Below are 263,719 nucleotides of genomic sequence, written 5' to 3' on the forward strand. Positions count from 1 at the left end.
AAATTCAATTTCCCAACACAAGGTCCTTACAAATTGGTGTGAATGAGTCAGAACACATATACAAGACAATCCGCCACATCTCATTGTTAAGAAGTCAAAAGAAATCATATCGTGTTAAATGTCTTTCATGAGCAATGCATGCCAACACCATTTAATGTACTCAACGACAATACATTAACCATTCTTTGGATTTTGTCTTATATGAAGTTAGGGCATACATCAATTATTCTCAATGCGATTCTGAATGAACTTCTAGCTTTCACTTTATTTTATAACAACAATGTTATGGGATGAACACCCTCTTTGTGATTACAAGCCACATAATTAAGCACATCAATTAAATTTGTCGAGCTATCTATGAACTCTATTAAATTAGTGTATACACAAATAGATTCATATTCTTGTACACTATTAATTCTATCATTTCAATTTTCGGCCAATTTAGTTTTGCAAATGTAATGCTTTTTGGCATATCGAGTGTCTTTGGCAAATAAGCACCAACATTTTAAGCTCTTTAAGCATAGTGATGTAAATAGAGCAATGACTTATTGAGGGTTTTGAAATCGTACATTAAAGAGTGTGGGTAGCAACATGACTTGCAAGTTACAACTTGCACAATCTCTTTATTGACACATGTAATGCATCTAGCCCAAATTTATAGGGTTTGATAAAGTTGACAAAGCTATTACCCTCAAAATGGTCCCTAATTTTCAGTCCACAAAAATAATGCCACATGAGGCCAATCATGCAATGTTTGTCCCATCCCATCAAAGGTTTAATAGTTTCAATAAAGATGTCATAATCCTTGCAACAATCCACGTGCTCACTTAGCCTCGTCATGAGTAATTATTTTAGGATTTTTAACTGGGCAATTGCTGGTACATTTTGTTTGTTAGTCGACAAAGACAGTATGTTGTGCTCACTCATGACACCTATACACTCCAAATACAGAGAAGAGAGAATAACTTAATACCTTCATTTAAATACGTCTCCTAGTTATTTTTCTATCCATACACACACACACACACACACACACACACACACACACACACACACACACACACACACACACACACACACATATAAATGAAATGAATGACAAATATTAGCATGAATTTTATGTATGAGGCGCTAATAGTACGTGCATTTCACACCACCCAAATTCTAGTTCACTCTGTACACAATGTTGTCTTTTTTATCTATTTGCATCACATCAAATGTATGCCAATAGGTTGAATTATTCACATGATGATTTGTTTCACCTCGAGGTGAGATCCATGATTTGCCACCTCATATGTTTTTGCCAATTAACACTATATTTCCGATATGATCAGATGCATGGAGTAACACTTGTAGACCTTGTCAATTATCCTTGTTACATACAATGGAAATATCATAAACATTGTCTTTTAATATTTTTTTTTATGATTGTATGCCCCACTTTTCAATAACCTTTCGCATTCATCAAAATGTGGGTGTAGAATATATTCAAACTTTTGGATCCACTTGCATCTCTCACATAATGAGATGTCAACCGCCCACTTGATCTATGATATTTCTTTGTTATCTTAGCTTCCCAAATGCTCCTTTGTGACCAATATGTACTATTACAACTCAAATTGGGTGGTCTTTTTGCTTGTCACTTTAGAAGATGACACAAGTTACAATGCAATCACGTTGTCAACCTAACACATCAATGACAAACAATAATAGAGAGTACACCGTTTCAAATGCAATTTACATTTCCTTTGCGGTTTTGAACTACAAATCATATTTAATAAACAAAATGTGGTCTTGTACCAAGAATCAAGAACAACTTCCCTATCATGTTTTCTATAGTTAACATGTCTCTCGTACCTCCCAAAAGGCAACTTGTAATGTTTTTTAGTATTATCGAGAATGTATTACAATCATCATCATTTTAATATGATCATTGGAATATACCAAATATATGGAATCCCATATTTTATGACTTCCATTTGCTAACGAGACATTATGTGCAAAAGCCAATGTGAAAGCATTGCTTCTAAGACAACAATGATTGATTATTGAATTTCTCAAAAAATATAAATAAGTAAAAATGATCATGAAGCAGTGAATCTTTTGTTTTGGAATCTAAAGGTGCGGGGTAAGTCTCAAACCAAGAGCACATTATCATGTGAAATATACAAATTACTTATTGTGTTTGTTGTGGGAGGTCTTCATATTTTTAGTACTAGATCATAAAAATGTTAACAATTCCTCTTATTGGGCTTTGTTCAACCCAAGGCGAGAGTGGAAAACAACAACATTGTTAAGAAATACATCATATAAGAGTAGTCTTTAAATGTCCCCACATATGGATTCATCGTGTTGATCTCTCATATTCAAATGTTTAAATGTGAGCTTTGTACTTCAAGACATTGAGGATGTGGATTCAATCTCGAATAACCGCAAGGTCAGTCTCTCGTTTATTATTAAAATTGTTGGTGATGTTAGTTTTAGATCATGCACACTAACCTTTGTGCATTAAAAGTTGATGCACTTTAATGTTATGTTTATCATTTTTAATTGGACATCATGCACATTTACATATTGCTCTTAAAATATGAAATAATTACAAACGTTGACGTCAACCATTTTTCTACAATAAATGGAGTGAACCCAATAATAATGCCCTTTAAAATGCAATCCTAGCTAATAATAGAGGATCCCATTGATTAAGTTTGAGAGCAATGTATACACGCTTGTTATGGCCTTACAAATTCACCTTCCACTGACCATTGTAGAAAATGATAACATTGCTATTAATAAGATGAAAACAATGTGCTCCACAAGTAATATCATCAATAATTCCCCTTGTTACCTCATATAAATCAATAATTCTCATTTGATTCATCCACAACGATGGGATGGTGGGTTATAATTAGATATTCTCCTCATAACCTCGTTGTAGAATAAGACAATATCAATATAGCTTTTGTTTTGTCGATCATATATGTCAAAAGTGCCTAGTATGCCAATAGAAAATGACATAAGAGAATGCAAACAAAAAGTTTCTTCCTCTTCTATCAAACAGAGTTCTTATGGAATTTGGTGTTTTATACCTAGATATTTGATTTCATATAATACCAACATTAGTCTAAGGCTACCTACTTAGTGCAAACTTACAAACATCTTAAACAAGTTACTTACGCAAGAATATTGAAATAGATCAAACATAACTAGAGGTTTATTGTTTAACTTAGGGGGGTGCCATGGTCTTGTTTTACCCTTTCAAAACTACATTTAACATATAAAATCACACACAGTTAACAAGGGGCTTTGTTCAACCAAGGTGATCAAAGTAATCAAAATATGCATTTATTTTGCATAAGTAGGGTTTAGGGTTCTAATGCACTTCAAGCATTCTCTTTAAATAGACACTATCAAGGCATCTTTATGCTTAATGTCAATCCACCGAATACGAAGACATGGGGGGGCTCTAACATGTCATTAATGACATAGACATATAACATGTTCGGTCCATGTTTTTATGAAATTATGTGTGCGTGCATGTGTTTCATAAACGTTACTGTACATCTTCTTGTCTTCTTGTAAGATTATGAATTCTTTGCTGAAAACGGATATTTTTTCTTTGTTTCTATTATTAAAATTGTGTCTGTAAGAGAAAGTCATTGAATGTTTCTCAACCATGAAATAACTTGGAATTATTGAACATTCCATCACCATAACAAGTATATGAACTATTTACTAGACTCCATATGTTCAAGAGATTTTGATGTGAGAATAATTTATTTTTGGTGTCAAAATGTAGCAATAATGAAACCTAGAACAATTTATATTGTTGGTGTCACAATATATTAGCAATGAAAGTTGAAAGGTGTTGACATATGTAGGATTTAGATGCTACCAATCGAAGTAAGATTGTAGGATTTATATGTAAGGATTTAGATGATGAAACTGCTACCAATACAAGTAAGTGAGATTATGTTTTGCAGTTATAAATTAAATGGAGTTTTTTATGTAGTAACATTTTTGAGAATATTGCTCTCATAAAATGTATATACCACGAAAGTGGTGGGAATGATTATTAAAAGAAAACATATGCTTAATAATTTAGTATTATCATTATTTAGGTATATTAGCCACAACTACATCAAATGAATGTGCGTCGAGATCCAAAACTCGTGATTTCATCACAATTTGGCGTAAATACACTAAATGATTACTGTATGAAATTTGTGGGGCCAATGAAGAAAAGGAACATGTTTGGTGTTGATGCATCACTGTGGTCACAAAGAACTGCACAAAATGCCCACTAAGCTTTGACTTCTAGTTGTTGTACGAGAAAAGATATGGCCAAGTATAGGCATGCAACCATGTAAAGGCTAGACCTCAATACGTCGTTTACTAAGCCAATCACCTTCTAGGCATTTGAACTTTGAACTTTGAACATTTACCATATCAAACCCTTGGAAATATGTGCATCTTATGATGATACTAAATACATGAAGGTCATACCTTGTGCCACGTGAGTGGGCACACAAAATTACTTAGAATTGACCTTACATTATTGAAATCCTCAGTAAGATAGGTGACTCCATTTATTATGATAGAAGAATTAACACCAATGGCATTTTGAATCTAAATTTTGGATGGATCCACAAATCTTGCAAGTGTCAGTTAGCACAACCTAGGGTCATTTCATGGAAAACACCTCTAGAATCGTAGTAAAGTCCAACCAAAATAGGAATTTGGACTAAATGAAACAATAAACTAAAAAACTACAAGGCCTTGCATGAACAAATTTGGAATCAAAGAAGTCAACATATGGGATGCAAGGAGACAAGCTAAGGATAACATGTGCTCCCAACAAAATACCTGCACCTTTAAATGCATAAGAGATGTTTTCTTACAATATTGGGACATTATAGTTGATAATTTAACTAGTGCTTTTCATAGGTCTGCCCTGGAGAGCATGGACTAATAAGAGATGTTTTCTTACAATATTGGGAAATTATAGCTGATGAGCCTAGATGGATGTAGCTCAGTTGGTAAGATTGCGCAATGGTGGTCATGGGTTCAACCCCTACATTCCACAGTGGCATCTAGTGAATTAAGAGTACATGAAGTATATAATAGAAAGGTGAGGAGATTGGGGTTCGAACCCACAACACAATGCTTGTAATGTTAACAACTTACCACTAGGGTAAGGTACTTATGAGAAATAAAATGATTATAGCTGATGATTTTAATAGTGCTTTTCAAATAAATTTTTATTCTGGAGCTATGCCAAAGGAGGGGTTTATTTGTTTTATCCCTAAAGGGGATGGAGCTTCAAAGAACATTAGGGCATGATGGCCAATCACATTACTCAATACAAGTTATAAAATTTATGCAACTAAGGTATTGGCATTTCGTTTGCAACCTTTATTGCGTGACATTATTCATACTTCTCAAATAGGTTTCATGCAAGGTAGGAGTATATTTGATAATATTTTTTTGTTTTGAGACTTGTTCGCCTCAGCTATGCCAATAAAGAGGACCTAGTAATTTTATTGTTAGATTTTGAAAAACCCTATGATAGAGTGAATTGGGAGTTTTTAGAAGAGTAGGGTTTCTAGAAGCTTGGATTATTGTAGTAGCAACTTTGTATAGATTAGCTTATAGTTCTATCTTAGTAACAGGAGGTACAAGACAAAGATTTCAAATGTCACGATCAGTTCACCAAGGGTGTTCGTTAGCCCCTTTCTTATTTCTTATTGTTACAGAGGTATTCTCAACATATTTACATTCAACAGGTGTTGGGATCCGAGGGTTGGTCACACTGATCTCTAATAAGATGATTTTAGATGTGGAGTTTGTAGATGATACTGCACTATACATGTGTGTTGAAGAAGGTAATTTGTGTAAAACACAGGTTGAAGTGGAAATTTTTTGCGTCTCTGGTGCAAAAAATTAATTGGTGTAAATCAATGGTTTTTTGGGTTTCTATGCCGCTATTGCCATCATGGAGACCATCTGAGTCCTTTTGTTAGATTCAAGGAGTTTCAATTCGTTATATAGGTTGTTGGGTTGGTATAAACATGCATAAGGAGCGATTGTTAGCTCCTCTAATGTTATCACTTAGGAAAGAATGGTTGATTTGGGACACTATTCAGAGTTGTCTTTAGCAGGCAGAATAATGATAACTAATCAGGTTCTCCTTTCGTCTATGCGGTATATTGTATCTACGTGTTTGTTCTCTAAATCCTGTTTGTTGTAGATTCAACGACTGGTTTGAAACTTTATTTGGATAGGAAGAAGTAATAATGATGACCGTGTGAAGGTAGCTTTGTTGACACTTACGACACAATTATTTGATGGTGGTTTAGGGTTGGTAGACCAAGACAGTCAATGTAAGGCTCTTCTGGCAAAATTTGTTGTTAGGGCTATGTTGCCTACTCAAGGTATATGGTATGAGTTGCTTTTAAACCGATTGGTTGATATTAAACCGTCGACTGGTGGGCGATTTTTGGAAATCATCTCTAAGATGGGCATTCTTGTCAAAATTTAAGACGAGACAACTACATGGTTCGAAAGATGGTTTTATGGTTGGCATTCGTAAAGCGTGGGATGTTGTTAAGTTTTTTTATTTGTAGATGCCCATCTTCGAATGAAGAACTATTGGGTCAACCTTTGATTTGATTTTTGTTTTTTATGAGAGGGGTATATTACTTGGAAGTAGACCGCGGTTAGAGTGGGTTGTGTTGGATAACAATATAGCTGCCACGGTATCCTCTTAGGGAAATGATGTTTTTCATCTTAATAATTCTCAGCTTGATGGTACCTAGTGTAGGGGTTTTAGAGTTATGTTTGATGCAATTCAATTACCTTAGGGGATTTTCTCTCTCTAATTGGCCACCTTCTTTTGTGCATGTTTGGTTTGGATACTTTACTCCGGTCAGTGTTATGATAGGAGTAAAAGGAACAACTCAAGGAGACTGTTACTATTTTGAATCTTGATGTATTTGAGGAAGGAAGATTACAACAAACTGATATGGAATCGTCGATTTGGCAAACGACATTGCAACATCCGATGAGAGTGATTAATAAATATGGTAAAAGGAGGATTTTAGATACTTCTCCTTTTGATAGTATGTTATTTTGCCAACTATGGATATTTAAAAAAAAGTATTTGGTGGAGCTGCATTGGGATCCATCAGATTATCTTTGGAAACATACAAATCCTTCATCTCAAACTAAATTTATTCAATTTTTTCCACATTATGTGAAGTTGGGACGAAAGTTGCTCATAAGTAAGAAGTTACATTCGCCATCCCCCATGAAAGTGTGGTTGGGAATGGGGCCTCTTTAATGGATGCATCTAAATATTGGAAGTAGTTATGGGGTATGTAGATTCCCAAGAATATTGTACTTTTTTGCTAGTTATTGATCCATTATGAACTACCGGTTTGGGCCTTGTTACGACAACTAAATAGTATGTCGTGTGGATTTGGTTGTGGATGTATGATGGAATCAATTAAGCATGTATTGTGGTTTTGTCCTAAAATTATGCAAGTATGGAAGAGAGTATTAAGGTTGCTAATATTAATACATCCTAATTGCGTGATCACTTGGGGTGTGACATTCTAGAGGGACAATTGTTATTATATGAAAAGGAGGATATAGTGGAGGCCTTTCACATAGTTCCTCCTCATATACAAATGGTTTAACCTGATAGTTTGCAATTTCGGGATGATATTATTTGGAAGATAATTTCATCTATTCTGATTTGGGTAATTTGGACGTACATTAGTTTTTGACAACGTCACTTGACATGATGTTTTTGTTATAATTGATGACTTCTGGTTGTTACTTATTCATACATTATGTGGTCAGTACGAAAGTTTTATAGGGAATGTTGATGTCATTTTCAGGAAGCAAATGCATTTTAAAAGGTTATGGGATTCAATGCTCGTTTTTAGGGAAGATGGAGATAACATAATATGGATGTATACTGTTCCCGTCATTTTAGGAAACAATGTCTACTAACTTTATTTATGGATTCTGCTGCTACAAGTGTTGGTGGTATAGGTTACATTACATGCTCATTTGTAGTTTGGGAGGAGTAGACCATAAAAATCTTGGAGATATGGTGTACAAATATGTGTAGTTCTTGTTTATACACATCAAATCGCCTATGATGTGAGTACAATGGAGTCGGTTGGTATAGTGGTTTATCCAACACAATTTTGTATTTCTTATGATTATATAATACCAAGGCGTATCTCTTTAGGGTGGGGAAACAACATAAAATAAGGAAAACATATTCTCAAGTTTCAACTATGACACATGGGTGAAAAACATGAATGAATGCTCTATTAAGAATGTGCAGAGAATAAAATGTTATGATATCATTGTCAAAAATATGGCAAATACACATTCACATTTTTTGCCTCCATATGGATCAAACTAAAAATGGTTGCCAACCAAAGTCGTGATGTGATCAATGTCAATGTTTAGTAGCACCCCCCCCCCCCTCACAATGTCGCGTTATTACGCGCGTGCGTGTAGAAGGGCGGGACCACGGGGGTCTCAGACTAGGGAAGAAAGGAGAACGAGAAGACGATTCTGGGCGCGTTCCGAAAGCAACCGAACGGGAGAGAGAAAGAGAGAGAGAGCGCGCTTGACACCGACTCACACCCACACACACAAACACCACGCCGACCCAACTCACGCCCTTATGTACAGAAGCGGAGGTAAGAGAACACCAAAAACACCCACACAAACACCAGACCCCAACAGAGACATGAATATGCACAGATAGACGCAAATGTATATATATAAAGGGAGGAATACATTCCCGGCTTCGAGACGGACCAAGGTAGGTTACAACAGTCGTCTGCTGCCAAGCCGCCGGTCGGGGAGCTCACGGGCTTATCGCGCCGAGCGGGGTCTTGCGCAGGAGACGAGATGAAGCAAACCCTAACAAACACAAAGGGGGGGGGGGGGGGGGGGGAAGAAGAAGAGGAAGAAGAAATGTAACTAACCCTAAAACTAACGGTATACCCTCTAACGCAAAATGGGCAACCCCCTTCACAAAGGGCGCTCCCTTCCTTTTATAGAACAAGGAGAGGGATGCGTTACAATGTGGGATAAATCCCGATTTACATGGGATCGTTTGTCCCGACTTGACTACTCTTCGGCACCATAAAGGCGCCCTCGTTATTCACACTAAATGTACAAGGGTGAGCGCACATGCTGCACCCCGCCGATGTAGCCAATATTTCCCGATTTCCGCCTCTGGCCGAAATTCTTCACGACAACAAGACCAACAAATGAGAGCTACACCATATCCCATCATAATACTTGCTCTTATTGCCAACTAAGTCTCTCATTGTTCTTTCTTATCTACCCCTTGGATTGAGCTCCCTTGAGGGATGCTTCTCACACATCCTCACAATCACATAGGGGCACACATGATGCACCTTTCTTGATGGATGTCGTCTACACCATAAATGTGATTTGTGTTTAAAAAAAAAACACAATTTTATATTAATAAATGTGTGTGAAAAACACTACAATGACACTTTTATGAGCATAAATCAAAACTACAAAGGCATGATAGAGAGTTAAATCCATGACCTCTTCAAAGAGGATATGTAATTTTAAACTATTAAATAATATTACATAATAATTTGATAACATTTGATTACTTAGAATATATATATAATATTATGAAATGTTGCCTCCTCACACAGGCTAATGTGTGATCACCTAGTGGCATCCTTGCATGAATGTCAAGTGGCGATCTTGTACGTTTGCAAGAGCATGCACATGTCTAGAGTCACGTAGGATCATGGCACATGGCAACACTCAATGAAATGAGGACCTATATTGCAATCATAAAATGACTAATTAAGCTAATGAATGAGACATACTTCTCCATTGGAACGTTGTGAGATGATGAGGCTCTTGGGTGGAAAGGCTCCACTTTCTTTCACTTAACGATATATTTATTTACTTAACAATTACTTGTATCCTGAACAATAAGGTCAAATCAAAGAATGTTAAGGATGTTGTGAAGGTCATCCAACATCAAAGATGGTGTCTTGCTCATTGGCTTGTCATCATGACTTTTATGCTTGTTGTCAAGGGGGTTATAAAATGGTAATAATACCAAAATGTGAAACTCTAGTCAAGCAACTTAACATATAGTTCACTAAGTTGAATGGCAAGTTAACAACTCATAATGAAATGCATAAAAGTCACTTGAATGGTGCAATTGCAAAGAGAAACACGAGAAAATAATGAGAGTCATTTGTAATTACCTCGGGGTTGGTCACCCCACGCTCAAGAACATTGACCACACTCCTCAGCTATTCGACCTACACATCAACATGCCAAAATCATGATGAGCATAACCTTCATGACAAAAGTCTTAGTATTGGCCATCCGTCTCATTGTGAATATTGAGTAGTTGATGGCAGACCAAAAGACTGTGGGAACAAACAACCTTGGAGCTTGTCCAAAGCTATCAAGAGTTGAAGCAACTTGTGACATAGTTGATAATCAATTCGGCCGCAAGCCCCTTATCCATGAAGCATAGAAAACCAACCACTATGTGGAGTTCAATTTCGGAAACAATGGACGTCCAGATGCAATAAACAACTTAACTTGACGGAGGTCAATGTGGAGATGGCCGCCAAATTGCAACTACTCCAAGAAGTAACAAGTAACATTGTGTCTCTTATGACCACAAGAAAATTTGTCCACATCTAACCAACCAAAAGATGTGGGAACAAACCACCTTGGAGCTTGTCCAAAGTCATGAAGAGTTGAAGCAACTCCTAGTTTTGTCGCATCTACTTTGGTCACAACCCCCTTACCACAAAGAACATACAAAGCCACCCATTTCATTGAGGGCATCTCAATAATAGTGGATGCCTAAGTGAACCAAATCACCTATCTTGGAGGAGGTGAAGGTGGAGTTGGTTACCTAAGAGAAGATGCTCCAGGAAGTAACATTGTAGAAACATGTCTCACTGACCAAAGCAAATGTTCTCCACACTCAACAAGAACAATATAAAGCTTCAAAGTTGCATGATCAACTCACAACTAAAATGGTGATCCACATTAAATGGTGTATGCTCTTGATTGAGTTCTAAGTAGTGGATTCCCATTGAGAAGGGTCTCACGACCGAGGACATGGCTCCACAAGACGCCCATGATGCAACTAGTATCCATGACACAAATCATCACACAATAGTTGAAACTCATGATGATGGTAGAAGAGGACTATCACCACTTGGGTGGAATCACATTCGATCTTACGATCTATGCAATGTCATATGACCTATTATATAATCCTCCACATTAACACTAATAATGCCAATGTTGATTGACAATCAAGCAATATGGGTCCTGACTTGAAACGAAAATGACAAGTAATATGATCAAAGATATAACCCTTAGAAATGGTTGAACAAGAGATAATATTCTTTTGAACAATAATATCAAAGACAATGGACTACACATCAGCCTCCCATATACAACGATGGAAACAAGACACTTGTTAGTAATTGTTAATTTGAGCATTGGCCCAAAATGGTTGGAAAATGCATCTTGGAAGGGTGAGAGGGTTATATGAGTATTCCAAACCAAGTCTAAAAACTTTGTCGCGTTGTTACGCGCGTGCGTGGAGAAAGGCGGGACCACGAGGGTCTTGGACTAGGGAGTGACGGAGCGTAGGAAGTCGTACTTCACCGTTTCCGGGGCATCCCAGAAGCACACCGGAAGCAACCGAAGGGAGAGAGAGAAAGAGAGAAAGCGCGCGCTTAACACCGGCTCACGCACACACACGCACACACACACATAGGCCGACCCGACTCACGCCCTTATGTACAGGAAACGCAGGAAAGGGGAAGCACCCGACACCAACAGAGACGCGAATATGCACAGACAAACGCAAATGTATATATATAAAGGGAAGAATACATTCCCGGCTTCGAGCTGGACCATGGTAGGGTAGGTTACAACAGCAGTCTACTGCCAAGCCGCCGCCCGGGGAGCTCTCGGGCTCGTCACGCAGAGTGGGGTCTTGCACAGGAGACCGAGCAGAAACTACGCTCAACGGTCGACCTCCCCGCGAAGGAGAAGAAGAAGAAGAAGAAGAAGAAGCAGAAAAAAAAACTAACCCTAAATGTAACGGTATACCCTCTAACGCAAAATGGGCAACCCCTTCACAAAGGGCGCTCCCTTCCTTTTATAGAACAAGGAGAGGGATGCGTTACAATGTGGGATAAATCCCAACTTACATGGGATCGTCTGTCCCGACTCGACTACTCTTCGGCGCCATAAAGGCGCCCTCGTTATTCCCACTAAATGTACAAGGGTGAGCACACATGCTGCACCCCGCCGATGTAGCCAATGTTTCCCGGTTTCTGCCTCTGGCCGAAATTCTTCACGACATCCGCCCCCACCTAACCGCACGTCCACCGGTACGTGCCAAACCCGGTGAAGGGTGAGAGATTTCGGCCGGTGAGGAATCGGTCTTCCGTAATCCGCATCCCGGCTCGCTGCGAGTTTGATCCGTCGGCTTCGGTTCTTCCTTCGTGCTTACCTCCCCGTAGGCTCGTTCGACCCGTTGATGGGTCCTCTGCCGCGATCTCCGTAGTCCGCATACTTCCGCTGGCCCTTGTTCTGCCGTATGAACGCCCCGCTCCCCACCGTATGCCCGATGTCCTCCGCTTGAGGAACACCCGTAGTGGCCCGCTTGGCCTCCGTTGACCATTCGTGATGTCCTGATTGCCGTCCCATGTTGTTTCGCGTTGCCTTCGTCCTCTCGTCACCACCTTCCTTCTCCATGGTCTTACATCGCCGCGTCGGCTCGAATCGCCATGGTCTCCGGAACGGTGTGGAGGATCCCTTTCTGGCCTTCTACGCGCTACCTCCGAACCGCACAACCTATCTCCGCGCTCGCCTTTCCGCTCCGGCACCTCCGTGTGCCACATACCCTCGTCCGTTGTTTGGCACTGTCTGTGCCGTACTCCGGTTCATTGCACGCCTTGTCGGCCCCTTTCCCGGCCAGATCGTGCATCGCCGCTCACCCGCATACTGGTGTCCTTCGCATCCGAGGAACACCCCGTAGTAGCCCGCTTGGCCCTTCCCGTCTTCGTGGTGCTGCAACAGGTCCTGAGTCTTCCGCTTGCCGTCGTCCCCTCGCCCCCACCAGCTTGTCACCCCGGGCTTGCCATGTCAGTCCTCACTACTTCAACGGAGCTCCCGAGATCTACGAAGCGAGTGTGGAGGATCCTCCTCCGGCCTCTCTTGTCATCCCCTGACTCCGATCCTGTGCAGTCCACTACGCACTCGTCACCTCGTTTCCAACACCTCCCTTGTGCCGTCTTCCGCTTCCTTTGTTCGGCTCCGCCCGCGCCGAACACCGTCCCACAGTCACGCTTCGATCCGGCCCGCGATGGCCACTTGCGAGACTCTTGTTCCGTCCCAGGTGTGCCTTTCCGGCCTGACATACCTCCCCGTGTTTGCCCCTACCGGCTCCTTCCGAAACCGTAACCGGCCGGTGAGGGTTTCGCACTTCGTCCGCCCTGTTTTACTGGCTCCCTATCCGCTACCTCGTGTCGTTGGGTCTCGTTCCTTGCCGCCACCGTCCTTCTCCCTAGGTCTCACGTTGCCACGTTGGCCGAACTGCCGGGGTCTCTGGATCAGTATGAGGGTCCCATAGGACCGGTCTTCGTTTCTAGGCTTGCCGAAATTCGGGTGTCTTTTGTCGGAGTCCTTCACGACTCTCCTCGTGTCTTCCGCGTAGCCGGGTTCCGTCTTCGTGTTGCCAGGTCCCGTTTCCCACCGCCACCAACCTTCTCTCTCGGTCTCATGTTGCCACGTCGGCCGAACTGCCGGAGTCTCTGGTTCGATGTGGGTATCCCGTAGGACCGGACTTCCTTACGCCCACTCACCTCGCCGGAAGGTTTGACATGGTCCATAGCCGCCTTGCCGGCCTCATACCTCCTTGCCGTCTTTCACCTCCTATCGTCCGATCACGTTCTCTTGTCGCCACCGATCTCCCTTAAAGGACTCACGCCGGCTCTTGGGCCGACCGCCGGATCGGTGTGAGTGTCTTCGTGGGACTTCCCCTCCTGGCTTCGGTTGCCCGCCTTGCCGCCACCACCGTTCCTTACTCTAGGTCTCACGCCTCCTCTTGTCGTTGGCTGGCGGAGTCTCTAGAATCGGTGTGTGTAAGGTCTCAGTTGCACCGCTCTGCCTCCGCCATCCTCTTCTGTTGGTCACGTTCACCTGCCGCCACCATCCTTTCCTATAGGACTCACGCCGGCTCTCGGGCCGACCGCCGGATCGGTGTGAGGATCTCCGTGGACCGCCCATCTGTAGCCCTTTGCCTTCGTCCCCTCGCCGCCACCGTCAGTATCTTGGTCTTACGTCGACCGCGTTGCCAATTGCCGAAGTCTCTAGAACCGGTGTGAAGGATCCCCCTTGGGCCTCTGATTTGTCTTCCGGACCCTGTCCCGGGTCGTCCTTTTCCGCATGCCGAGAGGGCGGTTTACTCCGCACCCTCTCCCATGGTACCGATGTACCGTGTCCTCGGCCTCTTCGTAGGCCTACTCTCTTCCTCCCTCCCGGAATGGTCATTTGGGAGTCCGCTCCGCCCGGTTCTAGTCCGGGTCCGTTCGTCATTCTCCGGATTACCGAGTCTCGTTCTCCTGTCGCCACCAGCCTTCTCCCTAGGTCTCACGTTGCCACGTTGGCCGAACTGCCGGGGCCTCCGAATTGGTGTGGGGATCCTGTAGGACCGGTCTTCGTTCTCCTCTTCATCCCTTGTACTTCTCCCGAACTCGTCGTTTCTCTCCTTCTCGAGTACTCGCCTTCATCTCCCATCTCTCTAGGTCTCACGTTGGCGCTCGTTACCGGCTGCCTGAGTCTCCGGATAAGGCGTGGTGCTTCCGTCCCATAACGATTTGCGGACGCTCGTTCGGGGTACTGCTCCCAAGTACGTTCGGTGAGAAGCATCTGGTCTGTGATCAACCAAGCCCCGCATGGGCTTGGTTCTCCAATATCCGTAGTTTCGGTTCTGATGCCGACCTCTCCGGACTCGTTCCGAACCCTTGACCACTTCCCTTCCAATTCCCGACCTTCGCCCGGTCGGTCTTTCTCCCCATGTAAAAGAGGGCGGCTCGTCCCGCACCCTCTCCCGTATCGGCACCTTCATGCCGATTCTGGCCCCGATTGAACAATCCACGACCAGATTACGCTCCACCCGTACCGGAGCGTCGCGTGGTTCTGTTCCCGGTCGGGTCGTTCCTTGGTCTCCTCGTCGCCCCTTTCGTTGGCCATCTCCCATCCATCTTCGTTGGCATTGTGCCAAGACTCCTCGGTACCGCCATCCATCTCCTCGGTCTTACATGGGCATACGGGCCCGAATGCCGAGCTCTCCGGAATCGGGTCCGTGGGTTTTCGTCTGCTCCTTCCCCGTATCGTCTCGCCGGTGATTCTTGGTCTTTCGCCACCGCCTTCCTCCGCTTGGGACTCACGTGGGCACTCGGGCCCGACTGCCATCGTCTCGGGAGCAAGTGTGGGAAGACACAAAGAATCGCCCGTCCGTTTTACCCTTGTCCGTAGCCACCGACTCTTCGTGGTCGGCGGTCGTCTTCTTACCGATCGCGCAAGCCCCGCCTGGGCTTGCTTCTCCGATTTCTGGGGTTTCAGGCTGACACGCCCGAAACCGTTGGTCCCAACTATCCGGTTCCGCGATCTGTATCTCAGCCTCGTCCTTGGCCGTTCTATCTCCGCAAGTCGAGAGGGCGTTTTGTTCCGCACCCTCTTCTGTGGTACCGTCGTACCGATCTTTCGCCTTCTCGTGGGGCAAGACCATCTCCTCGGTCTTAGCTTGGGGCCTCGATCTCTCCTCTTCCTCGAGCATCGCCTCGAGAGCTGCGTACGCCTCCGCAATCCGGGCCTCAACGCCGACCCTTGCCAACTCCCTTTCCTGTTCGGCCTCTTCCCGCTGTGATGGCACACTGTCGTGCGCCTTCCTCTTAGCCTTCTCGGCTCGCTCATCGTCTAGCCGTTGGCACACCCTTCCGACCTTCGACCAGTCCTCCGTAAGCCCATTCGCTCCGTCATCGTCTTCGAGCTCCATCCCGATGGCCTCCCGTTCCGCTCGGTCGATCGACCTGACGTACAATAGGACCTTGTCCGTCCCCACCAAACCTTGTTCCCGCTCCGGGAGCCGAGCAAGCCGTCGCTCGAACTCTCGGAATGCCTTCGTCGCGCCCCGGTGGGTCTTTGCCGATGCGACCCACTGGTCGAAGTCGTGTCGTCCTCGGCTCTTCCGCCGTCCTCCATATGCCTGCAGGAGCGCCTCTTCAAAGGCCTCCCACGAACTATGAGCTTGTCGGAGCTCCTTTACTTCCGCGTGCACACGGACGGCGACAGCCCGACAGAAGAATTCCAGCCTCAACGCTTCGTCCACGTCTTGCTCCTCCATTTCCGCGTTGTAGGCTTCCAAGTAAGATGGGACTTTGTCCCCGCTGAAACGACCGACTCTTTCGACCACTCGCTCAACCGCTTGTTGCGCTACTTCTCGCCTCATCACCACTCGTGCCGACTCCAACACCACTTCGGCCACCATCGCCGCGAGGTCGTCGTCTTCCGACTCCATCCTCCCTTGCCGCCTTTCACGTCGAGTTCACCAAAGATGTCGCGTTGTTACGCGCGTGCATGGAGAAAGGCGGGACCATGAGGTTCTTGGACTAGGGAGTGACGGAGCGTAGGAAGTCGTACTTCACCGTTTCCGGGGCATCCCAGAAGCACACCAGAAGCAACCGAAGGGAGAGAGAGAAAGAGAGAAAGCGCGCGCTTAACACCGGCTCACGCACACACACGCACGCACACACACACACACATAGGCCGACCCGACTCACGCCCTTATGTACAGGAAACGCAAGAAAGGGGAAGCACCCGACACCAACACAGACGCGAATATGCACAGACAAACGCAAATGTATATATATAAAGGGAAGAATACATTCCCAGCTTCGAGCCGGACCATGGTAGGCTAGGTTACAACAGCAGTCTACTGCCAAGCCGTCGTCCGGGGAGCTCTCGGGCTCGTCACGCAGAGCGGGGTCTTGCACAGGAGACCGAGCAGAAACATCCCTCAGCGGTCGACCTCCCCACGAAGGAGAAGAAGAATAAGAATAAGAAGAAGCAGAAAAAAAAAAACTAACCCTAAATGTAACAGTCCTAAATGTAACGGTATACCCTCTAACGCAAAATGGGCAACCCCTTCACAAAGGGCGCTCCCTTCCTTTTATAGAACAAGGAGAGGGATGCGTTACAATGTGGGATAAATCCCGACTTACATGGGATCGTCTGTCCCGACTTGACTACTCTTCGGCGCCATAAAGGCACCCTCGTTATTCTCACTAAATGTACAAGGGTGAGCACACATGCTGCACCCCTCCGATGTAGCCAATGTTTCCCGGTTTCCGCCTCTGGCCAAAATTCTTCACGACAACGTAAACATAGCCAAGGATTTAAGGAAGTACCCACAACTTAAAACTTGAAAATAAGAATATAGAATGGAGTCACAAATGGGCCATAACATATTAAGATGGGTGATCAAACCATTGTGTTAGTATATTAAATAGTTGGGGGTATCAATGAGACCCACACAATAAAAGATTGCATAACAAGTTGAAATCTATAGAACCATAAGCAATATTAACATGTTGGAAAACATGTTGTCTTTTAGCTTTACTAGGGATGAAGAATCAGTAATAATCCCATGTTTAATTAGTAAAATATATAAACTAACTACTAAAGGATCTACATCCTTACAAGATTCGTGTCACAAAAATAAACCAGATAAGTGTATTCGAGCATTGTCCTTTGAGGTAAAATATGATGGGTTAGATTGTAGTGAAACAATTTCACAATTATTCTCAATGTTCAAGAATTTTACTAATGAAAGTCGAGGAAGAGCGTATTTTTGGCTACACCAAGAGAGGCGTTCAAAGATAATATAGATATTTATGTATGTGCAGTTTGTCCTCGAGTTGAGCACTGAGAAAAAATATTTCTATTGATTTTTTATATCTTCATACAGTTCATGACAAGCTCATCAATGAATATCAACCTAAATAAATTGACCTAAATAAATACTCATATATATATACTGTATATGAAACACAAGATCCATCTATGTACACTAAAGAAAAAGAAGGGGGAGGGACCTAGTTCTTCTATGTGCAATGATTTCGTTGGTTCATTTAATGCTTGAAAAGTATCTCCAAGGTAAACAAAAATCGATATCATTACTACATAAACTTACATGTTCAAACAAGAAGAAAGAAATAGAAATTCTTGGGTTTCACTACGAAAAGTAACTACACAACCGAGTGGACCTCCCATTCAGTTGAGCCCAACGTAATAGTTCGAGCAATGCTAATCTTCTTTTGTGTTGGACACTCAGTAAAGATCCTAAAAGTTTGAATAGTATTATAGTTGTACATTAACAAATAAAAAGTGTATTAAGCACTATGTATTATGAAAATGAAAACAAACACAAACCTAAGCCTTCACATTTACGGAGATTAAAACAATAAGGTACTGTTAAACTGAAACTCATCTTGATAAAAATAAGTATGGAACCAAACCTCTGTTGCAAAGGTATGCAAAATGCATCTTCTCAAAATTTCTCAGAAAGACGCTCATTATAGGCAAATGCTAGAGTAGAAGTTTCCTCCACAAGATTCTATTGATAATGTGGCTACAAACTTTTCTCAACTTTGGCAAACATAAGTATAGTTTGCCTCAAGTGTTTTTTAAAACTATCAATGATGTTAATTTCCGAATACTAGTGCATGATTAAGTTGAACCCTTTAACTTTATAAATGAATATATATATTTTGCAATAGTTGTTGTTTAAAAAGCATATCAATCCTTGTAATATTACATTTTGTACCATCATGAAAAAAAATTCAATGTCACTAAAAGTTTATCATTTTTGTACCATTTTGTAATATTGCATTTTATCTTCCCAAATGGCCTTATGTTTTTATCATTCTCTCCAAATGCCCCCATAATCTCATTATATCACTATGCCCTTGGCCACAAATGGTTTATTGGCCCGATTACTATCATTCATGGTTTAAGGGCTGATCGATGGACAATTCAAATTTTTCCTCTCCAGTGTATATTCTACTTGGTTTTGTTATCCACAAGTATGTTAATGTCAAATAATTACTTTGCAAATGTATTTTGTAGTATCCAGAAATATATTCATGTCAAATAATTACATTGAGGATGCATTTAATAGCTTAATTATGAGATTTTAACAATAAAATAGTGAGGCTACAACTTCATGATTACATATAAGAATTTTAGAGGCATATAATGTCCAAACACCACACACAATAATCAACACATCTATGCATCTACTCTTATCTCACTCTGAAAATCTATAATGGAATGCCATCAATGTGTCATATGAAAAAACAATTATCTACCACAAACAAAACTAAGTTTTGTTGTACTCACTTTGCACATGCAAGTAAATGCACATTTCTTATTATGAAATACTTTGGTTAACTGATAAAAAAGAATGAATGTATGCATTTGCTCTTTGGCAGTAGACTGCTTTACTTAAACAAGGAGATTTTGGTACACTTAGAATAAAATATTTAAACCAAGTACGCATGAAACATAGTATCGGCCAAATTATGGGCCTATGAGACATTTACAAGTCTCAATGACACTAGACAATATCTTCTTCATCACAATGGTGAAATGTTTTATTAAAGAATGTTTAACCTGTCTCCCTGGCATTGAAGAAAATTCAAGGATCAGACAACTCGTCAGAAAATACAAGCATGGGAATATATCCGCCCTATTTAAGTTTCCCGCAGAAATCTGGGAGATCCAATATTGTAATGCGTGCATTTTGAGAAGCGGTTTCTCGCTCAGGAGCCGTATTATAACCCCATGTGCCTGCATCATCACATATAAGTAGCATTGAGCAATAGTAAGAGTCAAACAAAGGTAGAGCTAATGGAATAACCCCGAACAGAACAACAAATAACTCAAATCACTTGGATAGTTCACTAACTCAATGAGTTAGTCAGCTTGTTTTTCATTTTAAAATGGGTTTGATTTCAAGTTTAAATCGACTTCATCTGAACTCGTTCTCATGTTAAATGTGTTTCCTCTGAGGTTGTTCTTATGCTATATGGTTTCTTCAGTGGGATTGTTTTCATGTTACCAATGTGTTTCGTTTGAGCTTTACTCAATATGCCAAAGTATTGTGATTAAACCACATAAAAACAACCCAGTAATCCTTCTATTGATACATGGTTTTACCAAGATATAGGTTCCATTTGTCGAGCACTGGATCTTTGATCACATTATGCAAGGTTGCCAACCTGTCTTCTACAAAACTAAAACACACGAGCATTTCAGATGAATGAAAACTGAAAAACTTTACATTGGAAGGTGAAATATAACAACTTACTGGAGAACCAAATCTTGATGTTCCGGCTGACTTTGAAGCTTCCTCAGCACTTGAACTTTTGGCCTAATTTGACAGCACCATCCATGAATGGTCACCTTAAAAAGATTAGATTAAACACGTTTGGAGACTTGGAAAAACTACTCACCCAGAACCGAGTCCATAAATGAGTTCAGAGGGGAAGTCAATACCAGCAATCTCTCTGAGAAGGATTTGAGCAAAACGTGCCTGTTACAATAATAAGAACTCTGCTTTTCTTTTCTATATTTATTTATTGTGAGTCTGGTTGCAATTTCATGGCTTGTGAGAGTTAAACTCATGACCTGTGCTTTACAGAGGGCCTTACCTCTTCCTTCAATCATCAACAGACTCTTTCTCTCTATTTCAAGGAACTAGTAGATTGATCACTATAACATATCATATGCACGATCCAGCCCACATCGTATCTATGCAGCTAAAGTAAGAACGTAACAATTGCCTGCAGTCTAAGAATCTGAGAGGTGTTGTAGCAAACACAAGTCCAAGGGTCATGTAGAAGAATCAGAAATTGTTGTAGAGACCATGTCCTAAGCCCAAGCACAGACAGGAAGTGTAACATTGGAAACATCCATTTGAGCACTGCATGGTGGGAACAAAGTTGTCTCACAACATATTGTGATAGATTTGCATGCACAACTTACCAACTATACATTGTGACCTCCCTGACAATGTTGTCTTTTTAAGTTATATTTGAAACTTATTCCAATTGTTCACATGACACAATCCTGAGAAAATGTTTATTTGAAGACTCCGAAGTTGATAGTGATATATATACTCCATCTCAACTTTAGAAGCTCGTAATGTTAAGTACTACAGGAAAACACAAACATGTTTTCAACCTCTTGTGATATGATTCACATGAACATAATCTTGGAAGGTTTATTGGAATATTTTGCCGCCAACAACTCCAACACTTTTATCACAGATAAGTAGGTATGTCGTGTCTTGCATCTATGGTATTCTCAGGCTATTTTTATAAATAGCTCAAATTACCATTTCTGTTATAAATTTTATATAGCTCAAACATATCATATTAACGTAAATTCTCATCCATCTGTGTTATAAGGACAAGAGCTATCAAGTACTACAAGAAACTTAGCCAATCTACTATCCCGTTGGATGTGGCAGAGTGACCTAACTTATAAGGCTTTGCAAAATGAAGAGGAAAGATTGGCAATAGATTGTAACTCACGATGTGAAACACCCATCAGCTGCCTCCAAAAAGATATTATCCATAATTGCAAATCTGAAAGAACAGTGCATGTCATGGATAACATTAGGAGGGATAATGGCAGTGACAGATAAATAAACCTATTGAAAACACCGAGGCAAATGACCAATGGTGAATTCTATTGATTAAGGAACGCTACGGATGGGATGACGTCTCAAAAGGTCAGAAATCAAGCAAAGGAAAGACCTTGACCTAGAGGGCAAGTCCAGCCACCCATTTCATAGAACATCGTAAGCATCTCTTTCTTAATTAAGACACCCACAACAGCAGTATGCAACTAGTTTATATTTAGATCTGTCATCGCCCTCAAAAGATTCACATCCTCAAGGAGAGACAGACAGGTACCAACTGTTCAAATAACACTGAGGCTCAAGACCATTGTTGACAGGTTGTCCACAGATATACAGTCCAGTTAATGCATGAAAAGTTGAACAGTTGCAGTGAGATCAGTGGAACACAACATTTCGACTTGGATCTTAGCACCTGAAGACTGTCTGTACAAACCCATGGCCCATATTCAGAGTTTCCTCGGGAGTTTAACTACGCTTTCTCCCAAACAAATTCGCTGAGATAAACTGATGCTGTTTACTTTTTAGCCTCAAACACTGGTTCGCCATAAATATTTCTTTACATAATAACTGAGAAACTGAAATTGCAAGAACTCTTAAGAGATTTCCGCAAGCCGCTGATTGGTCTTTTATTCCACAGAAAACTCCCATGCATATGTTTGGCAGCTGAAATCCTTGGTGATGACACATAGAGAATAGATGGCAGGAAGATCCCATTTCTGAGATTCTAGCCATGAGTCAACATTTCTCTGTCAAGACCATGGTCGCCTAAATTGTAATAACTATTGAATTTTCATTCAACCAACCAAATATTTAATAATTATTAAGGTTTAGGCCTTGACTTGCAAGTATAACACACAATATATTAATTGGGGATAAAAGTAAAGCAAGGTTGAAAGCAAAAAAAAAAAGAAAAGTTAAAAGGATAAAAGCAACCAATGAGGTCAGGATGAGTTCAGAATCTGTAAACATTTCAGGTAATCAAAGCGAAGAAACATCGAGCCAATCATTGTTTGCATTCTTGTGTGAGCGGATGAAAGTCTCATTGATGTTTTTTGCAGTTCATTCATGCATGTGAAAGTTGGCAGCAGATTTTTGGAAACATATGTATATTTTGTCTACGAATTACCATATCAATGCAAAGGCCCAACGACAGAATATATACAATGGACTGACCTCAATGAAAAATAGAAGCAAATCATCACACATGTCAATAAATATGCACCCAATTGTGTAACATTTTTGCACAGACATCACAAACCTTACAAGAAAATATATTACCTGTTTTGTTGTAACAATGTAAATTTTTGAAGCTGCAAATTTAAGGGCATCAACAACTCCAGGGTAGAACCTACAGTAACAAAACAGATTTAAGCATCTGTCATAGGTGGATATTTAGTTTAGAATGAACAAACAGAGATAGCCATTAACCTATTTGCACGGATCCACCCTTGAATATCATTTGAAATCCACTCATCACGAACCATTCCAAAGTATTCAATCAGAGCTTCTCGGTCAGTTTCACCCCAATCTTCCATTATGATCGGTTTAATATGTGCCCATTGTTCCAAGATTTTCTCAACGGTGATTTCATCAATAGACTTGATTATAAATTTGACAAGATGAATACGTTTCAAATGCTATCCTAAGTACATTTTAGAGAAACCAAGTATTCACATACATACAGATGATCTTTGAGATCCTCGAAGCCTTGATTCCAGCAACAATCTCACAAGTAGCACATTCTCATATCCAGTCTCTACTACTGGACGGACCTAGAGCAACATACAAAACAACGAGATCATTCACAACTAGCATAAGGAAGAATGGATAAATAAGGATGTTTCTCAATTAAACTCACCATTTCCATTGCTTCTAATATCCAGGATTCAGTAAGGGTATCAACATTATCAAAAACGTCAGGCCACCTCCGCTTTGCGGCCTTCAGAGAATTAAAATGTCATAAGAAAGAGAGGTATCTCCTTACATCCAGTCAAGTATAAAAGCATGCCAAAGAAAATAACCCAATGCTTCAGATCTAGCAGTAAAAAGTATTTACATACATATATGCCTAGGTGTGTATTCATACATATACACGTGAATCCTTCCCTCACAACCCCATGAGAGAATAGTATTTCGAACTTCTGACTTACAACAAATGTCTCTGAATGGTCCCGAGTTGTATTATTCATGGGATTTCCATGTATGCATATACATACAAATATGAATATATGCACATGCGTAAACATTTATAGACATATATAATGTATATTTGTATATATATGTGAGTGAATATATGTAACCTTCATTCCACCAGAAATCCAGCAATGTGTTCTATCATGTCTGTGAACTACAAGTCAAAACCCATGTTTGCCTAAGAAGATTGATTATCCAAGCTTTAAGTTATGGGGTTATTCAAGCTTATAAATAGTATATGCAAGTAAATTGAAGTATATACGTACGTACATACATACATACATATACACGCAAATACATATTATGCAAGAAAACTTGACATATTTCAAAATATATGCTGTGTAACAAAGTTTCTTATAATACCGAATCTCTCTCTCTCTCTCTCTCTCTCTCTCTCTCTCTCTCTCTCTCTCACACACACACACACACACACACATATATATACACTGACCTTGAGTGCAGACATGGAGCTCTCCCCGCAGCTGTCACATATGACTCCATCGAAGTCGAGGGCATACAGGTGCTCCTCCATCTCCTCCCCTGGAAATTTACTCGATATGGATAGATTGACAAAATAAAACCGAAACGAACGAGGCAGAGCAGCGATGGCGGCTTCTCATACATACATGATTTACACATACATTCAGTACATATATCTCGTGTGTGTACAAATTATATACAATGTATTGAATTTGTGGACCAACCATCAGGTCTCCCCTCTATCTCTCTCTCTCTCTCTCTCTCTCTTCCTTCACATCACATTATTTCGGAGCTTCCATTCATCAGTCGCCTTTTTCGTAATGTGTAAATCTATGGTCGGATAGGCGACCGGATTTATTGATCCATTCATACACATTCGCGTATCGGCAATCCGAAATGCAAACCAGATTGATCAACTAATAAACATTTGGGTATCGTTGATATGAAAGACAATTATTGTTGTTACAAGGCGAGGGATCAATCGAAACATATGCTTATGTGCATCGTTTATAGGGAATGCAGTTACAATTGTTACGATGCAACCAATAGATTAGATCGATCACATTCATTCTGAGGAGGCTCACCATGGATCATTGACATTATGAGCAACACACATTAATTAAATGAGTACATGATTCAATCAATCCATCTCTTCATAGCATTTCCCAACAAGTACTTGTACCACGAGGTTGAGGAGATTGTGCCTCCTATGTTTCCTTCTTGTTAAATGTAAAGTTTTCTAACCAACACATGAGAAAAGTGATTGTCATTCTCATGAATTACAACTTTATGAGTCTTTCTCTCTGTCAATCGAACCCTTCAATCATTCCATATGAATTTTTAGGCTTTACATGCCCCTCGTTGGAGTATTCAATGAGTCCACACCATGTCTGTATTGTCACAAGCAACATGCATTCAATAATTATCAAACCCTTCATTTGGCAGTTTGCGTCTATTACTTAAGATTGTTTTCTCATCAACCACTTGATATGACATGGTTCCAAAATTATCTTCATATTCTATGACTCTCATAGAGTGTGTCGCCGCTTCTAAATCCAATTTGTAAGTTCCCAGTGCCCACTCTAGCAAAGTAAGCTTAAGCTAAACAAAATAATGCTTTTTACCAATTCCATTTTTTGTATATGCGCATAATAGTATCTCACACGACATGTTGAAATCTTAAAGAGTAAGCTTAACTCACAACGACTTAGAGAAAATGATGTATTGAACTAAATTTAGATGCAAATCATGTGGAGGAGTTAACATATCAAGCCTCCCCTCAAATAGATGGCCATGAAAAGAAACATGATGTGTTATGAAGCAACACAACTGACTTTTGCAATGTTCCTACATTTTGTTACATACGGGATAATTCATTAGTCCTCTTTTAAATATTGACTTTATGAGTGGCCAATCTATCTTACATAAGAAAAACAACATGGTTAATATAAAAACAATATTGGTTTGGATTCAAATTACAACATTCAAGTGAGAATCAAACACATATTAGAGAATATTGATTTTTCACACATCTTTCATAGTAAAATCACATATGTTTCATAAGTTCGTTCTAGTTTTAACAACATCATTGGTACGACTAGAAGAACACTCATCCTGAGGTGGGCTTCCTACTTAGATGCTTTCAACAGTTATCTGCTTTGCATTTGGCTACCCAACGTTTAACATGGGCATGATAATTGGTACATCAAAGGTGCGTCCTTCCCGATCCTCTCATGCTAGGAAAAGGTCCCCTCAATGCTCTAGCATATGCACTGATATGAACCGAACTGTCTTAGGACGTTCTTGAACTAAACACTATAACATAAAAAATTTATGACACTCAAATCATTGCTTAGGAAGTCAACCTTCAATCATAATTAGCCCACGAAAAGACAAAACAAAATTATTGGCCAATCGTTGATGAGGCAGTATAGACTTATCCCAACAAGTCCATATTATAATGAAGCGAATGTCCATATCTAACTTTCATTAATAGTTTGTTTTAACAAGGAAACTTGAGAGGGATTTGTTAACCTAACTATCAAACCTATATATATTTTATGTCGTCCACATGTAGGGGGATAGGATGCAAGCATCGATAAAACACAATAGCATGATGTTATGGAGCAAGCAAGCAAAATATTTTTTAGTTTTATATAGAATTAACTACAATGACTTGTGAGTAAACTTTAGTCAAATAAATAAAAAAGATCACCGCAACGGGAAGTTACCATTAGAATTATAATTTTTTATTGTCCATAATTATTCCCAAGTGGTTGCAACTTCCACATAAGGGGTAAAAAACGCCTTTACGTTACAAAGTTAGTGTTTTTTTCTCAATAAGCTACAACATATGATTAACGAAGGGTCAAATCCCTAGTTTCTTGAGCACGTGGAAGGTTAAATCCACGAAGCTTTCTTGTTGACGAGTTGTGCGACAAAGAATAGTGTCGGCAATGAGCAAGATGGTACAACAAACATGATATGTATATACCTCCCCCCAAGAAGAACCACGAGAAATACTTGTATGCTCGAGAGCTCTTTCTCGAGTTTGAACATACCAGACAAGAAAGAATTCGCCTTGGTGATTAACACAAAATCAAATAAGTGTGAAATATGGCTGGCTACTAATAATAATAATATATATATATATATATATATAAGTAAGTAAATAAATAAAAAATAATAAAAATAAAAACATAATATATATATATAATAAATAAGTAAGTAAATAAATAATTAAAATAAAATATACATTATATTATATATATATATTTATATATGTAATAATGTATGTATACAGTATATATGTATGTATGTATATACTGATAAAGAGCACGAGTACTGCATGAAGCAAAGGGGAGAAGGCAAGGCATGGCGTTTGTGAGTGCTCGCGATGCACAATTCCTTCTGAACGGGATCCCATTCTATGTCCATGGATTCAATGCTCACTTCCTCATGGCAATCAGCGTCGTGGATGCTGAGAGCAGATCCAAAGTCGTGGACCTTCTCAAGCAAGCTTCTCAGATGGGCCTCAATGTCTGTCGAACTTGGGCTTTCAACGATGGTGGCTATCAAGCCCTTCAGACCTCCCCTGGTGTCTATGATGAAAAGGTTTTCCAGGTAAAATCTGTGAAGCTTTTACACTTACAGGAATATAACAGAGTTCCTGCGAGATTTAACATTACCCCATGGGATCAACAATCCTTACAAAGCACTCTCTGGGGTATTTTATTTAAGTCAAAAGAAAATTCTAAACTAGGAGCTTGAAAATGAAAAAGAGCTAAGCGTATTTTCCTAATTTCACTGTTTGGACCTTCTATGAATTGGATTGTTTTGTCGAGTTTGTGAGCAAAGAGCATTGCTAGTGTTGTTGGAGATGGTTCCTTTCTCATTATTATGAGTTCTCAAAACTAGTGCAACCTTGTAGCAATTCTTGAAGATTATGCCTGATTTCCTCATATGTGAGGCATACTAAGAGACATGTCCTGTTTCTTGTATGCAGAGGCAACGCGGACCACATATTCTCTTTTTCTGCTCAATGTTCTGGCAATCATCCATTTCCATTTTCAACATGAACACGTGTATGAGCATCAGTGTGGTAGCACGTCCTAGTCACTTGAGCGTTGTGGTCTGGATGTGAGCTTTGGGCATTGGCCATATGTCCTCAGTAATTTTCCCAGTATTGAGTGTTAATGTAGCTCCAATAATACTCAATCTTAGATCTATGTTTTTCTGTTCTCAATTTCGTACGGAGAACTGCCAATGTGGTTGGGTAAATGTGAACTCATGTTTTTCTGTCTCTTTCTTCATCTCTACTTGCACATCCAAATATTCTTCAACATGCCACCTTGAGAGAATATGACACAGGTAGAAGGCAGAGTCTAGAGATTAGGGTGAGTAGGGACCACCCCCGAGTGAGAGAGCATCATATATGTAGCCGTGGACACTAGATAAAACAATTGAGCATCATTCATGTATTTGACAAGAATAATTCATTGTCTTTTTAGTTTCCGTCTTTTCTTTCAGGTGCTGATCTAGGTTTTGTTTGACCTTTAGGCTCTCGATTTTGTCTTGGATCAAGCTCAACAAATAGGAGTGCGCCTTATCCTTAGCTTTGTGAATAACTGGGAACATTATGGGGGTAAACCTCAGTACATGGAATGGGCCCGTAATGCCGGCGTTGACCTGGAAACGGAGGATGCATTCTTTTCTGATTCCACAATCAAAAGATACTACAAGAATCATGTGAAGGTATTAGAAATATTTTTGTTATTCCTTATTGCATAATCACGATAAATGCATGTGCTGCTGCCTGCCTGCCCTATGCGAAAAATGATGAAATTATGTTCAGAAGCCAGAGAGGAGGGTGGGAGAGATAGAAGCTCGTTTGACACTACCATGGAATATCTAACTTCATCTAGAGAGAGAGAGAGAGAGAGAGAAGTGAATTCAATTGTTTTGGAATGTCCAATGCCCATGGGATTTGAGACTAGTTGGAAAAATGGCATAGATCTGTTTCTATGTGAGTGTGAGGTCTCATGACACTCTTGCATTCACTGGTGATGTAAAGATGACTAAGAACAATGTGTACCTGAAAAGAATACATTTGCATATGGAGATATTGATTTCCATTTTGTGTATCTAAGAGTGACGGTAAACTGTACTAGATCTCACACGCATGAAATGTTTCGTTCATAACAAATTTGAGGGTCAAGATCAAGCTCTTACACATCTTCCATCTTATTCTCTCATTAAGCTTTTTTTCTTTTAAAAGGAGATCAAGTTAGTTACTGTATTTGGATCATAGACACTAGCATTCATCTGAAGTTTATTCATGATGTTTGGCTTTGCAGGCTCTGATAACTAGAGTAAACAGCATCACAGGGATATGTTACAAAGATGACCCAACAATCTTCGCTTGGGAACTCATGAATGAGCCCCGATGTGTATGCGATTCATCTGGAGATACCTTGCAGGTAAAGTGGCATTTCTTCTCAGGTGGATGCAAAGGACATTTAGGAAATGTGAAATTTGGGAGCCAATTGATGACCTATGGCTGACAGGGCAAGTGCCTGAACCAGTATTAAGAGAGTTTATAAACATGTTTTTTCTTCAACATAGGCTTGGATTGAGGAGATGGCAAGGTTTGTGAAATCAATCGATTCTAATCATCTTCTTGGGCTTGGATCGGAAGGTTTTTATGGCTTCCCAAGTGCTACAAGAAAGTCTGCAAATCCCAGTAATTATGTTCTACAACTTGGGACGGATTTCTTGAGAAACCATCAAGTGGCTGGTATTGACTTTGCCAGTGCACACGGCTACCCAGATTCATGGTAGAGCTCTTTGATTCTACACTTTCCAGACACAAGGATACCTTTGCATACTAATTGAGTTTACTTCATATATATTTCTTTTGTGATCCTGAAGGTTAGGGTCAAAAGTAGATGTGTTACAGCAAATTTCATTCATGCAGAACTGGATAGCAACTCATATGTTGGATTGCACTTCTACTTTGCGCAAGCCATTTCTCTTGGGGGAGTTTGGAATGTCAAGCAAACATGGAGTATTTAAGCCTGAGAATAGGAAGTTTTTTATGGAAACAATATATACAATGTTCTATGTGTCAGCTCTTGGGGGTAGCGCGATGGCTGGGGGTATTGTGTGGCAATTGTTACCTAAAGGAATGGAGAACTTCAACGATGGATATGAGATTGTGCTTTCAGAGGATGACCCAATATCACAGATAATCTTGCAGCATTCTTTAAGGCTCCAAGATCTCACTGACACTGACAGTGAGATTTGTCCCATAAAAGCAAAGAGTCAAATTTGTCCATTGAAACTAAAATGCTTTTGGTAAGGTACCCATTGGGAGACCACTTGATTTCTTGTATATGATATCGTCTGATGTGACTGACCCCTTGGATGAGTGGCTGAAACAACACATCGACATCATTATCCAACGCGATTATTTATTTATTTATTAGCATTGCCTCATGAGGAATGTGATCATTGTTTTTGAAGGCTTGGTTTTCTTTTAAATAATCTCTCTTTTTGAGGGTCATATCATTGTTATTAATCTTGTCCGACGTTATTTTTATATAGCTTGGTTTATTTTTCTTTTGAACTGGTTTTTGAAGGTTCATTCTTTGCTGTGCTTCCAATAAACAATGTGATTTACATGCAATGCATTGTTTTATTTATGAATTATGACCATGTTTAAAGTTAAATCCTCCTTGGTGCTTTCCTAATTCTTTCAATGTTAATACATATACATGCAACATGATCGATCCATCAACATACACAACCCATCATCGCATAGAACTATCTATTGTAAGAAAACATGTAGAAAAGCAAGAACATCAAAAACCATTTCATCACTAACAATGTGTACTATCGATCTAGGGAGGTGATCAATCGGTATCTCTTTTCATGACAACTTAAGCCAACAATGCAATCTTCACTTTAACAAAAGAATTTGCTGTTAGATACAAAAGAAGACTCCAAAATTAGGATCGCAACTCTTGAGTGATCCTACAATGAGTGATGAAGTTTTAGGTCTTGCATGTGAATAGTTCTTTATCCAAGTAAGTAGTGAATGCAACCTACATCCATATCATTTTGATCAATGCAGCACAAGATAGAGGAATTGCCAGAGAATTGTTGCTTTGCTCCCTACAGCCATGGCTTCTCAGCCTTCTTCTCTGCACGACCTCTCCGCCTTATCTTCCCTTTCGAGTTCGCTGCTATGGCTTCTTCCCTCCGTGTCTCCTCCTTCTGCCACGCTTCACAGGCGAAAACATAGGTACGAGCCCCTCTGCAGAGCTCAGGCGGTAACGGCCTCGCCGTCCCTGCTCTCTACAGCTCGCTTCACCTCACACGATCGCGTGGATGTCCTCTCAGAAGCTCTTCCTTTCATTCAGAGATTCCAAAAGAAGACAGTTGTGGTGAAGTACGGCGGAGCAGCCATGAAAGATCCTTCTCTCAAAGATGGTGTGATTAAAGATCTGGTTCTTCTCTCTTGTGTTGGTCTCAGGCCTGTTTTTGTTCATGGAGGAGGTCCAGAGATCAATCAATGGCTTGGAAAACTCGGCATCGAACCAAAATTCGAAGGAGGGCTGAGAGTTACTGACGAAGCCACCATGGAAATCGTAGAGATGGTTCTTGTAGGTAAGGTCAACAAATCTCTTGTCTCTCTGATTAACAAGGAAGGCGGGATAGGTGTTGGATTGTGTGGAAAAGATGGGAAAATGATCGTGGCTAGACCAGCAGCAGGTGGATCTTTAGGGCTTGTAGGCGAGATATCAGCCATTAACACTAGTATTCTAGAAGGATTGGTTGAGAAAGGTGCAATCCCTGTTGTTGCTTCAGTGGCTGCAGATCAAAATGGTCAGGGTTACAACATTAATGCTGATACAGCTGCAGGAGAGATCGCTGCATCTTTAGGTGCTGAAAAGCTTATATTGCTCACAGATGTTCCTGGTATCATGTTAGATGTGAAGGATCCCAAGTCTTTGATCAAAGAAATTAGCATCAAAGAGACTAGAAAGCTGATCTCAGAGGGGAAAGTGAGTGGCGGAATGATTCCTAAGATAGAGTGTTGTGTTCGAGCACTTGCTCAAGGCGTGAGAACGGCAAGCATTATTGATGGTCGGCTCCCTCACTCGTTGCTTTTAGAAATCCTAACTGATGAAGGGGCAGGAACCATGATTGTTGGCTAAGTCTCGTCATACTTTGGAAAGATTGAAATTTTAGAAACAAGGGTTTTCAGAAGAATAAATTTTTGATCAAGCCTTTTTTGTTGTGTTTACCAACACTGTGGATTCATTTCACATCACCTACACATGGAAATTCTGCATCTAAATGTATTGCCTTGAGATTGAAGTTTATCTTGAAATTTCAAGTTCAACACAGCATGCGATCATTCTCTCCTCTCTCAAAACTAGAGTGAGGGAAGCTACATAGCTCTATGAGCATGAATAAAAGATCATTGTTTTGCTTAAACTAGTTTTGTAGAAGGAAGATACATTCTGATAATACAGTTTGTGATTCTATATTTCATTGCATGTTTACGTGAAAACATGCATTGCATTTTTTGTGGCTTGATTGAATGTGATCATTGTAGATGTCGGCAATATTGAAATATTTTGTTGATAGGTATGGTCATCACACCCACGATCCTCCTGTGGGAATGTCTTACTTTTAAGCTTGCCTGTGCTTTTAAATTTGCAATTCTGGTTATGTCTTCGTTCATCCAATCATGATCAATGTAGTTTATTGTATAAAATTCCTACAATGAACGTTTCTATGTATGCAGTTGAGGGGGCCTTGTGCTTTACTTGATTTTTTTACTCTTTTCAAAGCATCGTTCAATGTAGTTTACTATGTGCAATTCCTGCAATGAACTTTTCTATGTCTGCAGTTGAGGGGACCTTGTGTTCTAATTGATTTTTTACTCTTTTCAGAAGCATTGTTATTATTTAAGCCTGGCTTGACTTTTGATTGCTCTCTCCTAAAGCATCTGTTACTACTGTATTTGCACCAAGTAGGATTGGGACCATGCCGAATAACATGTTTTTCATTTTGCCCTTGATTGTTGGGCATAAAAGAAAATCTACGACTATTCTAGCAAAAAGAAAGTTCCAGCTGATATAATAGCTGATGTTATTGACCATTTAGTTGTCTCAAAGTTGAACTTAGGATGGTAGGCAAGATTGAAAACATTGTGCTAATTGATAACTCCTTGTCTCCTTCTAAATCTTGTTGTATTCAGTTGGTACCACTGCCATAATCTACAAAGCAGCCACCCCTGCGCCTTTTATAATCTATCAACTCTCGACCTACCGCATGGTTATTTTTGAATATCTATGAGGCATTGATTGATGTTTTGATGAGTTATTGATTGATGATGTCAAATCATAATTCAGCACTGGTTTCACAATTGTTGAGGCTCTACATTATTGTGAGAACTGCAAGGTCATTCATGTGTATGGAATAAAGGCAAGTATAGCAACAAGGCTACAAACCTTAAATCTTTAGAGGGGAGGTGATAACTTTGTGTTATTTCATATTTGGGTTTTGACTCTTGACCTCTACCTCCATGTCTCGCTATCACTTGTATTGGGATTATGTGTTACGGGCATGAACATATAATATCCTGTGGTAAATTTTACCGTAGTATTCTATACACGTGTGTAAACTATGAGGGTTAAACAATAGTGTAAAGAAGGGGAGGATTACTTTTAACCCTTGGGATTGAGACACCCATTAGGCCAAATGTGAACTTGCTTGGGGGCCTTAGGTCTGGCTATAAATACGAGGCCTAGCTACCCTCATTTATCATCTCTTGATTACGCCGAGACTCTGATGTTGTGGTTGATCAACTCTTGTAGTGAGTGAGCCAGTACCAGGTACGACTCAACGCCATGACGGTGGTATGAGATGCTGATCAAGGCTCGAGTTCGTCTCGATCCCTTCGCTTGAGGGTGGTTGGGTGGATCAACACCCTTCTTTCTCTCACCTCTCTTATTTTTTTATCTATATTATCCTTATCATATGCTTACATTAGTAGCTAGCTCTAACACTATGCCTCTTTGGGGAGTTCTAAGTGGTACAACATGCTATTACGGTTATACCTTAGTTTAAGTTTTACATATTAGGAGATGATTGTGAATGTGGGAGTTGAATAGGAAGACTCTAAGCGGAAGAACACGCCATTTGCAAGTAGTATTTTTGTTAACCCACAAGACTTTGAGGAATCCAACCTATATTCCGTGGTATTGAACTTGAGGTTTGTACTAACGACAATTGCAACAAAGACCTCATTTACTGCTTAGATTAGCTCAATTGAATGTTTGGGTGGTGTCAAACTTCTAGGCTCTTTGCAAAAATAAAAAAGATGTGATCAACTCAATGGAGTTACACCTACATCATGCTTATGGAGCGGAGCTACACCACATCATACTTAGTCCGCACCCACATCATGCTTTGTCCTCCGGCACTCTCACTCGAGAGCATAAAACTATGTAGCATAAGCCTCACCAGAGAACTCCCTCAATATAGGAGGCAATGTCTTCCCAAGGGTGCCTAAGAATTGATGAGACAAAATCAGTAACCAGAGAGAGAGAGAGAGAGAGAGAGAGAGAGAGAGAGAGCAACGGCAACAAATATGTATGTAAAACATGAGAAGGGAAGGGGGAGGGGAGGTTAAGGAAAAACGGCCAAAACGTGTGTGAGTGTGTAAACAGGCTCCTGTGTGAACGCGGTCCTTTCCAGGTGTGAACACGGCCCTCGTGGTTTCCCGCCACTTTGTTCCCTCCCTTTTTCCCTCCTCCTCCTCCTCCTCCTCTTTCGCTTCTGCTCGATCCCTAATCCCTAATCCCTGGCACCTGCACACGACGAACCTTGGTACCTCTCATCCTTCGTACGGTTCCACCATTAATCCTTTCTTAGAGTCGGGACGGGCACACAAAACACACACACACACACACACACACACACACAAGAGAGACAGAGATATAAAAGAAGAAAGAAAGTGAGAGGCGCTCGATTCGATCATTCTTTTGTAAGTATATGCTTTTATGTTTGCATAATTCTGCTCTTTCTCCCCCGATCATGTCATCTTAGGGTTTCAGTTTTCTTCCATAATTCCTTTTTATTTGGAAACTTGCTTTGGTCATTTGCAGAGCTCCTTTCTTACCCCATCAAGATGAATTTAGAGTTCGCTAAAATAACTGTTTTTCTTCTTCCCTCAGGTTCTGTCTTCTCAAGAGAATGGGTCAGCTCTTTGCTGCAACAAGTGTAAAAAATCATTCATGTGGTACGATTTTGATTTATTTTTCTACATAAAATCCACATTTGTTTATTTCCCTCCCCATGTTTTATGATTGTCGCAACACCATATTTTCTCGAAAATTCAAGGAGTGATAAATACTTTTGCAAGTCTTTTGTACCCTTAAGAAACCTTAAAATCTGAATTTGTTTATTTTAATCAAAACGATTATATGCATTAGTTATTTGTTTTTTCTACACACAATAGAAGATCTTCTTTTCAAAAAATATTCTTTTTTAGTTAAAAACCTGAATACATATATTTTTACCATACTATGCAGATGATGAAGAACATAGTGGAACTGCGATAATTGATGATAAACAAAAAGATGTTGAATCAGGTTGGTATATGAATAAGATATTAAAATTCAAACCAATCAAGGTTCTTAGCTCTTCACGTGGTTGCGATCAACCCAAGACAAGATCTATGATTGATCTTGTGAAAAGGTCAAAAGAAAAGGATCTAAGCGAAAAGGAACTCTTATCAGCCCCTTCTGATTTGAACGAAACAAGTGGTGTCTTGAATAACTTTGACGTGCATCAAGATCAGCCATTAGCTGGGATCGTTCAGACATGTGAGAGCGATGAAGAATTGGAAAAAATGACTCTAAAAGAGATGCAACGTCGTCTTAAGAAATCTCTGAAAGGCTCTTTGGAATCAAAGAGCAACAAGATTGATCTAAGTTCATCTATGAAGCCTTCCGATGGCTTAACAAGTGCAGTCTTATTAAAAGACACGATAAACAACTCTATCATGCTTACTTCCAATTTAATTTCGTCTATTAGAGAGACTCATGTCTCACAGAGTGAATGGTTAGTGGCACATGCATGGAATAACAGCAAAATTACCAAAAATGAAACAATGCCTCATGTCTTGATGAACACATGCCAAATAAAAACGGAGATTACATCAGAAGATACTTTTGAATATTCTGAAAGAGACGTTGCATCGAAGAAGAGATCATTTGGTGATCTGACAAATGATAAACATGAAAATATTGAAGAAGATGATGATGCGATGACCTTGGGAATGTGGCAATCTCATAAAAAGAAAAAGATGTCAAGCAAGAAAAAGAAAAGACAGGATAATCCCAATATTGTGTGTAGTTTGCTGGGTGCTGACCCTGCTATATGTTCTCTTAATGCTGCCCTGAATCCTGATGATTATGTACTTGAAGGCACAAGTATTTCGGGATGCACTCAGACAGTAACCTTGTCGACTTCTTTGGGTCATGTACCTTCTGGTACCATTAGCATAGAGGGTGATTGTAAACCAATTCCTGAAGGTGAGATAGAGAATAGAGAACTCAATCATGAAGTTGTAAACAATGAGGCTGATGTCAATAAAAGAAAATCCAATCATGAAGATCTAATCAATATTAAAAATGAAGTTTCTAGCAATGTGGATATTGGAGTTTTAAGGAAGATTGATGACGAAGTTCTCAGCAAAATTAGCAGTGAATCTTCGAGCAATATTAGCATTGCAAGGTTAAGAAATAACGTCAATCAAGTTCCAAGTGACATTGGTTGTGCTGTTTTGAACAAGATAGACACTTTTGTTTTAAGTAGCAATGACAATAAAGTTTTAAACAAGATTGACAATGAGTTTATTAGCAGAATTGATTGTGAAGGTTTAAGTGATATCAGCAACCAAGTTATAAGCAAGCTAGATAATCAAGTTTTTAGTGGCATTGGTTATGATCGTTTCATCAACAATGAAGGAACAAACATGGCAGAAAAGGAAGTTTTAGGCAACCTTGACAATCTTGAGAATGAATGTCTAAGCAACATAGATGAGGATGGTTTGAGAAATGTTGACGTTAATCATCTGGCTGCCACAAATCCTGAACAGGAGGAGAACAGGACTGATGATATGAGCATGTTTTGCTCTGAAACGACGCAATTACAAAGTCAGGTTCATGCTACTGATCTTATTACTGAAGATGGTTTGTTGCAAGGTGATGAAGTCAAGCAAAATGCAATAACTAAAGATTACAGTGATGAAACAATGATTGAAAATAGGGAATGGAAACCAATGATTGAAAATAGTGAACATGAAGTGCTACTTAACAGTAGCAAAGGTTGTCTTCATGACACTGCACCTAATTCTTTTGTTGAACCTATTCCCAACATACAGCTTTGTGAACCTTGCGATGATACAGAGAAGTATTTTGTGAACACTGGGGATCTTGGTTTTTCTAGTAATGATCAATTCAATACCAGTTTTCTACAACAAAATCAAGGAACTGAAGCAGTGAATCACTACGGTGAAGCGGCATCACCTATTAACACTTATACTAGTGAAACTTACTGCAATGAAGAAATATCGCCAATTGATGATTTATACTCTACTGAGAAGCTTGGTGTTGAAATGGAGCAGCATCATAGTCATGCACAACCATCCAAAATCCCTCGTAAAAGAAAGGTCAGCTTAATCAAACCCTCCATTTCTATGTTCACTACAGGTGCCATATTTGTTAATTATTAATAAGGCGCACAGTTTTGCAGGCAATCTCTCCATTATCACGGGAAAAGCTTATTAAGGCATCGAAGCTATCTGATGAAGATGTCATGCATAGAGGTATACTTCTCTTTTCACATTAACATGTTCGTGTTTTTAAACTGTCCAAGGCACTGAAAACATCTGATTGTATTATTTGTAGGCATGAGAAAGCTACCACGCTCTTTCAAATGCTACATAGGACAAGATAACTTAAACCAAGAATTACTAGACGTGAATGCTTGGACAAAGGGTGTATCCATGAATGAAATAAGCCCCACAAGGAAATACAGTCAAAAGGAAGATGTTACAACTGGATCCCCTTGTCATAAACGACAGAAGTCACTATTCTCAAACTCATTATCGCTATCGAAGTGCAGCCCTCCGATGACTGTACAAGAAGATCTCTCGCTTGTTTTGAATAGTTCACCCTCTCCACCACCTCATCAACCCGCCAATAGCAATTCAATGCTAAAAGTATCACCCTTGGTACCGGCAAAGGGTATATTGAGATCATCATCTCCCAGTTGTAAAGGTGCATGTAGATGTGATGAGTGCGCATCTTTACGCCTTAGGGCTGAACGAGCAGCTGAATTCTCTCAACAACAAATGCATGATATTGAAGGGCTAACAGTGAAACTATTGAAAGAATTGAATACAATGAGAGGGGTTTTAGAAGAGACATTGATCCATGGTGGCTTAAAGTCACATAGCCCGAGATCAGTCCGATGTCTAGACAAGGTACTTGAGTTTGTGTTGAACTGGATTAAGTTTTTTTCATAGCATTTTTGAATCTAGACTTAATGTTTCCTTGTCCCTTTGGATTATATAGGCAAGAATGGTTGCAAATAATGCAGTCGACGCAGAAAAGATGGCCAAAACATGGTTGGTAAGGATGGCACGAGATTGTAACCGATACTGCAAAATCATGGTAAGCATTCAGAGAATTGTATTTTTGTGTTCAATTTTAAACTAGGAAAAGGAGATTAGAGCTAAGCATGTGCATTTAATTGTATTTGAATTTGAATCTATGAGGTGGTTGAGCAAGAGATAGACAAAATGGAAACAGATATTCTTAGGATTGGAAATGGGAATTAGATAATAATAGTTATAGTTAGATCCTTAATTATATATAATTTGGAAATGGGAACCAGTTTGAATCTCTCAGATTTCTAATATAACTAACGTCTAGCTACTTAATTTGGCCCAAATTTAGATACTAATTTCAATTTGTTTCTTTCTGATTTCCATTTACAAGTATTAATTGCATCTGTCCATTTTTCTAATATGGTGCCTGATTTATTTCTTATGTGTCAAGTGTAAATTCTACCCTCATCTCTCCAGATGTAGATATCAGGAACATTCTGCCCTTTACCACTTGCTAATTTTGTTTTCTCTGGCCCATAAAAGAATTAATGATTGATTTTTATTTTTCTCATTTCAGCGTATGCAAGAGAGAAAGCTGACTTTTGCTGATGAGTCTGGGGGCCAGTTATGCCAAGTGAAGTTGTTCCGATCAAAAACTCATAAACAACCATCTGATAGTACCTCTGGAGACTTTTCAAATTCATCTATTGGTGGTTCGACAGCTAGTGAAATAGAAACTATTTCTGTCTCAGAAGCCATTAAATGAGTTTATACATCAATGTCATAGATGGTTCAAGAAGTGAAAATCTGTATCCATAAATTTAGTCGGTGCAATCATAATCATCGAAGAAACAACACTAACTCCATCAGCTTTGAAGTAAAAATTTCCTATCCCTTTAATTATGTCATACTCCTTTGGCTACCATGCAATGTAAACTGTATTGTTAAACTCTTGACATAAACTAATGTAATGTGCTATATTAGCCTTCGCTAGAGGCTGGGATTGTCCTAGTCATGAATTTGAATCGGAGTTGCTTTGGGTTGCTCCATATTGAAAAAATAAAATCCCTAGCTTTACCTCAATTTACTTTTTCTGGAGAGTGCATTCTAATATTTGAATATGATTAATGGTTGGGATGGAGTGGATGGAGTCACTTATTCAGCTGGTTGGTTGATCACGAGCTCCATAATTTGGTGCTGCTGGTATAATGGCATGGTTCAGGCATGTTTGATAGTGTTTGATGCCTATAATTCAGGTTCAGGCTTTATATGTGTTTGTGGAATGAGGTTACATGCAACATATAAATGTTGAGGATTGATTAGCATTGTTATTCAAACCTGGTCAGCATGAAATGGTGTTTGATTACTTGTAAATGATGCAAGTGTAGCTGACATCATTGGGGATAGAATGCTCATATCAATGACATCATGTGAGTGCATAGTCTCTGTAGGGGATGTTCCATGTGTAGCTTATCCTCAATGACATCATTGGGGACAGAATGTTAGAGGCACTAATTTTCCTGCTTAAAATATAATGTGATTCATAATAAGTTTGATGGGCATAAATTAAGTGTCAAACTAGAATCTCCAAAAAAAAGACAATGAATCACAATACATATTTAAATTATATGATTATCCTTTTGCAAGACCTGAATGATCAATTATAGGAGGCATTCCAGCTTTAGTCTGCCATAGAAGAGATGGTGATAAGGTCATTATGCATGATAGCTCCATTTTACAATCATTGCAAAGCAAAGCTCCATTTTACAATCATGATAGCTCCATTTATGCATGATAACTCCATTTTACACTTGCTCCTTAAATGGTCTCCGAGTCAAGTATAAATGTAAATTAGCATAGCAAAGCCACTTCGGTTTTGTAGGTCCTTGCTCACTTCATGTAGGATATGTCCGGATTTGTATATAGTAACAATTGTTCATTACTATTTTTCCAAGTCACTTATGAAAGGCAAATTATACCACCAAGACATTCGTGTTCCATAGATGGAGTATCTCTCATTCCACAAATTTCCCTAACATAAATATTATGGACCTTATAGAATCCAATGGGAACAAGCTATTTGGATTGGCTTCTAAATCCTAATTTTGTTTTGTTACCAATATTTGTATGCCACTTTTCAACATCGCCAAAGGACTTTGAATGTAAACAAAAAGTTGAGTTAATATTTAGTTGCATGTTGTCCCTTGGTGATGAACATTGCATGTTGTGGAACCACATTCACACATCTAAAATCAGGATCCTTCCGTAATGGGGGGTGGAAAAAGCCACCTCAATGGAGCATACCTCCACTTTATTCTCTCGCCAAAAGAGGTAAAGACCTCCACCAACATAAATTTTAGAATTCCTGATTGAAATAAAGTCGAGGATAAAGGTCAAGGGAAAGTCTAACCAACAAAATATGGAAGTGCGTTGGTTACTTGTAAGACTCCGCAACTATTAGTTGTTTCACATCTGAGTGATGGTATCAATGCTAAAGGTTCTACTAACCATTAGAGTTTGAGAATCCAAAGTTTTACCTTCCATGATCGACTATTTCGAATTTGGAATTGTGGTGGATTGGACAAGAATTAGCAGATCCATATGCTCGAAAATAGCAACCCACACACCTCAAAGTTATATCCACTTAGAGAAGCTTAAAAAAGTAGAGGAAAATATTTTGTTGAGCGTTGGAAGTAAAGAGTTTTGGGCTGAGAGCTAAATTGAACATTTCTTCTATTTCTCTCAGATGCCCCTACGTTTTCATTATTTCTCGAAAATGCCCTTTGATCTGACCGCGGGTGAGAGACAGAGATGTGCTGCTTTCCTCTGCTTGGATGCGATCCCCTGCCTTCCTCAGACGAGCTTGCTTCCATCAGAGTTCAAGGCAAGTCTCTCTGGTTCCCCTTCCCCTTTCCTATGGAAAAGAGGAAGAACAAGAGCATGAACAAGAAAGAAATGGAGACACAAATCATCTTCAAAAGACCTCTTCTCCGGGTCAGACCTGTTTCCATATGGTTCGATCCTTGCATCAGAAAGGCCAACTAGAAAGATCGATACAAATTCTTTCTCATATCCCAGAGCTATGCCCTAACCATAAGCTTTACCTCTCCCTCCTAAAGGACTGCATACAGAAGAAAGCTTTGCATCTCACAAAGAAGGTTCAACTTCATCTACTGCCGCATAAAGCAAAGTTGCCTTGCTTTTTGAATGATTACGTGGTTGTCTCTCTTGCAAAATGTGGGGGAATAGAAGAAGCTCTTCAATTGGCTCGAACCTTAACACGCCGAACGGTTTTCTCATGGACAGCTATGATCTCCTCATGTGTTGAATGCGATAGACCACATGAGGCCATTCATTTGTATAGCCTAATGCAGAAAGATAATGTTTTTCCCGACCATTACACAATTGTTAGTGTTCTTAAGGCATGTGGAAACGTTTATAATCTTGAAATAGGCGAGAAATTACATCAAGATGCTAGAAAATTTGGCTTCATATCAGATATATTTGTAGGAAACACGCTTGTGAGCATGTATGGTAAAAACGGTGCCATTGATAGAGCTGAGGGTGTGTTTTGTGGTCTTATGAAACATAATGAAGTCTCCTGCAATGCAATGTTGTCAGTATATGTCGAGAATGGACAAGGAGAGAAAGCGTTGAGATTGTATAGACAGATGCAAGCTGAGGGAGTATGCTGTAATGAGTTAACATTTGCAATCACTAGTCAAGCATGTCTTATCCTTGCTGAAAAGGAAGAATATCTTCAATGCCCTAAAGTAATGGCTCTGGAGATTGGTCGAGCATTGCTTTATGATGCTCAAAGAAGAGGATTTGGTTCTGATGGCTTTGTTTGTAACATGTTTATCTGCTTGTTCGGAAAGTTTGGAACTTTGGCTGAAGCAGAGTTAACTTTTGGCAATTTGTTCTTCCAAGACGTCAAATCTTGGACCATCATGTTTTGTGCTTATGTGGACCAAGGGCGAGGAGACAGAGCTTTACAATTTTATAGACAAATGCATGTAAATGGCATATATCCTGATGCACATATGTTTGTTACTGCTTTTCATGCTTGTGTTACCCTAGCGGAGAAGAAAGTGCCTCTTGAAATGGGCTCAACAACCCAGCAAATATCTCTAGATATTGGTGTTGCATTACATCAAGATGTTAAGAGCAATGGTCTCACTTCCAATGTCTTTGTCAATACTGCTCTACTAACCCTATACTGGAAATGTGGAAAACTTTTAGAAGCAGAGGGCGTGTTTAACAAACTATCTCAACGAAGCATCGTTTCATGGACGGCCATGCTTTCTGCATATGTGGAGCATGACCAACACGCAAAGGCATTATGCTTATATCAACAAATGAGGCAAGAGCTTGTGACTCTGGATGATGTTACTCTAATTTGTGTTTTGCAAGCATGTAGTGAAACAGGAAATCTTGAGATAAGCAAGGATCTTCATTTCATAATTACATCGGCAGGTGAATGTGGTCAAAAGAACTCTTTACCGGCTACACTTGTCCATGCATATTCTAGTTGTGCAAGCATGGACAATGCAAGGAACATCTTTGATGGTCTTATCCAACCAGATGTTGTATCGTGGGGTGCATGCATAGCTGGCTATGCTGCAAAAGGAAGCTTTACAGCAAGTTTGCAAATGTTTGCAACCATGGAACAAGAGGGCATCAGACCGAATGAAATATTATTCGCATCTGTTCTTTCAGCATGCAGCCATTCTGGCCTTGTTTCTGAAGCTCTAGGATACTTCAACTCAATGCTCGGTGATTATTCCATATCTCGAAGCATGAAGCATTACATAAACATGGTAGATCTCTTTGGACGCGTGGGAGATTTTGGAAGGTTGGAGAACATGTTAAAGAACATGCCATTGCAAGCTGACATAACAGTATGGTTATGTGTATTAGGTATGTGCCATAGACATGGCCAGCTACAGCTTGCGAAAACGGCATTTGACAACGCAGTCAGTTTGCAGCCTACAGAGTCTGTGGCCTATATTTTGATGTCAAATATATATGCGGAGGTCATTCAACGAGACTCTTCAGCAACTGATATTGACACCTTTTACATAAGGTAGGTCTACCATTGAGGTTATTCCAAAAGGATGTGGTACACGGGGCCAATACATTAATAGATACGCAACAGCAAAATGAAAGAAATAGGAATGTTTGTATAGATTGGTGGAGAGTGCCATACACGCAAGGGGTTAATTATAATATGGTGGGAAATAGAAACTGATAAAAAAATTATTTTCCATTACGTAGACGTAGCAATGATATGGGAATTTTCATTTTGTGTATCACAGATTGAATCACCCCTTATTGATGTGTCATGAAACCTTCAGACGAGGAAACTTGGGATACAGAGCTACTTGTCCAGGTTAACAAAGACGGATGAAAAGTAATATCAAGTGGATATTAGGATTGAACCGACATTTTTAGTTGGATGCAGTGTGAATTCACTCCTAACTTTTAATAGAATGACACCCTTATCTACATACGTTTTGATGCAATAACGCCCAAATCTATACTATGAGACATGTTTTTTTAACAGTACAAGGGAAAAGTAGAGTGAACCAAGGACCAAGATATGTTTATTTACACAAACGTTCACCTTATCCCTTGGGAACTATCCATTTGGACAACACGTTTGTTCGCTGGCTACCCAAATAGCCTATCGTTGGCCATAAGGTCACCCAAATGCTGAGAGGCATATCTCTAGTATAATTTTGACTCCTTTGCTAGGTACACACATTCGAAATGAGTTCGATAATCTATCAGTAGTGTCATTGAAAATCATATGATAACAACCTTTTGTGTAAATTCTTGACATTTTTCTGAAAAAATATAAAAAGTAGGGACAATTACTTATATATTCTTTGTCAAAGTTGAGGCTTTGGATACATAATGTGAGGTTATAAGATTAATCCTCAATAAACAGGAATGGAGTTTTGCTAATTACAACATTTAATTGCTAATTATGATCTACACACATTTAATCAAACAAGGAGATTATCATGTTCATTATGATTCTAAAAAAAATGTAATATGACAATTGAGAGGAATCAGAAACTTAAAGCTCTAAATTATTCTCATATCAGAAGCTAATGAAGGCATATATACATGTGTGCATATAACCATTGCATATAAACTTCACACTGGCATAACAAGTGCATCAAATATGTGCCTTATGGGCTCTTCCAAAATAAAATAAAATGCTCTCTAATATCTTGATTTGCAAACCATACTTCTTTCGCTACTCTAGAGTTTTGGTCATCCATAGAGATTATTTGTGAGTAGCTTTTGGTGTATTAAATATTTCAGAATGGCATGGACTAGATGTACGTAGTTGTTTCTTGTTTCCAATAAAACTTTAATTCATAAACTCTACACATCCCAAAAATTTTAGCTTTGCTTATTAGTTATTGGTGTATTCGAGATTCATGTATTTTTTTAGAATTGATATTTCTTAATATATGTCTACTTTTTGAGAATCGTGAGTAGTTTTTGGTGTATTAAATATTTCAGAATGGCATGCATTAGATATAGTTTTTCCATGTTTTCAATAATACTTTAATCCGTAAACAACTCCACACATTGCTAAAACAGATTAATGAAACTACTTTTATATACACATTATTTTAAATTTTTTGGGATTCAAGTACATATTGTTTTAGAGTTGATATTTCTTAATATATAGCTACATTTTGAGAATGTCTTACAAAGTGTATGGAGTCATTAAGGGCAATTGTGCAACATTACATTATTCCTAATGTTAGTTCCGTGACACGCAATATATACAAAAGACAAGGTTCTATATTTCCAACACTTTGCCAATATTGAGGTAATAATAAAATCTACAATATTCGGAAGATGCACTAACTATATTAGACTAGTCGAATGCAATGAAAATCATGCAATATTGACCATCCATTATCGCATCCATGAGGTTTAAATCTTGATTTATAAATTTAGTGTTATTGGGAACTAGCCAAGGCACTCATAGGTGCACGATGGTTGTCGGTACTATGCCAACCAAGATACTTGAAGGTGCATGATGCATATTGAAATCGTTCTCGAGTGTTTTGAACAGTGTTTGTTGCCAAAAATGAAACGCCATGTATGGCCATCTATATGCATACACCCACATGTAACTCGTCATTAGATGACTATTGCTAGAGGTGTTAAGTTTAAAACCTTCTAGTGTAAGGTTAGTCAATAGATTATTTACCTACTATGGAATATTATCTACTCAGTCTACAACGGGACCACTTTTTGCAAAAACCAAATTGATATATGCATAAGGTTCGAGACACCAAGTGTTAAGTCTTACAAATAGCCCTTGAAATTGCAATTTTATTGTTGCCCATCCAAACAAAAGGCAATGGATACTTTGATGACAAGATAAGAAAGGGGATGTTGTGGTTCATGTAAAAGGAGATTTAGGTGTATTTATAAAGAAATATACATAAATTATTGTATAAAGTTTGAAAGATGTAATCCAATATATGTAAGTGGGTGATGATCAATCACAAATCTAACGAAATCAACGAGTTTTGCCGATTCCAATTAAAATAGAAGAAACCTAGATAACTTTCATATATTATCAACATTCATGCATAGATTCCACACACATCCAATTCAAGGAACTAAATATCTTGCCTTGTCGTTGTGAGGCATGATGCACTTCCCGCGATATAGAGGATATTGTTACGACCCAAGTCAAGACACTGTCTCATATTTTGGAATAATGCCATCAGTCAAATATTCGAAAATGCCATGAGGTTGGGGACATTTATGAAGGGAACAGAAAATCGGATGCATTACACAAAGAAGATTATATGTTCGAATTTTATAAAGTAGGCAATGGGTTATAGATTTTGGTCTTGTCCATATGGAGCAAATTGCATGCATGAAAAGGGAACTCGATCTAAAGATAGATTCTTGCGTGTGTGGAAAGGGAACTCCAAGTGGCTAGGCAAGATAACTCGTCCCATTGGAAAAGATTGAAAGGAAACATGACACACTTTGTGTGGCGACACTAGACCCGAAGACCAATGTGGTGCCGTGCCTATGGTAAAAGAGACTCACTATTGAAAACAAAAAGGAGGCTTTTGACAAAGTAAGCTATAACTTAACATTAGAAGATTATTTCTAAGAAGAAGTAGAAGGAACAAGGAAAGATTGAATGAATGAAAGATTTTGAGAGGATGGGGGTGGACAGATGATAGACATGATAACTAGAATGAAGGAATCAATATATATACATACATACATACATTATACATATGTATGTATATGACATACATACATACATACATACATACATACATACATACATACATACATACATATGTATGTATGTATGTATGTATATATATATTTATATTTGGAATGGATCACAAATTCATAAAACAATGTCTTTATGAATGGATCTCTTCATATTTGGAATGGATCTCTTTCTGTTCCCCCCCTTTATCTTTGATTAGGCCTCTTTCTCTACAGAAAAGATAGGGAGAGAGAGCTTCATTGATTACTTGGTTAGCCACAATGAATCTGAATAATGCTGTAGTAGATCCAATTGTTAGCGTCAACACTAATGGTGTCGATTCTTCTGCTTCGTGGAATGTCGATTCCTCCCGCCTCCTCCAGCTCATGATGGGCGGCACCGCCTCCTCTGCTGCTCCCCATCGCCTTCATTATCATAACCCTGCTTCCGAAAATCCTGCAGGAAATCGTTATACTACCTCTGGCGGCGAAAACTGCAGTTCTAATTCTGTCTGTAATGGATCCAACCCTAGCAGCCATGATTGTTGTGTTGATGGGATTGCTAAGCCTAGAAGCTCTAATGATGTGGATTTAGGAAAGAACAGAGCTCTGCCCTCTGGTTGGGAGAAATGCCTTGACCTCAAGGTAAGCAACTTCAACTATAAACCATCTCCATTAATCATCACACTCTGATAAATAATCATTTAACCTAACATTTTTTTCTGCATAGATGAGTTTGTATCTATGCATTCATATGTGCGTGCGTGTGTATGTATGTATGTATGCATGCACTTATATGTGCATAGGAGCCTAGGTCTATGTATGTGTGTATATGTCTTTTATGTCTCATGTTTAGGGTTTAGAACCAGTTAATGTCACTATGTGTTTTGTCATATTCATGCATAGATAAATTTAGGGCTTGGTGGAGTTTCTAGGGTTTGTAATTAGATACTGGTAATGGTGATATGCAGTCTGGTGAAATCTACATGAAGAAGAGTGAAGAAGTAGCCTCCACCAATGCCAATTCCATTGGGGGGACCCACAAAAACACCATTACTAATATCATTACAAGGACACGGGTCCGACCTTGTCCGTCGTGGCAACCTCAGCAAGTCGAGAAACAAGATTGGTTCATAGATTCATATTCATCGCCAATCCAACCAACACTTTTGTCCACGCAAAACACCTACAACACTGTGACAATGAACCTTTTAGATAACAATGCAGTAATGACAAAAAGCGCTTGTTCGATCGCTCGAGACAGTGATTTCAACAATGGTTTCATGGATCGAGAGCCGGATGAGACCTTATGCCTGGATTTGGACCTAAGTCTAGCAAATGAGAAAAGGAGCAAATTGAGTTATCATGGTACTAAAGGAACTATTGATGATACAATTAACCCAAACTCTAGCTTGACAAACTTTGGGACCAGTATTAACACTAGTCAAGGACTACATATAATGTCTCCACTCACTAAAGACTCTAGTATCCAACATTGGAAGTGGCAAGTTGGTAGTCATACATATCATGACTCAATATTTTATAAGCCAGTGATTAATGCCGACATTCAAGAGATGGTTCGTGTGCAAACAATGGTCACTGCAACTTGCTCTCATTGCCTTACTCGTGTGTTATTGAAGAAGAGTAATCCAAAGTGTCCAAGGTGCTCCAATCCCATCATATTGGAATGTGCAAATAATTTGAGCAAGAAGAGACCTTATACAACATAGACTTCTCTTTCGATGGTTTCTCACTCCCCACAAATTCTTCTTCTCAATCATGACAATTAATGTGACCTGAAGTTTACCATTGTCTTGGGTTGTGAATCCCTCACGTATAATTATGTATAATAATGGAAACATACTTTTGCTTATTGGAGAAGCTATGACATTGTAATTTGTAACCCGTGGGCAAGTCATCATATACTTCATTCAATTAGTCTTTGTATGGAACACACATGCGTATATTTATTTGTCCATTGAAATACATAGTTCCGATGGCATTCTAATGAGTTCATTGTTTTTTTAGGAGCTACAATGAATGCTTATTAACTTGTCTCTTTTTCAAACACTAGGTGGATACTTTTCGTATTTTTCATGTCTCATTTTCAAACACTAAGTGGATTCTTTTCGTATTTTTCATGTTACAGTGTTTGTTCAAATAATGCTTGTTGTTTTCACTCTACAGTCAATCAAATCACAACTATTTGAAAGTTGGTCTTTTTCTATGTACTACGCACACATTCTATTACTTACGCTTGCAACTCTACATTAATCATGAACCAAAAAATTGGTCAATACAATATTTTGCAGCTTACCTTGGGCCAAATGTATACTAGTCAATAACTTGCGCATGTGACACAATGTTAGGCATATTGTGATCAATCAGTCTTGCATTGGAGGGGGTTTGAACAGTGCTCTCAGGTTACCACAAATTGAGATATACTTGAACTATTTTAGAATGTAAGGCCTATATTCCTTTAAATCAAATTCATTCAACGCTCCATGAGGGGTGCATGGCTCCATGTTTCTTTTTAAAAAGGCATCATATCATCTTTGTAGTGTAAGTTTGTTCCCATTCACACACATGTTGTTGGCCCTCTTTTGACATTATTAATATATGTATGACACATACATATACACATGTCATGATTTGACATGGTGCTCAGTGCTCACAAATGCATATGTTGATGTGATACAAAAACATGAGACAAACTTACATACATGGACATGATTATAGCACTTTCCTTGCTATTGGATGGACAATGGACACGTAATGCACATAAGTTGATGTTATATTTTATATTAATATATTACAAGCATACCCACATGCATACAAACAATGTGTAGATTCATCATCATCATCATATTTGGATTGCATTGTCAATGTGTGGCAGTGTGTTCTATTGTATAAGTTTGCATATATGTATATAAGGGCCCTTTCTATACTTAGGTAATTTTCAAGTTATTATTTGGTTATTCCTATACATATATTTTATTTATCAACATCAAGATTCAAGCAAACTATACATATGCATGATCGCATGCATGCATGTGTGTGTGCGTGTGTAGATGCATTTCTCTATGTGTGTGTTGAAAAGTTAAGGCCCAATGGATTTTGTGATCGAAAAACAACTAATATACATTCATTTTGTTGAGTGTGTGTTCAAGGTTCTAACTTCTCACCAATAAATAAAGAGATAGTGTATTATATACCACATCTGAAAATTGTTGAATTGTGAGACTGTGGGTTGTGCTGATTTGAGTGTCTCACCCAAAACAACTTTGGTACTGCCACACCTACAAGCATAAATGCAATGATGAAACAACACACTTTTTAAAAGAAACTTGCATTAAGCTATAAGCCTATAACTTATCATGTTACTACAAACATCCACATACTTTTAGAAATGAATTTTCGGTAATTCTAGAATCCAAATTTCAATCAAATTAATTCATAAGATAGTTGATTGTCAAATCCTTCTCCACCAACTTACTTAATGTAGTTTCCCTATCTAGACACCAACGCGTGACGTATAATTTGAATACAATAAGCTAATGATTTGTTATTATTTTTAGGGACACAATCAACCAACATGCTTACTTCGATTACAATATATTGGATCTGATTCTATATTTCTATTTTCATTTGCTACATTGCTATGATGTATGTAATCATTCTATAAACGTGGTTTGTTACAACTTTGTGAGAGGCGGTGCGAGATATCACATCGTTAGAGGAACATTAGATCTCATTCTAACAAATGCATAAAATCAAACTTATTAAGTTTGTTTTTTGATAAAAATAGACGTAATATTGCAGAAAATTTGTGTTTTTATTGTGCTCATCATATATGAACGATGAGGCTGATCATTTATGCAATTTTTCCAGTTAACTTATTTAATGTAATTTTCTCTTTCGAAACACCAACTCACATTAGTGGAGCAATGACTTTCCTAAAGGTGAAAATGACATATGACAATGTTGACTTAAGAGTGATGATAAACACGCCATTATGACATGTAATCTAAACATGAAAAGCCAAAAAACACCAACTTCCATTATAATAATGGGATATGTGGGCCATTTCTTGCACAAAAAGTCAAATCCTAAGCAAAAACTTCCATGAGAAAAAACTATTATATATCCTATTGGGCCACATGGAAAATAATCATAGACCAACAACAACTTACACACTTATTACTTATAAGTTACATAACTTGTATGTTATACAGTATACCTATGTTTCCACATAATAAACACTATTCGTTAATCGATTATTCATGCGCTCTTGAGATATGTGGTTCGTGACTTTCATGAGAAGCTCAAATATATCAACATAATATCACTAACTAATGTATTATGTCACTATCATCATTATATTCATGGCATGTTGTGATTTCAATGTAGGGACATACTAAACAAATACATGAAATTTCTTGTTTGGGCATATAATAGAACATTTATATTTTCTTGTGAAGGAATAAATAGCCTAAGCTTTGGATGAGAGGAAGAATTTGAAACACATAATGAGCAAAACTAACAACAATTTAAAGAGACAATGGGTCTTTTTTATTTACTAGACAAAGAAAATATTTAATGAGAAATTTGATATCAAGGTTACTTCTTACATTTCAACCTAGTCGCGTGCACCAACACGTGACAATTTTATTGTTTATCAAATACCATCAACCGACAAAATTCTCATGACATGATCACAAGTCATCATGATGTTGGTTGGAGAATGTAACACATTACATGGATTTCATGATACACATGTAAATGTATGTACTTGAATGTGGATTGCACACCAAGTTTCAACCCTCTCTACATTTAAACCTCAATATTTTGATAATGCATTGTCAAATTGTAACAATATAATTGACTGATTGAACGCATAGAGTGAAACCACACGAATATCATCGAAATTCATAAAAATACTTCACAATGAAATACTAATGATACTAGCATAGACACATTGTGGAAGGAAGCAAGAGTTTATGTGTGGATGTGTAGAAATAATTGATCATTCCCTAATCAGGTCACATTTCATAAAGAATTTTCCATGTGTATGAGTGACATTCGCAGAAATTATAACTCATCGTCCACATTTGAATCAACATTCTACACTTGCTTAGAAGTCCAAGATCCTATTGAAGTGATGTCATGTTGGTATGGCTTGAATGAAAGGCAAGGTAGGCATATAAGGTGTAAATTGCAATATATGATTGAATTCTATGTTTAAATGACCTAGGAAAGTATGTTGGCCATGGTCAATTATGAAGAACCTTTTTACACTTTACACGAGTCACTTCTTGGATGGAAACCTTCACACGCTACCTTATAATAACGAGAGACAAAGTAAGCAAATTTAAAAGATACAAACAAAATAATCTGGAATCTATTTTAACATTCCCAGATATTTCGAAACATCATCCAATTGCGTTGTTTCAAAGCATTTGCAAAGGTGGAAAAACCACACCCATGAGAGTCAAGATTCCATGTCCTAAGCTCTTTTAACTGACCATAAGCATATGCTCATATCCACACTTTTTATGCAGACACTATTCAGTATCACAGTCATTCTTTGCATGAAGATAACTTTGAAATTTCAACATTTAGGAGATTGCGACAATTCAAAGACAATCTCCTCGTAATCACACACCAGTCCATGCAGCTCATTAAAAAACAGACTCGAGAAAAAAACAAGAATAAAAGTGCTCACTACGAGAAACCATATAAAAAGATGTTGTAATCTTTGCTTCAACATATAAACAAGAACTTCAAAAGAGGGAATGGTTACAGACTTGGCATTGTCCCAAGATCATAGTTTGTTTAAAAATGCGAGTATAGCTACCAAAACAGCTTTAATATATTAAAATGACTACATGTATATAATCAGGAGCTTTTAAGCCTACAAATTTGTGAATTGCACTAGTTTTACAACCTTTTTAGACCTTTCTTCCTCAGATGCTCACATTTTCTTTTATGAGTGTGAGTAATACTTGAGTCATTCTCATTTTTCGGTTTCTTTGAAGGAGATAAGCAACATGCCATAGAATCTGTAGTCGTTGGAGAAACACTGACATCATTATTGTCCCTATTCATATTCGTTTGCTTGAGTGGTACTACCGAAGTAATGTCTGAATCAGTCGATATTATATTTACTTTTCGTGTTTCAGTTGTTGATGATTTCATCCTCGACTTGTTAGTTATTGCGTGTATGCTTGTCATCAATCTGTATTATATATATAGAAAATAGTTTTTGAAAGCTCTCGTTTACTAGAAAGTCCATTGAATAGGAAACTTTACCAGGATACCTCTCCCTTTTTTCAGAAAAAATTCCAAATTAATTCTAGTATTTTTCATAATTGCCAGCATGCCCCAAAATTTTCAAGCTTCCCAAACCAAACGATTTTGGAATTCGTGAAAAATAAGGGGTGTTTGGTCAACATCCCTTGATAATAGTACCTCGCATATTTGTAATACGATTCATAGTCCTCCATTAGCATTTTTCCTGCTGCTTCATTCAATGCGGACTCTGGGAAAGGTTCAATCAATAAGCACCGAATTGCCTGTGAAAGAAGATAACCCAGTATTGAGGTCATGGTTTCAATCTTGTAAAATAAAGCTACATAAGTAACGCTAACAACCAATACATACTGACTCCTGAACATAATATTGAAAATAAAGCTACATCAGTAAGGCTAAGAACCAATACTGATTCCTGAGAAGCCTACGGAAACAAGATGTGTTCACACATAAATATCTATATATATATCAATCGCATTATGGAAACCTCCTTTCAATCTACTGAATGTTTGGTCTTCATTCTTACTATTGAGGCAATGTCAAGTCTCATATCAACAGCTGTGTGAGATTATTCTCCATTGAGCGCCAACATTGCTTGAGCTTAGGCAATGATTCACATCCAACAGTAAGCCCTCGAATTTGAAATTTGAAATAAAGTTTTAAAAGCTAATGATGATGATTTCTCCAGTCTCAATGTCAGTGTGGCTTGCGAGAAGAAACTTGAGATCCATCTTAGTCTTAACCTCCCCAAACCCTCAAATGCATATGGTCTATAGTCTTGCACAGAGATATTGCTCAGGCTCTTGCCTAGAAATTCTTTTCCAGTTCTAGTTTATGTCTTACTATTGAGACAATGTCAAGTCTCATATCAACAGCTGCCTTTTGGCATGTAATCTTCTCCGTTTGTGTAAAACAGTTTCATAATAGAATTAATAAGTTCAAAATGATCACTATGCATTAGGTGCTCCTCTCATCAAGAAATTCAATGTTCAACCAAGAGTTCCAAGCTACCAATACTAAGCTTTGATTCTGCACAGTATTCTGATATTCCAATGCATGCCTGAGAAGTCCAATGAAATATTGCTTAAAATCTTGAACACTTTACTTCTTTAAAGAGAAGTTGACTCTCACCATTTTCTACGACCTATAAACAAAAGGAAATATTCACCATTTTTTACCTCAACTCTTATCAATTATGCTCATTTGTATCAAAGTGAAAGAAAACATAGAATGAAGACTAGACGAAAGTAGCTTAGCTAACTTGTCAAAACAAGAAAATGAACTCATTTTCAGTTCAATAACCTCCGCCCTAATCCGATGTTCAAACCAGGAGAATGTAGCTTGACTTCATATCCAATGTTTTACACGTAAACAAGATAGATGTTGAAGTGATTGACACACTTCAGTTCTATATTACAGAATGGTTAAAATAATATTCTATAACAACCAGATTTCAGAAACATACCAGAAGAATGTGCCGCAGTCCCAATGTAGGCTTCCAATCCTTTTTCAGAGTATTAACGCATATCTCTCCAAGTTTTGAAATGTTCGGATGAAATATCTTTGTCAAAAAATACCCTACTCAAGAGAAACATGTTCATACTAAGTTAACCAAAATGCCTCAACGAAATATCCAATACAAGGAAAATAGAGTCATATTACAATACTCAAACTAATCACATCACCAAACTTGCCCTATTCAAGAAGAGAAAACATGTTCCTACCAAGCCATCCAAAATGCAGCAAATAATTGTCTAAAAACAAATACCATATTCAAGAGAAATACATGTTTGTACAATGCATCCAAACTGTACCAAACAATTGCTTTAAGCAAAAATATATTCATCCAACGACATCCGAAACACAACACAGGATTGCCAAAATTAACCTATTCAAAAGAGAAAACATACTCATACTAGAGTACCCCAAACAAAACAAAATTGTGTTCAAGCAAACGCATGTTCATAATAAGCCATGTAAAATCCACCAATTACTTAGGCAAGACAAATAATATGCACCTGTGCATCATACCTTTTGGAGGAGCTTCTGGAAATCCTTGACTCAAAATCAACTTTATTCGAAACGCGCCTCCCTCATAAGGTGTTCCCGCTTTATATATACACAAACAAATCTTCAATGTCCATTTACAAGCCTGAATACATGGTGAGGCATCATTGAATACATTATGAACTTATGAAAAACATACATGGTCCCTCGATGTCAGCATGAATATTGGAGAAGTTATCATTATTAACTGATATCTTTATATCTTCAAGTGGGCTTTCTTCCAAGCTTTTTAACTCTCTAGCAAGATCCTTAATTACTTTTGGTGGCAAATTTTCATTTGAAGCCTAGATCAAGTCCATAACAATAGTAATAAATTTATAACACAATTTGTTTAAAACCCTCTCAACAGGAATTCTAAGGGTTTGTTTTAATCGCAAATAAATTCATCGATTATTTGAGTTGAAAACAAAGAAGAAGACATACCATGCCCTGTTCTTCAAATATGTGGAATCTGCAAGAAAGAGAATAAAAGAAAAAGAAAAACACCCACAGCTTAAGATCAAATCTGGACTAAGGAAATGGGAACAAAGGAACAGAGCAATGTCTTGGAAACAGAGTAATGGTGCCCTTGGAAGGAGAAGAAAGGTCAGAGAAAATTGCTGGCATTCTACAGTAAAACATGAAGGAAAACAATCAGAGAGACTTACCGCTGATAATTTACAGAAGAGAGAAAGAGAATAAATCGATAACCTTGCTCTGCTCTGCTCTGCTATGGGCATGAGCTGAGGGAAGGGGGGGAAACAAGTATATCCTTAGGGGAAGAAAAACACATCAATAAATCAACCAAAGTTAAGTACGCAAGTGTAGTCTTGTAGAGAAATCTATGATAATAGCCTTGTTTGGGTGTGTCCTTTTCATGAAAGCTTTATGTTTTTTAGGGACACGACCACGGAGAATCACAAGTGTCGGACCACACTTGTGTTGTTGGGCCAATTGACCCGAGAGTCGCCAACATTCAAGAACTCTTTTGAGGATCATGCTTGGGCTTCTTCGCCCATTTTTGGCTATATATTTTGGACCTAATGTACACACTCGCACTCACAACTTCTGCGTGGGTTCACACAATCAACCAACTAACTGATAGACATAATTATCACATCACTAGAACAAAATCTTTCCCCAATTCATATGAGACATATATGGCTTTCACCATAACAATTCACAAACTCTTCTATTACATATTATTACTACTTATAATGTCAGTGCAGTTTACCCATCTCTACCAATCCCATTGATCATACCTAATATTCCTATATGTAAGTGAATGCTTCCATAGTTATAAACTTATATGAATTCACACTACATATAAATCATTATTGTCACCATGACTACATCACGTTATTCTGTGATCACTGGCAATCTTATGCTAATTCCAAACAAAACTTTCAACTATCCATGGATTTGCATGGTGTTTGATGTCATTCTTTAGATTTAATCAGTTAGAACTATTGGCAAATCTTCCACATTCCACAACAGCAGGAGAGCTAATTTTCTTCGGAGACTACTTTCCCCAGATCAAACTAACGGGCTTGTAAACTGGCACAGAATTATTTGATAAAGACACTATATTATGATAGGGAGTGCCATGGAAATGTTTTTTTCCTGAATCTTTCTCAATTAATTCATAGTTATGAGGATGCACTTGTGATAGATGAATTGGAGGAATATATTAGCGATCAGGTTGTGTGCTTCTCACTGTTGTATCATGTACTTTTTGCTTCCCTAAACTCGAATAATTTACAATTACAGATAAACTTCTTGTTACCTGAATTCAATCAACACGCATCTTGACTCACATCAACAAATGAGAACATTTTGTAATCTGTATATACAAATGACTGTCTATCTCAATGTGAGATTTTAATTGGATTATGAAGAGATCGAAACATTTTTTATTACCATTCAAAAGTTAATTGCAATCAGCGTGGCATCAAAACAGGCAAACGTGGAAATGTTACAAACCAAAAATGCTGGTGTCACCATAGGACTGCAGAGATAGTGGAGTCATTTGTGGATGTGAAAGCCTAACTGGAGGGAGGTTATATTACAAGGAAATATATACATGGGAATTCCATATGGATCAAAGACGGGGGAAAACCTACACCTTAATAGCTTGGAAATCTCATGCATTGAAGTACTTAATACTATCTATGCCAGATTATGGGCCGTAATATGCAGGTGCAAGTAAATAAAATCTGTCATGTTTATACAAGAAATTCATGCTCACAAAAATCGATGCTTGAACATTCAAAGCATGATCCTCGCTTCACTTCTACAGATGGGGCACATAGGGCTCCTATCCATCCAGTCAAGGATACACTCAAGATGGAAATGATGCCCGCAGCTCGTCTTCGTCTGTGGGTTCTCCACGTCGAAAACTATGATTAAGTTAAGCACCAATGTATTAGTATTGACTTAAGTAAAACCACTACAGCCAAACTTAACCACATTTAGTAGCTTTGTTGGCATGCGAAGTAGTGTTGAGATGATTACCTTCATAGCATATAGGGCATACATTGGATTCATCGTCTATGTAAGATGTGTTATGGTTATGAGCATTGGCCATTGAGGCGGCGAGAGCTTTCTCAAAACATGTTTCATGTGGAATTAATCCATATGTTGATGAAAATGATCCTGATCCTGGTGATGGATATGCGGTGTTCTGAGTCGATATTCTTGTAGAAGATGATGAAGATGATGCAAGGGATGGATATGCCGCATTGTAGGTTGAGGTTCTTGTATGGACATTGTTCTGAAGAGCTTGCAGATACGACATTGTGGTCAATAATGTCGCAGTTGCAGAATATTCAGGAATCTCATGGACTATATTCGTACATCCAGGATGGAGGCTGAAGTTGCAAGGCTTACAGTGGTAGTGCAGTCCCAGCACGATCCGTCGTTGGCATTGAGAGCATTGTCTGGGCCTAAGGTCCTGACTGGTAGGATCATATGTGATGAGCAGTGGATGTATCGGGTGATCCGGGTGCAAGATCTGGTCATTCAGGGAGGCACAAAACTGATGGAAATGGTGTTGATCGCAAACTGTGCAGGCATAACAGAAGTGGTGCAATGGGAGCTTGCAGGCCTGGCAAGGAATGGTGGTAGTGTCGTTGGGGAACCAGGTGAGCTGAAGAGGATGCTGATGCGCCATGCGATGCATGATGAATCGCGGGGCCCTTGCACAGGTAGGGTGAAGATTAAAGCCGCAAATCTCACATCTGTAGAAGAATCCATGGACCTTCAGGCCGCAGCTATGGCAAGTGTGGCGATTGTCAGTGCTATGGCGGCGATTGAGGGAGTGCTCGCTGTGGCTGAAGTGGTCTTCTACATCCAGATTCGCGGCACAAGCAGGGTGGACATCAAAGCTGCAATGTGAGCAATGGTAGAGCGGGCCATGGCCGATCTCTCGGCACACATTGCATCTAAAGCGATGATTAGGTTCATGCAGAGCCGCAGCCAGGAGAGAGAGCTTGTGAAGATGAGGAGGTGCCATTTACTTGCTGGGAGGTAGTGCTGCAGAAGTGTATTAATTAAGTGGATTTAGAGATTAATTAAGTGGACATAGAGATCAATTAAGTGGACATAGAGATTAGTTAAGTGCACATAGACTCGATTAATGTATGTTTCATATGACTGAGGAGATTAATGTATATTTCTTATATTTGATGGAGAGCCCTAAGGTCTAACCATGGCTGTGAATTGACGGCTCTTTTACCTGTAATTCCCTGCAAAAAAACACAGTAATATTGAGGTGTAAACAAAATGAAGACGTGAAGGTGGACTGTAAAATTTATGATTATTACCCTTGATTTCGAAGGCCATATCTTATTACATATGAATTTCACCAAATATAGCAATTAAGCAGCAGCAAGGTGAAACACCTTGAGGGCTGCATCCAATTAATGTTTTCTTCTTTATTCATTAACTGTACATAAAATTAAAATTTACAGACAAACAAACAATCCATTGGAAATCAAAATTCCAAAAAGAGATTTTTAATCAATTCTATAATTCTATTGAAAGATAACTAGCCAACTGAGTATGCCAACATCCCAACAAATTCCCAGCCTTTGATAGTAACTATTCTGAAGATTTGTTTTTGGAAAAAAAAAACTATTCTGAAGATTAAATGCTGCCTAGTCTACTTACCATGTGATATACCTTCACTGACCCATAGGCACAAGACATGCCCAACAAAAATTCAAAGTATATAAACCTCTAGAAATGTCCTCTTCTGGAAGTCCTCTCGCTTTTACTCTACATATATCATCTTGTGGAATCGTGTTTTCGATATATCTATCGAATGTTAGGTGTTCATCACTCTTATTAACGATGTCACCCCTACTACATATGTGTGCAAGTTGTAGTCCATTGACAAAGCTTTTAAATAAAAGCTAATGAATCCATGGTTTTCTCCATTGGAGTAGTCAGGCACACACTCTTTGTCACTTGACTTGACCTAGGGAAAATCTTCCTTTCCTCTCTTATATTGTTATAATAAATAATAATCTAATCGGTGCCTCAATGGAGGCTTAATAATTCAACCTAATATTTGGCATGTAACAACACGCACAAAAAAACACACCGCACGTCAATTGGTGAAACGAAACCATAGATCACATACAAAAATATTAGTGTGCGGCTTAAAATAAAGCACTTAACATTGGATCTCATGAAAAGTGAGGGACGAGATAAATAGATAGATAGATATGTTTTTAACAACCAAGGGAGATGCAATGCGATCTATGGGGTGGGAACAAGCCCAAGAGAGGGAGAGAGAAAAGCTCTAGCCTAAATATCAAGGAATAATGAGGAATAAAAAACATTCATAAGGTTTTGGTTCTTTTCACACACGTGTGGCAATAACAAGGCTTTGGATTGTCTAGCTTTTCATCTTGTGCCCTCTCCACTTGCACCTAGACTTGGATACTTGGTACCAATTTAAATATAATAGTTGGGTTGTGAAATGTTTGATAGGTACTTAACACACTTTCATGGGAAAGTAGAAAAAGGAGAAGAAAGTGTCGATGCAATTATAAGTTGCTTGTTTCAAAAGATCGATTCATGGTCAAATGAAAAATAATGTCTTCTATTGTCTACTTCAAACACATTTTCATTGTGATTGGTTGTTTATATAGAAAAAGACGCCCCAAAAAACTAAAGAGTCTCATGAGAGAGTATATGTGATTAGCACCTAACAATGTTAAATGTAGAGTGCCCATTCTTCTTCATCTTCATCTTCATCATGTGAAAATATCCATCTTATCATTCATCTATTATTTGCCATATGAATGCTTGCTTACATGATTGCAACCATGGAAGAAAACCACATCTCTTAATAGATATAGTCCAATATTTAGAGTAGATTTTTGTGCTTGTTAAAGAGAATTTCACATATTGTCTAATATATGTATTTAAGAAACCCCTTTGCTGTTGGAAATTTTGAAATGTTAGCTCTCCTAGAGAACAAGGTTGTCCCTCTGCTTTTATATTCGCTCACACCGACAACTTTATTGTCTTCTCACATAATTAAATGTAAACATAGTTATCACATCACTTACACACAATCATTTATATGGTTACCATAAAATCCATACTAATGGTTATGGTAATCTCAAGAATAGGCCTTCTTATCTCATGCTTGATAGTGGTACTGTTAAGGCGAATTTCTTCTCTCTAATGACGACTTTATAATATTGATTGCCTAGCTACGTAGAGATGAGGTATTGCACTTGATATGATTTCATGGTAGCATATTACAACTCTCAAACTTACATGTTACTTATGTTGCCATTCGAGTGTGGCCATCCTTTACAATCCCATCAATCATAACCATGCTTTTGTAATTCAATGCTTGTATAGTCATGAAAGCATGATATGTGTAATCCACTCCAGTTACGATGATGACATAATGTTATTCCATGATTCCTGCATTCGAATGCTTCTTCGTAATAACTTTTTAACTATACATGGATTTTCATGTATTTTATGTCGTCTTTTAGAATTCATGAGTTAAAAATGTTGGCAAACATCCCATGTTTTCTACGACACGGGGAGAGCTCATTCCATTTGCAATGGTTCATTCCAAGCAAAGACATTTAGTGGAAGCAACCAAGAGAGTTTTTTAGATGAAGATGTATTGATGTCTTCTCTCATAGAGTCAAATATTACCCATGACTTATCTAGGCCAAACAAGAATCCCACTCCTTTGACAAGTTGGAATCATAAGTTATTATCTAAAGCATGTGACGTTGATGGAGCTTTAAGATGCATCATTAAGTATATTGGCAACCTTCATAAGGTCACACTCTTACATGACACACAAGGATACCCAAAATAATTGATCATGCACTTCAAGTTGCTATTGATATCACTAATAACTAGCATAACTTGGTCCCAATCTTAACGATGCACGACAAAGACTTTATATGTTTGCTTACGTGTTATCGATTATACATTATAATCAATTGATTCTTGCAAACGTTGTCCTTGTGCTTACTACCAAGTACTCGAAATAGCAAGTGGCCCCACTTGTGTCAATTTGTTGATTTGACGGTTAAAATTGGAGAATCGTGACCCCAAGGGGTATATCTTGGTCTTATAATGGATGCATATTGAATCCAATATTCAACACCCATCCACAAAAAAAACTAATTCAAACCAAAAACTACCTTAAGAAATGTGTAGATAAACGACATACGAAGCCAATATGCTAACCCATGACCCAACCCCCAAGGGTATTTCTTGGGCTTATCATGGATGCATATTTGATCCAATAGACAACACCCAAAATCACGAATTACCCTAAGAAATGTGTAGACAAACGACATACAAAACCCAATATGTTAATGCAAAATGCAGTCAGGGATCTGCAAGTGATACACCAAATCAAAACATCAAATGCAATCCTTACACACATGCCAAATCAATGGAAGGTAAACAACATAACTAACAAATTAAAAGCTACAAAAGCTTTGAAATAACTGTATATTGATTTGATCATAACAAAACCAGAGACATGTATATAAATAGCATATATGAAAAAAGGCAGCCTTCAAAAAAACAGAGTAAATCAGAAGCTAAGAGTTTAGAAAGGAAAGGAGAGAATTAATAGCCTGCCAGAGAACAGGGGATTTGGCATTAAGCTGAATTAAGCTCCCATGGCACCCCTTCTTCACAGATTATCTCTACTTGACATTCCTCCATATCCACCAAACCATATCTTTACCTGCAACCTCTGCAGAGAAATAGGTCATGGCCCTCTCTATCATTGCTCCCTCTGCGACTTTAATCTTCACCGTTCCTGTGCTGCCACTTCCGAAGTACAAGATCACTTCAGTCATGACCGACACCCTCTTCATCTCACACGATGCTGCACCGAGCGTACATGCGATGGATGTGGTCTAGATATCTGTACATACTCGTACGCATGCGAGGAATGCGAGTTTGATCTTCACCCTACATGTGTGAAGGCACCAAGATTCATTATCCATCCTTTGCATCGACACCATCCTCTTGCTCTCAAATCGTTTGATACTTATTTAGGATCAGAGAATGGAGAGGCAATCATACCAATGTTTTGTGATTCTTGCAAGATGCCACTGCACCATCAATGCTATGCCTGCACCATTTGTAAAGATTTTTACCTCCATCAGTTTTGTTCCACAATCAGTGTTAAAAACTTGGATTGTAACCTTGGTCTTAAAGATCCTAGTTGTTTGGACATAATTCATGAGGTTCCGGAATATTCTGCCATGGAGTCAAGAATATCCTCAATCAATTTTTGTAACCAAGAAGCTCTCGTGCAAAACAATGCTACAACAAGAAGAACGACCCACAAAGCCACAACTCCACCATCATCAACATACCTATCATCATTGCCATCACCATCATCAAAAACCTACACATACAGGCCGCTTCGACCAAACTTGCGAGGTCATATTTTAGAAGGTTTGGAGGCGCCTAGCCTCAGAGACATAGAATTAGCTGAGAACGTCCTTCAATTCGCACGACATCTCAGAATTTCCATGTGCACCAACAGTAATAATGTTACTGCTCAAGTTAATGAAATCCCTATCAATGATGAACCTGATGTTTGTCCCACATGCTTGGAAGGTAATGTTCATCTCAAATTTTGGACCCAGCTACATATATGTGTGTAAGATTCAAGGTAGCAGTTTTGCTTAGTACTAAATGCTTACATAATTTGGCAGGGTTTGGGGTAGAAAACCCTAAGATGAGTACAAGATGTGGACATGATTTCCATCTTGAGTGTATGCTCAAATGGATGGATAGGAGCTCCCTATGTCCCATTTGTAGGTGTGAAGTGAGAATCGTGATTTGATTTTAATGGTGTTGTAGAGAAGGTTGGCCATGTGTCAAAAGCATTCCTTGAATGCATGCCAATAACCATGTGCACAGGGGATAACATCTTTACTATCGAGGGAGAAATTCGTGATTATGAAGTGAATCTGATAATCAAGGTTTCGTTTCATACCATATCACATGCCCTGCCCTTGCCTTGCAATGGATGGACATAATACATCGATGGGAACTTCTGCATTGTTCTTTTCATGAAATTCTGTTATAGAAGATGTAAAATAATGTTGTTTCACAGCAATGACTCTGATTGATCCATGGACGAAGATAGAGAATACCCTGGAAAGGTTATGCTAGCTAAGAGTCAAGATGTCAGTTTATTGGAAATACTCTTTGTATGATTAGTGTGGCAGGAGGATATTAAGTCGTGTGAATCCTGATGACAAACTCCCTAATATGTTCAAATCAGCTGGCTTTTCAAAGTGTTTATATCCTTTATATTGGCCCGTCTTTTGGTATCCCACAGATTAAACTCAATGACTTGTACGGTGTCATAAAAGTCTTTAAGAAAGATGCATTTTCTTATGCTATTATTCAGAAATGCTGTGCCATGAAAAACTTACTATGTGTTTTCTAAAAGAGACTTCCATTTTCATGGTCTTTGGAATTTCCTTGGGATAGATGAAGCTGATAAAGAATTGGAAGACGATTTCTGATGGAGGTTGTGCATCTCAATGTTGTAGCATGTATTCTTTGCTTTATTAAATTTACATTCTTTTTACAAAGAGAAACTTCTGAGCGCATATCTTGGCTTATCATTTTGTATATAACTATTGTCCAAATGCACCAAAACAAGCAAATGTGGTAATATAAACAAAATTATGCGGTGGCATCACGGGACTCCAGAGATAGTGGAATCATTGCTAAGTCCAAGGTCTAACTGCAAGGAAGGTTATATTACAAAGAGAATGTTTGTGTGAGGATTTCCTATCGGGCAAATTGAAGGGTTCATTGTGTAAACCTACATCTTAATGGCTTGGAAATTGCATACATTGAAGCAGGAATATGTGGCTGAGAGTTCATAATACGCATGTGCAAATTTATAATATTTTTGTCATCTCTAAAAAGAAATTTATGTTCTCAAATTTTATGCTGGAACATTCAAAGAATGATTCTCACTTCACTTCTACAAATGGGGCACAGAGGGCTCCGATCCATCCAGTCAAGCATACACTCAATATGGAAATGATGTCCACAACTTGTACTCGTCATCGGGTTTTGTTCTCCAAATCCTGTCATGTTTAAGAACCAATGTAATATTAAGGAAAACAGCATATAATAGCTTGTTGATATGAAAGTAGAGTTGAGGAGATTACCTTCCAAGCATGTAGGGCAGACATCAGATTCATCGTCTATGTGAGGTGTGTTATTTTTTTTAGCAGTGGACATGGAGGCAGTGAGAACTCTAGCAAAGCGCAACACATTCTCGGCCACTTCTATGTCTCTTTCACTTGGCACATTCAAGCCTTGTAAAACATCATCATGTGAATGTGGTTGATGTGGCATCGATCCATATGTTGAGGATGCTGGCACTTGTGATGGATTTGTGGTGTTGTGGGTAGATATTCTTGTTGGGTCATTGCTTTGAACAGCATGTTGGCGTGTTACTGTCGAGGATGATGTTGATGCTGTTGCAGAATATTCTGGAATCTCATGAACTATGTTTAAACATCCGGGATGGAGGCTGAAATTGCAGGCCTCACAATGGTAGTGCGATCCCGCTGCCGCGATTTTTTGTTGGCATCGAGAGCATCGGTGCTGCCTAAGGCGCTTACTAATAGGATCATGTGTGATCAGCATTAGAGGGTGTATGGGATGATCAGGGTGCAAGATTCTGTTACTCAATGAGGCGCAAAACTGATGAAAATAGTGTTGATTACAGAAGGTGCACGCATAACATTGGTGGTGTAAGGGGAGCTTGCATTCATCACAAGCAATTGTAGTGCCATTAGGAAACCAGGTGAGCTGAAGGGGATGCTGTTTATGTGAAGGGTGCATGATGAATCGAGGGGCTCTTGCACATGTAGGGTGTAGATCGAAGTCACATTGTTGACATCTATAAGAGACACCATGAACATTCAAGCCACAGCTATCACATCGGTTGTGGCCCGTATGGCACCGATGGAGCGAGTGCTGGCTATGGCTGAAGTGATCTTGCACATCCAAGGTTGCAGCACATGACCGATGGAGATCAAAGTTGCAATGGGAGCAATGGTAGAGGGGACCATGGCCTAGCTCACAGCAGAGATTACATACATACGTATGAGGGGCTGGGTAGGGAGCCACATCTAGGAGAGTGAGATTGTGAAGATGGGGTGCCATTCTCAAGCCAATGGCTTGGTGGGAGGTAGTGCTGAAGTGTGTGGATTATATGTATACATAAGAGATCAATCTAAGCTTAATATGAATTGGGAAGAAAAAATGAACATTATATCTTTTTCTTCCCTCTCGTTCCCTGTGTAAGATTTGCTGTATTGACATGCCAAAAAGATAGTGGAGGGAACCTTCTCTACAATGGCCCCAGGTTCTAGCATCTTGACTTGACTAAACTATGTGACCATCTAACTTTGATGATCATTACACGCAAATCGTTGATATAAAAAAAGTACCAAGAACAAAAGTAGATCGGGAAATTTCCCTATTGTTAAATCAACAAGAGTAAAGTAGAGAAGTTGTTTTGTCGTCGGAGTTCTTTAATATTTAGCTGATCATAAGTAATGAATGTAGATGCCAACTAATTAAGTTCGTACTCACCATTAAGAAATCAACAATAATCATTCTGTAATAATTCTTATTAAATAACATTGGTTGACAACAATAATCATTTTATAATGGTTGTTAACAAACAACATTGGATGAAAAGAGTAATAACGCGTTGAGGTTGGGAGTCGCCCTATTAGAGCTCCTCAAGAATAATGCTTTGAGAGAGGCCCGAGGGAGAATCATTCAACGTGGGCCTTTACCAAACATTTTACTAAGCTTAAATGTGGGGAGCATATCAAAATACTATATACAAATGCAATGACAAATCATTATGGTGGAACTTGTAGCAATGGGCTCGGTTCGGTTTTGGTTCGGTTCGGTTTCTTGGCCTTGAAAACAAACCAAACCATTTATTTATAATAAAAACCAAACCAAACCGTTTACGGAAATTTTAGAACCAAACCAAATCGGTTTATCATAAATCAAAACCAAACCAAATCATTTTTTTGTGATATTGATTATCATACACATTATGAATCTATGTGAGAAAATCATCATAAATTTGATCATCATACTTATTATAAATTTAGTTATCACACTCATTATAAATTTGGTCATCATACCTGTGATAAATTTAGTCATCATAATTATTATAATTTTGGTCATCATACTTATCATAAATTTGATAATCATACATCAAAAGGACACTCTACTTATAATGTGTATAAAATTTAATAAGTTAGAGCCTAAAGGTTTAAAATTAAAAGTTGAAAGTTAGCCTAAAGGTGAAAATTTTAGGAATATTTTTTTACCTATAAACCGTTAAACCTTTAAACCGAAACCGCTAAACCATGAAATTCAAAACCAAACTAAACCGGATCATAACATTTGAAACCAAACCAAACGGTTTATTTATTTTTGAACCAATAAACCATTACGCCACGGTTTAACGGTTCGGTTCGGTTTGAGCCGAAACGGAGGCCCATTGCTAGGTGGAAGTGTAAAGCTATGCCTCACATGTGTCTAATACTATATACAAATGCAATGACAAACAATTATGGTGAAAGTGTGAAGCTATGCCTCATTGTAGACGCATGTGAGGCAAGCTAGCATGGCAAAATGATACTTGATGTAGTTAACTTTGGGTCAACCAAACTTGGGCGACTAGAATTCGTTGACCCCAATTCCATGGACTTTGTACCATGGGTCCCGTCATTAAAATGTGTTCGAGATAATTTCTCCTTGAAACACAAACCAATGCACAATAGACTATAGGATAATAAATTATAAGAGAAAGAAGTGATTATAGATGCATTAACGAAATAAATATAGCAATACATAAACCAAAAATATAAATAGAATTGTAGAGATAAATTGTATGGCCAGGAAACTTTGTATGTGTGGATAGTACAGATAAGGGCTCCTTATAATTGCGAAAAGCTATTGCATGAGTGCAACGTGTTGCACATGTTCACTACCACATAATTTTATTATATGCTCTTCTCTACAAAATCTTTTCTTGGTATTGATATTATGAGAAGTTTATTAGGTTTGACAATAAGGCATTTGATTCGAATTTGAAGTTTATAGGTTCAAAGCTCATGAGTTCTTCATGCTTTACATTCCTTTTGCTATCATCAATTGAGAATTGAGCATGTAACTTCCAACATTCTCACTCAAGCTCAAGTACTACACAAATTATATTTATTTTAAGTTGATTTGCGATAATATACCAATACTTGCAACAATGGTTCCTACATGAACTGAGATAATATACCAATAGTGTTCAAAATATCTAGTTGTATGATTATAGCATATAGCAATGATGCAACAATGGTTCTATATGTACATCTATATATTTTGAACTTTATTACCAATATCCGGTTTGAATTTTGCATTTGCATCTAAATTTAGTTGTGATAGTTTACAATGTAACATAGCATGTTTGATGTGTAAGTTGTAACAAAGGACTTGCTCTTGATTCTTGAAAACTGGCACTTAATAAGCATTTGACTACTTTTTGATACCACGCTCCAAGTGTTTGTTTTAAACCATACAATGATTTTCTTAATTTTTAGACATATGATCAGGATAATCACGGTGTACATAACCCTCTGGTTGTTCCTATGTAGATTATCTCTTGTAAATCACCATTTAGAAGAGCTTTCTTTTACTTCGAATTGGTATAAATTCCATTTTCTACTAGATGAAAGTGAATTTTTTTATCTAATGGTTGACATTCTAGCAACTGGATTGAATTCTGTTGAGAAATCGATGCGGAATAAATCACGATAGACAAATAATGCGTTGAAATACGAATCATAGATCTGCCACAAAAGACAAGATAAAAACAATAGTACACAGAGATTTACGTGGAAACCCTAAAACGGGGAAAACCACGGGAACAGATTCTTCACTATACAAATAATGGATATACACAAGAGATGATTATAACACTCTGTCGAGTGTATCAGCTACACAGGGCTCTTCGCATCTATTGTTACACACAGCTATGGTGCGGCTCTCTCTTCTGTCTCTCTCACGCTCTGTCGTTCTATTTTCTACTCAGTTCTAACTCTGTTCATCACACATAAAGTTTGCCCTAGTTGTATATACATATACTTGCACAACTTTCTGGCTAGTTTACATGCGTACTTAGACTATTTACAAGTATAGTCACCCGAGTTGGCTATTTACACGATTCCGGTTTCGGCCTCGACCGTTCCTCATCAACTCAACTCCTGTTTTCCGACTCTTCGATTGTTGGCTTTCCGAATAGTCGGATCATCCTCCCACTGGAGGGACATATTCCCAACAAATTCTCCTCATAATCTAACCCATATTTTTTATCATACCCTTTAGCTACTAGTCTAGCTTTATGTCTAGAAATTGAACCATCATATTTATATATTTTTCTATTTTAACTACTTGAGAAATATCAACAAAGGGATAAGCGATTAATCATATGTTAATCTTCGAACAAGATATCTTACCCTCATGGATCTTCAAGGTAGACGACGTAGTTTCTTTTCCATTAATTTCTCCTCCCGTCTTCTATACTTGCTTCTCTATCCATGATTTGATCATATCATCAAAGGTTGTCTCTTTTCCTTTGACATTATTTGTACAGTCATAAAAATTACATCTCTATTAACTCTTAGTTCTTCCAAGGGCTTACATCATTTGTACATGTAGGATTTGCATACCATGAAGCTAACTCAACAAATTATATCTCTACTAACTCTTAGTCCTTTAGAAATCGTATTGTAACACGTACCCTTTATGTTCAAGGGAATAACCAAATAATGTACATTCTTCAAAATTTAAATTCAAGATCAGTCCTCAACTCATTTGCACATAATTGATACATACATACACAACCAAATATTTTTAGGATAGGGTTGATTAATCTGGCTTTTTACTAGACCATGCTTCCTCTGGCATCAATGACTGCAGTCCTATAGTTGGGTATCTGTTAACTAGATCAACAAAATGAGGTACATTTTCTCATTTAATATGCATCTTGCAACTTCAGGGATTGTTCTATTTTTTCTCTCCACAACCCCATGTTGTTGGGTGTATATCTGCATGTGACATGTGAATTGCTTATGAGCTTCACAATTATACAAAAAAATTGAAAACTCCAAGGGAAACCTCGAGATTTTAATACTTGCATTTGGCTCACTTTTTAATATCTTAAAATAATGGCATACATCATACTCATCTTTGTCCAATTACATCCTTGTAAAATCATCCATAAATGTAAACATAACATCGATTACCACCAATAGATACCTCCTTTGTTGGTTCCCATACATCTACTTCTAATAGTTATTCTTTCAAATAGCAATCTAACTTGTTTCCCAAATTGACAAGCCTCACAATGAGTTGCAAATTTCCATCTTCAAATTTTGGCAAACCATAAATTAAATCATGTGATTGCGTTTTATTTTATTTTGTTGGTAACTGGCAATCAATTGAATCCTTGACAAGGATATTCTACAAAGCATCCTCTTACATGCAATCCTTAGAAATGTTAGATTTTTGTAATCGTATGTACACGGAATACACAAGACAAGCAATTTCTTAGGTCATGCACTTTGTCAAGGGATATTACCAACATGATCTATACAATGCTTAGTATCATCACCAATTTGAACATAACCAACGTCTGTAAGTTTCCGAACAAATGTTTATCACAAGACATGATTACTGCATCAATATACCAATTCATCATTATGATCCCACGTAAGACATTTGCGATTGTTTTGAATCAAATGTTGAGCCTTGCATGTTTAACTCTTTTGTGATCATAAGAGAAATTACGTGATCAAATCTTGGTATTGCATCTCTAACATAAATAGAAGTAATAAAAGCTTTCCAATTATCATCTTCCCTTAATCCACCCAACATATATGCAACTAAGTAGTCATCATCAACTAAACTTGCAAGTGATGTTTTTAAAACGTAATCATTTACTGCCATCAAAAGTAATTTCTTCACATTATTCATTAGGAAGAGACATTTATCTTATTGATCATTCAGAATATTTATGGTGCCTCAAGATGAAGATTCGCAACATGTTTGACCTCATATTTCCATTTCCTTTTTCAACCTACACTTCTATTTACAAACCCATTATGACTTTACAGAGACAAACATCAATGCATGGCTTATAACTGTGATGTTTTGAAGTAAAAATTATAAGCTTTGGGGATGAATTTTTTCCAAGATATCTTGATCCATGTATACCATGCGCCATCAAAAGTAATTTCTTCACATTATTCATTAGGAAGAGACATTTATCTTATTGATCATTCAGAATATTTATGGTGCCTCAAGATGAAGATTCGCAACATGTTTGACCTCATATTTCCATTTCCTTTTTCAACCTACACTTCTATTTACAAACCCATTATGACTTTACAGAGACAAACATCAATGCATGGCTTATAACTGTGATGTTTTGAAGTAAAAATTATAAGCTTTGGGGATGAATTTTTTCCAAGATATCTTGATCCATGTATACCATGCGCCATCAAAAGTAATTTCTTCACATTATTCATTAGGAAGAGACATTTATCTTATTGATCATTCAGAATATTTATGGTGCCTCAAGATGAAGATTCGCAACATGTTTGACCTCATATTTCCATTTCCTTTTTCAACCTACACTTCTATTTACAAACCCATTATGACTTTACAGAGACAAACATCAATGCATGGCTTATAACTGTGATGTTTTGAAGTAAAAATTATAAGCTTTGGGGATGAATTGTTTCCAAGATATCTTGATCCATGTATACCATGCCCTAAATTGTCATCAAACCTTTGCAGTATGAAATGCTTCATCTGTTACATTAAGGTGAATTACAGTCATGAAATTATATCTTACGTGACAAATAATGTGTGCGAGCATACAAAGAAAGAATGGCCTAAAATAATGAAGGCCAATATTAACATAAGCTTTAAGGAGGAGATAGCAACAGCATTACATTATTATAATTTAGAAGGCATATGCATTAGAAGTTTTGAGCTCTAGTGTAATACACTATTATAACTTTGCTGTTAAGTGCTAATGCCTCACTGTCCGAAGTACCATTCGTTAAAATTTTAGTGCATCATCTGAAATGCCTCACCAGAAAAAAGAAACATTAAAAAATGTTACTTATTTCAAAATATGCTCTCTCAATCATAGAAAATGGGTTTATAAAACAACAAATGGTTATAGGCAAATATTATTTGCATGAAACCGGCAAATTAAACTTTATTAGGAACAATGAAAGCATTATACCGGTAACAAGAACAAGGTCAATTTGTTATTTCATATTGAGGCATTTTACGATTTGTTCCTTTCCCCGTAGTCTCTTAGAAAACACTCTATGATGTACATTTTGGAAAAGGAATTGCTGCAGACAATACCTTTTTTCCTACTGATGCCTGGACAAAAAGGAGGTCATATAATCATTTTCTTTTTTCTTAACAAGCCTTGAAATGACAATGCTAAATGATGGCTTGAATCCCCAATTGTTGCATTTCTCGGAGTTGCCATTGTGGAAACAATTCATCCTCGTCCATCTCTTCTGGGCTCACCTGTTGCATTGCCCATGCATAATATACAGTAAGTATATCATCCTTGGCACCTTGTGTTATCTTCCCATGTTTATCTCGCACACAAAATATTTGCTGTGTCTGAAACTGAATGTAAAAACCAACCGCCAAATGGAAACAAGTATTAGCAGGGAGAAATTTGGGAAGACAAACACCAAATTACCCCAGGGTATTTTAAAATTCCTATATTTTAGGCATTACCATCGTAGAAAAAAGCAAAAAAACAAATGCTGGTTTGTGTAAGGTCGTCACTACAGAAATGATAACTAAGACATGCTTCATCTCTTTTACAGAGAATTTTTGTATTGCAATTGTAACTTATCACAGTACTATATTTTCAGAGAAAATAACCAAAGAAGTGGATTATGTAATATCATTACAGTAATAATGATGATTGGAACATTGCCCATCAGCTTCGTCTCTTTCAATTCTATGTCAGAAATGTGGAGAATCTGTAAATAAGATAAACCCCTAAATTATATGATAAGAACAGGGGCAAAACACCTTATTATATCGACAGATGTGAGCACACCTTATTATCAAAGAAGATCCCTTGAGACTCATATGCCCTTCGTTCAGCTCTACAGCGATCAATCACTTCTCTACTACATCGTGTCTGGAGTGCCTCAATATCACCCTGTATGAAATTTGAAGCTATAAATCCTATGGCAGTAACCCTTATTAACCGTCTTTTATGGTTGCCATAAGATATATTACCTTCAAATAAGCTTGTAGAACATCTCGAGCATTTTCCTGAACCTCAGACAGAAAATCTGGAAAAGTGAATGTCCTGGCAATGACGGAAGGCACAGTTGGGTCAAGTTTAGCATATATCCAGTAGATACAATGAAGTTGTACAGGTTATGGGAACTAACGGATCTCTTTTTCGAATCTCCTTTAATGCCATAGCAGTTGCAGTCTCTCCAAACAAAGATTCATTTAAGCTGTGGAGAACCATAGGTCATGATTGCATGACATTAAACCAATACTGAAGTTCAAAATTATATGTAGTTAGCAAGACATACTCTTGTATCTTATGCACCATTGGACTATCACTTGTTTCCCATTTCTCCCTCAGATCCTCAGCTATCTAGTATTCAAGTTTTGCAAAATGCTTTAGACAGTTCAGCCTAGACAAACAATAGTTCATAATCAATTGATCAGTTAGTTACCTCTTGTCCTTTAAGAATTACAGGATGTTTCTTCACTCCTTTGAATCGCTTATATATCTTATTTGACTCAGCCTATAAATCACATTGTTCAACCATACAAACTACATAAAAATACGACAACTTCACTGAAAAAACACTACAAAATATGGTGTCTAGTTAATTTTGATGGCAATTATATACTAAATAATACAACATTATAATCCCACCTTCCCTTTAAAGAAGTCCCAACGTTTTTCCCATGCAGATCTTTTCTGAACAACAGGAATCATAGCAGTACTACTACTTCTTGGTGCATTAGATGCTTCAGGGTATTTTGCCTTTTCCTTTGCTCTCACCCTTGCCTTCTTCGATGAAGATGTGGTCAATTCCTCTTTGGCAATATCATATCCTTGCTTTGCAATATCAATTATTTTTGTTCTTTTCACTTTATCTAAGAGAAAAGAGGCTGAAGAGGAAAGTGATCTGAATGGATTCACAAATTTACTGAAAAATGAATCAGTTCTCGGAATTTCACTTTTACGGGACTCTTTTCTCTCTGAACTCGAGGAGGTTGCATACGCACTACTATCCTCTTTTGGTATTTCCCTAGAATTTTCTTCAGTTGTGAAATTAACAGATTCTTTAACCTGCAAAAGAGCCTAATTTTTTAATTACATGTTTGAAATATTTATGGAGGGAACAAAATCTGATAGAAGAATATAAACCTAAAGCTAAACTTCAATTATTTAAGCATACTTTCCCACGATTTTTTATTGTCTCATGAATGAAAAGGAACCTCAGCCTATATAAATAAAGAATAATTTCCCTGCAAATATAGAAGCTAAATTCCTGTGGATTGGAGGTATTATCTCATAATTGCCTATCATTTCATGCATAACCTCAGCCCAGTACTTCCCAATAATTGTATATTATTTGATGCCTAAAGAGGGAAACAATTTCCCAAACACTATAACAAAGAGCATCCTTCTCCATTTTCAATGCTTATAATTTATTCAAAACCAAGTTTAAATAACATCATACCTGCGATGTAACTCCCGAAACCTTCTCTTTAGTCTCGTGAACTTTCTCCTTCACCACAGACGAAACCTAAAACAAACAAACAATCTGAATTTACCAAAATACCCACTTTCTACCTTAATAATACATATTTCAGACCAAACAATACTTGCACACCTTCCTGGCTCTGGCTTCCGCTTCTTCGCGAACCACATCCACGTGTTTGTATATCCTATCTGCGGTCTCCTTTGTTCTGCATGCGCCATTTTGTCACCTCTTCCAACATCAGGTCCTCCCTCCTCTCAGGGTGGGAATGAACATCTGCGTGCTTTATATCCGAGCACAATTTTTGTTTGAGCCTAATAAAATAACACACTGTTGAGCACACAGCTAGCAGGGGCTTCAGCCCCTGACACTAGCTGGAGAACTCGGCTATTTACCTGCTCTTGAGATCGCCCACCTTCTCTTTCAGCTCTTGTATAGATTTCTGCAACTCCGGATTTCTGAGCAAAAAGATAAGAACAAAATCATAACTCATCGTCAACTTTGACAATCACCATCCTCATCATCGACGATGATATCATGGCCATTCTCATCATCAGCAATGAGGATATCACTGTCATCCTAATCATCATCAATGATGATATCATGGCTATCATCATTCTCGTCCTCAAATGATTTGAATCATCATAATTATTAAGGATAAGGTATCCTTGGTTTGCAAAAATGCCAAACAATCTTTTCAGCTCCTGGTTAGAAATTATTTACAAAGGAAACAGAGTCCATTGAAAATGCTTGATAACGGGAACAAAATCCAGCCGAAATAGATAGAACTGCTACATAATGTGTTCAGGAGAAAGGTACCCTCATTCTCTAAAATGTTAACAGAATTATTGAAGTTCCGAGTAGAAATACTTGTGACGGAAATGAAATAATAATAAAGCTCTAGAATTGTAAATGTTCTACTAATTCTTATAGATATGTGGTGTATTCTTATGACTGCTATCATTTTATTTGTAAAAAAGAACTTGGACCATATATTAAACATTTTTACGCATTGATCACCATCATTCAAACAGCAGTATTTGAAATGAAGGAAAATATTTGGAAAAACAAAAACAGTATTCTTGTGCACTTACTTGTCCACTTCTCCTTTCAATCGTTTGGAGAATTCTTGAAATATGCCCATATTCCGAACATGTGAATTCATGCATCTAAGTGGAAATAACGGGCCATGTACATGGATTTGTAACTGCATAAAAAAGCCACAATTGTTTCTCGCTAAGCTATTTATGGATTTCACTTTAATTTTTTCCCTGTGTGCACTGTGGATATATTTCAGATAATTTCAATGTTCTAACTTCGTGTGCGCACCATATAGTTTCTGTGTAAGCTATGAAAAAGTTGAAGTAAATACTAAATTATACAACTTTCGATAAGCCCACAATTATACATTTCCTTCGTATAACTCTTAAATTCTGCATTTTTCGCTATGCTATGTACAGGAACCTTACATTACACATTCTTTGTATGCTGTGAATGGAATTCATGTGAACATTAAATTATGCCATTGAGCAGCAACATTATCAAAACATTACTACCTTGTGCTATATAATTTCTCATAAACCATAATCCCCATATAGTTTCTATCTGGGCAAAGTATACTATCACATAAACCCTGAATTATAATATTCCCATAAAATCCTAAAGGATACATTTTTTCTATGAGATCTAAATGATATACTTCACACGATCCATTCATTTCCTATGCAAGCTACGCACAGATTCCGCACAAAACCGTCAAACCAATCGGCACAGCAAAACAGAAACAGAGACAAAAAGAAAACAAGAAGTACCTGTCGATTCCATGATCCATGAAGAATCTGAACTGTTCGAGCTCTGAAGAGACGTTCTGCAACAGTCATGGTTGCTTGGACGGAAACCCTAATCTGCGAGCAGAAACCCTAAAAATATAGACCGCAAACATAGGTGTCACACTTAGGGTTCTATATAGAAATAAATGGGAAATTTACCAAAATATCCTTGATGTTTAATTAAACGCCGCAAATACCACTCACATTGAAAGGCGTAAAATTCCCAATGTGTTTAAAATTCTTGCTGTCTCCACTATTTCTTTTGTTCTTTGTATTATGTAGTTATGTACCCACCTCTTTCACATAGATAGCCATGGCCCATGGGCCTGGTTTCAGCTCAAACCAAATAGAACCGTTGAGCTATGGTTTAAGTTTTTAACTATTTATCGGTTCCAAAATAATTAAATGGCTTGGTTTGGTTTGGATTACTTCTAAACAGTTCGGCTTTAGTTTGGTTTGGTTCGAAAACTCCGATTTATCGGTTTATAAGTTTAAGTGGTTTGGTTTAAAGGTTTATTGGTTTTCTTTTTCTTTTTCTTAATGATTTATTAATTTAATGGTCTAATTAATGTTTTTTTATTGATTTAACTTGAATGTTTATTTGATTTAATGGTTTAATTATGCTTTTTTATTGATTTAATTAATTTAACTTAAATGCTTATTTAATTTAATGTGTTTTTGTTTGTTTCATTTTCAAATTAGTTTGACTTAAATGGTTTAGCTTACCTTTTCTCAAATGATTTGGTTGAATGGTTTTAGAGTTCATAAACAGATTGGTTTGGTTTTTGTTTTATATGAATGATTCGGTTCAGTTCTATTCTATTTTCAAGGCAACGAAACCAAACTGGGCCCATTGCTAGGTTCAGCGAGAAGGGTTCAAGACTCATTGGTTGCCCATATGTCATTATAGGATGTAGGGCTTGTATGCTTCCTCTCTCGCCTTTCCCCCCCAAGTTTCCAAGATTTCTCCCTCAAGTTTTCTCTAAGTGTGTTTGCATTGCCACAAAATATAGTGTGACCAGAAACAATCTACATCTCATAACTCATTCACTTGCTCAATCAATGAAAACTAGCAAATCTTCTCACAAAGATATGGAGCATAGCGGTAAGATTGGACACATTGACCCATCCACACGAGAATGTTGTACTATTGTGTTGAGGAGTCTCAACTCGAGACTTTAATGTTTCCCAAGGGTGGCTCTTATCTAATTATAGTGAGGGTGTCTTGTTCTTTTCGTAGGTGGTATGGGACATCTTCCAAGCCAAAGTTCGTTAACTCTCTTTGATAACAATGTGATCTTATACGTATTTTAACTTCTCATGCACTCTATTTGAGTGTTGTTGAGTTAATGTCAATGACCCAACAATATTATGATGGGTGTAAGAGTACCCTATCTTCCATAAGAAAACTCTCAAATTCCCACCACTTGAACTCTTCTTCAAGTCTCAAGGACCTTTCCATCACCGTGTTGCATCCATATTCTTGACATTTCTCTCCTATATGGTGTTTTCCTTCCTCCATGGCCAAAATACTAGTCATTGAAGTATAAATTCATATTGAATGTCCTAAAGTTGTGATGCCTCACTTGTTCTAGTGACTTACCTTTTATTTTCAATGGTTAGGTGGTATGTGAGGTTTGGTCAGCATTCTTGCATACTTTGTAAAGCATGTAGGCCCCCCTCTACTGGCCATGTTAGCTTGCTTCAATTGCCTTGCTAAGCGTGGGTCACATTTGATGTCTCATGGAAATAAACTTCTAGCAAATTGGGAGCGATTGAAATATTGGCATCATCTTCTGGTATGGTTGGACTATCCTTGAGCTTTCTTTTGAGAGGAGTAAGCTTGTCTTGCGGAACATCGAGGAAACCATTCAATTGTGGGATTTCTGTGACATCCTCTTCCATGTATTGTTGATTGGACTCTCTCATTTCAAAAAAATGAAGATGAAAAAGGGGTAAAACAAGACAAGAAAAGGAGGATGAAAGGTTCAACCAACATTGCTCGAGATGCATGACACCAAATCCCCTGGAGGCAACACCATTGAAAGGGATATGACTTTGCCAATGACGTTGCATGTTCGAAATATACCTGGCACAACTCACTCTTTGCTTTTCTATCAAGGGTATCTTAAGACAAGGACACGACTCTCTCTTTGCTAGGGCATCTTCAGATGGCGCACTTACCACTTTGACTCATTTCGATGACATGGTACATTCCAATCAAGTAATGCTTCATTGGGGACCTGAAACGTGGAACATTGGTCACAACTGCTCCTATTTACTTCTTCTCTCTCGTCGAAGGCACCAACTCATGAAATGTGAGAGGCAACTTGTAACCCTTCTGATTGGGGGGGGGGGGGGGGGGTTGCCGACACTTGTCCATTGACGGAACCCAGGAGGTCCTTCGTTCACACCTTACCATGAGGTTGTTTGCTGGCACGTGAGTTTTCTCTCGTTTTACACACACGTGACACACATACTCTCTCTCTCTCTCTACACACACACACTCTCCTTTCACTCTCTCTCCAAACACACACACACTCTCTCCTTCCTCTCTCTCTACAAATACACACACACACTCTCTCCTTTCTCTCTCTCTCTACAAACACACAGACACACACACTCTCCTTTCTCTCTCTCTACAAACACACACACACACACACTCTCCTTTCTCTCTCTCTACAAACACACACACACACACACTCTCCTTTCTCTCTCTCTACAAACACACACACACACACACACTCTCTCCTTTCTCTCTCTCTACAAACACACACACACACACTCTCTCCTTTCTCTCTCTCTACAAACACACACACACACACTCTCTCCTTTCTCTCTCTCTACAAACACACACACACACTCTCCTTTCTCTCTCTCTACAAACACACACACACACACCCACACCATGCTCGTGATTCCAATCCCGCGAGATATACGCTTCCATTTGATTTAATGCACAGAGAAAGAAGACGAAGAAGAAGAAGATGCTGATGATGACGACGAAGAAGAAGAAGAAGAAGAGAAACAGAGAATTTTACAGAACACAAAAAACAGAGAGTTGCTGTGAGGAAACAAGAGATATGAACCCTTAAAGTCATCACTAATCCTAAATTCATCCCTGTAAACTGAGACATAAACTCCTCTCTAGCTAACCCCAAACCTTAGATTCTAACCCCAACCGTAACCTGCATTCTTTTTGTGCTTCTTCTTCTGCCATGACCGTGCATGATATTAAGTCTGTGGGTAGGTATCAGCTGGGCCGAACTCTGGGCGAAGGAAGCTTTGCTACGGTCAAATTTGCAAGAAACAGAGAAACTGGAGAGGCTTTTGCTATCAAAATTATTGATAAAGAACATATATTGAAGCATAAGATGGCTACTCAGGTAACCATAGACTTTCAATTTCAAAATGACATAAAGTTCTAATTTGAAAACCCTGAAATTTACTTTTTGTTTCTAAATGCTAGATGAAGAGAGAGATAACAACAATGAAGCTCATTAAACATCCAAATGTGGTTCATTTAAAAGAGGTGTTTTATCATACGTGTACAACTATCGTTTTTCTCTCGATGAACCTGTTGATTACCAGATTGTTGACTTTTACACAGGTTTTGGCAAGCAAAAAGAAGATCTACATTGTGCTTGAGTATGCGAATGGGGGTGAACTCTTCCAGAGAATTGTAGGGTTTTTTTCTCATCAGATATTAGTTCGATTGCATTATAAACAACTACCTACCTTCTCCCCTACATTAATGTAGTAGATTAGTTAGGAAACATGCTCATTAGCTCATGGATGGCCACTAATCTGGATAGCTATGATGGGGTCATAGATCTAAACTTTTATAAATAGGGATCCAGTACCTTATGATGATATCCTTCCATCTGGTTGGCCATAGTCTCAATGATTGTCTATATGGTTTGAACATAGACCTAAGAAAGCATGGCGAATTTGTATGAATAGGGTTCTATTATTTTGTATGATTATGTCCTATGCCTGTATAAAGGGTTGACTGGTATAGACAGAGATTCCATTAATGTATGATTACTTATTTCATATGAGCTAATGGTCATATCACATGAATGTGGCTTGATTAATTATGATGCATCGATTCGTTGATCTGACTGATTTGTCGACTAAAGGTGGAATCAGGAAAACTCCCAGAGAATGAAGCCAGAAAGTACTTTCAGCAACTTATTCATGCTGTTGATTATTGCCATAGCCGAGGGGTTTATCACCGAGATCTCAAGGTGAGGCAAAACAAAGAGTTTAGGGAGTTAAAAAGGTTTAAAACTTCTGGTTCTCATGGTTGTGTTTCTATTTCCTCAATGCATGTGTATCAGCCAGAAAATCTACTATTGGATGTGAATGGGAATCTCAAGGTCTCAGATTTTGGGCTTAGTGCTCTCTCACAGCAACATCAGGTGAGGGTGTCCAAATGTACATCGGCTCTTAAATGTGGTGATATGACAGTGAATATGGAATGTTATAATAATGTCCGGAAGATTTATGAAATGTGGTAGTAATGATTTATTCGAACAAAGTTACAACCATTGTCTGATACATGATACAAGTATTTCATTCAAGTCAACAAAGAAAGATGAAGAGAACAATGACTAGTAACTCCAGAGCTCAGAATCAACAGATCTGGGTACACCATATATATATATATATATATATATATATATATATATAACCATTATGATTGGAGAGTATATATATAACATGATTAGAAGGGTTTTTGTATGTATACTACTTTTATGTAAAAAAAGAGGCTGGAATTACATGTTCATACAGGACGATGGGCTGCTTCATACCACATGTGGAACTCCTAATTATGTTGCTCCCGAGGTTTGTATTTACGAGTTCTCTCTTGTTTGATCAGATGTATTTGCTGTTCCTAAGCTAAATCTGCATCTTTGCACTGTATATGACATAGGTCCTCAATGAGAAAGGTTATGATGGTTCCTTGGCTGATCTCTGGTCATGTGGAATTATTTTGTATGTGCTTCTAGCTGGATACCTTCCATTCGATGATTTAAACATCATATCACTATACAAGAAGGTATGATGTTTCTTTATCCTTCGAATCCTTATTTTGGAAATGTTACATCAAAATGATGCCTAAACTCTTCTTCCTTCCAGATTGGGAAGGCTGATTTTACTTTTCCCACTTGGTTCTCGAAAGGTGCCAAGAATATTATAAAAAAAATTCTCAATCCTAAACCGAGGAAGGTGCTTAAAATTCCTGACCGAATGTAGGTTGATATTTTATGCGTCTTTTATGTGTTGTAAGTTCGTTACTTAAGACATCTATCTATCCTTGGGTATTTCTGTGCAGAGGATGACCATGGCTGAAGTGCTAACTGATGAATGGTTCAAAGTAGGAGAGATTCGTTCCATGTGTAATTGTTATGAAACTCTGGATGTTGATGATGTGGATGCTGCATTTGGTAGCGGAGAGGGGGTAACATATACTTCAGCTTTGACTTGTTAACTTATGTATCAATGTTAAGAATATCAATGATAAACTAGTATTTATGTGGATTGTTTATGAAGTACTCATGAAATGAGCTCAAAGTCAATATGTGAAAACTCTTTACAACGAAAATAGCATCAAACTTACTGCTTCATACTTGTTTCTGAGACCATAGAAATTATAAAGCATAAACTTTACCACTACACCATCTCATTTATACATGCATCTTTTTGAAAAAATACACACATTAGCATTTAGTATGTATCCTGATTGTATAGGAAAAGCAGCTTGTTGAGCAATCATGGCCAATGATCATACATTATGTTTCAGCATGAATCACAATTGTGTAGGAAAAGCTTGTTGTCGAGCAATCACGGCCTTCCCTCCTGAATGCATTCGACCTTATTTCCATGTCTCATGGTCTTGATCTGTCTGGGCTTTTTAAAGAGCAAAAGGTATATATTTCTGTTTTGAAGATATGATAGTCAAAATTGAGGAACTTCTGAATTTACATCTCTAAATTACATTCTTTGACAACAGAGTTTGATCAAGAATGAAACAAGGTTCACATCCAGACATCCGGCTAGTGAGATTTTGCACAAAATAGCCTCCCTTGCAAGAACTTTTGGCTTTAAAGTGGAGAAAAAACCCAATTGCAAGGTACATGAAAATAATGATTACTAACTACCCTTATGCATTTGATTTCTAAAGATGGAACATATGCTTAACTAACGTGAATCATGTTCACAATACATAGTTAAAGATGCAGTGTGAAAGGCCAGGACGAAAAGGTTGTTTGACAGTGGCAAGTGAAGTGAGTTATTAATTAATATAGTTGCATTGTGTTCATTTAGCTGAATATTCAAGGGCGTCACCGTTACTCATTCGTAACTTGTCATTATGTTAGGTGTTTGAATTTGGACCATCTTTGTTCATGGTTGATATAAAAAAATTAAATGGGGATACTTTGGAGTACAAAAAGGTAAGCCAGAACATAGTTTCATGTTTATTGTGTTTAATGTTATTGTGTTAGCCATATAAAGGACTCTTTGAGTAGCACCTTAGTCCAACCCCTCATTATTAGAACTGCTATTGTGTTAATTCTCTCTCTCTCTCTCTCTCTCTCTCTCTATATATATATATATATATATGCTTTAATTCATAGAACATATGTGTTATCATGCTTGAATGGAGCCAATGAGGCCAAAGGGTATGGCCATTAGCTCGTGGATGACCATTTTACTGGGCATGATTATGCAAATGTTCACAACAAAAAAAAGTGGACACCTAATAGAAAATAATTTTAATGGTGCTGATTGGACTTTATTTGGGTGGACTGTAACAAACTTAGGATGAAGATAAATGAGTTGAATGTGGGTGGTGGCTTACAAAATTGTTATCTTTGTATGTATTTTAAATTGTAGGTTTTCTTTTGCTTTTATAGTTTCAGGAGGAGCTCTCGGTGGGATTGAAAGATATTGTGTGGACAACAGAGGATATGGCAATGGGTGGCACTAGTAAATGTGAATAAAAAAATGAAATTGAAAAACCAATTACTAGAGGTTGAGGGTTGATTAGTCGATGAAACCCAAATTATTTATGAAGAATTGAGCCAACCTACGTTTTTGCTCTTCCTTATAATCACACTAGGAAACAACCGAAACGTAAATGCAAAACAACCTTCGCTGAAGGAAGACATGTAAGATTTTTTCTAAAATTTACTTGTGCATACACTTATTTTGTAATACCTCTTGCATTGACTTTCTCAAGGTAAGATGAAATGAAAACAATTTGTACATTTAGTCAATAAACAATTAAAATCAAGAAATAGGAGGGTTGAGATCCTCCATTTAATGTCATTGTTGTCCTTACAAGATTTGAGATAGCCAAGAAGGATAATATACAAATTGACGAAGTGTCAAATGATTGCAAAAGTCCTAATGTCTAAAGAGGCAAACAATACGAGATTGCCTTCGAACCAAATCAGCCAATAAGCCCATACAAAAATATTTCAAATGGTTTGAGATTTGATTGTAGAATCCTAGAAGACACTCCAAAGCTAGAATAACTTCCAAAAGTGCGAATTGCACATATTTGGTGACAATAATAATATTGTGTAATAACATGCCCAATGGTCGGTATAGACTTATAGTATACTTTTATTTAGTTGGGTACACCATCTGCGATTGATAGCCATCATTTTTGTTCTTGTGACAACAAATGAATGTGCTATAACAAAGAAAATATTGGTAGATGAAGGCTAAAAAGCAACGACAAATTGTTTCTGGGGCAACCTTAAATTATTCTTGCTACCGAAATCAATTTGCCATGGGTTAATGTATTGCAATGATACTCTAGCTTTTTAGCAAAGATATCAATAGGGAGCAAAGAAAAATTGCCAATCTTGGAGATTTTTCTTCTATTAGAGTCATGAGTGTATAGTCTAGTACAAATTGCTATATCTTGTGCCAAAGAGATAGAAAAGTATGCCATGATTATGGTTCAAATGAGGAGTACATAGGCCACCACACCAACTTATCCAATGGAAACCCTTTTCATGTAGAACGTGATGATGAGCCACATAACATCTTGATGGTGAACCAAGCCACCATATCATGATGTCTAGTGGACACCATTTCATGTCAAAAGACCACCAAATGTGGCTTCACACTTGGCAAAAAATTGTTGGCTTTGCAAGGAACTTGGTTTATCAACATCTTGCTCCATATGATATCACTAGCCAAATCAATGAAGTCGTGTTCCTTCTCGATTCTCCCTCCTTATATGTGTCTTAATCTAGTGGAACCTTATATTTCAATATGTATATTTGAATTGTGCGGTTCCTCCTCTACCTCTGGGAATTAGAATTAGAATTTTTATCGTCCATAAAGAGGCCAATTTTGACCTATGGGACCTAAGTATACACGTGTTCTTGATATGTGTCTCCCTCCTAAGAAGGGGTATTCATACATTGAAGCACAAAGTCTCTATGTGTGAATAAAGCATGCACATATGAGCTCAACCTTCTCAGTGGTATCTTAAGTATGGCGCTTAAGTTATCACTCTGTCTTAGTATGTCAACATATCTTGAACGAATTGCACTATATGTCAAGCATGTGAAGAGCAAGTGACGTTCATCCTCTACCATGCCTTCATTGCATACTTTGCATGTCTTCAAATTAGTTACATTTTGATACCATGATGCAACTTCAATACCTAACTTGTGAGATCGAGTGCGAAATAGTGTAAGGGCTCTACGAGCATTACTACTCATATTAGTAATGAGATAAGGTTGGATACGATCAATAAGCATTCTTGCTTTATATTGAAACCAACATTCAGGGTTGACATTTGCAATGTAGTATTCTAGTTTTGTCCTCTTAGCATCTTCCCACGTCATCCTTAATGATTCCACCAACCTGTCCTCAATCATCACATATTGCATAGCATTGCCCGAAAGATCTAAAAGATCATCCAAACCCCATCTTCTAAACCACTTCCTTATGTCAACAACCCAACCGGATGAGAGAATCTTACTTTTATGATTCTTTTGTAGCTTACATCCAACATTCCAAGCAATATGTGGTAATCGATGATTCGACATATTCTTGACTTTTGTAATGTATTTATATACTCTTTGGAGTGCCAATAGCTCTATGGGTCGAACACTTGTTTCCAAGAGCATAACCTGGTAAGAGGTAGTGTATTTAACTCCTAATTGCCTGCTTAAAAACATCTTTTGAATTTTCTCAATCTCATTCCATGCATTAAGGGAGATGGTGCCAAAACGATGGCGGCCGGAACGATGACAGAGTCAGCGTACAACCGGCCAGAGACACGCTGGACAAAGACGACCGTAACAGCGACATTGATGTCGAAAAGCGACGGGGACGTCGACCAAAAACGACGGCCGAATAGGGCCGACAAGATCGGTGACAGAGACATCTGGACAGAGATGGCCAGACGGGCTAGACAGCGGAAAGAGCGGCCAGAAGGGCCGGAAACCGGTCGAAACAACGAGAGATGGAGACGGACGAGCAGCCAAAGAGTGGCCGAGGAGCGGCCGAAGCGGCCATAATAGCCGAACAGTGGCCGGAGTGGCCAAACGGGCTGGACAGACGACCAACCACGACAACCAAACAAAGACAACGCAGAGAAGAAAGAGGTGGACATACAAAAAATAAGAAGAAGCGAGAAGAGAAATGCAAGGAAGAAAAAGAAGATGTCATGGAAGAAGAGAAAGGCATGAACAGACAGACACGAAGTGGAAGAAACTGAGATAGAAGAAGAAAGAGAGAGGAGGAAAAGAAAGACAGGAAGAGGAGAAGAAGCAACGGTTAACACCAAGAAGGAGGAAGAAGATGCAGACAACACGCAGGAGAAAACGTAAGAAGACAAACAATAAAAATAAAATAAAAAAATGAGAGGGAAAAAGAGAAGAGAGGGGCATGCGAAGAAATTTTAAAATGTTGAGGGTAGCAAACTAAAATTTCAGAAACTTGGGGGTACTGAATGAAATTTTCAAAACTCGAGGGTACATATCAAAATTTTAAAAAAAGAAAACGACACCGCCAAAATTTTGAAAATCCCCAAGACTACTCACACACACTCAAAACAAAGGAAGAACATACATATACATGACATGATTTTGGACCCATCACGAAGTCCGTAAGTCGACAGAATGAGAATGTTCGTGTCGCGGAAAGATTTGCGGACCGACAAAGATGTTCGAGTCAAGCACTCCGATCGAGGGAGTCAATCGTTGAAAGGACCGATGGAAGTTTCGGTCGAAGAAATATCATCATCAAGGCATGTGGGATCGACGTGCAAGGCACTTTCCCACAAGTGTGCCATATTGTGTTACCCCGTACGAGATGTACGGAGAGTCAAGTGTGATGATCAAGGGTCGAATGTTATCATGATGTTGTTGTGTATGTGTAGGAGGCATAAATGTAATTGTGAGTCTATACGTATGTGAACACATGCACACGTGTGTGCATGTGGATGGATACGAGGAGGTGTGAGTGAGTGTCCAGTATGAATGCTCAATGGGGCTTACACCCCTATGTATCTACCCCCTCTTGTACTATTTAACCCCTTATGGGGAATGAATGAAACATGAATGAACATTTCTCTCTATCTCTCTTTTCATCTCTCTCTCTCTCTCTTTCTCTCTCTCTCTCTCTCTCCCCCTCAACGTTGAACCCCCTTGGGAGGGGGGGTGGAGCCATTCTAGGCACCACCCCCCACCCCGCAATGCTCATCAATGTCATCCTTACCCCGCAATGCTTCTCAATAATTCTCAACATCTTCATGTCAATCTCTCTCACCATCATACTCTTCATCATCTTTGCTATTTCACCATGTCTATCTTCGTCATTGTTAACCATCATCATCCTTAACCCTAACCCTAACTCTAAAACCTACAACACTTTTTGGCGACCACGATGGGATCCCCCTTTGGAGACGGAGTCCAAGAATGATACGTGGCGATGCAAGAAAAGCAACAAATGATGGCGATGATGTGTAGGAACTGTACAAGTGAGTGAGAAATTGAAGATTGACAATGTATTCGTCACAAAACAAGACAAGGAATCGATGAATCGACAAAGAAGTGTTAAGCATCCCTCATCCATGTTTAGTCATAAGCAGAGACAAATATATCCTCTGATGTGTGTTAAAGTAGAGACAAATTTGTCCACAGTTTACAAGTTCAAGCACAAATGTGTCTCCTCATTATCACCATTTCAATCCTCATCATCACATCCACCTAGATCATTCTTAACGAAGAGGGAGAAGATGATGATCACGATAAAGGCGAATATGAACACGAAATGATGTGTGGTTTGTGCAATTATGCTTCGTTGACAAAGATAGGGAAGGACGGAGAAATAAACGCACAAACAAATAGAGACGATTGAAGGGCCCGAAAGAAAGTGATGGTCGTACGGCCAGAAGGACCGAACAGAGCCAAAGACAAAAACGGTTAGACACAGCCGGACCGCGGCCAAAACGGAGGCCAGAAGAATGGCCGGTGTCGAGTTATTACGCAAGTGCGTGTGGAAACGAGGCGGGACCGCGGGGGTCTCGAACCAAAGAGCAAGCGAGGGAGGAGAAAGAGAGAGAACCGGCTACGCAGGACCGGGAATACACAGGGACACGGCCCTTCAGCACAGAGAACGCGAACGAACACCGACACAGACAGATGCGAATGACTAAATATATATATCAAGAATGGCTAACACGACTACAACCCTCGATGGGGCACAGGTTGGTTACAACCGAGCAGGCCGGCGAACAGATGCCGATGCCTGTTCGCTTCGACGCACAAGGGGTAGCCGGTCGGAGGTGCTGCCGGAAGCACTCGGGCGTTCCTCGAAACAGCGCAAGCCTCCTCGGAACCCTGCACAGAAAGCTATGGAGCTCAAGAAGGAAGGAAACAGAGAGAGAAGCGTCCAGAAACGGTCCGACAGCACTTCGTCCTCTCTGCGCGAGATCCCTGCAATAGCTCTTTCCTGCTCCTTATATAGGCCGACGAGCAGGCCGTCATGTCAGCTCTATTCCCTGTCCCTTTTGGACAGGGATTCGCTTCGTCCTTCACGCATCCGCGTAGTTACGCCGCCGACTCGTACAGTCCCTTCGCTCGCGCGCGCGACCGAAAAGACTGTTCGCGCGGTCTTTGTCTCCACTCGTGTTAGGGCCCGTTCCCGCCGATTATCCTCCTAATTCGCTTCTATGTACAACTCGGAGCGTGCGCGCGTGAAGAACCGGTTCCCACGCCTTGGTGCGCCGATTCCGCCTATGGACGGTTTTCTTCACGACATCCGCCCCCACCTAACCGTGCATCCTCCGGTATGCACCAAGAGAGTTGGGACGGAGAAAACCGGCCCGTCTTCATTTCTCGCCCGTCGGTTCTTCCTCGTTTTCGGATCTTTCGTCACTGCTGACTAGGAGAGCTGGGTCGGGCTCGTCGTCGTGCCGCTTCTTGAACGCTTTGATCCGCTTCCCTGCAACCGGTATCGCCATTCTCGTGCCGTCTAGTTCCGCCAGGTGATATGTCCCGTTGTCATTGGCGCTCCGCACCACGTAAGGCCCGAACCACCTTCGCGCGAACTTCCGTGTAGCTCGGTGCTGGTTGTCGAGGCTGCTGTCGTAGACGAGCACCCAGTCACCTTCGTCGATTTTCTTCGGTCGGAGCCGGTGCGTTCGGTCGAACCGGGCTTTGTTCTTTGTCCTCGCCACCCGGAGCTTCTCCGCAGCCAGTGCCACGTCCTCCGGTCTCCGCTCGAGCTGTCGTATACGTGCGGCCAACAACTCCTCCCGGCTCATTTCGTCCCTCCAGTCGACCGTTGCCCACGAGGAGATCGTCCGTTCTATCGGCATGATCGGCTTCTGGCCGAACATGAGCTCCGTCGGCATGTACCCGGTTACCGAACTGTGCGTGGTCCGGTCTGCCCACAAAGCATAAGGTAGCAGCCGCGGCCAGTTTCCGACTTGGCCTCGGCATGCTCGAACCAGTGCCTTGACGATCGGTCCGTGTCCGCGCTCCACCTTTCCATTCGCCTCCGGATTGTACGCAGTGGTGAGCGAGAGCTTGACTCCCAGCCGGTCGAACAGCTCCGCGGCTTCTTCGGCGTCCAACTCCCCTCGGTCAGCCACAATCTTCCCGACGCACCCGTACCGGCATATCACGTCCTCGATTAGGAACCGACATACGGCCGCGGTCGTTTTGTTCGGAAGGGCCCGGCCTTCCACCTGGTTCGTCAGATCCTCCCGTGCTAGGACCAGGTACCGCATCTGTCCTACCCCCATTGGCATCGTCACCAGATCTACCATCCATTTGAAGTGGATGGTCGGAGGGTACGTAGGGTGAAGCTCGTCCCGGTGTCGGACCACGGAGTGCATCTGACAGCTCTCGCAAGTTGTCACTAATCGGTGCACGTCCTGGTACAGTCCCGGCCACCAGTACTTCTCCTTTATCTTCTCGAACGTGGCCCAAGTTCCACGGTGTCCGGCCCAAGGGCTGTCGTGGTAGGCCGTCAGCAGCTCCTCCTGTTCTTCCTTCATCGCCACCACCCGGGGCGGAGCGTCGTCCCTCTTCTTCGGGTGTTTCCATAGATAGCCATCCCGGAGAAAGAACCGGTACGCTTTCTTCCGGATCCGGTTGGCCTCGTCCTTCGTCCATGACGCATCGGGCGTCATTGTCTTCAAAAACCCACCGATCTGCAGCCACTCCCCGTCGTACTTGCTCGCGTCGAAGTCGTTAAGCGCCGGAGTGCTTGTCCCGTCGGTTGTTACATACGCAGTCTCGAAGAAGTCCACGCCGACCTCTTCGTCCTCCGAAACCATGCCGCCCTCGTCATCGAATCTCGCCCTTGAAAGCATGTCGGCCATGGCGTTGTCTTTCCCGGAAATGTGTCGTATTTCCGGGTCCAGGGACTTGATGTACGCTATCCACCTGAGCATTGCCAGGTCCGGCGTCGCGCATCCGGAAACCATGCCGAGAATCGGCATGCAATCCGTCTCTATGATTACCTCTGTCCCGATCAGATAGTCCTTGTCGGCCTTCACCGCCGAAACGATACCCCAGAGTTCGCGTTTAACCTGGGCGTATCCTCGCTGCCGTTCGCTGAGGACCTTCGCGCCGAATCGGATCGGAAACCGATCGCCGTCCCCGTCTTCTTGGTTGACGACCCACCCGATTCCGGTCGGACTCGTGTCAACCGTTATGTACACTGGGGTGCCCTTCCTGTAGACGGCCTTTCGGAGCGCCGGTGCTGCCGAAAGAGCCTCCTTCAGCTTCCGGACCGACTCCGTGTGCTTGTCTAGCCATTCGAATCTTCGCCCTTTCTTCAATAATCCGTACAGCGGCTCCGCGACGTGCGCGTAATGCGGGATCCATATGTGGTAGAAGGCGCATGCCCCCAAGAATCTTCGTACTTCCGTGACCGAGCTGCAATCAGGCTTCATCGCGGAGATGGCTTCTACCTTTGCCGGAGACGGTCTCCGGCCATACGGTCCACATAAATGTCCGACCACCATGATTTCCGACTGCCCGAACGCTGACTTCTCCCCCGAGAAGGTGAGCCTCGCATCCTCTAGCCTTTGCAGCACCTTCTCGCAGTCGTCGATGTGCGTCACCACGAATCGCCGGCATCCGTCCGGCCCGATCGTCTCGTTCTTCTCTTCTACCGGGCATCCCTTGATCGGGATGTCGTCTAGAAACGGCATGGTGATGTCCGGGATGCAGTCCCTCAGCACCTTGTTCATTGCATTCACCATGTGGGCCACCGAGTTGGTCCCTCCTTGCGGCAGCGTACACATCCGCACTAGGCCGAGGGGAGTTCGCATCGTCGTAATGTCTCTGCTCTCCACGGCTAGCTGGAACTGGTCGTACCCTGAGTATAGATCACCGACCGAGTAAATCGACCTTCCGGCGAAGGCCTCCGCGAACTCGTCTATGGTCGGTCCGATCCCTGCGTTCCGAATGGTCACCCTATTGACCGGTTGCAGGTCCTGAATGAAGCGCAATGATCCGTTTTTCTTTGGTACCGTAAACCACCGGTTCGAGTACGGGGCGCTCGACGGCTCGAGAATGCCCATATCAACTTTCTGCTTCAACAGCTCCATCAACTTCGGGATGTGAGCTCTCGGAACCGGAATTGGCTTGAGATTCCACGGTACATGCGGTACCGTGAATATCACCATCGGCTCTACGATCGTCGGGTCTACGCACCCGATTTCCTCCGGTGAGAATGCGAAGGCTTTCCCGTGCCTTCCGAGCATCCTCCGAAATCGGTCTTCCTCCGCCGGTAGTAGGAACCCGCCCCCACCGATCTTCAGCTCGCGGAGCGTCTCGTTGGTGAAGGTGTGTCCTATGCAGGCCGGATCTCGTAAGCTGGGGTCCGATGCAACCCCTTTGATTCGGGATTCGCTGCCCTCCGGTAAGGGCGCCGCAACTGGCCTCACCTTCCGGTCCACAGTCTTGTACTTGGTGCTAACTCGGGCCGTCCGTTCCGACTCGAGCCATCGACCGAAGTCCGCGATGACTTCGTACATTTCTTCGGAACATACCGGTATCGTCCGGTCTTCGTTAAGGTCTTCTTCGACTACCTTCCCCAGCATTCCCAAGGTGTCGTCGAAGGAGACTGCCTCCACGGCTCCGTTGATTTCTTCGTCAGGGCCGAGAACTCCGCACGCTCGAAGTCTCCCCTCCGTCTTTGTTTTCTCTCGGCCGGCGATGCCGACCATCGCACATGCTCCGCTGCCGGAGAAGCAAAATTTCCTACCTATTGTACACGGTTTTATCGTACAGATGTGGGGTTTTTCCGGAGCATCCGGACTGTCGCGGCCCCACGCCTTGGCAGTCCTCTCTAAAAATCCTCTCGGCTTTCGGAACCGAGGGAGTCGCGGTTACGTTCGTGGTTCGGCCGTACCGTCAGAAACTGGACCGAATGGCGCCCGTCTTGGCTTTTGACCCTCGCGTAGGCCGAACCATTGTCCAGCACCTTGGTCTCCATTCGCGCCGCCGTGATGTACGGCTCTCCCAGTATGACCGGATGCGAAGACGTCTCCTGCACGAAGAAGTGCTGGTCAATCTCGACGTCGCCGATCTTGACTCGCACATTCGGACAGGCCCCGTGCAGTTCCTCGGTGGCGCGCGTTGCTGCCCTTATTTTCCACCCGTGCTTGGTGTTGATCGGCCATTTGCCCTTCTTATAGAAGTCCATGGACATCAAATTGATCTCCGATCCGTGGTCCACCAAAGCTATCACCGGTTCCTGGACATCGCCGATCTTTACCGGGGTTTCCGTGGTCGCTCGGGCCCAGTGTGGTCTCGAATAGTGGCTTTCCGCCCACTCGTCTCCCAGCGCCATGTCGTCTAGGTGCGTCGTCCGCACTTCCACCGGTCTTTCCGGTTCTGTCTCCGTCGACAGCCTCTTCCGTTTCACTAAGTCCACGATGGAGTCATGGAACTCCTTCTTGGCGATTCCCAGCACCTCTCGTAACGACAGCTCCACCTTGCTGTCGAGGATCCGTTCCTCCAGGACCTTTCGTAAGTCCGTGGCTCTTTCTATCTCCGTCCCCAGACGGTACCCGCCCTTCTGGGGTTTATCTTGCGTACCGGCCCCGCCGGCTTCGTCCCGTCGTGGCCCGGACCGGGTCTCGTATCGTTGTGAGGGCCCGGTCGTCCCGGGTTTCCCCACCCGCTTCTCTTCTACCAGAGCCTCGTAGTTCCGGCAAGCGGCTTCCACGAAGCCCGTCTTTTCCTCGACCGGGTCGCTCCACCCGGTCATCTCCCGTACCCGTTTCTCCGCACGGTCCGATTCCTCCCTTTTAAGCCCTGCACCGGCAAGGCCTTCTAGCATCGTCGGCCAGAATCCGGCTTTGCTTTCCTTTCGGGCCTCGCCGCCCCCGACTCGAATGCCGGCCGACGCCGAGTAGTGGACGGTTTCCGCGTGTCGGGCCGCCGCCTCTTCCATCAACCTTTTCATACCACCTCGCCCGTCGTTTCGGCTCAGGGCCCTTCGGGTGTCGCTGGCATGCACCCGTCCTTCCCACAGGTACACCACCCTGTTCCTCAGCGCCTCCGCGAAGTCGCCGCAGTCCTTCCGAATGTGGCCGACTTCATCGCACCACATGCACCTGTTTCCTGCCGCCGGCCGTCGGTCACGAGCCGGTTCGCCTCCTTCCCTTCGGGCCTGCGCGATTTGGAGGTCCTTTATCGCCTTCGTCAATTCCTCCAGCGCCGCTCCTCCGGTTGAGCCTCTGACTACGCCGGCCGAAGCCGAACCAGTTTCCAACCACTCTCGGGTCTCTTCCTTTCGCACCTGTGGCGCTGGTTCGAGCTTCCTTGCTGCGACCGAGCCCGACCCGGTTGCCCCGTTATCCGCCCATTCTCGCCGTTTGTCGAAACGGCCACAGACCTTCCTGACAGCCGCCCAGTCGGTAGTGAGCCCGTCTTCGGTTTCCAGCAAGAGGCCCACTTGCTCCCGATCCCGCTCGTCGACCGACTTGACAAACAGCAAGACCCGGCTCGTGTCCAGGATGGTTCGGTCGAGCGCCGAAAGGCGCGCAAAGTTTTCCTCGAACTCCCGGAGGAGTGCCGACGCGTTTCTTCCCTTCCCCGGGGACTCCACCCATTCCATGAACCTTCGCTTCGAAAGCCGGAGCGCGTCGTCCAGCCCGTATTTCTCTAGGAGCCGACCTTCGAACTCCTCTCAGGTACGGCTCTCCGTCCGCACCTCGAGCACCTCCGCATGGATGCTCGGCATCGCCACTCGGGGAAATCCGGCAAGACGCCTTTCTTCCGGAATGTCCCGCATCAGCATCTCTGCACCGTAGGACGCCAAATACCTCGTGGCATCCTTCCCATCGAACCGGCCGATCGTGCCGACGACCGCCTCAATAGCTCTGTCGAGGGCACCGGTGCCCTCGCGCGCGTTTACAATCCGATCCACGGCCGAAGCCATGGCCTCTGCAAGATCCGACCCCCTCATCTTCTGCTCTTCTGCCGCCTCTTTCACGTCGGGTTCACCAAAGATGTCGAGTTATTACGCAAGTGCGTGTGGAAACGAGGCGGGACCGCGGGGGTCTCGAACCAAAGAGCAAGCGAGGGAGGAGAAAGAGAGAGAACCGGCTACGCAAGACCGGGAATACACAGGGACACGGCCCTTCAGCACAGAGAACGCGAACGAACACCGACACAGACAGATGCGAATGACTAAATATATATATCAAGAATGGCTAACACGACTACAACCCTCGATGGGGCACAGGTTGGTTACAACCGAGCAGGCCGGCGAACAGATGCCGATGCCTGTTCGCTTCGACGCACAAGGGGTAGCCGGTCGGAGGTGCTGCCGGAAGCACTCGGGCGTTCCTCGAAACAGCGCAAGCCTCCTCGGAACCCTGCACAGAAAGCTATGGAGCTCAAGAAGGAAGGAAACAGAGAGAGAAGCGTCCAGAAACGGTCCGACAGCACTTCGTCCTCTCTGCGCGAGATCCCTGCAATAGCTCTTTCCTGCTCCTTATATAGGCCGACGAGCAGGCCGTCATGTCAGCTCTATTCCCTGTCCCTTTTGGACAGGGATTCGCTTCGTCCTTCACGCATCCGCGTAGTTACGCCGCCGACTCGTACAGTCCCTTCGCTCGCGCGCGCGACCGAAAAGACTGTTCGCGCGGTCTTTGTCTCCACTCGTGTTAGGGCCCGTTCCCGCCGATTATCCTCCTAATTCGCTTCTATGTACAACTCGGAGCGTGCGCGCGTGAAGAACCGGTTCCCACGCCTTGGTGCGCCGATTCCGCCTATGGACGGTTTTCTTCACGACTCCGGATAACGGCTGAAGAGCGGCCGGAATGGCCGAACAACGGCTGAAGAGCAGTCGTGCAATAGTCAGAACAGTCGGAATAGCCGGACAGTGGCTGTAGCAACCGGAGCGGCCGGAGGGTCAGACAAGGGTCAATGCAGCCTCCCTCGGTCAGCCAAGAAGAAGCGCAAGGGGAACCAAGACAGCAGGGTGGTCCACGGGCAAAAACGGAACTGCAACTCGGCGCAACCAGGCGGGACCACCCCTCTACAAGTGAGCCCATCTGTCAAACCTCCGTGCAAGCACAACAAGGCACCGGTAGCCTGTGGCTCCGGTGGATAGGTGAACAGATAGCCGGAGCAGTGGGGTATATTGAGGTGGAAGAAAGAGCGCAAAGCAAACGGTTGCTCGTCACAACCGAAGAACTAGAGACGACCCGGTCCAAAATCTGGTGCCTTGAAAAAGACTTGGATCAGGTCACGACAGAGATGGCCAAAATGGCCTTAACGACAACACAAATCCAATCACCGGTGACTCCGGTAAGTGTACAGAATAAAGAAACGGAACGACTTGTACATAGCAATAAGACCCCGGCAACGGAAACCGTTCCGGCGAGAGATGCGGCGCAAGCCCAGGAGCTTGCGGAATTAAAAGATGAACTTGCCGCACAAGAAGCGCTAAGGAGCCGTGAACGAGAATTGAAGACGGTGGCCGAAGACGAATTAAAGAAGACTACTGAGAACCTCCGCCGGGCAGAGGAGAGCCTCCGGAAAGGCCATCAAGCGTACGACTGGCTAAAGGGTGAGAAAGACAAAGTGTTGCAGGAAAAGGACAAGCTGCGGAAAACGGCAAAAACAGAGATTGAACGGCTAAAGGAAGAGCTCCGTCAGCAGAAGGATCGCGAGGACCGGGCCCGTCGTCAGATCAACGCACGGCTCAAGCAAAAGACGGATGATTTTGAGCACCTGCATCGGGACTACAAACGGCTGGAAACGGAGCATAAAGAACGGATGGCCGAGCTCCAACAGGCAGTTGATCGGGCCGCGACGGCGATCGCCGATGAACGGGCGGAAAATACAAGACGCTTGGACGAGGCGGAGAAGGTCCGGATGGAGCTCCAGAGGCAGCAGCAGGAAGACAAAGAGAGAGCGTCAACAGTATTGCAGAAATTACAAAGCACATATCAAAGGCAATTGACGCATTACAAGGCGCAGGCGGAGGACAACGTCAAAATCATCAAACAACTGAAGGAGGAACGGCAAGCGGCGGAAACCAAATCACAATTGGGAACGAGCCGGATTCAGTCCATCCTCCGGGCATGGCTGAATCAGACAAAACACTTGATTGATGAAAGCTCCGTAAAATGGTGGACAAAGTGGGCACAAAACGCGGCGGAACTCTAGTTGCTACGGGCGGATGTGGCAAACCGGCGGAAGGAAGGAGATGATTGTTATACGTTGACTTCTGAGGACTTCACCGCCATATGGGACGAGCTGGCCGACGACTTCCAAGTCCTGGCAGATGAACAACTGGCGTAGGTCAGGCAGCTCGTAGCTCAGCTAGATGATGATAGGCTAGATGCTCAAATCTAGTTTGAAAGCTACGAGCGGTCCCGGGTGCGGGAAGAAAAAGCACAGGAAGCGGCAACAGTTAACCTTAGTGATGAGGAACCGTCGCCGGCTGAGGGCCAGCCGGGAACCAGTCAACCGGAGACCACTACGACGCAGGGAGCAACGACGGAGACGCCGGTGTCAGAGCAACAAACGGAGGAGCAGCCGCAGCAGCCACCAACGAACCCGCCGTAGCAGACATCAACAGAGCAGCAACATGGAGCCTCTCAAACAAAGCATTCTGGACATTTTGGATGAAGAATAGCAAGGGTCGGTTGTGGATTCGACGTACAAGGTACTGTCCCACGGGTGTGCCATGTGTTACCGACCGGCAAAGGAGTCCAAAGTGGGAAACGGAGAGTTATTTAAGTAGTAGGAATGGGGTTGTAATTAAGCTATGAGTGTGGACGGACGGACCGGAAACGGTATGCCGTTCCGGATTCGGACCGATCCCGAATAGGTGCGGATGGCACCGTTTTGTAATATAGACCGGAAACCTATTTAAAGGCCCGGATACAATGTAATCAATAGCTGTTAATTAATGAAAGCTTAAGCGTTGTTATCTCGCTGTGTTAATTGCCGTTCTGTCTTAATTGTTATATCTTACGCGTGTGTTATGAAAGACGATCATAATAAGTAACTTAATCAAGTAGGATTAAGCGTTGAGGCAGATCCGGTTGCCGTAACACCCTTTGGGGAAGTGTCTTCCGTAGACACCCTGTGTTAGGCCATTGTTCGGCCCTAAGAGTTAACACAATTTTTGGCGACCGATGCGGCTTCATCCGACCCTTGTCTGACCCTTCGGCCGCTCCGGTTGCTACAGCCACTGTCCGGCTATTCCGACCGTTCCGACTGTTGCACGGCTGCTCTTCAGTTGTTGTTCGGCCTTTTCGGCCGCTCTTCAGCCGTTATCCGGCCATTCTTCCGGCCTCCGTTTTGGCCGCGGTCCGACTGTGTCTAACCGTTTTTGTCTTTGGCTCTGTTCGGTCCTTCTGGCCGTACGGCCATCACTTTCTTTCGGGCCCTTCAATCGTCTCTATTTGTTTGTGCGTTTATTTCTCCGTCCTTCCCTATCTTTGTCAACGAAGCATAATTGCACGAACCACACATCATTTCGTGTTCATATTCGCCTTTATCATGATCATCATCTTCTCCCTCTTCGTTAAGAATGATCTAGGTGGATGTGATGATGATGATTGAAATGGTGATAATGAGGAGACACATTTGTGCTTTAACTTGTAAACTGTGGACAAATTTGTCTCTACTTTAACACACATCAGAGGATATATTTGTCTTTGCTTATGACTAAACATGGATGAGGGATGCTTAACACTTCTTTGTCGATTCATCGATTCCTTGTCTTGTTTTGTGACGAATACATTGTCAATCTTCAATTTCTCACTCACTTGTACATTTCCTACACATCATCGCCATCATTTGTTGCTTTTCTTGCATCGTCGCGTATCATTCTTGGACTCTGTCTCCAAAGGGGGATCCCATCGTGGTCGCCAAAAACTGTGTTAACTCTTAGGGCCGGACAATGGCCTAACACAGGGTGTCTACGGAAGACACTTCCCCAAAGGGTGTTACGGCAACTGGATCTGCCTCAACACTTAATCCTACTTGATTAAGTTACTTATTATGATTGTCTTTCATAACACACGCGTAAGATATAACAATTAAGACAGAACGACAATTAACACAGCAAGATAACAACGCTTAAGCTTTCATTAATTAACCGCTATTGATTACATTGTATCCGGGCCTTTAAATAGGTTTCCGGTATGTATTACAAAACGGTGCCATCCGCACCTGTTCGGGATCGGTCCGGATCCGGAACGCATACCGTTTCCGGTCCGTCCGTCCACACTCATAGCTTAATTACAACCCCATTCCTACTACTTAAATAACTCTCCGTTTCCCACTCTGGACTCCTTTGCCGGTCGGTAACAACATCCAACATTCCAAGCAATAGGTGGTAATCGATGATTCGACATATTCTTGACTTTTGTAATGTATTTATATACTCTTTGGAGTGCCAATAGCTCTATGGGTCGAACACTTGTTTCCAAGAGCATAACCTGGTAAGAGGTAGTGCATTTAACTCCTAATTGCTTGCTTAAAAACATCTTTTGAATTTTCTCAATCTCATTCCATGCATTAAGGGAGATGGTGCCATCCCATACTTCTACTCCATAAAGCAATACTTGAGTTACCATGGCATTGAACAACATTAGTTTTACTTCCCATCCACAAGTATCACTTTGGTTGCATTGGTTCTCCAAAAGGTAATACGATTTTCAACCGGCTTGGAGCCTAGAATCAAAGCATGCACTCCATTTATTTGTGGTGGGTACATCAATACCAAGATATTTAAAGCTTCGAATAAATTGTATATGTTCACCTCTATATGTGAGCATAGGGTAATGACGAGGTTGGATGGCTTGCACTACCATCATTTTTGTTTTCACCACATTCATTGCTAGTCCACTACTATGGCAAAATTCTTCTAATACCCCAAGTAAATTTTGCATACTATCAACATCATATGAGAAGAATACCACATCATCTACATATAAAAGCAATAAGATAACGTGTTGCATCAATTTGGGGGCATTCAATCCTTCTTCCCGGGCAACCTTGTTCATCACTTCTTCTAATTTATCAATACACAAGCCAAAGAGTGTGGGTGATAGTGGGCATCCTTGCTTGACCCCCATGTTACTTAAAAAGTGCTTTGAGAATCCACTATTCATTTTTAGTTGGCATTTAACTTGTTCATATGAGGTGAAATATATTATGACGTGAAAACCATTTTGGACTCCACAATTGCGCGCAACAAATTATATTACCTAGTTGATTGGTAAAGTTATATGCCTAATAATGGAACTTGAGAGCCTGTTAAGAATCTTGCTAGCGCCATATAAATTGTAGTTGAATGTTATCGTCGATATCCCAATGAGCCCAATCCTGGATTATGAATTACACAGACATGATGTTGTCTAGCAGACATCATTTTAAGTCGAAGGGCCACTTGACATGGTGCATGGCTATCTTGTAAACACCATTTCTATCAAAAGGCCACCTAATAAGGCTCCTGGCCACAATATAAGATCAAGAACGAGCTCTCTGCTAAACAAAATTAAGGGGTCGAGAGGCCATCTCATGAGGTTTATGGCCTTTGAAAAGTGACCAACGATATAACATAAAGTTCTCTTGTGGACACAAGTCTAGGGTCAAAAGTTAGCTCATGTGGTTGACAATCTTCTACAAACCATCATTACGATGTTCATTAGGCACGGGTTTGGGATGGAAAGGCCGGTTCTCATGTGGCAGATGGCTTCTAGAGAGGGTCGGTTATGAGATAACCAAATCATTAAAGCCGAGCGTTGGAAGTGGAAAGGTCGCTTCATGGTCTCTTGGCTACGGACCATTCCATCGATCGCATGCTCAACATGACCTAAATTATTAGCACCCTCTAATAATTGAGTTAATGTTAGTACCATGGGTACCCTAGACCCTAATTCTTAATGTTTGATTCGATTTAGCTCTATCCTAACAAGCAGACGAAGTGATGGTGTTTCTTTGAACTGAGGGCTAACTGTGTTAGACACAGATCAGTGCGTCGGAGCTACACTGATCTCGCGCGCGCGCGCGAGAGAGAGAGAGAGAGAGAGAAGAAGAAGAAGAAGCGAGAGAGGTACGGAGAAACCATGGAAGACATTGAAGACATGGTTTCGGAGAATCTTGCAGGATTACGTCTTCCCCTGAATCACTCCGTCTTTCCTCGAGCTCGCGTCCTGAAACCACACACTGATTCTGTTAAGGAAAATCTACCTCCTCGTGCAGGCATTCCTGGTGTGCAGGTTTGTATAGATATTTATTATTTGTATTTTTTTGTACTATTTTTTCCTGCCGTACAGTTTTTTCTTATATAGCTAATTATCCGTGTTTTCTTGTTGATTTTAATTCTGTGTTTTAATTGTATAGTTTTTCAATCTATAGTGCTTGTTCTTCCCTTCAAAAGCCATGGTTTTTTGTGTCTATGTATTATCGTACAGTTTTTCAAATACATTTCTTCTTCTTTTTCTTTGAAGGGTGTTTTTTTTTGCCTTCATATATATTTTTATAATTATATTCATGGCTATTTGTATAGTCTCATTGAATGTAATATTTTCCATTGTGTTTTTTTATCTAGTCTTTAGTGTATGATTCTTCTTCCGTCTTGCCGTTGTTTCTCCCTATGCTCTTTATGTTGTCTTTGATTTATAATTCTTCCTTCTCTTTCATGGCTTTTCATCTTCTCTATTGTCTATATGTTTTTCTCATGGCCTTTCATAGATTCTTCCTTTTCTTCTTCATATTGAAAATGGTTTTTTGCATTCTACTGCAGGCAATTTACTTAAAAACATTTGGATGCTCCCATAACCAGGTAAACTTTCCATCTCAATTACTTAGAAATACACTTCTTGTAGTTGGACATCTATAAAGGGACCAAATCAAATAGAATATATAAATGCCTTCCCAATTCCTATCAATTGAATAAACCTGGGGAATTTAGGCACATTTCTTACTATTTCATGCATGGTAGGAAAATCAATCTTTTAGAAAGTTTAAATTTCCTTAACACTTGTATCTTGCCTTTGCACATATGCTGCAGAGGATGGTTAAAAGTCATATACTATACTATTTTCATCCTTCTTATAGCTCTTGAAATCATTTGCTCTGTTCTACAGAGTGACAGTGAGTACATGGCTGGACAACTTACATCGTATGGATATAGTATCTCAGAGGAACCTGAAACAGCTGATTTGTGGTTGATAAACACGTGAGATGCACGATAGGACATCCTGATTATTTCTTTCCTCTTTATTGGAACAGTATTTGTCAGATTGATATGTTGTTTGAATGTTTAGACAGGTGTACGGTGAAAAATCCAAGTCAGTCGGCCATGGAAACATTAATTCGAAGAGGCAAGAGTGCAAAAAAACCTCTTGTTGTGGCAGGATGTGTACCTCAAGGTAGCAAAGGTCTGAAGGATCTTGATGGGGTTAGCATAGTTGGCGTACAGCAAATAGATAGAGTGGTTGAGGTTGTAGAAGAGACTTTGAAAGGGAATGAAGTCCGCCTTCTTCGTAGGAGTTCTCTTCCTGCATTGGATTTGCCAAAGGTATAATGTATAAGTATTTGTGGTCATTTTAAAAGATTGAGTCAATACACTTTGACACAAGATTGCATTTTGTAGGTTAGGAAGAACAAGTTTGTTGAGATACTTCCAATAAATGTGGGTTGCCTAGGGGCATGTACGTATTGCAAAACTAAACATGCACGCGGTCATTTGGGAAGTTATCCTGTTTCAACTTTGGTAATGACTGCTATATAATGTACATAGCTTGTAGATTTTATGAAATGCAGCTCATCTGAATGTGCCTTGGAATACCAAACAGGTGGAGAGGATAAGATCAGTTATTGCTGATGGGGTCAAAGAAGTTTGGCTAAGCAGTGAAGATACCGGTGCTTATGGTATAGCACATAGTAAATGCTGAAATATGTGTGATATCTTTCAGTTTGTGCTATTCTTATGAGTGGGCCTATAACAGATTGATCTTTGCACATCTCTCTCAAGTAGAAGATAAGAAATAGTCATGCTGATAAGGAAGAGAGGAACAGAACAATGTACCCATAATTTAATAAGATAAAGATAGGATGAATCAAATTGCAACTTCATTTTTGCTTAGCTTACTATAGATACATCAAGGATACGCAAAGAAATGGCATTAATGACACAAGTGAATGCTGTCTAAGAATAATGGAGTTCTTATTTGATAGCAATAGCATATCTAAAATGTCTGCACATGAAGACCATTATTTAGATTTCTGCTTGAAATAAAAACTTCAAAAAGGAAGTAAATGAGAGGAGCACATTTTCATTTTAAGTTTCAAAATCTATTGTATACACATGTTACATATGCCTATTTTCTACAGGTAGAGATATCCAAACGAATCTTCCCACTCTTTTGCGTGCACTGGTTGCTGAATTACCAAATGACAGATCGGTTATGTTACGGATTGGGATGACCAATCCGCCTTATATATTAGAGCATCTTGAGGATATAGCAGAAATCCTTACGCATCCATGTGTATACTCTTTTCTCCATGTACCTGTGCAATCAGGAAGTGACAATGTGCTTCATGTAATATGTCCATATTAGACCTCCTTGATTCATCTAATATCATATCTCAGGAAAAACACCTTATTGAGCATGCGGTTTTGGGTTAATGCAGGCAATGAAACGGGAATATACTGTCAGTGAATTCAGGAGAGTGGTAGATACACTTATCAAACTTGTTCCTGGAATGCAGATTGCCACTGACATAATCTGCGGTTTTCCAGGTTTCTAGTGCTTATTTCGATTTTTGTATACCTCAATAATTTTATGTTCAATTAAACTTTTCAGCACCTGTGAAACACCTGAGCTAAGTGGATTGTGTCCTTAGGTGAAAGTGAAGAGGACTTCGAAGAGACCATGAAACTGATTGAAGAATACAGGTTTCCTCAAGTGCACATTTCACAGTTTTACCCCAGGCCAGGTGTGTTCTCTAGATATACTCTCTCTATGAGTATGTGTATGCGAGAGGACTTATGTGTAGTTTTGGGTGTTTTGAATAGTTAGGTATGGTTTTTGAAAGTGATTGAATCAGGAGAGCTCTCTCAAAAGAATTTATGTGCATGTATATGCAGTTTTGTGATTGACTAGGTATAGTTCTTCAAAATGATTGAGGGAAAGTCTCTGAAATGTATGTGTGTGCGTGGTTTTGAACCTGTTTGTTTGGGTAATACGTTTTGTTAATTGAAATCAGGAACTCCAGCTGCACGTATGAAGCGGGTACCAACGGGAGAAGTGAAGAAACGGAGCCGCAGGCTAACCACACTTTTTGAGTCATTCTCTCCCTACAAGGACATGAATGGACTGACTTATAGAGTGTTGGTGACAGATATAGCTAGTGATGGTATCCACCTGGTATATACTTCCTTGCATCCTTGTTTGGATTTATCTTATATTCCATGAAAATACAACAATTTCACCACTGATAAGGCGTATGTGTTGATTCAGGTTGGGCATACAAAATCTTACATCCAGGTGTTGTTACCTGCTGGTGAAGGTTTTATGGGGAGCTCTGTAGATGTTAGAGTGACATCCACAGGAAGATGGTCTGTCATGGGTGAAGTCCTTAACTATGAATCCAAACCAGTCGTAGGAGGAATTATTCATTCAAGTGGAAAAGAAAATGGTGTGATTCCATGCAAGGATTTTGACTTCACTGCAGGAGATGTGTGTGAAGCGTCACTTTGTTGTGGAAGTAATGTTTGTGATTCGGAAAAGAAAGGTGGTGGTTCTTCATCAAATGATGGCACAGTGGTCCTTACGGACCGCGAAGAGAAATCCAGTGTGAGTGGCATTTATACATCTATGAGCAAACTATCCAAGAGAGTGATATTATCGTCTGATATATCTACAAAGGCACATAATGAGCTGAAACAACCTTGTCCACCTAACAATGCAAAGGAGAATGCTTGTTTCCAGCATGCCATAGATGGATTTCTTTGTGTCATCCTGATTCTAAGTCTGAGCATTCTCTTGCTCAAAATTTCGGGTTGGATTTGAGGGTCTTTTCTTGCATTGTTTTCTGAAAGTGAGGCATAACAGAAGCCTATGTGTAACATTTTTTGAAATGTTGTAGCGTAGTATGAATTCCAAAGGTGTACTGTTGAGCTGATTTTTAATTTGTTCCCTTTTATGCCAATACGGCCAGACAATACCATTACTCACTAGTGTTCATAAATCTCAGTGATAAAACTTTCTGTTATGGATCAAAAGCTCTTGATATTGAGGGCATGCATGGTTCTGATGAATAAACTAATGGATTCATCGCAAAACGTAAGGATTTTCAGTACAAACATTCTAGAAGCTTGGTATGATGTCAATTTGTGGGAAAGCGAATAGGTTGTTCATGCTTCACATGTTATGCTGCATACATTGCACCAAACTACAAAACCATATTGTACGTTGATGTTCATATGGTTGCAGTTTGTATGTACAATACAAGCCTGAGTGTAATGGTTAAAATGCACTTCTCTTTCGTCGGCTGTATCATTCACATGGAAGGACTGAACATTATATATTTATTTTCTATTCAATTAGATTCTCCATGACTATTATTTTATGAATTTCACATATCAACGGCACTTTGAAATCAAGTATTACCATGTTTATGTTAATGTTTGACATGTAATGTTCGTAGAAATGGTTAAAAAGCATAACAAATTTCAATGAGAATTGCGAATGTCAAAAATAGTAATTTGTTATTGCTAAGTTGGATCATGTTAAAAATTGATGGTGTATATTTTCTTGTTTGATAATGAGTTGAGTTTGAAGTTTGAAGTTTCAATGGTATGCAAATGGTTTTTCTCTTCTTGTGGTTTCTCGCATTTGTCATTTGTGTAATCCTTATGTAGGTTGTATTTTCTCCATGTTTATTCCCAAAAAAAGCTCATGGAATATTGCTATAGAAGTGGTCATTAGTGTAGACTTGTTGCAATGATAAATTTGTATTATTTCACAAGCTAGCTAATTTACAAGAAATAATTGCAAAAATATGAATGTCGCTTCGTGGTCCAAACTCTACAAACAAGGCAACAACCACACGGTCCCATCACACTCCCTACAAAAATTGGACTCTATTGAGTAAACAAAATACATATTTTTGGCTAAGTTCCAAATTAGTAAAGGAGTCAAGATGGAACTTTATAGATGTTTATGCATGAGAGGATATATATATATGTGTACATATGAAATCAACCAATAACAAAGTTGATCCATGACGATTCAAAGTGTGAATAATAATGATAAACTCATTCTGTTCTGTTCCATCCTTTCCTTTTTAACAAATCTATTTGCAAACGCTTAAAAGAATACGTGCAAGGGTCAATTATGCCACACATACGTAGAACAGAAATATATGACATAGACTTGTCATTCCTACGTAAAGTAAGCTAGTGTGTTAGGTAAACTCAGAATAAACATTGTGCCATCATGACCTATGTTTCTTATTTGTGTTATCATGGGGAAGAATTTGTTAGGTCTTGGATGATAATGTGGGGAAATGAATTATATGCAAGTAGGAAAAGCAGCGGGAAAATAGTACATATTATTCACAACATGGATAGCTAGCTGAGGATCAAGATTTTGATGTTTTTGGGGTAGTTTTGTTTTGTTGGGCAATGGGGGGCTTCTGTAGTTGCTATGTGTAGTGTTTTTAAAGCTTTTGGAATTTCGTGAAAGCGCTAGATAATAGATATAACGTGGGAAATTTGAATTATCCACACAATTGGAAATTCGTGGAAATTAGTCACAATCATTATCCTTATCCTTAACACCCAAACATAAACAAAACGTGATGTACAGTCAGCCGCTTGCGTGGCAACGCTGACGTGGCAGCCGGCATCTTTCGCGCCCTCTCTTTTTTTTTCTCCCTCTTTTCCATCACCGAAATGATCAAAATCAAATGAATAGAAAAAAAAAGCAAAAGCAAAATCAAACGCAATGAAAGCAACAGGAAGCCATCCAAGATTCTAGAATATAAGGCCGTTTTCGAATTTTAGGGTTTCAGAAATCACGGAAGTGCAGAAGAAAGAAAGGGAGGTGCAAGAAGAGACTGTTTATATCTTTTCTCCGTGTCAAATTCTAGGGTTTCAGAATAGAAGTAGAGCAAGGAAAGTGTTTCTTTCATGTGCGCGTTTTTTATCTGAATCATTGTATTCTCTCGATCCTCGCAAAGCAAGTTTTGGTTTGATCTTCGCGGACAAGAAGCTTTTCAAAGAGATAGAATAAGCTTTCTGAAGAAAGAAGAAGAAAGAGAACCTTTCAGAGGAAAGACCAGGAAGAAAGAAAAAGAAGTTCCGGAGAAGAAGAAGCTTTACAATAAGGAGAAGAAGAAAGAAGAAAATTTTAGACGAAAAAGAGGATATGGCAACTTTAAAAATTGTTAATGTTTTTTGCTCATCCGAATCCTCCCTGCATCTTCAAGGCCACCTTACAAATCCTTCCTCGTCGAATATTTTCTCCACTAATCATCATGTTTCTAATCAGTTCTCGGACAGAAGACTTCGAGTAATTGCCGACACTACTATTGCTCATCGATTCTATCATCCTTCTTCCGACAGAAGAACCAGGTAAAGTACTCTTAGCTCATTTATATCCTCTATTAATTTCAGTGTTTTAACCAAGCTTGTTGATTTTTTCTCTTTAGTTCTTCTTTTTAAGGGTTTCGGCACTCTTCATTTGACTATATGATTGCTTCGTATGCTTTTAAGTTTTCTATAAACTTAGCTCTAAATTCGCTTTATAGGGTTTACTTGCGTATCTTTTCTCATTATTTCTTTTTCATGCGGTTCCTTCCCTTCTTGCTTTATATCAGGATTGCTTTAGATCTGTCTTTTTCTGTCGATCTTATTTTTTCGATGACATTGTGCAGATTTTCACATCGTCAGCTCTGTGATCGTACCTTCCATCTTTGTTTTATTTCTAGGTTTGTATTAGGTTCCTGTTTTCCTGTAAAGTCCAAGGCTTTAAGTTTTTCCGATCTTTTTATTCAGCAGTTCTTTCGTGGTATTCTGCTTTTGGTAAGTTTTAGTCATTATGTTTTCTTATGCTGTTTTTCCATGGCTCATTCGTTCCTAATTGATCTCTACCAGTTGTTTTCTTTTTCTGTAAAACATAGTCTTTAGCTTTTCTGCGCATCTTTTATCCTAAGCACTTCTATTATATCCTCAAATTGATTTGTCTTGCAGATTAATTTAGGTCTTTGATTTATCTATCAGCACTTTCCTTCCTCTAAATCTGAAGGTTTTTTTTTGTTTTCTTTGTGCTTAGGTAGTCTTTGATACACAATGTCTGGTCGATGTTATATTTCTTGCCAGTTCAAACATGGCTCCTATTTTATGTTAGAATGGAGCTTGTTTCTTATTTTTTGTTTAGATCTTCTGTTTTTGTATCAATGCTTTCTTTTCTTGAAATTAAATTTGTCTTAACTGTTTACTATGTATGGCTCTTGTAGATTAAGAGAATTCTCCATCTCTTTCTGTATTAGTGCTTCCTCAAACCTTGAAGTTCAGCCTTGTTATTCTTGTGCTGACTTTTGCTTCCATTTTTGTTAAATGCTTTTTCTCTCCCAAATTCTGAAGATCGTAATTGTTTGTCTAACTCATAGTATGCATGGTCGAGTCATCATTCATATATTAGTGTGCTCTTTTCAGAAAAATGGAAGCTTTTCTGTCTAATTCTTTATTATATATGTTCAATGTAGACTGAAATTATAATCATCCTTTGTTTTCTGTATTTGTGCTTTCTTTTCTTAATTGGAAGATTTTTGTGTTTGACACTTTACCATTGTGGTTGAAATAGTTTTACACTATCCTTTATCTGCAACTCTTTACATTGTTGGGGTGCAGTAGATTGAGAGAATCATCCCTATTTCTCTGAATTCATTCTTTCTTTTCCAAGAGTTTGTTCTATGTTTTTATTTAAGGTTGTTGTTTTTATTATCAATCAAAGTAGATTGTGAAAATAATGTTTTCTTTTTTGTTTTTATGCTCTCTTTTCCCAGAATTTGATAGTCTTCTCTGTTTGTGTCTTGATTTTTTTCTATATCCGGTTGGTTTAGGTGGAAAGAATTGTCATTCTGTCCCTGAATTAATGTTTCTCTTGCTCAAAAGTTAAGTTCTTCATCATGTGTCTAACTCTTTACTCTATGTGGCCGGGGTAGATTGAGATGAAAATGGTGCTTCTTTGCTTTCTTTCCTCAAAATTTATGTCCAACTCTTTACTATGTTTGATTGATATAGATTGAGAATCTCTGAGAAAGTCATCCAACACTCTCCTATCAGGGCTGTTCCTGTCCAAGTAGCACATGAGCTTCTCAATGCAGGGCATCGGTTCTTGGATGTGAGGTATGGATACCATGATCTGATGTATATGTAAGCATGATTTTTGTATCATGTGGCAAAAAGATTCTAGTATCCAACATTATTGCTCCATATCCTTTTAGCTCATGTCTCTTCTTTCAATTGGAAGAGCTTTGTTATTGGATAAAATATGTTTGATCACGTTTTCCGGTTCATGGAATTTGTGTGGAAGCAATGGAACAGCATGTGGTTATTTTGTTTAAGAGAACATGGCAGACATTTTTTATTTGTTGTCCTCAGGACTGCTGAAGAGTTTGCAAATGGCCATATTGAGGGTGCAATCAACATACCGTATATGTTTAAAGTTGGCTCAGGTAATCATGAAAGATATATGATGATTGAATGTTTCATACATGTGTGTAAACGTATGAATCTCTATTGCATATGTGCATTTGGCTCATATTCCTTGTTTAACTGAACTCCACGAAGAACAGAAAAACTTGCTTCATGGGAACTGTACTCAAATGGTAAAAAATGATTGAAGAGGATTGTAAATGACAAATGGACACATGGTTAATGTTAATTGGGTTTCGTCACAATTTATGAACACCCTTGATTCCAGAATGTATTTATTTGAAATATCAATGTGACACCTAATTCTTTCTTGCACTTTTATCAAACTTAAAAAATTAAATGTGTTCCATAAAGGCTTGCAAATGCTAGAAACCTTCTTTTATGTTTGATATGGCAGAAGGCTTTGTAGTGGCATGGAATGTGCATGATTTGAATCTCACAGTTGCACAATGAATGGTTTGCTTCTAGGAAGTCTGTCTAGCTTTGATCATTCTTTTCACCATTCAAAGCACTCATTGGATGTGAACCAGATAAAAATTTGTTTTTTGTAGCAGGAACGACAAAAAACCTCAAGTTTTTGGAAGATGTCAAGGAAATGTTTGGATCAGATGATGAAGTTGTGGTGGTAGGTTGACTTGAAGATTTGCATCTATTATATGCTTAATCTAAAGTATTCTTTCTAATTAGTAGTTTGTAGGAGCTGAATGATGCTTAAATTGTTTTGAATGCCAGGGCTGTGAAATGGGGAAACGTTCACAAATGGCTGTGTTAGAGCTAGTTTCTGCGGTAAGAACCACATGCATCTACTGCAAGGATTGTAACAACAAATGCATCTATATTTTTGTTATTAATGGAACACAGATCTCCTGCACAAACATCTTGAAAGGAATGTATGAACATGGATTTGTGTTCCAAGATGTCTATTTGAATTTTGCATTAGGATGCACTTCTATGGATTTGAGTTCCAGAACACGATATTGAATAGTTCCATAAGATACTTAAATGGATTTGAGTTCCAAAACTCCATATTGAATGGCATTGCAAAGTTCGGTATATTTGATACCAGCATTGCCTCTGTATCTTTTATGCTTATGTAGATTGAATGGAAGTTTTCTTTTTTGCATTTTTCTACTATATATTGAATAATGGCAAGACTAGGGCTGTATAATTCATAAATTTGGTATTGTTGGCAAACCAGCGTTTTCTAATATTTATGTATTTGTAGATTTCAAGGAGATACTTTTTTGCATTTTGTCATTAGTAAGGCACTCCAATGGATGCACAAAAATAGGGCATAACATTGTTGACTTAAAATTGTTTCCATGTTTTCAGGGTTACACAGGACTGACTGACATGGCAGGTGGCTATTTGGCTTGGGTGCAAAGTGGGATGCCTACTGTAGATGTTTAAAACTAAAACAACAATAATGGTTGGTTTCATTTTCACCTTAGAGCTCCACTTAATTGTTCTTGTATAGAATAGAAAGGTGCAGAAGTTAAAGCCTTCTGAATATCGAGCTTATTTAATGGCCTCGGAATGTTGTACATATCTTTTCTCTCTATGATTGTAAAGCTGAAGAAACTTAATTCAGTTTCAAATCCCAATCTTTGAAATCGTTATGTCATGCATGACATGGATGCGCTACATATGGGCTTAATACCCTGTAAATTTATAAGATAACTGACTGAAATGCAGGCAAAGTCACTTGTGATCATAACAACTAAAGTATCATCACTTATTGAAACACACTTGTACCTTATCGTTGCTTATTGAAACACAGTTGTGCCTTATCTTGTAAACAGTAACAGTGTTTTTGTTAATCATGTAATTTGGGTACAGAAGAGGTAAAGAACCATAAATCCTAATCATCATATCATTGACCATTTAAGTGAAATAAGTTCCATGATCTATAGTTACTGGTACTTCAATATGATATATTGCTGAATTTTTTGCGGGAAGGTGCTTAGTCAAACTTTGATGATGCGTATCATGATGCCATAAATTGATGAGGTTTTTGTGGTTCATGATATTGCCTCAAACTCCATTAATCCTGATGTAGGAACTGTTTTTGTGATTACTTTCCAACTCAACAAGTTGAAATCTCTGCTTGTTTGAATCACTATATACACGTACAGTGATGGACAGTTATAATGTTATGTTCCCTCATTACTTCCAACATGAATTGGAAGCCACAATACATCTATTAACACATTAGAAATACAAACAATGAAATATAAACTCTATGATGATGTCTTTTTTGATCGACAATCCCTCGTGGGCCCAAGAAGTAAGATCCCAAATCTAATTTATTAGGTATGTTGCTCATAAGGCTTTAGTGTTATACTATTCTCCAACAATGATAACCAATGTGTTTTTATACATAAATATGTTTTAACTAATAGGTTTTATTACAAGAACTCTTCATACTTTAGACTTAGTAGGATTGATGTGTCCACCACAACCAAGCCCTCAAAAGTATTAATTTGCCATTTGAATTGAAAGGCAAGCACCATTCAATAACAATGAAAGTATGCTCTGGAGGTTGAAATTGGTACATTAGTTCAAAAACCAAACACAACTCCATGAAACACATTTAAATACTTATTGTTCATTTATAGAAAGCCAACAATCAAAAGCATGTGTTGAATTTTGGATAACATGAATTTGTATCATGAAAGAGAGCTCATATAAGTTGAGAGACCATTTCAACCCAATCTTAGCCTTAACCTCATGTTTACTTATTTTGGAGACAACCCACATTTGGGAAAGATGTTGCGTCATAATTGCCAAGACTCAAAATTTCACCTTAAAATTGGATTTTGTATAATCTAAAAAAACTCACTTCTTTAAGGGACAATATGTACGATTGCCAATTTGTGTTGACAAGATATCTATATCAAGTTTGGATAACATAAGCTGAAACATGAGTAGGTTATTTGAAGAAGAAAAACCATTTCATGCTTAAATAAATCTTTGGTGTAGAGTAGAACCACTCCAACTTGTTGTGTTTTTTAATACTAATGTAGTACCTTTTTTTGGAAAAAAAACACCATTTCATGCTTGTTTGGATCGTCTCGTCAATAGTGATACTACATGAACACACTTGTGCCATATCTAGATTGTTAAACTCATGTCAAGTAAGTTAAAGGTGATTGATCATCTTTGTCGTGTTCTAGAGTGAACGAATGAGGAAACTGTGCCAAGTAAGACTAAACTAGAAAGCAACACCAATGAACAACGAACCTTTCCGGCTAATTATGTCCACTCACTAGATGACTAAGAATGTTTAGTTCGAGAAATGATACATCCTCGAAGAATCATTAGTAGTATTATTAGTGTAATTAATTACTTTACCAGAGATTAAGTTCGTTGTTAATAATTAATAATTAATAATGATTTAATATATCAGAAAAGACAAGACAAGACAAGACTCAGTTCTTCTGTAAACTCGAAGATATTTTTTCTCCTCTGAGAAAGGGAAGAGAATAAACGAAAGAAAGAAAGACGAAGAAGAGAATTATGGGTAGCACCGTAGACGTCTCTGTGAATGCGCATTTCTCAGGTTTGCGATTGGACACCATTTTATCTCCAGGAAAGTTGAAATCTCATCACAAACAACCATTTGTTATAGGTACGTTTCTCGTTTTTTCTTTGACTCTTTGTTGAATTTCCTCTTTCTTTTGTTTTCTCATTTACTTACTAAAATCCACAGGTTTTACTGTGAAATTTTGTTTTAGCTATATAATTTATATTTTGGTTCTACTTACGGATCAACATCTTTTAGTGATCAATTTTTTGTTATAGATATATTTTATCTCATTATTTATTCTTTCTTTGTTTACGTACTGCTAAACAATTTTCTAGTATTAACTGATGAGATATAGATCTATCATACTCTTCGTTATATATATGGGCTCACTAGGAAGAACGCAAAAAATGAGTTTATTTTTTCCCACGATCTTGTATATTGAATATTAAACGAGTATACCTTTTTTTACCAGTCTACCTGAAGTATCTTAGCTAGCAGAAATACACAATCTTTATGACTGATAAAGTTCAGGGAAAATCTAGTTTCATGTAGAAAAATATATAATGGGAGCTTTTTGTATTTTGACATTGTTATGATACTCTATGTCTTTGGTTATGTATTCTTTGCTGTTAGGTTCTCTTGAGAAATTCATGCATCACAGCCTCTGCTATGGGCTGCTAGTTGATTTTTATCCGATTCAGATCATGCTAACTGATCTATAGTCTAGGATTCTGATAAAAATTTGGAAGCTTTCATCACATAAACAAGGTATTATGTGCTAAAACATAATGTGAAAGCACTCCTTAATACATACATAAGAAATGAACATAATGCTTTGTAACGTTAAGGTTGTGGATTCAAGTCTAAAGTGATGGGTCTTATGTTACGTTTGTTGTAATAATTCATGTTTTCAGTTTGGGAGAATGCACTGAAACAAACATTTTTTTCTCCTAAATATACAGCTTTACAACTATGATTTCCTTATGAAAAGTTTGATAAAGGTAGCATTCATTTGAGATCTAAGTATCAAGTGGATTTTTTGATTTTGAAGGAGTGGCTGGAGGTACTGCTTCAGGGAAAACGACTGTCTGTGATATGATAATACAGCAATTGCATGACCACCGAGTTGTTCTAATTAACCAGGTTAATTTTTTTTCTTAAATAGTTTATAGCAAGCTCATATTTTTATTCTATAATAAAGATAACTCATTATCTGTATTCTTTGAAGAATTCCAGGACTCCTTCTATCGAGGATTGACTCCAGAAGAGTTGGCTCATGTATCAGAGTACAATTTTGATCATCCTGGTACATTAATCGTCATAGGCTTCCATGGAATAGTCTCTTTTAAATATAGATACATCCATAAGGGCAGAAGGGAGGGTCCTCTCTGCCATAGATCAATGATAATGTAGGCAAGCAGAACATTTATGCAATTGTGACCTCTATGAACATGCTTAAAATTAGACCATGAAAGAGGTTGTTACTTTTTACTATTATTTTTTGAGGTAGTAAGAATAGTCTAATTTTTACAAAAAAATTTAAGTTCCAAGTCCGACCTAACATGACTGCCTACTGGCTATTTTTGTGTTTGTCTTTCTAAGAATACTATAAATTTCTATTATGATATAGTTTTTTTATGTGATATTATCGATTTATGTTGTTTAGATTCATTTGATACGGAGCAACTTTTAAGTAGCTTGCAGACACTGATGAAAGGTGAAGATGTACAGATACCTGTATATGACTTCAAGAGGCATCAGCGTTGCTCTAATACCTTCCGCAAGGTGTGAAATTAAGTTCTAGATTTTCTTTGCGCTAGTTAATGAATAAGAATACAAGAGCGAGGGATCACGAGAATGTAATATGGATGTATTTAACAGTTTGTGTGCCATAGATTATAAAGTGAAAAACATACATTAAACCATTATAACTGACTGTATACAACGTAAATTTTAAGAACCGTGCCCAATAACTGATTGATTTGTTGTTTTTCGGAAGTAGCAATGAGAATGGAATAGTGGTTAATTGAGCAGAAGTAGATATGGATATTCTGGCAAAGCATCACTTAAGGATCACCACCATGTAGTGAAGTAGTATGGTATTCAACTCCATATATCAAAAGAAAAATATACAAGAAATCCATTTTTTGTAAATATTTCTATTCATAATGAAATGTCTCCCTGTTAGTTCAGAGGGGAAGCCCCTTTAATTCAATATTCATTTGATGTTGTATATCAACATCAATAAAAAAAATTTGCTACAAAAATTATGCTTGTAATTCTTTGATTTCAATTCAGCATTTTAAATCGGGGTTTTGTTTCTCACTCTATTATTCATGTTCAAAAATAGCTTGTTATAATCTATATGTCTCATATAATCCTGCCCCTGTTTTTACCATGTTTGAGCTTAAGAACATTGGTTGACCATCTTGTGGCATAAACAAGAAATTATGTTGAGCATATTCTGGTTACGTGTGTTGCTTGTTTATATTATAGGTGAATGCAGCAGATGTTGTAATAATGGAAGGAATCTTGATTTTTCATGATCCTCGACTTCGTGCAGCAATGAACATGAAAATCTTTGTAGACACAGGTTTGTGACATTCAATGTTACATTCAGTGGTCTTTATATTTTTTGCTACCTAGTTGTTGATCATGTTCAGATGGTCTCAAGAAATAGTGTTTCTGAATAGCCGAAACGGAATGCCTACTTTTGTCACTTAGATACGATGTTTCTGATTGCACTTTATTCTGGTCAAGGAAAATAGCTTTCCACTTATTTTCTTATTTGTTTAAACATTTGAAATTTATATGTGCTATCTTTTCGTCACTTTAGCACCTTAAGCACTCATATGTTGCATTTCTCTTGGGCGGATGTTATTTACTACGTTAAGCACTCATACGTTGCATTTCTCTTGGGCGGAACAATGTTGATAACCTTGTATTTGAATTAGTTGGAAATTCTTCTTTCCAATAGATTAGAAGTTAATGAGTGTTTCAAATGTGAAATATGCCTGAAAACTCAAATTTCTGTCTCCAGCATTTCCAAATGATTTGCTTTGTCTTTTGTTTTCACATTGTTATTTTGTTAACCCAGGATCGTCCACTTATCATTTCTGTACTTCATTTTACATTGTTGAGGAGGTATTTCATTGTTTATGAAATTATATTTTGGAATGTTTTCTACTCCAAAACCCTTGGCCTGCAAATTTGTAAATGTCTTGGATACAATCTGATAGACTGAAATTTCTATGCACTCGTATATTCTCTATATTTTGCTTCTATGTATCGATGATTTCGCTAGTTTGTTCTTGGGAAGGGGCTTTGTTTTACAGTTGAAGCATGACAGAAATAGTATTTTCAGGTCTTCAAATAATGAATTCTGGTTGGTTCACTTAATGAACAAACTGTGTACAGTGCAGATGCAGATGTCAGACTGGCCAGACGAATCAGGCGTGATACAGTGGGGAGGGGGAGGGATCTAAACGGTGTCCTTGAGCAGGTGATTAAAAAAAATCTTGATTGTTTCCTTTCATATCGTTATTCAATTCAGGTTTGTCGAGGCAGTAGAATTCATATCCTCCTTGTTGGATTCACTTTTGTAGGATTGTCCTCGACAAACAGTTTGATTTTGCTGAAATTTAAATTTCTGCATTTTTTGTGATTTTAAATTTATTCTTTGTAGACAGTTTACATATTTGGATTCGGTGTTTGTTTTGTGAAACGGTTGCAGTATGCGAAGTTTGTGAAGCCTGCTTTTGATGACTTTGTGCTACCCACCAAAAAGTATGCGGATGTTATCATTCCTCGTGGAGGAGATAATCATGTGGCAGTTGACCTGATTGTACAGCATATCCGTACAAAACTTGGGCAGCATGATCTATGCAAGATCTACCCAAATGTGTATGTGATTCAATCTACATTTCAGGTATTCCCTATCAAACATAGCATTAGCACTTATATGTTAAAAGCTTATTTCTCATTCTATTCTATGACATGGATTTTGGTTAGATTCGGGGAATGCACACCTTGATTCGAGATCAGGAGACAACAAAACATAATTTTGTATTCTATGCTGATCGTCTCATAAGACTGGTATTTTTCCTTCTGTAATAGTCCCCACAGTGTCAGTTGTCTACAACCTGTAATATTTCGAAACCTAAGCAAAGGATAAATAATGATTTATAACTAAAATGGCCTCGGCCATGTATATTAAGGTGCAGATTGTAGGACTATAGCCTTCTTGTCCATATGCTAGATGCTTAGTTACACTGTCAGTCAACGCAATATGTGCAGGTTGTGGAGCATGGCCTTGGTCATCTTCCCTTTACAGAAAAGCAGGTCATAACACCTACTGGTGAGCTTCTGGTGATTTTGGATTAAATGGGAAACATGCCATCTTGGTTGTTTATCTAGTGAGAATTGATGCATTATATGAGTCCATGAATTGTACAATCAATAACATAAAGAATCTCTCTTAAAGAGTACAAATAAGATAAAGCCACGTTTTTCTTTATAAAAAGAACATAGCATCTCGTAGTTCCTGAATATAATTGGGTTGTCCTGATCTATGAGAAAGCATTTATAATAATTTGCAACTTTTTCAGGGTCTATATACACTGGAGTAGACTTCTGTAAACAACTTTGTGGTGTCTCAATCATCCGAAGGTAAAATTATAATGCTAATTTAGATATTCAAACAAGTTTTGCTGTTTAGTTCATGCGCTCCAGAGGCACATCTGCACGGAAGAAGAATGGATTCATTGTCAATAGGAGATTTTTAATTTATGGAAGGTATTCGATTACGCATAAGCTGGAATATTTTTATGATTATAGTGGTGAAAGCATGGAAAATGCTTTGCGGGCTTGTTGCAAGGGGATTAAAATTGGGAAAATTTTAATCCATCGTGAATCTGGGGATAACGGTAAACAGGTGAGTTTATATTAGTTCATATGTATAGTTAACTCGTATTTAATCCTTCATGTGTATTGATGGCATAGAATTTTCGGTGTATCTTAGTTGATCTATGAGAAACTGCCACGGGATATTGCTTATCGCCATGTATTGCTGCTAGATCCTGTCCTTGGAACTGGTTTGAGATATCCACCCTATCAAGATAAATATTTCCTGAGTTAAATTTCATTTATCAAGAAGCATTATGAGCGTGTTGTATATATGCTATTTCAGGGAACACTGCTGTGCAAGCAATCCAACTGCTAATCCAAAAAGGTGTACCCGAATCTCACATTATTTTTCTAAATCTTATTTCGGTAAGTTTCACCATCCTTATCTTGAAGTGCATTGAAATACTAATTACTGTCATTATTTATTACCATTGCTGTTTAAGGGGCAATGCTATCATTTTTACTCTTTATATTGTGGAAAAAGTTTCAACATCATCCTGTAAAGCCATTTCATTTCATTTGAGCAAATTGTTAAGACTGCACATGGTCATGAATAAAATCTATAAAAAGCTATAAAAAGTTTCTATGATGAATTAATTATCTGAAACCAACACCCTTAATATTGCAAGGCACAATCTTTATCACTCATCACACCATTGCACTCTTGGACAATAAAAGCCTAACATATTCTAATCTCTGACAATGGTGGAAGTGACAACAGTTTCACATTGTGCTTATGTAATATCTTCTTGTTTGACATATGACATGGCAGGCACCAGAAGGGATCCATGTTGTTTGCAAACGCTTTCCTATGCTGAAAATTGTCACATCTGAGATCGATTCAACAATAAATGAACAATACCTTGTTGTCCCAGGTATGGGTGAGTTTGGTGATAGATACTTTGGGACAGATGAGGATGATGGACCCGAAGAGGTTTATGAGAATCCTGTTCAGTTGTCTTCGAGATCTGAGAATGGCGTTTGATGTCATTTGAATTTATACCATTAATGTAATAATAAAATCATGATGGATTTCATGAATTAGTTTTATATTGCAAAAGTGCAGAAATTGTTTTTATTGAAATCCACATAAAGAGTTGTTGGAAGCAAGCCTCTTCTCCTGTGGATCTACTTATATTTCTTCTTATAGCTGATGCTCATGTAAACTCTGACCACATAATACAGTGGACAGGTGTGACACAGCCCATGTTTGTAATGGGATATAACGTTGTTGAAATAATTGAATTAGCACACCCAGGATAGTCTATCTATATGAAACACATCTTATAGTTCGCTGCCGGTAGGATGTAGAAGAACGCTACCAAAACAACAAATGAAAACTGTCATGCTAGACATGGATCGAAGTAAAGATCACTTGTACATGGATGAATCTTCATTATGTCATGCATGTTCATATGATTACTTGGTACCAAATGATAGAGGATAGCATTAAAGGACTCAATGAGAGATGCAAGATGTAATGGAACATTTCAGCACTAATAAGATGGTATGACAGCTTGGTGGTTTGTCAATGTCACATTATGCATATAAGACATCGACTAAAGCTTGCCTATATTTATTGTACATGTTAATATATCAGCAGCAGCAGCAGCATCTATCTTATGCCAATCAGTATTCAGATTTGCATTCTCTACCACTGGTCTCATCTTACACTATGAGAGATGACTGAACAAAATCACAAAGGAAAACAATGAATGTGGCTGTTTTTAAGATTTTTGTAAGGCCTTTGATACCATATGACCACAATGTTACAAAGATTCCAACATGATGGCGTGGCATATGTTTTATATGAGCAAGGATTGGAATAAAAGGTCATTACAAGCACCATGCTCTTCTTTAGATTGTTACATAATCTTGGTCATGTAGAGTATGTAACTTTGGCATCTACAATGATGATGCTTCTGTCCACAACATTGGATACAATAGTTCTCCAGTAGTCGTGATTGTACGGATGACATTGAGCCCCTCTCATCAACTCAAATTATGTTTCATTTGTTTGAGCCATCAAATCAGAGACAACAATAGGTGAGCCATCAACAACAATGGCCTTGAAATTGGGAATTTCTCACCTTGTTAATATTGTACACCTCAAAATGATGGAAATAATAAGGCATTGTAGACTCAAAAATGATTTCATGAGGTTCTCAAAGAATGGAAGTGTATTGAGACCATGATAGATCATTATCTACATGTCACTATCACCTCACAAAGCTTTAGGCCAACCTGAGGTCAAGCATGATGGGGACTTTGCTACTTCGGTGGCAAAAGGACTTTGCAAGTAATGTGAGGAGAGGTCAAGAGTGAGGAGCAAACTTGGCTTTTTAGAGCAAAAAGTCTTTGGAAGTTATGTGAGGACAGGTAAAGAGGGAAGAACACTTACTGTGTAGATGCCCAACGTACTAGCACATAAGAAAGTAAGTAACCATTCAACAACTAATGGAGAAGCTAATCCACTTGACATTTTCCAAGGCTTGCTCAGACAGAATGCAACCCTTTGGTGGACACACACTTCCACTTGCAATGTGTTGAAGAGTCATCAATATTGGGATACAGGCAGATCGTAGAGATCATTATTCACGACATCTAATTTGCTCGAGGACAACCAGATGCCCCATAAGTATGTTCCCTTACTACCATTCATCGACCGCAAGAATCATCGCAATTCAGGTTTTATTTTTGTTTCAGCGTGCGTGGATAACTTGGATAATTTGCAACACTGATTTAGGCTTTTATATATCGCTGTCTTCATTCATTAAAATATCCTTCCAAAAAGTCAATTCATTACTAATTAAGAGAAGGCAAAGGAAAGCCCAAACATAATAAACACTATAATGAGTCTCCAAACCAAGAGATATACAAACCCCCTAAACAACAAGATCATCTTCTAAAAGTGATCACCTAACTACACACCAACACTACATAAAAAGAATCCATATGATGAAAAGCTCCCCAAAGAGAGCTATGATACAAAACCCCAACACATAATCAAATCATTATAGGTTCACTAGTGGGCACACATTACCCATACACGCCAACACTACGAATAAAGAATCCATATGATATGTACACACGAGCATTGTCCCGTTTTCTGGTAGTCTTACATGTCCACTTTCCCGGTAAGAAGGCGTCGAGCCATCTTATAATTGTCCCGGAGGGTAAGCAACAAGCTATCTTTAATGTTGAGGGAGGGGTTAGGGCCGAGTTTAACCGGGAAAGAGGCCATCATGTTCACACCACACTTGCCTTCTGGCTTTCTGATCCCTCTCTCTAGAAGAATATAACCACCCTCTCCCCATGCATCCCCCCATGAGTTCCTTAGAATCCAATAGTCCAGACCTTCCTCCTCATCGCTCCCATATCCTACTAGTGTCACTCCATGGTCCAATTCAGTCCCACATTTCCCAGTAAACACACCCTGCATCACATATAAATTGACATATTATCATTATCGTCCAATTCAACAAAAAAATGTAGATTAGGAAATCATTCTTTAAGATAAACAATCAGTCTATATTTGGTAGCTCTATGGTGATTACTCAGCAAATTGATTAAGATCATCTTAGTTTAAGATGGTCTTGGTATGCCCATTACCATAATTTGTTTTTGTTTTATGTTATGCGTGCCCTTAGTCTGTATAGCTTAACTAATCTCAATTACAATCATCTTAATTGAATTGATAATTAATTGCAATGAATTGTCATCATTCTCTAGAATTGAGTTTGTTCAGTAATCCATAACTTCTTTGCTAATAGTCCAAGCAATCAATTTTGTGCTTAAGGTAATATGAATGAATCATCTAATATCTACATGTTGACATTTGAACAACTATATATGTTCACCGATGTTTCAGGAATGAGTGATTGATCAACTTTTTTACATACCCTGTCATAGAGCTGGAAATCCAATCCCGATGCCTCAATTGCCACACTCACAGGCTGTTTAGAGACGGCATACAGAAGAGCCCTCTCGTTGTTCTTTGGAACATCCGTAAATCCATCAATCGTCACAACCTCAAGCTTCTGTACATCATCCAATATAATATGACTCAATTACACATTCAAATCGATGATTCTTAGTGATATTTAAAATTTAGATTTACATGATATATGCATATACTAATCGTTCATTAAATCTAAACCTTCTAGTGAGCTAGTCATTAAACCTAGAGTTGATAAACCAATGAGGTAGCCATGAAACATAGACAGAACAGAAGAACGGGCTTAAATAACCATGAAACCTAGATCACTATGCTAATGAAAACTTGATAGAAGATAAGAATCATATACCTAGATCACTATGCTAATGAAAACTTGATAGAAGATAAGAATCATATACCTAGATCGCTATGCTAATGAAAACTTGATAGAAGATAAGAATCATATACATACTTCAGAACAAGTCTTTCGATCTTACTATATACTAATCACAAAAATCAAGGATTAACAAAAGTATAGTCAAGCTTCGAAAGATAATTTTTGTTTGTTCTTACCGATGCGAACGGGTTGGGGTATTTGCAAACTCCATCTGAAGCGCGGTATGGATATTCAGCCTCAGTCTCCAGGCCCCCATTTTCAACGATGAATTCAAATGCATCGTCCATAAGTCCGCCATTGCAACCCTGATTCGATTCAGTGTCGCAGTCCACTAGCTCTTGCTCAGAGAGGGACACGAGATCTCCAGTCACTATCTGGTTTATGCCTTCTACAGCCGCCACTGTGGAGAATGCCCAGCAGCTTCCTGTGACATATATCATCCATTTTAATATCTGGTATGTTGTAGAAACGAAACTGGCAGTTTTTACAAATGTAGTACAACAGTTCAGTAATTGAACTCTTAAATCTAACATACAAACCAAAACAAATAATAATAATTTTCCTATATTCACATTGCTGCAATCTATTTGCATATTTAAAAAAGGCAGAATTTAAGATTTGTCTACCAAATCCATCAATAGGTATATTTATCCCTTAAACCCTAAATTATGTTGAAACCCCTAATAAATCCTGGAGACTAAACTATGTAGTTCAAGTATTAAAGCTTAACAAATCTTACCACAAGATCCTTGATCTCTCGGAGAAGCAACAGCACCCTTCTCTCTCCAATCCACAGATTTTGGAATAGGCCTATCTACGAATAAATCAAATGGCAACTTATTCCGGTTGTAACGATATTCATCGTCCCGATTTCTTGTTGTGTTGATTTTCTTCATCAATCCTCCCATTGCATACAGAGATTTGAACTCGTCATTTGTAAGATCTGCAAATTTGTTGAGACCCAATCTGTATGATGATCTCTTCCCTTCATTATGAGATCTTACGTAATGGAAATTATCTCTAAAGATAGAAAATCTCTTCATAATCTCTGTAGGATTCATTGAATTGGATTGGTCTGAATAAGACCTTGGATTCACAGCCAGCCAATTGGTGAAAATAGACCAAATTTCATCATTAGGAACAATGGATTGCTCAGATTTATGAGATATGGTGGGGGAGATGGATATAGAGGATATACATATGAAAATGCAGAGTAAAACAGAAGAGATTGAAAAAGCCATTGCCGAAGATCAGAGAAAGAATGAGAAACACAGAAAAACAGAGAGATAAAAATAAATCCGAGAACTGTTTCTTTCTTTTTCCTTTCTTTCTGTTGCATTTTGAGGATATAGGTTTTCTGTTTATATTAGGGTTTCCTGGTGCATTGAATGTGGTCATTGATCGTTCTTTCTGTATACTGCGCCACAGAAAACAAATTTGTCTTAGCGTAGGATTCGTGGAGGGCAGTGAAAAAATAAAAACAGAAAAAAATAGAAGCCCTAATTTGTCGAGAACTTAATTTTTTAGAGCCTCTAATTTCCCGGAAACCACAGGGGCAAACTAGCCCTATTATTCAGAAAACCCTAATTTGAGGAGACAGTCCAGCTTACAGAAAGCCATAAAGTTTCAGGAAAATCCTAATATCCAGTAAACCCTCATTTTTGGTAATAAACACCTCCTCAACGTTTACTGTTTTTTAGTAAAACCCTAATTTCTGGGGAAACCCTAACGGAGTCGTTGAGAGAAGAGAAGAACAGAAAGACCGAAACAATGAAGCAGCACTGCTTTGGCGGGAACAATTCCAAGAAAGGACAAAGACAGATTCCAAAGATTCTGGAAGTATGTACAGGAATAAGATGCAGAATCTTTCTTCGTCTTGTAAAATTGTATCAATCCAAAGTTTGAAAGGCAAGGTTTTTTGCTTTTGGATGGTAGTAAGAAAAGATATGGCCTCCATATCTTTTCTCCAATGCCATAAGTACATGCCCGAGGTACATATAGGGACGAGACATGCATGTAATGGTCTTGGTATACGGGATTCAGAACACATCATATAATGCACACGAGACATGCGTGCAACGGGTCATGGTATGTATCTTTGAACACATCACGTGGAGGACACATGCGTGCAATGAGTCATGGTATCAAAACACATTGTGCAGACAAGACATGTGTGCGAGATGATGGGTCGTATTATCAGAACACATCAACCAGACAAAACATGTGTGCGATTAGGAGTTGGCAACGGTTCCTTAACCAGTGTAGGCAAGGGCAAGGGCAAGGGCAAGGGCAAGGGCAAGGGCAAACCAATTGAGTCGAAACCGAACTGTTGTTGCCGATTCCTATGTGTGATGGGTCATGGTATAAGAACACATCGAGCAGACAAGCCATGCGTGCGATGGTCATGGTATTATAACACATCGAGTGGATGAGACATGCATGTGATGTGTCATGGCATAGGAACACATTGTGGGGGTCGAGACATGTGTGCGATGGTCGTGGTATCAAAGCTCATTTTGAGGGAGACAAGACATGCATGTGATTGTCATGATATTGGAGACACAATGAGGTAACAAAATATCTGCACAATGGTCATAGTAACAAAACACATCAAGGTGACAAAACATGTGTGCTATGGTCATGGCTTCCATTAGCATATCATTTTATTTATTTAACATGGCATTGTGCTAAAGTTTTTTGCTATGCGGAGCTTTTGGAGAAGATTACTTAATATGTTGCCTCAAAAACTTTCCCTCTCCAAATCAAGGGGGTGAGACACATGTATGATGGTCATTGCCACCACTCATAAATCATTCATTAAAATGGTGTCATGTTTAGCTTTTTATCGGGCAGAAATTTCGAAGAAAATCTGATGATACCTTATCCCCCAAAGGCGTGGGAATCCAATAATATTTGTTTCTACATGGGGACACTCCAAAAATAATGTTGATGCTCCATGATGGTAGCAATATAAAGATGATTTGTAATAAACATCCACTACATAATTCAAATTGAATGGTCAACCCATATGCATCATAGGATCGAGAATCCAACAAAAAATAATAGTTGAAAAAAGGGTGACAATTTAAATCTACATGAATACTCTATGACTCATATACTTTTCTAGCAAAATTACAACTTGAGCGAAGACTATTATTTTCCATTGCATTGTAGCTATTTGATCTTGGAAGTTGGTACTATCTAAAGCTAATGTTTATTAAGTATGTCATACATTTTCTTGCCCTTTTCGTAATCTCCCACCACTGTATACTAAGGTCTCGCCCATATTTTACAATTATACTCAATGATTTGGTGTTCTCTTAAATAATATGTATGATGCTTTGTAACTCATCTCCATCTTCTTTCAAATGACATATTGGTCTGTGTAATATTTCACATTCTAATAGTGAATTAAATGGACAAGGAATCATTGAGGTCACATTGGGCTTTTGACAATGGAATAATGTAATGAAGATCACAGTGGCATCAATTTATTATATTCACCCTCATATTCTCTCTTTTATGAAAATCTTTACCTTCCAATGGTATCAGGGTTATACACGACAAAAAATAAACTTTCATTGGTGACATGTTTAACGAACAAATCTTACACAACCATGAAACCACTTCTAAGTCAATGGAGAGCATGAAAATGTAAATTAAGTGTCATTGTTGTAAAGATTAAAGTTAACTTAGAATAAATGCCACATTTAGAACAAGATCAGGAAACTATGGATGGAACGGCCAATTATAATGAAAGTGTTAAGTTTATTAATAGATACCGATGATTGAGCTTTACATGAATGACAAATACTTCATGGTACATTGTTTGATTGGTGAAAATTTGCCATTTCTTTATCCCTCATACCAAATATACCTACTCCTACATATTCTACAAACATGTATGTTAATCTAGAATGACTGAAGATATCATGATTAAAAAAACAGGCTGCATTCTATCCATATTCTATTCCACTCAGTATCTAGAAATCAAAATGCATATAGAAGACGACTATTGCATCCTCTTATACCAAAAGAACCTATTACATGATTTATCATGTTAGCACCACCAACGATCTTGAAAGGGGCATATTTCATCATTTACCACATTGACAGCAAGGAAGATCTTGAAAGGATGGTATATGAGGGTTCAATTCGATGAGGACTTCAAACTTTTTCCCACGCAACCACTTTGGTTTTCACAATATGTGATTGTAAAAGCTTAAATTTCACCGGTTTATCTTTGCTATGAACCCTCAGCTATACAAAAGTACCATGATGAAAAACCTTGCATACAATTCTAAAGGGCATCGTCCAATTCTTTGTAAATGTCTTGTGGCATATAAAAAATTGTATATTTGAGCAGACACAGATAATGGATGTACCATTTTTAAGCATTACACATTGTGCATTTGTACATACAAAAAGCACATGGATTGATTTTATGTCCAATTTTAGATTTTTTCCCCAAAGACCTCAAAAGATTACATGTCACAAAAACATAGTTATGTAATACGTTGTTTTCAGAAGAATGAAGGTTTTAAAAGAAGCTCAAAAATCAAGACATGTATTGCCAAGTAATGTAACAGAAACTACATTCTGTATAAGTATCTTGACAGGGGGAAGTCAATACTTCTCGCAACCTGTGGAATAACAATCAAAATAACTGGTTAATCTTTTATACAAAACTGTCTTAAATGTAAAAGGACAACTTATTAAGCATGCAATTTTAAGTTAATATGCATCCTTGTGGTTTGACTTCGAAAGATGCAGTTTTACACATAAATTATATTAGCTTCATAGATGTAAAAGCTAGGTGCATCTAACTTATCATGTGAATTCTTATGCATAAGAAGACGGATTTTAAGATTACCATTTGAACAAGCTCTTCATTCACATTGCACCTATATCTAGGTGTCCCTTCCAACGGATCACTAGTTCCTTTATACAAAAGGTTTGACTTGACAAGGGTAGATATTTGCATCAGCACATCCGATGACATCTCTACACCATGCTTCACCTCTGAAGAAGTCATCATGCTTGCATCCGTTTCATCTTCATCATCAACAAATTCAGCAGAAATACAGCAAAATATCGCTAGAAGTCGCTCGAGAGGGAATGTACCCGGACCCTTTAGAAGCTTTTCTTGTCTCTCATGTTCCTTTTTCTCTATTGAAGCTTGGGAGCTCCTGGAAAAAAGGACAAGACTCAATGAGAAGATACCAAGAAAATGCAATAAGGACAATAGATGTATTTTCTTTTCTCTCATGTTCAGTTTTTGTCTGTTGAAACTTGGGAGCTTCAAGGATTCTCGCATATAACCAATGTAAGTTAAAAGAATATGCAATAAGATTCGATATGGGACTCCACGAATACACAAAAAAGGAGCAGTATCTTACTTTCTTTTGCGTTTTCGACTTCCTCCTCCACTTGCATCAAACAAAGTAGCATCTAATGTAGCAGGGTTTCTTGAGCAAATGAAAGATGAAATTAAGAGATATTTGCTGCAGAGGGGAAGCTGAAAACCTAATTCTACTTGATCCATTGAACCTTTCCGTTGTTGGCCATTAGATGGAAAAATCCTTGGAGATTCCAAATATGAAAAGCCACAGATCTGATGGAGGGCTGAAGTAATATGAGGTTGAATCAAAGAGAATAATTTCCTTTTTCCTTGATCATCGGGCTTGACAATTCCACGTCGTATAGGATCAATATATTTCTGAAACAATGGTTCCAGTGCTTCAGAAAGCTCAGTCACACGCCTTGTTACTCGGCTAAAGGGCTTCAATACTGCACTATATCATAAGAATGCCAGAAAACAAACCTCACATTTAATAAAACGTTGAATAAAATCAAAACTATTCTCTAGCTCTGTCTAATAATTCACTGGCTACAGATATGCATCATCATAACTATCAGTTTCCAACTGCATACAAATCACCTTCCAATCAAACTTAGAATGAATGTGTTGACTCCATTACGCAAAAACACAGAATTCTTCCTTGTGTATACTAGACGTGAAACTTATTGAGGTAGGGATGTATTATTTACAACTTACAAGAATACAGCATGGATTTTGAAATGACTGAAATTATGCAATAAAAACAATCACATTTTTCTTTTATTAGTGAACTAGTAAAGTCTGTCGATTTGTTCTTTATGCATAGTAGGTTCATGATTCATATATAAATATAATATGTCAAGAATAAAAAACAATGGACATGTATCTGTATGGAAATTAAAAAATTAATGGTGCATGTGTACAGAGGATAAAAGGGAATATCATTATGGAACCACATTTTGTAAGTTCCAGTATAAAATTGTTTATAGCTACTATTAATGTTGCACATCAACAGGTATCACAGATAAAGAGTCTTAATTGACTATAGCACTACACAAAACATCCACATTACACTATGATTTATTAGATATTTCTCTTAGTAATTTGTAAGTGCATATCATCGATCTTAATGGCGCTCAATAAGACTTGTATGAACTTTTTTTCAGCTCTGGCCCCAGTTAAAAGACATTTGCAAAACCATACACAAATTGCGGATGTTTTAGAAACCACAATAGCTCATCTGACACTTCAGTGGCATTATTATTGAAGTGTAGACCAGGATGATGAACCATGCTATGCATTAATTATTTTCCCTCCCACTAATTAATACCTAAAATAAGGGATCAATAGGCATTCAGAGACAAACCAGCCTAAAAAATGAATCATTAACTGACAAAAAAGAGAAAGAAATATAATTGATTTTTCGGGGCAAAAGAGAAAATGAAAAAAGTAAAACCTTACCTTAAGAAAGAAGAATACAAATCTCTATTAGGTTTTCTCCTCACAAGGATCTGATGCAAATCATCATCATTATAGTCCCGCATGTATATTGGAAGAAGCTCGAGCATACCAGTACCTGAGAAAAACGCATCGGGTCCAAGGCTGCTAACGAATATGACTCCCAAATTCTGGAGCCAAGAAAATTCGGAAAGCCTTACTAATGAAGAGATGAGCCTAAAACCCCCAGTCCACTCTAGTAAAAGCTCGACATTATCAAATATGATGTAGACCATAGGAAGCAAGGAAGGGATCTCTTTGTCTTGGTTCTGCACTGAACTATAAATTTGTTAGAAATTTTTATAAAGGTTTGCATCAAACATGCAAATCCAAAATGTGTGTCGTTAACTGAAACTGCAAAAATAACCCCATCTTACAAAGTATGTAAATGTTATATACACAATGTCGAATTTTTTGGAGGTCTTTATGGTTAAGAATTCAGGGATTAGACATAAGAAGAGTCTTATGGTTTAGGCAGGCAAATGTTTGGGGGTTGAGGAACTACTCAATTGTTAATTATGCACATAACTTGGGTTTGTTTCATGTCTTTCTTAAGGTCTTCTACAGTTGCTAAGGGAGGTAAAAGGCATACCTTCTTATTCAAGCCCTGTATAGATTCAACTGAAGCTATGGCGGACAGACACGCATCAGGAAGAAATTTGAGAAAATCGCCAAATTTGTCACATTTCTTCACGCTGCAAAACCCGTTTTCAGATGTCCGAACATGCCCGAAAAGCTGATTCAGTATTGATTCGAAGAGTATTCGAGGGCTGTGAGAAGACCTACAACTTGTATATGCGAAAGGTCTCTTCAATTGTTTGAAAGTCTCTAGAAGAATGGAAGTCTTACCCGTCGAAGCTCCACCATAAATGAAAAGAGGGAGGAGAGGATCTGATGGTTCTCCTACCAAACCGAGGATTTGTTTAATTTCATGGTTCCGAGAAGGGAAATTATTGATCAGATGTGTGTATAGAGATTCCAAATTCATTTCTTTCTTATCTTCTTCGCCTTCTTCTTTCTTCTTCGTCTTCTTCTGTTGTTGTTGCGGTGAATTATTCGTGTGATGATGATGATATCTGGGTTGATTTGGAGAGGGAGAAGATGAAAGGACACGATTCCTGGTCCTTCTTCCACCATCGCTAACAACAGGAGGGGAATTCTCTGAGGAGGTTTTGGGGCGTATCTCTGCTGTCTCTCCTGCGGACTCGACCCCTGCTTTCGCTGATAACAGATCCATAGCTACGACCTCTGTGTTTCAGTTCCTTCTTCTCACATTGTGTCTAGACGCTCACGCAGTGCTTTCCCGCCCTTTTTCCCCCGCAGTCGGGCAGTTGTTAGAAATTACCAAAATACCCCTCCCGCTTCCGAAACCCCTCTCTCTCTCTCTCTCTCTCTCTCTCTCTCTCTCTCTCTCTGCACACTGCATACAAGTATTAAGATATATAAATATATATGGTTTTTGCTTTTATGGCTTTGGAAATTCACCGATATACCCCTCTCGGTTTATATGTACATACATACATTATTACATATATGTATATGTGTGTATGTGGTTTTTGCTTTTATCGGTTTGGAAATTCACCCATATACCCCTCTCAGGGTGTGTGTGTGTGTGTGTGTATGTGGTTTTTTATTTTATGGCTTTGGAAATTCACCGATATAACCCTCTTGGATTTTCGTCAAACATCAAACCCTCGCCCTCTTCTTGTTTCTTTGCTCCCAAAGGTGTCAGAGTTCTCGCAAAACCCGGCCCATGCAAAGAGCCCATCGATCCCTCCACACCCCGAAGAGAACTTAATGGAGTGCATTGGGTTCACATCTTTCTTTCCCCATTGCTCAATTCCATGTTTATTTATAATCCCTTGCCCAAATCAACAATGCAATGTACAACCTATCGATGAGAAATTTCTAGATTTAGCCCCCCACCACCACCACTCATGCCCCCTCTCTATTTTTGTTACTTGGGTGTACCCCTCATTCTTTCATACCTTCAATTTCAAAGCTCACTCAAAAACCCTCTCCTTGGTTTTTTCGAACTCAACTATCAAACAAGCTTACAAAAGTACCCTCCCTTGACATGTTAAACACTCATGAATGCATTTCCACAAGGTTAGACACATTGTGTTGAGATTTGGTCGAGTTTGCATCGAAAAATCATGATTTAAGGCTTGTTATGCCATGATGAAGAGGAGGGTTAGCGTTGATTGTCATTATTGGGGGTGTGGGAGGAAATATATTTTGTGATTGGCAACTTTCAATTCATATGCAAAATGATGACCAATCAAGTTTTAAGCTGATAGCACAAGCTATTATCGCTTGCTTCTTTACATTTTCAGGTCACCCATCTAATTGTGTGGGTAGATGTATGTTGACATGTTCTCTTTCTTGACTTGGCAAACGTTTTGTACCAATATCTTCTAGTGACGTTTGAATTGTGTGACATGATAAGAAAATGTTATCATTCCACGTGTCTCCTTCGAGATGCTTCCCTCCCCTTTGTAAACATAATTGCTTCTTCTTATTCCAATAGCTCGTTTCTCTATACATGCAATTGCTTAAGTTTCGTTATTCTAGGGCCATGTCGACTCAAGACAATGTGTTGCACACAATGGTTTGATGTTACATCTATTATCAAGAACATTGACAAGCTCACCTTTTGTATTTTGCCAGATGCCCAATGGAAACCATAAACATTGTATCAAACACTACATTCTACACAATTATCAAGGATCCATGGATATTTGACCACGAGGCATTAGGTTCAACATAGTGATTCCAACAACGGGGATCCATGTATATTTAACCATGAGGCATTGCCCATAAAATCATCGAGTAAATGAGCAGAATTGAGCTAAGAAGTAGGGGGTTGGCAATATCAAGAAGCATAATTGTTCGTAAATCAATGCGACTTGAATTGAACCCAGGTCCAAGGATTGGCTATGTTATGTATGTGTATGTACCCTTTTCGCCAACTCCGAATTGGTAAAATACCAAAATACCCCTAGAAATTTGGATGTATCCCAAATACTCTTTTAAGTTTCCAATGCAAATAAGACTGTGGCCCTCAATGTTTTCTAGAGAAGGGTGGGTAATTCTGGTAAATATGGAAAACCCATATAGGAAATAGCCAGCAGAAATGAGAGGGCATATTATCTGGTTGATTATGAGAAAGTTGAAACTAATGGGAAATTGCCAACATAAATGAGGGGTATTTCTGGTGACTATGAGAATCTTGCAGGCAATGCCCAACACGATCGAGATTTCAATTTTCTGATCGATACCATCCTCCTCAGCTGCTTCAAGGTATGTAATTGCCCGAATTTGATCTCCTTGTTTATGCATACAGTCATTTCACACACAAATATACTTCTCTCCGGAGGATGCACTCCTCTGGAGGGCCTGTCCAAGGAAGTTTATTTCTAAAAAAATTCTCTGTAAATCTTGAAAGATGAGGAACAGATATCGTGAAATTTTTCTCTTTGAAGAAATCTGAGCGGGTTTATGACGTGAAGCGTGGTGGGTATGGAAGTGCTGCTTGAACCAATTATACCGTCATCAATTCATACCTTCCCCTCCTCCCCCTCCTCCCCCTGTCTTTCTGGAGGTCTAGGAAGGGGCATACAATGAAAAATTAGGGGCATTCAGGGGAAAGAAAAGAAAGATGTGAGGTTTATATCGGAGGATTATATTTTTCCCACTTTTAAGGCCACAAAATCTGGGTGTTTTTGGCAGGTTTGAAAGATTTCACAATGAAAGTTCAATGGAAAAAACTTTTTTAGGTTTGGAATGGGCAGGAATGAAGCACATGGATGGGATGATAAGTGCAGATGATTTTAAGTCATCATCTTTACAATTGATCGATGCTTGGGCAATGCATTGTAATGAGATGCCGTCATGGCATTGGAATGAATCCAACGGACATTCTCTCATGGTTTGTTAGTAATGAAAAAGAGGGTTTAGGGTTTAGGTTAAACTAAATCTGAAACATCTCCCTAACTTTGTTAGTGGCCATCATTTAAACTTATAATACTTTTTTTTTTTTTTTCTAGGGTGTAGGTTACCTTTCCCTCGAGGATGTACCTTTTGATAATATAAAATCTCTAGAAGAAGAGGTTAGACATCTTGGGCTATCTTTGTTACTATAACAAGGCTGAACACCCTCCTTTCACTGATTACATTTCTATCAGTTTTTTGCTTGTTTATGATTTTTTTTTCTGACAGTGTTTTCATAATGTACCAGAAATGAATGAAAATGATCCAGAAACTGTAAGTATAAATGATGCAGATTTTGTCTTTGTATTATTATTATTATTTTCTCCAGGAGCATGTCCACTGTGTAGGACATTTTCAGATAAATATATTCTATAAACATGTTTTTCAGGTCCTTCCATCTTATGTTGAAAGCTATATTTTCACTTACCATGTAGTCTACAATGAGATTTTCAGGGTACCAAAGTTATTTTTGAGAGGACGCCATTCTGGTAAGGAGCCTTTTTTTTCATGTGCATGGATGGATGTATGTGTACATGTAAATGTGTGTATATATGTGTACATATGTATATAAATGTTTGTATAGATGTATCTACATTACATATATACACACTTCTATAAGTATTGTATGGAAGATGTTTTTGCTCTATATATCCATATACCACCCATGATTATTTCTTTTGGGTTCTATGTAGATGGAAGACCACTTCCATGGGAAGATGTGCAAAAGATTCTGCCTGCTGGATCTTATCAAGAAAATGCAAAATGGACATTCTTGACATATGAGGTCTTCCCCTTTTAACTGTTTTAATTCTTCTTTGGTTTGATGAACTTTTCTCATGTTCTTGTTGCGATTATGCTGAATCACGTTTTAAGTCTTCATAATACTATGAATCCATTTGACTTGCATCTCCTTGGATGGACCCCTTTCTAAAATCTATCAATGTGCTAAATAACTAGTTCTTGCACAGTATGCACAACTTAACCATGTGTTCTCTTTTTCTCAAGTTCATTATCTGGTGAAGCATTTTAATCTGTATTGATATAGCACGACGTCATTTTCTTGATCAGAAGGTGATGAATGGTCGCCAAAAGTGTTGATATTGTATCAATTTTACAGTATATCATCATAATGGGAAGATGCAACCTAAATGCAATACTTGCTAGAAATATTCTGTTCCTGCTGGTCCATTAAAAAGTATTCGCACTATGTTATAACATTTTGGTCAATGCCACTGGTTTGGGTTGCTGGAACAACAATATTGTATGCTGTTACATTAACAAGTATACACACTTTGTTATAACGTTTTGGTCAATGCCGCTGGTTTTGGCTGCTGGAACAACAATCATGATATCATGCAAATGCCACCAATGTTGTACTTCTAGACTGAATGTACAGAATATACAACAAAACCCGGGAACATCAGCCTCCTTTTAATATTCTAAGATGTCCATGAATACATATATTTATACTAGAACTTTTCAAAGAAATCTTTTTTCATGTGTCATGATTCTTGAGTATATCAAATGAATATATGCATATAACATAATATATATATAAGCGATGAATAGTATATAGATATGTGTGTGTGTGTACAAATTCTGATGTTTTCAACCTCTTTCTTTCAGGAGCATCCACATTTGCATATGCCTTGGCTAGCATTGCATCCCTGTGGTACAAGTGAACTCATGAGCACGGTTCTTGCCTCATTAAATGCAAAGAACTCGGTAAAAGGTGGTGAATTTAGTGATGATGATTGCAAAGAATGTCCACACAACGATAACAGGCCCATTCTTCAAAAAATATCGAACATGTATATATTGGCATGGCTATCATTTGTCAGCCAGGCCACTCCATTGAAGCTTCCTACTGGATTCTCAAAATGTTTCTGTTTGAATTTAAATACATGAAAGGGCAATGTGGTATAGCTAAGGATTATACCAATATCAATGTTCTTATTTTGAGTTTGTGCCATTGATGTTGGCCCCTAAAGGCTCATATATTCCTTGAAAAAATAGTGATGTATGTCAACATGTTAGTTCATGGCTATTCTCCATTGCGTGTTCGATATAAATGTGTATTGTTAACTTGGACAGACTAATTGAGAGCTCTGTTGTCAACAAATAGGAAAATTGATACATCTATAGAGCTTTCCAAGCCTATGATATCTTTATGAAGACCATTTCTTGTTGACTTTATTTGTTTAATTGATAAGTTATCATTCATTGGTTTGAGGATCTTATGAATGTAGAGTTAATCACAATGAATTCCCTTTGCTATTGGTTTAGTTCAAGCTAATTTTTTGTGAATGAAAGTGCTATATATTGAAGATGAATAGCTTGATGTCAACACATCTAGCCCATGGCCAAGTGAATTTTAATAGAAATTTGAGGCCATGATATCTAACAAACAACATTTCTAGAAAACTTTATTTAATTATTTGATAAGTTGTTCATTACATCATAGATTTTTGATAGTTGATGAGTTTGATGCCCCCTAATTGAATTGTTAAATATCATTCAATAGTTTGTGTTTCTTATGAATGTAGAATTAGTCACACTAAATCTCCTTTGATATTGGTTTAGTTCAAGCTAATTTTTTGTGGATGGAAAGTGCCATATATTGAAGGCAAATATATTGATGTCAAATTCAACAAGTCAACACGTTTGTCTCATGGCCAAACGGATTTTAGTAGAAATCTTACAATCAATTTGAGGCCAACAGAAGATGCAACATTGACATCAATCTTCCCTAGTGTTTATGAAAACTTTTCTTTATTTTGTGGTCTATTTTCATCATTAAAAATGTTTTGCTCATGTCCTAATTTATATTTTAAAAAGACTTTACGAACACTATTTGTCATGCAATCCAACGCCATAGTGTAGAATGATTTTTTTCATGTATATTCTAAACACTTGACATTATGAGGTAAAATGATGGAATGAATAACATAATTAACAAGGTAATCAAAATTCTCTCATTTGCACACATTTGTGATAAAGTAGGTCACCATGTACGAGATTGTGGGTATTGTCAAAGTGATATTATAAAGGAAAGTGAGTTTCCTTCTATGCATGAAATAATAGGAACACATGGAAATATACAAGGGATAATTAGGAACACATGGAAATATACAAGGGTTCTAGTAAATAAGGTATAAGAGTTATGTTGGTCCACAATTTTATACATGTCAAGATAAGGTTCATTTTTGTAGCAAAAAGAGGTTACTCTTTATATATATCATACTTTATATGAAACAAAGAAATAAAGATGGGTCTTTCCCAATAGAGACAAGCTTATCGACCAGGTTTTGGATCAAACCTAACTGAACCGTTAAGCCATGGTTTAATGATTTATCAATTCCAAAATAATCAAATGGTTTGGTTTGGCTTTAAAACTCGGGTTTATCAATTTCTAGGTTTAAGTGGTTTGGTTTAAAGGCTTATTGGTTTTTAGATTATTTTTTTTCCTTTAATGGTTTAATTAATGTTTTGTTTATTGATTTGATTAATTTAACTTAAATGCTTATTTAATTTAATGTATTTTTGTTCATTTAGTTTTTTAATTTGTTTGACTTAAATGGTTTAGCTTTTAATTTTTTATTAAATGGCTTAGTTCAGTTTCAAGGCAGAAAACCAAACCGAACCGAAACGGACCCATAGCTAATGAAGACAACTAGCATTACATGATAATATTTTTGTTAGCACCATGTCAATCATGTCTACATCAAGTGAACGGTGATAAGAAGGCATTTGTGCGACCAGTAATAGACAAAATGACATTTTACGCAATCATCATCCTATACTATTTTCTAACATTTGACATGATAATATTTTTGTTAGTACCACTTCAACCATGTTGGCATCAAGTGATAAGAAGTCATTTGTGCAACCACTAATAGACAAAGTGACAATATACTTAATCTTCATTTTATGTTATTTTCTAACACGTTTAGTCACCCACTTGTGCACACACTATCATCTTTGAATAGGTGAGCCATACAAAAGAAACAGATCTTTGGTAACAAACATCGAAGAAACTATATGGTTTCGTGTACCATTGACAATTCATCACTTCCAAAAAGGGGGCTATAACTTGCTTTTTGATAGTGCATGAACGTATTGGTCTCATTACTTAATTTTTGGAACTAATTTTTTTGACTAAGCTAAAGATCATAACTTTCTTGATTAGTGCTTCTTGAGTATAAGACAATTTTATTCTTCCTACATCGATGTGACACACTCTTGTCGATGAAGAAAGATGGCATAAAAATTTATTTAAAGATAAATTAGATATTTGAAAGGCCCCGAAACTGGCTTTTTCAATAAGATACATGGCTCATGAAGTGATTATTATTTAAAAGAAAAGAATAAATGTATGCTCCCATAATGAAGTTCCTTGAAAAAAGACTCGCTTAAAAATCAAATTGCAAGTGTCACATGAACCCTACTTTTACTAGTCAACAACAATATACATGCAAAATCCCAACATGTTTATATAATTGTTGTTGCTCATACTCAATGGGGAATTAATTTTATACTAGTTTCTATTTCTCACTATTTAGGAGATGAGGGCATAAAAGTTATGTCTCTTTCACTTCAATTACTCACCAACTTTTTCACATCATTGTTACATGGACCATTTGCTAGCTACTTGACCCAATCAAAGACCACCAAAATGTTTAGGTTCCTGGTTTCAAAATCCGATTTACCTATTTTTGGTATCCTAATGCAATCGTGCTTATTGGTTTTTTGCTGCAAGATTTGCTAGACGATCATTTCACATTGCATTCATGAAAAATCAATCATTTTTTTAAACGTTTTTCCAGATGGGAGGGTGTACTAAGCGTTGAGCATTTCAACACAAAATGGAAAATTATAAAATCAATGTCATTTTTTTCCTTATCCATTCAAAATTAATTTGTTACTTCTGCTGACAAAATGTCCATAATGTAGAGTTCAAATACAACTTGGACTACCTCAAAATTAAATAATTCCTTTTATACTTTCATAATTTGACAATGTACTTTTCTTTCGACATCCCAATAAAAGAAACACTTATCCAATGAAAGAAATACTTGTGGCAGATGACATTAGTGGTCTCACATGGAGACCAAAGAGCATATCTTTTCAGCAAGTTGTCTTTTCCTCCATCAGAATGGTTGAGTTTTCATGCTGGAGATCCAACAAAGGTGATATAAATCTAGTGTTTTATAGCACATCTTTTGCTTGTATGCTTAACACAATCCAGAGTGGTACTACTTCAACAAGCTTACGAATGGATTATGGTGTCACTAAAATTAGGATAGCCTTGATGCAACTAATGTCATTGTTGATTATCGGCAATGCAATGACTTCCGCCCCGACCCATCTCCATCTCAATGTAGATCACCGACACTTGGACGAGGTTGGGTTGTCAACGACTCTACAAGCCCTCAATGACTTCAAGAAATCCATCATAGCTGATCCCATGCATGTGCTTGACACGTGGGACACAACCAATGTTTCCGGGGATCCTTGCAATTCATCATGGATCGGTTTGGGCTGCGATTCACAAGGCCGTGTTACATCCATCTCTCTCTCGAATCTGTCCCTTCAAATGGGAGTAGGTGGGTTTCCAGACACCCTCTCTCTTCTTTCTTCCCTCTCCTCACTGGACCTCTCCTTCAACAACCTTTCCTTCTCTCTCAACTCTTCTTCCTTCTCCTCCTCTTCTCTCTCCTTCCTCAATTTTAGCCACAACTCCATTAATGGCCTTCCCACACTCTCATCCTTCTCTAATCTTACTTCTCTCTCTTCTCTCGCCCTTGATAACAACCTTCTCAATGGCCCTCTCACACTCCCACCCTCTTGCTTCCCTCAACTCCTCACCCTCACTCTTGCCACTAACTCTCTCTCCTCTTCACTCCCTCCCTCCATCTCCTCTTGCTCCACTTTACGCTATCTCGACCTTTCCTTCAATAACTTCACCGGCACGTTACTTCCGATCTCATTCTCCAATCTCACTCACCTAACCTACTTTGATATAAGCCACAACACTTATCTCGGAGGCATTATCCCCTCATCCCTTGGTAATTGCACCAACCTTCAACACCTTGATTTCTCCGGAGTTCCCTTCATTGGCACCATTCCTCCTTCGTTAGGCCTAGGGTGCCGGAACTTAACCTATCTTAGCTTCTTTTACACCACAATGAATGGAAGTTTCCCTCCTGAGATGGCCCTCCTATCGAAGCTCGAATCCCTCGTGTTGGAGGGTAGCTCCTTTTCAGGCACGATCCTTGGCATCGTCATGAATTGCACTGAGCTTACGGTTCTCGATCTTTATGCTAATACCTTCCATGGGACCATCCCCGAGGATTTTGGGTGGAAATTAAAGAAGATGAATAAGCTAGTCCTTGGCATGAACAAGTTTAGTGGTCCTATTCCGTCATCCATTGGTAACTGCACTCAGCTCAACTACCTTATCTTGGGATTCAATAATTTCTCAGGTAAACAAGCTTCTTATTCCATTCAAATAAACTTACCCCCTCCTTTTACTTACGAAGAAATCATAACAATACTCGCCTTGAGTTCTTGTTATTTCCCCCAATGGCTCGTAAGTTCAACTTTTGTTACTTCCTCAAATAAAATTCTTGTTTTTTTTTTTCAAATGCCCTGGCTCATCTTCCCCACGTAAGAAAAATGAAAAGTTCACTCTTTTTCACATGGGTGGAATGCCGGACATTCCCGCCACCCAGAGGGGGCCTCGTTTATAGAAGCTTTTGATGAGAACAGTCTATAGGGAAGCATGAACGAAAGTGGACTAAAGTGTCAAAATGGGGAAATGTCTAAAACTCCCATGTCAAATGGGCTCTTTCCCACCTACGGAAATGTGTAAATCTTGATGTCATGCTTTACAATTCATTACACTCTTGGTCCATCTGATTAGCAAATGCAATAGTTTTTAAGAGTATTTAATTATACCAGGAACTATTCCAGCATCAATTTCCAAGTGTAACAAGATGATAAAGATAGACCTACAATCCAGCAACCTCATTGGCGAAATTCCATCAGGGATTGGTAACCTCACCTTGATGAGTATCCTCATCCTCAATGATAATCAACTTAGTGGGAATATGCCTCAAGGACTGGGGGAATTGGCATCACTAGAAGGAGTGACATTTGAAAACAATCTGTTGTCCGGTAAATTCCCCGATCAAATGTTCAACTGCAGCAAGCTTCTACATTTTCTTATCTACAATAATCGTCTCGAGGGACCTCTACCTTCTTCGATTGGCATGTAAGGATCAAATCAATTATACATTATACATCAAATAAATTTCAAGAATGATTAAGAAAGAGAATTAGAAAAGAGGCTAGAGATTTTTTTATTCTCCAATCCAAACCAAAGATGCAACACTTCCATGTCATATACCGTGAGAGAGAAGCTAGAGACTACAAGGTTGGCATCCTAATCATCCATCAGAATCATAATAAAATTGGTCACTAGATTTCTGCTTAAAGAGGAGAGATTCGGAAGAAAGAATAATTGAGACCAAACCTAGGTTAATGTCTAGATCATAGCTATCCTCATGTATGTATGTATGTGTATATCTCAATAAACCCTATAACTGGCTATCAAGACTGTAGCCTCTGAATTGTCCATCGAGTAACAAATGAACCCATTACTTGACTCAATCTGCACTTATGTCGTATGTTTGTAACATGACAGGTTATCCAAACTTGAACTCTTCACAACCCAACAAAATCAGCTCATAGGAAGCATCCCTGAAGGGCTTTCAAATTGCACTAATCTACAAGAACTCAATCTCGGAAGCAATAACTTCACAGGAAACATACCAAGCTCCTTATTTTCTTCACCTGTTGGGGCTTTCATTAAACTTGACATATCCAACAACAAGCTTTCCGGTTCAATACCTTATGGACTTGGTAACATGGCACAACTATTGACATTAGATCTCTCTAATAACAATCTATCAGGAAGTGTGCCATCTGACATAGTCGAATGTCATGCCTTAACTTCAATAAACTTATCCGCAAACAGTCTCACTGGCTCTATACCATCATCCCTTGGAACGTCACTAAGAAGCCTAGTGGCATTGAACCTCTCCCATAACTTGATCGATGGGCATATTCCTTCGGATCTTGGAAACCTCACTCTCCTCCAAGAACTAGACTTGTCTTCCAATGGGCTGGAAGGAGAAATCCCAAGTAGCTTAGCCGACATTGAATTCCTTGTGTTCCTCAATCTTTCTTTCAACGATCTAGAAGGTTCTATACCTGATGGAGGAGTTTTTGACAATGTGACAGCTGCATCCTTCCTTGGAAATCCTCAACTTTGTGGATCAATCCTAAACAAACCTTGTAGTAAAGTAAGCCCATATCATTCTAGAACTTCCAGATTATCCAAAGGAGCAAAGATTGCATTGATTATATCTGGGGCACTAATTGGAGTAATACTTTTACTAGTGTTATTGATCGTCCTATACAAGCGCAAACAACAGGTTAAAGGTGCTTCAAGGTAATCATTTGAATTAAGGTTAATGATGATCATTGGATTGAAAATGTACCTTTGTATTATTAATTGTTCTAAACCCTGTTTTTTTATCTGAATGTAGCTCTGAGAAATCTGTTTTGGCAACATGGGATCCCAAATCAACCCTATTGAGGTTGAGATGGGACGAGATTGAGCAAGCAACAAATCATTTTAGTACAGAAAACATCATTGGCAGGGGATCTTCTGGAGAAGTATACAAAGGTGTAATGCCAGGTATGGAATTAAGCATCATCAGATGTTGTCATGGAAATGTATGTACGAATTGAAATCATTACATTTGCACTCATGTATCAAAGTTGTGCCAGATGTGAAGTGATGTGACTGGACATAATTTTTTATGATAAAGATGAATTATTTTCATGCCAGATGGTCAGATATTAGCATTCAAGAAATTCACACTTGAAAGTGGATCAATCCAGTCATTTTTTCAGGAAATACAGTCACTTGGACAAATCCGGCACCGGAATCTCATCAAAGTCTTAGGCTATTGGTCCAACCATGTGGATACAAACATCCTCATACTAGAATACATGGTCAATGGAAATCTAGATGATTTATTGCATCCGAAAACAGACTATAAGAATATGATCATTCCATGGGAGAAAAGGTGGAAAGTAGCTATGGAGGTGGCGCGAGGTCTTTATTATTTACACCATGAATGTCACTCTCCTATTGTTCATTGTGATATAAAGCCTAGCAATATCTTGTTCAATCTGGACATGGAAGCTCGAATATCTGATTTTGGGTTAGCCAAAATTGTCCTAGACACAGTCTCCTCTACACAAAATTTGAAGGGTACTCTTGGATATATTGCTCCTGGTAAGTTGAGTTTAATGTTTCTTATAGCTTTTTCTTCTCTTACTTGTGGTTATATGCATTATAGATTTTAACAAATAAGTTTTAGGATTTAGGGTTTAAGGTTTCATTATACATTTTTGTTAGTTTAATTTTAAGGTTTCATAATGCACGTTTATACTATATAGTTTAATTGTGAGGTTTCAGATTTAAGGTTTAATAATGCTGGCATACAGTTAACTTTAAAGAACATCACACACCTTCCTCTTGTTCTTTACTACTTCTGCAAGTATGAGTTTCTAACCTTAACTTAGTGTTGTTGACTTTGTAGAATGCGCTAGTTATGGTCAGATATCAACAAAATGTGATGTGTATAGCTATGGAATAGTCCTTATGGAGCTAGTGACAGGGAGAAGGCCAACAGATTTTGAGTTGAATGAAATGGAAGATAACAAAGTTGGTGCATATAGTTTGATCAAACTGGTAGACTCAAGGGTGAAGTTAAATGATATAAACGACATTGTCGATCAAGCGTTGAAGATTGAATTTGATTCAAATGAGGAAGAAAGTATAACAGACATCCTCAATATTTCATTAAAATGCACACAAGATAATCCAGGGGATAGACCTACCATGGAAGAAATTATTATTAAACTCAACTGTATGCATCATTAGAAAGAGAAGATACACATTTTTATTGGAGAGTAATGTGGAAGATAAACAAAAACTTATAGTGAGGTATAGTTTATTTCAGCCTTGAAAATGACATACATTTATTCTTCAAAGAATTTCTAGCGATCACCAATAATGTATGTTCCTAATGGGGAAACTCAACATATGGTGAAAAGCTAGAAATGGATCCCTTTATGCACAAAATATAATGGGATGTAGTGCTTAAATGGCATTCAAAAAATAAATTAAACTGATCTAGTATGGTGTTTTAAATACCTTTTAGACACCAGCAGTTCATTGGACCATCTCCAAATTGGCCTCCGTAAACCCTTCCCCACAAACGATGCCTGCAAAAAGGAGAAAGTTAAGAAGCTCCAGACACAAAAATCATTATAGATCATGAAATGCATTAAAACTCAAACATAGCAGTTACCTATCCGATGCAAGTAGCTATCAAATCATATGAAAGTAGAAAATCCTCAATCTTTACTCTCAAACAACATTTTCATATATTATTGTCTATCTATTTTCTTGCCAGTCTTTTACGCAAGTATGTCTTTTCATCTTGGTCAACAGTGTAACTTCGGGGTTCTAGTTAGTTTGCACATTTGATAGCATGACAAAAGTACTGTGATTAATTGGAGATCCCTATGCTATGTGCTTGATCAACCTCAAACAAATGTCCAAAGCATTGTTTCCCTAAAGTCACATTACCATTTTCTTTACAATGAGTTAGCAAAGATGTCCATCCTTCTATGTTGGTCTCACAAGGTGTAGAGTCAAGAAAGTCTATGGCCTCATTCAGAAGGCCAGCTCTACTGAGCAAGTCGAGCATGCAACTATAATGGTCAAGAGTTGGAACTAATCCATATTGAGTTGTCATTTGTTTCATAAGGTAATGACCTTTCTCCACCTGACCAGCATGAGAACACGCAGACAGAACAGATAGGAAAGTAGCCTCATCTGGATTCATGCCACTTTCTTGCATCTTCTCAAAGTAATCTATGGCCACCTTGTATAAACCCTTCTGCGCACATGCTGCAATGATTGCATTCCACATTACAACATCTCGTGATCGACATTTCTCGAAAATTCTAAATGCATCTTCTAAACTGTCACATTTCCCATACATATCTACAAGGGCATTCCCAATATACACATCAAGATGAAGACCAACTTCTATAATGTGACTATGGATCAATTTACCATAATCAAAAGCTAATATCTCTGTACAAAAAGTCAAGATACAAACGAATGTTATCACTGTAGGTACGATATTAGCTTCCCCAAGCTTATGGAAAAGTTGCAAACATTCCTGACATCTATTGTACTGAAGACACGCTGCAATCATGACATTGAATGTGATCACATTTCTTTCCTTGAATGCTTCAAAAACTGCATTTGCATCTTCGAAACTTCCACATTTACCGTATAAGTCAATAAGGGTATTTCCAACATAAACATCCAATTCACAGTTACTCTCAATTATATTACAATGTATTAGCTTCCCCAAGCTCAAATCTCCCATGCTACAACATGATTTTAAAACACTGATAAAAACTGCCTCATCAGCATACAATCCTTTTTCAAACATTTTCCCAAAGTATCGGTAAGCCTCCTCAAAGTGCCTATGTTGTACAAATCCTGAGATAATAACACCCCAAGTGACCAAATCTAGCTTTGATGATTGTTCAAACATGTCATGTGCATAATTAAAGCTCCCACATTTAGCATACATATCAGTCAGGGTATTATTTACAGAATTGTCAAGTTCAAATCCCATTTCAACAACATATGCATGAGTTACCATTCCTCGTTGCAGATCTATTAAGATGGAGCAAATCTTCAAAATGCAAAGAAATGTTACTTGATTTGGCCTTATACCTTGTTGTATCATTGCTTGAAAAAGTGCTATAGCCTCCCAATCACACCCATGATGGATATACCCATTGATCAGTGTATTCCACATGACAATGTTATGGTAAGATAAACTGTCAAAGACTCTACGTGCATCATCTAGACTGCCACATTTGGCGTACATGTCAATGACAGAATTATTAATAAGAGGATCTGACTCAAATCGATTTAAAATAACAAAGCAGTGTATGATCTTGCCATCATAGAAGAGACTCTCATTGCAACATGCTTTTAGCACACTAATTGTAACAACTCGATCTGGAGTTATCTTTTCTTGCTGCATTTGATTGAAAAGGCGAAGAGCCTCTTCACAATCTGCATTCTGGACAAGGCCTTCTATCATAGCACCCCATGCCACAACATCACATTTCTCTAAGCTACAAAATACTTTGCGTGCATCATCAATGCTCCCACATTTTGCATATGCATCTACCAATACATTTCCAATGTATCCATCTGATTCAAAAGTACAATTAGCTATGTGATCATGAACTAATCTTATGGACTCTAATGCTGACATACCAGCGCAAGCTCTCAAAGTGCATAGGAAAGCTACCTGGTCCATTTTCACATCCATACAAAGCATTCTTTTGTATAGTGCAATGGCTTCTTCACAGTGTCCATGCTGAGTATATGCACTCATCATTACTCCAAATGTGACCTTGTCTGGCCTGTGCAGTACAACAAATAACTTGCATGCATCATCAAGAGATCCACAATGGGCATAAAAGTAAATAAGTGAACTTGCAACATATCCATCCAACTCTGGGTACATCTCAACGATATCATGATGCATTAATTGGCCATCTTTAAGTGCATGAGAATTCGCACAAGCTTTGAAAGAAGCCACAAATATATGGTTATCAGGTCGAACATTGAGATTATGCATCATGTTATATAGTTTTATGGCATCCTTGTAATTTCCTAGCTTGGAATTAGCTGATATGATGGCACCCCAAGCATATACATTAGGTTCCAATATCTTCTGAAAAGCTCGGTTTGCATCAGAGATAAATCCACACGATGTGAACAACCATATCAAACGGGTACCTAGAAATGCATCAGATTCTAAAGAAACCTTTAATATGTGGTCATATACACACCTTCCAGAGATGATATCAGCCTTCTTGGTGCACTCTTGCAATTGAAATGCAAATTTTTTAACACTATTTAGGCCTTTATTTCCGCATTCAAGTGGTATCCGAGAACTCATAGAGTTGGAGAATAATGCGGTGAAGAAACCATGCTGGTTTGGTAAAGAAAGAACATTCGGAACAATATATATATATACTCTATGAGACTGAGCAAACCCAATGAAAAATGAGAGCTCCAGAGTCAACCTCCCCTGGTTCTTATGGATGGGATTTACATAGCATTCATTCTCTATTTATTTCATCTCCTCTGCTTCTTGTGGAAAGATTTATACGAATGTTGTACAAAGCATTCAACACATCTTTACCTTCTCTTTCCTGTAAAAAGAGATGATATGTTATTTGAACATAACAGTCGGCATAGATTTCAACATGACATTCCCGTGCTTTTCACTATCGGTTTAGAAAGCAATTCCTCTACTTTTTATTAACAGGGTATCCAAGTGAAAGTAAAATCTACATAGGTTTTCCATAGCCTTCTTCTTCTTTATTTAGTCAACCCTTTTTCACACATAAACACATATAATGTGATGTAACCTTCAACAACTGAGATATCCTCTTCTTCACCTAGCAAACGGTTAGGGAGAATTACCCAAATGTGGGTTTATGTTTTGAATAAACTCGCCAAAGGTGTGATAGATTAAGCGTTGTCTCCATTCCACGTATAAAATGAGAAAACGAGACATGTTACTTACATGGTCATTGGATGATCACATAAAAAGCTCTAGGTATTGTATGTTTGCTTCTTGTCGAGTTATATTGTATGGTGCAATCAAAAACCTCTTATCCATGAAAATTTCTTTTGTCCAGCCTCATTAGCCCACACAAATAGTTGCCACGGCTCATCTCTTTTTTGTTTATTGATCATAAAGTTCGTGCATTTTGAACCTAACCCTAAATTTGAAACCCATTCAAGGTTTCAAGGGGTGTTTTGGGCTACTTCTAAAGCCAATGATACTCCAAATGTTGGAACACAAATATATGGCCACAACAAAAAATCTTGAGTGGCAAGACCAAATTGGGGAACCTTGTCGCAAGCACATACATAGTTAGTTAGGAAGTATCTTCTTTTTCTTAGTTTGATTTTTTATGATATGTCAAGCACAACCACACACATTTGAGAATGTGTATTAAAGTCAACACACACATCTTCTAATCATCCTCAATGCATCATTTTATGATCCTTAGTAGAACTACTTATCTACATCTTCACAATATTAATATCTTAGGGCATGTAAAAGCCAAACTCTTGAAGCATGTATATCCCCACATTTCTACTCCATAGAAAAGAGTTGGTGTGACAAGAGTATCAAATAGTCACAATTTGTTCATGGTTCTTGAAATTGCAAACGTGCACATCGTATATACATACATACATACATACATAATATTATATATGATGACAACCAAACTCGAAGTAGAGCCATCTTTTTTACTCTCCATATTTTTAATGACAAGCAAAATGGGGCTCACAAGACCCAACCACACCTTCTCACCCCTTTTGCCATTTAACATGAAAAGTGCAATCATACTCCTTCACAATTGTCATCATGACATTGAATTTGAAAATGGAGTTCGCAAATGATCAAGAGGTGGAAATCACATTACAATTTGAAGTATTCTCGATCCTTGAACAACGTTTCCCACAATATACATGGCACAAATTCTCTTTAGTAGTATGCACAAACCATATGTATGTTCTCTATTTAAGCATAGGAGAAACCTTAAGAAAACACACAAGCCCCATGTAGCACCACCCTCAGTTGGTGCAATAACACAATTTTTGGGTTTCATGGGTCATGTTTATGTCCTCTCTAGGACATTAAAGTATCATCATTCAATATCTCCCTCATCCATTATGGCGAGTAATCAGGTTATTGGCACCATAGTCTGCATCTCCTAGACTACATGTTGCATTAGTGTATTGAAGAATTGGCGTCTTGATCTCCAAACAATTGGATTCACCATATAACAATAACTTGGTTAAAACTCTCTCGTTATTGGTTTGGTGGTCTACACTGTAGCATCAGAAGGCATAAATAACATCGAGACAAACCGAATTCACTCCTAAGCCTCGACTCCCACCATGTTATTCCACCATGAAGAAAGAGATGGTTAAGCCGTAGGTTGTGCTTAAGTTCCTCCTCATGTGGGAAGACATTAAGATGAAACATGTGCCTAGCTGTTTTATTCCCTTTGTCTCTCGTTTTTTTCTTATCGATGAAACATACTTGATCTTCCTTACATATTTAAATTTCAAAAAAATTTGTTCTGCTCGTCTGTGTGTGGCTCTCTCTCTGATGATGACGATGATAAGACTGATGCCGGTAGACATTGTAAGAAAAGCCGCTCCTCTCCTCCGATTCAGCTTTCCCTCTCACCACTCACCATCGATTCTCCGCATCTCCGTGGATTCGTTCGTATCTCCTTCTTCTCATCCTCTTCCTGTGCTCAGATGGAAATGCTTATCAAATGGTAAGGGTTTGCGATGCCCAGAGAGAGAGAGAGTGTGTGAGGATTTGGCGTTTTAAGCTCCTGTCAGGTGCAAATTCTTGTCAAAAGGTAAGTCTTTTATCTTTGTTCCGTAGAGAGAAAGAAATTTCTGTTTAGTATTCGCATCTACAAGTTTGGTTTCATTGAGATAAAGAGAAAGTCTGTATTTAGCTTCTTCTGCCAATTTCTGAGTATTTATCAAACGGTAAAACCTTGATATTTCCCAGATTTTTGAATGGTTTGTAGTTTACGTGAGCTACTCATGCTTGTCAATTAGCAACGAGAACAATGCACTTCTTTAGATTTCTGAGTATTTATCAAACGGTAAAACCTTGTTATTTCCCAGATTTTTGAATGGTTTGTAGTTTATGTGAGCTACTCATGCTTGTCAATTAGCAATGAGAACAATGCACTTCTTTAGAAGAAATATCATCTTTGTACTATGACGGTTTCAATGTTTCCTTGTTCTTGAAATCAACAGTAAGGTTACCCCATTCCTTTTTCTAGAGAAAGGGATATATTTACTAGCATTTGGATTTGGATTTGTTCTTGAAGTCAAGAGTAAAGTAACGGTTTCCTCCCTTCCAAGAGAAAGAAATTTCTATTAAGCATTAGCTTTGTAGGTCTTCTTGTTATCAAATTTAACAGTAAGGAGTGGTTTGCTTTATCTGAGAGAGATCTGTGAAGGTTCTGATTTCAACATTAAGGATATGGTTTCTTTGAGAGAAATAGATGTCCATGTATCATTTTCTTATAAGGTTTTCTTGCTCATCAAAATCCAACTTTCAACAATAAGCTGATGGTTTTTTATAAAAGAGAAAGAGATGTCTATGTAGCATTTCTCTTTCAAGGTTTTCATCTATCTTGAATTCAAGAGCTGTATGCTGTTTTGAGAGAAAGAGATGGTTCCCTCTGAGTAAGGAAGGAGGATGTCTATGTAAAGAAAGAAATGCATTTTCCTTCACGGCTTCTTTGTTGTTGAACTTAACTGTAAGTTGAATGGTTCCTTTGTTGTTGAATTTAACATGCAAAAGAAACGTACCATTGATTGTCAAAGTTTTATTTGCTTTCAATTTCAACAGTGAGCTGATACTTCTCCTTTTGAGGGAAAGATATGTCTCTTCCTCATTTTCTTTAGTTTTGAATACAACGACAACGTGATGGTTTGGAGAGAGAGGTATATAGCTCATGCTTTTTCTCAGGGCCAGGATGTTTTGGTTTGTTTTTAGTTTCTGGAGAGACAGAGACTGCGAATAGCATGCGGGAATATTCACTTGATGGGACAAGAATAACTACCTTGGTGCACTTGTAGGTGTTCCTTTGTCTAAAGACCATCACAGGTTTTCTCTTGGAAGAGTGCATCGTTTGAAATCTGACAATGATTAAATGTTTGAACTAAACTTTTTTTACATTCCCCGTTTACTCTTTAGGAATTGAAGCTGTCTTTCTCTCCACTTCTGTGTACTTCTATCATTCTTTGAGACTTTCTTTTCCTCTCTAAGCATCTCTTATGAAAATTGAGGAAAGTTTCTTCATCTCTCATCTAAATTCTATCTTTATTTGTGATTTCTTTCCTTTATATTTCCCTATGCATTGCTTTACCTATCTTTAGAGAAGTAAAGAGATAAATCAATTCTTCTGCGTATGTCTATCTCCTTGTAAATTGTCACTTTCTCTCTTCTTGATCTTCCTGTCTACATGCCTTGCCTCCGCAACTTTTCTGCATAGTTCTCATGTCTTTATTTGTGAATTCCTCTCTACAGTCCCCATCTATCTATCTGTCTATCTCTTTGAAAAGAATGAAGAGGTTTCCTTCAACACTTTCTGGACAATCATGTGTTCCTTTGTGACATTTTTCCTTTTTACCCTATGCATTCTTTATATTGTTTTAGAAAGGTGATAATATACATCATCTCTTCTGCGTATAAAGAATTTCCTTCCTCTGTCATCCAAAGTAATACAGAATGTATGTGTGTGCCATATGAGGTGAAGAATGCAGAATGAATGACAGAAGCATTGTGCCAACTTTCCTTGTCTTTGCAATTCCTTTATATGAACCTAGTTCACTGAAACCTACCTGTATGATCTACGGAGAATAGATTTAACCTTAATGTAGCCAAAAAATCTCGTTGATGTTCCTTTGGCTAGAGACTGTTCTAGGTTTTCTAATGGGAATATAGCTTCCGTGCTCTTGTATAGAATTGTGATATTCATTGCCAATTGTCTCTTTTTGTCATTTGTATGCTCAATTCTTGTATAATTCATTTTGTTTGACATGGCATACATCGTGTCAAGATTTTGGACTTCTGTGTGTTGGAGGACATGGTAGCTGGTTCGTATGAACTTTTTGAAGGGCCATTATGGATAATGCAGAATCATGAAGTAGAGTTAGAAAACAATCGTGTATTAGAGTTTACACACAACGTTCTTGATAGTTGCATAGGTGTGTACGAGTATTCACCTTTGTAAATCCTCATTTTTGTATCACAATTAAAATTTACCCTTGAATTCAGACATTTGATGTGCTTTAAAGCCTTTTACCATTATATTTTTGCCCCTTATGTCTATAATCTAGTTTATAGCAAGTTGCACCATCTCTCCTTTGCCTAATGGTAAAATCCAGAATATTCTGTTCTTACAAAAATATTTTAACACTAGTTGGCACATCACATGATATAAGAGAATCACAAAGATAACATTTGATACAGAAGTGTTGCAGTGTCAAGAAAAATACTTTGCTAAAGTGGCTATTGCGTATGTATGCAAATGAGTGGTGATTTGTTTCCTTTTTAGCTAAACGAAAATATATTGCTTTGATTTGAGCATAGATATTAAGAATATTTAACTAGACTTTACTTTCAAATCTTTGTACCATTTTGTGATCAGAGTGTGGAAAGAGGTGATATTGCCTGGGGATATTGCTATTGATGCCACATGTGGTAATGGAAATGATACCCTGGCTCTTGCGAAACTAGTATTTGCAGATGGTGGCCAAGGTCTCATCTATGCGTTTGACTTGCAACAAATTGCACTGAAGAATACTTCTGCCTTACTAGATCAAGAACTAAATGAGAATGATGTAAGCTTCACTTGTTTCCATTACTCGTCATCTTATGTCATATCAAGTTTATTCTGTAAGGTTTCTATCTTACCAATGGCCATTTATAAATAAAGGTGAGGTAAGCTGGTGTCAGGGTGAAAAGTAGGAGCTATTTATTACCAGATGGCTAATTTCAAGGATTTCAACGATGAATGCTTTTTAAACTTTTTCCGAATTTCACAAACAAATATGAAATTGCAAGTGATATTTGCGAGAAATAACTGAAATTTGGGAATCTTTGAAATCTAAGTCCAATTTTCTTCCTCTTCTAGGATTTCATAACCTGTGAATTTACTGACCCTTAATATTTAGTAATTCCATGAGCGTTCCTTACTTTTCACCCTGCCTGGCATTAACATGAATTTTAGGCAGTAGGTAGATGGAAACATTTTTTTTCATTTGGTTTTCTTGAAATAGTCAACAGATCTGTAGAAACCCAATCCCTGTTTGTTTTTGTGTAGTAAATGTTTTTCTGCATGTATTTCTCAGAGGAAACAAGTTCACCTATTTCAGATGTGCCACAGCAAGTTGGGAGAGGTGGTGAATTCTAAAAATTCTGTAAGGTTAGAAAAAACCAATTCTATCGTATGATTCTATTATATTGTAAACTGAAATTGCTTTTCCAAGAATATATAAATTTGAGGGGATAATAAAAACACTGGCATGTTCAAGGGGATAACATAAGATTGAAGTAAGCTCTCAGGAGACTATAATGTTTAGGATTATATCAGCATGATTGCGTGTAGAATGCCCATTTTTCTATTTGCGTTTTGAGGACTTACTTTTCCCTTTTGTGATTTGCCTTCTATAATATATATTTCCTATCCTATGCAAAAGCTGATAAGATATCGAGATCTGATGGAAGCTCCAATGATACATAAACCAGAATTCTACAACTCTTGTCTGAGCAGCAATTTCTGAACTGGACTACATTATTCAAACAAGGATATAGTTGTATTACTTATCTGGAGTCTATTGTGAGTAACCTAATATTGTTGAGCTTAAACTATTTGTGTCCACATGATGTCATTATATAGCAAGCGAAAAAGAGTATCAAAGATGGAGCTTCCTTTTGAAAACAGGTGCTAAAATTGTAATTCAAATGCAGAATCTAAGTTCATGATGTGTACGTGCAGTGCATTCTTGGTATTTAGGATGCCCCTCTGTTATTGTATTGAGTATAATCCAAATGTGGAATTTGTGCATACTTATTATTGTATCCTATAAGGGGTTCTGGTCTGGATGCCTGACGTTAACTATTTTTTTGCTGATGTCAAATTTGATATGCTGCATTAAATAGTAACACTATTAAGTACACTTTACATATGTTAAATTACAACATAGATATGTTAAAATGAAGTTGTGGACGACCTTTTTTGTTGAATATTTTGATGTTGAAGCCAAATTGATATGTTGCATTGCATATGAATACTATTGATTATACTTTAGATACTGTGCCTTGACTTTTGCTTGATTTCTCTTGCATGTGTTATATATGCTGAATTTCAGTGTTATAGCTTTCAACCTTGGTTATCTACCAAAGGGTGACAAATCAGTGATTACAGAGATCAGATCCACTGTCCAGGCATTGGAATCTGCAATCTCCTTGGTGAGACCTAAAGGAGTAATCACTATTGTATCATATGTTGGTCATCAAGGAGGAAGGTAAGTTATATCCATTTTTATGTTTTGGGAAAATTTGAGAAAGATGGAAGGGTCTTTTGATTCATTTCTGTAATTTAAGCTAGAAAATGGTTTGCCAATAAAACTTTGTTTCCAACAGGGAAGAGTATGAAGCTGTGCGATGTCTTGCATCAAATCTTCCAACCACACATTGGGTCTGCAGTCAACGAGAGTGGCTGAATCGACCATTATGCCCAAGATTGATTGTGTTATTCAAGAAGGGAGAGACAAGTGTGTCAAAAATATAGAACGAAGTCTTAAATATTGATCAACGGCCAGTCTTTTGAATTCAAAGATCTGGCCTTCTGAGAATACGCAATTGTAAATCAAAGCTCGACCTCAATACAATTTAAAATGGAACACATACATAGATAATCTTCAAGATGTATGTCTATACATAAGTTTGTCCTTCTGAAACCTCTCTTAAATGGTGGTAACATATCTTTCAATTTATTTGTAATGGGGATATGTCAAATGCTTTGGTATGTAAAAATGAATTCGAATTGAATTGAGTTGACAAATTGCAGGAAATCGGTAGATTTTGCTCCTAATTCAGGAGCTGAGAAGTACGCAGGGCGGGCCTGCTGCTTGGCTATGACCTTGTTTCTTGATAGTTAATGTACAATAATGGAATCTCCTTTGCGAGCTGTTATGATTGGAAACTTGATCAAACCTGAATTGTAGCCTTGTACCATGTAAGCCATAGCTATAGCACCTTTAAATGTTGTCCACCCTAGTACAAAAAAGATTCATAAATAACCAAACACAAACATTCAAAACAAAAGGGAAACCGTGAAACAAATGTTCGCCAGAAAGGAAGAACAATATAAGCCCATACAATAATGATAGCATTGGTCATTAAATTGGGGTTATCAATAGAAATTTTGGGGAACTAAAATAAAAAATAAGACATACTACATATAGCTCGCTCTTTCCAATTAAATGGATCTGTTTTCCATTGCTGTACATATGGACAAGGTTCATTTGTTCTTATCATTATTACTTATACTCGTACCTGAAGTTGCAAGACCAAATAAACCCTTGATGCTCAAAGCAGAGATGATGACAGCTGGCCAGAATGGTGTAACATGTTGAGACCAATCTGCAGATTTTACATCCTATGAAACAAAATCATAAGATAAGAATTCTTATGATAGCTAATGTGTGGGAACACTACCCATGAATTCTTCAATTGATAGTTACAAAAATGATAGCCTAATGCTGAAACTTTACCTCAAGTCCCATTGATTGAGCAATTTGGACATACTTGGAAGTAGCACACCACGCTGGAAGATAATACAATTTGCATAATTTGTCCAAAAGCTTCTGAATATTTTACAGGAAGATAGGATCATTAATTAACCCCACATTGGCAGGCATATTTTCCTAAACATTTTAGACCTACCCCTGAAATCCACATGCTTTGATGGACAATAATCAAGTGTTTTTACCTTCTCATCAGCTGTCAACTCTTTCTCATTTTGCAGAAGTTCTCGATGGCACCAAGTAACAATGATAATTCGTCCTCCTGGCTTCGTAACACGAACTAATTCTGCCAAGAACTAGGTCAGAAAAACATGTCAGTCATTAGAAAAAGTTATGACAATAGATTTCATACCTAAATATTAGTCTTCCCTGCACAACCTTGAATATTATGTCTCTCATATGCATAAATTTGCACTCATGCGCTTTAGCACCAACACTTTGAAATAAAATTAATGGAGGATAAAGACTCCCAAGGACAATTACAAATCTTGATCAAAGAGTGTTGTTCTTGGATACCAATAGCCTGAGTCCAAATTTGTATATATTAACCACAATGGGAAATAAGAGAAAAAGTGGTACTTAAGATTTGCAGCAAAGTCATAATTTCTTACTAAGAGCTAGGTTTACATAGATGGGTATTTGTATAAGTAAGAAACACTTCTAACAAAGTGTTGAAGATCAAAGAAAAAATGGTAGTTGTCATAAATGTCCTATTTGGCGCCTTTCAAATTTCAATCTGTCCACCTATCAATTTTAATTTTCTATTATTAGGCACAAGAGGCTCTACCCTCTGCTTTAGAAGCCCAATTAGCAATTATCCCTTAAGCATTCAAAGGTTTCTGCATCTGGGGGGGCTGGGGGCATTTGGAAATAAAGAAAAACTGAAGGGTAATTTGTGAAATCAGTACTAATACACCTAAAACTGGTCACTACATTTTCGTAAGACTCCTAATTCAATTGCAAACTCAGATTATTAGGTATTCGTAACAGTAATGTCTAGCAGAACATTTATATTTACCTTTTCCTTGTCGGGCATGTGTTCTCCGCTTTCCATAGACCAAACTAAATCAAACTCATCATCAGGAAAAGGCTGGTTCAATGCATCAGCTACTTGAAAACTAACCTGGATACAATTTCCAAAGCAACGGGAAAGAAAATGTTCCCCAATCAAACACGATAAACACATTAAAACTCTAGAGCATAAAATTTGATAGCCAACCTACATAGCTGAAATAAAAAACCTAGGTATCACAAAGAAATTTTGATCTAGAGATATGCTGTGGTCTTGATCACAAACAAGAGTCAAGCCTAATCAGTTCATAAGAAAGATTTAGAACCCCAAATTTGGAAACTGAGCTACATAGCTGAAATATCCACAACCAAAATACATGAGTTCCAACCTAGATATTACTAAAGTGCACAATGTGGCCCAGAACATCTAAGGGCATTATAGACCTGTTATCGCCTCAAACTTCCATGGTCTGAAAGCTATATTTCATGTAAGAAGTCGACCACATAGAGAATCCTTTGTGAAAATAGTTAAAAAGAACATGATCATAAAATAAAATTCAGAAAACGGCTCATAGGAAAGGTCTAAGACCAGAAATTTGGAAGCTAAGCTACTCATCTAGCATATCCACAACCAAAAGCATGATTCTACACCGAGAAATAAGAATGAGCTACATGGTTCAAAATCAGAAACTCTAACCTAGATATCTCAAATAAAAAATGATTGGTGGAATAAATAAGAATAAAAAATAGCAGGACGTTCTAGAACCAGATATTTAGAAACTATCTAAGAGAGCTGAAATATCCATAGCCTGAAAACATGAACTCTAACATAGATAATATGATCTCATTATAAGATATGGTCTTCTCTAGAAGTCACACATTTTCAAGATACAAGTGTATTTAAGACGACATTATGTGTTATACCTTATCTGATAAACCTGCTGACGCAGAAATCTCAGTTGCTCTCCGAGCCTGCTTTGGACTGAGAGTAATTCCTACTACCTCAGCTCCATACTTCCGTGCAAGGTATCTTGAGCTACCACCAATACCACATCCAACATCTACTATCTTCTTTGGCTTTCCTTCACCTTGATCTGCAAAAGAAACAGATTAAGTAAAAACAAATAAAGACATAACCAAAAGTTCCTGAGGCTTTTCCCCAACCTGATCTGCAAAAGAAACAGAGTGAGTAAACACAAATAAAGACATAACCACTAATTCCTGATGCTTTTCCCAACCTGATATGCATATGGAATGGAATAAATTAACATAAAAAAAGATGGAAGTGTGCAGAAAGAAACACGAGAAAAGAACTTTCTTTTAAAACACAAAGTGACCGTAAAAGAATGCCAGAAACACAGAGATGAGGAATGCAGAGAGAAAAGCAGGAAAGAAGTCCATTGAAAGAAAATTTAAATACAAGAGAACCAAATATTAGAAAATTGAGGATGTCAGAAATGCACTTAAGATATGAGTACTGCATAGAGAACAATGAACACAAAAAAGATACATCATAAAGAAAGGCAAAAGTTTCAAGAAGAAATGAACAAAGCAGAAAAAAATCATACCCTGCATACTTCTGTCTTTCTATTTGCATTCTTCATTTCTTCTGGCATACTTTTGTTTTCCTTTGTGGCTACTTTCCTTTTACTGTTCTCTCTGAATTCTTTACCTCTTAAGTCAAGTGAATAGGTTCTTCATCTCTTCAGCAAACTTCTGTCTTCTTTGTGGCTTCTTCATCTCTACATTCTTTAAAAGATGACGAGAGTTTTCATCTCTTCTTCATACTTTCCCCTTTCTTTGTCACTTCATTTTTTTTACAATCCCCATAACTCTTTATGAAGTGAAGATATCTTTCTCATTCTTTGAGACTTATTTTCCTCTCTAAGCATCACTTTAGAACAGTGAGGTGATTTTCTTCATCTCTCAAGGTAATCATATCTTTCTTTGTCACTTCTTTCCTAGGCATTCCTGCCTGTCTTTGGAATAGTGATGAGATTATTCATCAGTTCTGCATGTTTGTCTCTTTGTAAATACTGTCTTTCTAGCTTCTTGAACTTTCCTGTCTACATGCCTCACCTCTTCACCTTTTCTGCATACTTCTCATGTCTTTATTTGTGATTTTTTCTATTCTTTTATCTTTCCTCTCTACAGTTCCCATCTCTTTAAAAAGGATGAAAAGATTTCCTTCATCTGTTTCTGGACACCCATATGTTCCTTTTTTACTCTTTTCTATACATTCTTTTCATATTCCTTGAGAACGGTGAAGATATAATTCATCTCTTCTGCATGTTAAGAATTTTCCTTCATCTGTTATCCAAACTAATGCACAATTATGTGCGTGCCATAGGAGATGAAGAATGCAGAATGAATGGCGAAGCATGCAGAGAAAAGGACATGAAGATATAAAGAATGACCCTCTTTCTTGTGGCTCCTTTCTGTATTCTTCATATCTTGCACAAAATTCTATCTTTCTTCATTTCTCATCTTACTCTATTTCAAGGAATCCCATTTTTTTGTGAATTCTTTCTGTAGTCATCATCCTCTCTCAATGCTTCTATCTTTCTTTGTGAATTATTTATTTTTCCTTTTTCGTCCCTGACAAGACAGACGAATATTTCTTTCCATCTGCAAAATTCTGTCTTCAAGACTTTTTTTCCTTTATGATCCTCTCAAGGTACTTTCATCATCTCTCTCAAAAAATCTACACCTGAACCTAATACTAAACCTAAATTTGTAGAAATGAAGAGAGGAAAGAGAAATTACCGGGGATGTAAGCCCAGAGCAAACTTCTCTTCTATCATGTGAGACTGTGCAAACTTAAGAAACATAAACCTATACGTAAACCTGAAGCTCTATCTCTCTTGGAGAATTCTTTTCTTTACTGTTCCGTACTCGTCATATCTCTTAAGAAGCATAAACCCGAGCCTAAATGTAAAGGTAAAGGTCAAATATTTCTCATGTCTCTTAAGAAAACCTTAAAAGTAAAGATAAAGCTAGAGCATTTCTCATCTGTTATTAGAATACGTAAACGTAAACCTAAAGGTAAATAAAATAGAAATGAAGACCTTATCAGGGCTGAAAACTCAACCCATTCTTTCTGCCTCTCTTCTATATCTGTTCTGAGTTCTCTTCTTTTATGTTTCATATTCTTCATATCTATTAATAAAACCTAAACCTAAACATAAATGGCAACGAGAAGAGATGAAGAATATATTATTACCAGGGATGGAGGCCCAGCGCAAGCTTTCTTCTATCATTCGAACCTGAGCAGCTCTGTGATCAACCGAAAGAGCAGAAAGTAGAGGTAGGCCAGGTTCATAGAATCCATGGTGCATGTGTTCTCCCCACATATCCTCCCACAAACGAGAAGAAGCATCGTAGAACTTTGCAATGCCTTCATTCAGTTCTTCGTTATTATTCATGGATGCGGATTCACTTATATCTTGTGTGTTGGTCGATGCAGATCTGCAGATAATTGAAGGCGAATAAGAGGAAGAAAGAGAAAGTTTCCTGAGGTTTCCAACGTTGCATAAAGATGAGAGAACGTGCGAAAAGTCTGGTGAAAAAGACGATGAAGAAGAAAGGCTTCCGAGCTTTCTATGTCTGCATGAGGAGGAGAGAAAGTGAGAAAATACGATAGAGGAAGATGCTAATGATGGTGATGAAGAAGAAGAAGAGGAGGAGGAGGAGGAGGAGGAAGAAAAGGATCTGAGCTTTCCACTGTTGCTTGGGGAAGATAGAAGGTGAGGAAAACCTGCATCAGAAGGAGAATTAGAGAAGTTTTTCTTCGTCCTGATGCTGCAGTTGTTGTTTATAAGGATGAGGCTATGGTGGGGTGTGGAGGATGTGATGGATGCCATCGCCTAATTGTCACTACCTGCACAGCCCCAACACTTCCTACAATTCAGGTCATATACATATTATATATGTATACAGTATATGCATATTATGTGAAATGAAAACTTGAAACGAAAGACAGACAAAAAGACGACGACGAAGAAGAAGAAGCCACCACATATATTTTCAATTAACCTTTATTGTTTCCTTTTACACATTTCCGAGATGCTCTATGTATTCTTCTTTACTTATAAAACTATACTGATACATATATGATATATGTATGTATAGTTTTTACTCTTTCTAAGGCGCTCTTGGGGCACTTCGAGAGTGCATAGCTTAATCGATTCTTTGATTTAATTATTCGATGCATTGAAATCTGTTTACCAATTAAATTTCTTTGGTTCACATCGGCCTTCCGTTATAACATGGTACTTTAGGATTTTATGTTTTTACTATTGTAACGAATACGCTTGAGAAAATAGTTGATAAGACTTCATCATATTACTGCCTACATTGCATTATGAAATGGAGTCAATTGCAACACTTCCTAGAAAAGTTGGATCACAATAGAAAAAGAAAGATGAACCACGATAGAAAAAGAAAGATGGATGCATCCATAGACCTTGCACTACCAATGCGTTAAGAATAAAATAAAAATAAGACTATATAATTGCACCTTGTTGCGTTATTGTGAAAGAAAAATTAACTTGGGTATATCCTCTTCAATAATATGTACATGATGATACACATCTTTATGTTGTTTCTTCAATAATTTCATGAGAGCACAACATGAAGATGTTTAATTGTAATTTATTAAGAGTAAGAGAGTCATTAGACATAAGGTTTCTTGACAATAATTAAAGTTGAAGCACTAGGAGAATGACTAGGCCTAATGAACCCTTTCTTGGAAATCTACATTGCCTTTCTTTTATCCTATCTTGTTTGACATCATTGTATTATTATGAAGAAAAACTCTCATGGGTATATTGTGTTCAAGAGTATGTACTTGATGATACCTACTTTTCAAATGAGAATGAATAGGCTTGATGGACCCTTTCTCGGGGCACTCAGAAAATTGCATTGCCTTTCCTTTCTCCTATCGTGCTCCTTTGATGCACAAGTACAAGCTCTATGCTATTCTCCACATTTTTTAGTGACAACAAACAATTAGACATCTCATATCTAAAATAAAACAACATTATTTACTTACACATAATAAGATGGACAATCTTATGATACTTATCAACAAGTTTCTTAGAGAGACAAAAAAATAGTTGTCAAGTGAACTATTACACTCATATGAATTGATTTGAAGTTAGCCACTTATTGGAAGACATGCTCCCATAGACCGCATATTTCAAGGGGTTCCAATTATTTATGGATTACTTCGGTTATTGCCTCCAGGTGGGTTGGTAATGAGGTTAAGGTTTGTTGGACATACCAACTCCACTCCTAGTGCTCTGGCTAGACACATTGGCTACCATCAATCTTTTCGGTTGGCGTTTCTCGAAGACATCGAGCCATTGGTTAACAACCAAGCCGATGGAAATCAATAAACCTCTAATCGATGTAACCATCAATGGGGGCATTTTTAGTTAAAAGATTCAAAACTAGGATATGGGGATGAGCGTGGTAACAAAGTTCTACTAGTCTCAATCATTACAAGAATTAGAATTTACCATAAAAACTATTAGAAACTAAGGAAAAAAGCTATGCGTGCTTATCGTGTAATGTTCATTACATCCAACAAACACAATTGAAGAATAAATAACTTGTCTATTTCTTTATTCCATATGTATCATAGAATCATTTACGTCATGCATTCTAAATATTTCATTTAAACACGCATGAAGTTTATATTAATCACAAATGATATAGTATTTATCACAAATGTTATGGTAGTTTATTCAATAAAGCCTACGATATGCAATAAGCCATAAAAGACAAAACGTTATGTCATTCATTGGTTATTAGTAAGAAAATTTTCGAATAAAGGTAAATGCCTATTTCTTAAGGATTAGACGATTTAGATGTTGCTATGTATGTGTTCCTAAAGTCATTGTATAAAGGTTGATGATTTGATGTTGTTATGTATGTGTTCCTAAACTCATTGTACAAAGCATAGATTGAGATATTCGCATTCGTGGGGCCTCCCCCACGAATACCAACGAATACGTATAAGAATATTTATTCCAATATTCGTTAACTTTTTTTTTCCCCTTTTTTTCCCTAATTTTTTTTTGAAAAAATGCATTCGACGAGTAGCGAATAGAGAAGAGCTCTGTAGGGAATAGCAATCAACAATCCACAAGGAACAACATCAAACATCGGCTCCTCGTAGCAATGCAATGCAATGAAGGCCTTCGCTTTGTCTCATCGACCGCATACAAAGCGGCGATGGGCTGGCTTTCCGCGTTTCCGTAAAGAAAATCGAAAGAACTCTGATTGATTCTTATTTGTAGTTGGGATGCAGGGATAGAAATTTAGGGTTCGACTCCATTAAACATCGGTCATATATATTCTATATTCATATCATGTGAATGATGGCATGTAATGGCTTGAATCCTTCCTTGCTTTGTGTCGAGAGAATTTTATTTTGCATTCTATGTAGAAAACTCATTCTTCTGTTGAAGAAATCCATGGATTGCTGACATGAAGAAGCTGTCTTATTTTTCCATTTTTGAAGAATCATTCTCACGTGCAGGTTAAATGGGTTGAAAACCTTCTTTGATCTGTGAAAGAGGAGTTATGCAGAAGCGAATTCTCTATTGGAGGAGAGTCCATGGCTTGTTGATGAAGAAGCTTTTGTTTTGAAGATTCATTGCAAAGTTAACGTATAATGGCTTGTTGAAGAAGAGTTTTTTGTAGAACAATTATTGTCAAGTACAGGTATAATGGCGTGATTCCTTTTTTGATCTGTGAAAGAGGAGTTATGCATTCTATGTAGGGGCTCATTTTTTTGTTAAGGAAGCCATAGATTTTCGATGAAGAAACCTTTGCGTTTAGAAGAATCAAAGTGATATTAATGCCTCTGATCTTTATTTAATATGCTATACATTTTATGCAGATATTCGTTTTCTGCTGAAGAATCCCTGCACTGTTGATTGAGAAGCCCTTTTGGGGAAGAAGGATTAGTTCGGATTCTCCTTTAATCTGTTGATGAACTTACAAGAATGTGTTATTAAACGATTCAGGTTCTGTTGACAAATCCATGACCCCCTGAAGAAGAAACTTTTGAAGAGTATTTCACATCTAGAGGTGTATAATGACTTCAATCCATGGCTCAATAAAGAAGCTCTAGATCACAAATTTTCATTGAGCCATGGAAAATGAAGAAGCTTCTACACTTCCATGGCTCAATCAAGAAGCTCTTCGCAATCATTCACATTTTTAAGAGTTATAATTCCGCTTTGATCTGTGAAATCATCTAAAATCATCCATTCAGATGCATCAAAAGGGCATCAAAAGGGCTCATAATCGCTTTAATTAAAACTTTTCTTTCTTATGTTAGTGTGTTAGTGTGATTTTGAAGACCTTCCATTTTTCTATTAATTGGTGATTTTTCCTTTTTTTTTTAAGTGAATTGAATAATTTTTATTATGTAAATTTATTTTCCATAAACGAATGGTTTTATAATATTCTTGGGGCAATTTTATATTCTCGAATACTACGAATATTGCGGATGTCGAATACCACGCATATCACACATGGTTCAATCTATGGTACAAAGGTACATGATAAAAATGTTGCTATGCATGTGTTCCTAGAATCATTGTATAGAGGTAGATGATTTAGATGTTGTTATGCATGTGTTCCTAAACTCATTGTACATTGAAAAACAATTTAAGAGGAGCTTATGTGTTCTATGGATTTGGTCATGCCATATAAGTGGCTGGCTCAATAATAATATAATGTTTGTATTTATGTTTTGATGTTACTTCATAATCAAAAGTTACGAGTCCTATTGAATCCTAAGCTTCCCTAGGACTATATCCATAGAATTTTGGTATTTAGACTTAGAAGATACATAGAAGCTGATTTTGGAGCCAAATGTAAAATTTAGGATAAAATTTAGTCTCGTAACAAATCTATCAACAATATTTTTTTGTTTTTTTTTCCAAAAAAAATCTCCTTCCATTTTATATTAGTTATAAAATTTTACAGATGAGAGTGTTATGTACAAATCCCTGTAGGGACGTGATAGTTCCATCTTATGTGGATGCCCACTGACTCAAGAAAAGGAGAGGAGTCAGGACGACCATTATTGGATAAAGGCTACTCGTTGACTTTCAACTCCATCGGAGCTGCCCTTGAGGCCATTGCATTGGCTTTTTAGAGTGGCTACAACTTCACTCCATATCTCTTGCATTAACATTACTGGATGTGCGGTTTGGTTGGGGAAGACCTGTCTACATCGTTGTTTCCATAGAGTCCAAAGAGTTATTGGGTTGACCAATTCCAACACAACTTGAGTTTTGGCATAAATAGGAGTTGAGGGAATATTGCCGACGGTGGAAAAAAAACCTCTTGTGCTTTTATCACCAATTTCATCCCCTCCTCCTAATGCTCATACTTGTCAACTAGGGTTTGCCATTGGTAACTAACATACATTTCCCCACATCACTGTGCTTTGCACCTACCATAATTGCAATAGGCAGCCAATCCCCCGCCATATTCAATAGGTTTCTAGACAGTCCCACAAAGCGTGTCAAATTGTTTCTGTTGCATTTGGGCATGCTACACAATTAAGAGAGCTAAGGGTCCCATGTTGCCACGCTCCAACCGGTAGTGACTTATGTATTAATTAATAGCCATTGGATTGTGGTAATTCGCCTCATGTGTTGTTGTTTCCAGATTCTCTACCAAAACTTGGTGATAATTGTGTGAGGAACATGATATGTGTGCCAGACCTTTGCAGCAGCTGGCTCTCAGACGGTTTGAGCGGCTAGAATGTGGCAACCCAATCTAGTTGTGAATTGGAAGAAAGCGACGATGACTTACGAGCAATTGGATTTGGACTATGGTTTAGACCAAAAGACTTTGTTACTCTTGTAATGCTTCTACTCAAACCTAGAGTTGGGCTTGTTATGGTTGGTTGAACCTATTACAAAATAAGGATGTCAAAGCCTAACTATTCCAACCATTTTGAAAAAAAACAAGAGAAGAAAGAACACATACATTATACCAAAAGCGACGATGACTTACGAGCAATTGGATTTGGACTATGGTTTAGACCAAAAGACTTTGTTACTCTTGTAATGCTTCTACTCAAACCTAGAGTTGGGCTTGTTATGGTTGGTTGAACCTATTACAAAATAAGGATGTCAAAGCCTAACTATTCCAACCATTTTGAAAAAAAACAAGAGAAGAAAGAACACATACATATATAATATATTCTTTCCAAATATGACAGACACTTTGTATACGACAAGCTTCTCTATCTCAGCTCTTACCCACAGCCTTTAGCAATTTGATCGACTCTTCTGTGCGAATGTTTCTCATTTTTCTGGAGGATTTGGAGGTAGTGCTACTTCTGATGGATTCTCTTGAATGCACCAAAATCTCTGCAAGCTCTGCTCTAATGTTGGGATCTAGCATTAGGTTCTGTGGCTTCACATCCAAATGAACCACTTTGTCTCTGCTTCCCTCATGCAGAAACGCAAGTCTTCGTGCCACGTCCACAACAATCCTGTTCTGTATCTCCCATAGTCAGGTATGTGATCGCTCCTCATTCTTCTCTTCTGTGGTACATTGGAATATCCATCTATGGAGACATCCTCCATGTACTCGTATACCAGAAGCCGATGAGTCCCTTATGCACAGAAACCCCTCAGCTGGACGAGATTGACATGGCTCAAGCTGTCCAGTGCAACTACCTATGTTCAGAATTGCTTCTTCCCCAATGATTACCTGCCCAGAGAACTTAATCAGTCACATAAAAAATATATAAATTAATAGGCGTGAACTGGATTGCTGACATTAGGCAAAATGGAACTAGTATGACCAACGAATAACATGAGCTGTTTCACTGCTACTTTGATTGCACCAGTGCTCTTGGTGTCCACATTAGTGCTATGATTCTGATTTTGATGAGTGGAGGGAGGTAGGATAAGGCCTTCATAAACGGCGCCGGAATCCCCTTTTCCTAGCTTCTTGCTGAATCCCTCTGTGGCAGCTTCTAGCTCCTTGTAAGAGTCTCTAGGAGGCAAGCCAGGTAAGCTTTCCAAGAAATCCTCTTCTTCTGAATCAGGGTACTCTACTGCCTTCCTTGCTAGTCTCTGACCAATGAAGACTCCGAGAATGGCAAGGCAAATGATCACAACACCCAAACCAACAGTTAGACTGAAAATAAAACTCATAGAAGCTCCTGCATTATCATTAGCAATTGGGCAAACATAAATTAGTGCATTGGGTTGCATTATTCACAATGCGAGGATCCATGTACCTTGGCAACTCAAGAAATTGATGTTCCATAGCTATGCTGCAATTCAGCGGAGTGATGAGGTGATGTCCCTGTCAGCTGCAAGTTTGGAGACAGCTACAAATGCTGTTTACACTGCAATAGAAGGGTAACTTACAGTAGCTGCTGAAGAATTTCTTGAAAAGCCATCGTGAGAGAGGAGAAAAGAGTCTATATTGCCTGTTGGCATGAGACGCAGATATCTGAACCTGGAGCCCTTCAAATGAGTACTTATAAAATGGATGCCATGAATGATAAACCCATCGGTTTCTGCGTGACGCTGGGTAGTAATCACAGAGCTCCTTGATCTAGATTCACCCCAATCCATCTGGGTTATACATTACCACAACGAGTTTGGAAGCAGAGTGCAAAACTCCAGTGAGTTATCCAGAAAAGCCTTCTGCATAAGTGATGACTGGCATAGGGTATATTGATCAGTTGTTGATGAAAGGTGGCATAGAGCACAGGCCCAGCGGGCTCTGATTTCCAGACATAATGGCCAATAGAGACATCATCCAAGGAGATGCCTCGTGTGAGAGTGTGGTTATGCGTAAGACCTTGTCTTGCGAGCAAAACATCTTTAGAATAATTGTAGCTCTGTCAAAGAGTGGAGTTACTGTCATCTTGATTCACAAGGTTCCCCATGTCATTCATCAGAACACTGTATATTTCTGGAGGAGAAGACCAAACCACTCTGACAGAAGGATTAGGATGAATAGAGTCATTGTTAGAGCTGCCATTGATGTTGCTGGTAATTGAGGTGTTGTCTTGAAGTATGATCTGTCTGTCAGGGTAAATGAGGTTTAGGGTTGCATTGGGTGAGACGGGGTGGTCTCTGTTGGCAATCCAAATCACAGTAGTGTTGAAGAGAGTGCAGAAGATGACGAGAAGACGCGTATGGTTTGTATATGGTACAAATTGCCAGGAGAAGGATCAATTGCTATTAAGAACAATCTTAAGGCTAGTATTCAGTGCAGTGGCTATGGTGGTGGTGTTATCAGGTACTAACAATTGCTCAGGGATTGTGGCACTATAAGTTATTGGTATGAGAATGAGCTGCAGAGAACCAGCCATGACTGTAAGGATGAGAATATGGATATGGTCATGTTGCCTTGTGGGTGATGACAAATCGTGATCGCCTTTGAACCGGTGAACTGAAGGTAATTAATCTTGGCAGAAAAAATTTAGACAGTGCAAGATCCACAAAAATGGAGGAAAGACAACAAATGTGCGTCTTTTGATTTGCTTGCAAATAAAAACGTCCCATTGTGCAGTTGAGCTATATATGGAGTATACACAGACAAATACAGTGTTAATTATTATAAGATGTGAGAAAATGAATAGGTCGATGGAGCAAGTGATCGAGCTTTGTGTGAGGATAGACTATATATATCAATTAGCGTAGCATGACATCCATCGGTTATTACTTAGTAAATTTATCGGTAAAGGTAGAACCGTAGTTGCCTATTTCTCAACCATAAACAGATTTAGATGCTGCTATGTACATGTTTCTAAATTCACTATTTGTGTAAAGCAATGAAGAGCTTCATAAAATTACATGTCATGTTGAGTCCCAAGCTTCTCTAGGACCCTATCTACAGAATCATGGTCCCTTCATATGTAGAAGGTACATGGAATTTAGGCCTAAATTCACCATTTGTGTTTGAATCCCAAGATTCTCTAGGACCCTATCCACAAAATTGTGATCCTTTGTATGTAGAAGTACATGGAATTTAGAGCGTCATAAAATTACATGTCCCATTGAATCCTAACCTTCTCACCTATCTACAGAATTATGGTCTTTCATATGTAAAATTATGGCCATATTTAAAATTTGGGATAAAGTTTTGCCATGTAACAAATCCACCAACACTACTTATCAGCTATATTAATTATAAGCAATTGGTTTTGCATTCAGGTTTACATGAAATGACTTTGTTACCATTGGAATGCTTCTATATCAATCTTTTAGGTATGAGTTGTGGAAAACAAATTTGTGAAGCATCTTGACTAAAATTGACAATGAATTGTGGTTGTGATGATTCCAAGAGGTACAAACTGAATGGGTGCTTGTAATGATATCGAAGGAAAAATCAAAGTAATATAGCAAAAGATTACACCCTTAGGTTATGCATCAACTCATGAAAACTGTTACAACCTTATACTTCTTATTTCTATGTAATCCTGAAAACGATTTCAAGAACAAATACATTCATTTCATTCCCATCCAAGTCCCAAATCAAACACGCCTGCATGCATAGACCTAAGTTCTTCATTGCATTTCGATTGCAGGAAAGCTGAATTTAGGTCTCATGGGCCTTTCAGCTCTACCGAGGCTCTAACAAGCTGATCGAATCTTGCACGCGACTCATCGTCATTTTTCCAGTGGATGTGAAGGTAGTGCTACTGCTTATAGCACTGGTACTTGTACTATTTGTGCTGGATGGATCTGGACGTGATTGGCGCCGAAGAACATAAGTAAGTTCTAGAGGAGGATCAGGAACCTCAAGGTGCTGCTCCAGCATCAACAGGATCGTGCTCATCGCCGGCCGTGACGATGCATTCTCTTGAATGCACCAGAATGCAACATGGATGAGCTTCTTCATGCTCTCTGTCGCAACAGCATAGTTATCTTTCACTTCCTCCAACAAGTGCTTGTCAATGACAGAGATTATGTCCCCATCCTCTGCTTGCTTCACTGCCCACGCTGGAAAATACCATCCATCCTCACTGCCCATCGCCAAATTGAGGTTCTTACGCCCCCCCACGAGCTCTAACAGCACCATTCCGTAGCTAAAAACATCACTTTTTTCTGTGATGGGCAAATTCAAAAACCACTCGGGAGCCATGTAACCTGGTGTTCCCCGCATTGCAGTCACGGTTTGGTTGTTCTCTCCTTCTCTGTCGATAAGCTTGCACAGCCCGAAATCTGCTAGCTTTGCTCTAAAGTTGGCATCTAGCAGTAGGTTCTGTGGTTTCACATCCAAATGGACAACTTTATCTCTGCTTCCTTCATGCAAAAAGGCGAGTCCTCGTGCCATGTCTACAGCAATCCTGTACCGTATCTCCCATGGCAAGGTATGTGATTGGTCCTCATTCTTCTCTTCTGTGGTAATGGGGTTACTTCGGAATATCCATCTGTCGAGAGAACCATTCTCCATGTACTCGTATACGAGGAGGCGATGAGTCCCTTCTGCACAGAAACCCCTCAGCTGGACAAGATTGACATGGCTCAAGCTGCCCAGTGCAGCTACCTCTGTTCTGAATTGCTTCTTCCCTGATGCTGCAATGGTTGCCCGCTCGGAGAACTTAATAATGACAAAAAAAACTACAAATTAATATGGGGGGAACTGGATTGCTGACATTAGGCAATAGAACTAATATAACCAATGCAATGTAAGGCGGCTTACCAAGAGCTGTTTCACTGCTACTTTGATTGCACCAGCCGTGGTGTCCACATTGCTACTATGATTCTGATTTCGATGAGTGGAGGGAGGTAGGATAAGGCCTTCATAAACGGCACCCGAACCCCCTTTTCCTAGCTTCTTGCTGAATCCTTCTGTGGCAGCTTCTAGCTCCTTGTAAGAGTATCTAGGAGGTAAGCCAGGTAAGCTTTCCAGGAAAGCTTCTTCTTCTGAATCAGGGTACTCTACTGGCTTCCTTGCTAGTCTCTTTCCAATGAACACTCCGAGAATTGCAAGGCCAAAGACCAAAACACCTAACCCAACGCTTACACCAATGATAACATTCTTAGAGATTCCATTACCATTAGGAACACTCGTAGCAGGTAAGTGTGCGACCCTGAGGTATGCGGTGACACTGGGGTTACCACCGGATTGCATGGTCTGCACTTGGTCATAGAGATGGCAAGCCTGGGTGTTGTTGTTGTAGAAGACGGCTGTGCAAGAGCAATTGGGCAAACATAAATTAGTGCATTCAGTTGCACTAGTCACATTGTGAGAATCCATGTATGTATTAGCGAAATACTCCACCCCTGCCACCTGGAGAAATTGATGTTCCATAGCTATGCTGCAATTGAGCGGCGTGATGAGGCGACATCCCTGTCGAGGATCTGATGAGTCCACTTGGGTGAAGAGATCTGGACAGCTGCAAGTTTGGACAGAGCTACAAAGGCTGTTTACACTGCAATAGGAGGGTAGTTTGCAGTAGGTGCTGAAGAATCCCTTGAAAAGTTCATTGTCGAGTTGGAGGCCATTATCAGAGAGGAGAAAAGAGTCTATGTCGCCCGTCGGCATCAGACGTAGATATCTGAAGCCTGAGCCCCCCAAACGTGTGCTAAAAGTGATGCCGTGAATTGTGTACCCACCTGATTGTGCTTGACACTCGGGAGTAATCACAGAGTCTTCTTGGTCTAGGGTCACCCCTGATCCATCTGCGTTATAGATCACCACAGTGCGATTGCAAGCAGAGTGTAAAGCTCCACTGAGGTTTCCGGCAACGCCTTCTGCATAAGTGATGACCGCATAGGGTATATTGGTCTGTTGTTGGTCGAAGGTTGCATAGAGCACAGGGCCACCAACCTCTTCCTTGAGGGTATAATGCCCAGTGGAGACATCATCCAGTGAGAGGCGCGCAGTGACACTGTGGTTAGGCCTAAGGCCCTGTCCTGCCATGATAAGATCTATAGGGTAATCGTAGCTCTGCCAGAGGGTGGAGTTCCTGTCGTCTTGCATCACAAGGTTCCCCGTGCTATTCATCAGAACACTGTATATTCCAGGTGGAGAAGACCAAACCACGCTAGTGGAAGAATTAGCGTTTATTGAGTTATTGTTGTTAGAGCTGCCGTTGATGTTGGTGCTAATTGAGGTGTGGTCTTGAAGTATGATCTGTTGGTCAGGGTAAATGAGGTTTAGGGTTGCGTTTGGCGAGACTGGCTGGTCTCTGTTGGCAATCCAAACGACCGTCGTGTTGAAGAGGGTGCTGAGTATGACGAGAAGGCGTGTGTCATTTGTATATGGTACAAATTGCCAAGAGAAGGATCCATCGCTACTAAGAAGGATCTGAAGGCTAGTATTCTGTGCTGTGGCTATGGTGGTGTTGCGATCAGGTATTAACAATTGCTCAGGAATTGTGGCACTATACGATGGAATGAGGATGAGATTGAGAGAAGTAGCCAGGATTGCAATGGTGAGGAATATAGATGTGGTCATGTTGTATTGGGATGATGATAAATCGTGATCGGCGATGAACTGATGGGTGAAAAACAGGTCAGCTGAAGGAAATTAAATCTGGGAGAAGAAAAATAGATATTAGAAGATCCACAGCAGAAATTGGTGGAGCGAGAAATTGGTGTCGAAGAAGAAGAAGAAGAAGAAGAAGAAGAGGAAGAAGAAAACAATGACGATGTGTATGTTAGTATGATTCAATGGAGATTTGTGTCCAAAGCATTGAGGATGATCTTAACATCAGAGAAAGAGAAAGAGGAAAAGAGGAAAAGAAAGAGAGAGGCGGATACAGTGTTCCATTCCATTGGTTTTGAGATCTGATTTGGCCGAGAGACCTACATTTATTTATACAGTTGAATTGACATTGGACACAACAGTGTTTCCAGCTTGTTAAATTTAGACCAAGACTTTGTCTACTTTCACTTTCCTCTTGATTTTCGCAAACGCTTGCAATGACGAAGAAGAGAACGAGAAGCCTTCCTTTTTCCTTGTCTTTTGATGTACCACTTTCTGTTTCTTTTAATCCGGTTTTTGAATTAAAAAACAAGGTGCCATCGGGTGAAGGAACAATCCACGAAGATAGAGTTTTTTCTACCGAAACTCCCAAAATCATACGTGGTCCCGAAAAGGAATGAGAATGAGACTCATTCGACACATGGGAATATTGTGTGAACCTTGTCTATATGTTAACATTGTGAGTGAAACTCAAGGTACTTTTTGGGCAAATGGGAACTCGACTGACTCATTTGACACTGCGTATACCTTTAACCGTCTCTTTTTGTGAACACTATGTGGGAAACTTGAGTGACTTGTAGAAAATGATGTGTTGGAATAGTTGATCTTTGATTTGCGTTTATATTATTTTGCATTAAATTACGGAGAGGTTTTGCGGATGGAAACTACTCAACATTCAGTTTGCATATAGACAAGGCTAGAAAAGTTGCACTCATCTTTTTATTTATTTATCATGGGTTGCAGAGCATAAAATTATTCCACAATTTGGTGGGATATGGTGGAGAAATACGACAAAACAAAGGTATAATTCTTGTAGTATAGTTTTGGGAATAGGCGATGTCAAAGATGTCTAAAGGATTGATCGCACTTTAACTTACAAAGGAGAACCAAGACAAGTGGAAAGCTTCAAATATTGTGCAATTAATGTGCCATCAACAAATCGGTGGGATGACTACTATGAGTCTAGACTTTGTGTGGGTTGGACTTGTTATAATATGTTTGACAATCATTGCAACAAAAGTGATACTCTAGGATGAGAAGTGAGATTGATGCTTTTATATTTTGAAAAAAAACGATTATGATTTTTTACTCTCAAGAGCTAACTGTTGCTTCATGCTGTGGAAGCATAGGATGCTCCCCCATAGAGATATTAGTTGTACAAAGAGTATACAAGTATATCGTAAAAGACAAGAACTTGCCTGATTACAAATTGTTAAAACAGGCTAGGAACATAGGATGCAAGGTTCAAAAGACTAATAAGAGCAAAATTCTCTTAGCTAGTTAGTTTCTTGACATTATGAAATGGTTTAAAAGATGAGGGGTAAAAGATCAATTGGAGCTCTTAGGTGATGCTATGAAGCATGTGATTGTCAAGGATCAATTACTATAGGCACTAAGTATGAAAAGCAAGATTGTAAAATGTAAAAATTGGAAGTTGCGTTGCAAAAATTTCACACCAATATAAGGTAAAAATGCTAGAATATATCCAACCCCATCTTACAATCCCCATAGCTTTGGTCTTGTGGAGCCTCAACACTTCGCCAAACTTAGTTGCACAAATTAGGTGTTGAGGTAGCATCATAACATCATTACCCCTAGTATGAAGATATGCAAGGTATTCAATGAAAACTTCATGGAGGATGATTATCACTTATTTCTTGCATTCTCAACATGTAAGATAATTTGCGAGCAATATGATGACTTGTTAAATGAGTATGATAATAAGTCAATCATACACCCTTTATATACCAACAATTAAGTCAATAAGTTAATACATACTTAAATAGACGATCTTTCACCCCTAATTAATACCTCATAATAATACTAATTGTCATAGTAAACGAGATAAAATTACCACATGTACATAAAGTCACATATATGTGTCATTGAAAAAAGAAGTTTAACAGTGATAAAGTTACATATATGTTTCACCGAGAAAAGAAGATTGACAACATGATTCAATGGAGATTCAATGAATCATGCAAAACCATTTATACATGACAGGTGTGAGTGAGTGACTAGGTGTGAATGCCAAGGAGGCTTGCACCCTTGTGTATCTACCCTTTTGTACTTATTTAACCCCTTATGGGGAATGAATGAACAAGGATCATCTCTCTCTCTCTCTCTCTGCACCTGAACAAGCTGGCTTTAGACGAGCCTTCTCCACTATTGATCACATCTTCACACTTAGATGCCTAATTGACCAAACTAGGGCTCGCAAGAAGAGATTATATTGTTGTTTTGTGGACTTCCGCAAAGCCTTTGACACAGTCCCTAGAGATCGGTTGTCTGATAGACTTAAAAGCTTGAGGATACCAGATGATATGGTATGGGCCATCTACGCACTATATGAACAAGTGTCCGGGTGTGTCCGATGCCCAGGTGGCCTATCCAATCGTTTCATTAGCACTATTGGTGTAAAACAAGGTTGCCCCCTATCACCGACGCTTTTTGGGATTTACATTGATGAGATCACAGATTTTATTGCTCGTGAAGGAGGCACCGGAGTGGTCCTTGGGGATACGCAGGTTCGTATCTTGCTCTATGCGGATGACATAGTTTTGCTCTCTGAATCCGAACACGACCTACAGAGGCACCTCAATGCCTTAGATGACTTTTGTGTACAACGAGGATTGGTAGTGAATCTAGGGAAAACGAAAGTCCTTATCTTCCACACATCGGCCCAAGTTAGAGCTAAGTGTCACCTAACTATCTCCCATAGCCCAGTCGAGGTGGTTGGATCGTACGTATATCTCGGAGTCACTTTTAGTGCCCGCTCAGGTAAATTTTCGATGACACAGGCAGCGAAGGATAGACTCACGAGAGGACATGCATCCCTCTCACTCCTAGAGAGACAATGCCACCAAGCACACTTTCAAGAGCCACGGACTAAAGGGTGGCTCTTTGACTCATTAGTGACCCCCTCCCTCATGTATGCATCTGCGGTTTGGGCTCCAGGATTACCATCCTTCATGTGGACGCAATTAGAGAGACCATTGGTGATGATGCTATCACGCCAACTCCGAAGCAAATCGACTGTACCACATGACATTATTAGGGCCGAGTTCACGTTACCCCCAATGCTAGTAGAGGCACTTTTTCAACTTGTAGTCTTTATTGATAGGATACATAGCCAACCACATGATAGAATATCTCATCAAGCCTTTAAGGCCTCTCGATCATTGTATGAGTCCGGCTATACTAGCTCATGGTATGGCATGATGGTGACTTGGCTTCTTGCGAATGGTCTAGACATTAATAACCTACCTCCCCTTAGGTACAACCACACGAGTGATAACACCTTAATCTCTCATGAGAACCGCAATAAAGTAATACGCCAAGAAATATGGCAAATTTACACTCGGTGTAAATGGATCACCCCACTAGAGCCACTCCCATCTAAAATGTCGTACTATAAGAAACACTTCATGCACTTCTCTGAGTTAGGTTTTATCACACGGCCAAAATATCTAGATGTATTCTTACCACATGCACTAAGGGTTGCCATTGGACAACTTAGAATATCATCTCACCAACTTGAGATTGAAAATGGCCGTACTAGTGGAGTCCCTAGGGAGGAAAGGATATGTAGGTTATGTCACATAGAGATAGAGGATGAGTACCACTTTACTTGCAAGTGTCCAACCTATGCCGAGATAAGGGCAAAATACCAAGACATACTTGGTCCGTCTCCCACCCTCCCCAAACTATTAGATACTCTAGATATAAAGAAATTAGGCAAATACATTCTAGAACTAAAACAACACAGAGAGAATAAATTACAAAATGTTGACAATAATGCTGCTAATGATCACGAACATGTAACAAATGCAGTTTTTCAGGAACCTGAGGAGACAACGAATGCCGACACACTTGCACCACTCGGCCTTTCCATTGATGAGGCAGAAAACCAGAGAAGAACCAGACGTCCTCGGGTGCCGGGTTTCAAAACAACTCAACGTGATGTGGACGCAATATTGAAAATAAGGGAACGTGAGCTACACTGCCTAGAAGCCATGGCTAGGGCACTCTCTACATTGGAACCCACATCAAGACCCTTTGACCCCCCACTTCTTTTCGAGAGGCTTGGGTGGAAATAAAATTAGGCTTAGTGTATAGTCACTTTCGAGTATACTACATATTGTACACTACTAGAACTCTTTTAGTTTAAGTTCTATTTTTTTTACTTAATTTTATTTTTAGTTATGATGACTGGATAAATACTCTATTGTTGTAAACCAATTGTCTCATGGGCCAAATTTGGCCTTAGAAGACGTTAATACACCTTTCTTTCTTCTTTCTTTCTCTCTCTCTCTCTCTCTCTCTCTCTCTCTCTCTTCCCCCTTAACGTTGAACCCCTTTGGGAGGGGGATGGAGCCATTCTAGGCACCACCCCCCACCCCTCAATGCTTGTCTTGTTCTTCATGTTCTCTCTCACCATCATACCATTCATAATCTCCACTATTAGACCATGTCTATCTTCATTATCATTATTAGTAACCCTAACCCTAAAACCTACAACAATCGTCCCTTTTAGACTGAATCCATGCAAACCAAACCATTTAAAGAAAAGGTGAAATTGAATCATTTAAATATTCTAAGGGAAAGTTGAAACCAAATCGAACAATTTAGTCATAATTTGATCCAAATCATTTAAGTTAGATTGATTAAAAATATTGCACCATTGATTTTTGTCAAGCCATATATACTATTGAATCCCGAAATAAGCACATAAAGATTTTTGAGTAGTAACCTTAGTAGGGGATACATTATCATACCCAAAAAGTCGGGAGGTGGGCAAAGTTGACCTTCAATGGGAGGGAGGGGAGGGGAGGGGAGGGGAGGGGAGGGGGATGCATAGGAGAGTTTGATGTTTGTGGGGAAACTTGGAAAGTGTTGTCAAATTAGGGGAGCAAGAAAAGTTAAAGAAAAACCGATAAACCATTAAATTGAGCCCACTTAAATCGTAAAATTTGTAATTGACCGATTGAACAAAAAAGTATCCCATTTTACGTACTTGACCTTGTTCCTTCTAAAGAATTATAGTGTTTGTCCTATTTCTCTAGTATAATTCCATCAAATTTGAGAATACTCTTATGCTTGGCAAAACATCACTAATAAAAATATTAAGGCAAATGGAACTTTTTAGCCTTGTTTATATATGTAGAGGAGGTTCTATTTGGAAATGCAATCTCTTTGTCATTCTCCTTGAATGCAAGTGGTTTTAATTGGCCAAATTTCTCGATTATAAATGTAGGCGGTTCTATACAACATCATCCATGGTAACCGAATGCAAATTTCTAGAATACAAAGCAAAGACCAATTATTGCAGTACATCATTTTCGACTTATATATAAATAAATACAATCATCCACTATAACTGAATGCAAATTACTAAAATACAAAACAAAGACCAATTATCACAATGAATAGTTTTCTGCTTGTATATGCAATGTTTGAATCGTGTATAAGAGTCACTCGATTGGTCTACAATGGTCACAAAAGAGATACTATTTCTTGTGTCAAACAAGTTCTGTTCCTTTTTGGGCGATGCCCAGAAATCTATATCCTTCATGTCTTGGTCCCCCAAATTTCACTAGGGCAAACCTCATGGTCATGTGCCCAAAGGACACACATTGACAATCAAATAAAAACTCAAGAGAAAAGTTCTGCGACAAGCAAATAAGAAGAAGTCGAAAAGAGTATGTCCAAACGTTATGCCAACAGTCAATTCACTGTTCATCGACAAAGATTCATAAAGGAATCAAACCCTTCCTACATTCCTGCTCGAAAACAATGAAATTGTAATCCATTCTCTTTCAGTGCAAAATCAAAGATCATAGATGCTTTAGGCAGAAACTTGCATTGAATCATCATCATTTTCTTCTCCTACACACTTACTTAAATCTGTTTATGTGATGATTGATTCCTGCAATAAATCTTCTCTCTCAGCAGCTCATTCCAACCTTCCTTCTTCTTCTTCTTCCCGTATAGGCCATGATTTATTTCTACTAAGCAACTAACATAACATTAACATCATCATCACCACCACCACCACCATCTTCTTCTTCTTCTTCTTCTTAATGAGCATCTATCCTAATTCTAGTGTGCATCTATTTTTTTCTCTGCCTAGATTACTTTCCTTAACTTAACTTGTTTGTCACCAATCAGGTCAAAGACGATCATGATTTATCATCATCCACGATACAACATGACCATATCTATATTCCTCACAATTGCAGTCATGGCTGCTCCTCTGCATCTCGCTCTTGTGCCAGCTTATAGTGCCCCAGTTTTTGAGAAATTGTTACTACCTGATCGCAACGTCACCATAGCCACAGCACAGAATACGAGCGTTCAGATCCTTCTCAGTAGCGATGGATCCTTCGTTTGGCAATTTGTAGCATATACAAACGACACACGCCTTCTTGTCATCCTCAGCACCCGCTTCAACACTACTGTGATTTGGACAATTTCTGGAGGTGCCAGGGGTGGATTACTTCGCCAATACATACATGATGTCTCACATTGTGAACAACGCAACCGAATGCACAAATTTATGTTTGCCCAATTGGTCTTGCACAACAGCTTTCTACAACAACAGCACCCAGGCTTGCCATCTCTATGATCAAGTGCAGACCATGCGATCCGGTGCTAACCCCAGTGTGACTTCATTTCTTAGGGTCGCACAATTACCTGCTACACCTGGTGTTTCTAATGGCAATGGAATCCCCAAGAATGTCATCGTTGGTGTAAGCGTTGGATTAGGTGTTTTGGTCATTGGCCTTGCATTTCTGGGAGTCTTCATTGGTCAGAGACTAGCAAGGAAGGCAGTAGAGGACCCTGATTCAGAAGAAGAGGCTTTCCTGGAAAGCTTACCTGGCTTGCCTCCTAGATACTCTTACAAGGAGCTAGAAGCTGCTACAGAGGGATTCAGCAAGAAGCTAGGAAAAGGGGGTTCGGGTGCCGTTTATGAAGGCCTTATCCTACCTCCCTCCACTCATCGAAATCAAAATCATAGCACCAACGTGGACACCAAGAGAACTGGTGCAATAAAAGTAGCAGTGAAACAGCTCTCGGTAAGCCACTTTATATATATATATATATATCCCGCTGCTTCTCATTCGTGCCATTCATTGGTCATACTAGTTCTATTTTGCCTAATGTCAGCAATCCAGTTGCTCCAGACTAATTTCGATTTTTATTTTGTGAATAATTAAGTACTCTGGGCGGGCAACCATCGCAGCATCAGGGAAGAAGCAATTCAGAACAGAGGTAGCAGCTCTGGGCAGCTTGAGTCATGTCAATCTTGTCCAGCTGTGGGGTTTCTGTGCGGAAGGGACTCATCGGCTTCTCATATATGAGTTCATGGGGAATGGTTCTTTGGACAGATGGATATTCCGAAATAACCCCAGTAGTGTGGAGGAAAACAACGAGGACCAAAGGCATATCTTGCCATGGGAGGTTCGACACAGGATTGCTGTGGACATGGCACGAGGACTTGCATTTCTGCACGAGGGAAGCAGAGACAAAGTGATGCATTTGGATGTGAAGCCACAAAACCTACTGCTGGATGCCAACTTTAGGGCAAAGCTTGCAGATTTCGGGCTGTGCAAGCTAATCGATCGAGAAGGAGGAAAAAACCAGACAGTGATGGCGATGCGGGGGACGCCAGGGTACATGGCTCCAGAGTGGTTCTTGAACTTGCCCATCACAGAGAAGAGTGATGTGTTTAGCTATGGAACGGTGCTGCTAGAACTTGTTGGGGGGCGTAAGAACCTTAATTTGGCGAAGGGTAGTGAGGATGGATGGTATTTTCCGGCTTGGGCAGTGAAGCAAGCAGAGAATGGCGACATAATGTCTGTCATTGACAAGCAGTTGTTGGAGGAAGTGAAAGATAACTATGCGGTTGCAACAGAGAGCATGAAGAAGCTCATCCATGTGGCATTTTGGTGCATTCAAGAGAATCCATCGTCTCCGCCGGCCATGAGCACTATCCTGTTGATGCTGGAGCAGCATCTTGAGGTCCTGGATCCTCCTCTAGAGCTCACATATGTTCTGCGGAGACAATCACGTCCAGATCCATCCAACACAAACAGTAGCAGTGCAAACAGCAGTAGCAATATCCCTACTTCCACATCCTCCAGCAATGTCACAGTGGATCATAGTCCTTCTGAAGACTCTATCAGTTTGCTGAAACCTCGATAGAGCTTTAAACCCCTTAATCAACAAATAGATGGGATGTATGCTATGAGTCTTGTCTTTAAGTGGGTTGGAGTTTGTTATGATATGTTTGGGAATCATTGCAACGAAAGTGATACTCTAGGATGGGAAGTGAGATTGATGGATTTATATTTGGAAAATATCTATTGTTTTTGTTTACTCTCAAGAGCCAAGTGTTGCTTCATGAAGTGGATGTATAGGGTGGCACTATCTCACTAAGTGCATGGAATGAAATAAAAAGAATCCAGAATTGTTTTTATGGAGAGAATTGGGATTAAAATCCTCTAGATCCTATGTTGCCTTGTTGGCAGAAATAGGTGCTCTCCCATAGAGATAGTAGTCGTGCACACAGTATTCAACTATATTGCAAAAGTCAAGAGCATGGCCAATCACAAATTGTCAAGACATGCTTGGAAAATAGGATGCAAGGTTCACCTTTCAATTACTAGAGCAAAATTCTCTTAGCTAATTACGTTCTTGACATTATGAAATGGTTTAAAAGATAAGGGGTAAAATATCAATTGGAGCTATGAAGCACGTGATCATCAAGGATCAATTACTATAGGCAGTAAGTATGAAGAACTAGATGCTGAAATGTAAAAATGGGAATGTTGCATTGCAAATGTTAACCCCCAAATTTCACACCAATACAAGGTAAAAATGCTAGAATACATACAATCGCATCTTCCTATCCTCATGGCTTTGGTCTTGTGGAGCCTCCACGCTTCACTAAACTCACTCACACAAATTAGGCGTTGAGGTAGCATCATGGCATCATTATTCTAGTATGAAGAAGATATGTAAGGTATTCAATGAAAACTTCATGGAGGATGAATATCATTTACTTCTTACATTCCCAACATGTAATGTAATTTGAAGGAATCGACAACGGTTCGGTTTTGGCTTAACCGGTTTCACCTTATCCAAGCTAAACCGGTTAAGCCTAAACCGTTTCGGGGTTCTCAAACCTAAACTGAACCGATCCATAAACCGGTTTGGCCTAAACCGGTTTAGGAACTGGTTTGTGACACAAAAGCTGAAGAAACCCAAAAAACACCACATCTACCACTTCCTCCTACTCGTCTTCTCCTCCTCATAACTCCCACCCCCTCGGCCTTACCACTCGTGAGTCCAAATTCAACTCCAAGTCCCATTCCCATGACTCCCTCTCCGTAGACTACTATGATTAGTCAATTGACACCCACGAATCCCCAGCATCCCACCACCCGAACCACGATCCCTGAGCCCCGAGGCTATGTCTGTTGAGAAGAGATGAAAAGAGAAGAGGTGAGAGAGACAGAGACAGAGAGAGAGAGAGGGAGAAAGTAAAGTAATGTAAAACTGTATTGAAATCGTCCTATTACAACTATAGGTCTTAGAGACCTATTTATAGCCATATAAGGCAGTTAGAAACCTTTCTTGGTGTTATCACCGGGAGGGCAGTTATATTATATTTATTATTAATAATATTATTTAACTTATATTCTAATACACCCCCCTAAGTTAGATAATATTAACTAAGTAGCTTTTAATCCTAGTTTATTACAACTTTCGTAATGTTTTGATTTTTGTGTGGACTTCGTTAAGAAGTCTGCCCATTGTTGTTCGGTGCGCACATGACTTATTTGAATATTGCCTTCATGTAGTAGTTCCCTCGTAAATTGTAGCTTCATGGCAATGTGCTTTGTTAGCTCAGAATGTTTGAGATTTTTTTGCGAGCATGATGGCTGACATGTTATCACATTGAAGGAGAAGTGGATGATCAGGGAATAGAGTTGTTTCCTTCAAGAAGTCTTTTAGCCAAATTCCTTCTTTAAGTGCCAATGTCATTGCTACATATTCTGCTTCTGTTGATGAGAGTGTGACTCTTTGTTGCCTTTTGCTCTGCCATGAAATGGCACCATTTGATAGGAGGTAGACGTAGCCTGATGTCGATTGTAATGTGTCTTCATCACCCCCCCAATCGGCATCCGAGTAGCAAGTTAGGTATGGTGTCGATAATGGTTGACATGCCGAGTAGGTGATGCCGAAGTCCTTAGTTTCTTGAAGGTACCTTAACAGGCGCTTCAAGTGTTGGGTGTGAATTGGACTTGGTGCATAGTTTGGGTAATCTTGAGATATATAACCGGGTGGTTGCTCCATGTAGATCTCCTTCAAAGATCGGACTTTCGAAGGTTTGGGAGCACGAGCCTTGGGGATTGGTCCTAGGATAGAAGGTTGATAGGTAGATTCTATTGGTATAATTGTATGTAGTGGTCTACTAGGGTTTGGTTGTTTGGTAGTGGTGGTATTCTTAAATGAGTGGAGGGGTTCACTAGGGAATGATGAATTTGTAGGCATAGGGAATAGGAGGGATTTGGTTTTCTGTCCAAGGGACCAAGGAGGGGCTTTTGGTGTTGTAGGTGTGGGGGGGGCATGTAACGTTGGTTGTGTTGTGGTTGTTGGGACAATTGGAGTGAGAGTTTGTGGTGGGAGTGGGGCGAGTTGTGAGACTTCTTCCCATTCAACTTGAGTGTGTCTTTTTGGGGTAGAGAGTGGAATGGTTGGTGTGGTGGATGGTAGGGTTAATGGTGTTATGGGGTTGTGGATTTCTTGTTGGGGGCTAAGGAGAGAGGTTTCATTGAAGTATACTGAGTGTGCGAGGTGAAATTTTCGTTGCTCCGGATCATACAATCTGTATGCTTTGACGCCAAATCGGTCACCATAGCCCACGAAGATCATTCGCGTGCTTGTTGGATCCAACTTCTTTCTCAAGTCCAAAGCTTTCACCGGGTATGCTACACATCCAAAGATTCGAAGATGTTGAACATTGGGTGGCTTGCCAAACCAATGAAAATATGGTGTAGTTTTGGGGTCGTTTGCATGCGGAACCCGATTTTGGACATAGCACGTTGTCGCGACCGCCTCTTCCCAATAGGTTTTTGGTAGTCCCGCCGTAAGGAGCATGGCTCTAGCAGCGCCAACAAGGGTTCGATTCTTCCGTTCGGACACACCATTTTGTTGTGGCGTGTATGGAACGGTAAATTGTTGTTGGATGCCCTCGTCTTTACAAAATGCCTCGAATGCATTTGAGCCATATTCTCCGCCATTGTCGGAGCGAAGTGCTTGGATTGGAAGATCATGTTGACGGACTACGAGGTTGCAATGCTCTTTGAAGTGTGTGAGCACTTCGGACTTTTTCTTGAGGAAGTATATGGTCGTATACCTGCTAAAATCATCAATGAAAGTGAGAAAATAATGGGAGCCCGTGAGTGAGCTTGATTCCATGGGTCCACAAAGGTCACTATGTACTAGTTGGTTCAATTGTGTGGATTTGTTGAGTGATGTTTGGTGACTTTTGTGGCTAGATTTTCCTAAGATGCAACCTTCACACAATTCTATTGGGTTTAGATAGAGTGGTAAGCCAACACAAAGCTTATCTTTCACCATGCGATGTAGTGTGACACTATTTATGTGACCGAACCTATAATGCCACATAAGGGTGGACACAGCTTTAGCCATGTGAAGAGAATGGATAGAGGTGTGACCAATTACAGAGTGAGGATTAGACATAGATATAGCTAATGGATACAGACGGTCCTTCTGAGGTATTTTTATAATTTCAAATTGTCCATTAGGGAGCTTGAAGTGAATAATACATGAGTCATGGAAGAACTCAATGGAAGATCCAGTTGAGGTAGCCGTTGTAACCGAAAGTATATTTCGGCTAAGACCCGGAATGTGATATACATTGTAGATGTTGACGTTTACTCCACTTGGTAGGGTGATGTGAAGGTTCCCGACTCCGATGGCAGTGAGGAATTGGTTGTTCCCGAGGTAAACTCGCATGGTACTTGAGAGGTGTTTGTAGTCGCGGAGCCAATGCTTTTGTGGCGTCATGTGGTGAGTTGCACCAGTGTCGAGTAGCCATTCGGATATATCTGTGGTGTGGGAAAGACAATTGGAACTATTTAGTAATGATGTAAATAGTTGTAATGATTCCATACCATATTGGCCAACTTCGGGCACATCTAGTTGTTGGAGGTGTGCTCTAGGATGTCGTCCATGTGGCTGTTGACGTTGTTGTTGTGATTGGTTCAGTTGTTCACGACGCTTGGTGCGGCACTCACGTTCAAGATGTCCATGGCGTCCACAATATGTGCAAACTTTTGTTGAAGCGGTGGCGGGTCGCATGTTGTTGTTGTTCCTTCGAAAGGGAGGTCCCCTTTTGAAGTTAGGTTGTCTTTGCACATATTGCATCGACGGTGTTGAAAAAGTTGCATTTGAGTGATGAGCGCCATTTCGCATGATCTCTTCTTGGCGGATGCGTGCCATAAGAGATTCGACGGTGAGGCCCGTCATTGATGCTTGAGTGGTTATAAATGGTCGCCAAGAGGAGGGCAATGCTGCTAGGAGTAACATTGCTTGTAGATTTGAATCTAATTGTAGTCCCGAGAGGAGGGCATTGTCGAGTAAGATGCGCCATTCATCAAGAAATTTGGTGATTTCTTGGTTTTCTGTGACGGAGGAAATTAGGAGCTTTTTGAGTGATGCGACTTGGGTGATCAAATCTTCATGATGATAAGTGCTTCGGAGTACTTTCCAAATTTCCGCTGAGGTGTCGCAACGTCGGACCATTTGCACTTGCGGGTCTCCAAGGTGGAACATGAGTTCGGTTTGGGCTTGGAGATCTTTTGCCATCCACTCGGTGTTATTGGTTTCGGTGGGTTGGGTTGTGCCACTTACCACGTTCCACAGGTCTGCTCGTTTGAGCATCAATGTCATCCGTGTGGCCCATGTAAGGTAGTTGGGGCCCGTGAGTTTGTCGAGGTTGTAACTTCTCGTAGTGGTTGGGACGAGCGGAGTAGTGCCTTGCGTTGTTGAAAAACCCGGTATTGGGGTTGATGGGCTGGGTGTCGATATGGACGAATTAGGTGTGCCATGTGCATGTTGTGCCATAGTTGTCCGGATCAACTAATGGTAAGAGCACTGGCTGTGAAGGAAGAAAGGGAAGAGGACGGTGGTGGCAAGGGCACTGGCTGTGAAGAAAGAAAGGAAAGAGGACGGTGGTTGGAGAGAGCCTAACGCTCTGATACCATGTTGAGAAGAGATGAAAAGAGAAGAGGTGAGAGAGACAGAGACAGAGAGAGAGAGAGGGAGAAAGTAAAGTAATGTAAAACTGTATTGAAATCGTCCTATTACAACTATAGGTCTTAGAGACCTATTTATAGCCATATAAGGCAGTTAGAAACCTTTCTTGGTGTTATCACCGGGAGGGCAGTTATATTATATTTATTATTAATAATATTATTTAACTTATATTCTAATAATGTCGACATGTTACTCTCGGTGATCCAATCCTTCTCCAAAGAATGTATATAACATCAAGGAGGTTCTCTGATCGTCCATTATGCAAGCTCCCTCTCCCTCTCTGTTCCTTCCTCTCCCGTCACTCAACAATGTGTTCTACCTTTGTCAAGTCTCTTTGTCAACTTTCAAGTTCTACCTTCTAAGTATCTAATTTCTAACTTTCTAAACCCTAATTCTTAAATTCTAACTTCTAACTTGTAAGTGTCTAATTTCTAACTTTCTAAACCCTAATTCTTAAATAACATAAATGGCTTAAACGGCTTAGCCGGTTTGGCAAGGCTCAAGCCAAGTCGAACCGAGCTCAAACCATATAGGTAGGCTCAAGCCTAAACCGAGCTAAGCCGCTAAGCCGCTAAGCCGTTAAAAACCGGTTTAGGCTTGAGCCGAGCCGTTGTCGATCCCTAGTAATTGGTGAGAAATATGGTGAGTTTTTTAATGAGTATGATAATAAGTCAATCTGACGAAAGGAGACAGATGTTGGGAGGGCGTACTAGATGTGCATGGGCAGAATTAGTTTGTGGACGACACTTCTATAGGTGCGTGGACAACATTTCTAACTAAACCTATAGACCAACAAACGCTATTGCTTAGTAATATAAGAGGCGGAAAGATAATGTATTCTACAATACAAAACGCCCTTTCTAATATTTAGATGCAAATTGGATCTACCACAGAAGTGGATGGGTTTATTTACTCCATTGGATGTTTTGATTGTAGTAAATGCCTATATTGGGAAACAAGAGTGTATGATTTTTTATGTATAGGATGATGGTACGTTAATCTTCACACATAAGGAAACTAATTTGTTTGCATAAAGAAGTGAGGGTGATTGCAAATGATGGATCAAATTGGGTCTTAGATCCAGATCCACAAAATGTGAATTCTTTTAGGAGGATTTGGATTATGGAAAGGAGACCAATATCTAGATTATCTTGGGATCTTGGAGAACTGTATTGGAAGGTGTGGGTTCAAGCTCAGATAAAATATGTGCATTTTTTTCAATATTTTGTGAAGATTGGTAGATAAATATTAGGCGTTAGATCATAGAAAGAACCAACAACAAATGTCTTTTGGAGATGAAATGGATTTTCTCCACAAATACTCAAACAATTTTGGAAATGGTTGTGGGGTATAAAAATGAGTAGAAAAATTGTTTGTTTCTGTTGGTTCTTGGTTCATAAAGCTATACCAATTAATGGATGACGAAAAGGGAATGTAGACAAGATGTGCCCTTTCTCTACAAATCTAGTAGAGACTGCTAAGCATTGTTTGTGGAGTAACCATGGTTTTGCTATGGACATATCTAGGAAACGAATCATAACATCATTGATACTAGTATAACCTCGAGTAGTGTGTACATGGGAGCGGTATTATTGGCGGCGGTAGAAGGTAAACCAATAGTATATGAACAAGAGGAGGTCATTGATGCTATTGTGATGAGACATGGTTTGATGGAAAAACATTTGATACCTTTGAATCCACAAATAGAGATTGCTAAACCTCAAATATGGCAATTGGTAAGTAGTATTACAATTTGGTATATTTGGAAGGCTCAATGTTTGAAGGTATTTCAAAATGTGACTGAAAGACCTAGCCAAATAATTTTTGGGATTTGGACAGAGATTGTGCATAATCTCAGAGGTTTGTTGGATAATATAAAAGGTAATACACAACAAGCGGAGCTTAAGCGTTTGGAGTTTCATGCCATCTGGGACATAAACATATTTTATAGACAACTTTCTGATAAGGTGAAGTGGTTTTACTATGCATCAAAGTATTTATTTAAGTCGATGGTTAGAATTTAGAAAAAAGGGGATTTGTGTTATATCTTATATATACAACATTACGAAGTTTTCTAATACGAACGTAGTATCTTTTTTTATAAAAATAAATAAAAAGTATCTTTTTTTATAAAAATAAATAAAAAGTCAATCATAGACCCTAAACTCTAAACAATGATAATTATATATACTTTTATATACCAACAATTAAGTTAATACATACTTAAATAGATGATCTTTCACCCCTAATTAATACATCATGATTCATAATAATACTAATTATCATAGTAGATAACTAACCAAATGCTAATGAGATGAATTAATCTCGGCAAATTTTTTTTTAGACAATGCAAGATCCACAAAAATGGAGGAAAGACAACAAATGTGCGTCTTTTGATTTGCTTGCAAATACAAACGTCACATTATGCATTTTTCTCTTGAAATTCTCATGAATACATGGGAGAGGGCAGGATGTGGATATTTCCATTGAGCTATAAATGGAATATACACAAACCAATATAGTTTCTTTCAGCTCTACCGAGGCTCTAACAAGCTGATCGACTCTTCCACGTGACTGATTGTTGTTTTTCTGGTGGATGTGGAGGTAGTGCTACTGCTTATGACACTGGTACTTGTGGTGCTATTTGTGTTGGATGGATCTGGACGCGATTGGCGCCGTAGAACATAAGTGAGTTCCAGAGGAGGATCAGGGACCTCTACATGCTGCTCCAGCATCAACAGGATCGTGCTCATCGCCGGCCGAGACGAGGCATTCTCTTGAATGCACCAGAATGCAACATGGATGAGCTTCTTCATACTCTCCGTGGCAACTGCATAGCTATCTTTCACTTCCTCCAACAACTGCTTGTCAATGACAGACATTATGTCCCCATTCTCCGCTTGCTTCACTGCCCAAGCCGGAAAATACCATCCATCCTCGCTTCCCATCGCCAAATTGAGGTTCTTACGCCCACCCACAAGCTCTAACAGCACCATTCCATAGCTAAACACATCACTCTTCTCTGTGATGGGCAAATTCAAAAACCACTCGGGAGCCATGTAACCTGGTGTTCCCCGCATTGCAGTCACGGTCTGGTTGTTCTCTCCTTCTCTCTCGATAAGCTTGCACAGCCCGAAATCTGCAAGCTTTGCCCTAAAGTTGGCATCTAGCAGTAGGTTCTGTGGCTTCACATCCAAATGGACAACTTTATCTCTGCTTCCTTCATGCAAAAAGGCGAGTCCTCGTGCCATGTCTACAGCAATCTTGTACCGTATCTCCCATGGCAAGGTATGTGATTGGTCCTCATTCTTCTCTTCTGTGGTAATAGGGTTACCTCTGAATATCCATCTGTCCAGAGAACCATTCTCCATGTACTCGTATACGAGAAGGCGATGAGTCCCTTCTGCACAGAACCCCCTCAGCTGGACAAGATTGACATGGCTCAAGCTGCCCAGTGCAGCTACCTCTGTTCTGAATTGCTTCTTCCCTGATGCTGCGATGGTTGCCCGCTCAGAGAACTTAATTCGCCACAAAGGGAAAATATAAATTAATAAGACAGAACTGGATCGCTGACATTACGAAAAATGGAACAAATATAACCAATGCATGACATGAACTGGTATATATAAGCTTGATTACCAAGAGCTGTTTCACTGCTACTTTGATTGCACCGGCCGTGGTGACCACATTGCTGCTATGATTCTGATTTCGATGAGTAGGGGGAGGTAGGATAAGGCCTTCATAAACGGCGCCCGAACCCCCTTTTCCTAGCTTCTTGCTGAATCCCTCTGTGGCAGCTTCTAGCTCCTTGTAAGAGTATCTAGGAGGCAAGCCGGGTAAGCTTTCCAGGAAAGCCTCTTCCTCTGAATCAGGGCACTCTACTGGCTTCCTTGCTAGTTTTCTACCAATGAACACTCCGAGAACGGCAAGGCCAATGACCGAAACACCTAACCCAATGCTTACACCGATGATAGCATTCTTGGAGATTCCATTACCATTAGGAACACTCGTAGCAGGTAAGTGTGCGACCCTGAGGTACGCGGTGACACTGGGGTTAGCACCGGATTGCATGGTCTGAACCTGGTCATAGAGATAGCAATCCTGTGTTTTGTTGTTGTAGAAGGCGGCTGTGCAAGAGCAATTGGGCAAACATAAATTAGTGCATTCGGTTGCACTGGTCACATTGTGAGAATCCATGTATGTATTAGCGAAGTAATCCACCCCTGGCACCTGCAGAAATTGATGTTCCATAGCTATGCTGCAATTGAGCGGAGTGGTGATGCGACATCCCTGTCGAGGATCTGATGAGTCCACTTGGGTGAAGAGATCTGGACAGCTGCAAGTTTGGAGAGAGCTACAAAGGCTGTTTACACTGCAGTAGGAGGGCAACTTGCAGTAGCTGCTGAAGAATCCCTTGAAAAGTTCATTGTCGAGTTGGAGGCCTTTATCAGAGACGAGAAAAGAGTCTATGTCGCCCGTCGGCATTAGACGTAGATATCTGAAGCCGGAGCCCCCCAAACGGGTGCTAAAAGTGATGCCGTGAATTGTGTACTCACCTGATTGTGCTTGACACTCGGGAGTAATTACAGAGTCTTCTTGATCTAGGGTCACCCCGGATCCATCTGCGTTATAGATCACCACAGTGCGATTGCAAGCAGACTGTAAAGCTCCACTGAGGTTTCCGGCAACGCCTTCTGCATAAGTGATGACTGCATAGGGTATATTGGTCTGTTGTTGGTCGAAGGTTGCATAGAGCACAGGGCCACCAAGCTCCTCCTTGAGGGTATAATGCCCAGTGGAGACATCATCCAGTGAGAGGCGCGCAGTGATACTGTGGTTAGGCTTAAGGCCCTGTCCTGCGAGGATAAGATCTGTAGGGTAATCGTAGCTCTGCCAGAGGGTGGAGTTCCTGTCATCTTGCATCACAAGGTTCCCCGTGCTATTCATCAGAACACTCTATATCCCAGGGAGGGAAGACCAAACGATGCTCGTATTCGGATTAGCGTTTGTTGAGTTGTTGTTGTTAGAGGTGCTAATTGAGGTGTGGTCTTGAAGTATGATCTGTCGGTCAGGGTAAATAAGGTTTAGGGTTGCGTTCGGTGAGACGGGGTGGTCTCTGTTAGCAATCCAAACGACCGTAGTGTTGAAGAGGGTGCTGAGTATGACGAGAAGGCGTGTGTTGTTTGTATATGATACAAATTGCAAAGTGAAGGACCCATCCTGACTAAGAAGAATCTGGAGGCTAGTATTCTGTGCTGTGGCTATGGTGGTGTTGCGATCAGGTATTAATAGTTGCTCAGGAATCGTGGCAGTATAAGATGGTATGAGAACGAGATTGAGAGAAGTAGCCATGACTGCAATGGTGAGGAATATAGATATGGTCATGTTGTAATGGAGAAGAAGAAGAAGATGATGATGATGAAGAAGGCAGCGACGACGACGATGTGTGTGTCAGTATGATTCAATGGAGATTTCTCCGCAAAGTAATTGACGATGATATTAGCATCAGAGAAAGAGAGAGGCGGATACAGTGTTCCATTCCATTGGTGTTGAGATCTGTCTGGCATGGGCGAGAGACCTGCATTCATTTATACAACTGAATTGACAGTTTGTCCTGCATAAAATTTAGACCAAGTCTTTTGTCTATTTTCTTGTGTCTTTTTGTGTAGCACTTTTTGTTTCATTTAATCCGGTTTTGGATAAAAACAAGGTGCCATCGGCTGAAGGAACAAGTCAAGAAGGTCAGAGATTTTTCTACGGAAATTCCCAAAAATAATATGGTATCACTGAAAAGGAACGAGAACGAGACTCATTGGACACATGGGAATATTGTGTGAAGTATGAACATTGTGGGGAAACTCGAGTGACGTTTTGGGCACATGGTAACTCCAGGGACTCATTTAACACCGGGTATACCTTTAACCTTGTCCTTTTGTGAACGCTATGGGGGGGAACTTTAGTGACTTGTAGAAAATGACGTGTTGGAGTAGTTGATCTTCACATGTATTTATATTATTCTGCATTCAAATTTTAAATTACGGAGACGTTTTGCAAATGGAAACAACTCAACATTCAGTTTACATATTGTGCACATATATAGACAAGGCTAGAAAAGTTGCACTCATCTTTTTATTTATTTATCATGGGTTATAGAGCATAAAGTTATTCCAAAATTTGGTGGGATATGGTGGAGAAATACGACAAAACAAAGGTATAACTCTTGTGGTATAATTTTGGGAATAGGTGGTGTCAAAGATGTTAGGATCGAGACTGGCCACAACCAGTTATACTCTCGAATATGTGTTCGGATGCAAAGAACAAGAAAGCTAGTACACAGACAGAAAAATGAAAATACAGAAAACGAGATACAGAGACATAGTGTTCAACGTGGAAAACCCAAATCAGGAAAACCACGTGTAGTCCTCGAACTCCGAACTAGATCACTATGATAAGGAGGAGTACAATAAGATACTCGAAGGCAACGACCTCGAGATCTTGTTCGTCTATCAGACGGCTACTAAGTTACTACTCTCACTCACTCTCTTACTCACAGTTACAGAGGCAACTACATTTAATGTAACTTTACAACAATAATGATCAACCGCTCAACATAAAGTTTTGCCCTAGGTTTATTTATACATATATAACTTTCTGGCCATTTACATACATAGCCCACAAGGGGCACATTTAGACTATTTACATATATGGTCTCCCGATTTCAGTTTCAGTTTTTATTCTCGACCTCGGCCGAATTCTATCCGATTTGGCTTGTACTCTTCTTCCCATCCGGAGGGACATGTTTCCCAACAAAAGATGCCTAAAGAATTGATGGCATTTTAACTTACAAAGGAGAACCATTACAAGTGCAAAGATTCATATATTGTGCAATTAATGTACCATCAACAAATATGTGGGATGTATTCTATGAGTCTAGACTTTAAGTGGGTTGGAGTTGTTATAATATGTTTGAGAATCATTGGAACAAAAGTAACATTCTAGGATGGGAAGAGAGATTGATGCTTTTATATTTGGAAAATTTCAATTATGCAATACTCTAGGCACTAAGTATAAAGAGCAAGATTGTAAAATGTAAAAATGGGAATGTTGCACCGCAAATGTTAACCTCCAAATTTCTCACCAATACAAGGTAAAAATGTGAGAATATATCCAACCGCATCTTAATATCCCCATGGCTTTGGTCTTCTAGATCCTCAACACTTTGTCAAACTCACTCACACAAATTAGGTGTTGAGGTAGCATCATAGCATCACTACCCTAGTATGACGATATGCAAGGTATCCAATGAAAACTTCATGGAGGATGAATATCACTTATTTCTTGTGTTCACTTATTTCTTGCATTCTCAACATGTAAGGTAATTTGTGAGCAGTGTGATGACTTGTAAAACGAGTATGATAATAAGTCAATCATAGACCCTAAACCCTAAACAATTATAACTATATATACTTTTATATACCAACAATTAAGTAAATAAGTTAATACATACTTAAATAGACGATCTTTCACCTCTAATTAATACCTCATAATAATACTGATCGTCATAGTAGATAACTAGCTAAATGCTAATGAGATAAAACTACCACATATACATAAAGTCACATATATGTTTCAACGAAAAAAGAAGATTAACACTGATAAGGCCTAGGCCACAAAGATAGCCTATGTTGCTTGCTTGCACATTGTGACAATGAAGGTCACAAAATGTAGGTGATGTTGACGATGCCTAACCGTAACATTACCAATGCACCTTGTCATTGTCCCCGCTCACACCCAATTTGCTCTAGCACTAACACCATTCACATTAAACCATCTCTCCCCTCTCATGCCCATTCCTTTTACTCCTCCCCACATCCTCGTTCGCATGCCCACAATTGAACCTCAAAGGTTCAAACTTTTCGAGGTTTCATCGTCTCCATTCCTCAACAACTCTTCTTTGTCTACACCAACAGTCCACTATTGCCACTAGTCACCGATAACCCTGGACTAAACATTTATCAATGCTTCAACATGGGCTTATTTCACTATATGACTGCCTTATTTCAGCTTGATTCCTTGCTTCACACACATATCACGAGACGGAGACCTTATGAAAAACCCCAAATTGCCTCCATCATCATTCCACCACCTTGTTTGAATTGAACCATTATGGACAATTTTTTTTTTTTGTATGGATAAAGACAAAAGGGCTTATGCTAATTCATGATTCATTTGACTATCATGATCTAGGAGGTTTTCACAATGCTATATATTCTTCCTTCTCTTTCTTTCACAATAATATTGAGCATCTTCCACTTCCATCTTCCTTTTCTTTCATTATAATAGTGATTGTCCTGCGAGACAAGATTTTTTCTAGTTAATTCATGATTCCTTGTTAGCACGAGGCCTTTGACGCCTTCCTTTAATTTGCTCATCGATGGACACCATTTCCTAATTTTATGTAGTGACAATATTGAACCGGTGAGCTGAAGCTAATTAATCTGGGCAGAAAAAAATTACACAGTGGAAGTGGAGGAATACAACGAATGTGCGTCTTTTGATTTGCTTGCAAACAAAAAACGTCTCATTGCGCAGTTTTCTCTTGCAATTCTCATCAATCCATGACTTTTGTTTGTGTGTGTTGGGAGGAGAGGCAGGATATGGACATTTCCGTTGACCCATATATGGAATATACACAGACAAATATAGTGCTAATTATTATAAGACGTGAGAAATGAATAGGTCGATGGAGCAAGTGATCGAGATTTATGTGAGGATAGACTAAATATATTGAACTAAGCGTAGCATGACATCCATTGGTTATTACTTAGTAAATTCATCAGTAAAGGTAGATACCTATTTCTTGACCATAAACAGCTTTAAATACTGCTATGTGTATGTTTCCAAATTCCCTATTTGTGTAAAGAAATGAAGAGCTTCATAAAATTACACGTCTCCTTGAATACCAAGCTTCTCTAGGACCCTATCTACAGAATCATGGTCCGTTCATACGTAGAGAGTACATGGAATTTAACCCTAAATTCACTGTTTGGGTAAAGAAATGAAGATCTTCATAAAACTACATGTCCCATTGAATCCTAACCTTCTTGAGGAACCTATCTACAGAATTATGGTTCCTCCATATGTAGAAGGTACATGGAATTTAGGCCTAATTTCACCATTTATGTAAAGAAATGAAGATCTTCATAAAAATACATGTTCTGTTGAATCCCAAAATTCTCTAGGACATTATCCACAGAATTATGATCCTTCATATGTAAGAAGGTACATGGAATTTAGAGCTTCCTAAAATTATATGTCTCGTTGAATCCTAACCTTCCCAAGGGCCTTATCTACAGAATCATGGCCCCGTCATCTGTAGAAGGTACACGGAATTTAGGCCTAAATTCACTGTTTGTGTAAAGGAATGAGGATCTTCATAAAATTGCATATCCCGTTGAATCCCAAGCTTCTCTAGGACCCTATCTATAGAATTATGGTCCTCGTATGTATAATTATGGCCAAATTTAAAATTTAAGATAACATTTAGCCATGTAACAAATTTACCAACTGTACTGATCAGATATATTAATTATAAATAATTGGTTTTGGATTCAGGTTTAACTGAAATGACTTTGTTATTATTGGAATTCATCTTCATTAAAATTATCAATGACTTGTGGCTATGATGATTCCAAGAGGTACAAACTGAATGGGTGCTTGTAATGATGTGAAGGCAAAATAAAAGTAATATAGTAAGAGATTACACTCATAGGTTATGCTTCAACTCATCAAAACTGTTAGTATAAACCATTATTGGAAAAAGATGGTCTTGATTAAAGCCCAATCCTAGAGACCGCACTCATTAATATGTATAGTAAATGTGGAGAAATCACTGAAGCATATTCACTATTTGATAGAGTGAAAGAGTTCAAAGCAAATGTGACTGTATGGAATGCTTTGATAGATCAGCATGTGCTCACCATGGCAATCCGTTGCGCTCTATTCAACTTTTCAAAACAATGCAAAGGGAAGGCATTTGTTTGGTCAACAAATCAACCTTTGCTGGTGTTCTACTTGCATGTGCAAATATAGAAGCTTTGGAAGATAGAAGGGCTGTTCATTCTTTTTTTATGAGTCTCTCTGTAGATCTGGATGATGTAATGACTTCCTCTCTTATCAATATGTAAGGAAAATGTGGCTCATTTGAAGATGCATGTTATGTGTTTGATAATATGTAACAAAATGGTAATGTGATTCACTGGACTTGTATGGTTGTTGTTTCTATACAAAGAGGCAGCGTGAAACAATCACTTGAAATCTTTAGTAAAATGCATGAACAGGGCGTGAACCCTAATAATGTTACTCTTTTTAATGTTTTAAGTGCGTGTTCAAGCTTGGAAGCCCTTGTCATGGGTCAATTGGTGCACATATGCAATAATTTATTGAAAGTGAGCTTGAAACTGATCATAGCTTGTTGAATGCACTCTTTAGTATGTACAGTAAATGTGGTCACAATGGATGTTTGAGAAGATCCACCCTAAAGGCGTGCTCATCTATAATATACTCATTGCTGCATATGTTCAAGAAGAATGTAATGATTCAGCAATAGAGGTGCTCGAGGAAATGCAACATGTAAATATTGTTCCAGATGAGGCCCAGCTTTGTTAATGTTCTCAGTGCATGTCATTAATTTGAACTCCTAGAGAAAGTAAGGTTATCCACACCAACACATTGCAGAGAGGCTTTGACTCGGTACTTACTATCAATACTGCATTGATTGGCATGTATGGAAAATGTGGGGCGTTAGAAGAAGCTCAGTGTGTTTTTGATGGAGTCAAGGAAAAATTTAGTCTTGTGAACAGCCATGATCTCCGCATATACTCAGCAAAGATATGGTGAAGAAGCAATTCAGCTCTTTAAGGGAATTCATCTTGAAGGTATTTCACCTGATACCATTACATTAGTGAGTATTCTAGGTGCATATGCCAACCTTGATGCTGCTGCCGAGCATGTCAAGGTAATTTAGGCATGTTACAAACACGAATTTGAGTTTAACATAATACTTGGTAATGCTGTTATTACCATGCAAGGTAGATGTGGCAAGCTCGATGATGCACGGTCAATCTTCGATCAAATGCACGAACGAAATGTGCGCAGCTGGATTGCAATGATATTTATATATGGCCATAATGCGTACTGCCGAGAAGAGAAGCACTTGAGGAAGTGAGTCAAATGAGATCATATGGATATATTGTCTAAGTAGCTGTGGTACATCAGGTGCATTAGGCCAAAGTAAAAAAATTCACAGTTGCGTAATTGAGTGTGGATATGAGTCCAACACAGTGGTAGGAAATGCTGTCATAAACATGTATGAGGAATGATCAAAATTCTTCAAATCAATGATTGAGGAACACCGCATTTTACCCGTGGTGGGTCATTATGGATGTATGGTAGACTTATTTGGAAAACATGGCAATCTCGATGTGGCCAAAGACCTTATTTATAGTATGCCAGTTTGTGCCTCATCTCTTATATGGACATGACTCTTCTTGGTGCATGTAGGAATTTAGGCGAGATCCAGTGAGGTGAAATGGCCTTCAATTACATAAATATCTTGGAACCCAATAATGGAGCTCCGCAAACCTGGCTCTCAAATATTTATCCCAAATGGGAGGTGGAATGATGTAAAAATGCTAAGAGAAATGATGGTCCAACGAGGAGTAAAGAAACGATGAGGATGGAGCATGATTGAGGTGAATGATGGAATTCATAGATTCCAATTACAATTGCAAGCCTATATATGCAAAACTAGAAACTCTGAATTCTCAGCTGAAAAAGCAAGGCTGTGTTCCTGATACAAGACTAGTGCTCCATGATTTGGATGAAAAAAAGATGAAATATATACTTTGATGTAAAAATTTACAAAAAGAAAAAGAAAAAACTCATCAAAACTGTTACAATCTTACACTTCTTATTTCTACCTGTAAATGATTTCAAGAACAAATACATTCATTCCACATTCCCATCCAAGCCCGAGATCAAACAAGCTTGCATACATAGACCTAACCTCTTCTTTACACTTCAATTACAGGAAAGCTGGATTTAGAGCTCATGGTTCTTTCTGGTCTACCGAGGCTCTAACAAACTCATCAACTCCACGTGACTCATTGTCATTTTTCTAGTGGATGAGGAGGTATAGGTATTGTACTGTTTTTGTAGGATGGATCTGGACATGATTGGCACCGCAGAACATAAGTGAGTTCCAGAGGAGGATCTGGAACCTCAAGATGCTGCTCCAGCATCAACAGGATCGTGCTCATGGCTGGCCGGGATGATGGATTCTCTTGAATGCACCAGAATGCCACATGGATGAGCTTCTTCATTCTCTCTGTTGCAACCTCATAGTTATCTTTCACTTCCTCCAACAAGTGCTTGTCAATGACAGACATTATGTCGCCATTCTCGGCTTGCTTCGCTGCCCAAGCCGGAAAATACCATCCATCCTCACTGCACATTGCCAAATTGAGGTTCTTACGCCCCCCAACAAGCTCTAGGAGCACCATTCCGTAGCTAAACACATCACTCTTCTCTGTGATGGGCAAATTCAAGAACCACTCTGGAGCCATGTACCCTGGTGTACCCCTCATCGCTGTCACTGTCTGGTTGTTCCCTCCTTCTCGATTGATTAGCTTGCACAGCCCGAAATCAGCAAGCTTTGCCCTAAAGTTGGCATCCAGCAGTAGGTTCTGTGGTTTCACATCCAAATGAACCACTTTGTCTCGGCTTCCTTCATGCAGAAATGCAAGTCCTCGTGCCATGTCCACAGCAATCCTGTATCGAACCTCCCATGGCAAGATATGCGTTTGGTTCTCTTTCTTCTCCTCCGTGGTCCTGGGGTTACTTCGGAATATCCATCTGTCCAGAGAACCATTATCCATGAACTCATAAACGAGAAGGCGATGAGTCCCTTCTGCACAGAAACCCCTCAGCTTGACAAGATTGACATGACTCAAGCTGCCCAGTGCAGCTACCTCTGTTCTGAATTGATTCTTCCCTGATGCTGCGATGGTTGCCCCCTTCGAGACCTAATTAGTCACAAACAAAAATATAAATCAATATGGGAGAACAGGATTGCTGACATTAGACAACATGGAACTAATATAATCAATGCATAACATGAGCTGGTATATATAAGCTGGCTTACCGAGAGCTGTTTCACTGCTACTTTGATTGCAGCAGTGCCCTTGATGTCCACATTAGGGCTATGATTCTGACTTCGATGAGTGGAGGGAGGTAGGATAAGGCCTTCATAAACAGCACCCGAACCCCCTTTTCCTAGCTTCTTGCTGAATCCCGCTGTGGCAGCTTCTAGTTCACTATACGAGTATCTGGGAGGCAAGCCAGGTAAGCTTTCCAGGAAAGCCTCTTCTTCTGAATCAGGGTACTCTACAGGATTTTTTGCTAGTCTTCTACCTATGAACACTCCGATGATTGCAAGGCCAATGACCAAAACACCTAACCCAACGCTTACACCGACGATAACATTCTTGGAGATTCCATTACCACTAGGAACAGTGGTAGCAGGTAAGCGTGCGACCCTGAGGTACGCGATGACACTGGGGTTAGCACCGGATCGCATGGTCTGAACTTGGTCATAGAGATGGCAAGCCTGGGTGCTGTTGTCGTAGAACACTGCAGTGCAAGAGCAATTGGGCAAGCATAAATTAGTGCATTCTTGGGCATTCCTCACATACTGAGGTTCCATGAATGTATTGGCAAAGTAATCCACCCCTGGCACCTCCAGAAATTGATGTTCCATAGCTATGCTGCAATTCAGGGGAGTGGTGAGGCGACATCCCTGTCGAGGATCTGATGAGTCCACCTGGGTGAAGAGATCTGGACAGCTGCAAGTTTGGACAGAGCTACAAAGGCTGTTTACACTGCAGTAGGAGGGCAACTTGCAGTAAGTGCTGAAGAATCCCTTGAAAAGTTCATTGTCGAGTTGGAGGCCTTTATCAGAGAGGAGAAAAGTGTTTATGTCGCCCGTGGGCATGAGACGCAGATATCTGAAGCCCGAGCCCCCCAAACGTGTGCTAATAGCGATGCCATGAATTGCATTCCTACCGGTTTCTGCTTGACACTCGGGAGTAATCACAGAGTCTTCTTCATCTAGAGTCACCCCGGATCCATCTGCGTTATAGATTAACACAGTGCGATTGCAAGCAGAGTGCAAAGCTACACTGAGGTTGCCGTAAAGGCCTTGTGTATAAGTGATGACCACCGCATAGGGTATATTGGTCTGTTGTTGGTCGAAGGTTGCATAGAGCACAGAACCACCAATCTCTTCCCTGAGGGTATAATGCCCAGTGGAGACATCATCCAGTGACAGGCGCGCAGTGATACTGTGGTTAGGCTTAAGGCCCCGTCCTGCCATGATAAGATCTGTAGGGTAATCGTAGCTCTGCCAGAGGGTGGAGTTCCTGTCATCTTGCATCACAAGGTTCCCCGTGCTATTCATCAGAACACTGTATATCCCAGGAGGAGAAGACCAAACCACGCTGGTAGGAGGATTAACGTTTATTAAGTTATTGTTGTTAGAGCTTCCATTGATGGTGGTGGTAATTGAGGTGCGGTCTTGAAGAATGATCTGTCGGTCAGGGTAAATGAGGCTTAGGGTTGCGTTTGGCGAGACTGGGTGGTCTCTGTTGGCAATCCAAACCACCGTAGTGTTGAAGAGGGTGCTGAGTATGACGAGAAGGCGTGTGTCGTTTGTATATGATACAAATTGCCAAGAGAAGGACTCATCCTCACTAAGAAGGATCTGAACGCTCGTATTCTGTGCTGTGGCTATGGTGGTGTTACGATCAGGTACTAACAATTGCCCAGGAATGGTGGCACTATAAGATGATATGAGGATGAGATTGAGAGAAGCAGCCATGACTGCAATGGTGAGGAATATAGATATGGTCATGTTGTATTGGGGTGAAAAACAGGTCAGTTGAAGGAAATTAAATCCGGAAGAGGAAATATAGATAGTAGAAGGTCCACAGCAGAAATAGGATACAGTAGAAATGGTGTTGATGAAGAAGAAAGGGAGGAGGATACAGTTAATGTTACATGCATGAGCTGCGAAGAGAGAAGATTTAGTGTAGGAATCAATCATAACATAAACAGGGTTAAGGAAGTGTGTAAAAGAAGAAGAAGAAGAAGAAGACAATGACGATGTGTGTGTTAGTATGATTCAATGGAGATTTGTGTCCAAAGCATTGAGGATGATCTTAACATCAGAGAAAGAGAAAGAGAAAGAGGAAAAGAAAGAGAAAGAGAGAGACGGATACAGTGTTGCATTCCGATAGGTCTGCATTAATTTGTACAACTGAATTGACACAGTGTGTCCTGCATATTTCCTGGTTGTAAAATTTAGATTAAGCCTTTGTGTTGCTGTCACTTTTCCCTTGATTTGCAAACACTTGCAAAGAAGAAGAAGAGAAGAGAAGTTTAGAGAAGAGAAGAGAAAGCCTTCCTTTTATTGTGTCTTTTTGATGAAGCACTTTTTGTTTCTTTTGATCGGGTTTCGGTTAAAAACCCACGTGCCATCAGCGGAAGGTTCAAGTTTCAAGTCAGGAAGATAGAGATTTATCTACTGAAATTCCCAAAATAATATGGTGTCACCGAAAAGGAACGAGAACGAGACTCATTGGACACATGGGAATATTGTGTGAACCTTCTTTTTATGCGAACATTGTGTGGGAAGCTGGAGCGACTCCTTGACAAGGGAATCGGAACCTATTCTTTTTGGAATAGCTGATCTTTGCTTTGCATTAATATTATTTTTGCATTAAATTATGGACAGGTTTTGCGAATTGGAAACTACTCAACATTCAGTTTACATATAGACAAGGTTAGAAAAGTTGTACTCCTCTTTTTATTTATTTATCATAAGTTGCCGAGCATAATCTTATTCCCAAATTTGGTGGAATATGTTGGAGAGACAAAGGCATTACGCTTGTAGTATAATTTTGAGAATAGGTGATGTCAAAGATGCCTAAAGAATTGCCATACACCAAATGAATCCTTTGGTGAGAGTGTGATAAATGGATATTTTCGGATCCAAGTGTTTGGGTAGTAGTGGGTGTTATGCCCTTTCATGGGTGGGCTTTAATTTCTCATGGAGAGAGCCTTCTTGGGTTCTCTGAGCTCTCGTTGAGATGGCCTAGGGTTATCTCTCATGAGGGAACAAGGGATAGTTAGGTGCCAATTTAATTAATCATAATAGTTTCTCAAAGTACTTCTTGAGCTATGTGAGAGTGCAACCAATGATGTATACTGTCTCCCACATTCTTTGGTCTATGCATCGAATAGCTTGAAGGAATAGCAAACAAGGCTGCAAAAAAGGAAGGATTAGATGGCCCAAAACTAATGCAAGAGTCAAATTTTATTTTATCACACTTTAACTTACAAAAGAGAACCAATACAAGTGGGAAGCTTCCAATATTGTGCAATTAATGTTCCATCAACAAATAGCCTTTAAGTGGAGAATCAATGCAATAAAAGTGATACTTGAGGATGGGAAGTGAGATTGTCATATTTGGAAAAAAACGGAAACATTAAATGGCAAGAGTCAAATTTTATTTTATCACACTTTAACTTACAAAAGAGAACCAATACAAGTCGGAAGCTTCCAATATTGTGCAACTAATGTTCCATCAACAAATAGCCTTTAAGTGGAGAATCAATGCAATAAAAGTGATACTTGAGGATGGGAAGTGAGATTGATGCTTTCATATTTGGAAAAAACAGTCCTCGTCACTATTTGATACAGAAACATTAAATGGCGAGAGTCCGTGCATACAGGGCTTGGATGGCCTTGAACTCGTCTCAGGAATCCTAGACAATCAGGGCCATCCAATATTTTAGATCTAGGAAAAAGAAGAAGAAAGAAAAAGTAAATAGTTATAATTTTAAAAAATGTAAAATTTGGAGGATGGGGGGGGGGGGGATTTTTGAATTCTTTTTTTTTTTTTTTTTGTTGAAAACACACAATTATATTAATAAATCTGCGTAAAAAACACTACTTACAATGGGTGTGACAATGGAGTATCATCACCCACTAGCTACACTACATTACCACTATATGGGTGTGATAATGGAGTATGGTACCCCACTAGCTACACAACATTACAACTATGTGGGTGTGACAATGGAGTATGGTCACCCACTAGCTACACTACATTACAACTATATGGGTGTGATAATGGAGTATGGTCACCCACTAGCTACACTACATTACAATTATATGTGTGTGACAATGGAGTATGGTCACCCACTAGCTACACTACATTACAAGTTACAACTATATGAAACATGTTAAATTGCGAATAGGCAAGAGGAACACTACCAACGAGCTTCTACTTACTCCAATAAAGAAAATTGCCACATTAGTACTCCCTTCAACTTTCTCTATACGTACTCTCTCTCTCTCTCTCTCTCTCTCTCTTTCTCTTTTAGTTATGATGACCGGATAAATACTCTTTTGTTGTAAACCAATTGTCTCATGGGCCAAATTTGGCCTTAGAAGACGTTAAAATATCTTTCTTTCTTTCTTTCTCTCTCTTTCCCCTATGTGTGTTTCCTCTCATGGATCGATAGGTCTACGTGCTCTCTCTCTCTCTCTCTCTCTCTCTCTCTTTGAATTTTTGAATTCCTTTCTCTCTTTCCTCTCTTTGATCTATTTCCTCTGCGTCTTTCTTCTCTGCGTGCTCTCTCCCTTTCCTCTCATGGATTGACAGGTCTTCGGTTCAAGAAATGTGCTTTCCATCATTCTACCACGAGGAAGAAGAAGAAGCAGAGGGTTGCATCTTTTCGGGCACTCGATTCAAACCAACATTGATCAAAAGAAAAGGAGGATGGGGAGGATCAAATTGAGATCCTAGAAGATGATCAGAGTGGGAAAGTGTCATCTCAGGGCTGGAAACCAGTTCTATTGATTCACCTAGATCTATGAAACTTGTTGGCAAAAATGCAGACGTGGATACTGGAAAAGATCTATTGATTCACCTAGATCTATGAAACTTGTTGGCAAAAATTCAGACGTGGATACTGGAAAAGACGCAAATATAGCTGTGAATGCAAATATGAAGATAGATATGGAGGTGTTGTCCTGGGGCCAAGCCCTAAACCTGAAGCCTGGGACAGTGGTAGAATTAGGCCTCCGGTTGTGAGAAGATATCTGAGTGATAATGAAGAAAGATGGATAATGTGGTATAATGCTAGTGGGGGAAACCTCAAGAACAAGGTCATGGGCCTTCTAATGGAGTACATTGGAAACGAGGTAATGGTTGAGTTGAGAACAGTGGACCAATTAGTGAAGATGTCGAAAACTTGAAGGTAGATAACAGTGATTCTGGATTTTGATTATGAAATGGTTAAAGAAACAGCCAGTGAGTCCAGCTCAGCTATCATCAGAAATTTACTGCTTGCAACCGTTTCTAACATGGAGAAGGTTTCTATCATCAGAAATTTACTGCTTGCAACCTAAGGTTCATGCTAGTAAGAGTTTTTTTAGTGAGTGAGGCAAATATGTGGAATAATCATATTTTTATGCAGAAATTAGGAAAGATAGAGGAAGAAGCTGAAGGATTACAGCCAAATGGCCTTTCACGGGTATGACACCCGTCAAATTCCTGCCCTGAGGGGGATGCATAGGAGAGTTTGAGGTTTGTGGGGAAACTTGGAAAGTGTTGTCAAATTAGGAGAGCAAGAAAAGTTAAACAAAAACCAGTAAACCATTAAATTGAGCCACTTAAACTGCAAATTCGTTAAATGCAAATTTCTAAAATACAAAGCAAACACCAATTATTGCATTGCATCATTTTCGATCTATACATACAATCATCCATCATAACTGAATGCAAATACAAACCAAAGACCAATTATCGCAATTAATCATTTACTGCATGTATATGCAATGTTTGAATTGTATATTGCAGTCACTTGAGTTCGCTGGACTGTGGTCACGAAAGAGAAGCCTGGTATTTGTTGTGTCAAACTAGTGTTGTGTAAAGGCGTCCCTCCTTGCGGGGGAGTCGGCCGAAAAGTCGACTTGAGTGTCGACTGGTCGAAATCGGCCAAAAAGCCGTAAGGAGTCGAATTACCAAAATCGGCCGAAAAACCGAATTACCGAATTTGGTCGAAATTCGGAAAGTAAAAGAATAGTCGGTTGCGAAGAACCGAATCGGGGGTTAGCTGATCGAATTCGGTGAGAGAGTCAAATTCGTATTCAGTCGAATAGACACACATATACATATACATATGTCTTCTACATTCAAAGAAGAAAATGACTTAGTATATATATGCTAACAGGCCTGGTAGTGCGCCTGTATGCGGGATAACTTACTAAGAGTGAAATAGTGAGAAAAGGGGAAAACCTACATAGCGTATGTGAGGGTGTGAGATATATATATATATATATCTGAGAGAAAAACGAGTTGTGTGTGTGTGGTAAATCTGAGAACGACTGGTTTTCTGCACAGTAGTGGCTGTGTAAGAGTATACGTACTCAGAAGCTAAGTAAGAAGAAAAGAAGTGTGAAGCAAAAGAGGAAAAGACAGAGAAGCTTCGGAAGCTTCGGAAGGAATAGTCACCTGCGTGCTAGAGTTTGAAGAGCTTGACTGAAATCGTGGTTTCAGTACATGCTCATACCAAATCAGGTTTCATTGTTCTGTGATTGTATTCTGTCATTTCTCATAGTGAAATTTATGTTCCGTGGTTTTTCCCTAAATCAGGGTTTTCCACGTAAATTGTGTGTTCTTTCTTATTTCCTGTTTGCGTCTAAGTTCAATTTCTGATTTCGAATCGGAGTGAAACTCTTTCAAACTGGTATCAGAGCATAGGTTCTAGATGGAAGGGAGCGTGAGTGGCTTTCCTGGGATGATTGTCTTGAACTCACAAAACTATTCAGATTGGAAGATCAAAATGGAAGATCTCCTAATAGTAAAAGACTTGTATGAGCCTATAGAAAACAAGGATATACCAAAGGGGTAATAGATTCGGAGTGGAGAATCCTAAATAGGAAGGCAGTGGCGACCATAAGACAATGTGTAGACATTAGTGTCCTACAACATGTAGCGAGTGACACAAATGCCTTCGAGCTATGGCATAAGCTTTCCGCTCTCTATGAAAGGAAAAATGCCTTAAATAAGACCTTCTTGATGAGGAAGATAGTGAGACTGAAGTATGTAGACGGGGAGAGTATAGTAGAGCACATTAGTGCGTTTATGGGACTAGTGAATCAGTTAGCATCATCAAAGTTCCCATTAGATGATTGTATGTAGGCCACACTATTATTATGTACTCTACCTGATAGTTGGGAAAACCTAATAGTAAAACTCAGCACTTCATGTAAAGAAGACAACTTATCCTTACAAGTAGTAAAAACGACTATTCTAAATGAAGAGACAAGAAGAAAGGATAAAAGTGCTTTATCTCAATCGGAGGCTAATGTGACCCAAGAATTTAGTAGAGGTAGAAGAGAACATAGAAGTCCAGAAAATGGGGATAGGTTTAGGTCGAAATCTAGAGGAAGACCTACATGTTTTTATTGTGGGAAGCCTGGTCACTTCCAAAAGAATTGTCGACACTTTAGGAAGGACAAAGGCATGGCTGATGAGATCGAACCTAGAAAAATCTCCGATGATAAAAATACCTCAGCCATCGCAACTAGTGAGGAAGAGATGTTGTTCATATGTGAACAAGCTAGTGTGAATCTTGCAAGTGCTGAGAGCTCATGGGTAGTGGATTCCGGTGCATCATTTCACCTAACTCCCAAAAGAGAATGTTTCTCATCCTACACAGCGGGTGACTATGGTCATGTAAAGATGGGAAATGACGGGGAATGCAAGATTGTGGGCATAGGAACTGTGTGCTTGCTAACATCTATAGGCTGCAGGTTAATGTTGAAGGATGTACGTCATGTTCCGGATGTCAGGTTGAACTTGATATCGGCTGGACGGCTAGACGATGAAGGGTACAACGGTGGCTTCCAAAATGGTTCATGGAAGTTCTGTAAAGGGAGCCTGATCGTGGCTCGAGCCCAAAAACAAAACACACTATATGTAATGCATGGGAAGTTGTGTCGAGAGGAAGCAAATGTAGTGGCTGGCTCAGATGGTGAGTTGTGGCATAAAAGGCTCGGACATATGAGTGAAAGGGGAATGCATATCCTTGCGGAAAAGGATTTCCTACCAGAGGTGAAAGGAGTGCATTTGGAAAAGTGTGTGGATTGCCTGGCTGGAAAGCAAAATAGAACAACGTTTCACTCTAGGCCTCCAATGAGGAGAGAGCATGCCTTAGAGTTGGTTCACACCGATGTATGTTATGTTGATGCCCCATCTCATCGTGGAGGACAATACTTTGTCACATTTATTGATGACTTCAGTAGGAAAGTGTGGGCTTATGTGCTGGTGTCTAAAGACCAAGTGTTGTCGGTCTTTAAAGAGTTTCATGCCAGGGCAGAAAGAGAATCCGGACAGAAGCTGAAGGCTGTCCGGACAGATAACGGTGGCGAATATAGAGGCCAATTTGAGATGTATTGCAAGACTCAAGGCATCAAACTTGAGTATAAGGTGCCGAAGACACCTGAGCTAAATGGTCTAGCAGAAAGAATGAATCGAACCATAATGGAAAGGGTAAGAAGCATGTTGGCACATGCAAAAATGCCAAAATCATATTGGGCTGAAGCAATGTTGACGGCTGCTTATCTCATAAACAGGTCTCCATCATTGCCTTTGAAGGGGGATGTACCACAAAGAGTGTGGACAAGAAGAAATGTGTCTTATCAGCACTTAAAGGTGTTTGGATGTTTGGCCTATGTACATGTTGCTAAAGATCAGAGGTCAAAATTGGATAGCAAGTCCAAACCTTGTATATTCTTGGGGTACTCGGAAGACGAGTTCGGGTACAGAATGTGGGATCTCCTTGACAAGAAAGTGATAAGAAGTCAAGATGTCATATTCATGGAAGACAAGACAATCGAGGACTGGGAGCAACAAAGACCAGAGTCGTCTCCCAAATCGATCGCTGCTATGGAGTCAATACTAGTCGATCCGACTCCCACACAACAATCGGCTAATGAAATTGAATTTGAGTCGGTCGACACCCAACAACAATCTGATACACGCGAATTGGAGTCGGAAGATGAGTTGCTGGAAGAAAACGGCCATCAGCCAATTATTGAAGGGAGAAGATATCCACGAAGACAAAGGAAGGTCTCTTCTAGATATCCAGCCAGTCAATATGTTCTCTTGACTGATGAAGGGGAACCAGAATGCTATGAAGAGGCCATGACTGATGTACACAAGGAGAAATGGTATAATGCCATGCAAGAAGAAATGGATTCCTTGCATGAGAACCTAACTTATGAGCTGATGGAGTTGCCTGATGGTAAGAAGGCACTTAGAAACAAATGGGTCTACAAATTAAAGATTGGTGAAGATGGTAGTACACCCAGGTATAAGGCCCGTATCGTCGTAAAGGGTTTCCAACAGAAAAAGGGTGTTGACTTTGATGAGATTTTTGCCCCAGTTGTAAAAATGACCTCTATTCGGACTGTCTTGAGTATGGCCGCTAGTATGAATCTTGAAATCGAACAACTAGATGTTAAAACAACCTTCTTGCATGGTGAGCTAGAAGAGGAAATCTATATGCAACAACCGGAGGGCTTTGAGGTAAAAGGAAAAGAAAATCTCGTGTGTAGGTTGAAGAAAAGCTTGTATGGTTTAAAGCAAGCTCCACGACAATGGTATAAGAAATTTGAGTCCTTCATGTTGGAACATGGATTCCACAAAACACAAGCTGATCATTGTGTATTTGTGAAAAGGTATAATGAGGGTGACTTTCTTATTCTGTTGTTGTATGTGGATGATATGTTGGTTGTTGGACAGGATGTCAAAAAGATTGCAAGCTTGAAGAAATCATTGAGCAAATCATTTGCCATGAAAGACTTAGGACCGGCAAAACAGATTTTGGGAATGCATATAGTCCGGGACAGGACTGAAAACTTGCTATGGCTGTCACAAGAGAAATATGTGACAAAAGTTTTGCAAAGGTTTAATATGTGCGATGCAAAATCAGTCGGATCTCCATTGCCAATGGACTGTAAGTTAAATTCAGGACAATGTCCGAAATCTGAGAAAGATAAGGCAGAGATGAGAAGAGTGCCGTATGCCTCTGCGGTTGGTAGCCTTATGTATGCTATGGTTTGCACAAGGCCGGACATTGCATTTGCTGTCGGGACAGTTAGTCGATACATGGGAAATCCTGGAAGGGAGCATTGGGAAGCTGTGAAATGGATTCTTAGATACCTCAAAGGAACTTCGAATGTATGTCTTAGATATGGCTCCGGGAAACCTGTGCTAGAAGGTTTTACAGATTCTGACATGTCGGGTGATGTAGATTCTAGCCGATCCACATCAGGGTATGTGATGACGTATTCAGGGGGAGCTGTGTCATGGCAATCAAGATTGCAAAAGGTTGTGGCTTTGTCTACCACCGAGGCTGAGTATATGGCTGCAGTGGAAGCCGGAAAAGAACTGATTTGGATGAGAGAGTTCTTGAATGAACTAGGATTGAAGCAAGACAAGTACTTACTTCATTGTGACAATCAAAGTGCTATCCATCTGGCTAAAAATGCTACCTACCACTCTCTACAAAGCACATTCAAAGAAGGTACCATTGGTTAAGAGAAAGAGTGGAAGAAAATGAGTTTGTTCTATCTAAGATCCCCACTGAAGAAAATGGTTCAGACATGCTCACAAAAATTTTGCCTATGGAAAAACTTGTTGCATGCCGGAATAAGATTGGCTTGGTTGGTTCTCCCCCTACAGGAGTGAAGGGGGAGTTTGTTGTGTAAAGGCGTCCCTCCTTGCGGGGGAGTCGGCCGAAAAGTCGACTTGAGTGTCGACTGGTCGAAATCGGCCAAAAAGCCGAAAGGAGTCGAATTACCGAAATCGGCCGAAAAACCGAATTACCGAATTTGGTCGAAATTCGGAAAGTAAAAGAATAGTCGGTTGCGAAGAACCGAATCGGGGGTTAGCTGATCGAATTCGATGAGAGAGTCAAATTCGTATTCAGTCGAATAGACACACATATACATATACATATGTCTTCTACATTCAAAGAAGAAAATGACTTAGTATATATATGCTAACAGGCCTGGTAGTGCGCCTGTATGCGGGATAACTTACTAAGAGTGAAATAGTGAGAAAAGGGGAAAACCTACATAGCGTATGTGAGGGTGTGAGATATATATATATATATATATATATATCTGAGAGAAAAACGAGTTGTGTGTGTGTGGTAAATCTGAGAACGACTGGTTTTCTGCACAGTAGTGGCTGTGTAAGAGTATACGTACTCAGAAGCTAAGTAAGAAGAAAAGAAGTGTGAAGCAAAAGAGGAAAAGACAGAGAAGCTTCGGAAGCTTCGGAAGGAATAGTCACCTGCGTGCTAGAGTTTGAAGAGCTTGACTGAAATCGTGGTTTCAGTACATGCTCATACCAAATCAGGTTTCATTGTTTTGTGATTGTATTCTGTCATTTCTCATAGTGAAATTTATGTTCCGTGGTTTTTCCCTAAATCAGGGTTTTCCACGTAAATTGTGCGTTCTTTCTTATTTCCTGTTTGCGTCTAAGTTCAATTTCTGATTTCGAATCGGAGTGAAACTCTTTCAACTAGTCCTCTCCCTTTTTGGCCAATGCCCAAAAATCTATATCCTTCATATTTTGGTCCCCCCAATTTTTGTAGCTTTCAAAGCCTCTTAGCTAATGTCATTAGCGAATAATGGACGGGCATGCCTCTTCAAAGCCTCGTGGTCATATGTGCCCAAAGAACAAAAATTGACAAATTAAACTCATGAGGAAAGTTCTGTGCCAAACAAATAAGAAGAAGTCGAAAACAGTATGTCCAAACTTTACAACCAAAGTCAACTCACTCTTCATCAATAAAGATTCTTAAAGGAATCAAACCCTTCCGATATTCCTGCTCGAAAATAATGAAATTGGAATCCATCCTCTTCCTGCGCAAAATCAAAGATCATAATGTTTTTGAATCATGCCCACATCACCATCATCACCATCTTCTTCTTCTTCTTCTCCTACACACTTACTTAACTCTGTCTATGTGATGATTGATTCCTGCAATAAATCTTGTCTTCTTCTTCTTCTTCTTCTTATCTTCCGCTTTTATCCTAATCCTACTGTGCCTCTTCTCTTATCTTCTTTTTTCTCTGCCTAGATTACTTTCCTTAAGCTAACTTGTTCGTCACCAATCCGTTCAAAGGCGATGGTGATTTATCATCATCCACGATACAGCATGACCATATCTATATTCCTTTCCATTGCAGTCATGGCTGCTCCTCTGCATCTCGCTCTCTTACCATCTTATAGTGCCACAGTTCCTGAGAAATTGTTAATACCAGATTGCAACACCACCATAGCCACAACACAGAATACTAGCCGTTGTTGGAGAAGAACGATGGAGGCGGACGAGCTGCTGTTTTTCCTTACCTGCAGAGAAAATGTCGAACAGCACACAGACAGAGAAAAATACACAAACAACTTTTTGGGGGCACACGAAACCCTCATTTCTATTAGTTTTTATACCTATGCGTAAATAGTAAGAAATAACATATTTGGCCTTTTTTTACTATCAATCTCCCGCTAAAAGGCCAAACTAGGGATCAACAAAGCTGATGAGAAGATTGAACAAGACCTACACATCCTACTTGATGAGTATGTTACACAATGTGTAACCTCATGACCTAAGTAATCCCCATCAAGTGGCAGCAATGCTCTAGTGCTTCATGCGGTAGAGCTTTGGTCAATGCATCTGCAGCATTTTCTTGAGAAACAACTTTCTCAAGACTGATGTAGCCAGCAGCTATGCATTCTCGAATGAAGTGATATCTCACTCCAATGTGCTTGGTCTTTACATGGTATACTGGGTTTTTAGCTAGTGCAATGGCACTCTGACTATCACAAAACAGTATGGGTACAAGCTTAGATATGCCCATGTCACAAGCTAATCTGGACAGCCATACGACTTCCTTACAAGCTTCGCTAGCTGCGACATACTCTGCTTCTATAGTGGACAGAGCAGTACATTTTTGGAGATGAGATCTCCAAGATATCGCACCTCCCATAAACTGAAAAATGTATCATGAAGTGGATTTTCTGCTGTCAGAACAACCAACATAATCAGAGTCTATATATCCAATGATGGATACATTTCCACCACCTAAACATAGACACCTATTCTTAGTGCCACACAGATATCTTAAAATCAGTTTAACTGCCTCCCAATGTTTATTACCAGGATTTGACATAAATTTGCTCACAGCTCCCACTGCGAAAGCAATGTCTGGCCTGGTCGCTATCATAGCGTACATAAGACTCTCGACTGCGGATTGATAAGGAACCTTGGACATAGATTTCTTGTCTTCATCAGATGTGGGGCAATCACATGTGCTCAATTTTACATATGTAGGCAAAGGAGTGCTCAACGGCTTTGCATTCTCCATATTAAACCTCTTTAGCACTTTCGATATGTACTCAGCTTGAGACAAGTAAATGCATCGCTTACTCCTATCACGAGTGATACACATACCAAGAATATGTTTTGTATCTCCCAAATCCTTCATGTCAAAATTCTGGCCCAAGTTTTTCTTTAACGAGGATAACTCATCCTTGTTTTTACCAACAATAAGCATGTCATCAACATATAATATCAATGTGATAAAATTCCCATCTGAACAATTTTTTGTATAAAGACATGCATCTTCATTGCTTCTAGTATATCCTTGAGTCTTCATAAAAGCATCAAATTTCTGATACCATAACCTCGGGGACTGCTTAAGCCCATACAAACTCTTCTTGAGTTTACATACCAAATGTTCTTTTCCCGACACTTCATGACCTTCTGGTTGTTCCATATAAATATCCTCATCAAGGTCCCCATGCAAGAAGGCAGTCTTCACATCCATTTGGACAAGTTCCAAAATCTGATTTGCAGCCAATGAAAGCAACATACGTAATGTAGTCATCTTAACTACAGGAGAAAAGGTTTCATCAAAATCAATTCCATATTCTTGTTTGAAACCTTTGGCAACCAAGCGTGCTTTATACTTTGGAGAAGCACTATCAGATGTATACTTATACTTGTATACCCATTTGCATGGCAATGCTTTCCTGTCCTTTGGCAAAGGTACTAAATCCCAAGTACCATTTTTATAAATGATGTCCAATTCATTTTGCATGGCTTGTTTCCATTTAGTATGGTCATGAACAGATATGGCTTCATTGTAACATGAAGGCTCACCGGCATCTGTTAGCATTACATAATCAACAAACTTATTAGGTGCCTTGGAGACACGCGTAGATCTCCTCAATGATTCCTGAACCTGAATACCATCAGGTTGTGCATGAGAAACATCATTCTGAGCATCATCATTATGAGCATAAACATCATCTTGCACGTCATTGTGCTGAGCATCATCATTTTCGGCATCTTCATCCTGACCAATAATAGGTTTTTGTGACTGCCCACATGTAGAAGCATCTACATCAGTAAGATTTTTCTGTTTTACATCAACAAAAGGCGTACTATCTTTAAATGCAACCTTTCTCACTTCTACCTCCTTTAGGGTCTGTTTATGCATTTTGTTCTCATAAAAAACATCACTACTTCTGACCACAGTACGTGTGTCAGGATCCCATAAGCGATATCCAAACTGCCCATCAATTCCGTAACCAAGAAATATACATTTTCTGCATTTATAGTCTAATTTCTTTCTTAAGGTTTTTGGAATGTGTACATATGCTTCGCATCCAAAAACTCTAAGATGAGCATAATGAGGTGTCTTGCCTGTCCACAACTCTTGTGCCACGTTTAGACCTATGGTTGTGTTTGGTGATAGGTTAATCACATGGACTGCTGTTAAAACAACTTCTGCCCAAAAACCTTGCGAGAGGTTTGCATGGTGTAGCATAGAGACAACTCTGTCCTGGATGGTTCTGTTCATCCTCTCAGCCACACCATTTTGGACAGGGGTGTAAGGAGCTGTAAACTCTCTCCGAATGCCTCTAGACTTGCAAAAGTCATCAAATTCATGAGAGGTATACTCACCTCCATTGTCTGAACGTAAGGCCTTGAGCTTTATGTCCTTTTCCAGCTCAACCGAACTAAGCCATTTTCTGAAAGTATACATCATCCTTTCCCTTAATTGGATAAGCCCAAACTTTCCTAGTGGCATCATCAATGAAAGTAACAAAATATAGTACACCGCCCAAAGATCTTGTGGGCATAGGTCTACAAACATCCGTGTGGACAAGATCCAATGGTTTCGTGGATGAGTTAACACTGGTCTTATGTGCACTTCTAGTTTGCTTACCATGTTGACAATGTTCACATAAAGCAAAATCAGAGAATGACAACTTAGGTAAGTGGCCATAACGAGATAGGATTTCCATGCCATTTCTTGACATGTGGCCTAAACGACCATGCCAAATGCTCGTCATTGGTTGTTCTGTGACAGCCAACAAGTGTTCCTTTTGATGAACAAAGAAAGGGTAGAGGGAACCAACTTTGTTCCCTTTTGCGACAATCATATTTCCTTTCGTTATACGAAAGGATTGAGAAGCAAACATCACCTTATATCCGTTGTCATCAAGCTGACCAACAGAAATCAAACTACGAGTTATTTGAGGAACGTGGCGTACATCTTTAATGGTCAGATGAGAACCATCACTAAAATGCATTGAGATATTTCCAATGCCAATCACATCACATTGATGTGAGTCTCCAAGTTGAACTTTCCCAAGCGACTTGGCTTCATAACATGTGAACCACTCTCTATGTGGAGTCACATGAAACGATGCACCGGAGTCCAACTACCACGTATGTGATGGGGAAAAGACCGTGTTCACCCCAGCATGTGTGCTAACATCATCTAGGACCAAGATGTTCGTCTCATCACATGTTGCATTTACTTCCTCCATTTCCAACGAGGAAGAGGGACCACTAGATTGTCTACCATGCCCTCTAGCATTATCTTTCTCCTTATTTTTAAGGGCATAACAGTCTTTCTTAAGGTGTCCCTTTTTATGACAGTAATAACACTCCATATTTTTCTTCCTAGATTTGCTTCTACCTCTATCATTTCCACTACTATTTCTTGTTTGGCTCCTACCACGGTGTTGGTTCTTGTGAGGACCAACATCAGAAACATTACATGCATCTCCATTGTGTGATGCAATCACAGATTTTCTACGAATTTCTTCACCCAAAAGAGCTCCACATATGTCATTATAGACTAATTTCCCATTTGGTGCACTTGCACTAATAGCGGTGCAAAAAGTGTTCCATGAGCTAGGCAAAGTGCATAACAAAAATACACATTTAAGCTCATCATCAAAAATCATTTTTTGAGCCAGTAATTGTGACCATAATGCATCAAAATCATTCAAATGAGAGGTGACATTGTCATTGTCCTTCATTCGAAGATTATAAAGTTTTCTCATTAGATAAACTTTGTTTGATGTGGTCTCTTTTTCGTATGTACTGGATAGTTTAGTCCATAGCTTTTCAGCTGAGTCACAGTCCAAGACTGTGAAATACACGTTGTCAGCTAGGTGCAGTCTTATGGTAGAGATTGCCAAGAGATCGAGCTCTTCCCAATCGTCCTTGGTCATGCCCTCGGGTCTCTTGGCTTCACCACTTATAGCTCTTAATTGCCTTCTTTGAATCAAGACATCTCTCATCTGATTCTTCCACAGGGCAAAGTTGGATCCGTCAAATTTACGGATCTCAAGGTGGTCTTTTCCGCTCATAGATTGATTTCTATGGGAATTAAAGGAACCACTGTGTGAAGTGCTTGAAACCTCGGACATTTCAGAGGCAGCCATTTAGATGGTAGGTAAACTTAGTCAATTCCAAATCTAAGCAACTAACGATAGTTGAGACACTACTCACTACCTAGTCTCAAGCACAACTATCACTGTGTTCTAGGGTAGGTATGTGTGTTCGACTGAGGACAACACCTCACTCTTATATCAGCCAAGACAGATGGAATGTAGCTGAGATGTAACTTCCAACGTCACTATCTCACATCAAGTGAGCAAGCATCGGAAAAACCAAATACAAGTTTTTATGTGTAAATCCTCTCTTCTGTATATTAGAAACAGTGAGTCCTCTCTGTTTCTACCTTTCACCAAAGGTCTATTTTTCTTTTCCCAAAAACAATTGGCACGAAGAATGTTCATACAAAAACGTGTACTAGATATTACCTCTATCGAGGTCCTGGAAAAATAACATGCGCAGAGGGGGAAAAACAGAGAAATCAGATGCTTTCTGCCACATGCAGTCTTCACGAATCCCTGCGCTCTAATACCATTGTTGGAGAAGACGGATGGAGGCGGACGAGCTGCTATTTTTCCTTACCTGCAGAGAAAATGTCGAATAGCACACAGACAGAGAAAAATACACAAACAACTTTTTGGGGGCACACGAAACCCTCATTTCTATTAGTTTTTATACCTATGCGTAAATAGTAAGAAATAACATATTTGGCCTTTTCTTACTATCAGCCGTCAGATCCTTCTTATTAGCAATGGGTCCTTCTCTTGGCAATTTGTACCATATACAAACGACACGCCTTTTCGTCATACTCAACACCCTCTTCAACACTACGGTCGTTTGGGTTGCCAACAGAGACCACCCAGTTGATGACAATCAATAGAGCAGAAAATCAAGAGACAATCTGCTCTTGATTGTAATGCACAGACAGTGAAGGATGAAGGAGTGCACAAGAGGAATAGGGGGTGAATGACAAAGGGATTCAATTGATACAACAGGGTGGAGATTACAAGAGGAGAGAGAGGTAAATCTCTGCAACAAAGAAAAGGGGGGAAAAAACCACACAGAGAGAACACAGACACTCGCTCTCTCACACTCACTAACTCACTCTCTCTCTCTCCCCACACAACTAAGTGGAAGACCAGTTTTGGCCTTTTCACACTTAGTATGTATTGGGGATACATGTATAACACCAGTCTCGCCAAACACAACCCTAAACCTCATCTACCCTGACAAACAGATCATACTTCAAGACCACACCTCAATTAGCACCACCATCAATGGAAGCTCTGCCAATAATTCTACTAATGCTAATTCTTCTACCACTGTAGTTTGGTCTTCTCCTCTTGGGATATATAGTGTTCTAATGAATAGCATTGGGAATCTTGTGATGCAAGATAGCAGTAACTCAACCCTTTGGTAGAGTTGAAAGGATTATAACTTCGAAGGACAAAGATAACGACAAAGATGAAGAGGTAAGAGATTACTCAGTAGATTTTGGAATTAACATATAAACTGGTACATGTATTCTTTTATGAACTCACACTCAAATATGTGGTATTGTAGTGATTTAAATATATCTAAAATGTGACTGTTGTGGTTGTAACAGTCACTCCTATTTTTAGATAATGCTATCTAACTAATTAGTTTTTATTTAAAATTAGAGTTATTTTCAACACCCCCCCTTTAACTCTAAATCCTATATGTTATTGAGAGAGACTTAGCCCAATATTTTTGCAACAATTCCAATGTTTAATACTTGGAACTGGCTTTGTTAAGAAATCGGCCCACATGTCTTGAGTAGGGGTATAGTTGATGTCGAGGTTATGTTCTTCGACCAATTTTGTTATAAAGCCTAATTCAGTACACTGTTCCAAAAGAATAGGGTGGAGCTGATCTGAAGGAGATGTGATAGCGGGACTCTTACTTTCAGCCACGTTGGCAGTAGTATCGTCATCTGTTGCAGCGTCATCAGCACCAGACACATCATGTGCCGTCCTTAATCCACAAGATTCTACAATAACATGGCAGCTATTTAGGATAGCTAATTAGCTACTTTACTAAACTATGGTAGAAGCTAGGATAGCTAATTAGCTAGTACGATAGCTAATTAGCTACTTTACTCAACTATGGTAGTAGCTAGGATAGCTAATTAGCTACTTTCTCAACTATGTAGTAGCTAGGATAGCTAATTAATTAGTTACTTTACTCAACTATGGTAGTAGCTAGGATAGCTAATTAGCTACTTTACTCAACTATGGTAGTAGCTAGGATAGCTAATTAGCTACTTTACTAACTATGGTAGTAGCTAGGATAGCTAATTAGCTAGTAGGATAGCTAATTAGCTACAATGAAAGCTAATTAGCGACTTTCTCAACTATGTAGTAGCTAGGATAGCTTATTAGCTACTAGGATAGCTAATTAGCTGCCAGTAGCTAATTAGCTACTAGGATAGCTTATTAGCTACTTTCTCAACTATGTAGTAGCTAGGATAGCTTATTAGCTACTAGGATAGCTTATTAGCTACTTTACACAACTATGGCAGTAGCTAATTAGCTACTATGATAGCTAATTAGTTGCTAGTAGCTAATTAGCTAGTAGGATAGCTAATTAGCTTTTTTACACAACTATGGTACTAACTAATTAGCTAGTACCATAGCTAATTAGCTACTAGGATAGCTAATTAGATGCTAGTAGCTAATTAGCTACTTTACACAACTATGGCAGTAGCTAATTAGTTACTAGGATAGCTAATTAGTTGCCAGTAGCTAATTAGCTAGTAGGATAGCTAATTAGCTTTTTTACACAACTATGGTACTAGCTAATTAGCTGCCAGTAGCTAATTAGTAGGATAGCTAATTAGAAAAGACTAAGCTTATTAGCTACAATATGGTATACCTGTTAGTTTTCTCCACTCATTTGGTAGAGTTGTACTGCAATCTCCCAAACAGAATGCAGCAATTCGACAGGCATGTTGAAAACAAAGCAGATGGTATGTGTGGTTGCATGGTTGTAGGTGAACGAACAAAGACGCAGTTTTGTCCTCCACACCTAACCCGCAAGCGATGCAACGTGCTTGAACTGTCAATAAATCATTTTCTGGTTCTACTTCATTTGGTAAGGGAGCAAGAATGTTCAGGTCCAAATCCTGTCTGGTCCTTACCATTCCCTCCACAAAATGTAGCTGCTTCTTAAGGCAGCTAACTACCTGTTCTTGATGAATGTATTGTTCCTTCAACGCAACAGAGAAATTTACCGATTAATTATTCTTGTTGTTGAAAGATACACCAACTTTGCTCAGGAATCGTTAACTTACTTGAAGCTTATCCAAATTGTAATTTGCAACAGTATTTACACCTAGAAGGTCCAAGTTCATTGAAAGAACCTGGATCTCTATTTGCAGTTCTATTTTACGCTGGGGATCCAGTGGGCCCTCTAATTCAAGCTCCTATTGCGCAACCTATTCCAGATAATGCTTGATTAGCACACTTTACCCGTTATTTATAACACAATCACATACCAGCAAAACAATAGTTACCTGAATCTTATTTCTAATTGTTGTAACAACGGAAGTAACTTTGCTCTCCATTGCAGAAGCCATTGTGGCTTTCTCTAAATCAGTCTTAAAAAATGCCAATGTCTCACAGGCTTCATGGACATTTTTTAGCATATAGCTAACCAATGTCTCACCTGTATCATCGACATTGGCTTTCCTTGGGTGTCGGTGTGGTGTATGCCCCCGGTCTTGCTGGGAGTCAACAGTTGCATCAACAGTTGCCATGCTCCAAAATCTGTCTATTTTTTGTGCCAAGGTTCCCATCTTTCGGCATCTTTTTACCGATGCCTCACCATAGACTGCCCAAGCTACCCTATACATTTCAGGGTCTCTGGATTCCTTCGTTGTTTTGCAGTACTCATATGCAAATGCTCTAGCAAATGAAACTGACAACTCATTGTTAACTGGGATCTCCTGATGAACTTTCTGGTGCAGTCTCATGCAGTCATCGTACAAGTCGGCTCGTACATGCTTCAGCTTGACCTTGCCTTTGACTCTAGGCACTATATATACTGTCATCCAGTCTACATCACTGATCAATTTATCACTTAGGACAGCAGGGTCAACACCCTCGAGTGACAGACCATAGGTGTTGTGGAAGTCCTCCTTTGTCTCGCAAAATTTTGCAAAGTTTAGCACTCTCGTATACGGAGGAACAAGCCATCTGAAATATCATTTCAGAAATCAGAAATAGTGCAAAATCAGAATATGTGAGAATCAGAAACCCCAATCAACAACAACAAAAATGGTGCAAAATCTTTAACTTAGCAAATCAGAAACCCTAATCATAATTTGTATTCAGAAATTTGAAGAAACCCTAATCAAAATCTGTAATCAGAAGTTTGAAATCAGAAACCCTAATCAAAATCTGTAATCAGAAAATTGTAACCAGAAACCTTATTCATAAATTTATAATCTAAAACCCTAATCAGAAATTTCAATCAAAAACCCTAATCAGAAATTTCAATCAAAAACCCTAATCAGAAATTTCAATCACAAACCCTAATCAGAAATCCTAAACAGAAATTTATAAACAAAAACCCTATTCAGAAATTCTAATCAGAAATTCTAATCTGTAATCAAAATTTGTAACCAGAAACCCTATTTAGAAATTCTAATCAGAAATTTATAATAAAAAACCCTAATCAGAAATTTCAATCAGAAACCCTAATCAGAAATTTCAATCACAAACCCTAATCAGAAATTCTAATCAGAAATTTATAAACAAAAACCCTAATCAGAAATTTCAATCAGAAACCCCAATCATCCCAAAAGACAGGATTAAACACACAAAAAAGTAATATAAACACACCTGTTGCTACTCCCCGATTTGCGACACATCCTTGTATGGGACTCCAAGGACTTCACCCTATTCGATTTTGGGGAAATATGAATCGGCACCAAAGTTCAGACAGTAGTCAAAAAGAAAAAACAAATGTTTGGGGTTTCTGTAACTGAAACATACCTAGACGATGATCGAGCGGGTTTTGTGTTGTAGCTCTCAATCTGCAATGTCGATTTTCTGCTGTTGCGGGAGCTACGTCTGCGTTCGTGCTTTGAGTACTCCATCTGCGTTCAAAATCAGACTTAGGCTAAACAGGAAATTGATGACATTGAAGTCGACCTTAGATGATGGTGCTATTCCCCAAGTTCCACTACGTCTGAAACAGAAGTTCAAATATTTGAATTTTTTCATAAATTAGTTTTTCAAATATTTGATTTTCCCACAAAAAAGACTAGCTAAACAAATAGCTAATTAGCTATGGCCATTTTAGTAGCTAATTAGCTATAATAGTGTTTCCACTCGCATGCTTCTACCCTATAAGGTACATCCTTCATTTCGGAAATTTCTCGTTCATTTTTAGGAGAATTATCATTTGAAAGTTTACTTGGAGAGGTAAGAGGCGTACTATAGAGCATATCAAATCTTTGGAGAATAGAATTAATATAATTTGATTGTGATAAAGAGATAGTATGATTTGTTCTATTTTAAGTTATTTTGATGCCTAGAAAATGTGTCATAGGGCCTAAATCGGTAATAGGAAAGACATATGCAAGTTCCTTCTTTGCAATAGTTAGATAAGATTTAGAATTAGAGATCAAGGGCAAATCATCAACATAGACACCTGTGATAACAAAATTGGATTTGGCTTTTCTAACGTAGATATTTGGCTCATTGTTTAGACGATGATATCCAACTTTTATAAGAAAAGAGTGTAGTTTGTGACATCATATGCATGGAGATTGCTTAAGGCCATAAATAGATTTACGAAGTCGACAAACATGTGTCGAATGACTTGGATCTTCAAAAAATTGTGGTTTTTGTAAATAAAGTTCTTCATCTAAACCTCCATGAAGAAAAGACGTTTGTACATCCAAGTGATGCAACTCTAGATCATGTTGAGCGGCAAGAGGAACGAGCATTCAAAAACCACATATTTTTAGCATTGGACTAAATGTATCTTGAAAATCAATGCCTGGTACTTGAGAAAATCCTCGAGCAACAACACGAGCCTTGAAGCAAATTGGATTGCCATTTCCATCTCACTTCATGCGTAATACCCATTTAGAACCAATTATATGACAATCTTTTGGATGCTTAACAAGGGTCCACGTACCATTTTTAATTGAAGCCTTCATTTCTTCCTCCATAGCCTTTCTCCATTTGATAGAATCCGATCCGGAAAGTGCATCTTTGGCTGATAGATTTGTGTCATCACTAAGGATTGGAAGATCTTCTTCTTGTATATAAGCTTCATGGTCCAAGTCCACAAAATGTGCTTCCATTTTATCAAGTTGTTCATAAATACTATTTAGAGAACTATACTTTGGAGGTGTATATCATGAATATATAAGCATCATGGCTTCACTTGGGCTTGAACCCAAGACCTTGTAATACATAATCAAGAACCCAAGACCTTGTAATACATGGTTTCTTGAATCAAGTGCGGTTGGTAATCTAAATGCATCCCACGAGTTATCCGACAGATGCATCACAAGTCGAGTTAGTGGGCACCTTATTGACTGGCATAGCGTTGTCATGGTTTGCTCCATTACTAGAGACAAATTCTCCTCTACTGCATAATTTCGAGGAGTTTGTCAAAGAATGTAAGGTTTGCTTCAGAGATACAAATGGGGCAAGAACGGCAATCAACAAGATTCGTACACTACGTTGTCGCGTTGTTACGCGCGTGCGTGTAGAAAGAGGCGGGACCACAGGGGTCTCGGACCAAGGAGAGAGAGAGAGAGAGAGAGAGAGAGAGAGAGAGAGAAGCAAGTACACAGAGATAGATCAAGAGCAATGAAAACAGGAATATGACTACTATAGACAACAGCTTACAACCGACAACCCGATAATGGACCCGACACGGGGTCCAACTCACGCACACCGATGACAGCCACACGACTCGAAGAAACCAAGGGGAAAGGGGAAGGAGAGAGAGTCTGTTGGAAGCACACGGGCTATCCACGAAGCAGAGGCAGCGAACTCTCGACACCCGCAGAGAACAACGATTTCAAGAGGAGAGAGAGAGAGGTCCTCGGTTCTCCAGCAGCACTCCGTCCTCGCCAACGCGCCCCCTTTTCTCTTCCTTCTCTCCTCTTCTTAAATAGTTCCCCCCCAAAAAAGGGTGCCCCTTTCCCTAGTTAAATCGCTTTATTCCCTGTTCCTTCTGATAGAGATATGCACAATCCCCCCCCTAATAAATGTGCACTACTTAGTATTTACATCAGTTGATCCATTTATGAATCAACATCAAAATATCAATTCATGCGTCCATTCGTGTAAGAGCCAGTTCATGCGCCTTTTTGCCCGAATCCGCCTATGGCCGGTTTTCTTCGCGACATCCGCCCCCACCAAACCGCGCATCCACCGGCATGCACTAGAGACGGGTAGATACCGAAGAAAACCGGCTTCAGTCGGCGCTCTCCGATTCTTTGTCGGGCCCGAACTGATCGTCGTCGTCGCTCTCGTTCACGCCCTCTGGGTGCGGCTCGTCCTCGAACCGCTTCTTGAACGCTTTGATCCGCTTCCCGGCCACCAGTACTGCTAGTCATGTCCCGTCAAGTTCTGCGAGGTGGTACGTGCCGTTGTCGTTCGCGCTCGTCATCGTGTAGGGCCCGAACCATCTCCTAGCGAACTTTCGCACTGCCTTGTGCTGATTGTCGAGGTTGTTGTCGTATACCAAGACCCAGTCGCCTTCCTCGATCTTCTTTGGTCACAACCAGTGCGTCCGGTTGAACCGGGTCTTGTTCCGCTCCCTTGCCGCTCGCAGCTTTTCCTTCGCCTGTTTCACGTCCTCCGGCCTCCGCTCGAGTTGTCGAATCCGCGCTGCCAACAACTCCTCCCGGCTCATTTCGTTCTTCCAATCTACCGCCGCCCATGAAGAAACCGTCTGTTCCACCGGCATGATTGGCTTCTGTCCGTACATCAGTTCTACCGGCATAAACCCTGTCACCGAACTGTGCGTAGTTCGGATCGCCCATAGTGCGTAAGGGAGGAGCCGCGGCCAATTCTCGACCTGCCCTCCGCATGCACGCACCAATGCCTTTACGATCGGCCCGTGCCCACGTTCTACCTTTCCGTTCGCCTCCGGATTGTACGCCGTAGTGAGGGAGAGTTTGACGCCTAGCCGGTCGAACAACTGCTCAGCTTCCCGCGCATCCAGCTCTCCCCGGTCCGCCACGATCCTCCCGACGCACCCATACCGACACACTACCTCTTCGATCAGGAATCGGCATACTACCGCGGTTGTCTTGTTCTGTAGTGCACGGCCTTCCACCTGGTTCGTTAAGTCTTCCCGTGCAAGCACCAGGTATCGCATCTGTCCTACTCCCATCGGCATCGTCACCAAGTCCACCATCCACTTGAAATGGACCGTAGGCGGGTAGGTCGGGTGTAGCTCGTCCCAGTGTCGGACTGTGGAGTACATCTGACAGCTTTCGCAAATCGTTACGAATCGATGCACGTCCTGGTACAGCCCCGGCCACCAGTACTTCTCCTTCAGCTTCTCAAACGTGGCCCACGTTCCACGGTGTCTGGCCCAGGGACTCTCGTGAAATGCCGCCAGTAGTTCCTCCTGTTCTTCTTTCTTTGTCACTACTCGGAGTGGGATGTCGTTTCTCTTCTTTGGGTGGCTCCATATGCCTTCTTCCGTACCCGCCTCGCCTCTTCTCTCGTCCATGCTGCGTCCGGCGTCATCGTCCGTAGGAACCTCCCGATTTGGAGCCACTCCCCGTCGTACCTGCTTTCGTCAAATTCGTTAAGCGCCGGAGTGTCCCTTTCCCTCGTCGCTACGTTAGCCGACCCAAGAAGTCCTCGCCGACTTCTTCGTCATCCGAAACCATGTCGTCTTCATCGTTGAACCTTGCTCTCGAAAGCATGTCGGCCATGGCGTTATCCTTTCCGGAGATGTGTCGTATCTCCAGGTTCAGGGACTTAATGTACGCTATCCACCGGAGCATTGCTAGGTCCGGCATCACGCATCCGGAAACCATGCCGAGTATCGGCAGGCAGTCTGTCTCGATGATTACCTCCGTCCCGATTAGATAGTCCTTGTCGGCCTTGACTCTCGAAACGACACCCCAAAGCTCGCGCTTAACTTGGGCGTATCCTCGTTGCCGCTCGCTCAATACCTTCGCCCCGAACCAGATCGGTAATCTACGCCGTCCTTGTCCTCCTGACTGATTACCCACCCGATCCTGGTTGGGCTGGTGTCCACCATCACGCAAATGGGGACATCCTTGCCGTAAACCGCTTTACGGAGATCCGATGCAACCGTAAGCGCCCCCTTTAGTCTCCGTACCGGCTCCGTGTGCTCTGTTCTCCACTCAAAGTTATGCCCCTTTTTCAATAGTCCGTAGAGGGGTTCCGCGACATGTGTGTAGTGCGGGATCCAGATGTGGTAGAACGCGCATGCACCCAAGAATTTGCGAACCTCCATGACCGACCCGTAATCGTCCCTCATCGCTGAGATGGCCTCCACCTTTGCCGGAGACGGTTTCCTACCGTAGGGACCGCATAGGTGTCTGACCACCAAGATCTCCGACTGCCCGAACGCCGATTTTTCTCCAGAGAAGGTGAGTCGTGCGTTTTCGAGCTTCTGCAGCACCTTCTCGCAGTCGTTAATGTGGTTCACGACGAACCTCCGACATCCGTTTGGCCCGACAGTCTCGTCCGAGTCATCCACCGAACACCCCTTTATCAGGATGTCGTCCAAAAATGGCATGGTGATGCCCGGGATGAAGTCCCTGAGCACCTTGTTCATTGCGTTCACCATATGCGCCACCGAATTTGTTCCGCCTTGTGGTAGGGTGCACATTCGTACCAGGTCCAGAGGAGTTCGCATCGTCGTTATATCCCTGCTCTCCATGGCTAGCTGGAACTGGTCGTACCCCGAGTATAAGTCACCGATCGAATAGATCGACCTTCCAGCGAAGGCCTCCGCGAACTCGTCTATGGTCGGGCCGATTCCTGCATTACGGACGGTCACCCTATTGACCGGTTGTAGGTCCTGAATGAAGCGCAGCGTACCGTTCCTCTTCGGCACCGTAAACCACCGATTCGAATACGGGGCACTCGACGGTTCGAGGATGCCCATCTCCACCTTTTGCTTCAGAAGCTCCATTAACTTCGGGATGTGAGCTCTCGGCACCGGAATCAGTTTGAGATTCCACGGTACATGCGGTACCGTTGTCGAGGTATTCCTCGCGGATGTGTGGAATGAGGCGAGACCTCAGGGGTCCTGTACCGAAGAGTAAGAGAAAAAAAGAAGAGACCCACTACGTGCGAGCGTAGATTCGCAGGGACACGGCCCTTCGACGCAAAGACGCGAATGGGACAGCGACACAGAAGACACGAAAGTATGTATGTATTGACAAGACAAACAACTAGAACACGAAGACAACAAACACGAAGTCGGTTACAACCGAACAGGCTGGCGAACAGATGCCGATACCTGCTCGTAAACGCACAGAGGGGAAAGAGTAGGTTGGAGGTGCTGCCGGAAGCACTCGGGCATTCCTTAGAGCAGCGCGAGCCTCCCGAAACCTGCACAGAAGGAAGCTATGGCGTTTGCAACCGAAAAGAGAGAGAGAGAGAGAAGCCTTCGCACGCAAACCGACAGCACTTCGTCCTCGACTCTCCGCGATCCCTCTACCCTCCTCGTCTCCCTCCTTTTATAGGCAAGGAAGGAGCCGTTTCCCCTTCACTCCCTACCTACCGAATCTACCTAGGATCTCCTATGTACAACTTAAGGCGCACGTGCATGAAGAGTCGGTTTCTACGCTCCGGTGCACCGATTCCACTCGTGGACGGTTTTCTTCACGACACCGTGAAGATCACCATCAGTTCGACGATCGTCACGCACCCGATCTCCTCCAGCGAGAATGGGAAGGCTTTCCCATGCCTTTCGAGCATTTTCCGAAACCTGTCCTCCTCCGTCGGTAGTAGAAAGCCACCCCCACCGACCTTGAGCTCCTGTAGCATTATGTCGGTGAACCGGTGCCCTATGCCAACCGGATTCCGTAAACTGGGGTCCAACGCGACCGCTTTTATCCGCTCCTCGCTGCCTTCCGGCAAGGGTGCTGCGATTGGCCCACAGTCTTGTACTTTGTATCCACGCGGACCGTCCGATCCGACCCGATCCTTTCCCCGAAGTCCGTGATGACTTCGTACATTCCCATCGAACCTACCGGAACGGTCCGGTCTTCTCTAAGGTCTTCACCGATCACCTTTCGCAACTCGCCCAAGGTGTTGTCAAAAGAGACCGCCTCCACGGTGCCGCTGATGTCTTAATCGGGGAAGAGGACTCTGCATCCCCTGAGCCGCTCGCTTCCTTTCCCGGCCGTTGACGCCGGCCATAGTACAACCTCCGTTGTCAGAGAACCAAAATTTCCTACCTATGGTACAAGTCTTCTTCCGTACTGTACATTTGTGGGGTTTTTCCCGGGTGTCCGGACTATCGCGGCCCCACGCCTTGATAGCCCTCTTTAAAAATCCCCTCGGGTTTCGCCGCCGAAGGCCTCGCGGTTACGCTCATGGTTTGGTCGCACCGTCAGGAACTGGATCGAGTGACGCCCGTCCTGGCTCTTGACTCTTGCATAGGCCGAACCGTTGTCCAGCACCTTGGTCTCCATCCGTGCCGCCGTGATGTATGGCTCTCCTAGTATAACCGGATGCGAGGACGTCTCCTGCACGGAGAAGTGTTGGTCGATCTCGACATCGTTGATTTTCACCCGTACGTTCGGACAGGCCCCATGTAGTTCTTCTGTGGCGCGCGTTGTTGCCCATATTTTCCAGCCGTGCTTGGTGTTGATCGGCCATTTACCCCTCTTGTAGAAATCCATGGACATCAGGTTGATTTCGGATCCCTGGTCTACCAACGGCACCACCGGTTCCGGAACGTTGCCGATCCGTATAGGGGTTTCCGTTGTTTCCCTGGCCCAATGCGGCTTCGTGTAGTGGCTTCCCGCCAACTCGTCTTCTAGGGCCACGTCTTCCAACCCTAAACCCTGGCCCAATGCGGCTTCGTGTAGTGGCTTCCCGCCAACTCGTCTTCTAGGGTCGCGCCTTCCAAGTGCATGATCCGCACCTCCACCGGTTTCTCCTGTTCCGGCTCTGTTGAGAGCCTCTTCCACTTCACCAAGTTTACGATGGAGTCGTGGAACTCCCTCCTAGCGATTCCCAGCACCTCCCGCAACGACAGCTCCACTTTACTGTCGAGGATATGTTCCTCCGGGACCTTTCGCAGGTCTGTGGTCCTTTCGATTTCGGTGCTCAACCGAAACCCTGCTTGCTTCTTTCCGTCTGGCGCGCCTGGGTTGCCGGCACCGGTCGGTTTCGGTCTGAACCGGGTCTCATACCTCTGTGGGGGACCGACCCCTCCGGCCTTTCCTGCCTGTTTGTCTTCCACCAGAACCTCGTAGTTCTGGCAAGCGGTTTCTACGAAGCCCGTTTTCTCTTTGACCGGATCGTCCCAACCGGTGACCTCCTGGACCCGCTGTTCCGCGCGGTGTCGGGGTTGCTACGCCCTTGCGTGTAGAAAGGAGGAGGGACCACGGGGGTCTCGAACCGAAGAGCAAGAGAGAGAGGAGAAAGAGAGAGAGACCCGATTACACAGAACCGAAGATCCGATTGCGCAGAACCGACGATTGCACAGGGACACGACCCAACAAACAGAGATCCCAAATAAACGCCGACGCAGATGGACGCAACAACGAGAGATATGTACTTATGAATGCAAGAAAATAACAGACTAAAGTATTACAACCCACGGTGGGGCACAAAATATATACTAACGAAAACGAACAGGGCGGCGAACAGCTGCCGACCCCTGTATGTCGCGACGCACAGAAAGGGAAAACAGGTCGGAGGTGTTGCAGGACGCACTCGGGGCGTTCCACGGAACAGCGCAAGCCTCCTCGAAACCTGCACAGGTACGCGATGGAGCGGAAGACAGAGAGAGCAGGAGTGAGAGAGAAGCTCCGAAATCGGTTCGGCAGCACTTCGTCCTCTCCGCGGGAGATGCCCCACTTCTATTCTTCCTCTTCCTTTTATAGCCCGTCAAGAGGCCGTTTGGCATTAACTGCATACCAACCGAATCTACCCACCTAGGATCCTCGTATGTACCTACTTCGTCCTTAGGTACTTCTTGGCGCGCGTGTGTGTGTAGAGCCGTTTCCCACGCCTTGTTCCTCCGATTCCTCTTGTGGGCGGTTTTCTTCATGACATCCGCCCCCACCTAACCGCGCATCCACCGGCATGCGCCAAATTAAGTTGGCACGGAGAAAACCGGCCCGCCTCTACTCTTCGCCTGCCGGCCCTTCCTCGGCCTCGGATCGGTCGTCGCTGCTGTCCAGGAGAATCGGGTCGGGTTCGTCGTCGTGCCGCTTCTTGAAAGCTTTGATCCTCTTCCCGGCCACGGGTATCGCTATTCTCGTACCGTCGAGCTCCGCCAGATGATACGTCCCGTTGTCGTTGGCGCTCTGTACCGTGTACGGCCCGAACCATCTCCGTGCGAACTTCCGCGTTGCTCGGTGCTGGTTGTCGAGGCTGCTGTCGTAGACGAGCACCCAGTCACCTTCGTCGATTTTCTTCGGTCGTAGCCGGTGCGTTCGGTCGAACCGGGCTTTGTTCTTTGTCCTCGCCACCCGGAGCTTCTCCGTAGCCAGTGCCACGTCCTCCGGTCTCCGCTCGAGCTGTCGTATACGTGCGGCCAACAACTCCTCCCGGCTCATCTCGTCCCTCCAGTCGACCGTTGCCCACGAGGAGATCGCCCGTTCAATCGGCATGATCGGCTTCTGGCCGAACATGAGCTCCGTCGGCATGTACCCGGTTACCGAACTATGCGTGGTCCGGTCTGCCCACAAAGCATAAGGTAGAAGTCGCGGCCAGTTACCGACTTGGCCTCCGCATGCCCGAACCAGCGCCTTAACGATCGGCCCGTGTCCGCGCTCCACCTTTCCATTCGCCTCCGGGTTGTACGCAGTGGCGAGCGAGAGTTTGACTCCCAGCCGATCGAACAGCTCCGCGGCTTCCTCGGCGTCCAACTCCCCTCGGTCAGCCACGATCTTCCCGACGCACCCGTACCGGCATATCACGTCCTCGATCAGGAACCGACACACGGCCGCGGTCGTCTTGTTCTGAAGGGCTCGGCCTTCCACCTGGTTCGTCAGGTCTTCCCGCGCTAGGACCAGATACCGCATCTGTCCTACCCCCATCGGCATCATCACCAGATCTACCATCCATTTGAAGTGGATAGTCGGAGGGTACGTAGGGTGAAGCCCGTCCCGGTGTCGGACTATCGAGTGCATCTGACAACTCTCGCAAGTTGACACGAACCGATGCACGTCCCGGTACAATCCCGGCCACCAGTACTTCCCCTTCAGCTTCTCAAACGTCGCCCACGTTCCACGGTGTCCAGCCCAAGGGCTGTCGTGGTAGGCCGCCAGTAGCTCCTCCTGTTCTTCCTTCATCGCCACCACCCGGAGCGGGACGCCGTTCCTCTTCTTCGGGTGCTTCCACAAATGCCCATCTCGGAGAAGGAATCGATATGCTTTCTTCCGGATCCGGTTGGCCTCGTCCTTCGTCCATGACGCATCGGGCGTCATTGTCTTCTAAAACCCGCCGATCCGCAGCCACTCCCCGTCGTACTTGCTCGCGTCGAACTCGTTAAGCGCCGGAGGGTTATCCCGTCGGTCGTTATGTATGCCGCCTCGAAGAAATCCACGCCGACTTCTTCGTCTTCCGAAACCATGCCGCCCTCGTCGTCGAACCTCGCCCTCGAAAGCATGTCGGCCATGGCGTTGTCTTTCCCGGAAATGTGTCGTATTTCTGGGTCCAGGGACTTGATGTACGCTATCCACCTGAGCATCGCCAGGTCCGGAGTCGCGCATCCGGAAACCATACCGAGAATCGGCAGGCAATCCGTCTCGATGATCACTTCTGTCCCTATCAGGTAGTCTTTGTCGGCCTTAACCGCCGAAACAATACCCCAGAGTTCGCGTTTAACCTGGGCGTATCCTCGCTGCCGTTCACTGAGGACTTTCGCGCCGAATCGGATCGGAAACCGATTGCCGTCCTCGTCTTCCTGGTTCACGACCCATCCGATCCCGGTCGGACTGGTATCCACCGTTATGAATACCGGGGTACCCTTCCCGTATACCGCCTTCCGGAGTGCCGGTGCCGCTGCAAGGGCCTCTTTCAGCTTCCGGACCGATTCCGCGTGCTCGTCTAGCCATTCGAACCTTCGCCCCTTTTTCAGCAACCCGTACAGTGGCTCCGCGACGTGTGCGTAATGCGGGATCCATATGTGGTAGAACGCGCATGCCCCCAGGAATCTCCGTACTTCCGTGACCGAGCTGCAGTCGGGCTTCATCGCGGAGATGGCTTCTACCTTTGCCGGAGACGGTTTCCGGCCATATGGTCCGCACAGGTGTCCGACCACCATGATTTCTGACTGCCCGAAGGCCGACTTCTCCCCGGAGAAGGTGAGTCTCGCATCCTCTAGCCTTTGCAGCACCTTCTCGCAGTCGTCGATGTGCGTCGCCACGAATCGCCGGCATCCGTCCGGCCCGATCGTCTCGTCCTTTTCTTCCACCGGGCATCCCTTGATCGGGATGTCGTCCAGAAACGGCATGGTGATGTCCGGGATACAGTCCCTCAGAACCTTGTTCATCGCATTCACCATGTGGGCCACCGAGTTGGTCCCTCCTTGCGGCAGTGTACACATCCGAACTAGGCCGAGGGGAGTTCGCATCGTCGTAATGTCTCTGCTCTCCACGGCTAGCTGGAACTGGTCGTACCCTGAGTATAGATCCCCGACCGAGTAAATTGACCTTCCGGCGAAGGCCTCCGCGAACTCGTCTATGGTCGGTCCGATCCCTGCGTTCCGAATGGTCACTCGATTGACCGGCTGCAGGTCCTGGATGAAGCGCAACGAACCGTTTTTCTTCGGTACGGTAAACCATCGATTCGAATATGGGGCGCTCGACGGCTCGAGAATTCCCATATCAACTTTCTGCCTCAGCAGCTCCATCAACTTCGGGATGTGAGCTCTCGGAACCGGGATTGGCTTGAGATTCCATGGTACATGCGGTACCGTGAATATCACCATCGGCTCCACGATCGTCGGGTCAACGCACCCGATTTCCTCCGGCGAGAATGCGAAGGCTTTCCCGTGCCTTCCGAGCATTCTCCGAAACCGGTCTTCCTCCGCCGGCAGTAGGAACCCGCCCCCACCGATTTTGAGCTCTCGGAGCGTCTCGTCGGTGAAGGTGTGCCCTATGCAGGCCGGATCTCGTAGACTAGGGTCCGATGCAACCCCTTTGATTCTCGACGCGCTGTCCTCCGGTAAGGGTGCCGCGACTGGCCTTACCTTCCGGTCCACAGTCTTGTACTTGGTGCTTACGTGGGCCGTCCGAACTGACTCGAGCCCTCGACCGAAGTCCGCGATGACTTCGTACATCTCCTCGGAACACACCGGTATCGTCCGGTCTTCGTTAAGGCCTTCTTCGACTACCTTTCCCAGCATTCCCAAGGTGTCGTCGAATGAGACCGCCTCCACGGCTCCGTTGATTTCCTCGTCCGGGCCGAGAACTCCGCACGCTCGAAGTCTCCCCTCCGCCTTTGTCTTCTCTCGGCCGCCGATGCCGACTATCGTACACGCTCCGCTGTCGGAGAACAAAAATTCCCTACCTATGGTACAAGGTTTCTTCGGTTTTATCGTACAGGTGTGGGGGTTTCCCGGGGTGTCCGGACTGTCGCGGCCCCACGCCTTGGCAGCCCTCTCTAAAAATCCTCTCGGTTATCGGAACCGAGGGAGTCGCGGTTACGCTCGTGGTTCGGCCTAACCGTCAAAAACTGGACCGAATGGCGCCCGTCCTGGCTCTTGACCCGCGCATAGGCCGAACCGTTGTCCAGCACCTTGGTCTCCATTCGAGCCGCCGTGATGTACGGTTCTCCCAGTATGACGGGGTGCGATGACGACTCCTGCACGAAGAAGTGCTGGTCTATCTCGACATCGCCGATCTTGACCCGTACATTCGGGCAGGCCCCGTGAAGTTCCTCGGTGGCGCGCGTCGCCGCCCTTATCTTCCACCCGTGCTTGGTGTTGATCGGCCATTTGCCCTTCTTATAGAAGTCCATGGACATCAAATTGATCTCCGATCCGTGGTCCACCAAAGCTATCACCGGTTCCTGGACATCGCCGATCTTCACCGGGGTTTCCGTGGTCGCTCGGGCCCAGTGCGGTCTCGAATAGTGGCTTTCCGCCCACTCGTCTCCCAGCGCCATGTCGTCTAGGTGCGTCGTCCGCACTTCCACCGGTCTTTCCGGTTCTGTCTCCGTTGACAGCCTCTTCCGTTTCACCAAGTCCACGATGGAGTCGTGGAACTCCTTCTTGGCGATTCCCAGCACCTCCCGTAGCGACAGCTCCACCTTGCTGTCGAGGATCCGTTCCTCCAGGACCTTTCGTAAGTCCGTGGTTCTTTCTATCTCCGTCCCCAGACGGTACCCGCCCTTCTGGGGTTTATCTTGCGTACCGGCCCCGCCGGCTTCGTCCCGTCGTGGCCCGGACCGGGTCTCGTATCGTTGTGAGGGCCCGGTCGTCCCGGGTTTCCCCACCCGCTTCTCTTCTACCAGAGCCTCGTAGTTCCTGCAAGCGGCTTCCAAGAAGCCCGTCTTTTCCTCGACCGGGTCGCTCCACCCGGTCATCTCCCGTACCCGTTTCTCCGCACGGTCCGATTCCTCCCTTTTAAGCCCTGCACCGGCAAGGCCTTCCAGCATCGTCGGCCAGAATCCGGCTTTGCTTTCCTTTCGGGCCTCGCCGCCCCCGACTCGAATACCGGCCGACGCCGAGTAGTGGACGGTTTCCGCATGTCGGGCCGCCGCCTCTTCCATCAACCTCTTCATTCCGCCTCGCCCGTCGTTTCGGTTTAGGGCCCTTCTCGTGTCGTTGGCGTGAACCCGGCCTTCCCATAGGTACACCGCCCGGTTCCTCAGCGCCTCTGCGAAATCGCCGCAGTCTTTTCGGATGTGGCCGACCCCGTCGCACCACATGCACCTGTTCCCTGCCGCCGGCCGTCGGTCACGAGCAGGTCCTCCGCCTTCTCTGCGGGCTTGTGCGATTTGGAGGTCTTTTATCGCCCTCGTCAGTTCCTCCAACGCAGCTCCCCCAGTCGAGCCTCCGATCACGCCGGTCGGAGCCGAACCGGATTCCAGCCACTCCCGAGTCTCTTCCCTTCGCACCGGCTGCGCCGGCTCGAGTTTCCTCGCCGCGACTGAGCCCGACCCGGTTGCTCTGTCATCCTCCCATTCTCGCCGTTTGTCGAAACGGCCGCAGGCTCTCTTGACCGCCGCCCAGTCGGCTGTCAGCCCATCTTCGGTTTCTAGCAGGGCGCCCACGTGACTCCGATCCCTCTCGTCAACCGATTTGACGAACAGCAGGACCCGGCTTGTATCCAGGACCATCCTGTCAAGCGCCGAAAGGCGCGCGAAGTTCTCCTCGAACTCCCGGAGGAGTGCCGACGCATTCCTTCCTTTCCCGGGAGACTCCACCCACTCCATGAAGCTTCGCTTCGAAAGCCGGAGCGCGTCGTCCAGTCCGTATTTTTCCAGGAGCCGACCTTCGAACTCCTCCCAGGTATGGCTCTCCGCCCGCACCTCGAGCACCTCCGCGTGGATGCTCGGCATCGCCACTCGGGGAAAACCGGCCAGACGCCTGTCTTCCGGAATGTCCCGCATTAACATTTCCGCACCGTAGGACGCCAGGTACTTCGTGGCATCTTTTCCGGTGAATCGACCGATCGTTCCGACGACCGCCTCAATAGCTCTATCGAGGGCGCCGGTGCCCTCGCGCGCGCTTACTATCCGATCCACGGCCGAAGCCATGGCCTCTGCAAGATCCGCCCCCTTCATTTCCCACTCTTCTGCCGCCTCTTTCACGTCGGGTTCACCAAGATGTCGGGGTTGCTACGCCCTTGCGTGTAGAAAGGAGGAGGGACCACGGGGGTCTCGAACCGAAGAGCAAGAGAGAGAGGAGAAAGAGAGAGAGACCCGATTACACAGAACCGAAGATCCGATTGCGCAGAACCGACGATTGCACAGGGACACGACCCAACAAACAGAGATCCCAAATAAACGCCGACGCAGATGGACGCAACAACGAGAGATATGTACTTATGAATGCAAGAAAATAACAGACTAAAGTATTACAACCCACGGTGGGGCACAAAATATATACTAACGAAAACGAACAGGGCGGCGAACAGCTGCCGACCCCTGTATGTCGCGACGCACAGAAAGGGAAAACAGGTCGGAGGTGCTGCAGGACGCACTCGGGGCGTTCCACGGAACAGCGCAAGCCTCCTCGAAACCTGCACAGGTACGCGATGGAGCGGAAGACAGAGAGAGCAGGAGTGAGAGAGAAGCTCCGAAATCGGTTCGGCAGCACTTCGTCCTCTCCGCGGGAGATGCCCCACTTCTATTCTTCCTCTTCCTTTTATAGCCCGTCAAGAGGCCGTTTGGCATTAACTGCATACCAACCGAATCTACCCACCTAGGATCCTCGTATGTACCTACTTCGTCCTTAGGTACTTCTTGGCGCGCGTGTGTGTGTAGAGCCGTTTCCCACGCCTTGTTCCTCCGATTCCTCTTGTGGGCGGTTTTCTTCACGACAGCGGTCTGCCTCTTCCTTCTTCAGCCGAACTCCGGAGAGGCCTTCTAGCACTAGCGACCAGAATCTAGAGTCCTTCGCCTTCCGGGCCTCATCACCCCCGACCCGAATTCCCGCTGATACCGAGTAGTTAACGGCTTCAACGTGCCGTGCCGCAGCCTCTTCCATCAACCTCTTCATTCCGTCGCGCCCCATATTTAGTTCTAGGGCTCTCCGGGTCTCACTCGCGTGCACCCGCCCGTTCCAGAGGTACACCACGTTGGTCCTAAGCGCGTCGGTGAAATCCGCGCAATCCTTCCGAATGTGACTGATCGCGTCACACCACATGCACCGCTGCCCAGCCGGTGGCCTCCGGTCGCGAGGTTGTTCGTCGTTGTCTCTCCGGGCCTGTGCGATCTGCAGGTCGTGCACCATATGTGTCAGCTCCTCCAGAGACGCTCCTCCGGATGGGCCTTTGATCGTGTCATTCGATGCCGATCCCGACTCTAGCCAGATTCGGATCTCTTCCTTCCTACCGGCCGGCACCGATACCGGCTCTTCGAGCCTCCTCCCCGGGACCGGCCCTGACCCCGACAAGCTTCCGTCGCTCCAATCGCGTCGTTTGTCGAAACGGCTGCAGACCCGTTTTACCACGACCCAGTCTGTCGTGAGCCCTTCGTCCGTTTCCAATAGGGGACCCACCTTTTCCCTGTTAAGCACGTCCACCGATTTGACAAACAGTAGTACTTGACTCGTTTCGAGCACCATCCGGTGTCGCGTTACTACGCGCGTGCGTGGAGAAACGAGGCGGGACCACCGGGGTCTTGAACCGAAGAGCAGGTGATAGAAGGGGAAAGAGAGAAAGAGAGAGACGCCTAGTCACGTATGAGCAAAGAAACACAGGGGCACGGCCCGTCAACACAGAAGATGCGTATGGACATAGAGACAGGGAGACACAAGTTTTTGTAGATTAACGAATAACAAATACACAATAGAGCACGCGAGCGGTTACAACCGAACAGGCAGGCGAACAGATGTTGATGCATGTTCGTCTGCGCACGAAAGGGGATAGGATGGAGGTGCTGCTGGAAGCACACGGGCGTTCCTCGAAGCAGCGCGAGCCTCCCGAAAACCTGCAGAGAAGAGCAATAGAGAACAAACAGAGGAGAAGCGTTCGGTTACGGTCCAACAGCACTTCGTCCTTCTCAATGCGCGATCCCCTTCTCCCCGTGTCCCCCTCTCTTTTATAGCTTCAGGAAGGGAGCCGTCTCCCTCATTTACTTCCTACCTGCCGAATCTAACTACCCCTGGATATGCCTATGTACCTAATTCCCTATTATATACATTAAAGGGGCATGCACGCGTGAAGATCCGGTTCACGCGCTCTATGCACCGTTTGCGCTAAGGGACGGTTTTCTTCACGACATCCGCCCCCACCTAACCGCGCATCCACCGGTATGCGCCAAAATTGTCCTCTAGTCGGAAAAAACCGGTCCGAGTTCCGGTTCTTCATCCGTTGGTTCGTCCTCCGTTTCAGACTGTTCGTCGTCGCTGTCCAGGCCTCTTAGATCCGGTTCGCCGTCGTGGCGCTTCTTGAACACTTTGATCCGCTTCCCTGCTACCGGTATCGCCATCCTCGTACCGTCGAGTTCCGCCAGATGATACGTCCCGTTGTCGTTGGCGCTCGTTACCACGTAAGGCCCGAACCACCGCTTTGCAAACTTCCGTGTTGCTTGGTGCTGGTTGTCGAGGCTGCTGTCGTAGACTAGCACCCAGTCGCCTTCCTCGATTTTCTTCGGTCGGAGCCGGTGCGTTCGGTCGAACCGGGCTTTGTCCTTCATCCTCGCCGTCCAAAGTCTCTCCGCCGCTCGTTCCACGTCCTCTGGCCTCCGCTCAAGCTGCCGTATACGCGCCGCTAGCAGTTCTTCCCGACTCATCTCGTCTCTCCAATCTTCTGTCGCCCAAGAGGAGATCGTCCGTTCCATCGGCATGATCGGCTTTTGTCCGAACATGAGCTCTGACGGCAGGAACCCGGTTACCGAACTGTGCGTTGTCCGGTCCGCCCACAAGGCATAGGGTAACAGTCGTGGCCAGTTCTCGACCTGCCCTTTGCACGCCCGGACTAGCGCTTTGACGATCGGTCTGTGCCCACGCTCCACCTTCCCGTTCGCCTCCGAATTGTACGCTGTGGTGAGCGAGAGCTTGACCCCTAACCGGTCGAACAGCTCCTCGGCCTCTTCGGCGTCCAACTCCCCGCGGTCAGCCACGATCTTTCCGACGCACCCGTACCGGCATATCACGTCCTCGATCAGGAACCAACACACGGCCGCGGTTGTTTTGTTCTGTAGGGCTCGACCTTCCACCTGGTTCGTCAGGTCCTCCCGGGCCAGCACCAGATATCACATCTGCCCTACGCCCATCGACATCGTCACCAAATCTACCATCCATTTGAAGTTGATGGTCGGAGGGTATGTAGGGTGAAGCTCGTACCGATGTCGGACTATGGAGTGCATCTGACAGCTCTCACAAGTTGTCACGAACCGATGTACGTCCCGGTACAATCCCGGCCACCAGTACTTCCCCTTTAGTTTCTCGAACGTGGCCCACGTCCCACGGTGTCCAGCCCAGGGGCTGTCGTGGTAGGCCTTCAGCAACTCCTCCTGTTCCTCCTCCATCGCCACTACTCAGAGCGGGATGTCGTTTCTCTTCTTCGGGTGCTTCCACAAGTATCCATCCCGGAGAAAGAATCGGTATGCTTTCTTCCGGATCCGGTTGGCCTCGTCCGGCGTCATCCTCCTCAAGAATCCCCCAATCTGCAACCACTCCCCGTCGTACTTGCTCTCGTTGAAATCGTTAAGCGCCGGAGTGCTCCCCCCCTCGGTTGTTACGTAAGCCGCCTCGAAGAAGTCCACGCCGACTTCCTCGTCCTCCGAAACCATGCCGCCCTCGTCGTCGAATTGCGCCCTCGAAAGCATGTCGGCCATGGCATTGTCTTTCCCGGAAATGTGTCGTATTTCCGGATCCAGGGACTTGATGTACGCTATCCACCTGAGCATTGCCAGGTCCGGGGTTGCGCATCCGGAAACCATGCCGAGAATCGGCAGGCAGTCCGTCTTGATAATCACCTTTGTCCCGATTAGATAGTCTTTATCGGCCTTTACCGCCAAAACGATACCCCAGAGTTCGCGTTTAACCTGGGCGTATCCTCGCTGCCGCTCGCTGAGGACCTTCGCGCCGAACCGGATTGGGAACCGAATACCGTCCTCATCTTCTTGGTTGACGACCCATCCGATCCCGGTCGGGCTTGTATCTACCGTTATGTAGATGGGGGTGGCCTTCTCGTAGACAGCCTTCCAGAGTGCCGGAGCTGCAGCAAGAGCCTCCTTCATCTTTCGCACCGACTCCGTATGCTCGTCTCGCCACTCGAATTTTCGCCCCTTTTTCAGCAACCCGTATAGCGGCTCGGCAACGTGGGCGTAATGCGGGATCCATATGTGGTAGAACGCGCATGCTCCCAAGAACCTCCGTACCTCCGTGACCGACTTACAGTCGGGCTTCATTGCGGAGATGGCTTCCACCTTAGCCGGAGACGGTTTCCGGCCATACGGTCCGCATAGATGTCTGACAACCATGATCTCTGATTGCCCGAAGGCCGATTTTTCCCCGGAGAAGGTGAGCCTCGCGTCCTCTAGCCTCTGCAACACCCTCTCGCAGTCGTCAATGTGTGTCGCCACGAATTTCCGGCATCCGTCCGGTCTGATCGTTTCGTCCTTTTCTTCCACCAGACATCCCTTGATCGGGATGTCGTCCAAGAAAGGCATGGTGATGTTCGGGATACAATCCCTCAAAACCTTGTTCATCGCATTCACCATGTGGGCCACCGAGTTCGTCCCTCCTTGTGGCAGGGTACACATCCGCACTAGGCCAAGAGGAGTCTGCATCGTCGTAATGTCTCTGCTCTCTACGGCTAGTTGGAACTGATCATACCCTGAGTACAGATCTCCGACCGAATAGATCGACCTTCCGGCGAAGGCCTCTGCGAACTCGTCTATCGTCGGTCCAATTCCTGCGTTCCGAATGGTCACTCTGTTGACCGGTTGCAGGTCTTCAATGAAGTGTTAGGGAATCGACGCTTCCAAAAAAACTTTACCTCTCGGCCACAACCAAGGAAACACGAATCAATGCAGAAGTAAATCAAAACACAGAGAGAGACTCGAATGCACAAGGTTTAGCGTGGAAAACCCTAGACGGGAAAAACCACGGGAGTGCAAGACTCCAACTATCACTATACGCAGGGAATGTACAATGGCGAGCTGCAAGGCGACGACCTTGAGCTCGCTGTCCTCGCCACAGGCGGCGGTATTACACAGAGGCGTCGACCTCTTCCTTTCTCTCTCTCTCACTCTCTCTCTCGGATTCTCTCACTTCGCTCCCTCTAAGTGGAAAACAGAAAAATGAGCAACAACTACAAAACTTTCGGGCTATTTACAAATATAGCCTAGAGGGCCCTTGGCAAACATATTCACAAATATGTCCCCGCATCCGGATCTCTCTCCGGGTACATTCGTCATCCGGCTCCGTAGCCGGGGTCTTCATCATCCGGCTCCGAAACCGGGTCTTCGTCATCCGGCTCCGAAACCGGGTCTTCGTCATCCGGCTCCGAAACCGGGTCATCCGGTTCTGATACCGGGTACTCCTCATTCGGGTCTTCATTCCCGATTCCCGGACATCTGACCATCCCATCCGGAGGGACCGTAATCCCAACAAACTCCCCCTTCACTTCGGCATGGGATGTCTTTCCAGTCCGACCCTCTTCCGGCACGCTTCGAGCTTGTCGGGTGTGAGCACTTTGGTCAGCGTATCTGACCCGTTCTCGTCCGTGTGGATCTTCGTCAGCACGAACTCCTGGTCTTCTATCCTTTCCCGGATCCAGTGATATCTTCGCTGGATGTGCTTCGTCCGGGAGTGATAGGCCGCATTCTTCGCAAGGTGGATGGCACTCTGACTGTCGCAGTAGAGTCGGTACTCCTCCTGCCGGATACCGAGCTCTCTAATGAAGTCCTTCATCCATATTATTTCCTTGCCGGTTTCAAGAGCCGCCATGTACTCCGCCTCCGTGGTCGACAACGCAACCGTCTTCTGCAGCCTCGACTGCCACGAAACAGCTCCCCCTGCATACGTCATCACATACCCTGATGTGGACCGGCTGGTATCTGCATCAGCCGACATATCCGAATCGGTAAAGCCGTCGAGTTCGGGCTTACCAGAGCCGAATCGGAGACACACGTTTGCCGTGCCCTTCAGGTATCGGAGTATCCACTTGGCCGCGTTCCAGTGCTCTTTGCCAGGATTGCTCATGTACCGGCTCACCACTCCGACTGCATATCCTATGTCCGGTCTTGTACACACCATTGCGTACATCAAGCTTCCGACGGCAGAGGCATATGGTACTTTCATCATGTCCTCCTTCTCAGCCTTTGTCTTGGGGCTTTGCTTGCTGGACAACCTGCAGTTTGTCGGGAGGGTTGACCCGACCGGTCTTGCTTCCGACATGTTGAACCGGTGAAGCACCTTTGTCACGTACTTCTCCTGTGACAGCCACAACTGCTTCTTCTTCCGGTCCCGGATGATGTGCATCCCTAGTATTTGCCTCGCCGGACCCAGGTCCTTCATTGAGAAGGTTCGGTGAAGCGCTTTCTTCAGCATCCGTATCTTGACCTGGTCCCGTCCGACGATCAACATGTCGTCCACGTACAGGAGGAGTATTAGAAAGTCTCCTCCTTCGAACTTCTTCACAAACACGCAGTGATCGGACTGCGTTTTGTGGTACCCTTCGTCGGTCATGAAAGAGTCGAACTTCCGGTACCATTGTCGGGGAGCCTGCTTCAGTCCGTAAAGGCTCTTCTTCAACCGGCATACCAGGTGCTCCTTCCCTTTCTTCTCGAATCCTTCCGGTTGCTGCATGTAGATCTCTTCTTCGAGGTCACCGTGAAGGAATGCCGTCTTCACGTCCATCTGTTCTACCTCGAGGTCCATGCTTGCCGCTATGCTCAGCATCGTCCGGATGGAGGTCATCTTCACTACCTGGGCAAATATCTTGTCGAAGTCGACGCCCTTCTTCTGTTGGAACCCCTTCACCACGATCCTGGCTTTGTATCTCGGGGAGTTTCCGGCATCTCCCGGTTTCAGCTTGAACACCCACTTGTTTCGAAGTGCCCGCTTTCCTTTCGGCAACTCCACAAGTTCATATGTGTGGTTCTCATGCAGGGAATCCATCTCCTCCTACATGGCACTTAACCACCTGCGGCTATGGGTGTCAAGCTTTGCTTCTTCAAAACTCTCCGGCTCCCCCTCGTCGGTTAGCAGCACGTGCTCTGGTTCCGGAAATCTCCGGGGGGCCCTTCTCTCTCTTAGAGGATATCTCCGTTCCGGAGCTTCGGTAACCGGCTCCTCCATTTCCTCTTCATCCGAATCCATTTCGGGATTAGGGCCGGTTCCGGTATCAGTTTCATCTTCCTCGGCCGGTTCTGTTTCTTCACCGTCTTCGGCCGGATCCTCGAGTGCTAACCGGTCCCTTGCCGGTCGGGACTGCTCCTCGTAGAGTTGATCCTCACCGGTCGACTTGGAGCTCTTCATCTTCTTCTCCGACTCCCAGTCGGCGAGTGTCTTGTCCTCCATGAAGATGATATCACAACTCCGGAATATCTTTTCGTCGACCGGGTCCCATACTCGGTAGCCGAACTCGTCATCGCCGTAACCGAGGAATATGCATGGCCGGGTCTTTGGATCTAGCTTTCCTCTCCGGTCCTTTGCCACATGCACATATGCGAGACACCCGAAAACCTTCAGATGCCGGTAGGATACTTCCCTGCCGGTCCACACTCTCTGCGGCGTGTCTCCGTCCAAAGGTACTGAGGGTGATCTGTTTATCACGTATGTCGCCGTCGACATTGCCTCAGCCCAAAACTCCTTGGGTAATTTCGCATGCGCCAGCATACTCCGGACCCTCTCCATTATGGTCCGGTTCATCCTCTCGGCCAGCCCGTTCAGTTCCGGTGTCTTCGGCACAGTAAACTCGAGCCGGATTCCCTTCGAGCGACAGTACTCCTTGAACTGCCCCCGGTATTCCCCTCCGTTATCCGCTCGTATCGCTTTCAGCTTCTTGCTGGATTCCCTTTCCACTCTCGCGTGGAGTTCTTTGAAGACGCACAACACTTGGTCCTTTTTCTTCAACGGTGCCGTCCACAGCTTCCGACTGTGGTCATCAATGAATGTCACGAAGTACTGGGCTCCGCCATGTGACTTCGTTTCTACTTGACACACGTCAGTGTGCACCAACTCCAATGGTGCGCTACGTCTCGTCGGTGGCCTTGAGTGGAAGGAGGTTCGGTTCTGTTTACCGACCAGGCAATCGGTGCACTTCTCCAGGTGCACATGCTTCACTGGAATAAGGTTGTCTTCTGCAAGCCTCTTCATCCCCTTCTCACTCATGTAACACAGTCTCTTGTGCCACAGCTCACCGGCAGTGTCGGCTGCCACGTTCAACTCATCCGGACACAACCAGGCATTCATAAGGTAGTGTGTTGACTTTCCGGGCCCGAGCCACTATCAGGCTCCCCTTGCTGAACTTCATTACGCAGTTCCGGATGCTACCTGTGTAGCCTTCATCGTCTAGCCTCCCGGCCGAAATCAGATTCAATCGAACCTCCGGAACGTGTCGGACATCCTTCAGCAACATTTTGCATCCGGTCGAGGTTGTTAACCACACGTCTCCTATGCCGGCAATCCGGCACGTACCTTCATTTCCCATCCGGACACAGCCATGCTCACCGGCTGTGTAGGATGAGAAGTATCTTCTTTCCGGGGTCAGGTGGAACGACGCTCCGGAATCGACCACCCAGGTAGTCTCATCGCCGGCAATGTTTAGTTCACCTTCTTCGGTGATGAGCATGATCTCCTCTTCACTTGCCGCGAGTGCCGTCGTTCCTTTCCGGTCCTGCCCTCGCCGATCCGAACCATTCCGGTCCGTGGCTCCCCGGTAAGCACCGTTCCGTTCCGAAGACTTCTTCGAATCGGTGTCGTCGGCTCCGTTGTCTTTTCGGTAATGCCGACAATTCTTTCGGAAGTGCCCCGGCTTCCCACAGTGGAAGCATGTGGGCCTTCCTCTTGACTGCGACCGGGTCCCCGACTTCTCCCGTCTTTGCGGACTCCGGTTCCGTTGTCTTCCCCGATCCGATTCGGTAAGGAGCATCTTCGGATCGGAGGCCAGTTCTTTATCTCTCCGACGCGCTTCTTCGTTCAAAATGCTTGTCTTTACCGTTTGTAAGGACAAGTTATCTTCGGTGCAGGAGGTGCTGAGAGTCACCACCAAGTTCTCCCAGCTTTCCGGCAATGTACACATCAGCATGATGGCTTGCATTGCATCCTCCAACGGGAACTTGATCGCCGCAAGCTGGTTCACAAATCCCATGAACGTGCTTACGTGTTCCACCATACTCTCGCCGTCCCGGTACTTGAGGTTCACTATCCTCCTCATCAGGGAGGTCCGGTTCAACGCATTCCTCCTCTCGTAGAGGCCCGACAGCTTCTGCCACATCTCATATGCGTTGGTGTCGTTCGCCACATGTTGTAGAACGCTCACGTCGACGTATTGCCGAATGGTTGCAACGGCTTTCCGGTTCAGAAGCCTCCTTTCCGTCTCAAGTACCCCCTTGGGTATTTCCGACCTGTCGATCGGTTCATACAGGTCCCGAACAATGAGCAGATCCTCCATCTTTATCTTCCAGTCGGCGTAGTTCTGCGCATTCAGCACCATCATCCCCGGCTGCCCGCTGCTGCCGCCTTCCATTTTCTGCACTGCAGTCGCTCTGATACCAGATTGTTAGGGAATCGACGCTTCCAAAAAAACTTTACCTCTCGGCCACAACCGAGGAAACACGAATCAATGCAGAAGTAAATCAAAACACAGAGAGAGACTCAAATGCACAGGGTTTAGCGTGGAAAACCCTAGACGGGAAAAACCACGGGAGTGCAAGACTCCAACTATCACTATACGCAGGGAATGTACAATGACGAGCTGCAAGGCGACGACCTTGAGCTCGTTGTCCTCGCCACAGGCGGCGGTATTACACAGAGGCGTCGACCTCTTCCTTTCTCTCTCTCTCACTCTCTCTCTCGGCTGCTCTCACTTCGCTCCCTCTAAGTGGAAAACAGAAAAATGAGCAACAACTACAAAACTGTTTGCCCTAAGTCATATTTATACACATATGACTTTCGGGCTATTTACAAATATAGCCTAGAGGGCCCTTGGCAAACATATTCACAAATATGTCCCCGCATCCGGATCTCTCTCCGGGTACATTCGTCATCCGGCTCCGTAGCCGGGGTCTTCATCATCCGGCTCCGAAACCGGGTCTTCGTCATCCGGCTCCGTAGCCGGGGTCTTCATCATCCGGCTCCGAAACCGGGTCATCCGGTTCCGATACCGGGTACTCCTCATTCGGGTCTTCATTCCCGATTCCCGGACATCTGACCATCCCATCCGGAGGGACCGTAATCCCAACATGAAGCGCAACGTCCCGTTCTTCTTCGGTACTGTAAACCACCAGTTCGAGTATGGGGCACTCGACGGTTCGAGGATGCCCATATCGACTTTCTGCCTCAATAGCTCCATCAGCTCCGGGATGTGAGCTCTCGGTACCGAAATTGGCTTGAGATTCCACGGCACATGCGGTACCGTGAATATCACCATCGGCTTCACGACTGTCGGGTCTACGCACCCGATCTCCCCTGGCGAGAATGTGAAGGCTTTCCCGTGCCTTCCGAGCATTCTCTGAAACCGGTCTTCTTCTGCCGGCAGTAGGAACCCGCCCCCACCGATTTTGAGCTCCCATAGCGTTCTGTCGGTGAAGGCGTGCCCTATGCAGGCCGGATCTCGTAAACTGGGTTCCAACGCGACCCCCCTGATTCGCAACTCGCTGCCCTCTGGTAAGGGTGCCGCAACTGGCCTTACCTTCCGGTCCATAGTCTTGTACTTCGTGTTAACCCGGGCCGCCCGATCCGACTCGAGCCCTCGACTGAAGTCCGCGATGACTTCGTACATCTCTTCTGAACAAACCGGTATCGTCCGGTCCTCCTTAAGGCCCTCTCCGACCACCTCTCGCAGTATTCCCAAGGTATCGTCGAAGGAGACCGCCTCCACGGCTCCGTTGATTTCCTCGCTGGGCCCGAGAACTCCGCACGCCCGAAGTCGCTCTTCCGCCCTTGTCTTTTCTCGGCCTACGACGCCGACTATCGTACACCCTCCGTTGTCGGAGAAACAAAACTTCCTACTTATGGTACAAGGTTTCTTCGGTTTCGCCTCTATCGTACATTTGTGGGGTTTTCCCGGAGTGTCCGGATTGTCACGGCCCCACGCCTTGACAGCCCTCTCTAAAAATCCTCTCAGTTCTCACCACCGAGGGACTCGCGGTTTCGCTCGTGGTTCGGTCTCACCGTCAGGAACTGGACCGAGTGACGCTCGTCCTAACTCTTGACCCTCGCATAAGCCGACCCGTTGTCCAGCACCTTGGTCTCCATTCGCGCTGCCGTAATGTACGGTTCTCCAAGTATCACCGGGTGCGAGGACGTCTCCTGCACAAAGAAGTGCTGGTCTATCTCGACATTGCCGATCTTGACTCGCACGTTTGGGCAGGCCCCGTGTAGTTCCTCGGTGGCGCGCGTCGCCGCCCGTATCTTCCACCCGTGCTTGGTGTTGATCGGCCATTTCCCCTTCTTGTAGAAGTCCATGGACAACAGGTTTATTTCCGAACCGTGGTCCACCAGCGCCACCACCGGTTCCTGAACATCTCCAATCTTCACCGGGGTTTCCGTGGTCGCTCGGGCCCAGTGTGGCCTCGAATAGTGGCTCTCCACCCACTCGTTTTCCAGCGCCATGTCCTCTATGTGCATCGTCCGCACCTCCACCGCCTTTCCGGTTCTGCCTCCGTCGACAGCCTTTTCCTCTTCACCAAGTCTACGATGGAGTCGTGGAACTCCTTCTTGGCGATTCCGAGCACCTCCCGCAACGACAGTTCCACTTTGCTGTCGAGGATTCGTTCTTCCAGGACCTTTCATAGGTCCGTGGTCCTTTCGATCTCCGTGCCCAAACGGTATCCGCCCTTCTTGTGGTTATCCCGTGCACTGGACTCACCGGCCTCGTTCCGTTTCGGCCCGAATCGGGTTTCGTATCTCTGTGAGGGTCCGGCCCCTCCGGTTTTACCTACCCGTTTGTCTTCAACCAGAGCCTCATAGTTCTGGCAAGCTGCTTCGACGAAACCCGTCTTTTCTTCGACCGGGTCACTCCACCCGGTTACCTCCTGGACCCACTTCTCCGCGCGGTCCGCCTCGTCTCTCTTTAGTCGGGCACCGGCGAGGCCTTCCAGCACTGTCGGCCAGAACCCGGCTTTGCTCTCCTTCCGGGCCTCGCTGCCTCCGACCCGAATACCAGCTGACGCTGAATAGTGGACGGTCTCCGCGTGCCGGGCCGCCGCCTCTTCCATCAGCCTTTTCATTCCTCCTCGCCCGTCGTTTCGGTTCAGGGCCCTCCGGGTATCGTTGCCGTGCACCCGACCTTCCCACATGCACCTACTTCCTGCCGGGGGCCGTCAGTCACGAGCCTGATCGCCGCCTTCCCTCCGAGCCTAGGCGATTTGGAGATCCTTTACCGCTCATGTCAACTCCTCTAGAGTTGTTCCCCCGGACGAGCCTCTAATCACGCTGGTCGAAGACGAACCAGTTTCGAGCCACTCCCGAGTCTCTTCCCTTCGCGCCTGCGGTATCGGTTCGAGCTTCCTTGCTGCAATAGGTCCCGCCCCGGTCGCCTCTGTATCAGCCCACTCCCACCGTTTGTCAAAACGGCCGCAGACTCTCTTTACCGCGGCCCAGTCGGCCGTTAGCCCGTCTTCGGTTTCCAGTAAGGAGCCAACTTGCCCCGGATCCCGTGCGTCAACTGATTTGACAAATAGTAGGACACGACTTGTGTCCAGAACGGTCTGATCGAGCGCCGAAAGGCGCGCAAAGCGTTCCTCAAACTCCCGGAGGAGTACCGACGCATTTCTTCCTTTGTTGGGGGACTCCACCCACTCCATGAAGCCCCGCTTCGAAAGTCGAAGCGCGTCATCCAGCCTGTATTTCTCTAGGAGCCGTCCTTCGAACTCTTCCCAGGTCCGGCTCTCCGCCCGGACCTCGAGCACCTCCACATGGATGCCCGTCATCGCCACTCGAGGGAATCCGACAAGACGCCTCTCTTCCGGAATATCCCTCATCAACATCTTCGCCCGGTAAGACGCCAAATAACTCGTGGCATCCTTTCCACTAAACCGGCCAATCATACCGACGATCACCTCAATAGCCCTGTCAAGGGCGCCGGTGCCCTCGTGCGCGCTTACTATCCGGTCCACGGCTGAAGCCATGGCCTCTACAAGATCCGACCCCCTCATCTTCTGCTCCTCTGCCGCCTTGTTTCACGTCGGGTTCACCAAAGATGTCGCGTTACTACGCGCGTGCGTGGAGAAACGAGGCGGGACGACCGGGGTCTTGAACCGAAGAGCAGGTGATAGAAGGGGAAAGAGAGAGAGAGAGAGAGAGAGAGACGCCCAGTCACGTATGAGCAAAGAAACACAGGGGCACGGCCCATCAACACAGAAGACGCGAATGGACACGGAGACAGGGAGACACAAGTTTTTGTAGATTAACGAATAACAAATACACAACAGAGCACGCGAGCGGTTACAACCGAACAGGCAGGCGAACAGATGTTGATGCATGTTCGTCTGCGCACGAAAGGGGATAGGATGGAGGTGCTGCCGGAAGCACACGGGCGTTCCTCGAAGCAGCGCGAGCCTCCCGAAAACCTGCAGAGAAGAGCAATAGAGAACAAACAGAGGAGAAGCGTTCGGTTACGGTCCGACAGCACTTCGTCCTTCTCAATGCGTGATCCCCTTCTCCCTGTGTCCCCCTCTCTTTTATAGCTTCAGGAAGGGAGCCGTCTCCCTCATTTACTTCCTACCTGCCGAATCTAACTACCCCCGGATATGCCTATGTCCCTAATTCCCTATTATATACATTAAAGGGGCGCACACGCGTGAAGAGCCGGTTCACACGCTCTATGCACCGTTTGCGCTAAGGGACGGTTTTCTTCACGACACCGGTCTAGCGTCGACACCTCCCAAGTCTGGCATCCGGCCAGCACCTCGAGCACCTCCGCGTGGATGCTCGGCGTCACCACCCAAGGGAATCCGGAAAGCGGCCTATCCACCGGGATATCCCTCATGATCATTTCGGCCCGGTAAGCCTCCAAGTAACTTGTGGCGTCTTTCCCTCCGAACCGGCCTATAGAGCCGACAATCAATTCAATGGCTCTGTCGAGGGTACCCGTCCCCTCACGAGCACTTACCAGTCGGTCGACGGCTACCGCCATTGCCTCTGCTAGCTCTGATCCCCTCATCTTTTGACTCCTTTGCCGCCCTTTCACGTCGGGTTCACCAAATATGTCACGTTGTTACGCGCGTGCATGTAGAAAGAGGCGGGACCACGGGGGTCTCGGACCAAGGAGAGAGAGAGAGAGAGAGAGAGAGATGCAAGTACACAGAGAGAGATCAAGAGCAATGAAAACAGGAATATGACTACTATAGTCAACAGCTTACAACCGGCAACCCGGTAATGGACCCGACACGGGGTCCAACTCACGCACACCGACGACAACCACACGACTCGAAGAAACCAAGGGGAAAGGGGAAGGAGAGAGAGTCTGTTGGAAGCACATGGGTTGTCCACGAAGTAGAGGCAGCGAACTCTCGACACCTGCAGAGAACAACGATTTCAGGAGGGGAGAGAGAGAGAGGTCCTCGGTTCTGCAACAACACTCCGTCCTCGCCAACGCGCCCCCTTTTCTCTTCCTTCTCTCCTCTTCTTAAATAGTTCCCCCCTAAAAAAGGGTGCCCCTTTCCCTAGTTAAATTGCTTTATTCCCTGTTCCTTCTGATAGAGATACGCACAATCCCCCCCCTAATAAATGTGCACTACTTAGTATTTACATCAATTGATCCATTTATGAATCAACATCAAAATATCAATTCATGCGTCCATCCGTGTAAGAGCCGGTTCATGCGCCTTTTTGCCCGAATCCGCCTATGGCCGGTTTTCTTCGCGACAATGTCAAGGTGATCAACCAGCCTCAACATATGCAGCTAATTTTCGTCTCATCACAAGAGATATTCCTTGGGATGAACAAGCCCTAATGGAGTAATTTCGTTCCAGTCTTCGTAGTGATGTGAAGGACTTACTTCTTACCTTCCCCGAGGATCCAAAATCACTTACAGAAGCTATTAGTCAAGTAATACGGTGTGATAATCGTCTTTTTGAGCGTCAATGTGAGCGACAACAACAAATAACAAGATCAAGATATACACCAACTTATGCATCAGTAACGATGCAATCGTCTCCAAGGCAAACATACAACCCTACTCCAACCCCAAGGCAAACATGTAGCCCAGCCCCAATGGATAGGCCGACACCCATGGAGATCGATATGACCCAACGTCGAGGACCATTATCGGACGAAGAGAAGCAACGACGTCAAGCAAATCTTCTGTGCTTATATTGTGAGGTCTAGGACATATAGCCGTAGGCTGAAACGTCAAGTAAATCAAATTCACTATGACAATAAAAATGCGTCCAACATTTTAGAAGCACTTAGTGATTCTAATATTATGAATAATCCATCCTTGTCCAATAGGTTTGAAGTCCTAAGCCAATTAGAAGAGGAGTCAAACGAATAAGTCCGGCCAAAATAGGAGCCATTTAGTTGGACAACCCTAGCTCTGTACAACCTAGTGTAGGTTCCATTTCATCCAGCCTTTTCTGTTATTAACCGTTCGGTTGTAGCAAGGAGTGCGGGCGACTTTGTGATATAGTAAATAATGTAATAGTAAAAGAAGAGATTATAAGCACAGAGAGAGAGAGAGAGAGAGAGAGAGAGAGAGAGAGAGACTCAATAAGTTTTCATTAAAATGAAAGGAAAGACCTTATGCAGCAAACTAGTTTCGCTCGTTTAGAGCTCATCAGTGCAAAAGGTCATGGAAATACAAATGGTGGTTTATATAGGATGTTGAGAATGGGGAAGGGAGGAGAAAGAGGGAAAGTATAATCATAGTGAGTGGGGTGTAATAAGAGTGTAAATAGATGGAAGGCTGTAAGGATTTAAGGTGGAAGATCTTGATGATAGGGGGGGTGGTGATAAAGGGGGAAATGAGTTGGTGATAGGAAGATTGATAGGGTGATAAGACAGATGAGTGAGTGGGATATGGTGATAAGGGGAAATGAATGAGTGATAGGGTATGTAATTATAAGTAAGTAAATATAAGATGGTGAGAAGGTGAAAATTAAGGAAGGGAATAAGAAGGGAAAGGAAGGAAAATGAAAAAGGAAGTTAGTAAGAGGTGGTGGGGAGAAGGTTTGAGGGAAACGAGGGAAGAGAGAGAGTGTATAAAAAGGTAGTGAGAGGTATAGGGGAGGGGGAAGGGAGAGAAAGAGAGAGAGAGAGGGAGAGAGAGAGAGAGAGAGAGAGAGAGAAACGGAATGAGTAAAGATATGAAATAGTAGTAAGGGGGAGAGAGAGAGAGAGCTATGGATTTTAGTGAAACGTGTAGAAAAAGGTAGTGAGAGGTATAGGGGAGGGGGAAGGGAGAAGGGAGAAAAAAGGGAGAGAGAACTATGGATTTGAGTAAAGATATGAAATAGTAGTAAGGGGGAGAGAGAGAGAGAACTATGGATTTTAGTGAAACGTGTAGAAAAAGGTAGTGAGAGGTATAGGGGAGGGGGAAGGGAGAAGGGAGAAAAAAGGGAGAGAGACGGGGAGAGAGAGAGAGAAGGAATGAGTGAAGATATAAAATAGTAGTAAGGGAGGGAGAGAGAGAGAGAGAGAGAAATATAGATTTTAGTGAAATATAAGGGAACGATAGGGGAGTATAGATAGGAGGGAAGGGGAAAAAGGAGATGTGTGTGACTAGTAAATAGTAGTAAGGGGGAAGGAGGGAGGAACGAGGAAGGGGGATAGATGAAGGGTGAGAAAATATGTTTATGGGGGTTCTAAGATGTTTTTAGTTTTGACTAGAAAAGAGTGGAGGTTTTTGGATTTTGTCCAACAAAATAATGGGTTTAGGGATATGTTGTAGTTGGGGATCTAATTGTCGGCTAGAGTGTAGGCTATTGAGCATTTCTTTGATAATTAGTGTGGGGGTATGGCGAGTATATCTAAGTTTAAAGATAGTGGGTGGGGTGGTTTTTTTAGTTTTTTCTTTGAAGAGGAGAGTGTGTCTAAGGGAGTAAGGGTGTTTTCTAAAGTTCTTTAGAATAAAATGCGTGGGATAACCTCGGGCCCTAAGTCTCGTAAAGAATTTCTTTTGCATATTTAAATAACCTAGGGATGTGCTTTCTCTAACCATATATCTTTTTAATTCATTCGAAACGAAACTATTTTTAACATGGAGAGGGTGATTGGAGGAATAAGGGATGTATTGATATGTATTAAGTGTTTTTTGAAAGCAATTAAAAGTGAATCTATTATTATCTAAGTTAATCCACAAGTCTAAAAAGGGTAGTTTCGTGTAAGAAGTATGTATGGTTAGTTTGATAGAGTTTTGAGTAGTGTTACTATAGAAGTTTAGGTATTCGAAAAGTTGGGGTTTAGTACCAGTCCAAACGCCAAAGGCATCATCAATATACCTAGTGAAATAGAAAAGGTGGGGTGATGGATTGGAATTTTCTAGATATGAGAGGAAGAGACATGCGTAGACAACGGAAAAATTACTGCCCATGGCTGTTCCTTTTACTTGTTGATAAATTTGGTTGTTGAATTTTAGGAAGTGGTATTCTAAAGTGAGGGCGCTAAGGGTATAAATCAAATTAGTTTTTTGGTTCGAAAAGTGGGGGGAAATAATATTTTTTAGGGCTAAGAGTCCTAGTTTTGGTGGGATGCTAGGGTAGAGTGATTCAACATCAAAAGAAAAAATGAAGCTATTGGGTGGTGTTATAAGTTGTTCTAAGGTTTGGACAAGGGAATGGGAGTCCCTAAGATATTGTTTTTGACGTAGAAGTATAGGGAGGAGTTGGTGGTGAAGCCATTTAGACGTTTGTTCAAATAATGAACCATTATATGAGCAAATTGGTCTATAGCTAACAGGGGTTTTATGTACTTTTGGTAGGAAGTACATATTAGGTACTGAGTAACCTTTAGGAGGTTTGTGTAGGATAAATTGTATTTCTATGAGAGACAAGATATTAAGGTTACGGTTGACTATGTCATGTAGTCGACTTAAAAGTTCTTCTAATGGGAGACTATTAACTTTTTTATATGTAGTGATGTCAGATAAATGTTCTAGGGCTTTATCTAGGTATGTTTTTTTATCGAGGACACAAACTCCGATGTTTTTGTCCGCTGGTAGGATGATTATTTGTTTGTTTTTTCTAAGGCTGGTTAGTGCTATTTGGAGGTGTAGTGGTATTTTGGTATTAGGTAGTATATTATTATGGAGGTTTGTGGAGAGAGAGATATTGTGTTTATGGAGTATAGACTCTAATGGTGGATACTTAGTAGGAGGGTTCCAATTCGGGTTGGGTAGTTTGAAGGGATTAGAGGGGGGATAGTTGAAGTCTTTAAAGAAATGTTTAAGTCTCAAGGATCTACTAAGGTTTTGGTATTCTTGAAGAATGGATTGGTTAGTAGGTGGGGGGCAGGGGGGTATAAACTTAAGTCCTAGGTTTAAAAGTTTGATTTTTAATGTACTAAGGGCGTAATTTGAAAGATTATGAATTTTGCTTTTTAAGACGGGAGTCATGTCTACGGTGGGAGTAAGTGGTTTCCAAAACTTGTATCTAAGCCAACTCGAAGGAGCAAATGATGTGGCACCCAACTCGACACACGGGGACTATTCGGCTTGGGAACAAGCGGCAAGCAGAGTGTCGTACTGCTTCACGTCATGTGTAAGCGGTCAGCTTTTGAGCTATATTCGAGATGCCAAGACGTCGAAGGACGCGTAGGAGAATCTCAAAAGGATTTCCACCCCCAGCACAACGGCCAGAAAGCTGCAGCTCAAATAGGAGCTCAGCAATGTACGACAAAGAGATATGTCGGTGGCTGATTACACCACTAAGATCAAAGAAATTTGTGACTCTCTCGCCTCCGTCAACGTGAACGTCGAGGAAGATGAAATGGTGCAGGTTTGTCTTGGTGGCTTGGCGTCAAAGTTCGGACCTTTCCGAACGGCTGTCTGCACGAGGAAGATTACGCCTTCGTTTTTCGACCTTCAGTCAATGTTGCTCGTAGAAGAAAACCACGTGGGTGCGTAGACAAGTGCACACGCCAATGGCAAGATGCTTTACACGGAGGATGATAGGCCTCGTGGTCGTGGTGGACGAGGTGGATCGGTCTACAATGGAGGCGGCTGAAAAGAGCAGAATGTACAGCATAATAGAGATGTCGGAAGCAATTCCGAACCCTCCACAAGCAGGGGGAGTCATGGCGGCGCCGGAAGACGGCAAGAGAAGATCGCGCCGGATCGTTGGTATTGTGGCAAGAAAGGCCACAAGAAGAGCGAGTGCTAGAAAAAGCGACCCGATTCAGACAAAGCCGGATCGAGCCGAAGAGACGCAGAGAGGTGTCAGAGATCACACTACACAGAAGGCTCTGAACGAGCTGGAAACAAATCGGGCCCAGCCTTCGTAATGAAGCATAAGGCCAATTCTATGGCCGTGAACACCTCGAAATCAAGCAAGGTGTGGTATTTTGATTCCGAAGCGTCAAATCATATGACGAGTCACGAGGAATGGTTCTCGTACCTGGAGAAACCAAAATCACAAGGAGTGGTCGAAACGGGAGACGACACTCCGCATACCATCGAACATGTCGGCGAAGTTCCTTCAGCCACGTCGGGCAGAAAGGGAAACGCATGAACGTGTTGCACGTCCCGACAATAACGAAGAACCTAGTGTCGGTCAGTCAGATCATTGACCAGGGAATGCAGGTTCGATTCACGCATCTCGGCTGCTTCATAAAAGAGGAAGGCAAAGTAATCGCGCAAGGGCGCCGTGAAGGGAAGATGTTTTTCCTCGACACTAATCAAGTTGGAGCCGCGTTGTATGCGAAACGACAAAAGGTCGAATCGGATATCGACCTGTGGCACAAGCAGTTCGGCCAAGTAAATTTCCCACGGCTTCGTGAAATGCAAACGAAGAACATTGTATTCGGATGGCCGAAATTTCGGGGCCGTAATGCCCAAGTCTGCGAAGCCTGTCAGATAGGAAAACAGCACCGACTTCCATTCCCTAATGAGCGTAATCGTAGTCGAAGTCCGTTGGATTTGATCCATTCGGATGTGTGGGGTTCGCCACAGAACGTGAGTCTCAGTGGAAGCCGTTACTTTGAAACCTTCATCGATGACTTCACTCGGCACACGTGGGAATGCATGATTGAGAAGAAGAGTGAAGTCTTCGCATGTTTCGTGAAGGTGAAGAGTCTTGTGGAAAGGGAAACGAGGCGTAAGATCAAATGCCTACGGTCTGATGGCAGGAAGGAGTACTTCTCCGACCAGTTCACAAGTTATCTACAGAAGGAGGGAATTCGACGTGAATTCTCGTGTAGATACACGCCGGAGCAGAATGGCGTAGCCAAGCGGAAGAATCGGACGATTGAAGAAGCGGCCAGGGCAATGCTTGAAGAGAAGCATATACCGAACTTCTATTGGGCCGAAGCCATGAAGACGGCTGTCTACTTGCAGAATCGGACTTTTGCTAATGGAGGAGTGTCGCCACATGAGTTGTATTTCGGGAAGAAGCTGAACTTCGCACACTTGAGGATTTTTGGCAGCATAGCGCACGTGCCGAAGGAGAAAAGGAGGAAACTGGATGCTAAAATTGAGAAATGTGTCTTGGTCAACTATTCAGACAAGCAAAAGGGGTATAACTGCTATAATCCCCAAACAAAGGAAGTCCGCGTAAGCCGTGATGTCGTATTTGATGAGTCTGCTTCGTGGTACTTGCCTTCTCCTCCAAAACCTCATGACTCCATTCCGATTTCTGAAGAAGAAATTAGCGAGGCTAAAATGCCTCCGCATGATGAGGACGTCGGAGCTCTAAGAGAGAGTCCGATCTCACTTTGGCTAAGCGAGCCAAATGAGGGGTTGGGCTGAGATGGCCAACCAAATGATGAGACGGTGTCGTGAAGAAAACCGTCCACAAGCAGAATCGGTGCACAGGAGCGTAGGAACCGGCTCTTCTCGAATGTTGTCCATAGAAGATCCTAGGCGGGTAGATTTAGTGGGTAGGAAGTAAAGGGGAAACAGCTCCTTCCATGCCTATAAAAAGGAGGGAGACGAGAAGGGGGGGGGATCGCAGAGAGTCGAGGACGAAGTGCTGTCGGTTTGTGTGCGAAGGCTTCTCTCTCTCTCTCTCTGGTTCGCAAACTCCATAGCTTCCTTCTGTGCAGGTTTCGGGAGGCTCGCGCTGCTCTGAGGAATGCCCGAGTGCTTCCGGCAGCGCCTCCAAACTGATCCTATCTTTCTGTGCATTTACGAACAGGCATCGGCATCTGTTCGCCGGCCTGTTCGGTTGTAACCGACTTCGTGTTTTTGTTGCTTCCGTGTTCTTGTTGTTGTCTTTGTTAATACATACATACATTCGTGTCTCTCTGTGTCGCTGTCCCACTCACGTCTTTGTGTCGAAGGGCCGTGTCCCTGTGAATCTACGCTCGCACGTAGTGGGTCTCTTGTCCCTTCTCTCTTGCTCTTCGGTACATGACCCCTGAGGTCCCGCCTCATTCCACGCATCCGCGAGGAAAACCTCGACATCTTGGTGAACCCGACGTGAAGGAGGCGGCAGAAGAGCAGAAGATGAAGGGGTCGGATCTTGCAGAGGCCATGGCTTCGGCCATGGATGGGATATTGAGTGCACACGAGGGCACTGGCGCCCTCGACAGAGCCATTGAGGCGGTCATCGATACGATAGGCCGGTTCAGCGGAAAGGATGCCACGAAGTATTTGGCGTCCTACGGGGCAGAAATGCTGATGCGGGACATTCCGGAAGAGAGGCGTCTTGCCGGGTTTCCTCGAGTGGCGATGCCGAGCATCCATGCGGAGGTGCTCGAGGTGCGGGCGGAGAGCCGTACCTGGGAGGAGTTCGAAGGCCGACTCCTAGAAAAATACGGGCTGGACGACGCTGTCGGGGTTGCTACGCCCTTGCGTGTAGAAAGGAGGAGGGACCACGGGGGTCTCGAACCGAAGAGCAAGAGAGAGAGGAGAAAGAGAGAGAGACCCGATTACACAGAACCGAAGATCCGATTGCGCAGAACCGACGATTGCACAGGGACACGACCCAACAAACAGAGATCCCAAATAAACGCCGACGCAGATGGACGCAACAACGAGAGATATGTACTTATGAATGCAAGAAAATAACAGACTAAAGTATTACAACCCACGGTGGGGCACAAAATATATACTAACGAAAACGAACAGGGCGGCGAACAGCTGCCGACCCCTGTATGTCGCGACGCACAGAAAGGGAAAACAGGTCGGAGGTGCTGCAGGACGCACTCGGGGCGTTCCACGGAACAGCGCAAGCCTCCTCGAAACCTGCACAGGTACGCGATGGAGCGGAAGACAGAGAGAGCAGGAGTGAGAGAGAAGCTCCGAAATCGGTTCGGCAGCACTTCGTCCTCTCCGCGGGAGATGCCCCACTTCTATTCTTCCTCTTCCTTTTATAGCCCGTCAAGAGGCCGTTTGCCATTAACTGCATACCAACCGAATCTACCCACCTAGGATCCTCGTATGTACCTACTTCGTCCTTAGGTACTTCTTGGCGCGCGTGTGTGTGTAGAGCCGTTTCCCACGCCTTGTTCCTCCGATTCCTCTTGTGGGCGGTTTTCTTCACGACATCCGCCCCCACCTAACCGCGCATCCACCGGCATGCGCCAAATTAAGTTGGCACGGAGAAAACCGGCCCGCCTCTACTCTTCGCCTGCCGGCCCTTCCTCGGCCTCGGATCGGTCGTCGCTGCTGTCCAGGAGAATCGGGTCGGGTTCGTCGTCGTGCCGCTTCTTGAAAGCTTTGATCCTCTTCCCGGCCACGGGTATCGCTATTCTCGTACCGTCGAGCTCCGCCAGATGATACGTCCCGTTGTCGTTGGCGCTCTGTACCGTGTACGGCCCGAACCATCTCCGTGCGAACTTCCGCGTTGCTCGGTGCTGGTTGTCGAGGCTGCTGTCGTAGACGAGCACCCAGTCACCTTCGTCGATTTTCTTCGGTCGTAGCCGGTGCGTTCGGTCGAACCGGGCTTTGTTCTTTGTCCTCGCCACCCGGAGCTTCTCCGTAGCCAGTGCCACGTCCTCCGGTCTCCGCTCGAGCTGTCGTATACGTGCGGCCAACAACTCCTCCCGGCTCATCTCGTCCCTCCAGTCGACCGTTGCCCACGAGGAGATCGCCCGTTCAATCGGCATGATCGGCTTCTGGCCGAACATGAGCTCCGTCGGCATGTACCCGGTTACCGAACTGTGCGTGGTCCGGTCTGCCCACAAAGCATAAGGTAGAAGTCGCGGCCAGTTACCGACTTGGCCTCCGCATGCCCGAACCAGCGCCTTAACGATCGGCCCGTGTCCGCGCTCCACCTTTCCATTCGCCTCCGGGTTGTACGCAGTGGCGAGCGAGAGTTTGACTCCCAGCCGATCGAATAGCTCCGCGGCTTCCTCGGCGTCCAACTCCCCTCGGTCAGCCACGATCTTCCCGACGCACCCGTACCGGCATATCACGTCCTCGATCAGGAACCGACACACGGCCGCGGTCGTCTTGTTCTGAAGGGCTCGGCCTTCCACCTGGTTCGTCAGGTCTTCCCGCGCTAGGACCAGATACCGCATCTGTCCTACCCCCATCGGCATCATCACCAGATCTACCATCCATTTGAAGTGGATAGTCGGAGGGTACGTAGGGTGAAGCCCGTCCCGGTGTCGGACTATCGAGTGCATCTGACAACTCTCGCAAGTTGACACGAACCGATGCACGTCCCGGTACAATCCCGGCCACCAGTACTTCCCCTTCAGCTTCTCAAACGTCGCCCACGTTCCACGGTGTCCAGCCCAAGGGCTGTCGTGGTAGGCCGCCAGTAGCTCCTCCTGTTCTTCCTTCATCGCCACCACCCGGAGCGGGACGCCGTTCCTCTTCTTCGGGTGCTTCCACAAATGCCCATCTCGGAGAAGGAATCGATATGCTTTCTTCCGGATCCGGTTGGCCTCGTCCTTCGTCCATGACGCATCGGGCGTCATTGTCTTCAAAAACCCGCCGATCCGCAGCCACTCCCCGTCGTACTTGCTCGCGTCGAACTCGTTAAGCGCCGGAGTGCTCATCCCGTCGGTCGTTATGTATGCCGCCTCGAAGAAATCCACGCCGACTTCTTCGTCTTCCGAAACCATGCCGCCCTCGTCGTCGAACCTCGCCCTCGAAAGCATGTCGGCCATGGCGTTGTCTTTCCCGGAAATGTGTCGTATTTCTGGGTCCAGGGACTTGATGTACGCTATCCACCTGAGCATCGCCAGGTCCGGAGTCGCGCATCCGGAAACCATACCGAGAATCGGCAGGCAATCCGTCTCGATGATCACTTCTGTCCCTATCAGGTAGTCTTTGTCGGCCTTAACCGCCGAAACAATACCCCAGAGTTCGCGTTTAACCTGGGCGTATCCTCGCTGCCGTTCACTGAGGACTTTCGCGCCGAATCGGATCGGAAACCGATTGCCGTCCTCGTCTTCCTGGTTCACGACCCATCCGATCCCGGTCGGACTGGTATCCACCGTTATGAATACCGGGGTACCCTTCCCGTATACCGCCTTCCGGAGTGCCGCTGCCGCTGCAAGGGCCTCTTTCAGCTTCCGGACCGATTCCGCGTGCTCGTCTAGCCATTCGAACCTTCGCCCCTTTTTCAGCAACCCGTACAGTGGCTCCGCGACGTGTGCGTAATGCGGGATCCATATGTGGTAGAACGCGCATGCCCCCAGGAATCTCCGTACTTCCGTGACCGAGCTGCAGTCGGGCTTCATCGCGGAGATGGCTTCTACCTTTGCCGGAGACGGTTTCCGGCCATATGGTCCGCACAGGTGTCCGACCACCATGATTTCTGACTGCCCGAAGGCCGACTTCTCCCCGGAGAAGGTGAGTCTCGCATCCTCTAGCCTTTGCAGCACCTTCTCGCAGTCGTCGATGTGCGTCGCCACGAATCGCCGGCATCCGTCCGGCCCGATCGTCTCGTCCTTTTCTTCCACCGGGCATCCCTTGATCGGGATGTCGTCCAGAAACGGCATGGTGATGTCCGGGATACAGTCCCTCAGAACCTTGTTCATCGCATTCACCATGTGGGCCACCGAGTTGGTCCCTCCTTGCGGCAGTGTACACATCCGAACTAGGCCGAGGGGAGTTCGCATCGTCGTAATGTCTCTGCTCTCCACGGCTAGCTGGAACTGGTCGTACCCTGAGTATAGATCCCCGACCGAGTAAATTGACCTTCCGGCGAAGGCCTCCGCGAACTCGTCTATGGTCGGTCCGATCCCTGCGTTCCGAATGGTCACTCGATTGACCGGCTGCAGGTCCTGGATGAAGCGCAACGAACCGTTTTTCTTCGGTACGGTAAACCATCGATTCGAATATGGGGCGCTCGACGGCTCGAGAATTCCCATATCAACTTTCTGCCTCAGCAGCTCCATCAACTTCGGGATGTGAGCTCTCGGAACCGGGATTGGCTTGAGATTCCATGGTACATGCGGTACCGTGAATATCACCATCGGCTCCACGATCGTCGGGTCAACGCACCCGATTTCCTCCGGCGAGAATGCGAAGGCTTTCCCGTGCCTTCCGAGCATTCTCCGAAACCGGTCTTCCTCCGCCGGCAGTAGGAACCCGCCCCCACCGATTTTGAGCTCTCGGAGCGTCTCGTCGATGAAGGTGTGCCCTATGCAGGCCGGATCTCGTAGACTAGGGTCCGATGCAACCCCTTTGATTCTCGACGCGCTGTCCTCCGGTAAGGGTGCCGCGACTGGCCTTACCTTCCGGTCCACAGTCTTGTACTTGGTGCTTACGTGGGCCGTCCGAACTGACTCGAGCCCTCGACCGAAGTCCGCGATGACTTCGTACATCTCCTCGGAACACACCGGTATCGTCCGGTCTTCGTTAAGGCCTTCTTCGACTACCTTTCCCAGCATTCCCAAGGTGTCGTCGAATGAGACCGCCTCCACGGCTCCGTTGATTTCCTCGTCCGGGCCGAGAACTCCGCACGCTCGAAGTCTCCCCTCCGCCTTTGTCTTCTCTCGGCCGCCGATGCCGACTATCGTACACGCTCCGCTGTCGGAGAACAAAAATTCCCTACCTATGGTACAAGGTTTCTTCGGTTTTATCGTACAGGTGTGGGGGTTTCCCGGGGTGTCCGGACTGTCGCGGCCCCACGCCTTGGCAGCCCTCTCTAAAAATCCTCTCGGTTATCGGAACCGAGGGAGTCGCGGTTACGCTCGTGGTTCGGCCTAACCGTCAAAAACTGGACCGAATGGCGCCCGTCCTGGCTCTTGACCCGCGCATAGGCCGAACCGTTGTCCAGCACCTTGGTCTCCATTCGAGCCGCCGTGATGTACGGTTCTCCCAGTATGACGGGGTGCGATGACGACTCCTGCACGAAGAAGTGCTGGTCTATCTCGACATCGCCGATCTTGACCCGTACATTCGGGCAGGCCCCGTGAAGTTCCTCGGTGGCGCGCGTCGCCGCCCTTATCTTCCACCCGTGCTTGGTGTTGATCGGCCATTTGCCCTTCTTATAGAAGTCCATGGACATCAAATTGATCTCCGATCCGTGGTCCACCAAAGCTATCACCGGTTCCTGGACATCGCCGATCTTCACCGGGGTTTCCGTGGTCGCTCGGGCCCAGTGCGGTCTCGAATAGTGGCTTTCCGCCCACTCGTCTCCCAGCGCCATGTCGTCTAGGTGCGTCGTCCGCACTTCCACCGGTCTTTCCGGTTCTGTCTCCGTTGACAGCCTCTTCCGTTTCACCAAGTCCACGATGGAGTCGTGGAACTCCTTCTTGGCGATTCCCAGCACCTCCCGTAGCGACAGCTCCACCTTGCTGTCGAGGATCCGTTCCTCCAGGACCTTTCGTAAGTCCGTGGTTCTTTCTATCTCCGTCCCCAGACGGTACCCGCCCTTCTGGGGTTTATCTTGCGTACCGGCCCCGCCGGCTTCGTCCCGTCGTGGCCCGGACCGGGTCTCGTATCGTTGTGAGGGCCCGGTCGTCCCGGGTTTCCCCACCCGCTTCTCTTCTACCAGAGCCTCGTAGTTCCTGCAAGCGGCTTCCAAGAAGCCCGTCTTTTCCTCGACCGGGTCGCTCCACCCGGTCATCTCCCGTACCCGTTTCTCCGCACGGTCCGATTCCTCCCTTTTAAGCCCTGCACCGGCAAGGCCTTCCAGCATCGTCGGCCAGAATCCGGCTTTGCTTTCCTTTCGGGCCTCGCCGCCCCCGACTCGAATACCGGCCGACGCCGAGTAGTGGACGGTTTCCGCATGTCGGGCCGCCGCCTCTTCCATCAACCTCTTCATTCCGCCTCGCCCGTCGTTTCGGTTTAGGGCCCTTCTCGTGTCGTTGGCGTGAACCCGGCCTTCCCATAGGTACACCACCCGGTTCCTCAGCGCCTCTGCGAAATCGCCGCAGTCTTTTCGGATGTGGCCGACCCCGTCGCACCACATGCACCTGTTCCCTGCCGCCGGCCGTCGGTCACGAGCAGGTCCTCCGCCTTCTCTGCGGGCTTGTGCGATTTGGAGGTCTTTTATCGCCCTCGTCAGTTCCTCCAACGCAGCTCCCCCAGTCGAGCCTCCGATCACGCCGGTCGGAGCCGAACCGGATTCCAGCCACTCCCGAGTCTCTTCCCTTCGCACCGGCTGCGCCGGCTCGAGTTTCCTCGCCGCGACTGAGCCCGACCCGGTTGCTCTGTCATCCTCCCATTCTCGCCGTTTGTCGAAACGGCCGCAGGCTCTCTTGACCGCCGCCCAGTCGGCTGTCAGCCCATCTTCGGTTTCTAGCAGGGCGCCCACGTGACTCTGATCCCTCTCGTCAACCGATTTGACAAACAGCAGGACCCGGCTTGTATCCAGGACCATCCTGTCAAGCGCCGAAAGGCGCGCGAAGTTCTCCTCGAACTCCCGGAGGAGTGCCGACGCATTCCTTCCTTTCCCGGGAGACTCCACACACTCCATGAAGCTTCGCTTCGAAAGCCGGAGCGCGTCGTCCAGTCCGTATTTTTCCAGGAGCCGACCTTCGAACTCCTCCCAGGTACGGCTCTCCGCCCGCACCTCGAGCACCTCCGCGTGGATGCTCGGCATCGCCACTCGGGGAAAACCGGCCAGACGCCTGTCTTCCGGAATGTCCCGCATTAACATTTCCGCACCGTAGGACGCCAGGTACTTCGTGGCATCTTTTCCGGTGAATCGACCGATCGTTCCGACGACCGCCTCAATAGCTCTATCGAGGGCGCCGGTGCCCTCGCGCGCGCTTACTATCCGATCCACGGCCGAAGCCATGGCCTCTGCAAGATCCGCCCCCTTCATTTCCCACTCTTCTGCCGCCTCTTTCACGTCGGGTTCACCAAGGTGTCGGGGTTGCTACGCCCTTGCGTGTAGAAAGGAGGAGGGACCACGGGGGTCTCGAACCGAAGAGCAAGAGAGAGAGGAGAAAGAGAGAGAGACCCGATTACACAGAACCGAAGATCCGATTGCGCAGAACCGACGATTGCACAGGGACACGACCCAACAAACAGAGATCCCAAATAAACGCCGACGCAGATGGACGCAACAACGAGAGATATGTACTTATGAATGCAAGAAAATAACAGACTAAAGTATTACAACCCACGGTGGGGCACAAAATATATACTAACGAAAACGAACAGGGCGGCGAACAGCTGCCGACCCCTGTATGTCGCGACGCACAGAAAGGGAAAACAGGTCGGAGGTGCTGCAGGACGCACTCGGGGCGTTCCACGGAACAGCGCAAGCCTCCTCGAAACCTGCACAGGTACGCGATGGAGCGGAAGACAGAGAGAGCAGGAGTGAGAGAGAAGCTCCGAAATCGGTTCGGCAGCACTTCGTCCTCTCCGCGGGAGATGCCCCACTTCTATTCTTCCTCTTCCTTTTTATAGCCCGTCAAGAGGCCGTTTGCCATTAACTGCATACCAACCGAATCTACCCACCTAGGATCCTCGTATGTACCTACTTCGTCCTTAGGTACTTCTTGGCGCGCGTGTGTGTGTAGAGCCGTTTCCCACGCCTTGTTCCTCCGATTCCTCTTGTGGGCGGTTTTCTTCACGACAACGCGCTCCGGCTTTCGAAACGGGACTTCATGGAATGGGTGGAGTCCCCCGGCAAGGGAAGAAACGCGTCGGCACTCCTCCAGGAGTTCGAAGAACGCTTTGCGCGCCTTTCAGCGCTTGACCGAACCGTTCTGGATACGAGTCGGGTCCTATTGTTCGTCAAGTTGGTGGACGAGCGGGACAGAGATCAAGTCGGCTCCTTGCTGGAAACCGAAGACGGGCTGACAACCGACTAGGCTGCGGTTAAGAGAGTCTGTGGCCGTTTCGACAAACGGCGAGAGTGGGCTGACAACGGGGCGGCCGGTGCGGGCTTTGTCACAGCAAGGAGGCTTGAACCGGCACCGCAAGTGCGAAGGGAAGAAACCCGGGAATGGCTCGAAACCGGTCCGGCTTCGGCCGGCATGGTCAATGGCTCGTCCGGAGGAGCAGCGCTGGAGGAGTTGACGTGGGCGATAAAGGATCTCCAGATCGCCCAGACTCGAAGGGAAGGCGGCAAACCGGCTCGTGACCGACGGCCGGCAGCGGGGAACAGGTGCATGTGGTGCGACGAGGTCGGCCACATTCGGAAGGACTGCGGCGATTTCGCAGAGGCGTTGAGGAACCGGGTGGTGTACCTGTGGGAAGGCCGGGTGCACGCCGGCGACACCAGGAGGGCCCTGAACCGAAACGACGGGCGAGGAGGTATGAAGAGACTGATGGAAGAGGCAGCGGCCCGACACGTAGAGGCCATCCACTACTCGACGGCGGCCAGAATTCGGGTCGGGGGCAGCGAGGCCCGAACAGAGGGCAAAGACGGATTCTGGTCGGCAATGCTGGAAAGTCTTGCCGGCGCACGGCTAAGGAAAGATGAAACGGACCGCGTTGAGAGACGGGTCCGGGAAATAACCGGGTGGAGCGATCCGGTCGAGGAGAAGACGGGCTTCGTAGAAGCCGCCTGCCGGAACTACGAGGCTCTGGTAGAAGACAAACGAGTGGGGAAAGCCGGAGCGGCCGGGCCCTCACAACGGTACGAGACCCGATTCGGGCAACGACGGGTCAAGCGCGC

General features: G+C 41.7%; 25 protein-coding genes across 37 annotated transcripts; 14 read left to right on the forward strand and 11 right to left on the reverse strand.

The window, feature by feature from the left end:
- Positions 1 to 19,586: 19,586 nt before the first annotated feature.
- LOC147866715 (ribosomal RNA small subunit methyltransferase G) lies at positions 19,587 to 24,683 on the reverse strand. 2 transcript variants are annotated; one of them, XM_087317176.1, is made up of 9 exons: positions 24,492 to 24,683; positions 23,706 to 23,786; positions 23,530 to 23,619; positions 23,276 to 23,445; positions 23,126 to 23,195; positions 20,655 to 20,734; positions 20,510 to 20,572; positions 20,359 to 20,435; positions 19,587 to 19,989 (listed from the first exon to the last, which is right to left on the reverse strand). In XM_087317176.1, exons 1-9 carry the CDS (start codon positions 24,570 to 24,572, stop codon positions 19,889 to 19,891), a joined length of 813 nt encoding a protein of 270 aa, XP_087173302.1. In that variant the 5' UTR covers positions 24,573 to 24,683; the 3' UTR covers positions 19,587 to 19,888. The 2 variants fall into 2 exon arrangements, with proteins under 2 accessions (XP_087173302.1, XP_087173303.1); XM_087317177.1 differs by having other exon boundaries at positions 23,706 to 23,826; positions 24,492 to 24,628.
- A 2,673-nt stretch (positions 24,684 to 27,356) lies between these two features.
- LOC147866716 (mannan endo-1,4-beta-mannosidase 8-like) lies at positions 27,357 to 30,670 on the forward strand. Its single transcript, XM_087317174.1, has 5 exons — positions 27,357 to 27,643; positions 28,580 to 28,774; positions 29,377 to 29,499; positions 29,645 to 29,856; positions 29,951 to 30,670. The coding sequence occupies exons 1-5, from the start codon at positions 27,395 to 27,397 to the stop codon at positions 30,378 to 30,380; spliced, it is 1,209 nt and encodes a 402-aa protein (XP_087173300.1). The 5' UTR covers positions 27,357 to 27,394; the 3' UTR covers positions 30,381 to 30,670.
- Positions 30,671 to 31,178: 508 nt separating this feature from the next.
- NAGK (N-acetyl-l-glutamate kinase) lies at positions 31,179 to 32,576 on the forward strand. Its single transcript, XM_087317178.1, has one exon. It carries the CDS (start codon positions 31,204 to 31,206, stop codon positions 32,239 to 32,241), a length of 1,038 nt encoding a protein of 345 aa, XP_087173304.1. The 5' UTR covers positions 31,179 to 31,203; the 3' UTR covers positions 32,242 to 32,576.
- Positions 32,577 to 34,904: 2,328 nt separating this feature from the next.
- Positions 34,905 to 39,736, forward strand: LOC147866718 (uncharacterized). Of its 4 annotated transcripts, none has more exons than XM_087317182.1 (8): positions 34,905 to 35,084; positions 35,275 to 35,339; positions 35,632 to 37,551; positions 37,606 to 37,775; positions 37,859 to 37,931; positions 38,014 to 38,591; positions 38,683 to 38,781; positions 39,295 to 39,736. In XM_087317182.1, exons 2-8 carry the CDS (start codon positions 35,294 to 35,296, stop codon positions 39,481 to 39,483), a joined length of 3,075 nt encoding a protein of 1,024 aa, XP_087173308.1. In that variant the 5' UTR covers positions 34,905 to 35,084; positions 35,275 to 35,293; the 3' UTR covers positions 39,484 to 39,736. The 4 variants fall into 4 exon arrangements, with proteins under 4 accessions (XP_087173308.1, XP_087173307.1, XP_087173306.1 ...); XM_087317181.1 differs by having other exon boundaries at positions 35,632 to 36,908; positions 36,957 to 37,775; XM_087317180.1 differs by having other exon boundaries at positions 34,905 to 35,088; positions 35,632 to 37,775.
- Positions 39,737 to 41,438: 1,702 nt separating this feature from the next.
- Positions 41,439 to 44,604, forward strand: LOC147866719 (putative pentatricopeptide repeat-containing protein At3g01580). The gene has a single exon (XM_087317183.1). It carries the CDS (start codon positions 41,552 to 41,554, stop codon positions 43,805 to 43,807), a length of 2,256 nt encoding a protein of 751 aa, XP_087173309.1. The 5' UTR covers positions 41,439 to 41,551; the 3' UTR covers positions 43,808 to 44,604.
- A 2,579-nt stretch (positions 44,605 to 47,183) lies between these two features.
- LOC147866720 (uncharacterized) lies at positions 47,184 to 49,056 on the forward strand. Its single transcript, XM_087317184.1, has 2 exons — positions 47,184 to 47,642; positions 47,969 to 49,056. The coding sequence occupies exons 1-2, from the start codon at positions 47,280 to 47,282 to the stop codon at positions 48,725 to 48,727; spliced, it is 1,122 nt and encodes a 373-aa protein (XP_087173310.1). The 5' UTR covers positions 47,184 to 47,279; the 3' UTR covers positions 48,728 to 49,056.
- Positions 49,057 to 52,736: 3,680 nt separating this feature from the next.
- Positions 52,737 to 56,117, reverse strand: LOC147866721 (uncharacterized). Of its 2 annotated transcripts, XM_087317185.1 has the most exons (7): positions 56,024 to 56,117; positions 55,800 to 55,827; positions 55,516 to 55,660; positions 55,341 to 55,418; positions 54,775 to 54,887; positions 53,469 to 53,572; positions 52,737 to 53,235 (listed from the first exon to the last, which is right to left on the reverse strand). In XM_087317185.1, the coding sequence occupies exons 2-7, from the start codon at positions 55,800 to 55,802 to the stop codon at positions 52,938 to 52,940; spliced, it is 741 nt and encodes a 246-aa protein (XP_087173311.1). In that variant the 5' UTR covers positions 55,803 to 55,827; positions 56,024 to 56,117; the 3' UTR covers positions 52,737 to 52,937. The 2 variants fall into 2 exon arrangements, with proteins under 2 accessions (XP_087173311.1, XP_087173312.1); XM_087317186.1 differs by lacking the exons at positions 55,800 to 55,827; positions 56,024 to 56,117 and having other exon boundaries at positions 55,341 to 55,440; positions 55,516 to 55,655.
- A 1,491-nt stretch (positions 56,118 to 57,608) lies between these two features.
- On the reverse strand, positions 57,609 to 66,210 carry LOC147866722 (uncharacterized). The gene is made up of 11 exons (XM_087316774.1): positions 65,072 to 66,210; positions 64,875 to 64,987; positions 63,874 to 63,957; positions 63,371 to 63,520; positions 63,215 to 63,276; positions 62,949 to 63,125; positions 62,330 to 62,428; positions 62,180 to 62,245; positions 59,092 to 59,101; positions 57,870 to 58,869; positions 57,609 to 57,754 (listed from the first exon to the last, which is right to left on the reverse strand). The coding sequence occupies exons 1-11, from the start codon at positions 66,075 to 66,077 to the stop codon at positions 57,624 to 57,626; spliced, it is 2,898 nt and encodes a 965-aa protein (XP_087172900.1). The 5' UTR covers positions 66,078 to 66,210; the 3' UTR covers positions 57,609 to 57,623.
- On the forward strand, positions 62,381 to 64,058 carry LOC147866723 (uncharacterized). The gene is made up of 2 exons (XM_087317189.1): positions 62,381 to 63,491; positions 63,590 to 64,058. Exons 1-2 carry the CDS (start codon positions 62,537 to 62,539, stop codon positions 63,718 to 63,720), a joined length of 1,086 nt encoding a protein of 361 aa, XP_087173315.1. The 5' UTR covers positions 62,381 to 62,536; the 3' UTR covers positions 63,721 to 64,058.
- A 5,997-nt stretch (positions 66,211 to 72,207) lies between the features above and the next one.
- Positions 72,208 to 76,753, reverse strand: LOC147866724 (mitochondrial import inner membrane translocase subunit TIM44-2-like). Its single transcript, XM_087317187.1, has 13 exons — positions 76,594 to 76,753; positions 75,877 to 75,989; positions 75,178 to 75,240; positions 74,915 to 74,990; positions 74,762 to 74,827; positions 73,948 to 74,367; positions 73,742 to 73,813; positions 73,595 to 73,659; positions 73,445 to 73,513; positions 73,287 to 73,359; positions 73,102 to 73,206; positions 72,950 to 73,021; positions 72,208 to 72,656 (listed from the first exon to the last, which is right to left on the reverse strand). The coding sequence occupies exons 1-13, from the start codon at positions 76,660 to 76,662 to the stop codon at positions 72,462 to 72,464; spliced, it is 1,458 nt and encodes a 485-aa protein (XP_087173313.1). The 5' UTR covers positions 76,663 to 76,753; the 3' UTR covers positions 72,208 to 72,461.
- Positions 76,754 to 79,568: 2,815 nt separating this feature from the next.
- On the forward strand, positions 79,569 to 83,949 carry LOC147866725 (CBL-interacting protein kinase 23-like). The gene is made up of 14 exons (XM_087317190.1): positions 79,569 to 79,997; positions 80,081 to 80,143; positions 80,222 to 80,293; positions 80,754 to 80,861; positions 80,955 to 81,035; positions 81,409 to 81,462; positions 81,551 to 81,676; positions 81,757 to 81,846; positions 81,953 to 82,078; positions 82,441 to 82,545; positions 82,631 to 82,750; positions 82,848 to 82,904; positions 82,998 to 83,072; positions 83,535 to 83,949. The coding sequence occupies exons 1-14, from the start codon at positions 79,830 to 79,832 to the stop codon at positions 83,619 to 83,621; spliced, it is 1,332 nt and encodes a 443-aa protein (XP_087173316.1). The 5' UTR covers positions 79,569 to 79,829; the 3' UTR covers positions 83,622 to 83,949.
- A 16,605-nt stretch (positions 83,950 to 100,554) lies between these two features.
- On the forward strand, positions 100,555 to 104,829 carry LOC147866726 (Methylthiotransferase). Of its 2 annotated transcripts, XM_087317191.1 has the most exons (11): positions 100,555 to 100,876; positions 101,404 to 101,442; positions 101,747 to 101,838; positions 101,931 to 102,180; positions 102,256 to 102,375; positions 102,458 to 102,533; positions 102,996 to 103,204; positions 103,296 to 103,404; positions 103,509 to 103,601; positions 103,872 to 104,032; positions 104,126 to 104,829. In XM_087317191.1, the coding sequence occupies exons 1-11, from the start codon at positions 100,724 to 100,726 to the stop codon at positions 104,675 to 104,677; spliced, it is 1,854 nt and encodes a 617-aa protein (XP_087173317.1). In that variant the 5' UTR covers positions 100,555 to 100,723; the 3' UTR covers positions 104,678 to 104,829. The 2 variants fall into 2 exon arrangements, with proteins under 2 accessions (XP_087173317.1, XP_087173319.1); XM_087317193.1 differs by lacking the exons at positions 100,555 to 100,876; positions 101,404 to 101,442 and having other exon boundaries at positions 101,744 to 101,838; positions 101,927 to 102,180.
- Positions 104,830 to 106,592: 1,763 nt separating this feature from the next.
- LOC147866727 (thiosulfate sulfurtransferase 16, chloroplastic-like) lies at positions 106,593 to 110,944 on the forward strand. 2 transcript variants are annotated; one of them, XM_087317194.1, is made up of 6 exons: positions 106,593 to 107,244; positions 108,916 to 109,020; positions 109,276 to 109,349; positions 109,881 to 109,954; positions 110,062 to 110,115; positions 110,662 to 110,944. In XM_087317194.1, exons 1-6 carry the CDS (start codon positions 107,039 to 107,041, stop codon positions 110,737 to 110,739), a joined length of 591 nt encoding a protein of 196 aa, XP_087173320.1. In that variant the 5' UTR covers positions 106,593 to 107,038; the 3' UTR covers positions 110,740 to 110,944. The 2 variants fall into 2 exon arrangements, with proteins under 2 accessions (XP_087173320.1, XP_087173321.1); XM_087317195.1 differs by having other exon boundaries at positions 106,595 to 107,244; positions 109,884 to 109,954.
- Positions 110,945 to 112,758: 1,814 nt separating this feature from the next.
- LOC147866728 (uridine/cytidine kinase UKL1, chloroplastic-like) lies at positions 112,759 to 119,020 on the forward strand. Its single transcript, XM_087317198.1, has 14 exons — positions 112,759 to 112,960; positions 113,910 to 114,001; positions 114,095 to 114,164; positions 114,525 to 114,643; positions 115,355 to 115,451; positions 116,281 to 116,360; positions 116,592 to 116,786; positions 116,870 to 116,953; positions 117,155 to 117,215; positions 117,466 to 117,526; positions 117,695 to 117,791; positions 117,879 to 117,951; positions 118,047 to 118,129; positions 118,536 to 119,020. Exons 1-14 carry the CDS (start codon positions 112,849 to 112,851, stop codon positions 118,746 to 118,748), a joined length of 1,437 nt encoding a protein of 478 aa, XP_087173324.1. The 5' UTR covers positions 112,759 to 112,848; the 3' UTR covers positions 118,749 to 119,020.
- Positions 119,021 to 120,589: 1,569 nt separating this feature from the next.
- LOC147866729 (cysteine proteinase COT44-like) lies at positions 120,590 to 123,830 on the reverse strand. Its single transcript, XM_087317196.1, has 4 exons — positions 122,837 to 123,830; positions 122,274 to 122,521; positions 121,666 to 121,803; positions 120,590 to 121,199 (listed from the first exon to the last, which is right to left on the reverse strand). Exons 1-4 carry the CDS (start codon positions 123,336 to 123,338, stop codon positions 120,882 to 120,884), a joined length of 1,206 nt encoding a protein of 401 aa, XP_087173322.1. The 5' UTR covers positions 123,339 to 123,830; the 3' UTR covers positions 120,590 to 120,881.
- Positions 123,831 to 126,472: 2,642 nt separating this feature from the next.
- Positions 126,473 to 130,242, reverse strand: ORC5 (origin recognition complex protein 5). Its single transcript, XM_087317197.1, has 5 exons — positions 129,528 to 130,242; positions 128,900 to 129,204; positions 127,497 to 127,892; positions 126,971 to 127,286; positions 126,473 to 126,740 (listed from the first exon to the last, which is right to left on the reverse strand). Exons 1-5 carry the CDS (start codon positions 130,170 to 130,172, stop codon positions 126,690 to 126,692), a joined length of 1,713 nt encoding a protein of 570 aa, XP_087173323.1. The 5' UTR covers positions 130,173 to 130,242; the 3' UTR covers positions 126,473 to 126,689.
- Positions 130,243 to 132,082: 1,840 nt separating this feature from the next.
- ATG10 (autophagocytosis-associated family protein) lies at positions 132,083 to 134,975 on the forward strand. Of its 3 annotated transcripts, none has more exons than XM_087317202.1 (7): positions 132,083 to 132,238; positions 132,668 to 132,866; positions 132,985 to 133,047; positions 133,157 to 133,201; positions 133,317 to 133,416; positions 133,621 to 133,720; positions 134,218 to 134,488. In XM_087317202.1, exons 2-7 carry the CDS (start codon positions 132,696 to 132,698, stop codon positions 134,309 to 134,311), a joined length of 573 nt encoding a protein of 190 aa, XP_087173328.1. In that variant the 5' UTR covers positions 132,083 to 132,238; positions 132,668 to 132,695; the 3' UTR covers positions 134,312 to 134,488. The 3 variants fall into 3 exon arrangements, with proteins under 3 accessions (XP_087173328.1, XP_087173325.1, XP_087173326.1); XM_087317199.1 differs by lacking the exon at positions 134,218 to 134,488 and adding an exon at positions 134,555 to 134,975 and having other exon boundaries at positions 132,084 to 132,238; positions 133,621 to 133,712; XM_087317200.1 differs by lacking the exons at positions 132,083 to 132,238; positions 134,218 to 134,488 and adding exons at positions 132,360 to 132,451; positions 134,555 to 134,975 and having other exon boundaries at positions 133,621 to 133,712.
- A 3,068-nt stretch (positions 134,976 to 138,043) lies between these two features.
- Positions 138,044 to 143,203, forward strand: LOC147866732 (uncharacterized). 2 transcript variants are annotated; one of them, XM_087317203.1, is made up of 6 exons: positions 138,047 to 139,413; positions 139,892 to 140,204; positions 140,637 to 141,446; positions 141,544 to 141,695; positions 141,849 to 142,301; positions 142,609 to 143,203. In XM_087317203.1, exons 1-6 carry the CDS (start codon positions 138,084 to 138,086, stop codon positions 142,950 to 142,952), a joined length of 3,402 nt encoding a protein of 1,133 aa, XP_087173329.1. In that variant the 5' UTR covers positions 138,047 to 138,083; the 3' UTR covers positions 142,953 to 143,203. The 2 variants fall into 2 exon arrangements, with proteins under 2 accessions (XP_087173330.1, XP_087173329.1); XM_087317204.1 differs by lacking the exon at positions 142,609 to 143,203 and having other exon boundaries at positions 138,044 to 139,413; positions 141,902 to 142,194.
- Positions 143,204 to 143,583: 380 nt separating this feature from the next.
- LOC147866733 (pentatricopeptide repeat-containing protein At3g16610-like) lies at positions 143,584 to 146,567 on the reverse strand. 2 transcript variants are annotated; one of them, XM_087317208.1, is made up of 3 exons: positions 146,207 to 146,567; positions 144,834 to 146,112; positions 143,584 to 144,593 (listed from the first exon to the last, which is right to left on the reverse strand). In XM_087317208.1, the coding sequence occupies exons 2-3, from the start codon at positions 146,077 to 146,079 to the stop codon at positions 143,584 to 143,586; spliced, it is 2,256 nt and encodes a 751-aa protein (XP_087173334.1). In that variant the 5' UTR covers positions 146,080 to 146,112; positions 146,207 to 146,567. The 2 variants fall into 2 exon arrangements, with proteins under 2 accessions (XP_087173334.1, XP_087173333.1); XM_087317207.1 differs by having other exon boundaries at positions 143,584 to 146,112; positions 146,207 to 146,566.
- Positions 146,568 to 148,282: 1,715 nt separating this feature from the next.
- On the forward strand, positions 148,283 to 153,754 carry LOC147866734 (S-adenosyl-L-methionine-dependent methyltransferases superfamily protein). The gene is made up of 6 exons (XM_087317213.1): positions 148,283 to 148,492; positions 149,740 to 149,818; positions 151,397 to 151,589; positions 152,100 to 152,173; positions 153,120 to 153,275; positions 153,394 to 153,754. The coding sequence occupies exons 1-6, from the start codon at positions 148,318 to 148,320 to the stop codon at positions 153,539 to 153,541; spliced, it is 825 nt and encodes a 274-aa protein (XP_087173339.1). The 5' UTR covers positions 148,283 to 148,317; the 3' UTR covers positions 153,542 to 153,754.
- On the reverse strand, positions 153,639 to 159,555 carry G-TMT (gamma-tocopherol methyltransferase). 2 transcript variants are annotated; one of them, XM_087317212.1, is made up of 8 exons: positions 159,328 to 159,476; positions 158,794 to 159,038; positions 156,495 to 156,664; positions 155,578 to 155,682; positions 154,745 to 154,855; positions 154,527 to 154,619; positions 154,309 to 154,411; positions 153,639 to 154,026 (listed from the first exon to the last, which is right to left on the reverse strand). In XM_087317212.1, the coding sequence occupies exons 2-8, from the start codon at positions 158,993 to 158,995 to the stop codon at positions 153,908 to 153,910; spliced, it is 903 nt and encodes a 300-aa protein (XP_087173338.1). In that variant the 5' UTR covers positions 158,996 to 159,038; positions 159,328 to 159,476; the 3' UTR covers positions 153,639 to 153,907. The 2 variants fall into 2 exon arrangements, with proteins under 2 accessions (XP_087173338.1, XP_087173337.1); XM_087317211.1 differs by having other exon boundaries at positions 158,794 to 159,555.
- Positions 159,556 to 167,966: 8,411 nt separating this feature from the next.
- On the reverse strand, positions 167,967 to 171,173 carry LOC147866736 (G-type lectin S-receptor-like serine/threonine-protein kinase SD2-5). The gene is made up of 2 exons (XM_087317205.1): positions 169,284 to 171,173; positions 167,967 to 169,181 (listed from the first exon to the last, which is right to left on the reverse strand). Exons 1-2 carry the CDS (start codon positions 171,042 to 171,044, stop codon positions 168,201 to 168,203), a joined length of 2,742 nt encoding a protein of 913 aa, XP_087173331.1. The 5' UTR covers positions 171,045 to 171,173; the 3' UTR covers positions 167,967 to 168,200.
- LOC147866737 (G-type lectin S-receptor-like serine/threonine-protein kinase SD2-5) lies at positions 167,967 to 199,617 on the reverse strand. Its single transcript, XM_087317206.1, has 3 exons — positions 197,851 to 199,617; positions 196,628 to 197,731; positions 167,967 to 168,057 (listed from the first exon to the last, which is right to left on the reverse strand). The coding sequence occupies exons 1-2, from the start codon at positions 199,615 to 199,617 to the stop codon at positions 196,817 to 196,819; spliced, it is 2,682 nt and encodes an 893-aa protein (XP_087173332.1). The 3' UTR covers positions 167,967 to 168,057; positions 196,628 to 196,816.
- LOC147866738 (G-type lectin S-receptor-like serine/threonine-protein kinase SD2-5) lies at positions 177,538 to 179,646 on the forward strand. The gene is made up of 3 exons (XM_087317520.1): positions 177,538 to 177,686; positions 177,769 to 178,372; positions 178,515 to 179,646. Exons 1-3 carry the CDS (start codon positions 177,538 to 177,540, stop codon positions 179,499 to 179,501), a joined length of 1,740 nt encoding a protein of 579 aa, XP_087173646.1. The 3' UTR covers positions 179,502 to 179,646.
- LOC147866739 (G-type lectin S-receptor-like serine/threonine-protein kinase SD2-5) lies at positions 187,171 to 189,643 on the reverse strand. The gene is made up of 2 exons (XM_087317210.1): positions 188,286 to 189,643; positions 187,171 to 188,164 (listed from the first exon to the last, which is right to left on the reverse strand). Exons 1-2 carry the CDS (start codon positions 189,591 to 189,593, stop codon positions 187,181 to 187,183), a joined length of 2,292 nt encoding a protein of 763 aa, XP_087173336.1. The 5' UTR covers positions 189,594 to 189,643; the 3' UTR covers positions 187,171 to 187,180.
- Positions 199,618 to 263,719: the final 64,102 nt, after the last annotated feature.

This window comes from Azolla caroliniana, unplaced genomic scaffold, assembly GCF_043228905.1.
Source record: "Azolla caroliniana isolate FFs.n. ecotype wild unplaced genomic scaffold, voAzoCaro1.0.p SCAF_3, whole genome shotgun sequence".
Classification (NCBI taxonomy): domain Eukaryota; kingdom Viridiplantae; phylum Streptophyta; class Polypodiopsida; order Salviniales; family Salviniaceae; genus Azolla; species Azolla caroliniana.

Coding starts and splice junctions, on each gene's coding strand:
- LOC147866724 (XM_087317187.1), bottom strand. CDS start 76,662: ATGACTGTTGCAGAACGTCTCTTCAGAGCTCGAACAGTTCAGATTCTT. Junction 75,241..75,876: donor TTGAAAGGAGAAGTGGACAA/GTAAGTGCACAA, acceptor CTTTTTGCTCAG/AAATCCGGAGTTGCAGAAAT. Junction 73,022..73,101: donor GGATCTTCTTTGATAATAAG/GTGTGCTCACAT, acceptor TCTTATTTACAG/ATTCTCCACATTTCTGACAT.
- LOC147866715 (XM_087317176.1), bottom strand. CDS start 24,572: ATGGAGGAGCACCTGTATGCCCTCGACTTCGATGGAGTCATATGTGAC. Junction 23,196..23,275: donor GGGTGGATCCGTGCAAATAG/GTTAATGGCTAT, acceptor TTGTTACTGTAG/GTTCTACCCTGGAGTTGTTG. Junction 20,436..20,509: donor CATCAAGATTTGGTTCTCCA/GTAAGTTGTTAT, acceptor CGTGTGTTTTAG/TTTTGTAGAAGACAGGTTGG.
- LOC147866733 (XM_087317207.1), bottom strand. CDS start 146,079: ATGAGTTCTCGGATACCACTTGAATGCGGAAATAAAGGCCTAAATAGT.
- LOC147866718 (XM_087317180.1), top strand. CDS start 35,294: ATGGGTCAGCTCTTTGCTGCAACAAGTGTAAAAAATCATTCATGTG. Junction 37,776..37,858: donor AAATCCCTCGTAAAAGAAAG/GTCAGCTTAATC, acceptor ACAGTTTTGCAG/GCAATCTCTCCATTATCACG. Junction 38,592..38,682: donor CAGTCCGATGTCTAGACAAG/GTACTTGAGTTT, acceptor TGGATTATATAG/GCAAGAATGGTTGCAAATAA.
- LOC147866727 (XM_087317194.1), top strand. CDS start 107,039: ATGGCAACTTTAAAAATTGTTAATGTTTTTTGCTCATCCGAATCCTCC. Junction 107,245..108,915: donor TCTTCCGACAGAAGAACCAG/GTAAAGTACTCT, acceptor TGATTGATATAG/ATTGAGAATCTCTGAGAAAG. Junction 110,116..110,661: donor TGTTAGAGCTAGTTTCTGCG/GTAAGAACCACA, acceptor CCATGTTTTCAG/GGTTACACAGGACTGACTGA.
- LOC147866719 (XM_087317183.1), top strand. CDS start 41,552: ATGCGATCCCCTGCCTTCCTCAGACGAGCTTGCTTCCATCAGAGTTCA.
- ORC5 (XM_087317197.1), bottom strand. CDS start 130,172: ATGGATCTGTTATCAGCGAAAGCAGGGGTCGAGTCCGCAGGAGAGACA. Junction 127,287..127,496: donor AGTCGAAAACGCAAAAGAAA/GTAAGATACTGC, acceptor CCTTTTTTCCAG/GAGCTCCCAAGCTTCAATAG. Junction 126,741..126,970: donor ATGAAGAGCTTGTTCAAATG/GTAATCTTAAAA, acceptor GTTATTCCACAG/GTTGCGAGAAGTATTGACTT.
- LOC147866738 (XM_087317520.1), top strand. CDS start 177,538: ATGGCTGCTCCTCTGCATCTCGCTCTTGTGCCAGCTTATAGTGCCCCA. Junction 177,687..177,768: donor AGCGATGGATCCTTCGTTTG/GCAATTTGTAGC, acceptor ATTTGGACAATT/TCTGGAGGTGCCAGGGGTGG. Junction 178,373..178,514: donor TAGCAGTGAAACAGCTCTCG/GTAAGCCACTTT, acceptor TGAATAATTAAG/TACTCTGGGCGGGCAACCAT.
- LOC147866716 (XM_087317174.1), top strand. CDS start 27,395: ATGGCGTTTGTGAGTGCTCGCGATGCACAATTCCTTCTGAACGGGATC. Junction 29,500..29,644: donor CATCTGGAGATACCTTGCAG/GTAAAGTGGCAT, acceptor TCTTCAACATAG/GCTTGGATTGAGGAGATGGC. Junction 29,857..29,950: donor CACGGCTACCCAGATTCATG/GTAGAGCTCTTT, acceptor GTGATCCTGAAG/GTTAGGGTCAAAAGTAGATG.
- LOC147866739 (XM_087317210.1), bottom strand. CDS start 189,593: ATGAATAGCACGGGGAACCTTGTGATGCAAGATGACAGGAACTCCACC. Junction 188,165..188,285: donor TAGCAGTGAAACAGCTCTTG/GTAATCAAGCTT, acceptor TGGCGAATTAAG/TTCTCTGAGCGGGCAACCAT.
- LOC147866737 (XM_087317206.1), bottom strand. CDS start 199,617: ATGACCATATCTATATTCCTCACCATTGCAGTCATGGCTGCTTCTCTC. Junction 197,732..197,850: donor TAGCAGTGAAACAGCTCTCG/GTAAGCCAGCTT, acceptor GTGACTAATTAG/GTCTCGAAGGGGGCAACCAT.
- NAGK (XM_087317178.1), top strand. CDS start 31,204: ATGGCTTCTCAGCCTTCTTCTCTGCACGACCTCTCCGCCTTATCTTCC.
- LOC147866720 (XM_087317184.1), top strand. CDS start 47,280: ATGAATCTGAATAATGCTGTAGTAGATCCAATTGTTAGCGTCAACACT. Junction 47,643..47,968: donor AGAAATGCCTTGACCTCAAG/GTAAGCAACTTC, acceptor GGTGATATGCAG/TCTGGTGAAATCTACATGAA.
- LOC147866725 (XM_087317190.1), top strand. CDS start 79,830: ATGACCGTGCATGATATTAAGTCTGTGGGTAGGTATCAGCTGGGCCGA. Junction 81,677..81,756: donor TCATATCACTATACAAGAAG/GTATGATGTTTC, acceptor TCTTCCTTCCAG/ATTGGGAAGGCTGATTTTAC. Junction 83,073..83,534: donor ATACTTTGGAGTACAAAAAG/GTAAGCCAGAAC, acceptor TTGCTTTTATAG/TTTCAGGAGGAGCTCTCGGT.
- ATG10 (XM_087317199.1), top strand. CDS start 132,696: ATGGAAAAAACTTTTTTAGGTTTGGAATGGGCAGGAATGAAGCACATG. Junction 132,867..132,984: donor CCAACGGACATTCTCTCATG/GTTTGTTAGTAA, acceptor TTTTTTTTCTAG/GGTGTAGGTTACCTTTCCCT. Junction 133,417..133,620: donor TTTGAGAGGACGCCATTCTG/GTAAGGAGCCTT, acceptor GGTTCTATGTAG/ATGGAAGACCACTTCCATGG.
- LOC147866732 (XM_087317203.1), top strand. CDS start 138,084: ATGGTTGAGTTTTCATGCTGGAGATCCAACAAAGGTGATATAAATCTA. Junction 140,205..140,636: donor CTACCTTCTTCGATTGGCAT/GTAAGGATCAAA, acceptor GTAACATGACAG/GTTATCCAAACTTGAACTCT. Junction 141,447..141,543: donor CAGGTTAAAGGTGCTTCAAG/GTAATCATTTGA, acceptor ATCTGAATGTAG/CTCTGAGAAATCTGTTTTGG.
- LOC147866734 (XM_087317213.1), top strand. CDS start 148,318: ATGATGACGATGATAAGACTGATGCCGGTAGACATTGTAAGAAAAGCC. Junction 151,590..152,099: donor AAGAACTAAATGAGAATGAT/GTAAGCTTCACT, acceptor TGTATTTCTCAG/AGGAAACAAGTTCACCTATT. Junction 153,276..153,393: donor GTTGGTCATCAAGGAGGAAG/GTAAGTTATATC, acceptor TGTTTCCAACAG/GGAAGAGTATGAAGCTGTGC.
- LOC147866728 (XM_087317198.1), top strand. CDS start 112,849: ATGGGTAGCACCGTAGACGTCTCTGTGAATGCGCATTTCTCAGGTTTG. Junction 116,361..116,591: donor TAAACGGTGTCCTTGAGCAG/GTGATTAAAAAA, acceptor AAACGGTTGCAG/TATGCGAAGTTTGTGAAGCC. Junction 117,792..117,878: donor CTGGGGATAACGGTAAACAG/GTGAGTTTATAT, acceptor GGTGTATCTTAG/TTGATCTATGAGAAACTGCC.
- LOC147866722 (XM_087316774.1), bottom strand. CDS start 66,077: ATGGCACCCCATCTTCACAATCTCACTCTCCTAGATGTGGCTCCCTAC. Junction 63,126..63,214: donor GATGGTGGAGTTGTGGCTTT/GTGGGTCGTTCT, acceptor ACTCCATGGCAG/AATATTCCGGAACCTCATGA. Junction 57,755..57,869: donor ATGCCCTATATGCTATGAAG/GTAATCATCTCA, acceptor ACTTAATCATAG/TTTTCGACGTGGAGAACCCA.
- LOC147866729 (XM_087317196.1), bottom strand. CDS start 123,338: ATGGCTTTTTCAATCTCTTCTGTTTTACTCTGCATTTTCATATGTATA. Junction 122,522..122,836: donor GAGAGATCAAGGATCTTGTG/GTAAGATTTGTT, acceptor TATATGTCACAG/GAAGCTGCTGGGCATTCTCC. Junction 121,200..121,665: donor ATTTCCAGCTCTATGACAGG/GTATGTAAAAAA, acceptor TATGTGATGCAG/GGTGTGTTTACTGGGAAATG.
- LOC147866736 (XM_087317205.1), bottom strand. CDS start 171,044: ATGACCACATCTATATTCCTCACCATTGCAATCCTGGCTACTTCTCTC. Junction 169,182..169,283: donor TAGCAGTGAAACAGCTCTTG/GTAAGCCGCCTT, acceptor GTCATTATTAAG/TTCTCCGAGCGGGCAACCAT.
- LOC147866723 (XM_087317189.1), top strand. CDS start 62,537: ATGGCACCCCTTCTTCACAGATTATCTCTACTTGACATTCCTCCATAT. Junction 63,492..63,589: donor TTGTCCCACATGCTTGGAAG/GTAATGTTCATC, acceptor ATAATTTGGCAG/GGTTTGGGGTAGAAAACCCT.
- LOC147866726 (XM_087317191.1), top strand. CDS start 100,724: ATGGAAGACATTGAAGACATGGTTTCGGAGAATCTTGCAGGATTACGT. Junction 101,839..101,930: donor GATTTGTGGTTGATAAACAC/GTGAGATGCACG, acceptor ATGTTTAGACAG/GTGTACGGTGAAAAATCCAA. Junction 103,405..103,508: donor CATAATCTGCGGTTTTCCAG/GTTTCTAGTGCT, acceptor TTGTGTCCTTAG/GTGAAAGTGAAGAGGACTTC.
- G-TMT (XM_087317211.1), bottom strand. CDS start 159,433: ATGGCATCCATCACATCCTCCACACCCCACCATAGCCTCATCCTTATA. Junction 154,412..154,526: donor CTCAATCAATGGGACTTGAG/GTAAAGTTTCAG, acceptor TTTGTTTCATAG/GATGTAAAATCTGCAGATTG. Junction 154,027..154,308: donor ATTTGGTCTTGCAACTTCAG/GTACGAGTATAA, acceptor TTTTTGTACTAG/GGTGGACAACATTTAAAGGT.
- LOC147866721 (XM_087317185.1), bottom strand. Junction 55,419..55,515: donor TGCTGACATCGAGGGACCAT/GTATGTTTTTCA, acceptor GTATATATAAAG/CGGGAACACCTTATGAGGGA. Junction 53,573..54,774: donor GACTGCGGCACATTCTTCTG/GTATGTTTCTGA, acceptor CTTCTTTCACAG/GCAATTCGGTGCTTATTGAT.